Raw genomic sequence first — 288,358 nt, 5'->3', positions numbered from 1 at the left:
CCAATTATTGGACGTATTTGAAGCAAGAGGAAGGATCTATATCGTGATCTGGGTCCTGAGCTGCCATGCTAAAGAAGAACGCTGTATGAACATTCGAGAGTTGCTAAATTTCCTTCGATAAAATGTTTAGTTTGAGAAAAGTTATGAATATTTTCCTTGAAATTTTCAGGGACTTTAGAATTGCAAAAAAATTATCTGAAAAATTGGAAGGGAATTATTTATGTGTTTACCAGGTAATTCGTGTTTTTTCAAAGGTAATTTGGCAACACCTGAACGTTCATACGACGTTTTTCCTTAGTACGGCAGTGAGGCCCATGAAATGCACGCATGGCATGGTCCATGTCGCAACTTAGATGGTTCCCTGTCATTTGAATACGTCCAATTCTAGGAGATTCTCTCGAAAATCTGCTTTGAACTACAGTTAATTGCACAGAGAGAAATTTCAACACAAAAGTTTAGTTAACACGGGGAGTAAAACACGAAATAACCCTAGCCTTCGGTTAATAATTTCAGGAGAAAATGCCAGCTGTAGTTTTCTTGAAGAAATTCGATAAAAAACGAACGATGAATACCAGTGGCGTGGCGTGCTTTGCGAGATATCGATTGATCTGCCATTTAAACCTGTAGAAAAGGATTGATAAACAGGGTGTTCGCAGCGAACACCTTACTAATCGATTCTTTACCATAGCTTCAAATGGGGAAATATGGATAATCGATATTCACGCCTTGCCACTGATCCAGTGATTTTAATTTTATTTTTTATTTTTCGTCTTATTTTTTCAAGAATTTTTCTTGTATTTATCGTTAACTCCTATTTTTATAGATTTTTATTATTTATGTTATTTATAAGAGGTACTGTGGTTCTTTTGGCTTACATATCGACGGTGAAACTACCAAACCACGTATCTCGGTTTGCGACGTCGCAGACTTCCTGTCATACTTTATTTTTTTAATGAAAAACTACTTAACGTCTAGTCTTGAAAATCTCTGTGATTTTTCCTCTTTGTGCGGAGAAAATTCTGTGAAAATGTCAAGGAATGGTATTGATTTGGTCGACTTCAAAAAAATAAAATGCGAGCGTAGATTTTTAAACACCGCAAACGAGATACGTGGTTTGGTAGTTTCACCGTCGATATGTGGTGTGATCATTGTACCAACGTCACAATCGGGATAATGCATTTTTCCAGTCTTTCCATTGATTTCTGCGCCAACTGTACCAAAATCAACACAAATTTTGTGTTGGTTTGTGTTTCACCTCCTACATTAGCCACAAGTAACACAAGAACACACATATTTGTATCTGTGTGGATGAGAATGACAGTGAACAATTAAATGCCAAGTTGAACACGTAGATGCTTTTGATGATGAACGTACTCGATAATACAGCTTTCATCATCATGAAAAATATCTAAAAAAAAAAAAAAAAACAAAACAATGAAATACATGATTTTCCATATAAAGTTGAGTCGATCACGTTTGGGGGGACAGGGACAGTATAGTCCACAGAGAAAAACGACTCGGTGTTTTTCAATGTTCATAGTGGATACCGGGTCTTACCTCCTTTCTTAGTCCTGGTTACAATGTTGAGTACAGCGGAATCAAGTACAGAAAAATTTAATTTTGACTTTTAAACTCTCAAAAAAAAACAAAAAAAAAATCCTCTATAATCTCAAAAACTTAAAGGTTTTTTGGGGCAATAATGATCAAATCATGCAAAACCGTGCTTGTCGAAAGCAGTGCTATAGATTATCCGTTGCACTTGGATGCACTTCTGCTGAAATAACAAACAACGTAGAAAGCAATTAAATAAATTAGAAACTACCCCGGTAAAAATTGGCGATAAGAGCTGCGTTTCAAAATACCATAGGAATTCTTATAGCCGGCTAAAGAAGGTTACAGAAAATCATATTGCTGGCTGTAGAATGCGTAGAAAAACACACGGCCGGGCTATACGAAGCGATAAAAAATTATGCAGCCGGGATATAGTTCCTATAGCCGGGCTTTACACTTTATCGCCTGGCTGTTGCTTTTTCGCCTTCGATTTAAAAGGCTATAAGAAATTGTGTAGAAATTCGTGTGCTTTGGAAATCATTAAGTTTGATACGGAACCACCTTAATCTTTACAAAACACACGTTATATTTTCCTTTATTACATATTTTTTTCCATCAATTAAAATGAGAATAAACCATACAGGATGTGCAAACATTTCAAAATCATGAGTTGAATAACGCTGACTCCAGATTAAATATTAGAGCCTAACACAAAGCGGAGCGGCGACGCACTGGCGCCTGCAAACCTAACTGGGATACTTCACGCATTGCGCAACGCGTGAAGTATCCCAGCGACGGCGAAACTACCAAACCACGTATCTCGGTTTGGGACGTCGCAGACTTCCTGTCATACTTTATTTTTTAAATGAAAAACTACTTAACGTCTAGTCTTGAAAATTTCTGTGATTTTTTCTCTTCGTGCGGAGAAAATTCTGTGAAAATTTCAAGGAATGATATTGATTTGGTCTACTTCAAAAAAATAAAATGCGAGCGTAGATTTTTAAACACCGCAAATGAGATACGTGGTTTGGTAGTTTCACCGTCGCCTGTTAGATTTTTAGGCGCCAATGCGCTGCAGCGTGCCACGGCGCTTGAAGCAACTATTTCACACCAGAGGTATTGCACAGTATCATACGAAACTGAAGGCGCTCTAATATATTAGGAATGGCAGGCATTCATCAAAAGTACGGAGCTTTCCTCGCAAAATAAATCAAGATACTACGGCCCAAAAAGAGAGTAGTAGTCCAAAAACTCACTAAGTCCTTGCATCCGTAATTAGTAACGTTTAGCATACACTTTATCGCCTGGCTGTTGCTTAATCGCCATCGGCTATAAAAGGCTACAGGAAATTTTGCAGCCAGCTATAGAAGCTGTTGGAAATCTTACAGCCGGCTGTAGGTCTATGGTATTTTGGAACACAGATTCTACTGCCAATTTTTACCAGGGTATAGATACATGCATGTTGGGTGTTTCATTGCGCTTTTTCTTTAAATTCATTCGTTTACACATAGTTTACATTTTGCATTCAGCACTTATTTGTCTGATGCATTTGTCAAAATGATGGCACAAACTTTAATGTGATACTTTATTTGGATCGCATTTAGCAAAAAGGAACCAGCGCGATTACAGTGTTGTAAGAATGTTATATCTTTATAATTTTTTTACGAAATTCCCAGAATAACAAATGACTTTTACTTCCCAACAAAAAATTGTTAATTTTAAAGGAAAATAATAGTGAAAATCGTAATATTGTACATAATTTTGAGTATTTTTATGAGAAAAAAAGAAGTCACACGATTGTGAAAACACTAAAATCGCGCTGGTTCCTTTTTGCTAAAAGTAATCCATTTGCCCTTCGAAGAAAATTCCTGAAAATGTCACACACAAATCTTACGTATAATTCTGTCGAAAAATGAGGTAGCAGTTTCAGATCGAGAGTGAGTCGAAGGGGGGGGGGCATTTGCTGATGCCGAGAGGGGGTGCTGGGGGGGGGGGGGGCTCCTACCTTCCGCGGATAATTTGGAGCGGCAGACAGAAAGGAACCAAGCCACATCAGCTATTGCCAAATTTAACTGGGCAAGTCAATTTTTTACGAGAGAACGTTTTTGCGGATTCCTTTGTAAATTTTAAGGAATTTGCTTCGTAATGGCAAAAATTCACTGAAATTTGCACGAAAATCCGCCCAACCGTTTCCATGTAAAAAAGTAATTCGCCCATTGGCAATGGCTGATGTGGCTTGGTTCCTTCCTGTTAAACGCGGTCCATTTAAAAAAAGATCGAATTTTAAGTAGTTTTAGCATACAATTTGTGCATTTTTTGCAAGCTGAAAATTGACGAATTGAAATCTTTCAGCGTAATTTTATTTCATCCTGTGGACTAGGTATTTATTCCTGCGGTGTTGAGTAACCTTTGGTTTGGTAAACTTTGGATACATAGTCCTGCCTTAAAACAATTTTAGTAAATATTTAGGAACATTTTTTCTCTCCCCTTTTTCTTCCCTCTCTCTTCTCTCCCCTTCTCCCTTTTCCCCCCTTGTCCCTTTTTTTCTTCTCCCTATTTTCCTTCTTTCCTTGGTTGGCCCCTCTTGGGATCCGCCACTGTGAGGAGTGTAATTTTTGAAACATCGCAACTGCGACACATGTTTTTGCTATACATTGTTTGAACCTCGGACCGCTCTTCTGACATGCCATAGAATAACGACAGAAGCGAAAGCCACCCCCATTTTCATGTCAACGAAGCATAACGAAGGGAGCTGTTTCAATAAGTACTGTTTACATTTGCGGTGAGTCGACGTTTAAGAGAGGTCGAATAATAACGGATACATACGTTTTTAGGAATTGAAAGAGTTTTCTTTAAACTAATTTATCGTTAATCCGGAGATGTACTGTGAATTTGCTTAAAATTTAAGGTTTTTTTCCTGTTTTATATTAGTAGGTAACCTCGAAATTGGTTTCAATATGTACCGACTCTGAGAAGAAAAATGTTAACATTGGTTCCTACGGGGCTTTCGCTTTGGACATGCTGCGTTGTTTCATCGAACACTCAGGTGCAACGTATGACGTAGCTGCGGTCTGCGGCCCCTCGATTATAAGTTGCCATGGTAGCGCCCCAAGTTTATTTCAGTTCATCCAATCTATCGTCGTCAGGAACATGAAGGTAACATTTAATCATTACGTTTCTTTAATTTTTACTATGAATATAGTTTCAATCATCAGACTCACGATCGGTGGCTTTCTCTGATTAAACTTTTAGGAGAATCAGAATGGGCCACTAGATAAGGTCTGACGTAGAAGAAAACGTCACATATTTTCTCTTCGAAATCTGACACAGAAAACAATTGAACCGATTAGTCTCCAGATCACGCAAGCGCCAAAATTGCGAATGCGAGAAAAGCAGGAAATATACCTTTTTATTCGCTTTGCTGACAATCCAAAAAAATTATTTTCTTTTAGAGGGCTGTTTTGAAATCAGACGTGATTGATCATACCAGAGAAAGCGAAGAGAAAACAACCCCTCTACTACCTGAATACAAATAGAAATTTGCGCCTACGTGATTTGGAATATAATCGGTTCACCGAAAAAAGTGAAAGTGATTTAACATTTTGGATGTAAAAAAAAGTGTGCGAGAACTCACAAAATGCTAAATAACCCGCCACAGCAGCTAATTTTTCATCATGACATTGCTAAAGTAACTGCTCTACACTGGTAAAAAAAACCTCTTGGTTCAAGAGTGCAGTTTCTTGTCGCCGAATTTAAGAGTCTGGACTCTTTTTTCAATGCAAAATCCGCTTGAAAAAAGAGTTCAAGACTCTTAAATCCGGCGACAAGAAACTGCACTCTTAAGTCAATGCAACGCGGCATTAGTCCAAGAGGTTTTTTTTACCAGTGTAGCAATTAATTCAGCATTTTGTAAGTTCTCGCACACTTTTTCTGCACCCAGAATGTTGAATCAACTTCACTTTTTTTTCAGTACATTGCAACAAGGTCAGGCTAGAGAGGGATAAGTCTTAACCATGAGCAGTAATATCCTTTGAATGTGGTGGAACCCTCTTCAGAACAGTGAGGAGCACCGGTTTTTTAACGCCCATCTCTGAATCTTGAAAAAAATCCTAAAGACGAGCCAAATAAACGAATGACCTCCGCTGGTTTGCGTCAGGAGCAGCATACAACTATTCTAGCTTCTCGATTGTGCCTGAAGTATCCTAAAAATTGAAGGCGTTTCGGTGATCGGCGCGCTGACTTTTCATGAACGGTTATAATTTTGATTAAATTTTAACGAGAAAATGTGTGCTTTAGTGTATGATTTCTTATCCTACCTGTAATGGAATTTCAGTAACTGGTTTTTAAATGCCACCTTCAAATCTTGAAAAAAAAAATCCTGTAAGAGAGTCATCTTAACAAGGAACCTCCTCCGACTCGGGTCAGGGGCAGCATACAATTATTTAAACGCCATGGATGTGCCTGAAGTATCATAAAAATTGAAGGCGTTTCGGTGATCGGCGCGCTGACTTTTCATGAACGGTTATAATTTTGATTAAATTTTGACGAGAAAATGTGTGCTCTGGTGTAGGATTTCTTATCCCACCTGTAATGGAATTTCAGTGACTGGTTTTTAAATGCCACCTTCAAATCTTGAAAAAAAAAATCCTGTAAGAGAGTCATCTTAACAAGGAACCTCCTCTGACTCGGGTTAGGGGCAGCATACAATTATTTAAACGCCATGGATGTGCCTGAAGTATCCAAAAAATTGAAGGCGTTATGAAAATCGAAGTGCAGTTTTGGACTTTTCATGAGCTCCTTTTTATTCTTCATACCTTTTTATTCGCTTTGCTGACAATCCAAAAAAATTATTTTTGTAGAGGGCTATTTTGAAATCAGACGTGATTGATCATACCAGAGAAAACGAAGAGAAAACAACCCCTCTACCCCCTGAATAGAAATTTGCGCTTACGTGATTTGGAAAATAATCGGTTCACCGAAAAAAAGCGAAAGTGATTTAACATTTTGGATGTAAAAAAAGGGTGCGAGAACTCACAGAATGCTAAATTACCCGCCGCAGCAATTCATTCTTCATCTAGACATTGCCAAAGTAACTGCTTTAGCAATTAATTCGCCTTGCACACTTTTTCTACACTCAGAGTGTTGAATCAACTTCACTTTATTTTCCAGTGATTCAATTCACACACCAGAAAGTTTTGAAATCGACTCCTACGCGAGATATTAACAGGTAATTTAAACGTAGATTAAATGGAAGTTCGATTATACAAATGACATTATATGTAGTTTTTCCATTCAACCAATGGTAATAAAACACATTTATATCTGATTCTGGAGTTGATATTTAGACATACCGTTGTGTGATTCATTTTCCTTGTGGAATTTTGCAGGCAAAACACATGACTTTGCGCTTTAATTCATACCTTGTATAGAGGTCCATTCTAGCGTGCTAAGGAAGAACGCCGTATGAGCCATCAGGAGTTGCCAAAGTACCTTTGATAAAACACGAATTTCCTATCAAACTTTGCATATTTTCTTTCCAATTTTTCAGATAGTTTTGTTCGCAATTTTGCCTTAAGTTCCTGCAAACTTCAAATAAATATATCAATAACTCCCCTCAAAAATAAACGTTTTATCGAATGAAATTTGGCAACTCTCGAATGTTCCTACGGCGTTCTTTAACACGGCAGCATTGACATGAAATGGTTACAAGTTGCAAGGTTACGCTGACCGCCATAAGTGCCATATCGCCTTCAATTTTTGAGATAGGCCAAAATCACCTTCCGAGCAGCAATAACTTCGGCCAATTTGAGAATTCGTGCTTTGCGTTATTCCAGAATCTTGCCTCGTAGTAAATTATGTCGATCTCTTCACGACGATTCTGCGGGCTGGTTATTGTAATTGATGGACAAAGCTATAGGGAAAAGAGACAAAGAAGAAATGGAGCGTTCTTATTGGTAGAAGCAGGTCTAACTTACAGCAATTCACGAATGGCTCTACAGGAGTTAATCCGTTTTTACCCCTTAGTCTGTAGCGATCACTCGCTCCAACCAATATGATCGCTCCATTTTCTCTCTCTGCCGTGCTGAGGAAAAACGCCGTATGAACATTCGAAGGTTGCCAAATCTCCCTCGATAAAACATGTATTTTTGACGCCAATTTAAGCATACTTTTCTCTGAAATTTTCAGAGATTTTAGATTCAATTGCGTACAAAATCGTCTGAAACTTTTGAAGCAAAACATTCAAAAACTTTCCAGGAAATTCGGTTTTCATTGATGGGAATCTGGTAACGCCTGAAGGCCTGAAGGTTCATACGGCGTTGATCCTTAGCAAGGCAGCTTTAACCTCTTTTCCTATCCATTTGTCTATCAATTTCATTATCAGCCCACGGAACTGACGCGAAAAGATTATGGAAGCCCACCTTCAAATTTTGAAATAGGCCAGAAAATATCCTCCGAGCAGCTGTCATAGTTGTCTATTCGAGGATTCTTGCTTTGTACTGTTCTAAAATCTTCGTAGTGAATTCAGGAATTTTTCGGTGAAAGGGTGTATGAGGCTTGCAATGCAGCTATGGATGTGCAGTTTTTTTTTAGCGTTTGCGGAAGATGAAATTCAATCACGGCCACTTACTTCCTTACAATAGTGAGGAAAAACTCGGAGAAGAATCAAGGAAAAATTTACAGGAGAATTGTCGGATAAGTTAGTTACAACTGGATAACTACATTGCAAATTCCAGACTATTAGGTCAAATTACAAACAAAATCTCTAAAAACTACATGCAAATTACCAGACTTATTAGGTCAAATTACAAACAAAATCCTCTAAAAAATCGGAAGTGCACTATTCAAAGGTTTTCCTGGATATTCGTGATTTGTCGAAGACAATTTTGCAACGTCTAGTGGCTCATACGGCGTTCTTCCTCAGCACGGCAGCACACGTCTTTAGTTCCATTTAATAGAAATACGTCCATCTGGCAATGCCTGAATGCTCAAAATGTGTTTTTCTGTAGCACAGCAAAATAGCAGATCAGACGTCTTCTTTTTAGGTTAAAATTTTTAAAAACAGCAGACCGTGACAATGGTGATATCAAAAACATGTGAGAAAAAACGGGAAACGAGGCTAAAAATTACACATGAAAATCCGAGACGTTTCGGCCCAAAACTGAGCCATTTTCAGTCGGAAGAAAAAAAATGAAATATAACAATTTTAAATAAAAACCTGCAGACTAAAAGATAGCCGAGAAAATAATAAAAAACTTTTTTATACGTATTTTTATATATCTAATTATATTTTTACATTTCATTTTTATTCTGCCGACTGAAAATTGCTCAGTTTTGAGCCGAAACGTCTAGGGTTTGTTATGTGTGAATTTTAGCCGTGTTTCCCGTTCTTTCTATGTTTTTGACATCCTCTTATTACCGAGCACCGTCAAAAAATGAGAAAAACTACGTAATTTTTCCAGGGCTCAACCCCATACAACAGGAACTTGCACAAGAAACATACGTGGGCGAGCTTAGGTCGTTGCGTGACGTCACGGCCTGACCTGTGTCCTCACCAAAGTAGCATCAGAGACAAACTCGACTTCAACCTGGACGCAGTTTACTGCCACAGTCTCGAACTATTTCCTCTCTCTTCTGACATCGTGCGTCAGAAAGAGACGTTCCGTATCAAACCCTGGTAAGCCTCCAAATCTTCCTCTCATTTGCAAAAGGCGAATCATCGCGAGTAGATTTGGTTGACTTCTTCGACCGAATCCTGATGAAGTGATGAAGAATGGTTTTTTTTTCTTTTTTTCAAACCAATCCAATAGTCAGTTGAGCTCATCAACAATCGGTGTCTGAACCAAATCTGAAGTTTCTCAAGCTGTATGTGTATTCCGTAAGTAAGACTTTCACGGTCGACTTTTTTTTTTCAGAGAAAGTAAAGCTGCGCTTTACCAAAAAAACGAAAAATGGCTGGAGAAACGTACAAATATTGCTAAACAGTGTATCGACAAAAATGTTGGTGCGCCCTCAATTTTGTATGATTCTGTGCAGCACCTCTGTTGTGAAATAGTTGCTTGAGGCGCCGTGGCACGCTGCGGAGCGGTAGAATGCCGGCCAGCGAATTGGCGCCTTCAAACCTAAGGGCAAGCATTGCGCAATGTGTGAAGTATCCCTTTAGGTTTGTAGGCGCCAGTGCGCATTTTGCGCTGAGAGCTCGCCGCTCTGTGGAATGTCTAAACTTGCAAATCAGTTTAGGGGGACGATCGCCCCCCGCTTCCTGGCAGTCCACTCATGATAACAGGGCTTACATGAAAATGGAAATACGCCCTTGGGTCAGAGAGGCGACGTCCTCAGACTCTGAATGAAATTGAGATCCTTCATCTTTACCTCGATATGTCCATCCATAAGAAATTCAATGCGACGGACGAACCTATAACTTCTGCCCATTATTTCCTCTTATGGTTGTGGTTCATAAGAGGGCCCTTCGGCGTGATACCACACGAAAATAATGGCATTCACCTCAATAGACCTCCAGGTTCGAACCCTCGCGAATTCTGGAACTGAACGTCATTACCAAATATTTGTTATTTCAATTTATGGTAAGTGAGGAGAAAATCTATGGTTTTTTACTGGTTGAGAAACTAGTTTAAATGTTACTCTATGATATAAAATCATGAGAGTGACACAAATAAACAAATCGACGGTGCAAGTCGGCAATCACATAACTCGTTTGCGGTGTCTGAAAATCTCCGCCTTCATCTTATTTTTTTAAAGGAGAACAAATTGACCTCATTCCTAGAAGTTTATGCAGAATTTTCTTTACACAGAGAGGAGAAGTCAATGCAGTTTCAAAGAATTGCCGTTGAATAGTTTTCTGTTTAAAAAATAAAGAATGACAGGAAGTCTGCGACGTCGCAAACCAAGTTATGCGATTGCCAACTTACACCGTCGATATGTACAGTCATTAAGGAATTTTATTGTCAATTTTGTTTATTTTTGTCTGATTTTAATATTCAATGCTACCTCCTAAAATTGTGACTTAAATTTGCGTCTTTGATTGCAGGAGATGTCTCCAGGAGCTGAGAAAAAATAGTCCCGATACTTGCACCTCAAAGCTTGAACCTATGATTCAAGACGTTCGGAAGGAGAGAATCGACAAGATGCAAGTTTATATTCCGCCTGCCCACTCGGAAAAAACCAATGCTGGATATTCCAGAAATATTGACGGCACCTTCTTCAAATACTAACTTAGATTTCCTCAAGACCAGAGATGAAAAGTGAAATTTTACGTTGTGAAATTTCACAAAATCTAAAATTTGTTAATTTCTGTCGGGATTATTCATTAAACCTTCAGAAGTCCGGAAAGCGTTTAAAATGGTGGCTCCTGTTGATGCGGCAGTACTATGCCACCCTCACTTTGTCAAACTAAGGAAGAACGTCGTATGAACATTCGAGAGTTGCCAAATTTCCTTCGATAAAATTCCCATTTTTGAGGAAAGTTGTGAATATTTTTCCTTGAAATTTTTAGAAACTTTAGGTGAAATTGCAAATAACATTATTTGAAAACTTGGAAAGAAAATATTCATAGGTTCACCAGAAATTTCGCGTTTTATAGAAGGAAATTTTGCAACGCCGTATTTGTTTCCTTAGTACGGCAGAATATCTGAAGAATTCTAAATAAAAGCGCAAGACTGGAAATATGCAAAAACATAAACATTTATCTTATGAACATTTCTCATGATACCTTAACACTCACAATGCCTTTTACAACGTACAGTTTCAAGAAATTTTGCACCCTTAATTGTAAGCAATGCCTTAAATTAAAACTCAGTTTCTCTGTTTAATGCGTTTACATTCCCCACAGTCGCAAAGGAAGAATCCAATGTTTTACATTTTTTTCTCCCCTATTGAATGTGTATATGTCGCAGGTAATTGACAATCGCCGGAATTTTGCACGATTATTAAGGTTATTGAATTTTACTGATTAAATAAGGAAAAACATTGAATTCAGATAGATAATAGAGTACTAATTCGTTATCTTCAATTTAAATATTCATACTTCCTCCAGTGGCGTGGTGTGGATGATCGATTATCGATATTTCCCCATTTGAGGCAATGGTAAATAATCGATTATTAAGGTGTTCATAGCAAGCATCCTGTTTCTCGATTATTTTCCATAGGTTTAAATGACAGATCAATCGATAAATCGCGAAGCACACCACGCCACTGATCAGTTCCTATTCGTGTTTCTTGTGTGCTGCTCTTATTTTTTCATCTGCGAAACCTTGATTTTGTTTCCTCCTTTTCCTCTTTTCCTGTCATTAGAAAAACAAAAGGGAGGAAAACCTCAGTCTCAAGATCTCTATTTATAAGATGGGTCGTTAAGAGGTATATTTTTCTTTACCACTGACTTCTTCCTCCTAAAAAAAGCATGGTAGTAACAGGCACATTCAGGGAAGTTTGTAGTGGGATCCACGACCATAACTGAGCTTGGATCGGACAGGCAACTAAACTAACTCCCCGACAATGCGTAGAGTATCATAAAAAATGACAGCGTTATCAGCTGCAGTGGAGTGGCGTGCTTTGCGATGTATCGACTGATCTGCCATTTAAACCTATAGAAAAGGATCGAAATACAGGGTGTTCGTAACGAACACCTTAATAATTGATTATTTACCATAGTCTAAAAGGGGAAAATATCGATAATCGATCATGCACGCTACGCCACTGATCAGACGAATTCTGACGAATTCTAATTGCCTGCGACACATTCAACATAAACAGGTGGTTTAAAAAAAAAAAAAACAAAACAAGCAGAAAAATCCAACATGAATATGTTGGAAAAGCGTGCCGAATAACTAAAATGTTGGACACATACCTACTATTTTCACGTCTTTGTTATTTGCATCAATTTGTACTTTTTGCTAAAGAGCCTCCCAAAATTTGGCCCCTTTTTAGGTATTCGATTCGACCATCGGACCAAGGTTTAAATGGAAGCTTATAGTAACAGAAAACTCAGGAAAAAATTTCAAGATGAGTATAGGAACCGTTTTCGAGTTACGGGGGGGGCAAAGGGGTCGCAATCTGGCCTAATTTTTTGCTGTTTTCTTGTAGAATTGATGTATCGGCGGGGTTCTTATCGTTGTTTACGCATGTGTAGCACATGGATTCCTACGTGTTTTTACACGTAGAATCGATTTTTAACGTTGCCGAATCGATATATTGATCAGTTAAATCGATTTTGAACGATTTTTTAAGGAAAATCGATGCTATTTCAGGATCGAAATTGTTTATTTTCGATTCATGAATGAATAAATGCACCTGAAATGACTGAAGCACATTTAACCCTATGTATTTTGATACGGAGAATTGATTTTTAACATTGACGAGTCGATTTATCTACAGTTTGTATCGAATTTTTGCGACTTTTTACGGAAAATCGATGACTTAGCGGAATTAAAATCGGGTTTGCTCCATCCGAGATCGGAGTATAGGTACCCAACATGATTGGAGCACATCGACTCTTACGTATTTTTATACGTGGAATCGATATATAACCTCGATAAGTCGATATATCGATCAATTGTATTGAATTGATGCGATTTTTTGCGGAAAATCGATGGTTTATCGGGATTGAGATCGGTGTCTCTCCGTCCAAGATCGGAGAAATGTACCCTTCATGATTGGAGCACATCGATTCTAACGTAATTCTGCACGTAGAATCAATTTTAAACGTCGACGCGTCGATATATCGATCTGACATACACAACTCTTGCGATTTTTTACGGATATTCGATGGTTCTTTTGGATTGGCATTGGAAAAGTCTAACAGACATGACTGGAGCACATCGATTCGTTTGTGATTATTCTCGCAAAATCAATTTTTGAAGTCCACGAGTCGATTTATTGACTGGACGTATTGACTTCATGTGATTGGAACCAAATCCATTGACACCAGAGTGAATGAGTGAATGAATGACTTCACTTAAAATGATTTAAGGAGATACATACACGCATCTACCTTTTTATGGAACAGTATGAGAATTCCGGATCAGCATATTTGAAGGAAGATAAACTGTCCCTCGAGTTGGCCGAGTATGACCGCAATCGATAAATCGACTCGTCAACCTTAAAAATGATTCTACGTGTAAAAGTACGTGGACACGGCGTGCTCCGACCATGTTAGGTGCATATCTCCACCCTCGGACTGTAAGTAACCAATTTCATTCCTGATCAAAAAATCGATTTTCCATAAAAATCACAAGAAGTCAATACGTCCAGTCAATAAATCGACTCGTGGACTTCAAAAATTGATTTTGCGAGAATAATCACAAACGAATCGATGTGCTCCAGTCATGTCTGTTAGATTTTTCCAATGCCAATCCAAAAGAACCATCGAATATCCGTAAAAAATCGCAAGAGTTGTGTATGTCAGATCGATATATCGACGCGTCGACGTTTAAAATTGATTCTAAGTGCAGAATTACGTTAGAATCGATGTGCTCCAATCATGAAGGGTACATTTCTCCGATCTTGGACGGAGAGACACCGATCTCAATCCCGATAAACCATCGATTTTCCGCAAAAAATCGCATCAATTCAATACTATTGATCGATATATCGACTTATCGAAGTTGTATATCGATTCCACGTATAAAAATACGTAAGAGTCGATGTGCTCCAATCATGTTGGGTACCTACATACCTCCGATCTCGGATGGAGCAAACCGGATTTTAATTCCGCTAAGTCATCGATTTTCCGTAAAAAGTCGCAAAAATTCGATACAAACTGTAGATAAATCGACTCGTCAATGTTAAAAATCAATTCTCCGTATCAAAATACATAGGGTTAAATGTGCTTCAGTCATTTCAGGTGCATTTATTCATTCATGAATCGAAAATAAACAATTTCGATCCTGAAATAGCATCGATTTTCCTTAAAAAATCGTTCAAAATCGATTTAACTGATCAATATATCGATTCGGCAACGTTAAAAATCGATTCTACGTGTAAAAACACGTAGGAATCCATGTGCTACACATGCGTAAACAACGATAAGAACCCCGCCGATACATCAATCCTACAAGAAAACAGCAAAAAATTAGGCCAGATTGCGACCCCTTTGCCCCCCCGTAACTCGAAAACGGTTCCTATACTCATCTTGAAATTTTTTCCTGAGTTTTCTGTTACCATAAGCTTCCATTTAAACCTTGGTCCGATGGTCGAATTGAATACCTAAAAAGGGGCCAAAATCAGCCTCTTTTTTGGGAGGCTCTTTGGGAGAAAATATTGATTCATGAACGTTGAATGTAAATTGATTCTAAAGATTCCGTCCAATTATCTTGATTTTAAGCTGATAAGCGGCATTTCGCACGACCGTGATTTGGGCGAACTGCCGTGCATCGAAATCGCGTTGAGTTAATCTCTTTGGATTTCGAACTGTAACTTCTCTCCTATTCGGCCGATTTTTACAAATGAGGTCTCTTTTTATTTGTACTTTAACGGAAAGTAAGGAAAAACTCGCTAAATAGACGGAAAACAATTTTTGTGAAAATTTGGTGGATCCTGGCGTCACGGTGAATGGTTAATCGGGCGTGGAAGATAATAGGTTCGACGAGGCGACCCTCTCCTCGCCGTCTTTTATTGCCTTGCTCGAAACCTGACACCCAAAGCTATATCGGGAGATAACTGCAGTGGTTTGAGTGGATTTCTGCAGGGGCCACGGTTAGTACATGGTATAAAGAGTCACGAGGCTCGTCACAGATTGCACTTGCAGTGCAAGACGCTCATTGGCTAAACAGTTTTGGCGGGGGAGAAGGTTCTAGAGTTGAGTCCTCCGAGCGTAAGAAAGCTTCTATGAGGTTTTTGTCAAATGAAATAATACGGTTTTGACAGGAAAATGTTCTCAAGAGCTCCCAATTGGACGCATTTCTACCAAACAGACCTATGTGCGGGTGAGAAATATGGGGTGTGCTCGTGGAAGCTGCATTAGAAGCAATGTCAAAGTGGACGTGATTCCTTTTGAAGAATTGGAAAAGCGGGATATTGCATTCTATCAAAGAGACCTATGTGCCAACTGAATGCGGAACTCATGAGCCGCGGGCATGGCAAGAGAGCCTTGTGCACAGGGCTCACGAGTTAAAGCGCCCCGACGACGATCTCCCCGTCGCTCGAGTGCGCACTATCATTGCCGCTGACGTTACGGGCGCTTTATTATTCCCATTCACTCTTACGCAAAGAGAACTAACGAGCACACCCCATGTTTCTCACCTCCACATAGGTCTGCACGGAGAAAAAAGATTAGTGGCTGTGACTATTCGTGGTTGGTAAAACAGGATTTAGTTTCACGCAACAGAAAAATTAGAAACTATCACTCACTGAGTTAGCGGCCTATGCTAACACGAGTTGGTAAATGATGATCTAGTGCTCCTAACTGGGACCGTGATACCACTTGACATACCGACTAGTCACAGAAACCCAACTCCTTCGCTCTCAGATTTACCAACCCAGAATAGTTGCATTGTCCACCACGTCAGGTTTGCTTACCTTGAAATCTGGTAGACAAAGACAGCACTAAGTTGTATTTTACGACCAATCTGGAACTTTCAACATACACTTATTTGAAGGTAATGCGTACTATGAAATAGGTTGCATTTCTAAAAAGTGTGGTGGGAGAATCAAATTCGAGATATTAATTCTGACGTCTATATATTTGGCGTGTGGATTAGCTAATATTGGTAATATGTAATGACGAGAGCATGTTTTTGGAGCCGGCCACCTCTAGAATGGCCGCGAGATAGCAAACCTGCGTAACGCGCAAGGGCCGGTTTTTGAAGGCAGGAGGGGGGTGGGAGCCCAAGTATAGCTAACCTCAATCTCCATTTCTGCTGCGTCTTGCCCATAAGGATTACATGTGAAAATTTCAACCTATGTAAACTTTCATTTTTTTTGAGGTTTGCTTTCAAAGTTCCTATTTTTTGAGTTAAGAAAACCTTTGGAGGTGCGATTATTATGCAATCTCTTCATTGCTATCACTTTATTCAACAATATTCCGCAAAATGTGGGCAGCGTCTGACATGGGTTTAGATGGCAGCCTGCTGTGTGAGCCCAAGTAAACCTAACCTATATCAACTTCAAAACGTTCCGGGTCTCTAACACTGGTCGGCCATTCTAGAGGTGTAGTTCGTTGTTTTCCAGTGAAAACTAGTGAAAGTCAAGTGTTAGTTCAGAAATCGATCAGGCTCTATCCATTGGGTTCTTAAAGATTTAATTAAATAACAAAGAAAATAAAGTACCTGCGTAAATGAGCTAGATGAATTAAAAATAGCAAGCAGTAAAGTATTAAGTAAAAAAAGTAATTAATTAGGTAAAATAAAAGTAAATTTAAAGAAAGTACCTAATAAATAACAAAATTATATGAAATATAGGCCTTACAAAAAAATTGCAAGTAAATTGGTATGTATCTCATAATATATTGTACATTGTCGCGGAAAAATCTTAGTTGGTTGCAGAAATTCTAGTTTTTCGTTAAAATCGAAGTTATATGCCGATTTTTCGTCGCGGTAATTATCGCTCGGTTTAGCTTAATGGTTAGGATTCTCGGCTAGTGTTAGGTAGGTTGTAGGATCGAACCCCGACAGAGGTGAAAAAATTCTATCGCCAAATTACACTGGATTAGCCTCCGAGAGATTAATCTTTTTCATTTTTCACGGTTTCGGCGAGTTTCATCGTGCTTAATCATTTTATTCGGGGGAAAAGGGGGCTCTTTTCCAACACCTTCTGTTACATGCCCCGGTTTTTGTGTGCCGCCAGATTGGAGCTGGAACAATCTCGATTCATTCTGTAAACCAGGCATTCAATAAAGCCTACCAGGCGTATATTCTTACATAACAATACGAGTAATGAGTAAACCCTTAATCCTTGGCAAGATTTACCAACCCGCGTAGTCGGAGGAGGCAACCCGCCCGCCCGTGACACCGTTAGCCGTACTTACCAACCCGCTTTGTTCGGATCAAACAGGAGTTGAGCTATGACGGAAACGAAATAGGCGGGTTGGTAAACACAGCCCTTTTCCTGGTTGCGGCCACTAGTCTCTTTTCTCCGTGTGTTTGGTAGAAATACGTCCAATTAGCAGTTCATTCGGTTTTTTGGTAAGAGACCATCAGGGCTTGACAGTATAATGGTTCAAAGACAAGAAAACGGGTCCGAGGAAAAAAATATTTGGACGGCCCGTTGAATAGCATTGGTTGATCGGTGTGCTGTACTATGGTACATCCGAGTGATTTCAAAAAGCGAGCCCTACTGGCACGCTTAAAAATATCGATTCGTTATCGCCCAAACGAGAAAACCTGTTGCCGCGGTAATTTGGCTACGCCAGAGCTATGCCTCAGTAAGAAAAAAACGCCGTATGAGCACTCAAGAGTTGCCAAATTTCCTCCGATTAAATGTTTATTTTGGAGCAGAGTTATGAATATTTTTCCTTGAAACTTCAGATTATTTAGATCTGATTGCGAATAAAATTCTCGGAAAATCCGAGGGAAAAATATTCACAGATTTCCTTGAAAGGCCAACTTCTTTAGGCCCATACGGCGTTCTTCCTCAGAACGGTAGAGTGGAAGTTTGAAGTGTGCGTGTAGGGCGACGATAAAGCGGTAACCAATCGGCTGGAAAATGTCCATTTTGGTCTTGCATTCCGCCTCCGTTTCATGAGTCCTTTATCGACAAAACACACGCGAGCTTCGCGCCAGAGGCGTGGCGTGCTGTGCAATGTATCGATTGATATGCCATTCATACCTCTGAAAAAATATCGATTATCAGGGCGTTCGGAATGAACACCATAATAATCGATTCTTTAGCATAGCTTCAAATGGAATAATATCGATAATCGCCACTGCTTCGCGTCATAACGAGAAGCACGCGGAACTTCATTGTAAAAAAAATGATGGAAAACTGACTACCGAGTGATTCAGTAGGTTGAATTTACCTGGTATCAGCATAATTACGTTTCACATTGCCAAATTTCTTTTCATATTTTATTATATTTTATGGGTTTATTTACACGAAATCTGGGCAACATAAGGTTTCACGACTTTTAGTGAGTTTTTCCTAAATTTTAAAAGTGTTTTCGCATAATTCATAGGCGGATCTATAAGGGGGGGGGGGGGGGCAGTTCAGGGAGCTCCGGTTTCTTTCCTAAAATTTTCGAAATTTTAAAATTTAATATGCAGTTTAGGTCAATTTCTTCATGAATAATTACCGAATTTGGGTTTCTTCTTTCTTCTCTCCTCCGTTTCATCCTTCATTCTTCCTTCCCTTTATCCTCCTCCTTTTTTCGAGCAAACGGAAGGAGACCCCCCCTTCACCACTCATGGATCCGCCTATGGCATAATGGGTTCCTAGACAATGTATGGATTAAACAGTGGCGAGGCGTGAATAATCGATTATCGATACTTCTCTATTTGAAGCTATGGTAGAGAATCGATTATTAAGGTGTTCGTTGCGAACACCCTGTTTATCGATCCTTTTTCATTGGTTCAAATGGCAGATCAATCGATATATCGCAGAGCACGCCACGCCACTGGGATTAAAGTACTACGCAACGAAATCCCTTTTCCTTTCAATCTCCGTCCTCAGTCGAATTCGGCTCCAATAGTGATACTCAAATCTTTCGAGGTGATCTGAGTTTGGTGGTACCATCGGTTTGTGTCCAAGACAACTGAAAAACATAACGGAAACTTTAAAACAAATTGGAAAAAAATGAGAGAAAAACAACAGTTTAGCTGGATGGAAGGCTGAAAAAATAAATGGAATCGGTACATTTCCTGCTATTATAGTCACAGTATCAACGTGAATTTTAAAGCTTTGCAAAATGAACAAAGAAGGTATAATAACTCGTTGACCGCTGATAATTTGAAATCGAAAAGCCACGCTCAATTAGCATATTCTGCCGTGCTAAGGAAAAACGCCGTATGAACATTCGAGAGTTACCAAATTCATTTCGATAAAATGTTTGTTTTTCAGGAAAGCTATGAATATTTTTCCGTGAAATTTTCAAAATCTTTACATGAAATAGCGGACAAAATTATCTGAAAAATTGAAAGAAAAATCTTTACAAATTTTCCCGAGAATTCGTGATTTACCAAAGAAAAGTTAGCATCGCCTGAAGGTTCATACGGCATTTTTCCTTAGCATGCCAGTATTGGTCCACAGTGGCGTGGCGTGAATTGCGATGTATCGATTGTTATGCCATTTAAACCTATGGTAAAGAATCGATTATGAAGGTGTTCGCTGCGAACACCCTGTTCATCGATCATTTTCCATAGGTTTAAATGGCATAACAATCGATATATCGCAAAGCACGCCACGCCATTGGTCCAGCTCTTTAGCGGGACCGGAACAAACAGCAACGCGAATAACGTGTCAAAACGTATCCGACCTTCCCCGAAATTCAGTTTTTTCTTCATTTTGTATGATTATTTTGATCCTCATGGCTACGATTAATCGTACTTGAAAAGTCAAGATAAAGATTAATGTAGTAATGAGTGGCTAAAACGTATTGGCATGATGTCTATGAGTGACTATGTAATTGAATTTATAGTGTTTTTCTGGATCATACGAGCGCGTGCAATTGATTCTATTTGCAGTTCGTTGGATGAATGACATCTCTGCTGCCGTGCTAAGGAAAAACGCCGTATGAGCCTTCAGGCGATGCCAAGTTTCCTGCGATAAAAACCGAGTTTACTAGGAAAATTGTGAATATTACTTTTCAAAATTTTCAGGAAATTTTGCACGCAATTTAATCTAAAATATCTGAAAATTTCAAGAAAAAATATGCATGAATGTTGTCAAAAATACATGTTTTATCAAGGGAAATTTGGCAACTGTTAAATGTTTATACGGCGTTCTTCCTTAGCACGGAAGTCAAGGAGAAGCGATCCAATTTACAGAATACGTGCATTCAGGAATTTTATTTCATATTATCGATGAAGTTCATCCCGATGTTGGTCTTCGGAGCAGAATAAAAAATGGAAGCTTACTTATCTCGCCCGGGTGGACGTCAACCACAAGTGTGTTACACTTATAGAAACACTCTAAAGGAGGCTGTAAGGTCCAGGTTTTTGTGCCCTTGAGTTGTGCTTGCCACGAAGGATAGTTAACGTTATCAATCTATGGACAAAATATGGATTGAAAAATATTTTGCATTATTGATTGATAGTGAAAAAAAAAAAAAATTGGTAAACCTTTCAGCCAGTGTTGAACATTTACTGTCCATTCCACGCAGGGAAACAAATTCAAATGCATGTTTATCTCCTTTAGTGTTCTTGAAAGTAGATCAAATTTTCTTATTCTAATTTTGTGTAAGAGGCCTCTTTATCCCCGCCCAAGTAGCACAAATTGCCACAAGTTGCGACCGCAGCGTTGTTCATGTTGCCTACATACAAATCGAGGGTACTCTTTGGTTTATTTATTACAGTAAAATTGAAGGAAGTTAAAACTTTGGTTAGCACTCTTTTACCCATTCATCTAGTTTTTGAAAATGGCTCATTTAAAATCGGAATTCATTCACCAATTGTTGTGAAGTTATTGCAGTTCCACGGTGAAAAATTGCAATTTTAGTCAGGGTTGCACGGGTGAAATGAAAAATATGAAATATTGAACATTTTCGTGGAATATTTCATGAAATTTCACAAGTTGTGAAAAATAAGAAACATTTTTAGGGGTTGGGTATGCAACACGCACTAAGAAACACCAAACAGCAAAAACCGGCTACCCTCCATTCAATGTTGTATTTTATTTCGAAAAATATTTTGCAATATTTTTCATATTCTTCTGAAGTTTCGTGAAATATTTCACATGAAATTTCCAGATTTAATTTTTCACGAAAAATTGCTATCCTGAGTTTAGTGCATTCAATTGAAACTTTGCTTCACTATTTTTGTTTTACTGTGCTACGTGAACGCTTGACGAAATTTCAATCCAAACAGGCCCTCGATATCCCGAGAGAGGCAACCCGTTGAACGGCGAGTTACATATAAGTATATATCTAATTCATCCTGGCAAGGCGAGAGATAAGTACAGATATTTACATGCATTTTAGCGCCGTATCCAGGGCTGCCCATGAAAATCCAGTCCGTCTGTTTGTTCTCCGATGTTTGAGGTAGAAAATATGGAGGCTCGTAGTGCTCTCTCAAAATTCGCGACACCCGCTCGTCGCAGTTGCTCCTGAGAATACATAAATATATAATGTAAGATATAAATAGACTATAAAATATACTCTAAGTGTGAATAATACTGCCTTACTAAGGAAAAACGCCGTATAAACATTCGAGAGTTGCCAAACTTCCTTCGATTAAACGTTTATTTTTTAGGCAAGCTATTGATGTTTTCCCTTGAAATTTTCAGAAACTTTAGGTGAAATTGCAAACAAAATTATCCGAAAAACTGGAGGAAAAATATTTACAAATTTTCCCGAAATTTTGTGATTTACTAAAGGAAATTCGGCAGCGCTTGGAGGCTCATACAGCGTTTTTCCTTAGCACGGCAGAATATTGAAATAGAATATGCCATCATATTCTGCCGATAAAGTCGTTTCCTTCATCACAAAAAAAAAAAAAAAAAAAAAAAAAAAAAAAAAAAAAAAAAAAAAAAATGTAACTACAGTTCAATGTTATGCATAATTTTCTCATGCAAATTGCATTCTTCTCGGATCCATTAATCTATTAAAAAATGCATCAGTTTTTTAAAAATGGCTCATTTAAAATCGGAGTTCATCGACCAAATGATGTGAAGTTATCGCAGTTCCACGGTGAACAATTTCAATTGTATTGCACTGAATTGCAACTTTGCTTCACTATGGGAAAACTTGTGGATTTCTATCTGAAAATTTTACGGATTTTTCTTCCGATCTTGAACAAAAACGGCAGATTTGGACAAGAATTTCACCGATACACTCTTGTAAAAATTGAATTGTTTGATCCGTTCAATTTTGCAATCATGCATTATAAAATGCGAACTATTTATGAATAATTTTGAAACGCTGATTTGAGATCACTGCAGTGAGCGTCACGTATCCTCAACGCCTATATTTCGTCAAGGGGTGTGTAGAACAGTGGCGCGGCGTGCTTTGCGATATATCGATCGATACGCCACTCAAACCTATGAAAAAAGATCGATTATTAGGGTGTTCGCAGCGAACACCTTATTAATCGATTCTTTACCATAGCTTCAAATGGCGATATATCGATAATCGATCATTCACGCCACGCCACTGGTGTAGAAAATCTCCTCGGGTCTTCAAGAGAGGGAGGGGGCCGTTGTCACGCCATCACACAGTGGATCGAGTCAATCAGAGCGGCCAAACATGAAATTTTCAACTAAACCTGCAAATTTTGATGATTATTTTATCACATTTTAAATTTTAAGGGGTGCCTCTGAACGAAAATTTCACGAGGAGACCGATCAAACTACTTTAAGAACCTCAAAGTTTTGAATAAACGGAACCATAAGCCTTTGAACGTTGTGTCCGACCTCGAGTGTTGACTCGGTCCACCGTGCTCCAGTATCGCCTCGCCATTTTTTTTCGTCGCCCGAGTAATAAAATATGTTTATAAATAAAATTTAAGCGACATCAAAAATAGTCACTTGAACACACACGGAAAAACACAAAGAATGGATATCGACGGTGAAACTACCAAACCACGTATCTCGTTTGCGGTGTTTAAAAATCTACGCTCACATTTTATTTTATCGAAGTAGACCAAATCAATATCATTCCTTGAAATTTTTACAGAATTTTCTCCGCGCGAAGAGGAAAAATCACAGAAATTTTCAAGAGTGGACGTTAAGTAGTTTTTCATTTAAAAAATAAAGTATGACAGGAAGTCTGCGACGTCGCAAACCGAGATACGTGGTTTGGTAGTTTCACCGTCGATATGTTGCATGTGTGAGGAATTTGCGATTTGACTACTGGTTTTTATGTAAAAGTTCGCGAGAAACACGATGGTGCCACTGGTTTTCTCTGAAATTAACTCCCAAGCTCAAAAAAAGCTCTCAAATTGAGGCTGTAATGGAGGGGATATCCCGCCCTACCCTGAGAGTCCACCTCTACATCAAGACAAACTCTCCATGCACATATAGGGAGCAAATACATTGACAGGGCTGCCGCTTTATTCGGGGACTCTAAGACTGAAAACACGGCATCCCTGCTAATGTATTTGCTCCCTATGTTTACATGGAGAGTTTGTCTTGATGTAGAGGTGGACTCTCAGGATAGCGTGGGATATCCCCTCCATTTTGGCCTCAACTTGAGAGCTTTTTTTGAGCTCGGGAGTTGATTTCAGAGAAAACCAGTGGCACCATCGTGTTTCTTGCCAACTTTTACATTAGAATTACCAGTCAAATCGCAAATTCCTCACACATGCAACATCTTCATTCGTTCTCTCTTTTCTCCCCTCATTTTCCCTCCCTTTCATCGCTTTCCTCCGAGATTGATACTTACCACCCAACGTACCAGGGCTGTGTTCCCTCCGACATGTTGGCCCGAGCAGGGTCCATATTGAAGACGTCCCTGAGTTGCTGAAATTCCGTCTTGTATGGAAAGAACTGGCAGGCTGCCTGAGACTCCCAGTTATGGTCGCTCTCTCGATAGACTCGCCGGAAAAAATCGAAATCGAAAACTTGCACCGCTGACCAACCCCGTGATCCATCTACCACCACAACTGGACGCCCTGGCCCGACATATCTGGAATTTTAATTGAATCAGTGAGAACGAAAACACACCAACTCGGTAACTCGAAAATACGCAATGTCCATTAAAGACAGTTAACTTACATAAAAGTCATTGAAGTTAGCGCGTCTGCTCCAACTTGGACCTTTAAAGTGGCCATAAGAACTTGTCTTTCGGCAACAAAAATATTTTTCTTAAACTAACTTCTTCACCTACTGTTCAGTTTTGTGCGTGTCATAATTATTTTAATTTTTCCAAGGTTGGTGTGTTTTCGTTCTTACTGATTCAATTATGACTCAATTAATTTAATTTTTTTTTTTGGTGACAGTGGCGTGGCGTCCTTTGCGGTACATGGTTGATCTGTCATTTGGACCGCGTTTAACAGAAAAGAACCAAGCAACATCAGCTATTGCCAAAGAGCCTCCCAAAATTTCGCCCCTTTTTCGGTATTCGATTCGACCATCGAACCAAGGTTTAAGTGGAAGCTCATAATAACAGAAAACTCAGGAAAAAATGTCAAGATGAGTATACGGACCGTTTTTGAGTTACGGGGGGGGGGGGGGGCAAAGGGGTCAAACTCCGGCCTTATTTTTCGCTATTTTCTTGTTGAATTGATGTGTCTACGGGGTTGTTATCGTTATTTACACATGTTATACACACCGGTTCCTACGTATTTTTACACGCAAAATCGAGTTTTAAGGTTGACGAGTCGCTATATTGATCGGTTATATCGATTTTTTAAGATTCTTTACGGAAAATCGACGATTTTTTTAGATTGAAATTGTTCACTTTTTATTCATGGATAACTAAATGCACCTAATATGACTGTAGTACACCGACACCTACGTTTTTTTTTTCTTGTAGAATCGATTTCTAACGTTAAAGAGTATATACATGAATCGCTCATATCGAATTTTTGCGATTTTTTAGGAAAATCAATGATACATTGGTATTGAAATTGGTTATACTCCATCCGAGAACAACCGAATTTTGGGTTTGAACACATTTCCGGTCGGGTCGATTTCCAGTAGAATCAGGTTTTCGATTGGGGCACATTTCCGGTCGAGTAAAAATTAAGATTTTCGATTTCCGGTCAAGTGAAATTTCGGGTTCATAACGAATCCCGTTTATTGTGGTTTCCGGTCGGTCAGATTTCCGATCGAATCAAATTTTCAGTCGAGACAAATTTTCGACAGGGACACGTTACCGGTTGGAGACAGTTTCCAGATGGGTTAGTTTCCCGTCACGGCATATACGGATGGATTACGATTCCAGTGAATTGGAATTTTGAGATGGGTTGGATTTCAGATTGGATCGAATTTCCAGTTGGGTCAAGTTTTCGATTGGAGCACGTTTCCGGTCGAGCAGAGTTTACGGTTGTCGATTTCCGGTTAAGTAAAATTCGGCCGGAAGATTAGTCGATTGATTTGAGTTTCCGGTGGGTAAGATCACCGGTTGAGTAAAGTTTTGGTTAGCAGGGTTAGATCAGGTTTTCGGTTGAGTAGGATTTGTGGTAAATTTGAGTTTCCAGTTAATTTAAAGATTGAGTTAAGTGAACTAAGTGTCCCGTTTAATTGAACGATCCCAATTTATCAATTGACGATTTGCGTTGTCCAGGAAGTTCATCGATTTTTGGATCCAAGAATTCCGAGGGATGCACCAGAAACAAAAAAGAAACACAAATGCTGATTATAAGAGTGAAAAGTACATGTAAACTTAAAGATGAAAATAAATACCTCTGAACTATTTATCAGTGTATAAGTCGCAGGGAGTCAGCAATCGCCGGCATTTTGCAAGCTCCATACTTGTCAATTTGTCAAATTGTAATTACGATAATATCGATATAACAAAGATTTCTTTACGCCTTCAAATCCAGCGATACTCTCCGCTTTGCCAAGGAGTTAGTTTAGTTGCTTAACCGAACCTAACACAGATTATTGATGGCATTTCACGAACTCGCGAGTGTGCTAGCTGGCACCATGTATCCAAGAAGAAGGGGCTAATGCATGCTTGAATTTGAGGCATAATAATATCTACTCCCAATCTCGTTTTTTCACTTTAAAAAGATTTAATTTGTTGATTAACCACGAATAGATTACAATTTGCCGGCGATTGCTAATTGCCTCCAACATATATACCTGAGAATGTTTGTGAAGAAATAAATGAGAAAAAAAATTACTGACTGAACAATCACAATCACGGCCTGTGTAAATGTTAATTAAACAATACTAAAACACTTTATCAATGGTAAAAGTGTAGAGGTGCGAATCACAGGAAAAACGATTTTCCAGGAAGGTAAAAAAACTGTCTGCATTCCTCTTTCTTGTCGGTAGAAGGGTAAGAATTCTTGAGGATGGCAAGAATAAGATGTTTTCCCAGACTCCATCAGCAGTTTCAATAATTTCTCGAACTGTTAGAAAATACGACAGAAATGCCGAGTTTCTCGTTTTTGGCACGAAGAATTGACACTTCATCAGGAGATCCGCATTTTTGCAATTAGTGTTTTAAACTTTTTGGTGGATTTGAATCATTTAAAGACTGAAAAAAGGGTTTCGAACTTAAAATTCCTTAACAGATTAGATTTAGTTGGTCGTCGATGTTCCATCCATCCATGCTTTACACATTCCTAATGGAAGAGTGCCTCCTTAAGAGGAGAGTACCTTTTCTTCAATTTTGATTACTCACAGTTAATCAAGGTAAGCTCATTTCATCATTCACAACCGCTTTTGAGTAAGTTGCGATCTTAACAACAGCGACTCATTCAATTCCAATTCAGAATACGATAACCGAACCAAGGGACTTAAAATACACAATCTGATCCAGCCGCCTGCAATCTCTCCTTTGAAATAAGACGCAGAGACCAAAAACAATCTTATTATTTTTTCAAACTAATTTTCCTCGGCATTTTTCGAATATGCGGCTCGATTTAAAACCCAAAATGGACCACTAGACAAGGTAGGAATCTCAGCATTCTGATACATGTTTCGTAACGAAAATTTCACGTAGAACACGATGCGCACCATCAAAATTGCCAAAACTAACTCTTTACGAAGATATTTAATGATTCCTGATGCGTGAATTCAAACCACCCGCTCATGAAAACTCAATGCTCTACGTGACTCACATCGCGCGCTAGACGTTATCATGACAATCTATGCGATATAAAAATCTGGCAACCTCGATTTTGACGCTTTGGCTCAGCTATAGCTAGTTGTTTATAGTTTGAAAGATACACGGTGGGAAATGAACATTGCTCGATTGAGAAGCTTGCTGAAACCGTTGTAGGGCGCGATTTGACTCACGTGGAGCTTTGAGTATCTTTTGAGCGGGCAATTCCAATTCCTCGTAACCAATGTGAAAAGGAAACGTTAATATCTTCGTTCGGAGTTAGTTTCAGTTATTTTCGTTGCGCGAATCGTGTTCTACGTGAAATTCTGGTTAAGAAACATGTATCAGAATGCTGAAATTCGTACCTTGTTTAGTAGTCCTATACAAGGTCATTTACAATGGATACAGAAGAGCGCCTTCAAATCTATCCGTAAACTTAATGCAAAATTCTGATACCACTATTCGTGCTTCCTGGCAAGCATTTTGCATACCCGCCCATTTGAAGGCGAATCATCGACTTCAGGCAACGGGGTACAAATTACAGCAATGTCATTCGAAATTCAATCGAGGAGCCAAAGCCCGGGGCAAGCCCCCTGACCCCTAAGGAGCCGATCCCGGGGGCCAGCCCCCTGACCATTACAGAGCCCATCCCGGGGGCCAGCCCCCTGACCCCTACGGAGCCGATCCCGGGGGCCAGCCCCCTGACCCCTACGGAGCCGATCCCGGGGGCCAGCCCCCTGACCCCTACGGAGCCGATCCCGGGGGCCAGCCCCCTGACCCCTACGGAGCCGATCCCGGGGGCCAGCCCCCTGACCCCTACGGAGCCGATCCCGGGGGCCAGCCCCCTGACCCCTACGGAGCCGATCCCGGGGGCCAGCCCCCTGACCCCTACGGAGCCGATCCCGGGGGCCAGCCCCCTGACCCCTACGGAGCCGATCCCGGGGGCCAGCCCCCTGACCCCTACGGAGCCGATCCCGGGGGCCAGCCCCCTGACCCCTACGGAGCCGATCCCGGGGGCCAGCCCCCTGACCCCTAAGGAGCCGATCCCGGGGGCCAGCCCCCTGACCCCTACGGAGCCGATCCCGGGGGCCAGCCCCCTGACCCCTACGGAGCCGATCCCGGGGGCCAGCCCCCTGACCCCTACGGAGCCGATCCCGGGGGCCAGCCCCCTGACCCCTACGGAGCCGATCCCGGGGGCCAGCCCCCTGACCCCTACGGAGCCGATCCCGGGGGCCAGCCCCCTGACCCCTACGGAGCCGATCCCGGGGGCCAGCCCCCTGACCCCTACGGAGCCGATCCCGGGGGCCAGCCCCCTGACCCCTAAGGAGCCGATCCCGGGGGCCAGCCCCCTGACCCCTACGGAGCCGATCCCGGGGGCCAGCCCCCTGACCCCTACGGAGCCGATCCCGGGGGCCAGCCCCCTGACCCCTACGGAGCCGATCCCGGGGGCCAGCCCCCTGACCCCTACGGAGCCGATCCCGGGGGCCAGCCCCCTGACCCCTACGGAGCCGATCCCGGGGGCCAGCCCCCTGACCCCTACGGAGCCGATCCCGGGGGCCAGCCCCCTGACCCCTACGGAGCCGATCCCGGGGGCCAGCCCCCTGACCCCTACGGAGCCGATCCCGGGGGCCAGCCCCCTGACCCCTACGGAGCCGATCCCGGGGGCCAGCCCCCTGACCCTACGGAGCCGATCCCGGGGGCCAGCCCCCTGACCCCTACGGAGCCGATCCCGGGGGCCAGCCCCCTGACCCCTACGGAGCCGATCCCGGGGGCCAGCCCCCTGACCCCTACGGAGCCGATCCCGGGGGCCAGCCCCCTGACCCCTACGGAGCCGATCCCGGGGGCCAGCCCCCTGACCCCTACGGAGCCGATCCCGGGGGCCAGCCCCCTGACCCCTACGGAGCCGATCCCGGGGGCCAGCCCCCTGACCCCTACGGAGCCGATCCCGGGGGCCAGCCCCCTGACCCCTACGGAGCCGATCCCGGGGGCCAGCCCCCTGACCCCTACGGAGCCGATCCCGGGGGCCAGCCCCCTGACCCCTACGGAGCCGATCCCGGGGGCCAGCCCCCTGACCCTACGGAGCCGATCCCGGGGGCCAGCCCCCTGACCCCTACGGAGCCGATCCCGGGGGCCAGCCCCCTGACCCCTACGGAGCCGATCCCGGGGGCCAGCCCCCTGACCCCTACGGAGCCGATCCCGGGGGCCAGCCCCCTGACCCCTACGGAGCCGATCCCGGGGGCCAGCCCCCTGACCCCTACGGAGCCGATCCCGGGGGCCAGCCCCCTGACCCCTACGGAGCCGATCCCGGGGGCCAGCCCCCTGACCCCTACGGAGCCGATCCCGGGGGCCAGCCCCCTGACCCCTACGGAGCCGATCCCGGGGGCCAGCCCCCTGACCCCTACGGAGCCGATCCCGGGGGCCAGCCCCCTGACCCCTACGGAGCCGATCCCGGGGGCCAGCCCCCTGACCCCTACGGAGCCGATCCCGGGGGCCAGCCCCCTGACCCCTACGGAGCCGATCCCGGGGGCCAGCCCCCTGACCCCTACGGAGCCGATCCCGGGGGCCAGCCCCCTGACCCCTACGGAGCCGATCCCGGGGGCCAGCCCCCTGACCCCTAAGGAGCCGATCCCGGGGGCCAGCCCCCTGACCCCTACGGAGCCGATCCCGGGGGCCAGCCCCCTGACCCCTACGGAGCCGATCCCGGGGGCCAGCCCCCTGACCCCTACGGAGCCGATCCCGGGGGCCAGCCCCCTGACCCCTACGGAGCCGATCCCGGGGGCCAGCCCCCTGACCCCTACGGAGCCGATCCCGGGGGCCAGCCCCCTGACCCCTACGGAGCCGATCCCGGGGGCCAGCCCCCTGACCCCTACGGAGCCGATCCGGGGGCCAGCCCCCTGACCCTACGGTGCCGATCCCGGGGGCCAGCCCCCTGACCCCTACGGAGCCGATCCCGGGGGCCAGCCCCCTGACCCCTACGGAGCCGATCCCGGGGGCCAGCCCCCTGACCCCTACGGAGCCGATCCCGGGGGCCAGCCCCCTGACCCCTACGGAGCCGATCCCGGGGGCCAGCCCCCTGACCCCTACGGAGCCGATCCCGGGGGCCAGCCCCCTGACCCCTACGGAGCCGATCCCGGGGGCCAGCCCCCTGACCCCTACGGAGCCGATCCCGGGGGCCAGCCCCCTGACCCCTACGGAGCCGATCCCGGGGGCCAGCCCCCTGACCCCTACGGAGCCGATCCCGGGGGCCAGCCCCCTGACCCCTACGGAGCCGATCCCGGGGGCCAGCCCCCTGACCCCTACGGAGCCGATCCCGGGGGCCAGCCCCCTGACCCCTACGGAGCCGATCCCGGGGGCCAGCCCCCTGACCCCTACGGAGCCGATCCCGGGGGCCAGCCCCCTGACCCCTACGGAGCCGATCCGGGGGCCAGCCCCCTGACCCTACGGAGCCGATCCCGGGGGCCAGCCCCCTGACCCCTACGGTGCCGATCCCGGGGGCCAGCCCCCTGACCCCTACGGAGCCGATCCCGGGGGCCAGCCCCCTGACCCCTACGGAGCCGATCCCGGGGGCCAGCCCCCTGACCCTACGGAGCCGATCCCGGGGGCCAGCCCCTGACCCTACGGAGCCGATCCCGGGGGCCAGCCCCCTGACCCCTACGGAGCCGATCCCGGGGGCCAGCCCCCTGACCCCTACGGAGCCGATCCCGGGGGCCAGCCCCCTGACCCCTACGGAGCCGATCCCGGGGGCCAGCCCCCTGACCCCTACGGAGCCGATCCCGGGGGCCAGCCCCCTGACCCCTACGGAGCCGATCCCGGGGGCCAGCCCCCTGACCCTACGGAGCCGATCCCGGGGGCCAGCCCCCTGACCCCTACGGAGCCGATCCCGGGGGCCAGCCCCCTGACCCCTACGGAGCCGATCCCGGGGGCCAGCCCCCTGACCCCTACGGAGCCGATCCCGGGGGCCAGCCCCCTGACCCCTACGGAGCCGATCCCGGGGGCCAGCCCCCTGACCCCTACGGAGCCGATCCCGGGGGCCAGCCCCCTGACCCCTACGGAGCCGATCCCGGGGGCCAGCCCCCTGACCCCTACGGAGCCGATCCCGGGGGCCAGCCCCCTGACCCCTACGGAGCCGATCCCGGGGGCCAGCCCCCTGACCCCTACGGAGCCGATCCCGGGGGCCAGCCCCCTGACCCTACGGAGCCGATCCCGGGGGCCAGCCCCCTGACCCCTACGGAGCCGATCCCGGGGGCCAGCCCCCTGACCCCTACGGAGCCGATCCCGGGGGCCAGCCCCCTGACCCCTACGGAGCCGATCCCGGGGGCCAGCCCCCTGACCCCTACGGAGCCGATCCCGGGGGCCAGCCCCCTGACCCCTACGGAGCCGATCCCGGGGGCCAGCCCCCTGACCCCTAAGGAGCCGATCCCGGGGGCCAGCCCCCTGACCCCTACGGAGCCGATCCCGGGGGCCAGCCCCCTGAACCCTACGGAGCCGATCCCGGGGGCCAGCCCCCTGACCCCTACGGAGCCGATCCCGGGGGCCAGCCCCCTGACCCCTACGGAGCCGATCCCGGGGGCCAGCCCCCTGACCCCTACGGAGCCGATCCCGGGGGCCAGCCCCCTGACCCCTACGGAGCCGATCCCGGGGGCCAGCCCCCTGACCCCTACGGAGCCGATCCCGGGGGCCAGCCCCCTGACCCCTACGGAGCCGATCCCGGGGGCCAGCCCCCTGACCCCTACGGAGCCGATCCCGGGGGCCAGCCCCCTGACCCTACGGAGCCGATCCCGGGGGCCAGCCCCCTGACCCCTACGGAGCCGATCCCGGGGGCCAGCCCCCTGACCCTACGGAGCCGATCCCGGGGGCCAGCCCCCTGACCCTAAGGAGCCGATCCGGGGGCCAGCCCCTGACCCCTACGGAGCCGATCCCGGGGGCCAGCCCCCTGACCCCTACGGTGCCGATCCCGGGGGCCAGCCCCCTGACCCTAAGGAGCCGATCCCGGGGGCCAGCCCCCTGACCCCTACGGAGCCGATCCCGGGGGCCAGCCCCCTGACCCCTACGGAGCCGATCCCGGGGGCCAGCCCCCTGACCCCTACGGAGCCGATCCCGGGGGCCAGCCCCCTGACCCCTACGGAGCCGATCCCGGGGGCCAGCCCCCTGACCCCTACGGAGCCGATCCCGGGGGCCAGCCCCCTGACCCCTACGGTGCCGATCCCGGGGGCCAGCCCCCTGACCCCTACGGTGCCGATCCCGGGGGCCAGCCCCCTGACCCCTACGGTGCCGATCCCGGGGGCCAGCCCCCTGACCCCTACGGAGCCGATCCGGGGGCAGCCCCTGACCCTACGGAGCCGATCCCGGGGGCCAGCCCCTGACCCCTACGGTGCCGATCCCGGGGGCCAGCCCCCTGACCCCTACGGAGCCGATCCCGGGGGCCAGCCCCCTGACCCCTACGGTGCCGATCCCGGGGGCCAGCCCCCTGACCCCTACGGAGCCGATCCCGGGGGCCAGCCCCCTGACCCCTACGGAGCCGATCCCGGGGGCCAGCCCCCTGACCCCTACGGAGCCGATCCCGGGGGCCAGCCCCCTGACCCTACGGTGCCGATCCCGGGGGCCAGCCCCCTGACCCCTACGGTGCCGATGCCGGGGGCCAGCCCCCTGACCCCTAAGGAGCCGATCCCGGGGGCCAGCCCCCTGACCCTAAGGAGCCGATCCCGGGGGCCAGCCCCCTGAACCCTACGGAGCCGATCCGGGGGCCAGCCCCCTGACCCTACGGTGCCGATCCCGGGGGCCAGCCCCCTGACCCTACGGAGCCGATCCCGGGGGCCAGCCCCCTGACCCCTACGGAGCCGATCCCGGGGGCCAGCCCCCTGACCCCTACGGAGCCGATCCCGGGGGTCAGCCCCCTGACCCTACGGTGCCGATGCCGGGGGCCCGCCCCCTGACTCCTACGGTGCCGATCCCGGGGGCCAGCCCCCTGACCCCTACGGTGCCGATGCCGGGGTCCCGCCCCCTGACCCCTACGGTGCCGATGCCGGGGGCCAGCCCCCTGTCCCCTACGGTGCCGATCCCGGGGGCCAGCCCCCTGACCCCTACGGAGCCGATCCCGGGGGCCAGCCCCCTGACCCCTACGGTGCCGATCCCGGGGGCCAGCCCCCTGACCCCTACGGAGCCGATCCCGGGGGCCAGCCCCCTGACCCCTACGGTGCCGATCCCGGGGGCCAGCCCCCTGACCCCTACGGTGCCGATCCCGGGGGCCAGCCCCCTGACCCCTACGGTGCCGATCCCGGGGGCCAGCCCCCTGACCCCTACGGTGCCGATCTCGGGGGCCAGCCCCTTGAGCCCTACGGTGCCGATCCCGGGGGCAAGCCTCCTGACCCTTAAGGAGCCGATGCCGGGGGCCAGCCCGCTGACCCCTACGGAGCCCGTCCCTAGGGCCAGCGCCTTGACTCCTACGGTGCCGATCCCGGGGGCCAGCCCCCTGACCCCTAAGGAGCCGATCCCGGGGGCCAGCCCCCTGACCTCTAAGGAGCCGATCCCGGGGGCCAGCCCCCTGAACCCTACGGAGCCGATCCCGGGGGCCAGCCCCCTGAGCCCTACGGTGCCGATCCCGGGGGCCAGCCCCCTGACCCCTACGGAGCCGATCCCGGGGGCCAGCCCCCTGACCCCTACGGAGCCCATCCCGGGGGTCAGCCCCCTGACCCCTACGGAGCCGATCCCGGGGGCCAGCCCCCTGACCCCTACGGTGCCGATCCCGGGGGCCAGCCCCCTGACCCCTACGGTGCCGATCCCGGGGGCCAGCCCCCTGACCCCTACGGTGCCGATCCCGGGGGCCAGCCCCCTGACCCCTACGGTGCCGATCCCGGGGGCCAGCCCCCTGACCCCTACGGTGCCGATCCCGGGGGCCAGCCCCCTGACCCCTACGGAGCCGATCCCGGGGGCCAGCCCCCTGACCCCTACGGTGCCGATCCCGGGGGCCAGCCCCCTGACCCCTACGGTGCCGATCCCGGGGGCCAGCCCCCTGACCCCTACGGAGCCCATCCCGGGGGCCAGCCCCCTGACCCCTACGGAGCCGATCCCGGGGGCCAGCCCCCTGACCCCTACGGAGCCGATCCCGGGGGCCAGCCCCCTGACCCCTACGGTGCCGATCCCGGGGGCCAGCCCCCTGACCCCTACGGAGCCGATCCCGGGGGCCAGCCCCCTGACCCCTACGGAGCCGATCCCGGGGGCCAGCCCCCTGACCCCTACGGTGCCGATCCCGGGGGCCAGCCCCCTGACCCCTACGGTGCCGATGCCGGGGGCCAGCCCCCTGACCCCTACGGTGCCGATCCCGGGGGCCAGCCCCCTGACCCCTACGGTGCCGATCCCGGGGGCCAGCCCCCTGACCCCTACGGTGCCGATCCCGGGGGCCAGCCCCCTGACCCCTACGGTGCCGATCCCGGGGGCCAGCCCCCTGACCCCTACGGAGCCGATCCCGGGGGCCAGCCCCCTGACCCCTACGGTGCCGATCCCGGGGGCCAGCCCCCTGACCCCTACGGAGCCGATCCCGGGGGCCAGCCCCCTGACCCCTACGGAGCCGATCCCGGGGGCCAGCCCCCTGACCCCTACGGTGCCGATCCCGGGGGCCAGCCCCCTGACCCCTACGGTGCCGATCCCGGGGGCCAGCCCCCTGACCCCTACGGTGCCGATCCCGGGGGCCAGCCCCCTGACCCCTACGGTGCCGATGCCGGGGGCCAGCCCCCTGACCCCTACGGTGCCGATCCCGGGGGCCAGCCCCCTGACCCCTACGGTGCCGATCCCGGGGGCCAGCCCCCTGACCCCTACGGTGCCGATCCCGGGGGCCAGCCCCCTGACCCCTACGGATGCCGATCCGGGGGCCAGCCCCCTGACCCCTACGGAGCCGATCCCGGGGGCCAGCCCCCTGACCCCTACGGAGCCGATCCCGGGGGCCAGCCCCCTGACCCCTACGGTGCCGATCCCGGGGGCCAGCCCCCTGACCCCTACGGTGCCGATCCCGGGGGCCAGCCCCCTGACCCCTACGGAGCCGATCCCGGGGGCCAGCCCCCTGACCCCTACGGTGCCGATCCCGGGGGCCAGCCCCCTGACCCCTACGGTGCCGATGCCGGGGGCCAGCCCCCTGACGCCTACGGTGCCGATGCCGGGGGCCAGCCCTCTGTCCCCTAAGAAGATAAAGCGGGTTGCTGCGCACCGGGCACTTGGAAATCTTCAAGACACGGATTGGTGTTCAACCCGAAATTTCACTTGACCGGAAATTGAAAAAATTAATTTCTACATCACCGGAAATGTGCCTCAATTGAAAACCTGACTTAACTTGAAATTGTCCCGACCTTGAGTGTGTTCAAACCCAAAAATCCGTTGTTCTATGATGGAGCAGAACCAATTTCAATAGCATTGTATCATTGATATTCCTAAAATATCGCAAAAATTCTATATGAGCGATTGAATTATTGACTCGTAAACGTTAAAAGTTGATTATACAAGAGAAAATACGTAGGTGTCGGTGTACTACCGTCATATTATGTGCATTTAGTCATCCATGAAGAAAAAATGAACAATTTCAATCGCAAAAAATCGTCGATTTTTCCGTAAAGAATCTTAAAAAATCGATATAACCGATCAATATAGCGACTCGTCAACCTTAAAACTCGATTTTGCGTGTAAAAATACGTAGGAGCCGGTGTGTATAACATGTTTAAATAACGATAACTACCCCGTAGACACATCAATTCAACAAGAAAATAGCGAAAAATAAGGCTGGAGTTAGACCCAATCCCCCCCCCCCTCTTAACTCGAAAACGGTCCCTATACTCATCTTGAAATTTTTTCCTGAGTTTTCTGTTATTATAAGTTTCCACTTAAACCTTTGTTCGATGGTCGAATCGAATACCGAAAAAGGGGCGAAAGTCAGCCCTTATTTTGGGAGGCTCTTTAACCAGGCGATTTAATTTTTTACGAGAGAACCTTTGTGCGAATCTCTTTGAAAATTTTAAGGAATTTTCTTAGTGCTATGGAGAAAATTCACTGAAAATTGCACAACCGTTTTCATATAAAGAACTAAATTCTTCGATTAAATGATGGCAATAGCTGATGTGGTTTGGTTCCTTTCTGCTTAACGCAGTCCATTTAAATCTATGGCAAAGGATCGATAAAACAGGGTGTTCTCGACCAACACCCTGATGATCCTGGTTTGTTAATAATTACCTCAAAAAGCACGATTCCAACTTGCAGCGCTTTCATTTTTTGTGATACTCTCCGCATCATCAGGGAGTTAGTTTAGTTACCTGCTCGATCCAAGCTCAGTTATGGTCGTGGATCTCACTACAAGCTCTCCTGAGTGCGCCTGTTACTACCATGTTTTTACGGAGGAAGAAGTCAGTGGTGTGGCGAGCTTTGCGATACATCGATTGATCTGTCATTTAAACCTATGAAAAAGGATCGATAGGCAGGTTGTTCGCAACGAACTCCTGACAAATCGATTCTTTACCGCAGCTTCAAATGGGGAAAATCGATATATATCGAAACATGCCTCGCCACTGGTTTGTGACGTTGAGGAATTGCATGCATTTCATAAACCTATGATTAAAATATAAAAAATCTCACTGAAAAATGAGGTGCTCGATTCAAGCAGAATTACTCGATTTTATCGCAAAGTGGAAACGTATTTTGATTAAATAAAAATAATGCTTTTATGAAAAAAGGTGCTTTTATCAGATAGAAATTTGCTTGATAGAAGTGAGTTTACTCATAATTGGACGTATTTCTATCAAACGGAACTAAGCGGCAATTTGAGTTCCTTTTAAGGAATTTAGAATGCCGGATAGCACGTTCTGTCAAACGGACCTAAGCGCCATGGAAAAGCATTGCGAGTATAGGACGGAATAAGCCGGACGCCCGATTCCGCCGCCAATCCAAGCCCCCCTCTACCTTCCTCACCCTATGGCGCTTAGGTCCGTTTGATAGAAATACGTCTAATTCAAGAGAAACTCGTCTTGATAGTACAGGTCCAAGTCATTTATCGCCAGTGATAAAATCAATATGATATTGAAACATGTTTGTCATGCTCGATTTTATCGCAAAGTAGAAACATATTTTGATTACATAAAAATGATGTTTTTATAAAAAGGCACTTTTATCGGATAGAAATTTGCTTGATCTAAAAGAGTTTATTTATAATTCCATGAGGAAATCTTCTTGATAGTAGTACAGGTCTAAGTCATTTATTTCCAGTGATAAAATCAATATGGTATTTAAACATGTTTGTCATGTTCTGTTTTTCCATGCTGTTTTTCAGACTCGGGAAATCAACTGATACAAATCAATTGACGAAAAAATGGACGTATTTCTGCCAAACGGAACTATGTCAAAAACATAAGCCCGGACAACCATAAGAATATATGGACGAATTTCTGTCAAACGGAACTAAGCGCCATAGGGTGAGGAAGGTAGAGGGGGGCTTGGATTGGCGGCGGAATCGGGCGTCCGGCTTATTCCGTCCTATGCTCGCAATGCTTTTTCATGGCGCTTAGTTCCGTTTGATAGAACGCGCTATCCGGGATTCTAAATTCCTCAAAAGGAACTCAAATTGGCGCTTAGTTCCGTTTGACAGAAATACGTCCATATGCATAACAGGGCTCACGTCATAATGCACATAGTTCCGTTTGACAGAAATACGTCCAAATGTGGATACAGATTTCATGCTTTTGGTATACCTTTGCTCAAATTCTGACGGGGAAATGTCGCTGACTTTATCCACTTGTGAAACATTCAGGCAGATTGAGCAGTCCTCAACAGGTCGGAACAAGTAAGAAAGCGACTCCGGAACGTAACCGACGCACTAGAACATCCGAGATGAAAACTCGATGAGCAACCAAAAACCAAACTAACAAACTCGTCAAGATGAAAACGTGTGAAAAAACACAGCAAAAAGGACCGAACACCTGTATATGATAGGGTTAGCATTAACAAAAAACCCGAGACAAACCATAAGACTTAGAACTAGGAAGTAAAGAGGAAATTAGAGTCCGCATTGAATAGGGAAAGTGCTTGACCACCAGATTTTCCTGCGCTTTTTTCAGCAAATCCGACACCGGACGACCCCTTTTTTATTCCTCATACTGAATAACATGGGAAATCGAATCCATTCATTTTTTCTCAAACTCTGCCAATCTTTCCGCTAAAATATGTTCACGACTGACTTTTTGAATATTTGTCATTAATTTCTACTGATGTATAATACGTTTCACATTCTCCAATAACCACCAAAGATCTTGATTTTTGAAACCATCTTCCACTCGGGTCGATGTTTGGTCTCGATTTCCCATGTTACTTCTCATGAGGGGGAAAAAATTGGTACTCGAAAGTCTGACTGGCTGAGAAAAAAAAGACGGGAAGATTTGTTGGTCACAGGCTTTACCTATTCAATGCGAAATCTTATTTTCTATTTGCCAGAAAGTTAAAAAAAAACTGTGCACATACTGTACGTACTTACTACTGGGACACTTTTGGGGAAATAGTTATGATAAAAAAATCAGTATTCTGACCCACCGCACGCTTCTGCAGTCTGGCGCACAGTGGATCGAGTCAATCAGAGAAGTTGGACATGAAATTGTTGATTAAATGTACAAATTTCAATGTTTGCTTTGTCACAATTTATTTTTTAAGGGGTGTTTCTAGAAGAAAATTTCACGAGAAAAACAATGGAACCACTTTTAAAATCTCAAAGTTTTGTACGAACGGAGTTACAGCTTTTAAAGTTTCCAAATTTTGTCCGACCTCTCCCGTCGACTCGATCCACAGTGTAGTGGTTTCATCCTGGGACCTTCTGCACGTATTCTAGCAACGTGCTGTCAAATAACACTATTCGAGCGCGTGGGAGCTCGTGTTGCCTACCCTATCAATTGAAGGAAAATCTGATTCGATCGTCATACCTCTCTGCCACTCTCTTTCTTTTTCGTCTACAGCTATTTCATTCTGTTTAAAATACACGCTAAAAATGGAGCAACAAAGACACTAAGAAACACTAAAAAACATGGCCCAAACTGAGTGTAACAAGGTGGTAAAATAGAGCTGGTTCCAAACTTGCGACACACACACACCCTCACCACCTCACACAAAAGGGGGGAAAAATTGCGAGGAGAACAAGGTCAAAAGGTTTAAAAATTTCAATTAGAATAAAAAAGGTTGAGCTCTAATGAGTACCAATACAAGACTGAGAGGGAAGTGTGTTCAGCTCCTTCAGCTTGCATTGGGATATTAAGCTCAGAGATCACGCCACTGTCTCGTCGATCTTCTACTGGTGCTCATTAAGGCTTAAAGTTTTTGACTCTGATTGAAATTTTTGAAATTTTTGGCCTTGTTTTCCCAGCAAACTAGTGTGGACGCAGCACTATTTAACCACCTTGTTTCTAATTAGTATACATCAGTGGCGTGGCGTGACTTGCGATAAATCGATTGTTATGCCATTGAAACCTATGGTAAAGAATCCATTGTTAAGGTGTTCGCTGCGAACACCCTGTTTATCGATCCTTTTCCATAGGTTTAAATGGCATAACAATCGATGTATTGCAATTCACGCCACGCCACTGGAGCAAAACCTTTTCCACGTCCATGGCAGTCCGACGCAGTGAGAACCAAGCCTTGAGCAACTCCGTCTGCGGATCGGAGGACCAGAGGAACTGCGAAGCAAGAACCGCGGCCAAAATCACGGCCCAAAACCGGACCGAACCACCACCCACGCTCTTCTCTCGACCTAGTCCCAGCAACAATTTCACCGCCCTTGACTTCCCGAGGTCACCGGTCGAAACCCCCATCTTCGCCGCCCGTTCCATTATCTCCTCCAGCCGAACCATCGCCGATTCCGGACCCATTTCAGATCGCGATTTCCGCGTCTCCGCCCTCCTTCTATCTTTCTTCTTGCCGCCCGTCCAACGACTGGTATCGTCATCCGACGTCGTCTTACGCACTTCCGGTTCCGCAACTACCGATTTCGCAACTTCCGGTTTCACAACTTCCGGTTTCGCAACTTCCGGTTTCGCAACTTCCGGTTTTCCGGGAGGCTCTGCGACTTCCGCTTCCGATGAACTTTTTCGCTTCCGCATTTCGTGGCGAGAGGCGTGACAGCGAACAAGAAACTGAATGGTGCGAGCACTGATTCGGTCCTTAAGCGGAGGGGCGCAGGTGGGAGATAGCGGCCTATTCGAGTGGAAGGAATTACGAGGTGGCGACGCGGTATACGAGAGGGAGGGTGCCGAGTCGGGTCCCCGCAGGCGTCGATGTGAAGTTGGAAACGCGCTCTCTGAAAGAAGGGATTTTTTTTAAATTTGAGTGGTGTTTTCATGAGAAACGTGAAAGTCCGTGTTTGTGGTTACGTTCGGTCTCTTTCAATTATATTTTATTCTTGAAGGGCAGACTAGCCAAAAAAACTTGAATGATCGACCAAATTTTTTGTTAAATCGACTGAGACCGTAGACGAAATCTGAGACTTTTGGAGATGACGCAGAGTTGTTTAAATACTCGAACTCGTTCACGGCGCCTTGATACAACTATTCGTACTCTATGGATGTCCATGTTGCATACACACTCAATTGAAGGCGTTTTAACTTTTCTTGACTTCGCAGTGGCGCGGCGCGCGGCGCGATCAACTCGTTGTTGCAAATCCGGGATCATCTCAGATGAGGGAAGTTTCCTACTGAACTAATGTACTTTTGCTTCTCTTGATGTTACGCAGAGGTTGCGACTTGCGAGAGGCTGGCACATTAGCCTGTCACCAATGCCATGAAGGTTCGTTCCTGGTTTTCATCGAGGTTGCAAATTTTCAACTCAACTATTTAATCAATGTAATCCAAAGATTTGGTCGATGTAACCCAAAGAATAAGTAATAAAAAAACTAACTGCATTTTTAGGTTATACTTTGTGTTCTGAGTCCCATATTAACACCAAATTTTTATTATAGTTTCTTACTGAGAGGTTATTTTCCTGCCCTCCTGGTTTCAAGAAACTGCAGTTCCTCTAAGTGCAAATTTTTATCAGACAGTATACTATTTTTTGACCGAATGACGCATGGGCTTATGAAGAGGGGGCAAATTTAATAAAAATTATGAAAAAAGTGTAAAAAATAGTCAACACATCGAACACTGTGTTTGCGGAACACAAAATTTCATTGATTGACTCAAAACTATATGCGCCATCCGGTCACAATTCATGTCAATCTGACACAAATTTTGGGCCAACCTGACACAAAGCTCTGTGTCGGCCATCTCAGTTTTGTTTCAGATAAGCACAAATTATTGGAACTGCAGAACACAATTTGAATAAAAGGAATGAAATTAACAATTGATTCAATCCCACTGCATTGAGTTAACGCCTACTAAGTTGAATCAAGTCCACTCGTGAATCAACATTTCTTTATCGATGTTTTTTCTCCCCCTCCAATAAATTATACGCAGTTTTGTAAGAATTCTTCACCTTATCTAGATCTTGGATTTGCCTCTGCAAGCTTGATCATGATTATGAAATTGTCATTTCATTTTTATTTGCAGACAATATTTTAAATGGAAATTAAAATAAATACCTCTTCAAATATTCAGAGTTATGAGAGAACGATCTCTCAGACGACCCAAGTTAAAAGGAATCAAGATCAGATTGAATCTAGTCAAGGTGAGTAGATGTTTTTGATAGAGGGGACCGGTTTTGACGTTCGCAAGAAATTGCCCTTCGCATTCGTCGAAATGTAAGGCAAGTTCGCTAGTAAGAAACAACATTACATGATCCCTCATCAAAGTTTGTCAATTAATTTTCAGACAAACGCGACACCACGTGGATCTATCTGGAAATTTCGACCGATTTTCCTGGATGTTTCAAAGATTTTCCTCAACCTACTGCACGGAATTATTTTCGGGGAGGATTATATTGAAACGTTGGGGGTTTTCAGTTTATTAGGGGCCAATACTCAATTACTACATACTATCAACTACACGGCTTTAATTTCAGTCCAAGTGCTAAAGTTTGTCCGTGCTTCGGGGCTGCGTGTGGGTTTAAACTTTGGCCATAGTGTAGTGAGGCTCAGCCCACCGGCGGCATTTTTCCGCCACTCTTAAACGATATATCGATATTTCCCCATTTGAAGCTGTGGTAAATAATCGATTATCAATGTCGCGAACACCCTGTTTATCGATACTTTTCCATAGGTTTAAGGAGTTGCCGAGTTGTTAAAAATACTCGAATTCGTTCACGGCGCCTTGATACAACTATTCGTACACTATGGATGTCCATGCTGCATACGCTCTTAATTGAAGGCGTTTTTACTTTTCTTGACTTCGCAGTAGCGCGGCGCGATCAACTCGTTGCAAATCCCCAACATACTCTTTAACTTGCTTCATCGTTTTTTAGGAGATGGAATGTAACCACATCCAAGGCTGCAATATTGAGTGATGGTATCATTTTAATGTTTTAAAAGAATATGACCACTCATTTTCTGTCCAAAGTTTTCCTAATGGAAACTTGTACACATTTTTTTCTCAATAATAAACATTTCATCGAAGGAAATTTGTCAACTCTCGAATGTTCATACGACGTTCTTTCTTAGCACGACAGAGTAAATGAGCAATCAATGAAAAGTAAGATCCACGTGCGTCTTTTTTCTTGCTTTCTGTTCAAAAGAAAATCAGAGACAGATTTTAATTGCCGAATCTGATTGAGATGAATGTCCATTGAGAGAGGTCTAATATCGACCGCTGAAAGTGGTCAAACATTTAACTCGCAGATTGAACAGAAAATGTGGCGACAGGAGGTGGAGTGTTCTCCGTAAATGTCTCCACGAACTCAATTATGGCTCAAATTGCTCCGCATCTGTCCTCTAAATCGAGTCTCTTTCATTGAAATGGATTCGAGATTGATTTTGAAGGTACCAAGAGGAAATTGCATGAAAATGAGCGTGGGTCCATCGTAGACATGTAGACAAAGTAAGGACAGTCGCTGCGTATAGTGTTACTCTTTATGAGAGAGAGAAAAATGTAATTTACCTAGTGTTCATCTGGACCGCGTTAAACAGAAAGGAACCAAGCCACATCAGCTATTACTAAATTTAATCGGGCAATTTAATTTTTCACATGAAAACGGTTGTACGGATTTTTGTGCAAATTTTAGTGAATTTCCTCCATAACGCAAAGCAAATTCCTCAAAATTTTCAAAGGAATATGCATGGACGCTCTCTCGTAAACAATGTAATTTCCCTGTTAAATTTGGGAATAGCTGATGTGGCTTGATTCCTTTCTGTTTAATGCGGTCCATCTATCTATGTGTTTAGAAAAAGAAGCAATTTCTTCCACCAGTGAGAACTGGAGACCTATACGGCTGATTTTCACGAAATTTTTTTTCGAGTGTAGCGATTTGCCTGAGGATTTATCATTCGTTTTCTTCCGGCCGAAGAAGCACAAGCGCTATGCAACGTTTAAAACTTATTTTTAATTTTTTACAAAGAAACTGTTTAACGAAGCTGTCCAAAAATTTCTCTGAAGTTTTTTTGTGCTGACGATACAATTCAGTAAAATTTTGAAACACATTCAACGAACAATTTCTCTGTAAAAAAATAAAATCGCGGCGGAGATTTGACGGCGGAATTTACTCCGGAGTAGGTGAGCAATTCTACAAAAACTGTCCAATTCCAGTCATGATCGTTTTATTTGTAATATTTTTAAAATCTCCCAGTTACCCAGTCTCCCTCTCCCACTTCTTTCTGCAGAGTCTATAACTAATTCCTTAAAAAAAAACGTATGTACATAGAGAAACTACTAGTACATACCTTGTTTCTAGACTGAGCCAGAAATTGTAGTCAGGGCCGGATTTACCTACTTGCCGCCCATGGGCCAGTAGTATTTTGCCGCCCCCTTCTCATTTGTTTTGAAACATCAATGAAAACCATCAAATGAACGTGCCAGCAGGGGAAATGTGCAAAAGACGCATTTACTGGTGTTGAACACATTTTTTGGGAAAGCCCTGTCAACACTACTAGCAAAAGTTCACGGAACTTTGCGCAAAAGTTAAGTTTTGTAAACCTATCTCTGTGTAGCTAGACAAGGACTTCCATTCATAAGAAATGAACGAAAAAATTATGAAAGAACAAACATAAATGTGGATTAATGATTTTCACTTCCGCCGCCGCGCCTCGAAGACCGCACTGTGTTTTACGCAATGCGTGAAGTATTCACGCAGTCTTGTAGGCGCTATCCGTTTCACGCTGTCCGCAATGACCGCACTGTGTTTGATGCAATGCGTGAAGTATTCATGCAGTCTTGTAGGCGCTAATATGTGTTACATGCCGATCGCCGCGCCGAGGGCTTCTCCTTTTCATCTCAAGTCCTCGTCATCATTTCTCTCTACGTAAGTCGCGCCAGGCCATATTGCGTGTTTGGTTTCTCTCTTAACTCGACTAATTAAAGGTTCTGTCTCTTGTATCACTGAAAGACGACAGAAGTAGAAATTACTATACCCTCAGAAAATTAGAGATTTTGTCGCCTTTTCTCGCTTGAATTTTTTTTTTTTTCTAAATCCGAATTTTTTCTATACCTACATTTAAAAAAATTGCAAAATTTGCCGCCCCCTGCCGCCATGGGCCGCGGTCCATGTGGCCACCCCCTTAATCCGGCCCTGATTGTAGTTCCAAATTTTAAAATGTAGTGCAATGCCACTTGTGCTGATACTTTGGATGGAAGGTGACGATGTAGGTACTCTGGCATGATGGCATCAAGACTCCAAATATAAAATGTATGTTCTGTGCATGTACGTGCATCTCTGGGTGCTTAACTGACGAGGTGACAAAAACCCCGAAGGTGCGTATGGGTACTTCGTAAAAACGAAACAGGCATGTGTTGAAATTTAAACTTCACATTTGAATACCGCAACGTGTTGCCTTATCAAATAAAGTACCACTATGCCTTAGGCCTCATGATTGGTTTCTGACCATAATGAATTTTTTTTCTGAATTTTAGCATGAGAAGTAATAAATATTCATTACTATGCTTGGTTAACGACGTAAAAACTGTCCAAGTATTAAACATGGCCGCTTTACTGTAGGAAAACTATCGTCGCTCTGATCGAGGTAAACATGTCTCTTCAAAACGTTCCACATGGAACACGTTACGAAGCAATAATCACACAGAAAATTAGTCATTGCCGACGACGGAGCAGGAAATCGATGACCGAAGTACCATTAGCGGATCCAGCAATTTGGCAACACCGGATTTCCTCCATTTAAACCTATGGAAATGTATCGATTCTTGGAGGGGCCAAGTGCTCCCATCAAGAATCGATTATTTAGCATAGGTTTAAATGGAGGAATTCAGTCATTGCCAAATTGCTGTATTCGCCTATGCGAAGTACGAAACCGCGTATCTCCGTTTGCGTCTTAGCAAAATTTCTGTCATGCTTCATGGTTCCGTAAACAACTAGTTAACGTACTTAATTCATCGAAAACTTCCATAATTTTTCATCTCCATTAGGGTGGTTTCACGATAACTGGAATAATTTTGTCCCCGTAACAGACAACACATTTTTCGGTCATATTTTTGGTAGTAATGATAATCACTCGAATTTTTTGCAATGCGTGGTTCAAAGCGCAATGCGTGAAGTATCCCTACAGTCTCGTAGGCGCTAATATGCCGCGGTAAATGCGCAATGCATGAAGTATTCCCCAAGTCTTGTAGACGTTAATATGCATTTCGCGCAGACCGCTCTGTGCGATTAGTTTAATTCATGGAGTATTTCTGTGGGTGAATTTGGGTCACTTTAGAGCCAAATTCCAATAAAATGCAAACCTTTTTTTCTTTTCTTCTGCTGTGAACCTTATTGAAATTGTGACCTTATACTGGTGGTTTCACGATAACTGGAATAGTTTTGTTGCCGTAACAGACAACACATTTTTCGGTCATATTTTTAGTAGTAATGATAATCACTCGAATTTTTTTGCATTAATCTACAGAGGGTTACGTGTTATAACGCTTTTCAAAGATGTATCATTCTACTTTTCAATTTTAATATAAATGGCCGAAAATATGCTGTCTGTTACGCTGACTTTTTACCGCGCAACAGACAGCACATTTTCGGAATTTACATAATAATAATTGAGAAGTAGACAATAAATCATTAGAAAGCGTTATAATACGTAATCCTTTGAAGGTTAATGCGAAAAAATTTGAGTGATTATCATTTCTACTAAAAATATGACCCAGAAATGTGTTGTCTGTTACGGCGGAGAAACTATTCCTGTTGTCGTGAAACCACCCATTAGCAGAATATTCTGTAAAAAATTTAAGATATGAAGGCTTGTTTCTCCTCGAAAAAATAAAATAGGAGCAGATACTTTGTAATACTGCAGTGGAGAAACGCGGTTTCGCACTTTAGCGATCGATATGGTACCAGTGGCGTGGCGTGCTTGCGATGTATCGATTGATCTGCCATTTAAATCTATGGAAAAGGATCGATAAACAGGGTGTTCGCAGCGAACACCTTAATAATCGATTCTTTACCATAGCATCAAATGGAGATTTATCGATAATCGATCGTTCACGCCACGCCACTGTGTGGTACCTCAACTAGTGCAAGTAGTTATTACTCTGAGTACCGAACATTGCAAAAGGATGGTCTGGATAATCTATTATAAATGTAAGTGCTCCATGTAACAGTGATAATCTTCTAACGCAACCCTCAAATCAAAACTCAAGTAGGTACCATAGAAGGGACTATTTTCATACTAAGTAGTATTTACTTGAATCACATGCCTTTTTAATTTAAAACAAGTACCCCGTTTTATAAGTAATAAGTAGATCGCCATTGTGGGATAGATATACATGACACATGGAAAAAATGGTTTGCAACGGAGACACAAGACAAGAAGGCCAATAGAGAATTTGCGAGTGTCTGAAATTTGATGAATTTCGTGTTTAAGTGGAAACTACTGTGAACTGAACACGAGGATACCCTTGGTTCGTGAATTGAATAATTATTGGAGAAGATATGACAAAATGATCTAATCTGCTAAAATGCGTGTGTTTAAATGGGAAATGCCGCCAGACGACGTCACAAAGCGGTGCATTTTCTCACTTTTAAATCTATTTTTGTACCATTTCCCGTATTAGAAAAAAATTACAAAAAATACTGTAAAATCGGCTCTTTAAACACTTTCAGATGGAGCAATAAAAAATTTGCATGCAATTTCTCCATTGTTGTTATCTGATGTTTTTTGCGTCCCTCATTTGTCTGTTCAGGATCAAAACCTACCACAGTTTGCCTTAACCGGCAAGTGCGGAATGGGACAAATTTAGGTAAAGCCAATGGACCGGTAGACAAAGGTACGACTTTATAACCCTCCATGGTGTGAGTTAATTTGAGATCTTGCATTCTAGAGCACACAAACCTATGATGCAGCTTTTGTGGGAACACTTGGTCTCATTTTTTTTTTTAAATTTCAAAATTTTGGTAATTACGTTTTCCAAAAAAAAAAAACTGATAAAAATTTGCAACATCCTGCCAAAGCGGAATCGGAGCTCCGTTGAGTAATTACAATTTTGGAAAATAAGGACTACGAGTAAAACAAGATAAATTACTCTCAGAAATAATAACTATAAATAAAATTAATAATTTTTTATTAGAAAAGGTATACAAATACAGAAATTTAAATAGGATTTTAACCTTAATCCTTTAGCTATTTAACCACGTTAATTAATTTTACATTTTACATTCTAGGGCACACAAACCTTTCATGCAGCTTTTGTAAAGACATATCGTCACCTTCCAGGCAAAGTATCACAAGCGCCATGCGACGTTTAAAAATTTCCGCCGCCATTTTATTTTTTTACTGAGAAATTGTTGGTTGAATCTGTTTGGAAATTTCACTAGATTTTATCGGCAGCACAAAGAAAATGCAGAGAAATTTTCGGACAGCTGCGTTGAACAATTTCTCTGTAAAAAAATAAAATGGCGGCGGAAATTTTTAAACGTCGCATGGCGCTTGTGATACTTTGCCTGGAAGGTGACGATATAGTGCCAATTATTTTTCAGAATGTCAAAATTTTGGTAATCACTTTTTCAAAAAAAGAAAACACGAATATAAATTTGCAATATCATGTCAGGGTTCAGCATTATTTGAAAAAGATCGAAAAACTCATTCATACAAATAAAAAACTAACCTAGGTATATTAGGCTCAAGTTTGATTCCGTAACTTTTTCCAATACATAATGTATTTCTCTAATCATAAAATTCTTTTTTCCTCCTCCAAAAAAAAATCGCCGAAAATTCTAAAGGAGTACGCTGTTCATGTCTTTTTCGAAACAACGTCAACCAAGTCAATTTTTGACCCGAAAAGATTTGCAAGGTCCTATTTTGAAGGCAACGGGGAGCCTACGATGTGACATCCTGGGATTGGGTTCATTTTGCTTGTACATGTAGAAGAGACAAATCTAAGGTTGGCGTATTTATTTTAGTCGCCACCTCCCAACCGTTCTCGAGATATCGATTTTTTTAGTTACGATTTTTGCGCGGTGTGCCGGCGCACAGTGCGGCACCCTTATGGACGATGCGGACAAAAATCGGCAAAAGACACTTGACTTTAAATAATGAAGATAATAGCGCCGACATAGGAAAACCCTTTGGCACTATCAAAGTAAAACACTCGAGGAATAAGAAAATGTTATACCTCAGGTTTTTTTGCGTATTTTTCAAGAAAAGTTCATTCGAAGTTGGCAACCTCGAATTAGCCCTGTGTTAACAATGTAAAAGCAACGTGAAACACCCAAACTTTAACTTCAAATATCTCTGATAGTCGCAAAAAGTCGCAAGATCTTTTTCGTAGAATTGAAGTTGGATATCTGAGGATTAAGAAAATGTCAACCACCCAGAGCATTTTGCGTTTCCAGCGAGAAATCTCCATTTGAAGTTGACGTCTTTTTCCCGTGTATAGTGATTCCCGACTTATTTCCTGTCCACTTCCTACCCACATTTGAGGTAGTTTTGAGCGGAAAATTTGAAAATGAACCATCATAGTGAGTCAGAAATATCTTTAAGATGACAAATTCCGAAAAAAATTTTCAGATGTCGAGTTGTGAATTTTTGATTTTTGTCCACAGAGGGCCGCACTGTGCGGCGAGTCAACTGAGCGCCGGCAAGCTGGACAAAGCGCTTTCCCTAAGAGCGCCGGTCAAGATGTACCTATATCTACCGAATCTGCCGAGTCTACTCCTACATCTGCTCTATGTAACCGAGTGGTAGAGCGCTCGCCTGCCGATTCGGCGGTCCCCAATTCGGTTCTCACGACGACGTCTTGCGTTTTATACGAGTCGCAGGGCTTTTTTACAAGTTTTATTTATTTTTATCACGTATATACGTATTGATTATATCGTTGACTATATCTCGTTGATTCATGCTCCTTCACGATTTCAATGCATGTTTTTTTATGAGTGCTCATTTCTTTCCTTAAATTCCTGTGTTGTTTTTTTTTCATTCATTTTGAATTTGCTTGCGCACTGACCACAAGAGAATGGGCGATGCTAACTGTGCACTTGCAACAAATACAGAATCAATTTTCTTTTTAATTTGAATTTGATTGAGCACTGAATACAAGAGAAAGGGCGATACTCACTGTGCACTTGCAACATATCGACGGTGAAAGTCGGCAATCACATAACTCGTTTGCGGTGTCTGAAAATCTCCGCCTCTACGTCATTTTTTTAAAGGAGAACAAATTGATATTATTTCTTGAAGTTTTTGCAGAATTTTCTTTGCACTGAAAAGAAAAATCATGACAGTTTTAAAGAATTGCCGTTGAGTAGTTTTCTATTTAAAAAATAAAGTATGACAGGAAGTCTGCGACGTCGCAAACCGAGTTATGTGATTGCCGACTTTCACCGTCGATATGCCTCTTCAAATCGCGTTTAAATTTGAATTTGCTCGAGCACTGAGCACATGAGAAAGGACGATGTTCACTGTGCACTTGCAACACATGCCTCTTCAAATTGCTTTCCCATTTGAATTTGCTAGAGCACTGAGTACATAAAAAAGGACGGTGCCCACGGGGATAGGTCAAAATGTCCAAAAAAAATGTCCAAAATTCAAAATGTCCAAACCCTGAATGCCCAACAATCTGAAAAGGCCAAATGTCAGTATTGTCCAGCAGACAAATAAGTCCGAAAGTAGGCAAATGCCCAAATCGATGGTGAAAGTGCAAAAGTGCGTACCTCGATTTCTGACAGTTTTGAGTTAGCTGCATAAACGTGTAGTTGAAGATGTCGTCTATCAGGCAGCAAGAGATTATAATCGAAAAAAATTGGGAAGTCACCTAAAACCGTAGAACTTTTTTCGCGTATCTCGGGCTTAAGTGCAGGAATGCGTATCTCGCTCAGGCCTGTTCATTTTTCAGCGCGCCTTACGCACAACCAATCACAACGCGCGCTCCTCAGCAGCGTTTTTCGTCAACACCGCACATCAGCTGATCAGCTGTTCTGTGTTTGTTTTCAATGGTTTTCATTTATCTATCTAAAAGAAAAGTTGGTGTGGATAAATGTGGATAAACAGGCAGTCCAGAATGCATGATATCAGTGAATGCTGGTGATAGGCCGATAGACGAGGGAAGGGGGGATTAGGCACTGTTACTTGTCATTAATGTTGCATACGCTTATGCTTGAAGGCGGATTATCACTCGAGGGCCCTCCAGTATCATTTCTTCATAGGTATCTACCACCTACTAGCAGCGCGCGGCGTTCATGTCCATTTTTACTCTTTGGGCCAATGCAATCATGAACTGATTGAACTGACGGTACATCACAACGGTCAGTTTTATTAGAGTCAATCCGGTCAAACAATGCTTCATTTAGTGTATTGGATCGACTAAAGCTTCTAAATAGTTTTAATGTTGAATAAATTCTATTTTTGATCTTGATGATCAAGAGTAGCTTCAAAACGCTAATTGCAGAAATGCGTATCTCGTAATCTAATGTCAGTTTCCAATCATACAATGCTTGATCCGGCCATATGAGGTCAAACTAAAAATTCTGATGAAGAATTGTAAGCATGAAACCCTTTTTTCAGTTTTTAAATGATCAAAATCCGCCAACAATAGGTTTAAAACACTAATTGCAGAAATGCGTATCTCGTGATAAAGTGTCAATTCTTAGGGCCGAAAACGCGAATCTCGGCATTTCGGCCGTATTTTCTAACAGCGCGAGAAATTATTCAAAATATTGATAAAGTCTGAAAAAGCATCTTATTCTTGCTATCCTCAAGAATGATTACCCTTCCACTGACAATAAAAAAGAATGTAGACAGTTTTTTTTACTCTCCTGAAAAATCGTGTTTTCCGAGATACGCACTTTTGCACTTTCACCATCGAAATGTGAGATTAGGCATTGGCTGAGTTGTCATTGGATTTTTTGGTGCAGGTTTGCAAGCTGTTTGTAAATGCAGCCATAGAAACAAATACGTCGGATAATGGAGAGATGCAGGTTAGGAAAAAATGATGATGAAATTTTTCATGAGAGCAGGCAAATTCTTAATTTTAAAAATGCATTAGTGATTTATTTTCCAAATTTTCAGTGATATTGACGTACATAACAAACATGTCTAATATTACCCCGTCTGTCATGGAAACCCCCAAAAAAATGTATTCCTGTCCATAAAGACTTCCTATATCAACGCCCCACTGCTTATAAGGACACAACCGTATGTTAGCGTTGCGTAGAGCGTATGTGCACTTGCAACATATGCTTTTTCAAATAGCTCTTCAATTTGAATTTGCTTGAACAATGAGCACACAAGAAAGGACGATGCTCACTGTGCACTTGCAACACATGCTTCTTCAAATCGCGTTTAAATTTGAATTTGCTTGAGCACTGAGCACACGAGAAAGGACGATGTTCACTGTGCACTTGCAACACATGCTTCTTCAAATCGCGTTTAAATTTGAATTTGCTTGAGCACTGAGCACACGAGAAAGGACGATGCTCACTGTGCACTTGCAAAAAATGATTCTTCAAACAACTTTTCCCTTTGAATTTGCTTGAGCACTGAGCACATGAGAAAGGACGATGCTCACTGTGCACTTGCAACACATGCTTCTTCAAATCGCGTTTAAATTTGAATTTGCTTGAGCACTGAGCACACGAGAAAGGACGATGCTCACTGTGCACTTGCAAAAAATGATTCTTCAAATAACTTTTCTCTTTGAATTTGCTTGAGCACTGAGCACATGAGTAAGGACGATGCTCGTTGTGCACTTGCAACACATGCTTCTTCAAATTACTTTTCAATTTGAATTTGCTTGAGCAATGAGTACACGAAAAACGATACTCACCGTGCACGTGCAACACATGCTTCTTCAAAATACTTCTCAATTTGAATTTGCTTGAGCACTGAGCACATGAGTAAGGACGATGCTTGCTGTGCACTTGCAACACATGCTTCTTCAAATTACTTTTCAATTTGAATTTGTTTGAGCACTGAGCGCACGAGAAAGGACGGTGCTCACTGTGCACTTGCAACACATGCTTCTTCAAATTACTTTTCAATTTGAATTTGCTTGAGCACTGAGCACACGAGAAAGGACGATGCTCACTGTGCACTTGCAAAAAATGATTCTTCAAATAACTTTTCTCTTTGAATTTGCTTGAGCACTGAGCACATGAGAAAGGACGATGCTCACTGTGCACTTGCAAAAAATGAATCTTCAAACTACTTTTCAATTTGAATTTGCTTGAGCACTGAGCGCACGAGAAAGGACGATGCTCACTGTGCACTTGCAACACATGCTTCTTCAAACTAAATTTCAATTTGAATTTGCTTGAGCACTGAGCGCACGAGAAAGGACGATGCTCGCTGTGCACTTGCAACACATGCTTCTTCAAACTACCTTTCAATTTGAATTTGCTTGAGCAATGAGCACACGAGAAAGGACAATGCTCACTGTGCACTTGCAAAAAATGAATCTTCAAACTACTTTTCAATTTGAATTTGCTTGAGCACTGAGCGCACGAGAAAGGACGGTGCTCACTGTGCACTTGCAACACATGCTTCTTCAAACTACCTTTCAGTTTGAATTTGCTTGAGCACTGAGCACACGAGAAAGGACGATGCTCACTGTGCACTTGCAACATATGCTTCTTCAACTCGCCTTTAAATTTGAATTTGCTTGAGCAATCAGCACACGAGAAAGGACGATGCTCGCTGTGCACTTGCAACACATGCTTCTTAAAATTACTTTTCAATTTGAATTTGCTTGAGCAATGAGTACACGAAAAACGATACTCACCGTGCACGTGCAACACATGCTTCTTCAAATTACTTCTCAATTTGAATTTGCTTGAGCAATGAGCACACGAGAAAGCACGGTGCTCTCTGTGTACTTGCAAAAAATGCTTTTTCAAATGAAAGTGATAAAGCAGTCTTTCATTCTTGGTCGGAGCATAATTCCTTATGACCCTCCCATTGGACGATTTTCGGCGTTCCGTTAGCGACAATTTTGGATCGTTCATCGACATATCGCTTGCTCCGTGATTTTCTATGTTTTGATCGTGAATAGAAAGATGATCCAAATCTGAAGTCTCCTGTAACAGAACAACTAGGGACTATTACAAACATGTCACGCGGTTGCTACAGGAAATAACAGGAGGAAAACATTAGTATTATCTCTCTCAATCTTGAGTAGTCTTTTATTTAGAGATGGTCATTACCTTCTCCCCCTCGATCCCCCCCTCCCCCCGCAACGGTGTCAACCATCTGTTACTGCTGGATTCCATTCGGCTATGCTCGACCACTTACGGCTATTTCCGAGTGTTTATCGCAAATTCCGGCTGTTTTACGCTATTTCCGGCTGTTGCACGCTATTGACGGTTGCCCTTGGCTGTGTTTGGCTCATGATGTCGTTGAACACCCGCAATGACATCATGGCTAAATCAGTTGATGACGTCATCGGGACACCCATTGGAGACGTTATAGAGGCATCCAACATCATCTGGAGACCTGTTGATGAGTTCATTGGGATGCCATTCGTTGATGCGTCATGAGGACTTAACGTAATTTGGGAGTGAACTGTTTAACGCGTTTAAACTCTTAGTTATTTACCCTAGATTGTGAAGAATATATTGACATAATTTTTTGTTTCAGTGTTGCTTAGTTCTCTATAAAAAAATCAAACAACATGAAACCAAGCACTGTCTCATGTAGTTCATGTAATTAACAAACAATCTCTTTTACGTGAGTTATTTTCTCGTTAGGTTCCATTCTTTCCGACTTTTTAGAAGTCACGTATCTCTGCCCCTGCTATAATTACATGCGAGCACTAACATTCATCAAATACTACTTGGTTGAGGGCATTGTGGCCATTTTGTGCTGAAAAATCAACACTTTTCCCCTTTTAACCCTCAATTTAACTATTGAATGTCCAAACCGGGTCAAATTGGCCATTGGCCTAAGCCTAAAAACACAGGCCCTGCTGGTTGTATGGGGCCGGGCGAGCATAAGAGCTGTACGAGAGTATAAGAGCGATACGAGCTTAAGAGCTGAGTATCCGAATACATCGAAACCAAAGAATCAGACATCAAATTGAAAAAAAGAAAAAAGATCGAATGTCAGGGAATTCAATTTAACAACTACCCCTCGAAATCCCAAGCAGAGTCAGATTAATAAGACTACCCCTTCAGGGGGAGTCATGGGACCGGTACATACGAGCTTTAGATGTAGGTCTATAACTACAATCGAAAAAATGGCTCAGAAATCAAATTGAAAAAAAAGAAGAAAAAAATTGAGTGTCGCAACACAGCCGATGACAGCGGGGCGATTATTGAAACTGATGGACAAAGTGATAGACAAAGAAGACATAGGGAGTACGGAGCGATCTTATTGGTTGACATGCTTGGTCCTTATAGACTAAGGAAGAAAATGATGGACTAACTGTCGGGTCTTTAATGGGTTGCCGTTAGTTAGTCCATTACATACCTCCTATGTCCATTGCCACCACCCGCTTCCACCAATAGGATCCCTCCAAATCCCTTTTGTCGTCTTTGTCTATAGCTTTGTCTATCAGTTTCAATAATCGCCCCGCGGGAGAGACGGAATTGGGCCTCGTTTTTTAAGCTTTTCTCCCGAATCTGAGCGACCGTCATTGCTAGCATAAAGCGGAGCATTGCGAGTTCATGCCTCGCGCCACCGCGCCTCCGATTTCGCAAATGCAACACGCAAAGCCATCATGTACGAATAGTTGTGTCTCTGCACTACCGTCAACACGCGTCCTTTCCTTTTCTTTAGTTCCATGTTGTGTTGGTTATGTTTTTCTTATTGGCAGTGGCGCACAGGATCACTTGAGCAGCACAGACAGCAGCTAGGAGAGACGTAATCGGGCCTCGTTTTTTAAGGTTTTCTCCCAAATCTGAGCGACAACTCATTGGCAGCATAGCATCACGGAGCATCGCGAGTTCACACCTCGCGCCATCAGGCCTTCAATTTTGCTGATGCAACACAGACGATCGATCTAAGTGTAAGGAAGGTTAGAGGCCTGACTAGATAGGGAAGAATTGGACTACATTTTGCAAGTTGGACCTATAAATTCCGGCCCGGTTTAAAAACAACGTATGTGCCATTAGTTTCCCTATGCACATAAGTGTTTTTTCAGATGAGCCAGAATTTATAGGTCCAAATTGCAAAATGCAGTCCAATTGAAACAGAAGTTGAGCCGTTAGCAAAAAGTTGCGTACGTTGGCGCGAGAGTGCGCGGTGAGCGGGATTAGAGTCCCTTAATAGAGAGAGTTAAGACAACGCGGCTCATGGATGTAACAAACGGGAATAAAGATTACACAAATAGAACGTTTTTCGTAATCTTTGATCAACACATTTCCAAATTCTGAACTACGTTCATTCCCTCATTCCGTTTGTTCCTTACCGTGCCCCGAATTCCCCGGTCCGTTGTGATCTTTGCAATCGGTGAAAATGTAATCTTTACTCCCGTTTATGTGACATTGTGGAGGCCTAAAATACAGGAACCAATCAGAAATGGATTCGTATTGTTTTTGCTCTCAGTATAAAGGGACTCTATGCGGGATTCCCCATACTACTGCGCTGATTGGCCCGACGAGAGTTGTGGACGGAGGATGTATGAAAAATTGCCTACGTGGAGGTGGTCCGGCAGCAACATACTCGCCGTCAGTCACTGGAAAACAAACGAAAATAGTAGTTCCGTACGCTACCAGCGACCGCACATCGAGCGCTTCTGTTGGGCGCTTCTGGGTACCAGATGCGCCCTTTCCAGCCGTTCGACTCCCCCGATGTAACATGTACTATACTACATACCGTTTTGCCTTATGGGTAATGACGCCATTCTGGTACACCCGGGAAAATTTGATTTTTTTCTGCATCTGGTATTCGTAAAAGTTTTCGTGAAATGTTTTGCTTTTAAGCATAACAATCTCGCACGGACGTATTACCTGGTTAAACTATTTTGGGGCTTCGTTATGCTTAAATGCCTCATATTCGAGGTTGTAGTTTCAGGTTGATTCGAAAAAATCACGAACAGTCACGTGATCTCTTCATTTTAGTGACGTATTACTGTGCTGTTTTGTGATTGGTTCATTTTCTCGGCGCAGCATCGTCAAGCGTCAGCTGTTTGCGGCTCTGGGTTGAATGAAGGTTTAAGGTTATGTCAGAGAGAATAGAAAGTTAGAGGCCCGACTCGATGCTAGGTAATTGAAACAGATGCGCTCGCAGCGCGCTCGCTGGCAACGTACGCAATTACTATTTTCTATTGTTTTCCAGAGACTAGCGGCGGGTATGTTGCTGCCGGACCACCTTCACGTAGGCAATTTGTTATACATCGTCCGTCCGCAATACTCTCGCTTGGCCGTATGAAAACGTTCCTCGCATGCGCAGTGTTAAAGAAGCGCCCTCCAACGCTTTGGCGTTGGAACTGCTTGTTTTAATTTCTAAGCATTAAATTGGGCCCTCTAACCTCTAACCTTCCATACTCTCTGCGATGAACTTGCATGAGGCACGAGTAGTTATTTCGCTACGCTGTCATCAATGCTCACTGAGGGGCTGAGGTGTCTCCTCTTTGCAAAATTTGAGGAAAGTTGAAGTTAAGTTTGCTCAAAATATGCCACGATGTGTCCAAAACAATAATTATTGTGAAGAAGAAGAAGAAGAAGGGAATAGAAAATGTACACTGTATAGGGGCCTCTAAGGCGACTCTAGGGGCGCAAGTCTGAAAATTGGTATTTTTGCGAGTATTGTGTTGTGTTGGGGAATTTTTTTCACTAATACTTCTAAAAATCCCGAGCCAGGTCAAACTGACATGACCATCTCTTCTGCGGGCCGATTATTGAAATTTAAACCAGCCCGATAAGACATCGAATTGCGATATATTGCATGGTTAAGATAGGGCTATGTCTTGTCGTGTCGGGCTGACATAGTTTCAATAATCGCCCCGCTGGGGGAGGTACATAAATCATAGCGGATGAAGAGTGGAGGGGGGTACACGGACTTTATGCCCACTTTTTTACGTCCACAGACTTTTCGTCCACAATTTTTACGTCCACGGTTCTAAAGCCCAAACTATTGTTAAGTCCATTACTTAAACGTCCACTAAGTTAAGTCCACAAATGTGAAGTCCACTAAAATCAAATTCGAGCGTTATATTTTAGTCTGTGTGTAAAATTATATTGACAATATCGAAATGAGAAAATTAAGAGAGAAGGAGGTGTTGTTATCGTAACTCATATTTTAAATGAAATGTTAATTTTTTCTTTTGATTCATCTTTTCAAATTGTCTTTGGTAAATACTTGGTTTCATTTCTATCCTTGAAATTTCCGATGTAAAATATGCCGCAAATGTACATTCTTTTTTTTAATGAAATTGATTATTTCATTTCAAAAACATTTACATTTTTAAAACGTGGTAAATATTTGTAAAACCTTTTCCATGCAATGACATCGATATGAATCTCAATGAGCCGTAGTTGCGATGAAAGAAACTATACAAAAATTAATAAAAGAGGAAAAAAACTAAGAGGCACGCAATTTTTTATTTTTAACTTATTTGTACATCGACCTTCTTGAGTCAAATACGTCCAATTTTGAGCGTTTAGTTGCGTTTACACCACGCTGCAGCACAGTAAAAGCCCAAAACATAAAAGAATAAATTTGAGTGCTTTGGAAAATCATTCGATTTGACACGGAAGCATTATTATATTTACAAAAAGCACATTATATTTTCCAGTAGAACATATTTCTTTTTCATCAGTTTAAAAGGGAATAACCAATGCAGAGAGTGCAAACGTTTCAAAATCATGAGTTGAAAAACGCTGACTCCGCGAGTTTAAATATTAGAGCCTAACACAGAGCGGAGCGGCGTGTTAGCAGCGCAGAACGCGCACTGCCGCCTACAAACCTAACGGGATACTTCACGCATTGCGCAACGCGTGAAGTATCCCGTTAGGTTTGTAGGCGTCTATGCGCGTGCCACGCTGGTTGCCTGCCGCGCCGCAACGCTTTAAGCAACTATTTCGCGTCAGAGGCGTTGCACAGTATCCTACAAGATTGAAGGCGCACGAAATAACTAGTCAAAGAGGACTTTCAATTTTGACTGCATCTGTTGCTGAAAAATGTTTAATTTGGCATTGGAGCGTTTCCTAGGCTCCCGCTTTGGTTTTCATCTTATCATATCCGTACACTGTACACATGAACATATGTTTTTATCCGCTCTTGGAGTCTGTTCTCTTTCATGACTTGATTCATGAATGAAATGTTTTTAAGAATGAAGGTAGCAGTAGTATGCATTTATTTTTGAGGTGATTCCTGTCATTAAAATGAGAAGAAAAAAATGTGGACATAACATGTCCACAATTTGGACAATTTTGGACATATTCATGGTTGGACATTAAATCATGTGGACTTAATAAAGTCTGGACTTAACGTTTAGTGGACATATATAGCGGTGGACATTTATTTAATGGACGAAAGGTAGGTGGACATAAAGTTCTGGAAGCATAGAGGGTAGGGGGGGGGGGGGGTTTAAAAGCGCCAAAGTGTTAATAAGGAGATAGAATTTTTTTTTTAAAAAAAAGGTTCTATTTCCTACACAAACATAGGAATAAGGTAGACATTACTTTAAAAAGTATCAAAATCAAAGTATTTACGTATGAGTCAATGTTATCCTACTTATGCGTATAAATAAGTCTAAGGCCTTGCTAGGACATTCCATCGCGTTTTCAATTTCCTTACGTATTTTATTTAGTTCAGTTATTATCAGTGATGGCCGGATTGGTTAATTTTCGACTTAATCTTCGACTTATTCGTGTATCTTCTAGCCATTAGCCATTGCTTTTAATGACCAAGACTTGCAACTGAGAGTCCGCCCTCCTCCCTCCCAAAACGCATTCATTCGCGAAGCAAAGAAAAATTTGAGGCGATCGCAGCTCAATTTTTTGAAATCGGAACGGCCGGACAAACACATACACTGGGATCACATTTCGAGTAAATTGAGAAAACTTCAAGCTAAATTTTTACTCACATCCTCTTTCGTGGCTCTCTGAGATAAATCGAGTTGATTTCCATAAAACAATGAAAAAATTGAGCGCACAGCCTATAATTATATTTTTGGCTCCGGTGAACATTTTTTGAAAAATATCTGAGGTTTTTCCCGGATTGTTCTTTTGTCGTTGAGTGAGGGTGTATGAATGATGCGCCAGAAAATTTGATCAATCTTTAGTAAATGGGTGAGATCATGAGCATTAGGAGGACAATGAAAGGAGGCAAAACAAATTGGGAAAATGGGAAGGAAGAGGAGAAAGATAGGAAGAGATTGCACTGATTTGATCAAGATTTACAAACGGAATTATGAAGGGGGAAAAATTCACAGTAAAGAGCTCCAGAGCAACTCTTGGACCCGAAAATTCCAATAATATGCTTCCCTTGCTGTCATAAAAATGAAAAATTCACTGGGTCATCCTATGCTGAGGAGTGAGTGAGTAAGTGAGGCTCACTCACTTTTTTATTGTTTCACACCCGTTCACGAAAATAGGCTACGTTTAATTACTTAAGAACCCCACACACAAGCTTTAATTGCAATGTGGCACCTGATCTTACCTCTATTCTCAACTCAAACGGTGGAACTGAATAGCTCGGACTGGGAGAATTTTCTATCCCTTTCAAATGGCTGCGAACCAACTCTGGATCAAGTTTTTCGAGGACAACAATTGGATTTTTCAAACTGTTTGAGCTCTGTGTGCTGATTCCTTGATGACCATCTGCAACAGAGGTATCGGAAACATTAATTTATAAAATATCGACGGTGAAAGTAGCAAATCACGTATCTCGGTTTGCGACGCTGTAGACTTTCTGCCATACTTTATTTTTTAAATGAAAAACAACTCTAAGTTAATTCTTGAAAACATCCCTGTTTTTTCTTCTCTGTCCAAACAACTCTGTGAAAATTTTAAAAAATTATATGTATTTGTTCTCCTTCAAAAAATAAAATAGGAGCGGAGATTTTTAAACACCGCAAACAAGATAAGTGGTCTAGTGGTTTAACCCTCGATATGGTTCAAGCATTGATATTTTTTAAAAAAGAGATTGTTTCAATTATCTAAACTTGCGGTCCGTATACATGCTAAAAGTGCAATTTTATTACAATGGAGGATTCTCACGCAATTTTTTTATTGCTTCGTGTGAGAGTGCTTGCAGAGCTGATTCCACAGTATTTTCTTTAATTTTTTTCTGATATGGGAAATAGATCACAATAGATTTAAAAATGAAAAAATGTACCACCTAGTGACATCATCTGCCAGCATTTCCTACTTAAACACATGCATTTCACCAGATTAGATAATTTTGTCATATCTCTTCCAATTATTGTTCTATACAGGGTGGGTCAGAAGTTCCAGGACGGTCGGCTAACTTTTGAACGGTTCAAGATAGAAAAATGAAACTTTGGGAATGTTCCTATCTCAAAGGGGACCATCTTTTGGGGGAGTCAAAATTTTGGTCCCCCCTAAGGGAGGGGGCGGGGGGCCCCCAACTTTTTTTTTCAAATGGCAACCCCCATCTTGAGATACCTCATTCGAAAGACCATAAAAAACTAAGAATTTTGGCGCAAACCGCAGATCAATATGTTAATTTTTGATCGAGTTATGATACTGTCAATGGTCAAATTTGACCTATTTTCAAAAAATCACAACTCCGGTTCAAATCATCGTAAAGAAAAAAATAAAACGAGAAAATTTACTAAATTGTGTTTGCTTTTTTGTAAAAATTGCAGAAATCACTTCGAACTAATTTTAAGGGGGGGGCTCGGACCCCCAAATACGTCAATTCAAAGGCCATTCAATTTTCCAGTGAAATAAGCCAATTTCCCCTAGATTTGCCTCCACATTATCTCAGTAAGGTCAAAATCAGTTCAACATTACGTTGGGCAAGTCCCCAAAAACCAGGAAAAGTTAAAAAAACCCAATTTAAGGTAATTAAATTTGACCGTTTGAATTGTGTTTTTTTTTAACTTTTCCTGGTTTTTGGGGACTTGCCCAACGTAATGTTGAACTGATTTTGACCTTACTGAGATAATGTGGAGGCAAATCTAGGGGAAATTGGCTTATTTCACTGGAAAATTGAATGGCCTTTGAATTGACGTATTTGGGGGTCCGAGCCCCCCCTTAAAATTAGTTCGAAGTGATTTCTGCAATTTTTACAAAAAAGCAAACACAATTTAGTAAATTGTCTCGTTTTATTTTTTTCTTTACGATGATTTGAACCGGAGTTGTGATTTTTTGAAAATAGGTCAAATTTGACCTTTGACAGTATCATAACTCGATCAAAAATTAACATATTGATCTGCGGTTTGCGCCAAAATTCTTAGTTTTTTATGGTCTTTCGAATGAGGTATCTCAAGATGGGGGTTGCCATTTGAAAAAAAAAAGTTGGGGGCCCCCCGCCCCCTCCCTTAGGGGGGACCAAAATTTTGACTCCCCCATAAGATAGTCCCCTTTGAGATAGGAACATTCCCAAAGTTTCATTTTTCTATCTCGAGCCGTTCAAAAGTTAGCCGACCGTCCTGGAACTTCTGGCCCACCCTGTATATGAACCAAGGGTATTTCCGCGTTCAGTTCAGTCCACTCAGTAGTTTCCACTTAAACATGAAAATTCGTCACACTTTAGATACCTGCAAATCCTCCATTAAAGGTACAAACTTTTCGCGATAAAATAGTTTTTTGGTGTAACACATAAAGGAATTTCGTCACGGCGGGGAAATGTTTATTATAACCACTTAAACCTGGTTTGGTGACATTAAGAATTTCCTCATCGTAATAAGTGTTATCCTCAGTCCGTCACACGGTGGATTCAGTCAATAGGAGAAGTCGGACAAAATTTGAAAACTTTGAAAGCTTAAATCTTCGAAAATATGAAACAAAAAAGTTTGAGAGTGGTCTCATTGGTTATCTCGTAAAATTTCATATAAGGAACATCCCTTGAAATTGAATTTGTGACAAAATCAAAATCAAAATTTGAAATTTTAGCAAAAAATTGAATATCTTACCACCTCTATTAGCTTGTTCCACTGTGCGACAGTAGAAAATTGCCGAAGAGAACCATTTAGACTACATTTTGTATTAGGAAACTGATATTCCTGGTTCATTTTTTTGGGTAAAATAATTGAAATTAAGTTGTTAATTTAATTATTCTTTACTTTATTCAATGAGAATAGAATACAGCTTACTGTAACAGGCACATGATGGAAGATTCTAGAACAACAATGCATTCTGGGTAGAGTAGGGAGATGTATGACAAATGGCATACCCTGCTAAATTAAGGAGTAACATGCTTGGTTAGAAATATATCCTATAACACATTTTAGCGGTAGCGTATGAGGCACGAATAAGCTTATGTAGCTGAGCTAGAAAAAATACTTTCTAACTACCGAAAGGTAGTCCCTTTGGACCCATAGAGCTCTTGCAAGATCCAGGGTTAATTGTTTCGAAAGTAAAGAGCTTCTGAAAGAAATGTTTGCAGGAATTGCGTTTCCGAATTTTAAAAGCTTTTTTAAAGACTGCGTTTTGAATGAAAAACGAGGCTTAAATTTGATGTTATATAAAAAATGTCTTGATGGTCTGAGGCCTATTATATTAAATAAAGCGACGATGTAGGTTACAATCGCCTTCAATCTGATGTAACGTAACGTCTGTACGTTTCAAATTAGGAAAAAAAGAGAGGAAAAAATCACTTCAAACAAGAATAATATTGCGAGCACGTTCCGGATGCAACTGGTTTTTATTCTAAGATGCATCCTGTACTTACTGTCAAAGTATTCTTCAGTGCCGTCGAAAATAAGCTCATGGTGTAACTTGACTTCGGGTTTTGAATCAGGTAGCTCCTTTATCATAGCCGTGTTGGGAAATTCGATGTCAATTTCCCTTTTTGGAACCAAATGGAGGACAGCGATCTTACTAGAATGTTCTGAAAAACGTCCCAAAAATAGTACACGCAAAAAAACATAAAATAAAACATGAATCGTTATTTTGATATTATTAATAAGACGTTTTCGCATATTAGTTAGGTACTGAAGAGAGAGAGAGACTCAACTAGTAAAAGCTGTAAGTCGCGTACTAATACATATTTTGGGTATTTATATCCCTATTATGCTTTCCTGAAAAAATGGGGGGAAAATACATAAGGGCTCTGGATCGCTCTTTAAAAGAGAAAAAAAATTGAATATACCGGAAATATTGTTCCGTACACCATTACCACTATAATTAAGCTGTTATTCTCTTATAAGTTTCAATTTCGGTTAATATTTGGATGTGTTTTCAGAGGATGGTGAATATATTACACCTGAATGGTGAAATATATTATAATTATAGCAAACGCATGACACTATAATCAATGAATTTGATTCGATGTTGAGCGGTAAGGAACAGGTATAAAACTGCGCTATTAAAGAATTTAATACCTTAAAATATAAATTGATTCTATACAAGTGGTAACATAAGAGGTCAAATTGTTCGTTGTTTTGTCGTTACTTTGTTGAAGCGGGCATAAGAGAACGCGGAGCGCCCCCTTGGAGTTGGGCTGCGTAGCGGCCAGGGGGCATGGCCCCCTAGCATACAATGAGGTTTGAGATCTATTGTTCGCTTCTTTATTTTCAACCGTACCAACTACTTGAATTGGGAGAGAACTTTTTTTTTTCAACCTTTCATACTGCTCAGTCAAAATGATCTGGGTCGCGCAAACAAAACGTAAGATTTAAAACAACCGTTGCAGACACAGCATCAGATAAAATATGACAAAAAAGTGAGAATTTTTGAGGTACCTCTAAGTGGATTTTTATCGTCCTCTCCCTCTTCTACTTTTATGTTTTTTATCAGGGACAAAGTTACGTATTTGCGCTCAGCGGATAAAGGGCTCGTTAGGCTGTCCATGAACTTGGCATCAAGTCTCTCCAGAAGCACTGATGGCTTTTGCACTAATGGATCATCGATGTTGCACCAACTCCTGGCGAATAATTTGACATCTTCATTTTGCGTGATCGGCTGATGCTGATTAAGTTCGGATCCGTTGTGAATGAGGGCATCTTGACAGAGATCTAGAATATAATTCAAGTGACCATAGTTTTAATAAAATCTATTACTTGGTCAGATTATTGCTGCACTGGTAAAAAAACCTCTTGGTTCAAGAGTGCAGTTTCTTGTCGCCGGATTTAATAGTCTGGACTCTTGTTTCAATGCAAAATCCGCTTGAAACAAGAGTTCAAGACTCTTAAATCCGGTGACAAGAAACTGCACTCTTAAGTCAATGCAATGCGGCATTGGTCCAAGAGGTTTTTTTTACGAGTGTGAAGTAGCACAGGTTGCATTAAATTGCGAGTAGAGTACCTACATGGAAGGAGCACGGGCATGCCGGTAATTTTGAGGCTCGGTCATGGAGCTTTTAAGGCCCAAAAAACCTCAAAATTGGTACGATCAATTGCTTGTAAATCACATATTTGACCTAGTCTCGTGCTGAAAACTCATTTATGCGAAAGAACGTTTATTTATGAACATTTTTGGCCTATCTTGGTTTGATATTAAAATTTGAAGATTGGCAGAGGCATTTTTCTAGTGTTTTTCGTGTTAAAAGGTTGGCTGCCCTTCTGAGCTCTAAGAGCTCCATATTGACCAAAAATTAATACATCCTAACAAGGAGGGCGCAAAGTTGCGTAAAAAAGTGGGAAGAGGAGGTTGGAAAGAGGAATGAATTTCCGGGTGGATGTTGCGGACATAGGCGGATCGAAACACATCAAACGAGTGGGGCCGATAAGCATAACAATCGTGCACTTCTGGAAGAAAGCATGAAAATTTCAGGGATTCATCTCTACCCTATAGACATTCGATTCAGACATAGACCCCAAAAATCTGAGCCCCCTGGGGGGGCAGGGGGCCCCCAAATTTTGAATTTTGAATAACTACTGAACGGCTAATGTTAGCGTAATTTTTTTTAAGCAGGACGATAGGAAATTTTATCAGGAACAAAAATGGTTCTTATGAATTTTTCTGTGGGATCGATATTTAAGGCGTGAAACGGGAAAAACCATCGGGGGACGGGGAGCCGGCCGTTCTGAGGCAGATCCGCGCGCTGCGCTGTTTGCCCGGGACGCGCGCGGCGGCGCAGTACGGTGTTACCGACGAAACAGCCGCTTGTCTTGGTTTAATCTCAACGATGCGCAGTTTTAAAAGTATTGTGAATATATCGTACTACCTATAAAGCCTTAAAATAGGGCTTAACTTATGCAGGTAATATATGTATACAAGCGAGCGCACGGCAACAGAAAGAGAAGGGGTTAAGTGCTGGAGTTCCGAATTGTTTTGTTGTATGGGTTTGTCAAGTTTTATTACAGCATCCGAGATAACTGCATCAGACATCAGTTGAACGGAATAAAATCTGAGGCACAGTTGTCTCGGGAAGGGGGGGGGGGGGCTAAAAGTCACAAATCTTATTTGTGTACCACGATGACCTGAAAAATGATTTTAAAGTGTTTTTCTTTCTCTTTCTCTCGGTGCTGCGACATCAGGATGGTATCTAAATATGCTTACTTAAGACAGGGAGCCTAATTTTGTAAACAATGAGCATACATAAAAACATGCTTATTCTCCTCTCTTTCAGGAACATTTTGGTACATCATTGCTACGTATAGGCATTTTTTTAAGAGGACCAAAACCACCTTCAAAACTTGCTCCAAAAAAACGGCAAAAGAATCTTGAGAAAGCTTGATAGGGATAAATGACCCCCAAAAAACCTTTGTTGGACTGCTTCTTGTACAGTACAAAGAATATTATTAAGTAATAACTAGCCGCCGTATCCGCTAATCTGTCAAAACGGTCCATTTGAGTGATAGGAAGTCGCGCCTAAGTACTGGGAACCTATCCTGCTCTTATGTCAGCGCATCATAGGTACGATATTCCGCAATCTCGGTAATTTTGCAACTGATTACTGATTACTGATTTTGACTGATTTTTTGATATTTTGACGATAAATTAACCTTTTGATAATCTCTAAAGCTAATTCGATCAGTGTTATAATGTACGATAAAGTTTAAGGTGTACGTTTTGTGCATTGCATATTTTGCAAGTCCCGTTTCTTGAAAATTGTCTCCGACATACTTACCTAGAACTCTTCCATGAGCTCCATACAAATCAAAAATCGGTACGAGATTTGCGGGTTGAAAAAGAAGAAATGCAATGAATTTCTTCCTGAGGCCTGGTCCTTCTCAGAGGTTCTTTAAAGAATCAGAACCTGCATGATAAATAAATTTCCTCCTATATTAATATTTTTTTCAATACAAATGTTACCAACTCCACTCTAAATTCCATACAACAAAATGTAAGATAATATACATGGATTTTTTTTACTGCTCATTCCATTTTCTATGTGTCGTGGTAAGTACCAATAATATCTTCAAGGATGACTCGATAAAAAGAGGCGATAGTATTCAGATATCTTCTTTTTTATCATTTATTTAATGTATTGTTCTATTTTTTTTTGAAATATGCATATTTGTTGAATAACTGAAAAAATGGGGAGTTCATGAAAATGAAAACTTCTATTGACTGGCTGGAGGGAAAAAGAGGAGAAAAGAACATTGTCGGAATGTTCCGTATGAATCAGTACCTATGCAATTGCGAGAAACCAATGAACATGAACGAAAAACGATATTTCCTTCATTTTGAAGGAAATCTGGTAACCTTATAGTGGCGAAGGGACTGTGGAGCCCCCCTCCCCTCCCTCCTCACTCCTCAATTAATGTCTCTACCAAGTTTTGCAAAATTCATGGTTATGTAAGCAGCTCATTGTCTCATTCGCCGAAAGTAACATGAAAAATAAGCTAAAAATAAGTTACGAAGGATCCGCCATTTCCAATAGTCATGAAAAAGTGGGTCAAAATCGTATTAAAACTTGTTATTTCGCTCTAATATCTTAAAAAAATGTAATCCTGTACAAAACTTACGTGAGGAAAGGGTAATTTACTCTGTAATGAGGTCGGAAAAGCTCTGCATTCAGAGAAAACAAGACGCGTGATGCGCGATGACCGATCCCTCCTATTGACTCGGCGCTCTCACATTGGAGTATTTCGCTTTTGCTTGTTTTTATGTATTACTAATAAAAAGTAGAGCTTATATTACTGAGGAAAAGTATTTAGGCAGTACGGTAAATTCATTATTATTTTTAAAACTGCGCATCGTTGAGATTAAACCAAGACAAGCGGCTGTTTCGTCGGTAACACCGTACTGCGCCGCCGCGCGCGTCCCGGGCAAACAGCGCAGCGCGCGGATCTGCCTCAGAACGGCCGGCTCCCCGTCCCCCGATGGTTTTTCCCGTTTCACGCCTTAAATATCGATCCCACAGAAAAATTCATAAGAACCATTTTTGTTCCTGATAAAATTTCCTATCGTCCTGCTTAAAAAAAATTACGCTAACATTAGCCGTTCAGTAGTTATTCAAAATTCAAAATTTGGGGGCCCCCCTGCCCCCCCAGGGGGCTCAGATTTTTGGGGTCTATGTCTGAATCGAATGTCTATAGGGTAGAGATGAATCCCTGAAATTTTCATGCTTTCTTCCAGAAGTGCACGATTCTTATGATATTTTCCACTTATCGGCCCCAGGAGTCCGGGTGGTTTCCTCCAGAAATTTTTCAAAATATCAAAGCATCTGATATGCATCATGAGTAAATTTTGCCATGAATAATTATCAGATATAAGCGGCCTCCCCTCTTCTCTTCTTTCTTCCGTTCCTTCCTCCTGTCTTTCTTCCCGTTTTCTTCCTCCTTTTTTTCCGGCGAAGGAGGCGGGGCTTAGGTATGCCCCCTACGTCCCCCTTGGATCCGTCTAAGTTCGCGGAATTAGAATGAGAAAAAATCGCTTCCGTGGCAAAAAGGGACACGAAGTAAATTAGTGTAAAAAATCAAACCATACCTGCCCTGTGTTCATCTTCATCTTTCATAGGGTCTTCTGAAACAAACTCATTTTTAAGTTGAACGCCCGGTATCCCTCCTGGATACTTGTCCATTATTTCTCCTTCTGCGTGGAGGAATCCTAGAAGAGAACCGATTAGTTTCACGAACCGCCACAATTTTAGGTCTGTGGATCTGAAAAATCAAAAAATTGTATCAACTCACCGTAACACTCTGAAAAACTTGCTTGTCAAAGTTTACGTAGTTAGGATAATTCTGAATTAAAACTCCCAGGAATGTCTCGTTATTTGTGCAATTGAAGGGAAGTTTTCAATGGTATTCGTTGTACCCTCTCCGAAAATTCCATTTTTGCAATAATTCGTCATTTTTCACACAAATGAACGTAAGTCCATTATAAGGTTACAAAGTTGACTCAAATACCTACATTTTTTTTACAATTTACCTACACAATTTTTGTCCCAATTTTTCTGATTTTTGCATGAGATCAGATGAAAAATCTGGGAAATTTTCAGTTAGGAACGCTTAAGATTCTCCTAATATAAACGTAATTTGCGAAAGGAATTTGGCAACACTGAAATGTAGTTACGCTCTTACATGAGGACACCACGAATGTCCGCTTAAGTACCTGAGGTCAAGTTTTATTATTCTAAGATAATTACCTTGATAGTTTTTCATTGATTTAAGTCCATTAAATATTAATACTAGTATGTTGACAAGGTTCTGGACGTGATGAGAATTTTTGAAGTCCAATACCTCTGGAGTAAGTTCTAAACGAACTCGGATGCGGATACCTTTGCCGAAAATCGCTATTTTCTTGTAAGTCACTATCGTTTTGACTCCAATGCTGTCTAGAAACGTACATTTTTCGGCAAATAACTAGTCAGTTTTTCGGAATTAATATTCGAGTTGGAATTGGTTTTTCTGGCAAAGAATTGAAATTAAGGTGATTCGATGGACGCCATATTTTGTGTCAAAACGGCATGCGATATATCGCATCAATTGGTTCCATCCTTTCAGCTACTCGACATTTTTCTCCTATTTTGAAATCGCAATTCTGTTGCCAGGAGACTAAAGCACTCACTTACCAATTTTAACAAAGAAATTCAACCTAATAAAGTCGTGGTTTTTTCAGAGAGAAAATATCGCATTCGATACTGATATCGAAACTGCACTCGAATGCGATATTTTCTCTCTGAAAAATCCACGCCTTTAATAGGTTGAATTTCTTTGTTAAAATTGGTAAGTAAGTGCTTTAGACTCCTGACAACAGAATTGCGATTTCAAAATAGGAGAAAAATGACGAGTAGCTGAAAAAATGGAACCAATTGATGCGATATATCCCATGTCGTTCTGACACAAAATATGGCGTCCATCGAATCACCTTAAATGATTTTTGTCAAATGGATTGCATTTTGCAAAAAGGAACCAGAAGAATTGCGATGATGCTAAGATTGTGCAGTTTCATCCTTTGCAATAAAATTACTGAAACCACGACAAAATAGGACATTTAAATTGTAATTTTGTCTTAAATTTACAGTTTTTAGCTAGAAAAATAGAAACTGTTAGTGGATAATCAGGTTTTTCTCCCAAGACAAAAGAAGTTGCACATTTTTAGCAACATCGCAATGCTCCTGGTTCCTTTTTGCAAAATGCAATCCAAATATTGTGTCTTTTTGAAGGCACCAGTGCAAAAGACGCAAATAGGAATTTCTCTCCTGAAAATAGGAAGATGTAACGTCCTTGAGTATGATATATTCTTATCATGTTGACGGTATTGTAATTTTATATGAGGAGATGATTTCCCACCGTGCTTTTTCCTTTTACAGAAACCCATCTTTCATCAATGATGCGTTAAGAATTTTACAACATTTTGACGCATAATATAATACACACTGATCGTAAAGGAAACAAATGCACATTCCATTACGGCGCGGCGTTGCAAAGGCGAAAGGCTTATTCTAATACTGCATGAGGAGGAAAAATGAGGGGAATAAAATTTCCTAACTTTTTTTAGGATTTTCTTTTCATGAATGATAAGGAAATTCATAAAGTGTTTAAGATAGTTTTAAAGATGAAATTTAAGTTCAAGATAAACTGATGGTTCGTTTTCTCCATGGAAATGTGGATTACCGGAATCAGAATGCACAAATTATTAAAATCACCTAAAAAAATAATGTATTTCTATATCCCTATCTGCTAATATAATCATCTACAGAGTGTATCGCAAAGTTAAACCGCCAGATTGGAGGAGTGGATTCTGTGGGTCATGGGTCAAAATAAGACGTTTTTTCCTACATATTACGTGTTTTTCAAAATTGCTCCCATCACAGCTCCAGCTTCTCAATTCAGTAGGCAAATCGCCATGGGGGTTTTCATAATTTTGCGTCACATGTGAACCTAAATTCATGAAAATTGGGTATTCTCGACGATTTTGAAAGCTTAAATCACCGATTGTCTCCAAAAAATTGAAATGTAAAACTGAAGAAAGATTTCTGGGTTCCAAGAGTAGAGACCAAGTGTTTTTGACCTGCAAAATTCAAGGTATCCTCACAGCCCCCTTTAACTTATAATTTCAATCTTTATTAGGCAATTTTACGTTAAAAAATTAGAACTCGTTTTTAAAGAATTTCAGTCGATAACCAATCCCAAAATTCTGAAGAAAAAAACGAAGATTTTCCCAAAATTTGATGGAGAGGCATAAGCTCTGACTAAAGGCACTTTTGGAAAAAAAAAACAACTTTAAAGAGGAAACAAGTCTCATTCTAACCCACGGATCAAGTAATTGCAGTGCCGTGTTTCAACCCATGGATACCCTGTGTAATAAAGTATTTATACTGGGAGACTGTGGCTGATGCAGCCATTTAGTAGCGTATATGAAATCATACATCAAAATGGTACTGAAGTAGCGTATTCATCATGCAATGAAACTGAAGACCAATTACTGTACTCACTATGTCCTGCTCCTGGTAAAAAAACCATAGTGAAACGATGAAAATCGCAGAATGAATCGGAGATCGGAGTATAACCACCGCAACTTCACCATCAACAATGCCGAGCGGTCAGTCACGCTCGAGCACGCTTGGGAACAAGAGGATCAAATATTTGCAAAGTTTGCAAGCTGAGGTCCTCGCGTCATCAGCATAGATGTGCTGCCTTCCGCAACTATTGTGAGTACTACATTGATCACAGTTGCACGGTCCAGATTGGCTGGCCCTATATCCTACTGTTACCTAGTGGCTCAAACCACGTACTTCTGTTTGCGACGTTGCAAACTTTCTTTCATCCATTACTTTTTATCGGGAAACTAATCAGCTTATTTTCTTGAAAACTTATTTGATTTTATGTATATATCAAGCTGCCGTGATAGCAAAGAGAGCCGTAAGTGCAAAAATGAAGTTTTGAGAAAACGAGCTCAGAAGCTTCTGACAAGAACATTTTATTGAAAGAAGCCTCCGTTCTTTGTCAAATTGCCACTAATCGTCCGGAAGACTCCTAGAAATCGTATGGATGATTAAAAATCGACTGATTTTATTTCCATTACTTAAAAAGTGTATTTTTTATTTTCATGCTAGGTTATTGTTAGGCAAGACAGCCGTAAGTGCTATCTTCTGCATGCTTTCGTGGTTGCGTTTTGGACGCACAACAAACACATTTTCAGGTTAGAAATTGGCAGAAGAGGGCGGCACTTTACTAGAAAGCACTGTTTTCATTGGCTCTCGTGCACCTACGGCTGTGTTGGAAAAAACTATTTCATTTTTTTTGCACCTACGGCTTTCTCATACGTCTTGTTTTCATTAAATTAGGATGAATTTTACTGTTTTAGTTGTGTCAGAAATTTCATCTAAAAGAGTTTAGACGAATTTTGAAGAAAACTCGATTTCGAAAATTTTGCACTTACGGCTCTCTTCGCAATCACGGCAGTAGAGTGCTCTAATACATAATCGCAATCAGAATCGATCCTCCCGCAGATAATCAGGTAATAATGACACCTTCTGATCTCCACCTCCTCTGCCTGCCGCCAATTTCTTACATGACGTCCTCGTCCTTCTCAGTAAATTAAACTGCATACATTTTAAGCTACAGGGTTGGCTTGTTTCTATTTGAAACAGTAAAGCAGGATGAGCGAAAATTTTGAAACACCGCGGTGGAAATACGCGGTTTCGCACTTTGGCCATGGATATGATATACAGGATCTGAGATCAAATGAATTTTACCTCCGAGCATTATACAAAGTCCATATTATTTAAAATTCGAGCTTTTATTAGCTGTCATGATGGTAGTGATAAATAAGATATGATTTAACTAAAGCTCTGCGTAAAGTATTTAATTTTGTATCAATTTACAAAAAAACGCTTTAAAATTTGAGAAACTGTTTCCCTGAGAGCATTTAAGGTGATTCGTCAAGCTCAAGTGACGTGGTCGAACTGGCATGCGATATATCGCATCTTATAGGTCAAAAATCTCGGCAGATTTTGAATTTTCAGCAAAAAAAAGGACGATAGCCCCTGCGCATGAGCCTGAAGAATCATTCTAAACCCAAAAATCGGCAAAATTCAGAGAAATGAAAGCAGGATAGTGTTTGGAAAAAAACCTCGCATTCGATACCGAAATCGATAGCTGAATCGAATGCGAGGTTTTTTTCCAAACACTATCCTGCTTTCATTTCTCTGAATTTTGCTGATTTTTGGGTTTAGAATGATTCTTCAGGCTCATGCGCAGGGGCTATCGTCCTTTTTTTTGCTGAAAATTCAAAATCTGCCGAGATTTTTGACCTATAAGATGCGATATATCGCATGCCAGTTCGACCACGTCACTTGAGCTTGACGAATCACCTTAATCACAAAATATCGTGTATTTGAAAAACAGAATGAGAGAATATCTGTGGGCTATCTAATACAATTTCACTGACCACAATCTGCTCGACAAGCGATCAAAAGGAACTGTTCGTATAGTATCCAAAAAAATGTATGAAAATTATTCATTACGATTTTTTGTAGAATCACTGCGGCATACTTTCATGTCCAGTGTTAATTGTAATAATTGTATGGATTTTTTCAAAATCTGCTCAAATCTTTTGCACCGTATTAATTCTTTCTTACTTCCGTTTCACTGTTTTAAAGGACATATGCGCAATAAAAAGTATGATGTTTTCAACCATATTCTTGGTTGATTTTGCTGCCAGTCAAAGCTCTGGTTGATTTAAACACAATTATGGCTGACTTAACCATACCTCTGGCCAGGGTGGCAACATTTCATGAAAATTTTCGAGTCCGAAAAGCTCGGCGAGTCCCTCGCTTAGAGCTATCAGCTTAAAACGCTCTAGAGAACGAGTCAAAAAGTGGTCAGAAAAGCTCGTTTTTGACCAGATATTGACTGTTGCTCGGCTCAGGAAGTCTCGCCGAGAGTCGGAACTGTGCGGAATCGATTCTACGGCTCCAACTACGTAGGATCCGACTGTAATCTAGAAATTTTTTTCTCAGTCCAAAATCGAGAAAAATTGACATGGGTTCCATGGACTAAATTTTTCGGGACAAAATCGAAAGTTCGCCCATCGGGCCAAAACCAAGTAAGCTCGCTTGGAATTGACCCGCTGAGTGGGATTTTCTAGTCGGTTCCAGAGGGGGGACGGGAAAAGCTATTTTTGCATCAATCTCTTTTAGTCCATGAAACCCCAGTCGATTTTTCCCGATTCATTCCGATGAAAGAAAATAATCCGAGATTAGTATCAAATCCCATGTATGTACTTGGAGGCGTAGAATCGATTCCGCGTGGTCCCGAGGCTCGCCGGAGCTTCCTGAACCGAGAAACAGTAAAAAACGAGTGTTAATTTCTTGACGTTTCCGGCATGGTCGAATATCCGCGGTTATCCGCGATTGTCAAGTCTGATCGACTCGTGAAGCATTTTGGACCGGAAATTCGGACTCCTCGACTCATTTTATGGGGGACGAGCTTCATTTCAGCCCGATCTGAGAACTTTCGATTTTGACCCGAAAAGTAAAACCTGCATGGTTACCCGACAAACACAAAATTTCAACAACGAAGCTGCTGAGAGTAAGGTAAGTCTCCAAAGTATGGGAAATCTAAGTAGTCCTTGAACAATGAACTTTTTTACAGGTTTGTAGAATCTTTTGGGATTTTGCAGTGCTTCCACAGGGCCGGATTTATACCCACTTGCCGCCCGTGGGCCGCCTGTACCTTGCCGCCCCCTTTTCATTCGTTTTGAAATATCAATACAAACCATCAAGTGAACAAGCCGGAGTAGGAGGGGTGCATAAGACGTGTTTATTCGTGTTGGGCACATTTTTTTGCGAAAGCCCTGTCAACACTAGCCAAAGTTCACGGAACATAGCGCGAAAGTTAAGTTCCGTAAACCTACCTCTGTGTGGTCCAGGCCTTCCATTTATAAGAAATGAACGAAAAAATTATGAAAGAATAAATATGAATGTGGTTTAATAATTTTAATTTCCGCCACCGCGCTAACCGCACTGTTTTTGACGAAATGCATTAAGTATTCATGCAGTCTTGTAGGCACTATGAGTCTCACGCCAACCGCTGCTGACCGCACTGCGTTTGACGCAATGCGTGAAGTATTCGGGGAGTCTTGTAGGCGCTAAATGTGTTTCATGCTGACTGGCGCGGCGCGCGAAGGGCTTCTCCTTTTCAACTCAAATCCTCGTCATCATTGCTCTTTGCGTCGCGCCGCTCCAGGCCAAACTGCATGCGTGTTTGGTTTCTCTCTCAACTATACCAATGAAAGGCGCTGTCTCTTGTATCGCTGAAAGACGAAAAAATTCAATGCAAAAAATTCATTACTATATGTATACTTTAACTCTCAGGAAATGGGAGATTTTGTCGCCTTTTTTCGTTTTTAATTTTTTTTCTGAATCTGTTTTTTTTTTTATACCTAAATTTGAAAATTTGCAAAATTTGCCGCCCCCTAAAATTGCCGCCATGGGCCGCGGCCCATGTGACCACCCCCTAAATCCGGCCCTGGATTAGGGGCTGGGGAGGAACATTTTGACGATGAACTCCTAAGCCACGTACATCGTTTGCGGTATTCAAAAATCTCCGCTCCCATTTTACTTTTTGGCGGAGAGCAAAGCAATTTCATTCCTTGGATTTTCCACACAGTTTTCTTCACGCAGACGAAAAATCCCGGGGTTTTAAAAAATTGACGTTGAATGGTTTTCATGATGAAATAATGTATGACAGGAAGTCTGCATCGTTGCAAACTGAAATACGTGGCCCCGTAGTTTCACCGTCTATTTGGGTTCATTACTACGCAGATCGATTTTAATGTCAACCTGCGATAACTATGAGAGTTGAACAAATTTTCACTTTGTGTGCGTCGTTTTTCTATCTTTTTAATCCATGAAATCGAAAAAAAAAAAAACATTTACCATCCAATTTTCGTTGTTACAGAGAGGTTACTTGTTGGCAGCCCATGTTTTGCCGTTACGCATAAAATCGGCCACGTTTAATAGAGATACATCTAGTCGCTTTCAGTTTGTACCAGGTTTCAGGTTTGAAGTTTCATTTATTCATAAAACTTAGGTAATGTTAAATGTGAAGTTTAACGTGCTTTCAGGCTTAAAAATGTTTTCTCGACTTTGAATTTTAGCCAGGACACGATGCAAGACTAATTGTATTAAACTACTTCAAACTCTTCTCTTTTCAAAATGCGGCATGGTAACTGGTAAGTTCCTGCTGAACTTGGTCCAATTCGTTTCTCCTATGGCGTAAGGGTGTATCTCAAATTCCGCATGAGTCCCGGCACAGTGGTTTTGAAGCAAAAAAAAAAAAAATGCGACAAAAATGTACGCAAAAATGGTTTGCTCGGGGTGAGTCCATGGTACGTGCACACTTAAAATCGCGGAAAATCAAAATCTTGGCTAGTGCTATTTTCGAAATACGCGCTTTGAAATTTTCGTAGTAAATGCAACTTTTCTACTGATCTTGATCCACTTTTTATTTATTTGTACATTGAATCGGTGTTGATCGGTTCACGTTTTTATTTTTTGTTCGAATCAAGTCGATCGAATACATGCCCTCTCTTTACACGCACACTTCCTTTCATACTCTTTTTTTTAACCGAAAAATTCGCCTTCTGCTGCGTCTGCGGCAATTGTTGTTACGAGTATGCGGTGCGTGCTGGTTTCAGGTTGTTACATACTCGACTCTTTGAAGGCGTTTTGTGTGCAAGAGCAATTCACCAGTTCTCCAACAGGGTACGCCACTTGCGCACATAAAACGCCTTCAGAGAGTCGAGTATGTAATGACCTGAAACCAGCACGCACAACATATTCGTAACAACAATTGCTGCAGACGCAGCTGAAGGCGAATTGCTCTCGCACATAAATCGCCTTCAGAGATTCGTGTATGTAATGACCTGAAACTAGCACACACAACATATTTGTAACAACAATTGTCGCAGACGCAGCTGAAGACGAATTTTTCAGTTAAAAAAAAAAGGGTATGAAAGGAAGTGTGCGGGTAACGAGAGGGTATGTATGATCAACGTGAATCGAACGAAAAATGAAAACGTGAACCGATCAACACCGATTCAATGAACAAATAAATAAAAAATCGGATCAAAATCAGTGGAAAAGTTGCGTTTACTATGAAAATCTCAAATCGCGTATTTCGAAAAAAGGATCAATCAAAATTTTGATTTTTCGCAATTTTACGTGTGCACGTACCATAGACTCGCCCCCTGCAAACCATTTTTGGATACATTTTTGTCGCTTTTTTTTATCTTTTAGATAAAAAATCTCGGCAGATTTTGAATTTTCAGCAAAAAAAAAGGACGATAGCCCCTGCGCATGAGTCTAAAGAATCATTCTAAACCCAAAAATCGGCAAAATTAAGAGAAATGAAAGCAGAATAGTGTTTGGAAAAAAACCTCACATTCGATACAGAAATCGGTCAAGGGTCAATTCCAAGCGAGCTTACTTGGTTCCGACCCTATCGGCGAAATTTCCATTTTGACCCGAAAAATTTCGTCCATGTTATCCGTGTCGATTTTTCTCGATTTGGGACGGAGAAAAATATTCGAGATTTCAGTCGTATCCTACGTTGCTGGAAGCGTAGAATCGATTCAGCACGGTCTCGACTCTCGGCGAGGCTTCCTGAGCCGAGAAACAGTAAAAAACTGGTCAAAAACGAGCTTTTCTGACCACTTTTTGACTCTTTCTCTAGAGCGTTTTCAGCGGCTAGCTCGAAGCAAGGGACTTGCGGAACTATTTCGACTGGAAAATCGCACTCGGCGGGTCAATTCCAAGCGAGTTTCCTTGGTTTCGGCCCGATCAGCGAACTTTCGATTTTGACCCGAAAAATTTAGTCCATGTAACCCCTGTCGATTTTTCTCGATTCGGGACTGAGAAAAAAATTTCAAGATTTCAGTCGCATCCTACGCAGTTTGAGGCGTAGAATCGATTCCGCACAGTCTTGGCTCTCGGCGAGGCTCACTAAGCCGAGAAACAGTCAAAAACAGGTCAAAAAAGAGCTTTTCTGACCGCTTTTTGATTCTTTCTCTAGAGCAACTTTAAGCGGATAACTCGAAACGAGGGACTCGCGGAGCTTTTCCGACTCGAAAATCGAAGTCAGCCGGTCAATTTCAAGCGAGCTCAGATCCAAAGGAGTCAACGATAGGCTGATAGGGGATAATTGATAGGCTTGGAGGACAAGGCGCACATGGCGCACAAGTGCAGTTTCTGCTACTTCGAGAAATACGTGTTTGAAGTTTCGAAATTATACATGGATTCTTATGGCGGAATAAAAGTTCAAACTGACATTTTGATGCTTAAAAATTGGCATTTTGGAGCGAATTTTTCACAGAATATGCATCAAGACTAGTTTTACTTGAAATTAAAACTATCTCAATTTTTTTAAGAACTGCCTTTATGCGCCTTGTTATCTCTGAAATATTTATCATTGTATAAGTCGTAGGGAGTCAGCAATCGCCGGCAATTTGCAAGCTCCGTACTTGTCAATTCGTCAAATTGTAATTACGATAACATCGATTTAGTAAAGATTTTTTTACGCCTTCAAATCCAGCGATACTCTCCGCTTTGCCAAGGAGTTAGTTTAGTTGCTTAACCGAACCTAACACAGATTATTGATAGCATTTCACGAACTCGCGAGTGTGCTAGCTGGCACCATGTATCCAAGAAGAAGGGGCTAACGTATGTTTGAATTCAAAGCATAATAATCCCTACTTCCAATCTCGTTTTTTCACTTTAAAACGATTAAATTTGTTGATTAAACATGAATAGATTGCAATTTGCCGGCGATTGCTAATTGCCTGCAACATATGTACCTGAGAATTTTTGTGAAGAAATTAATGAGGAAAAAAATTACTGACTGAACAATCATAATCACTGCCTGTGTAAATGTTAATTAAACGATACTAAAGCACTTTATAGATGGTGAAAGTGCAGAAGTGCGAATCTCGGAAAACACGATTTTCCAGTAGAGTAAAAAAACTGTCTGCATTCCTCTTTATTGTCGGTAGAAGAGATTAACCTTCTACCCTTCCTATTAATAATTCTTGAGGATGGCAAGAATTAGATGTTTTTTCAAACTTCATCAGCAGTTTCAATAATTTCTCGAACTGTTAGAAAATACGTCAGAAATGCCGAGATTCGCGTTTTTAGCACTAAGAATCGACCCTTCATCAGTAGATTCGCATTTTTGCACTTAGTGTTTTAAACTTGTTGGTGGATTTGGATCATTTAAAGACGGAAAAAAGGGTTTCACACTTAAATTTCCTTATCAGATAAGATTTAGTTGGTCATCGATGATCCATCAATCCATGTTTTACGCTCCTAATGGACCTGTGGACAAAGTACTTTTTCTTCAATTATGATTATTCACAGTTAATAAAAAAAAACTCATTTTATCCGTGCGAAACTATTTAAATTCACGACCGCTTTTGAGTGAATTGCCATCTTGTAAACGGCGACTCTTTCAGTTTCACTTCAGAATACGATGACCGAACCAAGGGACTTCAAATACACAATCTGATCCAGCCGCCTGCGCTCTCTTCATTTAAAAAGGACGTAGATACCAAAAACAATCTTAATATTATTTCAAATTAATATTCCTCGACATTTTCCCAATATGCAACTCGATTTAAACACCCAAAATTATGAACTTTTTGGTCAACATCATCGTACAAGGCCACTCATAATGGATACAGAAGAGCGCCTTCAAATCAATCCGTAAACTTAATGTAAAATTCTGATACCACTATTCGTGCGTCACGGCAATCATTTTGCATACCCGGCCATTTGAAGGCGTCTCGTTGACTTCAGGCAAACTGGTTAAAATAGAGTGTTTCTGGCCACTTTTTGAGTTTTTCTCTGGATCGTCTTCCGCGGATAGCTCGAAGGGAGGGACTCGCAGAGCTTTTCAGACTGGAGAATAGCACTTAGCGGGTCAATTCCAAGCGAGCTTATTTGGTTTCTGCCCGATCAGCGAATTTTCGATTTTGATTTTAAAAATTTAGTCCATGTAACCCATGTCAATTTTTCTCGAGTTTGGACTGAGAAAAAACGTTTGAAATTTCAGTCGCATCTTACGTAGTTGGAGGCGTAAAATCGATTCCGCACGGTCCCGACTCAATCCAAAATAACATAGTTGAATTTTTAGTTTTTGGTAGGTCAAATTGGACAATTTTTGTAGAATTACCATGGTATCATGCGAAATTGAAGGACGTTCTTAGTTCTTTGCCTATATTAATGATCTGACGTTCATTAGTATCATGCTTGCATCGATTTAAAAATCGCGTATTTTCCGCGATATTGAGCTGAAAATTGTATGTGATTTGTTGTGATCCACGTCAACTGCCTGTAAATTTGCGTATGTATCGCAATATTCTGGTGAAATACGCATAATATTGAATGAATTTACAAATCGCCAAAAAAATCGCATACTTGCTGCGGTGATAATAGCGAAATTCTGAATTTTTTTCTGCGAAACCGTGGCAAAATTGAGCACTTTCCAGAACACCGGGATGAGAAACGCGCAATTCCTTTTGATTCATCGAATCTGCTGGAATAATTGCGCATTTTCAGCGATATTGAACTGAAACTCGCGTAATTACTCATTTACTCACACATGCGGAAATCATGCGAGCAACTTTTCGAACTCCGGAGTAGGTATGTGGTATCACGCGGAATTGAAGGAAAATCATATTTCCTTGTCTATCTCAATTTACTGACGTGTATAAGTAGTATGCTCTCATCCACATGCAATCCCGTATTTGTCGCGATAGTGAGGTGAAGATTGTGTGATCCTCAACAACCTCCGAAAAATTTGCGTGTGTGCCGCTATATTGAGCTGAATTTACGCGTAATTTTTAAATAATCGCAAAAACGCCGGAAAAATTGAATATTTTCCACGATATTGAGATGTCACTCGCGTGATTTTTCACTTTAGCACACGCAGAAATAGCGGGGGCAATTTCTGCATCCCATCTGCGTGAAAATAACCTTGTAAACCTCTTTTTTTGTCTCTGCATGGCATCGTCACGGCAACGCTATCTGTGGTTCAATGCATGAATGAGATGAATTGGCTGGCTACTTGGATACTCCGCTAGAGTGCGCTCCAGTTTCTGTGATGAAAAGATTACTCGCAAAGACGGATCGTCGATATTGTCCACATAGGAAAACAAGAAGGTGGTGGCAATATCCGATTTGTTCATGCTGTGACGTAGGTGAATACAATGTGACGTCAATATCCCTGCAAAATTTGAAACTCAGAGTGTGGAAAACGCACCGCGGCGACCGTTGTTTAGGTGTTACCTAACTTAAAAGATATTGTAAAACACTTATTTAAGTGGAGCTTCTAAACAAGTTATGCCTCTATACAAGTTTTAAGTATGAATTAACTCTATATCTGATCTTAGTGATCAGGAGGAGGTTCAAAATGCTAATTACTGAAATGCGTATCTCATGATGAAATGCGTCATTTTCCAATCATAAAATCCTTGATCTGGCCATGAGAGATCGAACTAAAGCTTATCTGATAAGGAATTGTAAGCGTGAAACTCTTTTTTCAGTCTTTATTTGAGCCAAATCCGCCAATAATAGGTTTAAAACACTCACTGCAAAAATGCGTATCTCGTGATGAAGTGTCAATAGCTGTAATTCGTACTTCGTTGCCTGACGTCAATGATTCGCCTTCAAATGGGCGGGTATGCAAAATGACTGCCGTGACGCACGAATAGTGGTATCAAAATTTTGCATTAAGTTTATGGATTGATTTGAAGGCGCTCTCCTGTATCCATTGTAAGTGACCTTTTACAATGAGGTTGACCAAAAAGTTCATAATTTTGGATTTTAAATCGAGCCGCATATTCGAAAAATGCCGAGGAATATTATTTAATTTGAAGAAATAATAAGATTGTTTTTGGTCTCTACGTCTTATTTCAAAGAAAAGAGCGGAGGCGGCTGGATCAGATTGTGTATTTTAAGTCCCTTGGTTCGGTAATCGTATTCTGAAGCGAAACCGGAAGAGTCGCCATTTACAAGATCGCAACTTGCTCAAAAGCGGTTGTGAATTTAAAAAGTTTCGCACGGATAAAATGAGCTTTCTTTGATTAACTGTGAATAATCAAAATTGAGGAAAAGGTATTTTATCCACTGGTCCGTTAGGAAAGCGTAAAGAATGGATGGATGAAGCATCGATGACCAACTAAATCTTATCTGATAAGGAATTTTAAGTGTGAAACCTTTTTTTCAGTCTTTAGATGAGCCAAATCCGCCAACAACAGGTTTAAAACAATCACTGCAAAAATGCGTATCTCGTGATGAAGTGTCAATTCTTAGTGCGGCATTTCTACCGTATTTTCCAACAGTTCGAAAAATTATTCAAAATGCTGATGAGATCTGAAAAATCATCTTATCTCGCTATCCTCAAGAGTTATTACCCTGCTACTAACAATAAAGAGGAATGTAGACAATTTATTTTTTTAAACTCTCCTGGAAAATCATGTTTTTCGAGGTACGCACTTCTGCACTTTCACCATCGATACTTGACTAAGAAACGTCGATTTTTTACAGGTATGGCACTGTATAATTTATCAGTCTAATATTAACTTCCTCCATAGATGAAACAATTTTATCACACGAGCCGCCCCAGATCATCTTCTCTTCCGCGTAAAATACTCTCTTAACAACAAGCATATTCCTTTCTTCCCTTCGGAACTCATCAACCTCAAATAAGGAACAGAAATTTCGGCTTTCGGACGAATTTCCTTCGCCGAGTTGTTAAAATACTCGAATTCGTTCACGGCGCCTTGATACAACTATTCGTACTCTATGGGTGTCCATGTTGCATACACACTTAATTGAAAGCGTTTTACCTTTTCTTGACTTCGCAGTTGCGCGGCGCGCGGCGCGATCAACTCGTTGTTGCAAATCCCCAACATACTCTTTCAACTTCCCGCAAAAATACGCTCTCGGCAACATGCCCTCCCCCCATCCGCCACAACTCATCAGTCTAAAACGCGAAAAAAAAATCCGTTCCCAAACGAAAGAATTGCACTGTCGAGCAGTTAAAATCCTCGAATTCGTTCACGGCGCCTTGATACAACTATTCCTACTCTATGGATGTCCATGTTGCATACACGCTTAATTGAAGGCGTTTTAACTTTTCTTGACTTCGCAGTGGTGCGGCGCGCGGCGCGATCAACTCGTTGTTGCAAATCCCCAACATACTCTTTCAACTTGCTTCATCGTTTTTTAGGAGATGGATTGTAACCACATCCAAGGTTGCCATATTGAGTGATAATATCAATTTAATGTTTTAAAAGAATATGATCACTCATTTTCAGTCCAATATTTTCCAAATTTTTGCGCGTCACACAGAAAATTAGGAATATTTTCAATCAAAATTCCGAATATTTTCAATCAAAATTCCGAATAAATTTTCTCTTAAATTTAAAACGGAAAAGAGAAAATTATAATGTTCATAGTGTACTGACGTTTGTTCGTCTAGGTTACGATGAGTTCTTCAAGTCTTTATGAAATAAAATCACGAATCATATTGCTGACTCGTTTCATTGGATTCATGACCATTAAAACTACGACCACGAGTCATCATTTCTTGTGCCAACACACACGCCAGACCAATGAGAAACGTTTTTCATGTACCTTCAATTGCAAGCCTCTTTCCTCCAGTCAAAAATATCCTTCTATCAGCTCTTTCAAGGTAGGGAACAAGTGATCCGCCAAAATCTGAAGGAAAATCTACTTTCAAGTCAATTTTTGGATCATGCAACCATAGGCCCGCCACATCCCATCTCGGGCCCTGGTACCAATTTTCTGGCCCGGGCCCCTAGCACAGGGGGGGGGGGTCCGGGGGGCCTCCCCCGGGAAATTTTTGAAATTTTAAATCTACTTGGACGCATTATGAAGCTCTTATGATGGAGATTTTCCATCAATTTCTGCAGAATAATTACGCCTTTTTGTTTACTTTCAGCACCAAAAACTTTCGAATTGTTGCATTCAAAACATCTATAAATTTTTTTTTGAGGGGGCAGATAATAATTTTCAATTCTATGGGGAGCCGGGCCCCCCTGGACTCCCCTTTCGTACGTCTATGGCAAAGGAGTTAAGCCATTGAAGTCGAGGATGCCCAGAAAGGAGCCTCTTAGCATCCGACAACGGAAGAAAATGAAACACAGTTACTAAAAATATCATTCTACATATACTCAAAATCTTGAAAATCTCTAAAAAAGTAAGAAAAATTTTATAGTGCCCTAGCGTGTTTTTGAAACTTTATTCACCTTATGCGGAATTTTTAGGGTAATTTTTTCACTTTTCCCTACGAGACAAGGGTTACACATGAATTCGTAGTGGTTTGTCACCTGCGTCACGGGCCCCTCCAGGGCCCGGGCCCCGGTACCAAGGACCCAGTATCCCCCCCCCCCCCTTGTGGCGGGCCTGCATGCAACAGCCGTGTAGGTCAGGTGGCCTTATTTCTCCTTGATCAAGGGTTAAAACCCAGAATTCCCGTCTACAGATCGTGAGTTTTACAGGAATAAACTTACAGAATCAAAGAAGAACGGGCTCCTTGACAAAGGCGTAAGACAGAGGGGAAATGGAGCGATCCCATTGGTTGAAACCGGTGGTTCTTATAGATTAAGGGGGAAAATGATGGACTAATTTGACCGCGTCCAGCAGATAAGAATCAACTCACATCCGTAATATTTTATTAGGCAATTTAATTTCTTACAAGTGAACGTTTCTGCGTGGATCCAATTGAAAATTTCAAGGAATTTGTCTCGTACTATGAAGAAAATTCACTGAAATTTTCACAAAAATCCGCACAACCGATTTCGTGCATAAACTTAAATTACCCAATTAAATTTGGCACTAACTGATGTGGCTTAGTTCCTTTCTGCTAAATGCAGTTCAATTGTAGGGTCTCTCCTGGATTGCCGTTGGTCAGTCTATTCCTTACCTTCCGTACCGCTCCTGCTGTACTCGTTTCCACCAGTAGGATTTCTTCCTTTTACCTTTGTCTTCTTTGTCTATCGATGACATTAATCAGCCCACTGAGAATTTAGCCTCAGCGGATTGTCTTTTTTCACATTCCGTATTTAATTTCAATTTTTTCAACAAGTTTTCCCTCAATGAAGCAACTTCAAAATAAATCTCAGCCCGGCTGAAATCTCAGAGCCGGTTAAAAAATAGGTCGGCATCTGACCTCCTGCGTCCCACGCGACGAGCGCCCCTGGGGGAGGGGAGGGAGGGCTGGAATGTTGGTGGAGGGAAAAAGGGTAGGAGGAGGGGGGATGACGGACGAAGCAACGCGGCTATTCATCTGCACAAACTGACTTGACAAGGCATGCCCCGGTCTCTGTACACCTCCGAGCGAGGCAAAGCTACCGAATGAAGAATGCCGGAAAGAAAGGGAACAATGATTCTTTTTCTCTGCAGCACTCTCGTTTCCCGTTGTCGGATTTTTGGGAAAAAAGCAAAAAGCTGCACATCGAAAAAAAAATTATTTTTAGTGTATTTTCCGAAGGAAATACACTATTTTTTTAATTTTATTGGTTAATTGATCTTCTGTACAGAAATTACAATTTTTCCTTTAAAATATACATAAACATTGGTTTATATATACGTACAAACATTTGTTATTTTGATATATGAAAAAAAAATAATATGCTAAGATAGCATTCTGGATGTCAATAGGGCGTCTGTCGATTCCTGCAGAGTACCTATAAATGGACGTAATGGAGAATTTGCATTTAAATGTTTCATTGCTTCATCTGAAAGTGCTCGAAGAGCTGATTTCACAGTATTTTTTATAATTTGTTTCTGATATGGGTAGTAATGTGAAAATAGATTTAAAAGAGAGAAAATGCAATCTGGCGGGATTTCTCATTCAAGTACATGTATTTTAGCAGATTAAATCATTTCGTCATATGGATTGCATTTTGCAAAAAGGATACACTAGCATTGCAATGATGCAAAGATTGTGCAACTTCATTTTATGCAAATAAATTGCGGAAATCGTGAAAAACTATGAAATTTAGATGGTAATTTTTGTCTTAAATTTACAGTTTTTAGCGAGTAAAATAGGAACTATTAATAGATAATCGGGTTTTTCCTCCAAGACAAAAGAAGTTGCACAATCTTAGCAACATTGCAATGCTAGTGGTTCCTTTTTGCAAAATGCGATCCATATCTTCTCCAATAATTGTTCAATTCACAAACCCAGGGTATCCGCGTGTTCAGTTCACTCAGTAGTTTCCACTTAGACACGAAATTCATCAAATTTCAGACACCTGCACATTCTCTATTCTATCAAACGGAACTATGTGCATTATGACGTGAGCCCTGTTATGCACATATTCTTATGGGACTTCGGGATCACGTCATAATGCACATAGTTCCGTTTGGTAGAATTACGTCAAAATGGAGAGTACAGACATGTCGGTAAGTTTGAGGATAGGTCATGTAGCTTTTAGGCCCCCAAAATGGCAGGCAACCTTCGGGTTCAAATTATCTAGAATAATTTCGCCACCTTCCGGCCAAAGTATCACATGCGCCATGCGAAATTTCAATATTTCCGCCGCCATTTTATTATTTCACGAGGAAATTGTTGGTTGAATCTGTCTGAAAATTTCACTGAATTTTATCGGCAGTACAAAGAAAATTCAGTGATTTTTTCGGACAGCTTAGTCGAACAATTCCTCTGTAATAAAAAGCCGGCGGAAATTTAGAAACGTTGCATGGAGCTTGCGATACTTTGGACGGCAGGTGACGGTTTATTATTACAATCGTTACGACTCGTCATTTGTGAAGCACCTCTTTGACTTAGTTTTGCATACATTTTCTCATGTTCGCGGGAAAACGTTCATTTATAAACAGAATATGCTTGGCCATTTTGATTTTATATTGGAATCTGAAGATAGGCAGTGGCATTTTTCTAGTGTTTTTCGTGTTAGAAGGTTAGCTGTCGGCTAATAATTGAAACTGATGGACTAGGCGATAGACGAAGCGAATACGGAGCGATCCTTTTGGATCAAACAAGTGGTTTTTATGGAGAACAAGGGGAAAATGAATGACACACTATAGGGTCTATCGTGGGTTGCCGTTAGTTAGTCTTTTACATGCACTGGAAAAAAAAAACACATTGGATCTAGAGTCCAGACTCTTAAAAACATCGACAAGGAAAAATACTCTTGGTTTAATCGGATTTTTGCTTAAATCAAGAACCAAGCCTCTTAATTTGAGCGGATTTCCTTTTGATATAAGTAAAAATCTGATTGAATCTAGAGTATTATTTCTTGTCAATGTTTTCAAGAGTCTAGACTCTAGATCCAATGTGTTTTTTTTTCCAGTGTGCCGCCTTTGCCCATTGCAACCTCTCGCCTCCGCCAGTAGGATTGCTCCATTTTCACGATGTCTTCTTTGCCGATAGCTTTGTCTATTAATTTCAAGAATCAGCTCGCTGGATTTCAATACTGCTTCTGGTGAACCGCAGCGATCAACCACCGGGATGAGAAGCGCGGGATCTTTGATTCAAAAAATCCGCTGAAAAAATTGGGTATTTTCCACGATATTGAGATGAAACTCGCGTGATTTCTCACTTATTCACACGCGGAAATCATGCGAGCAACTATTCGAACTCCGAAGTAGGCATGTGGTATCACTTGATATTGAAGGAAATTCTTATTTCCTTAAATATCTTAATGAACTGACGTTCATTTATATTATGCTCGCATCGATCATTGGAAAAAAAAACTCATTGGATCTAGAGTCCAGACTCTTGAAAACATTGACAAGAAAAAATACTCTTGATTCAATCGGATTTTTGCTTGAATCAAAATGAAATCCGCTTAAATTAAGAGGCTTGGTTTTTTATTTAAGCTAGATTCTGATTGAATCAAGAGTACTTTTTCTTGTCGATGTTTTCAAGAGTCTGGACTCTAGATCCAATGAGTTTTTTTTTCCAGTGATGTAAAACTCGCGTACTTTCCACGATATTGAGATTGACATTGTGCGATCTTTTGTGGTCTTCATTAAAGTGATTCGATGGACGCCATATTTTAAGTCGGAACGACATGCGATATATCGCATCGATTAGTTCCATTTTCTCAGCGACTCGTCATTTTCCTCGTATTTTGAGATCGCAATTCTGTTTAACAGGAGACTAAAGAGTTCACTTACCAATTTTGACTAACAAATTCAACGTATTTAAGGTGTGGTTCCTTTAGAGGAAAAATATCGCATTCGATACTGATATCGGAACTGCACCCGAATGCAATATTTTTCCTCTAAAAAACCACGCCTTTAATACGTTGAATTTGATGGTCAAAATTGGTAAGTGAATTCTTTAGTTTAATGTTAACAGGATTGCGATCTCAAAATACGAGGAAAATGACGAGTCACTGAAAAAATGGTGACAAGTGGAAATGTCCAATACAAAATGCCCGATCATCAAAAATGTCCACAATGAAATACCCAAACATTGTTTGTCAACACAAAATGTCCTTAAACTGCAATGCGCAATAAAAAAAATCAATATCTTGTTTGTCTTACCTATGAAATTTCCAAAAAAAAGTGTCCAAAAAAGTAAAAAAAAATCCAGATAATATGAAAAAATTGCGTGAACTGACCCAATAAGTGTGAAACCGGGCAGTTGGAAGTCCCAAATTCAAATTTTCTTGCAACGAAATGGACGCGTCTTCTCTTGGAACATATTCTTGAAGGGCATTTTTCACTTAGAACATTATTTTCACTTGGACTTTCATAGCCATGGATATTTTTTGGACATTTAGTAGACAATATTCTTATTGGACATTTTCTACGGGACATTTCCACTGCGCACCGAAAAAAATGGGACTAATCGATGCGATATATCGCATGTCATTCTGACTCAAAATATAGCATCCATCGAATCACCTTTGGAAGAATGAGAAATCTTTTTATTTCAATGAATATCCCTAATATCGTTCTATTGAAGTTTGCGCGACGGACCATCGAGATTGCGAAACCTTGAAAACGACGAGGGTTGGCAACGCGGATGGACGAGTATGTAATGCTTTTATGTTGGGTGCGGGGCCGGAAGGCGAGGGTGTAAGTGACGGTGGGGGGGGGGGAGGGGGAAGGCTAAGGATTTTGAGTGAGAATCACGTTGACGGCCGTTATTCCGGTGGATTACATTAAAATATTTTGTGCTGAGCGGAGTGAAAAATCACAAAGCTCACCGTGGCACAGTGGGTCGCTTCTAGCCTCGGCTTCACCACTCAACTTGTCGACCATTCATATACAGGGCTATTCAAAAGTCACGCACCACTCGCCATGAGGAGGGAGGCCATTTGAAATTTTTTAGTTGCCCCCCCCCCCCCCACCACCCCCGAGGGGATCAAAAACTGGAAAGTACCTAAAAAAGTTTCCCACTCGATATGAGGAAAAACGTCTTAAACCGCAAATGGATATCATAGTGGAGACAAGGTACAAATTTCAGCATTTGGATACATGTTTCTTAACCAAAATTTCACGTGAAACACGATGCGCACAACAAAAATTACCGATATCAACCGTGGTAAAAATTGGCGATAGGAGCTGCGTTTCAAAATACCATAGGAGTTCTTATAGCCGACTGAAGAGGGCGATAGAAAATTATATAACTGGCTGTAGAAAGTGGAAAAAATCATACGGCCGGGCTACACGAAGCGATAAAAAATTATACTGCCGGGCTATAGTTCCTATCGCCTGGCTGTTGCTTTTTCGCCATTGGCTATAAAAGGCTATAAGAAATTGTGTAGAAATTATTGTGCTTTTTAAATCCTTAAGTTTCTACGGGATCACCTTAATATTTATAAAACGCACATTATATTTTCCTTTACTACATATTTTTTTCATCAATTAAAATGATAATAATCCATATAGAGTGTGCAAACATTTCAAAGTCATGAGTTGAAAAGCGCTGACTCCGCGAGATTGAATATTAGAGCCGAACACAAAGCGGAGCGGCGATGCACTGGCGCCTACAAACCTAACAGGGATACTTCACGCATTGCGCAATGCGTGAAGCATCCCTGTTAGGTTTGTAGGCGCCAATGCGCGTTCAGCGCTGGCTGCCCGCCCGCCGCGCCGCGCCGCAGCGTACCGCGGCGCTTGAAGCAACTATTTCACACCAGAGGTATTGCACAGTATCATACAAAACTGAAGGCGCTCTAATATATTAGGAATGACAGGCATCCATCAAAAGTACAGAGCTTTCCTCGCAAATTAAATCAAGATACTGCGGCCCAAAAAGAGAGCGATAGTCCAAAAACTCACTAAGTCCTAGCATCCGTAATTAGTAACGTTCAGCATACACTTTATCGCCAGGCTGTTGCTTAGTCGCTATCGGCTATAAGAGGCTGTAAGAAATTATGTAGCCGGCTATAGAAGCTATAAGAAATCTTACAGCCGGCTGTAGGTCGATGGTATTTTTGAACACAGGTTCTACTGCCAATTTTTACCAGGGAGCCCCTTACGAAAATATTTAATGATTCTTGATGCGTGAATTCAAACTACCCGCTCATGAAAACTCAATGCTCTATGGGATTCACATCGCGCGCTGAACGTTATCATGACAGTCTCTGCGATACAAAAATCCGGCAACCTCAATCTGGACGCTTTGGCTCAGCTGTAGCAAATTTCTTATAGTTTGAACAACACATGGTGGGAAATGAACATTGCTCGATTGAGAAGCTTGCTGAAACCGTTTTAGTGCGAGATTTGATTCACGAAGGTAGAGCTTTGAGTTTCTTGTGAGCGGGCAGTTCAAATTCCTCGTAACCAATGTGAAATAAAAACGTTAATATCTTCATTTGGAGTTTGTTTCATTAGTTTTCGTTGCGCGAATCGTGCTCTACGTGAAATTCTGGTTAAGAAACACGTATCAGAATGCTTAAATTCGTACCTTGTCTTTGTCTAGTGGTCCATTAGCACTAATGTAATGGCCAGTGGTGCGTGACTTTTGAATAACCCTGTATCAAGGACCGTATTTTAAGCCCGTATCCTCGGAAAGAATGATTTGGTTCACTCGGTAATGGCTCACTAAACCATGCACGAATTTTCACTTGCGAATACATTTTTTGGAGATAGCGAACACCTTAATAATCGATTCTTTACCATAGGTTTAAATGGCAGAACAATCGATACATCGAAATTCACGCCACTCCACTGATATTAAAGGTCGTATCCATAGTCGTTCTTCACAGTGCCTATCCAAGACAGGTTTTCTGCGACCGGGAAAACTTACAAAAATGTTACTGAGATCTTTCTGCAAAAAAATGTTTGTTAATTTCCACTATAATTAGAAGAAAAATCAGTGAAATCTCTAATTAAAAACGCCTGGCAATTTCTCAGTAAACAATATAATTTGCGACTGACAATCTTGCAACGTTGAAACTCAACTACTTTCCTTCTTCCGGTAAACGATTTTTCATTTGTTCGTCCATAGTTTGATGAGCAGGAAAAATCCGCTTTAAGCAGTGGCGTAGCGTGCTTTGCGATGTATTGATTGATCTCCCATTTGAACCTATGAGAAAGGATCGATAAACAGGGTGAACCTGATTAATCGATTCTTCACGATAGCTTCAAATGGGGAAATTCGATAATATAATCGATCATCCACTCCTCGCCACTGGCTTTAAACTACCCTCAATTGCAATGTTAAGTACAAACGGTTCCCCAAAAATCGAGAGCAGTTGGTGGAATAACACGATATAAGTGCCTAAGGAAAAGCATCGTATGAACATTCGAAAGTTGTTAAATTTCCATGGATAACACTTATATTTTTGAGGAAAGTCATCATACGTGGGTCATCCAAAAAGTGAGGTTCCTTACCTTGTACCTATCTTCCGAACGAAAAGAGATAAATCAAATCAGTAGATAGACACATATTTGGCATACTCTAAGCTTTGAAAGAAGCTCAAGTTTTTGAAAATCGGTCGTGGGGTTCGCGAGAAAACTTAATTTTACTGAGACAACCTCCTGACGCCGCGTGCCCACCTCCGGGGTCAGGATGCGCGGAGAGGCGATTATTTCAAACTCGGGCAATCGCCTCTCAACATCACATCAAAAAGGAATTTTAAAGTTTTCATTGCGTAGGTCTTAAGTTACTTTTTGACGTATAGTATCCACATATTTTTTGAAATTTCTGGTACCTTTACAGCAAATTATTGATGCCGCCCGCCTAAAAGCTTTCGCCTTGGCTCCGAAACCAGTCATTGACAGCGATCTGCACATCCAAAGCAGTTGCTTTGCGTCGGGAGGTTTTCCCCCAATCCTCCATACTCTCTTAATTTATCCGTATGTGACTTTCATGTGGACTACATTTTGCAATTAGGAACTATAGATTCCGGCCTGGTTTAAAAACAACGTATGTGCCATTAGTTTCCCTATGCACATACATGTTTTTTCAGAAGAGCCATAATTTATAGCTCCAAATTGCAAAATGCAGTCCATCTGTTCTCGAGCGGAAGAACTTGCACGATGAAAAGCGATCGCCAACCGATTCAGAGGTATAGATTGCTGTCAATGACTGGTTTCGGACCTATGGCGAGAGCTTTCAGGCGGACGGCATCAAGAAGTTGCTGTAATGATACCAGAAATTTCAAAAACGATGTGGAGACTACGTCAAAAAGTAAGTTAAGACCTACGCAATGAAACATTTTAAATTCCTTTTTGATGTGATGTTGAGAGGCGACTGCCCGAGTCTGAAACAATCGCCTCTCCGCGCATCCAGAACCCGGAGGTGGGCACGCGGCGACAGGAGGTTGTCGCAGTAAAATTAAGTTCTCTCGCCAACCCCTTGACCGATTTTTAAAAAATTGAGCTTCTTTTAAAGCTTAGAGTATACCAAATGGATGTATTTCTGTCAAACGGAACTATGTGCATTAAGACATGATCCCTGAGACTCATAGGACTATATGCATAACACGGCTCACGTCATAATGCACATAGTTCCGTTTGACAGAAATACGTTCAAATATGTGCCTATTTACCGATTTGATTTATCTCTTTTCGTTCGGAAGATACAAGGTAGGGAACCTTACTCTTTGGATGACCATCTTATTTTACCATAAAATTTTCAGATATTTTAGATTAAATTGCGAATCAACCCGTCTGAAAAATTCAAAATTTTAATCCTTTCAATTTTTCCGGTAAAAATTCGGTTTGTACTGAAGGAAATATGGCAACGTCCGAAGGCTCATACGGCGTTCTTCCCGAGCATGGCAGATTACCTCCAGTGGCGTGGCGCGTGGCGTGCTTTGCGATATATCGATTTTTCTGCCATTTAGACCTATGGAAAAGGATCGATAAACAGGGTGTCCGCAACGAACTGCTCGATAATCGATTCTTTGCCATGGTTTCAAATGGGGAAATATCGATGATGGAGCATTCACGCCTCACCACTGATTACCACCCTCAATCACAACATAAGCCGCGAAAGCCTATTAGAGTTAGAGGGAGTTCTCGGGGGGTAGCAGCCCTTAATCCGGGATTCCTGGCTCCCCGAGCGGAGACCGGGGCACTCGTCTCCCTGCTCGGCGCTTATGATGGATTATTTCAATTCGACGATAAAATAATGGAAGCGAGCGCCCCCTCGCGGGAAAAAAAGGAAGCGGGGAGGTGGGGGCGGGCGGAGGGGAGGGGAAGCCCATTCATCCTCCGAACGGCTACGTCGAGCTGTGAGCTTTCATTCATGCCACTGCGCTACCCCCGTCGGCGCACAGTAGAACGAGCCATTCAAAGAATTCGGACATTGAATTTTTGACCATCATACTGCTGTGCTAAGGAAAATCGCCATATAAATGGACGTTTTTCTGCCAAATGGAACTATGTGCATGAAGACATGAGCCCTGAGACCCATAGGAATTTATGTATATCAGGGCTCATGTCATAATGCACATAGTTCCGTTTGGCAGAAATACGTCCAAATGTCGCAGGCAAATAGTGATATCAGGCATTTTGTCAAATGCCTAGGCAGATAGTCAAATTTTGACGGTCTGCAAAATTTTGTGAATTTATGGCGAAGAGCTCACGATTTTTCACTATTTTTGGATAAATAACTCATCAGACCTTAGAACTCTTTTTGTGTCTTCCTCTTGAATTGCTCCTCATATCATTAAATGTTGAAATTTCGAAAATTCTGTATTTTACGACCTGCTGAAAGTTTCAAAATCAGTGTCTCTTCAGGAGCTAAAAATTGTTTAAAATACTATTGTGGGTGCAAATTTTTACTGAGAAGTTTTTCTTGCAAGAGCAATGAATTATTTTGTCTGAAATTAGGAAAAGAATCAGAATTTCAATCTAAGTTGGAATATTCGACTATTCGCCTAGGCATTTGACAAAATGCCTAGTTATACTATTTGCCTGCGCCATAAACATTCGAGAGTTACCAAATTTCCTTGGTTAAAATGTTTATTCATGAGGACAGTTATGAATAGTTTTCCTTGAAATTTTCAGGAACTTCAGGTGAAATTGCAAATAAAATGATCTGAAAAATTAAAAGGAAAATATTCATAAGTTTACTAGGATTTGTGTCTTTTTAAAGGCAATATTTGGCAATGCTTGAAGGCTCGTACGGCGTTCTTCCTTAGCATGCCAGAATATGTCGTTTCCTGGACCAAAGGACCGTAACTCCATTCCAAGGTTGCAAAATCGACTCAAACAATTTAATTTTTCACAAGGATGTACCAGGCTAGACGAGAATCAAAACTGGTACTCGCATCGCCAAAAATAGACTGTGAGCAATTATCGTGCGTCAACTGTTAACGAAATCCGTAAACAGGTGTCCTGCGCCGCCTGCGTGTTAACGAAGTTGGTATTTTCATCAACCAATCAAAAACCCGGTAGCCTGTTTACAGGACTGTTGATGGGTTTCACTTCCTCAGCCGGAATCTTCAACAGGTCTTATAACGGGGTTCGGAGCACGTTAACGAAACCGTAAACTGTTGACGAAAATTAAATTACATCTAATGACGAAAGATTTGGCGGGAAAGGCTAGGCCACGCCCATTTAATCACAAACGGAGAACGAAAATGTATTTTGCTGCAAGCTGAATACGGATTTCGTCAACAGTTGACGAACGAAAATTCGATTTATCCGCTCAATCAGATTATTCAAAATTGCACGATTTCAAATTTTGCAACTGTTAGTCTATTTTTCCTTGAATTTTAGTCGGGTTTTAAATATTGATTGATTAGATCAGAATTTTGGTGCTCTGATCTTCAGATTTTCAAAGTTTTGGCAATGTTATATTGGTTGGTCTTCAAGAAATTCACTTCTAAAATCCACCAAAACCCTCCAATGCTCCGCCTATGAACATGTTTTCGCGCGCTTCAAATCGCATGACCAATCAGAAAATGGACTATCTGTCTCTATGCTCTTTTAAACTGCGATCCCAGAATGCAAATCGTGGATAGTCTATTTTTGATTGGTCGATCGCTTCTCCGTGTAAAGCGGGAATGCGAGTACCTGCTTTGATTCTAGGTTACCATGGAATATATACCTGTGTAATTGTTGTCAAATTTCTTTTTGATTTTTGCATGAGGTCAGAAAAAAATTCAGTAATATTTTCAGTTTGGAAAGCCCAATATTCTCCCGGTAAAAATGCAACTTGGAAATTTGGCGACACTGAAATGTAGTTACGTTATTTCGTGGGGTACACGACTAATCTACTGCGAAACAAGGTGCGAGGATTCTGATACATGTTTCCCGGCTAAAATGTCTCGTAGAACATGGAGGAATGCCGTAAGGAAGAACGCTTTAAAAGTATTCGGATATTTCTTTCTCTAGTTTTCAAAACGCCTTCAAATTACGATGATACTCCGCAACACACCGGAGCTCAAATAGTGGTATCACGGAAACACCGAAAGAAATTGAATGTTGCTTCATCATTTATAACATTCAGAAAGTGTGCGACCTATATGAATGCTGATTTTGCAATGAAAAAGGCTATGTTAACTACCTCCACGGTTGAATAAACAAATTCAACGTTGAGTTAGCATCTTTCAAATGGATTGCATTTTGCAAAAAGGAACCACTAGCATTGCAATGTTGCTAAGATTGTGCAACTTCTTTTGTCTTGGAGGAAAACCCCGATTATCCATTAATAGTTTCTATTTTACTCGCTAAAAACTGTGAATTTAATACAAAAATTACCATCTAAACTTCATAGTTTTTCACGATTTCCGCAATTTTATTGCAAAGGATGAAGTTGCACAATCTTAGCATCATTGCAATGCCAGTGGTTCCTTTTTGCAAAATGCAATCGAAATGTAAAATCAGCATTTGATACTTGTCGCACATTTTTCCAACAGTATAAATGCCGAATCAACATTCAATTTTTTCAGGATTGTCGCCAATGAACCGATCGTTTGCTCATTATTTTCCAGCCTTCGAAACTTCGACTTGGCACGAAACAACTATAATTTTCACGCAGCGCCTTCGGCCAGTTCTCATTTCGCGAGAAGTCATCGGCTCCAGAGAGCCGAAGCTCAGAAGCTTCGGACTCTTTTCTTTTTTATTCCACCGTCCGCATCCGCCCGGCTTTTGATTTGGTGAATCGGGCTGAGATTAAAGTTCGAAACTCGATCTGGACTTAACCCGGGGGCTCCGGAACCGCGCTCCGCAGCGCCCTCTCCCGACGAAAATTGCAATAAACGGAGCAATATCTGCGAGTCGAAGGAGGCGGTCGACGTTATTTTAATCGCACCCCTCCCCACCCCCCGTCCTCTTTCGCCCCCGGCTCCCCCCACCCTCCCTACCGACGCACAGCGCGATGAACTGATGGGAAAAGTCGGTGGAAATCGTCGTTTCCCCAGTGGCGTGGTGTGCTTTGGGATATATCGATTGATCTCCCATTTGAACCTATGGAAAAGGATCGATAGACAGAGTGTTCGCAACGAAGACCTTAATAATCGATACAAATTACGATTCTTAATAATCGTACAGAGAAGGTAAAAAATAAGGTATGGCTGGAAGTCTGCAACTTTGCAAAGCGAGATAGGTGGTCCGGTAGTTCCACCGTCGATTATTCAACGAGAAAAAAACTGTAATGTTCCGATGAAGACATTTTTTCGTCCTAAAAAAAAAAATATTTCAACCGAAAACTAAAAAAAAAAAAACTTACTGGCACGGATTTTTTCGAAAATGGTGTGGCTTGAAAATGAACATTGCTCGATCGAGAAGCTTGTTGAAACCGTTGTAGTGCGCGATTTGACTCACGTAGAGCTTTGAGTTTCTTGTGAGCGGGCAGTTCAAATTCCTCGTAACCAGTGTGAAATAAAAACGTCAATATCTTAATTTAGAGTTTGTTTCATTAGTTTTCGTTGCGCGAATCGTGCTCTCCGTGAAATTCTGGCTAAGCAATATGTATCAGAATGCTGAAATTCGTACCTTGTCTGGTGGTCCATTTTACCGCAAAAAATGAAAGTTGCACAATCCTGGCAATATTCAAATGCTCGTGGTTTCTTTTTGCAAAATGCAATCCAATTTATTCGCGCGAAAATCAGGAAATCTCCCCTAAAATATATGGAAAATCCAAAACTCAATTTTAGGAGGCACCCTGGTCTTCCGCAACCTATATAAGCACCGAAGATTCACCTTGGAGAGAAACGTCCGTGGTTCCGGCAAGAGGATTGGAAATGCGAGTAAGCCATAAATCTGAACCCTAGATCGATTCAAATTCTCGCTTTCGCCAACCCTTCGACCCCCCCCTCCCCCCTGCCATCCTCGGCGGCCGCGGCATCCATTAAAAATCAAGGGAGAGCAGTTAAGCACACGAACCGGGCCAAATCTTATGAATAACCAAATTCCATTGAGCTCCGACTGGGCGGAAAACGGGGGACAACGAGCACCCCCATCCGCCCCCACCTACCCGCCCCCACTCGCCCCCCTCCCCCAACAACGAAGCTACGAGCCGGATAATAAGTTCACCGAGTGAAATCAATTAAGGTAAAATGGAGTTTGCGGTCATTAAGGCAGCGTGAGTCGTTGGGAGGGAGGGGCGAGGGGGATGAGGGGAGGAGAGGGGGTCTCTTAAACTGCTGATCCGTCGGACCCGATGATTTTGGTCCCCGATTATTTATCGTCGGAGTTGGCGAGGCTGCCGCCAGATGGTGCTGGAACCTCTTGAAGGACCTAGAGTCCCTTTATACTGAGAGTCAAGACAATGTGAATCCATTTCTGATTGGTTCCCGTATTTTAAATTTTCACCGATTGCAAAGATTATAATGTAGAATGGACCGGGGAATAACGGGTTCGACAAGGAACATACGGAAGGAGAGAAAGAACAGAGAAAGGAGTTTGAGAATGAACCGATCCAAGATTACGAAAAACTGCCAATTTGTGTAATCTTTATTCCCGTTTGTGACTCCATGCGGGGTGTTGTCCTGACTCTCAGTGTAAAGGGACTCTACATCCGAGGAGATAACTCCTGGGATGACTGTCTAGCACCTGAGTTAGTTGCGGGCACTCTCCTCCAACTTGTTGAAGGGGAGGGCTTCTGGGACTAACCAGGAACCAACAACTGGGCACAATAGATCGAGAGGTCGCAGTGCATGGGGCAACCCACCAGAAAAAGGAAAAAAAAGGGACTCTAAAAGGACCTAGAGACGCGGTCAAAGATGCAGTATGGGATTTCACGGAATGAAGTTCATGAAATCAACACCTTCCGGCCAAAGTATCACGAGCGCCATGCGACGTTTGAAAATTTCGCAGCCATTTTATTTTTTTACAGAGAAATTGTTCAACGAAGCTTTCCAAAAATTTCACTGAATTTATTCGGCAGCTCAAAGAAAATTCAGTGGAATTTTTGGACAGCTTTGTTGAAAAATTTCTCTGTAAGAAAATAAAATGGCGGCGGAAATTTTTAAACGTCGCATGGAGCTTGTGATACTCTGGCCAGAAGGTGACAAAATTGGGTTTTGCTTAAAACAGAATTTTCATTTTCTATGGAATTTTAACGATTTTTTAAGGACTGCATGTGCAACGATTCACGTTAAAAAAATTAAGATATTTCCGTTTCTATGCTTTTTACGACGCACTGATTATAAGTCGATTGCAGAATTTCAAAAAATCCGCAAAATTTCAGTCGAGGAATCTCTACCGAAATTTCCCCTGACGCAAATAATTTTGACAAGCGGGGGCGCACACCACACGGTGCGGAATTTCCATAAGCGTTGTGGACAAAAATCTAAGGCACCGTAAAAATAGACGTGCGGAACCAAAAAATGCATGAGATATTAAATTGAGCCCCACTGGACCTCTGTTTCACGAATTTTGACTTTCCCAGCATCCGAAAGCAGGCACAACAGGTCTCAAGTGACTATGCGCCAAATACACGTAATCAGGAGTTATGACACTCCATACTGCGACTAAAAATGCTGAGTTCAACCTGATTTTAAACAATTTTTAAATGCAAATATCTCTGACAGTCGCAAGAAAAAATGTTTACCACCCTGAGGGATATCCCTAGTTATCGAGAAAAGTTCATCTAAAGTTGACAGTAAAAACACTGTGTATTTCTCAGGGGGCAGTTCCTTTTCGATCGAATTAACTCCCACTTCAAACCCATATTTAAACGGGTTTTAGGAGGAAATTCAAAGAAAAAGTATGCTCTCTTGTCAGAAAAATTGTCCTGATCACGAATATCATAACAATATTTAGAAAATTTAAAGTCAATAGAGAATTTGCTGGTGTTTGAAATTTGATGAATGTCTTATTTAAGTGGAAACTACTGAGTGAATTGAACGCGAGGATATCCTTGGTTCGTGAATTGAACAATGATTTGACAAAGTATGACAAAATGATCTAATCTGCTAAAATACATGCGTTTAAATAGGAAATACCGCCAAATGACGTCACTAGGCGGTGCAGTTTCTCACTTTTAAATATATTTTTATACTTTTTCGCTCCCATGACCAGCTTCTCTGTCTTGGACACACTAACGTCCATGCCCCATTTCCGATATTCTTCGACCAACTTCCGCGTCATGTAATCTGCATCTTCCTCATCTTGAGCTACAACGATCTGGTCATCGGCAAAGCATAGAGTATAAAGGGTCTGCCCATCAACGAGTGGAACGCCCATTCCCGCAACCTTATTTTTCCATTCCTTTAAAACGTGCTCTAGGTATACCTTAAATAGTGTTGGTGACAAACAGCAGCCTTGTTTTAGCCCTTTTGTGACGAAAAAACCTCCGGACAACTCTCCACGACATTTAATTCTTGCTATCGTCCCGTTATAAAATGATTTAATTGCCCCCACAAGTCCTTTGCTAAAACCCCTTTTTTCCAAGGCTTCCCAAAGCTTCACTAACGGCACGCTGTCATAAGCTTTCTGAAGATCCACAAACACCAAGTGCAGCTCCTGGCTGACCGCCCTTTTCTTCTCGATGACCTGGGTAATGGTGAACAGATGGTCGACGGTAGACCTACCGGCTCTAAAACCAGCCTGTTCTTCGGCTTCCTGGCCGCTCCAAAACTCTTCGACCTTTGCCTTGAGAATTTTACCATAGACCTTGCTCAAGGTTCCTGTGACCGATATACCTCTGTAATTATCGCAATCTTGTTTACTACCTTTCTTATGACTGGGAGTAATCCAAGATTCCTTCCAATCCTTTGGTATTTCGGAACCATGCAAACAGTCTTGCATGAGTTTCCTCAGATGTTCAAATAGTTTACCGGTGCCACATTTTATCAACTCCGCCGGTATACCCCCAGGTCCAGGAGCTCTGCGAGTTTTCAGCTCCCTCACAGCCTTCACTACATCTTGGAGCTGGATCTCCACGTTGGAATCTTCTTTAGTGCTTATGACTCCGCCTTGAAACTCGGGTCGCCTCTCCGTTAATAAATCTTTAAAATAGTCCTCCATCTTGTCAATTGGTATCGGAGATATGATGTCGCGCATTTTATTTCGTCGCAACCCTTTGATCACTTTCCAGCCTTCCGTACTTTTCCGGCCTCCAAGGTAGGTATTTATCTTCATACAGCTTTCTTCCCAAGCCTCATTCTTCTTCCGAGTGATGACCCGACGGACCCTTGCTTGAGCCTGTTTGTACATGATTTTATCATCCAACTTTTGAGAAGAGAGAAACTGATGATACCTATTCCTTTTCACATTTATTTCCTCCTCTACCTCCGCATCCCACCAGTACGGTTTTTGATTATCATTTTTTGGATCAGAAACCCCCAGGGCCTCCGCTGCCGCCGAGTGAACGCAATTCTTGATAAACTCATACCGCTCTTCCGTACTGCCATCGCACGCATCTCCTAACTTTTCATCCAGGCGCTTTGCGTACAGAGCCTTGACACTCGGGTGCTTTAGGCTATCGATGTTATACTGAACTTGATGTACGCGTTGTCGCTCCGGTTGTTGATTGTCGCCTTGATCGTTCTGCGACACACGAGCGGGAAAGGCTACATCCGCTCTGAGGAAATAGTGGTCACTACCGCAGGAGAGTCCTCTACATACTCTCACCTGCTGGATCTTAAGGTTTGTTACCTGTTTAACGAGCACGTAGTCAATGATGGATCTTAAGCCGCGAGTAGGTTGGACCCAAGTATATTTGTGAATATCCTTGTGTTGGTAGAACCCGTTCAACACTTTTAGTTCCCTCTGCTCGCAAACGTCGATAATGCGGCTTCCGTTGTCGTTCACCGTAACTTCACCGAACGGGCCGACGACTTTACTGTTCACCCGGGATCCCGTTCCCACATTGGAAAAAAAACACATTGGATCTAGAGTGCAGACTCTCGAAAACATTGACAAAAAAAGGACTCTTGATAAAATCAGATTTAAGCTTAAATCAAAAGGAAACCCGCTGAAATTAAGAGGCTTGGTTCTTGATTTAAGCTTAAATCTGATTGAATCAAGAGTATTTTTTCTTGTCGATGTTTTTAAGAGTCTGGACTCCAGATCCAATGTGTTTTTTCCCCAATGCATGACAGATAAAAATTATAAAAAATACTGTAAAATCAGCTCTTTAGGCTTTTTCAGATAAAGCAATAAAAAATTTGCAAACTCTCCATTGTCGATTTTCGTCAATGGGTCTCCGCATTGTGCGGCGGGTGCAGCGCGAACCATTAGCAAATGACTGATAAGTGATAACAAGGCTCTGCCGCTCTGTGGGGGAGCGCGCTTAATCCGCCGTACTTCATGACGTTCGACACTTTCTAACAATGTTTGCATTAAAAGATTAAAACTACCGACAGTGCTGCTCGCTCGCGGAAAACTCATTTCCGACCGGCGTACGAGGCGGGACTTTTCCCGCGAATTTTGGCAACTCAGCTCGGGACCACATACGCCCCCGATACAGGTGTGCGAACCGGCGGTCTTTAGTGCAACTAATCAGCGGTATGTAACGCGGATATTACAGATTGTCATTTTAGGACCCTTCAGTTGCAGATCTTTGGTATGCTACGTCTAGTGCGTCACGCGAGGTGACTATAAGATTGACGTCTGCGGCCTACGCTGCAGGCTGAATGTTGAAATGGAGATGTTGCATGTGTAAGGAATTTGCGCTTTGACTATTGATTCTTCTGTAAAAGTTCGCGAGAAACACGATGGTGCCACTGGTTTTCTCTGAAATCAACTCCCAGGCTCAAAAAAAGCTCTTAAGATGAGGCTGTAATGGAGGGGATATCCCACGCTATCCTGAGAGTCCACCTCTACATCAAGATAAACTCTCCATGCAGAGATAGGGAGCAAATACATTAGCAGGGTTGCCGTGTTTTTAGTGTTAGAGTCCCCAAATAAAGTGGGGCAGCACTGTCAATGTACTTTCTCCCTATCTTTGCATGGAGAGTTTGTCTTGATGTAGAGGTGGACTCTCAGAATAGCGTGGGATATCCCCTCCCATTTCAGCCTCAACTTGAGAGCTTTTTTTGAGCTTACGAGTTTATTTCAGAGAAAACCAGTGGCACCATCGTGTTTCTCGCAAACTTTTACATAAGAATGAACAGTCGAATCGCAAATTCCGTACACATGCAACATCTCTATTGATAGACAACGCAATAAGCAAAGAAGACATAGGGAGTATGGAGCGATTCTATTGGTTGAAATCGGAGGCTCCTATCGACTAAGAGAGAAAATGATGGACTTACTATAGGGCCGCTCGTGGGTTGCCGTTAGTAAGTCTATCATCCACCTCCTTTGTCCGTTGTAACCACCCGCTTCCACCCATAGGATACCTCCATATCCATTTTGTCTTCTCTGTCCATTGCTTTGTCTATCAATTTCAACAGGCAGCCCGCTGTAAAGGATGACTGGAAAGTCTTAAGGTTTGTTGTTTAATGTACCAATTTTTTGAGAGAGATTTTTCAGGGCTTTGTTATATAACTTTTATCAGAGTTACAGAGCGGCTAGGCATAAGAATATAATTGCAATTTATGTCCAAACTTTTGCCGATTTTGAAAGTAATCAGAAGAAATGTCGGTGAAAATTTCAGTCAGAAACGCTGAACAGTTTCCTGGTAAAATCACAATTTGCGAGTAGAAACTTTGCAACGTTGGAATGTGTAGTTAGGGTTTTTTGACTGGAAAGTGACGATTCATGCACAGGTCAATGAGGACAAAACCTCTCTCAAAATATTGGTAGGTTAAACAACAAAACTTGAGGCAATGAGGCTTTTGATCTGGGACCTCGAGGATTTCGACCCGTGCATGAAGCGTCGTTTCCAAGCGTCGAAAAACCGTATCTACAAATTTCAATGTTGCAAAGTTTCCATTCGCAAATTTTACTTTTACCATAGAACTGCTCCGTGATTCTAACTGAAATTTTCACTGACATTTCTTCTGATTTTATTCAAAGAACAGCAACATTACGGACAGAAATTGCAATAATATTCTGTAAGAAATTGATTTTTTTAGTCAATATGGCAACCTTGGAGTGAGGTTACGTTCCATCGGATGCAAAACGACGAAACGAGTTGAAAAGATATGTAAGGGATTTGCAACAGCAACGAGCTGATTGCGTCTCTGCGAAGTGCGAAGTCAAGAAAAGTTAAAACGCCTTCAAATACGTGTGTATGCAACATGGACATCCATAGAGTACGTATAGTTGTATCAAGGCGCCGTGAACGAATTCAAGTATTTTAACTGCTCGACAGTGCAATTCTTTCGTTTGGGAACGGATGATTTTTTTCTCGTTTTAGACTGATGAATTGTGGGGATGGAGGGGAGGGCATGTTGCCGAGAGCGTATCTTATGCGGGAATGAAAATCTGGGACTTATAAAACGGCAATTTTTCCTCCTTAATGAAAGTTAAGTAAGAATGATAAATTACATACTGCACAGTGATATTTCTGTAAACAATTTTTAAGTCAAACTAGTTTAAATTGTTTTAGTTAATTTAAAAAATTGGAAGAAGTTACTTTTTCTCTTCTGGAAAACGACGGGATGTTATTCTCCATGGGAAAAAGATTCTAAAATTTCAGTTTTTGATCCCAGAGCACGAATTATTGCTCTGCGAACATTTTATGATGAAAAAAAGCAGGAATATCAAATCGAACTGTATTTATGTTAAGGTAACGACACTGAAGTTTAAAGATCGCATATCTTAATAATAAACTGCGACGATTCAAAACCTTCAGCGTTCACAAATCCCAAATTTCAAGAATTTGAAAATTTTAGGGGAAAAGAAATAAGTTTTTTCGGCCTTAAGAAATACAAGACATTTTTAAATCTAATGTCACTAAATTTGAATCGAATGATTTGGAATTGATAATATTTTACAAAATGATCGTGACTTTTTATTTGTCTTCTAAAATGACTCAAATGACAAAGTTTTTTTTTTTTTTTTTTTTTAAACGCTTTCTCTTTATAGAGGAAAATCCCCAAAGGAAGAGATTTTAAACCATCCCAAAGTCATTATATTCTAGTGAAAAATGGTGAAATATTCGAGTCCTTTGCCTATCAGTTTCTTTGCCACTATCCTTTGCCTTTCTTTGCCTTTCTATCACTTTCACTATCTTATGCCTATCACTATGCCGTCCACGTTGTATCTTGCATGGCTTTCCGCATCAAATGTGAAGTTTTTAATCACCGATTGGAGAGTCACGGGCCCTCGCCGACGGCGTTTTCATAGCTTGCTCGCTGATCCCTTTCAACACGGAGTTTGCATTTGGCAAATCGGAATCAGCATTGGCACGATCACGTTGCTATTGCCTCAAGCCATTTTCACACACGCTTACCAAGTTATCAGAGTATATTGCGGAATTGAACCCGCCTACACATCGAACATTATGTTCCGCTCCGTAGTAGCGTTGAAGGCTGAAAGTTGAAATGAACACTTTTCAAAAGGAGACTATTATACATTTGAAAAAAATAAGGCTATCCTTTCTTTTAGTGAAATTTGCGAACTTTTGAATTTCAGAGGGAAAAGTGTTAAAAAACTCTTAAATAATTCTCTGGAGTTTGTTAAAACTTAAGAGAATTAAAATTATGATCGACTTTCAAAAATAGACGAAATGCTTGGACTTCGTTTTTTTTCACAACGGCTTTACACACCATATAATTACGGTCGACTGAAAAAACTGAAAGTAAAATATTGCGTCGAACAGATCAGCTCCTCGTTAAATTGAGATGTGGAACGAGCAGCGAGGAAGGGTGAAAGATTTCATCCTTTGGAATGGCACAATTGCAGGGCGCTATAATAATTATAAATTAAAAATAAAGTATGGCAGACTCCCTGCTATTCTTAATTTTTTAAAATAAAAATGACTAAAAGTCAATTATTTTAAACAAGTGTAATTTCTCTTTTTTGTGCGAAAATTTCAAAGAATGATGTTGATATTATGTTCTCTTTCAAAAACATAAAATGAGTGCGAAGATTTTAAAACACCGTAAATGAGACAGGTGGTTGGGGTGGTTTGAGACAGGTCAATATCGTTTAGTATAACTACAGTCAGTATAACTACATTCAGTATAACTACATTCAGTATAACTACGGTCACTCGAGACAATCGCCATTGCCCCCGAAACGAGACGAAGTGAAATCTGAGTAACCTTCCCTGCCTCGCTAGAGATGAATGCACTATGAACATTCTAGAGTTGCCAAATTTTCCCCAATCAAAAATATATTCTAAAGATTATTAATGCATATTTGACGTTGCAATTTTCAGATAATTTAGACCTGACGGTGATTAAAATCCTCTGAAAAATTGGAAGAAAAATATTCACCGGTTTCCGTAAAAATTCATATTTTATTCAATGAAATTAGGCAAAGTCTGAAGGCTCAAAGGACGTTCTAAGTATCGGACGCCCCCGGATTTTCCCGGGGGGACGGCGAGGGGGGCCCGGGAAACCGCGGGGAGATTGGCCGTTGCCCCGATTTATTAGCCGTTATCGGGGGTCGTAAAGCGGGAGCAGTAAACGTAAGCCGCAACGCAAAGCTATACCAACGCGTCAGCGCTCGACGCCTCTCTATGCCGCCTTTTAAACCAACGCCCGATTTACGCAGCGCTCTCCGTCCGCCGCAATTTCGTCCCGAGTGAATCGCTTCGGTAATAATGACGTCACTATGGACGTCATAATTATAAAACAGGGGTCGGAGCCGATATTTGCCATCGGACACGATTTACAACGTGCGAGTCGTTGAATTTCAGTTAGAGATTGTTAGAGTATTGAAAATCTCTTCAAACAGGGTTGCTACAGTTAGAGTCCATGCCGCAATCACACGCTGAATGTGGCAGCTGAATGTGGCTTGAATGTGGAAGTCATCGGCCCGATGCCTGAATTTTGCGCGTCATGCGCAAAATTCAGCAACCATTCTCAGCAACCATCAGCCCAATTTTGAATTCTTTTGAAATATTCGAGTAGATTTGATACACATCTGGATGAAAATAACTCGAAATTGCAAAATTTCAGCCGTTGGGCGATGACTGTTGACTTCCACATTCAGCTGCTAAATTCAGCGTGTGATTGCGGCATGAGAGTCAAGGCAACCCCCCTCATGGAGTCACAAACAGGAATAAAGATTACACAAATTGGCAGTTTTTCGTAATCTTTGATCGGCTCATTCTCAATTCCTTTCTCCGTTCCTTCTCGCGTTCCGTTTGCTCCTTGTCGAACCCGTTATTCCCCGGTCCATTCTACATTATAATCTTCGCAATCGGTGAAAATGTAATCTTTATTCCCGTTTGTGACACTGTGGATGCCTAAAATACGGGAACCAATCAGAAATGGATTCACATTGTCCTGACTCTCAGTATGAAGGGACTCTAGCTACAATCAGAGAATACCAAGAAAACCGGGAAATGTCAGGGAATTTTAAAAAGTCGGGGAATTTTGGAAGAATCAGGAGTGTTTCTGGATTCGATGCTCTCTTTCTTTTATTTATTATTTCATTCCATTTCTGGTTGCGCATTGTTGTATTTCCTTGCATGGATCTACCTACAAAGTTATACCACTAAATACGCACGATATTTATAAAATAAGCCACATCGATCACGTTTTGTGAACGGCGCTTTGAAAGCTCATTGAATTACAATATAAACCAGATGGATCCTCAATGAGGAAAGTAGCTGTTTAAAGAACGGCTACGAATGCATATGATTCTATAAAAAGCCTTTCTATTTAATGGACGAATTTGGCTTAATTACAGAGCCAAAAGACCCTTTGAGAAACTGGAGAAAAGCGTCAAATCGTCGAGATCGTCAACTCGGGCGGATTATCGATATTTCCCCATTTGAAGCTGTGGTAAAAAAACGATTATGAAGGTCTCGTTACGAACACCCTGTTAATCGATGATTTCCCGTAGGTTCAAATGGCAGATCAATCGATACATCACAAAGCACGCCACGCCACTGGTTCGTATTGCGTGAACGGCGAGTAAGCGGAAAATCGTGCTAAAAAAGCTACCCCTATGCTGCCGTGCTAAAGAAAACCGCTGTATGAACATTCGAGAGTTGCCAAATTTCCTTCGATAAAATGTTTATTTTTGAGGAAAGTTTCGAATATTTTTCCTTTAAATTTTCAGAATCTTTAGGGGAGGTTGCGAAAAAAATTATCTTCAAAATTGGAAGGAAAATATTCTCGAGTTTACCAGAAAATTCGTATTTTATCGAAGGAAATTTGGCAACGCCTGAAGGTTCTTACGGCGTTGTTCCTTAGCACAGCAGTATAAGCGGGTAGCGATTCGCCAACTCAGCTTGAGTGACTCCCCCTTCGACCCGTTTAACCTCGTTTAACCTCGCGCACCCGGACTGGGGCCATTCATTAAGGAACTCACCAACAATTATGCGTTAAAATGTCACTTTAGTTTATTAATTAGTTATGAAGATGAATGGGAAAGCAAAGGGTAGTCGAAGAGCAAACCCTTAATCCCTACCCACACCCTCTGCCACCCCCACACAGCTGATCATCCTTTTCCTCTCGAATCCCTCGCACTATACTGCCATGCTGAGGGAGAACGGCGTAAGAGCCTTCAGATGTTGCTGAATTTCCTTCCATAAAATCCGAAATTCCTGGGAAAATGGTGAATATTATTTTCCAAAATTTTCAGACAAGTTTGTACGCCAGTTAATCCTTTGTTGCATGAGCTAATTGTTGATTTTGGACAGGAAATCTACATTGTACAGTATTTTTTCGACAATAGAGTCAGTTGGAATCGATCTTTGTAGTTTCTTTTAAAGTTAGGAGATCAGACTTATAATGCTCCCAAAAAACATTTTTGCTTCGATTCAATTTAATACTCCAGCATAGAAATGAAGCTGAATACCATGTGTTGCTTTCATGCAACGCTATGCAATAAATGGTCAATCTAAAATATCTGAAAATTGCAAGTAAAAATATGCTTAAATTGCGTCAACAATACGTGTTTTATCGAGGGAAATTCGGCAACATCTGAAAGCTCATACGGCGTTCCTCCTTAGCACGGCAGTATAGTCAAGGAAAAAAGGCAGGTTTACAGTTCTTAATATTTTGAGTACCGTTTCCTCACCTACTACTCCTTCATCCCACCATTGTAAGATTAGCGTGTTTTCCTCCTATAAACGACCGATGATTTTTCTCTGTGTCGCTTGAGGTTGAAATGTGTTGATCCGAGTGGGTATATGTTGAATACCTCAGCTGCCTCCCTAAGGAAAAACGCCGTATGGACATTAGAGGGTTGCCAAATTTTCTCCGGTAAAATGTTGATTATCAGCGAACGGCATGAATCTTATCTCATGAAAGTTTCAGATAATTTAGATCCGCTTGCGAATAAAATTCTCTGAAAAATTCGATGAAGAATATTCACGGATTTCCCTGGAAATTCGTATTTTTTTCAAAGGAAATTTGGCAACGTATGAAGGATCATACGGTGTTCTTCCCTAGTCCGGCAGTAGGAGTGTTTTTTAGCGTTTTTCGCACGTGGGGAGCTTGAGCTAAGAATATGTCTACCCTCTTGGTGAAATCGTTCAAAAATGATCTCAGGATGCGGAAAAAGCCTCAGTTATTTGGACCAAATGAGTTCAGCAGGTGTATTTTGGCTCAGAAAGCTACAGCGCTCCCCTCGAGTGAACTTACCTCCTCATTTGATAAAACCTAACTTCAGTTCGGTGAACCAAAAGTTTAAATCAGCATGTTCCGTATACACCATAGTTTCCCGGTTCGTTGGATTTTACCCTTGGTTCATCGAACTGAACCCTCGCTCGGTTCGTGGACCGAACCTCCAATTCTGTCAACTGAGTGCTCCAGTGACGACATACTTCACATACACTGGAAATAAAACCACATTGGATCTAGAGTCCAGACTCTTGAAAACACTGACAAGAAAAAGAACTATTGATTCAATCAGATTTAAGCTTAAATCAAAAGGAAATCCGCTCAAATTAAGAGGCTTGGTTCTTGATTTAAGCTTAAATCTGATTGAATCAAGAGTCCTTTTCCTTGTCGATGTTTTTAAGAGTCTGGACTCTAGATCCAATGTGTTTTTTTTCCAGTGTACCCCGAGCTGCTGTTATCCCTATAATAGGCGAGATTTTGCGACTGGATTCGGTTAATTTTTTTGGATAAATGACCGTTGTATCGCCGTTAGAATTTGACAAATCAAAATCGAGTATTTAATTTCTGACCAAGTCCTGAAGGAAACGAGCGAAATCCTGGATTAGGTTAAAAAACGCGCCAATTTGAGTCCACTTCTATATGAAGCCTCATATCCATGCACAGATGGGGAGCAAATACCTTAACAGGGTTGCTTTTTTGTTTGGAGACTTAAAAACTGAAAACATAGCAACCCTGATTATGTGAAACGCTCCCTGTGCGTTTATGGAGAGTTTGGCTTGGTATAGAGGGGGATGCTCGGGATATCGTGGGATATCTCCGCTTTTACGGCCTCGATTTCGAGAGCTTTTTTTGAGCTTAGGAGTTGATTTCAGGGAAAACCAGTGGCACCATCGTGTTTCTCATGAAATTGTAGGTAGAAATCAGTGCTTAAGGTGATTCGATGGACGCCATATATTGTGCCAGGACGACATGCGATATATCGCATCAATTCGTTCCATAAATTCAGGTACTTGCCATTTTTTTCGAATTATGAGATCCCAATTCTGTTGCCAGAAGACTGAAGAATTCACTTAGCAATTTTGACAAAAAAATTCATCGTATTAAAGGCAGGGTTTTTCCAGAGGCAAAATATCGTATTCGAGTGCAGTTTCGATATCAGCATTGAATGCTATATTTTTTCCTTTAACAAAAAACCCTGCCTTTATTACGTTGCGTTTCTTTGTCAAAATTGGTGCATGAATTCTTTAGTCTCGCGACGAGAGAAGTGCAATCTCAAAATTCGAAAAAAATGAAAAGTCGCTGAAATTATGGAGCAAATTGATGCGATATCGCTAGTCGCTCTGACAAAAAAAAATGGCAACCGTCGAATCACCTTAAATCGCAGATTCCTGACAAATGCAAGAGCTTTATTCCTTCATTCGCAAACCCCCCTACATGTAAGAGCACCCCAGTCAAGCAGCTGGGGACGCAAAGTGGATCGACTCAATAAGAGAGAACGCACATACAATTTTGGACTAAAACTGAAATGATTGTTGTTTATTTCGTCACATTTTAAATTTTTAAGGGTTCTCTTACGAAGAAATTTCACGAGGAAACCAATGAAACCCCTATTAGAACCTCAAAATTGTGTATAAACTGAGTTATAAGCTTTTAAGGTTTCCAAAGTTTGTCCGACCTCTCCTATTAACTCGATCCACTGTGCGTCGCGTCGCGTCGTGCAGTTAAAAATACTCGAATTTGTTCACGGCGCATTGATACAACTATTCGCACTCTATGGATGTCCGTGTTGCATACACACACAGTTGAAGGCGTTTTAACTTTTCTTGACGTCGCAGTGATGCAATAAGCGCGTTGTTTTGCAAATTCCTAACATATTCTTTCAACTTGGTTCGTCGTTTCTCAAACAATAGAAAGCAACTTCATTCCAAGGTTGCAATGTAGGCTAAAGCAATTTCTGTCTGAAATATTTCTGATCCTTGATATGTAATCAGAAGAAAATGCGGTGAAATCGAAAAACAAGCGGGAAAGTTCTAATACTGTTGTATTAGAAAAGTGCTCAGGTGTTAGTCAATGTATTTAGTGAAGAAAGGAAGTATAAACTCCGTCGACTTGGCTGGGTAATGAAAATAAAACATCAGCTGATAGCAAACAAAGGTTACCAAGGAAACCGTAAACGCGTTTTTTCGTTTCCCGAAAATGATAGTCACCGTTGAGCTCATCAGGCGCGTTTTTTTTAGGCTTCATTTGAGTTCAACGATCAATTTCGATAAGAATTACTCTACCGCTAAGAAATTGTCTTATAGACAAACGATCGAAACTACCTGCGCATTACGTTAAAAGCGTAAAATACGGTTTTCACAGCTTTATTTATTTTAAAACTGGACCCCCCCCCCCCAAAAGCCTACACATCGATGAGCTGGTGCGCCATTTAAACGCATTAGCACTAGTTTACTAGTACTCAGAGGCAAGTCGAAATCAGAAAGCGCTGCCTAACGGCTGAGCGCTTAATTGTGTATGAACGTACTTATAAGCTTTTAAAGTTTCCAAATTTTCTCCGACTTCTCCTATGAAATCGATCCTCTGTGGGACGCTTCGAAACGGAACCAAATACACCCGGAGGTGATTTGGCGGAGATCGCGAGGTCCAGATCTTGGAGATCACCCCCATTAGACGTGAGCAACAGTGCCCGTGAAGAAACACAATCCCCGCGCCGTGCGACACCACACCGGAGCCATGTGTATACCTGACGGTCGATAGGTTTTACATTCGTAAGATAGGAGTGTGCGACTCTTTAAAGCCGTCCAATTTCCCGGGCGCAACGGAGGAGAGGGGGGAGGGGCGGTTTTGGCGCGGGACAATCGCGACGCGGGGGAGGCGGGGGGAGCCGCGGAAAAACCGCAGATACCCGCGGGGTTCGCGCTGGTAGTTACGCGGTTTAGCTCCGGGAGGATAGAGCCCTGGGGAGGCTGCGCGGCTGGGATCGATGCTGGGTGGGAGTCGATCTCCGAGCGTGGGCGTCCCCCGCCCCCCCTCCCCGCGAGGGGGGCGGGGGGCAGGGCACCTGTTGTAAAGGCCGGATCCAGCCGACACGGCAGTTACTGTGCGTCTTCCACCTGTTTTGCACGAAGGTAAGTCCACGCTCTCGCTCCTTGCTTACTTCGCCTTCATTCGCCCCGATAGGCAACCGACTTTACGTGTGCGCCTTCGCTCGCCCCGATAGGCAACCGACTTTACGTGTGCGCCTTTGGACTCGCCGATAGCGCTCTTTTCGCCGCTGTAGCGATAACGCCGTAATGGAGACTTTGCACGCAAATTTTTTATTGCATTCTTTGAGAGTGTTTAAGGAGCTGATTTTGCAGTATTTTTTCATAATTCTTTTCTGATAAAAATAGTATGGTATGGATTTAAAATTAAAAAAATGCACCGCCTAGTGACGTCACGTGGCGGCATTTTCCATTTAAACACAAGCGTTTTAGTTTATTAAATCCTTTTTTCATGTCTCCTCAAATAATTGTTCAATTTGAGAGCCAAGGCTACCCTCGTGTTCAGTTCACTCTATAGTTTCCACTTAAACCACGAAATTCATTGAAGTCCAGGCACCTGCAAATTCTCCACTGTGGGTTATGCTTATCGTTTTTCTCTCGTTTTCATCGTCGGTGCGTTCTAAAAAAAAATAACCAGCAAACATTAATCCTCTTTAATATTTTGTTGATTTTTTCATCCTTGTCAGGATTCAAGATAATTTTGGAATTTTTAGGCAAAAAATTCCAAAATTATTTTTTACCTGCTTGTTGTTCCTGACCTCCTAGTTTTTTAGGTTTTATTTTCTGTATCATTGGACGATGACCATCTTGGGAGTTGTCTTCTCCATCTTCAAAGACTTTGTAACATTGAGTGATCAAAGCATGGAGAACAACTCTCGAAATGGCCATCGTAAAGAAGAAGGATATAAAACCAAGAGATCAGGAACAACAAGCAGGTAAAAATTCTAAAATGAATTCTCATTATTTTTTAAATGTAAATATATGGGAAATGAATAATCAAGGCCAAAATATCCAGATAGTTAGAGGACATAAACTTGGGATAAAAAGACACAATATATGGGTAAGCAAGGTTGAAAAATTCGGATGACTTTTTGGGATATAAACACACGACCCAGACCTGGACACGATAGTAGACCTGGACTTGGGGGTCTTAACAACCACATTTTGCTCCGAGATATTATAAAGCTATAGAAGTTCTAGAGTTCTGGAATTTTTTATTAATAGTTACCCGTTTTTCAGTGAGACGTACCATCGCTCATTTTATTATTTTTTCCCCCGTGAGCAGTTTTCCAAAAACTTTGTGTTCCCCATTTTTAATGTCTTTTTTTTATCCTCATCATGTTTTGGGCTGTTACTTTCCTTTCACTGTGGCAAGTGATTGTGTCGCACCAATGAGAAGTCGTACTGGAAAAATAAACCACGGACATAGGTAGATTTTTTCACGAAGTTACTTGTTTGTGTAAATAGTGGAACGGAGTTTTACTTTCTTGCTGTGGCGGTAGTGTACCGAGCAAACTAAAGATCATCAATTGAATTTTTCTGTAAAGATTTGTTAAATATTAGCTTTTTACCGTTGTGATTCGCAGATAAATTTTTTCATAAAGGAGATGATAAGTCAATTTGGCCACGAAATTTTAAAAATGTTTAAATTTTAATGGTCATTTCATTTTGATATTTTAATGTTATGTGAACCTAACATTTTGCAGCAGAAGAAACATCCCAACAAATTTTAACGTTGTTTACTGCTGTGCCGTTAAAGAGTGCGAATAAACGTAAATAGTATTTAAGAGATAATTATCGCCTTAACGAATATTTCAAAATAAAAGTATCTCTACTAAAGTCTCGTGCTAACTTTGAGCGACCACTAAAATTTTATATTACGAAACGGGTGTTATTTTTAGAAATGCGTGTGTTACTGTTTCCAGAAATGCCTGAATTGAACATCCACCCATTTATGTTTAAAATTGTATTTCATTGGTCGCTAAGTCTCACCTTTGACAATTTCTTTCGAAAAAGTCGTTAAGTACTTGTGGGTGATTCAGACACTGCTGTAATACCTGAAGTATGTAGAAAAAGTAGTAAAATTTTAATTACATTTAATTTTATGCTCTTTGGTTTTAACTTTCTCACTGGCAATATGAGGGCATAACAAGACTCTGCCTAACACAAGTATTCCAGCGAAGCTTCTTATGAACCTCCGCAGGATTCTGAGAATATTGACTAGCGCTAGGTGAATTATTTGGCCAACAATACACTTGAAAAACTGGTAAAATGTCTTGAACATGTCACTTTGCGTCGATTTTTTGGAATTGATTTTTTCAATCTGCCACGCACGTCATTATAGAGTGATTCGACGGTTTGCCATTTTTTGTGTCAGAGCGACGCGCGATATATCGCATCAATTCGTTCCATAATTTCAGCTACTTGTCATTTTTTTTGAAGTTTGAGATCGTACTTCTGTTGTCATGAGACGACTAAAGAATTCATGTACCAAATTTGACATGGAAATTCAACGGAACAAAGGCAGGGATTTCTTAGAGGAAAAATATCGCATTCGATACTGATATCGAAACTGCACTTAAATGTGATATTTTTCCTCTGAAAAAACCCTGCCTTCATGCGCTGATTTTCTACGTCAAATTTAGTACATGAATTCTTTAGTCTCATGACAACAGAAGTGCGATCTCAAAATTCGAATAAAATGAAAAGTAGCTGAAATTATGGAACGAATTGACGCGATATATCGCACGTCGCTCTGACTCAGAAAATGGCAACCGTCGAATCACCTTAATGAGCCACTAGTCACGGTGCGTATTCAATTATTAGAATTTAGTGGCGGAGCGTGTTTTGCGATACATCGATTTTTCTGTCATTTAAACCTATGGAAAAAGAAAGTCAGGGTGTTCGCAACGAACACCTCAGTAATTGATTCTTCACCATATCTTCAAATGGGGATAAATCGATAAGCGATCATTCACGGCACGACACTTTCATGTTTCCTCTGAAAAATTTAACGTAGAGCACGATTTGCGCAGTAAAAATCAGTGAAATCAGCTCCTGGCCAAGGTTTTCACATTTTCATTCAGCGCTGGTTACGAAATATTTAATTTCCCGCTCACATGAAAAACCGGACGTGCATTTTAAATAGATTATGGTTTTTTCATGAGCAAGAAGATTGATTTTATGCATGGAAAAAACTTTAATATCTATGTTAGGCGTTACTTCCAGTAATTTTTGTCGAGGAAATCGTGTAATGCGACATTTTGATGAGGAAAAATACATTACAATGCTTAAATTTGCTCTTCGTCTGAGGGATCATCATTATTCGCTTGTCGAAACATCGCGGTGGAAATTAAGACGACTTGATTAACAACCTCCTACTGAGGTGTGCTTTTTCAGAAATGAAGCTCAAATCTGTCGATGTTCAATATAGAGACGCCTTTCAATTTTAACATGAGCCAAGGAAAGCAAAGGATGGGTCATTTGCTCCAGTCACAGAATCATGTTTTGATGGTTTGATTTTATAGATTGGCAAAAAAATAACGAGACTTGTTCAAACGCCAAATTTCTAGGTCCAATCTTAACGGAGATAACGCTCATCTAAGAACACGGCATTTGACGTCATCCATCACGGTTGAACATACCATGATTTCTTCCGCCTTGGTTTCATCAGTGGGTGTTTCATACATTTGCACTGGTTGCTCAACGTGGAGGACGGATAAAACTAAGGTGGAAGCAGCCATGGTATGCACTACGGTCGTGGATGACGACATACGCCGTCTTTCGATAATAAGCAATGTCTCCGTTGATACTTAACGTAGATGTTTGACGTTAGAACAGATCTTATTATTTTTTGTCAATCTATAAGCTTAAACCAACAGAACGCGATTCTAAGGTCAGTGCAACTGACCAATTTTACTAAGTGTCCAGGAATAAAGATAGAAAAAACAACTTAATCGGCCCGAAACACTAACAAAGAAACAACTTAAAACGGGACTATTAAGGCCGCAAATAATAAAAAGAAACACATACAAGTTGGATTTTGCAATCGCTAGCGATAGCAATATTCGTCATGGGAACGTTAGCTTCTGGGATATGAAAATGTTAAGGTACAGTTCGTTTGTAGTATCTTCTGAATTGAAGGGGCTATGTAATTTTGTGTTGACATCTCTTTTTTAACATTTTTAATTATTTTCTTTGCACACAAGAAAGCTGTTATGTACCAATTATTTATTTTCGTTGGATTATTTATGGTTTTCGGAAGTTAACGCATTTAAGTTTCAGGTTCGCTTTTTCGGCGTAAAGTATACATAAGGTGTCCCAAAAGCACCGGGACTTGTTCTGTAACTTCGAAAGTAAGATAGATACAGACATGATCTTGATCTCATTTTAAAGATCAACTCAATACCTATCGATTAAAACCAAGATCAGCTCAATCGGATAAAAATTGACCGAGTTATGGCAATTTGAAATCAGCGAGGAAAGTTTACGCCTACAGTTTTTAAGGAAGATTCTTCATCGCCGTAAATCGAAAAGTCGGCCGATAAAGTGATGCTTATTGTGTTTTTTTATTTTCGAGGTGTCATTTATCAACATTTTGTACCATCAAACACAACAGTTGACAGTGCGTATTATTGCAAAGTGCTAAAGGAGTTGAGAATGCACATTTCCCGGAAACGGTTGGACTTGAAAGCTTCGTGGATACTCCATCAAGACAATGCGCGGCCTCACACATCGAGCTTAACACGTGAATTCATGAGTAAAAATGGAGTTGAAACAATCCCTCATCCCCCTTATAGCCCTGACTTGGCTCCATGTGATTTTTGGATGTTTCCTACGCTTAAAAAGGAGCTTCGCGGACGAAGATTCGTATCGAAGACCGAAATCCAGAATGCAATTCAAAACTTCTTCAACTCCATCCCAGAGGAAGAATTCAGGAAAACAATGTTGGATAAGTGGCAAGAACGCATGAAAAAGTGCATCCGGTTTTATGGACGGTACTTTGAAAAGCAAAAGGAAGTTATGGAAGATTCGGAGGAAAGTGGATACGAATATTAACTTTTTGAATCCTGGTAAGCGAAAAATCTTCCTAAAAACCGTAGGGGTAAACTTTCCTCACTAATTTCAAATTGTCATGACTCGGTCAATTTTTATTCGATTGAGCTGATCTTGGTTTTAATCGATAGGTATTGAGTTGATCTTTAAAATGAAACAAAAATCATGTCTGTATCTATCTTACTTTTGAAGTTACAGAACCAGTCCCGGTACTTTTGGGACACCCTACGTATGATATTTTTACTCTACACATATGCCCGAATACGCATCATAAGGGACCTATGTGCTTCCTAAGTTGCCAAGTATTAATTATTGTTTGATGATTGGTCTAAAGCATTCAATACAACCAGTAAAAATCAACTGTCCCCTGCGAGATTCGAACCCCCGCTCGCACAAAAAGTGACAACCTCCCATAGTCAACATGGTATCTCTGCTGACTGAGCCATCCCGCCGTTCGGGAGCAATGTGAGAAAAGAGAACAGTTAAGTGATCTCGGACGCTGAGCGGGGCTTCACAAAAGACGACCTTGAGATTTCAACGGTTCGGCCACTGGCGTGGTAAAAGACAACGGATTAAGCGCATTACTCTGTGAGACATTGTTTACCTATGCTGTCATATGTCACAAGGTTCATCTCAGCATGCATTTGCGATCGCGGCAGTAAGCTGAGGCAATATTTCTGTATTCATGGATTAAATCCATCAATCGAATTCTGATTTTGTCTCATATATCCGTAACGGGTCCTCCAGAGCAATTTTCCACCTTGTACGATTGTTATTATTTCTTTATATCTATGTTTAAAATTTGAGGTGGGATAATGGCGGCTTCTCAAGAGCAACGAGGTAGGCGATCTTTTGCACCAACGAACAGAAAACTGATGGCGAAAAATAACCAATCGGAACCTCCCAAAAAAAAGAATTTGCCTAAAAACGGAACTTCGTGGTTCTGCGCAGATTTACCAGTCAGACACGACATCTCAAGGTGGAAAAAAACTCGCTGAAAGCGAATTTTAGAAATCAACACAACTTGACGTAGAGACATGATTGGCTAAAAAATACAACGGTTTTTGATACATCGGAAAATCAACCAAAAATGGAAGACTGGGCGAAACGCTCAAGGTCGCAGAGGCATAGGGAATCCCATAGCGATAGCAACGGAACGATTGTAATATCATGGGGAACTCCGTTCCCATGACAAAAATAAAATAAAAAGCTGGGGACGTTTTTCCAAACGTTGTTTGTTTTTCCAGGAAGAAATGCGTAATTTTTTGAGGATCGATTTCTGAGGTCAAAATACGACTTATTAGCTCTGCAAAAGTTTCTCCGAAAAAGTTTTTTTACCAGTAAAAGAGCTCGCGAAAGTTCTGAATTTTCACCGAAAATAACTTCTTTTCGTCGCGTCCAATGTCAGTGAAAATTCAATCTGGAAGGGAATGTAGGCGTACTTCATTTTTCAAGGATCCACCTTTCATAAAAAAGCAGTGACGAAGATCTTTACCTGAAAAATCATTACTTTAATTGCTATAATTGAGGGGATCTTGCCTACCGCCTTTAGAAGAAGAAGCCTTTGAAAAAGTGGACCTCTGAAACCACGAAAAATGGAAAAGGTGCTTACAATTTCTTCCAACATGCATGTTTAATTAACATTTAACGATCTGGAAAAGTGTGATGAATAAACTTTGGGAAAAATCCACAACTTTTACAGGCGGTTTCTCTCAAGCCAATGGCGTAAAAATGTGCGTAGTTGGACTGCGTTAAGCAGAAAGGAAAGAAGCCACATCAGTTATGACCAAATTCAATGGAGATGTTGCATGTGTGAGGAATTTGCGATTTGACCGTTGGGTCTTATGTTAAAGTTCGTGAGAAACACAGTGGTGACACTGGTTTTCTCTGAAATCATCTCCCAAGCTCAAAAAAAGCTCTCAAGTTGAGGCCAAAATGGAGGGGATATCCCACCCTACCCTGAGAGTCCACATCTACATCAAGACAAACTCTCCATACAAATATAGGGAGCAAATACATTGACAGGGCTGCCACTTTAAATGGGGACTCCAAACCTGAAAACACGACAGCCCTGCTGATGTATTTACTCCCTATCTTTGCATGGAGAATTTGTATTGATGTAGAGGTGGACTCTCAGGATAGCGTGGGATATTCTCTCCATTTTGGCCTCAACTTGAGAGCTTTTTTTGAGCTTGGGAGTTGATTTCAGAGAAAACTAGTGGGACCATCGTGTTTCTCACGAACTTTTACATAAGAATCAACGGTCAAATCGCAAATTCCTCACACATGCAACATCTCCATTGCGCAACGTAATTTTTTACATGAAAACGGTTGTGCGAAAAGTGCGAATTTCAGTGAATTTTCTGCATAGTGCGAAGCAGATATTCCTTAAAATGTTCCAAGGAATTCGCACAAATGTTCCCTTGTAAGAAATTAAATTGTTCAGTTAAATTTGGCAAAAGCATATTGACGGTGAAACTACCAGACCACGTATCTTGGTTTGTGCCGTTGCAGACTTCCTGTCTCACTTTATTCTTTAAATGGAAAATTACCCAATTCCAATTCCTGAAAACTTCCGTGGGTTTTTTTCACTGTGCGAAGAAAACTCTGTGAAAACTTCAAGCGATGATATTGATTTTTTCTCGTTCAAAAAAATATAGTGGGAGCGGAGAATTTTAAACACCGCAAACGAGATACGTGGTCTGGTATAGTTTCACCGTCGATTTGTGACTTTGTTCCTTCCTGCTAAACGCGGTCCAATGAGAGGTGAGTCATTTGCCCAAAATATCCTTTAATTTGAAATAAATTCTTTCTTTGAATGACATTTTGTACTAAAAGTGCCGCGTGAGGAAAAATGGAAATGAATAGTAAATGGACATCTTTAGGACTTTTTAGTCCGCTGCCAGTTTCCTTTCGATAAGTTTCAAAATTATTATAAGGGTTCCCATCGTTTGAACCTTTTTGCACGCGGAAATCGAATGTTTTCGCGCGTTCTCCGTCCACATACCCTTCAATATCTTTACTTTACTATATAGAAAAATCCTCACCTCTAATCATAGATTGTGCTAAAATGTTACATAGCAGATGTCAAGTAAATGCTGCTCCGCCGCCTATACAACCGATTTGAGTGAAACTTACCATGCGGGGGTATTTCAAACCTGAGTTTAAGGTCAGATTTCGAGAATTTAAGAAGGTGCTTGTGACCTGAAATACTATTTCAGCACCTAGCTAACCGATTTGGGAGAAACTTAGCGTGCGAGGGAAATTATATATGTATAACGGGATACCGGATCTTTTACTCAGATTTTTCAAAATTCGAAAATTAAAGATGGCACCAAAGCATCTGACTTTGAAACACGTTTTTCCAGCACGTCTTGTTGGCTCCACCGGCTTGCTTTGCTTTTAAGAGGCACGGACCCGAATTTAATTCTTTCACTAAAATCCCGATTCAAAAGCTTGGGAATTTAATCTTGCACGATCGAAGGACTGGAAAGTTTCATATTTTTTGCCAGTCTGCTCTTTTTGGGAATGGAGAATTTGCACACAAAAATTTTATTGCTTCATCTGAGAGTGCTTGAGAGTTGCATGAAGCGCCGCGGCGGGCAAGGGCGACCAGCGCGACACCGACACGCGTATTGGCGCCTACAAACCTAACAGGGATACTTCACGCATTGCGCAATGCGTGAAGTATCCCTGTTAGGTTTGTAGGCGCCAATACGCGTGTCGCGCTGGTAGCACGCCGCGTACCGTTCCTCTCTGTTTAGCTCTAATATTTAAACTCGCGGAGTCACCGTTTTTCAACTCGTAATTTTGGAATGTTTGTACACTCTGCCTGGATTATTCTCATTAAATTGATGAAAAAAATAGGTAATAAAGGAAAATATAATGCGTGTTCGTAAATATTACCTAAGGTGGTTCCATATCAAATTTAATGATTTCCAAAACACTTTAATTTTATCTTCCATCTGTCTCTGGTTCCGTTTGACAGAATGGAGAATTTAAATGGAGAATTTGCACTTGAAAATTTTATTGCTTCATCTGAGATTGCTTGATGAGCTGAGTTCGCAGTATTTTTCATATTTTTTTCTGACATGGGAAATTGGAGAAAAATAGATTTAAAAGTGAGAAAATGCACGGCCTAGTGACATCATCTGGCGGCATTTTTCATTTGAACACATGTATTTTAGCAGATTAAGTTATACTGTCATATTTCCTCCGATAATTGTCCAATCTAGAAACCAAGTATATCCTCGAACTCAGTTTTCCTAGCAGTATCATTTTAAAGATGAAATTTACAAAATTTCCGACACCTGCAAATTCTCCGATGAATGTCATTCGCCAAAAGTGGTTTTCATCCACCCGGAAACTTGTGGCAAATCTCAATTTGACCACATTCTGCCATAAAGCGAAATATGATTTTTGCTAAGTTTAGGAACAACGTACAATACCATTGGTTTTCCTATGCACATGAGTGTTTTTACGGATGAGCCAGAGAGCTCCTAATTTCGAGATGAAGTTAAATTTTTCAGAAGATAGAGCAATTAAGGACAGGATCATCCAGGGCAGGAGAGCCATTGCGATGCTGAACGGGGTGCTCTGGGATCAAAGCATCTCAAAGGCAAACAAGCACCGGATATATGATGCCATCGTTAAAAGTATCTTGCTCTATGGTAGTGAAGTGTGGCCTTTGACGAAAAGAACGCAAGAAATGTTGAGGGCAACTGAAATGGATTTTTGGCGGCGATCTGCCGGCATTTCGAGACGGGACCGTGTCCGTAATGAGAGAATTCGCCAGGTGATGAAGGTTGAGAAAGATATCGTGCACGACGTCATGTCCAGGCAGTTATGCTGGTATGGACATGTGCAAAGAATGTCGGAGGAGAGGTTGCCCAAACAAGTTTTGGATTGGGTACCACCTGGGAAGAGGCGACGGGGACGTCCCGTAAAGGGTTGGCGGCAGGGCGTTGACGAAGAGATGTTGCGGTGTCAGTTGCCCGATAACCTCTGGGAAGACAGGCATATGTGGCGTTTGGGTGTCGTAGAACGCCAGAGTGCGTTATAAAGCGACTCTATATATATATAAGTTAAATTTTTCTTTCTTTCTTTCTCTTTGCTCCATTTTTTGTTTGTTTCTTGAAGTCATCCTCCGCAGAATCGTGCATTCTTAGAAACGAGCGATTCAAATAATGATAAAAATGCGGTTTTGTCGTTACTAAGGTGCAGCTTATACATATTTTTCTCATGCAATGGAACCGATTGAAAATGAGTCGTTGTAAAGTGTTGGACTTGCCCTAAATGGACTGCATTTTGCAATTCGGAACTATAAATTCTGGCTCTTCTGGAAAAACAAGTATATGCATAGGGACTCTAATGGCACATACGTTGTTTTTACACCGGGCTAGAATTTATAGTTCCAAATTGCAAAATGCAGTCCAAATAAGCCGCACTCCTGGCCCTAGGCCCTCACCTTTAAAGATCGACATTAATGTTCCGCGCAAAAAATGAAAGAAATACCGATGGCTAAAGTTCGAAACCACGTATCTTAACTGCAGTGTCCCAGAATGTCCGCTCCTACTTGATTTTTCCAAAGAGAAACAGGGGAACGTAGTAGCTTGAAATTCACCCAGAGCATATATCTCCTAATCAAGAGGAAAAACCAAGAAAATGTTCGAGAAATTACGTTGAATAGCTCTCAAGAGAAAAAATAAGGTATGTTCGGGAGTATCTGCAACTTTGCAAATGAAGATACGTGATTTCGGCTTTTGGTCATCGATATTCGAAGACAGGTTTAAATTTTGAAACTGCCTTTTTAATGTATTTGCATACAAATACAATAAATTACAGAATCATACAGATCTACGAGATGCTCAATTTAATAAGATAATAATTGAATAACACATACGAATAAAAATTGAATATCAATAGGATAAAACTTGATTATCAAACTTGACTACGGAGTGTGTTCTAAAAGTTAGCGGACTGGTGCCGCCCTAGCCTTAAAAATGGTCCGATCAAGCTCAACTGGAGCTTATTCGAAAGTTAGTACTCTCACGACTACAGTGGCTGCTAGGTCTATTACTCATCACTCGTCGCAGATTCTCGAGCGAATGCTATTTAAAACTATGCACTGAAAAAAAAAATCTCGGTGCATTTATTAAGAAATGGGTAAAATTACCAAGAATTCAGGGTTCTTTTTGATCCCAGTTTTTTCTTGGTAAAATTACCATTTATGGAATTGGTAATTTTACCGAGAAATCTCGGTAAAATTATTGAACATTCCCGGTAATTTTACTGGACCTTGGTAAAAATGCCAATATTTTTTATCAACTGTGGTAGAATTACCGAGATAAAATGGCAAAGTTACCGGGAATTGATTACCCATAAAAGTGGTATTCTTACCAGAAAAAATAGTAAAAATACCGGTTTTCAGATAAGCTTACCAGTCTGTCTTGGTAAAATTACCAATAATTGGTAGAAAAAAGTGAGATGGTAAAAGTACCAACGGACCTTGGTAAAAACGCCGAGAATTTTTTTTCAGTGCAGATAAAGTGATAGAAAAAAAAGCAAACGGAATAAATGGAGCAATATTCTTGGTGGAAGCGGGTGGTCGTATAGGAAACAAAGGAGGTAAGTAATAGACTAACTGGACCGCGTTAAGCAGAAAAGAACCAAGCCACATCAGCTATTGCCAAATTTGATCGGCTAATTCAATTTTTTAAACGAAAACAGTTGTGCGGATTTTCGTGAAAATTTCAGTGAATTTTCTCCATAGAACGAAGCAAATTCCTTAACATTTTCAAAGGGATCTGCACGAACGTTGTCTCGTAAAAAATTGAATTGCCCAGTTAAAATTGACAATAGCTGAGCTGATGTGGCTTGGTTCCTTCCTGTTAAACTCAGCTCCATTTTGTCAACGATTTTGTGTCCGAGCACCTGTCTTTTCTGGTAGTTTACGTCCACGCGTCTTTTCGGCAGGGGAGTTGTGGCCCACTTACCAATTTATTGTGACCCAAAGTTAATTGGTTCACATGTAAATATAAACGACAATTGTTCGCGACGTTTTTGGATGAAAATGTATGAAAGCTGTGTAACAGCTTTTGGACTACCCCCCTTTTTTGTGACGTAGTATCTTCATTTTGAGGGAAGCTCCGTCCTCTTAAAGGATGCCTGTCATTCTTAATCCGTAGGAGCGCCTTCAATTTCGTATGATACTGTACAACACTCATTTGTCGAAATAGTTGCTTGAAGCGCCGCGCCGCGGCAATGCGTGAAGTATCCCTGTTAGGTTTGTAGACGCCAATGCGCGTGTCGCACTGGCAGCATACCGAGTGCTGCTCCGCTATGTTTGGCTTTAATATTGAAACTCGCGGAGTCAGTTGCGAGACCAGTTGTGCGGATTTCCGTGCAAATGTCAGTGAATTTTCTCCATAGTGCGAAGCAAATTCCTTAACATTTTCAAAGGGATCCACACAAACGTTTTCTCGTAAAAAATTAAATTGCCCAGTTAAAATTGGCAATAGCTGAGCTGATGTGGCTTGGTTCCTTTCTGTTAAACGCAGTCCAACTGACGGTATAACTCACAAGAAACCTTACACTAAGTCCATCATTTCCTCCTTTAAAAAACCACTCGTTTAAAGCGTAAGGATATCTTCATCCAAAAGGATTGCTGCACAACGAGCACCTTAATAATCGAGTCTTTACCACAGCTTCAAATGGGGAAATATCGATACAATCGCACTGGAATGAACTTCCCTCTGGGCGCCTGCTGAAGTTGGTAACATGTCCAGTCGCCCACCTCAATGTCATTTTCGGGAGTGTAATCTAGAATCTTGACATCGAGTTGTTCATTCTTTAGATCGTCTGCTTTTCCTCCCGCGAAAAATGAAAAGTTCTCCGGAATTATTATCCGTTTTCCTAGAATATCAAGGTATTATCCCTTTCATTGAATTGTCCTATCCACTTCTTTCCGTCGCTAATTTCTTTAACTTACGGCTCGTTTTCCCGGAAAACGGCGCAGCAGTCTTTTGCTCGGCGAATATTAAACGTGATGCGCCTTTTTTTATCTCGTCATTATTATCAGTTCGGATGATAATAAGCTATTGATCGCGAATCGAACGGAAGGAGAAATTTCCAACCTGAAAATAGATTGACGCTTTGTGTACCGGCCCATTTTGAATATCGGATACAGGACTGAAAGTACAATTTTAAAATCTCTCTTTTTTATACTTTCAATTGGACTTCATTTTGCAATTGGACGTATTTCTGTCAAACGGAACTATGTGCATTATGACGTGAGCCCTGTTATGCATATACTCTTATGGGTCTCAGGGCTCATGTCTTAATACACATAATTCCGTTTGATAGAAATAATAATTAGGAACTACAGTTTCTGGCTCATTCGTCAAAACACTTGAATAGGAAAACTAATGGTGCATTGGAACGTTGTAACCTGAAATGAACCAGAATAGGAGTTCCTCGTTGCAAAATGGAGTCCAATCGTTCATTTTGTTTTCATGCATTAAAGAATGCTAGTTGGACGTATTTCTGTCAAACAGAACTATGTGCAGGGGGAAAGGCGAGGTGTGCTCGTTAGTGCCAGGGCCATAAGAATGAATGGGAAGTGTAAAGCGCCAGAACAGCGCCTTATAATACTGTTTATACGGAGCATTGAGGTTTTAAAAATGGCTTCACTGTTTTCCTCCTGAAATTTCCCACTAGAAACACCCTTTATTATTTAAAATGTGGCGAATTATACATCAAAATTTGCAGACTTTGTCAAAAATTTCATGTGCGGCATTTTGATTGACTCAATCCACTGGGCGGCTGCGCCACGCTGCCGTGCAAACATTCGAGAGTTGCCAAATTGCCCTTGATAAAACATTTTTTGGACAATATTTATGCATATTTTTCCTTGAAATTTTCAGATATTTCAGATTAAATTGCGTTAAAAACTGTCTAAAAATGTTGGGAAATGACATTTGCAATTTTCCAAGTAAATTCAGTTTTTATCGGAGGAAACTTGGCGACGTCCGAAGGCTCATATGACGTTTTTCCTTAGCACGGCAGTATAGGGAACGAGCGAGTCATCGTGCTCAAAGCTCGGCGACCATGAGTAGCGCGGGACGCGTAATCTTCAGTGGCGTGGCGTGAATTGCGATTTATCGATAGTTATGCCATTTAAATCTATGGTAAAGAATCGACTATTTAGGTGTTCGCTGCGAACACCCTGTTTATCGATCCTTTTCCATAGGTTCAAATGGCAGATCAATCGATATATCGCAGAACTCGCCACGCCACTGTTGTTCTTCCGCAAAGGCATCGAAGTCCGAGGTCCGGGGTCTTAAATTAAAACCGAGCGTAAAACAGACAGCAAAAAGCTCCGGCCCTCCCTCCCCCCCCCCCAAGCCACCCCCTCCCGATCTAGGGTAAACTACAGCTTCGCTTAATGCGGTAAGTCCGCAGCGGGTGATGTTCTTGGACTACTTCCACCGCAGCCTCTGGATTCCGTCGCTTTGACGTAAGAACATATCTGGATTTCCACGTGAGCCCTGTTTTGCGATGTATCGATTGGTCGGCCATTTAAACCTACGGAAAAGTATCGATAAAACAGGGTGTTAGCAGCGAATACCTCAATAATCGATTCTTTACCATAGCTTCAAATGGAGATGTATCGATAGATCGAATTCTGGGGCTCGTGCGGAACGGTAGGATAGATCGATTGATGTGTCATTGAAACCTATGGAAAAGTATCGATAAACAGGGTGTGCGCAGCGAACACCTCAATAATCGATTCTTTACCATAGCTTCAAATGGAGATGTATCGATAGATCGAATTCTGGGGCTCGTGCGGAACCGTGCGATGTATCGATTGATCTGTCATTTAAACCTATGGAAAAGTATCGATAAAACAGGGTGTTCGTAGCGAACACCTTAATAATCGATTCTTTACCGCAGCTTCAAATGGAGATGTATCGATAATCGATCATTCACACTTCGCCACTGCTGTTCTCCGTGTAACTCTATGATTTCCACGGCTCATGATGAAATTGAGACACGCGGTTACGTCAGAGGGGCGACGATTTGTGCCATGTACGCAGCCTGACTTGGTTTATTACACACCGCGTTCATTCCCTCCGTTCCCCGCCTCTTCATTTTTCACCGCTCCCGGGAAAAAGGACTTCAAGATCTGTACTCACAGAGCCGCATGCTGCCGTGCTAAGGAAGAACGCCGTATGAACATTCGAGAGTTGCCAAATTTCCTTCGATGAAATGTTTATTTTTGAGGCAATTTGTGAATGTTTTTCCTTGAAATTTGCAGGAACTTCAGGTGGAATTCCGAACAATATGATATGAAAAATTTGAAGAAAAATATTCACAATTTTCCCTGTAATTTTGGTTTTTATCGAGGGAATCTTGGAAACGTCTGAAGGCTCATTCCCTTAGCACGGCAGCATAGTGGATCGAGTCAATAGGAGAGGTCGGACAAAATTTGAAAACTTTAACAGCTCATAACTCCGTTAAGTCAAAACTTTAAGATTTAAAAATGGTGTCATTGGATTCCTCGTGAAATTTTCTTGTAGTGGCACTCCTCAAAATTTTAAATGTGACGAATGGGCCTGTTGCAAACTTTTGCTAGAGCAGAATAAAGAGTTGTTTCCTATAGATAATGCCTCAAAAATCACGATGAGCGCATCGGCAAAGTCTGAAATGCACTCATAAATTCACAATCTGCGTAAGAAATTTGCGTTATTTTGAGCTTCCCGCTTCAAAAACGATACTACTGCACAGGTGAACATTTTGTTAGAGGAGTCGCTCCATCGTCGGCAATATTCATCATGGCCGACGCTTGCGCAGTTCCTCGCGTAATTCGAGGAGAGTTCAAGGTCAATTAAGGCGGGCGAGGAAAATATGAACGTAAACACGCCGATTGTTATCTGGTTTAATCCTGTTCAGGTGTTATCTCGTCCCATCACACGTGTTCTGGCGGACTGGCGTCGGCCATGATGAGTATTGCCACCAATGGAACGACTCCTGCAACAAAATGTTCACCTGTACCGTGGTATCGTTTTCGAAGCGGGAACCTTAAAAAACCGCAAATTTCTTACGCAGATTGTGAAGTTATGAAAGCATTTCAGACTTTGCCGATGCGCTCATTGTGATTTTTGAGGCATTATCTGTAAGAAACAACTCTTAGTTTTGCTCTAGCAAAAGTTTGCAACAGGCCCATTAAACATCAAAATTTGCGGTCTTGGTCAAAAATTTCATGTCCGACCTCTCTGATAGACTCGACCCACTGTGAGCCGTATTCTACCGTGCAAAGGATAAACGCCGCATGAGCCACCAGGCGTTGCCGAATTTCCTTCGACAAATCTAGGATTTTCAGGGAAATTCGTGAATATTTCTTTTCCGATTTTTCGGAGGATTTAGTTCGTATCTTGATCCTAAAAAGTCTGAAACTACCGAGGAAAAATATTTTTAAGTTTCCTCAAAAACATATATATTTTCTGAGAGAAAATTTGACAACATTCGAACGCTCCAACGGCGTCTTTACTTAGCGGGCTAGTTTATAGATAAAGCTATAGACACAGAAAGCATAGGGAGTATATTGATCAATCCTAAGGGTTGAAATGTGTGGTTCTTCTTGACTATAGGGTTAAATGATGAATTGACTGTCTCTTGTTAGTTGCCGTTTGTTAGTCTATAACCCACCTCGTTTGTCCATTGCAACCACCCGCTTCCACCAATAGGATCCCTCCATATCCTTGTCGTCTCCTGTGTCTATAGATTTGTCTATTAATTTCAATAATTAGCCCGCAGCACGGCAGTGTTCTTAGTCATTCCTTAAACGCTTGGGTTTTGAACGCTTTGGAAGTATAATTACATCAAATTTACCAATTTTTCTTGAGCATTCCTCTCCAAATGCTCCTCATAATTTTTATCTGTCAAAATTCTAAACATACTTTATTTTATAACACGCAGAAAATTTCGAGATAAATTGGATTTGACGGATTTGACTCGAGTGGACACTGGTTTTTTTGTTCGCGGGAAGTGTGAATTAACGTAGACAAGAATCGTTATTTTCTAGCTCATAGCTGAAATTATCGGACAAATTTCGTCCGTCAATAATATTTGTTTCATAATCAGCATTGATAGACAAAGCTATCGACAAAGAAGACATAAGGAGTATAGAGCGATCCTATTGGTTAAAATGGGTGATTCTTATAGACTTAAGGGGTAAATGATGGACTAATATAAGTGTCGGGTTTCGCGTGGGTTGCTGTTAATTAGTCTATTACCTTTGTTCATTGCAACCATCCGCCTCCTCCAATAGGATACCTCCATAACTCTTTTGTCTTCTTTGCCTAAAGCTTTGTTTATGAATTTCAATAATCGGCCCGCTGAAGGGAATCGCCACTGCGAACGAGGTAAAGATAACCATCAGGTGGAGGGATGATAAAGAGAGAGGGGAAATTCTTCGGGGGTGGGTCTGGTAAACTGAGAAAATTATTTAGACGAGGCGCTGAAGGGTTCTTGAATGGCCTCAAGGGAGCGTGGATAGGTGGGAATTATTTTTTAAAAAAAGGCTAAGGGAGACGGGGAAAGATTAAAGAGTTTTGCTGAGCCAAAGATGCGCAGGTGGTGTGGGCGGTTTCCGATGTTGTCGATTCGAGGAAAATCACTCATTTTTTCCCCCAAGGGATCTTTGAGCTAATGGTGCGGATCTTCAGCTTTTGCGCAATAAATTCTGGGCACAATCAATATATCTCAGATGTTAACCTTTAGGTGAATTATTTTGGGCAAATCTTTTCAGTCTGTAGATAAACCGTTGAAGAATGTTCGTGCTGAAAATCATCCTCCACAATCTTATTAAAACAAAGTCAAAAGTACTGTTTCCAATTAACCGTCGATATCGATAAATTGAAATCGGTTGCGGAATGGAAACAGTAGGTACTGTTGACTTTATTTTATGATTTTGGAGGATAATTTTCGGCACGAACACTCTTTAATGATTTATCTACGGACTGAAATTTAGATTTTCCCAAAATAATTCACCTAAAGGTTAAAATTTGAGATATATCGATCATACTGAATAATGGATACCGGATCGTGAAGTTGAAGATATCCAACTTGAGGCCGTAATGGAGGGGTACCTACCCTAACCTAGGGTAACTGGCCGTATTTCTATCAGACGGAATTATGTGCATTATTAAGTGAGCCCTATTATGCATGTATTCTTATGGAGCTCAGGGCTCATGTCTTAATGCACATAGTTCCGTTTGAAAGAAATACGTCCAACTGTAAACGAGAGTATGGACAGGTGTATATGAATCCGAAAATCAATCAGGCCATCACCGATGCCTGCACGAATAAAATTAGAGCCCAAAAAGGCAGCAAACCTATTAACTCAAACTATCCACAATGATTTATTTTTACAATTGTTCGGACCCGTCGTTTGTGAAGCACTTATTTGACTTAGATATGGCATAAATTTACTCATTTTCCCGGAAGAACGCTCATTTATGAACATTGTTGGTCACATTGGTTTGATATTGGAATCTGAGGATTGGAAGTGACACTTTTCGTGTTATGGCGGAATCACACGTTGAATTTGGCAGCTGAATATGGAAGTCATCAGGCATCGCTCAACAGCTGCAATTTCTCAAATTCGAATTATTTCCATCCAGATGTGTATCAAATCTATTCAAATAGTTCAGATAAATCTGACATTATCCGATGGTCGCTGAGAATTGTTGCTGAATTTTGCGCAAAATTCAGGCATCGGGCCGATGACTTCCACATTCAAGCCACATTTAGCCCCACATTCAACTAGTGATTGCGGCATTGGGTGCCTTTTCGGGCCCTCTTGAAACGATCTGCCTATACTCTCACTGTACAGATACTCAACCCCAACCATATGAGAGGATTCCTATCCGGTCAATCTCTCCATGCATAGTTAGGGAGTAAGCACAGAGAAGAAAAGTACGGAAGATTTTAAGAATGTGCCAATGCTAGACAAGGGGGGAATTCAGGCATTTCTTATACATCATTACTGACAAAAATTTCACTTGCTACACGACTCGCGCAACGAAAATTACTGAACAACTCTTAAGTAAAAGATTACTGTTTTTAGTTTACATTGGTCGCGGAAATGTTGAATTACCCACTCACAAGAAATACAATAGTCTACTTAAATCAAAGAATTCAGACATAAAATGTTTTATCATAATAGACTGCTTGACAAGTTACGAGCATCCTGACACATATTTTCTGGCTAAAAACATTTAGGGAGAATCTAAGGAAGAACGCCGTAAAAGCGTTCGGATATATCTTTCCTCCGTTTTTCAAAACGCCTTCAAATGACGATGATACTCCGCAACACACCGGAGCTCGAATAGTGGTATCACGGAAACTTGCTTGTATGATATGGATTGTGCAAATAAACAAGTAGGAAAGATTCATTCAAGTAGAACACAAAACTTGAAACCAAAATCACTGAAAACAACTCTTTAGTAAGATATTTGTGTGTTTAGTTTACATTCGTGGTTACATTGGTGATCCCTTGTTTCTCCCAAAATTTTAAGGAACATTACTAGGTATAAGCTAGAATCTCCGCAGCATGCTAGAACATTTTTTATACTTCTATTTTACCACACAGTTGGCAGCCCTGGCCGTTGTATTGCACAGCGAAAGTAGAATAACAGTTGCTGGATTATCCTGCGATAGAGTGGTGGAAACCTCGCAGTCCCCGGGAAAAAATCGCCGACGGAATTTCCTTTGGAGTGGAAAATTGAAAATGGTTAAGCTATTGATTTAGACGTAACGTCTAATGATCTCCGGGCTAATGCAGTACCTTATCTATTCGAATAAAGTTTAAGGACCCAAAATCCTGTTTTCATAGCTAAGTTTTATGGAGCAGCGAAACCCGAGTGAGATGAAGCTCTAGTGCACTGGTGTTAGAAAAGCGGCAAGGCGGTCTGCTGGAATTGAAAATAAATATTGTAATTTTTTTAATCAGTCGCAGGGTTCGTAATGCCTTAAAATATCCTTGAATAAACTTTGATTTTATTGTTCTCTTATAATTATCAAGTCCTCGAATATCTTATTTGGCAGATGTCGCTCTGATGTGCATAAAAGTCCTTAATATTGTCAAAAAATGTACGGCCTTGTAGTTTACGACAGTTTAAAAGATAGAATTCCTTCTTTTATTTTCTGTGAAGCGTTCCCAAATGTCTATCAGCGACTTGGAAATGACATTTCGCCTCTTCACTTTTAACAGCTATCAGAGAAGAAAGGTATAGTTAGGCGGAGGAATTTTTTATTTTAAAGGTATTCTTTTCTTCCTTTGAGTTTTTTGTACATCTTTGAGAGGCCTTTAAAAATAATTCGGAAGTGCTTAAAAAATCCTCAAAAGTCCTTTATTTTGCTGATTAAAAATCCTGGAAACGTCCTCGAGATCTCTTCAATGGTACCCTAAAAACTGTCATGAATCCTCATTAAGCTTTCAAGAGGAGGAGACGGAAGGAATCGACGGATGATTATGCTTTTTCTTCACTTCAAAATCGCTGTGAATTAAAGCTAATGTACTTGATACATGACTCAATGAAATGAGTTATCAATCAGCGGTGAAGGGTGAAAGATAGATTATCGATATTTCCCCATTTGAAGATAAGGTAAGGAATCGATCATTAAGGTATCCCATGCGGACGCCCTGTTTATCGATCATTTTCCATAGTTTTAAATGGCAGATCAAACGATATATCGGTAAAGAAGGCCACGCCACTATTATCAACACATCTTGTTGAAGCTTATTGCTATTTGCTGCTCACTGATGGGCAAGGATCTGAGGACATAGACACGGATCATTACACTGAAAAAAAAAAATCTCGGTGTATTTACTAAGAAAAGGGTAAAATTACCAAGAATTCAGGGTTCTATTTGATCCCAGTTTTTTCTTGGTAAAATTGCTATTTATGGAATTGGTAATTTTACCGAGAAATCTCGGTAAAATTATTGAACAATCTCGGTAATTTTACCGGACCTTGATAAAAACGCCAATATTTTTTTATCGACTATGGTAGAATTACCGAGATAAAATGGCAAAGTTACCGGGAATTGATTTCCAATAAAAGTGGTATTCTTACCTGAAAAAAAAAACAGTACAAATACCGGTTTTTAGGTAAGCATACCAGTCTGTCTTGGTAAAATTACCAATAATTGGTAAAAAACGTGAGATGGTAAAGGTACCAACGGACCTTGGTAAAAACGCCGAGAATTTTTTTTCAGTGAAGCTAAAATGAGTAGGCTGCTCATAAATGAATGCTCGCGTTACTTTTTGACATTGCTTTGCTAAAAGTCGACGCGGAAAGTAGTAGGTTGTGTTAAGTAGTAAAATTAGCAGTTTCTAATATGAGGATGATTAAAAATATTTGTCAATGCAATATCAATGGACATTGATGAGCTTCGCGTATTGCTCGAAATTTCTCCATTATTTAATTGTCACTCGAGCGACTGCAATCTTCTCTGATCCCACAATATTGAAGTTGCATACAATGACTTGAGCCGCTTTGATCATTTTTTCAAATATTTGTTTCTCTTTAAAAACTTGCAAAAAGAACGGAGAAAATTCGTGGAAGTATCGGAAACAGGGGGCGGATTAACTCGTGGGTGTAGTTTTCTGGTTTAAAAAAGATATTTTGATCGTATATGTAACATATATAAGTTTGACTTTGATGTGTCCGCGGGTGGAAGGAAATTCATAGAGAATCAAATTCAGCGGGCCAAATCCGTTTCTGATTGTCAGTCGTTGCCAAGTTTCTGTTTAAATTTTATATCCTAAGCGGAACCCAAAACCTCCCATATTGTAACTCGTTTACTCTTGTACTCGTGTAGAATTTTGATTACTTTTGCTATTAAACGACCAGTAAGATGAGCTCCTTGCAGCAAAAAAGTCGGCATTTCGCAATGCGAAGAAAAATAGCAACTTATTTCAATTTTATTGCAATACATTTCAACAAGAGATGCTCCCTCAATCATTAAGCTAGATAGACAACAAACAAAACACATCGATCATATCGATCAAAATTGCCTAAAAAAATTGGAAAACAAAAATTCATAAGTTTACCAAGAAATTCTTATTTTATCAAAGGAAATTTGGCAACGCCTGATGGTTCGTACGGCGTTTTCTCTTATCAAGGCAGTATTATAGTTCCTAGTTGCAAAATGAAGTTCAACTTCTTGCAAGCTATCCTGCTGGGGAAGACATCTCGAGCCGAAAATGTCAGCATTTTCATAATCATAGCCAAATAAAACCTGTATTTTTTCAAGATTCTCCATTGAGAAGTTTCCACGATCGGAGAGTCCGCGCGAAGTTGGAAGGAAGGATTCTTCCCCTCCCCCCCTCCTCGGCTGGAAAAGTCGAGAAATAAAGACGACGGGCTTATCAAAGCCACCCCTTTGCGTCTTTGATCGCTTTTTAAGCGGCTAGTTTTGAAGAGGAAATAAGAAAGCGGATTAATTTGTAGCCCCGCCACCGAGGGGAGTTTAATGAAGACGTAAATAATATCCACGCGCGCGGAGTCTTTTCAATGGACTCGCGAAGACGACTCTCCTCTCTTTTCCAGACCGAGGTCCATTCATTCGAAGCTATGTTGCCAAGTTTACTGCGCAATTGAAACGAATCAGCCGTCTTGTCTTGAGAGGAAATTCTAGAGTCGTACGCAGGGGGAAAAATGGAGTGCTAATTTAATAATTAAATGGACTATATTTTGCAATTTGGAGCTATAAATTATGGCTCATCTGAAAAAAACACTTATGTGCAAAGGGAATATAATGGCATATACGTTATTTTTAAACCAGGCCGGAATTTATAGTTCCTAATTGCAAAATGTAGTCCAATTATTGGAGAAAATATGACGAAATAACCTAATATGCTGAAATACATGTGTTTAAATGGAAAATGCCGCCATATGACGTGATAGGGCGGCAGATTTTCTCACTTTTAAATCTATTTTTCTACAATTCCCTATGTCAGAAAATTTTTTTGAAAAATACCGCGAACTCAGCTCATAGCGCACTCTCATATGAAGCAATAAAATTTTCAATTGCAAATTCTCCATTGGACGTATTTCTGTCAAATGGAACCAGAGATAGATGGAGGATAAAATTAAAGTGCTTTGGAAATCATTAAATTTGACATGGAACCACTTTAAGTAATATTTACGAGACACGCATTATATTTTCCTTTAATACCTATTTTTTTCATCAATTTAATGAGGACAATCCAAGCAGAGTGTGCAAACATTCCATAATCATGAGTTGAAAAACGTTAACTCCGCGAGTTGAAATATTAGAGCTGAACAGAGAGGAGCGGCACGCGTATTGGCGCCTACAAACCTAACAGGGATACTGCACGCATTGCGCAATGCGTGAAGTATCCCTGTTAGGTTTGCAGGCGCCAATACGCGTGTCGCGCTGCGCTGGTCGCCCTTGTATTCCAATTTACAATTTAACAATTAGGACTACCCAAATTGTTAAATTGTAAATTGGAATACATTTTGGAATTTGGAACTATTTTTTTCAACATATGTTTCACATGCACTTTTCACAATAGAGGAAAGCTAATTTAACCACGAGGGTGGTTAAATTAGAAAATTTGTATTGTAACATCTACATTGAAACATGTTGGACACTTTTTTGAGAACAAAATTGTTAAATCAGCAATTTAATTTTTTCGTGCAGTGTGAAAAATAATTTTGGCTCTAAAAGACTTTGAAATGTTCAATATTGAACCTTTTTCTAAGCGGAGGTAATAATTTACAAACAAGTAGCCTAAATAATTCAACTAAAAAAGGAAAATGAACACAAGAAAACGGGTAACTAGGGGTGGTTTTAAGTTAAAACTTTTAACCACCTCCTCGACCAGGAAACAAAAATTATAAGAATAAAAATCCCTAAACCACCAGTTGTGATAACAAAAAGTGAGTTCGTTATTACGAATGACGGTTATCCGCGTTTCTCCCCCCCCCCCCCCCGACTTATTCTAAGCTAACATAACTTTGCGCCCGAGATGATTAACTGTGGAAACTGGTGACTTCACTCTCGCGTTGACATATTCCTTTTGAACTCCGTGTCGATATTTCGCTAGCAACGGCGTAAAGTGCTTTGCAATAAGTCGATATTCGCCCATTTGAGGATATGGTAAAGAATCGATTATTGAGGTGTTGGTTGCGAACACCCCCCTGTTTATCGATCCTTGTCCGTAGGTTTAAATGGTAGATCAATCAATGTATCACAGAGCTTGCCACGTCACTGTTCCTGAGCTGTGAAAACTCAAACGCTGGCTCATTCCCCCATAGGAATGCTTATTGTTCACTCGTGAGGAGGGACATTTCGCCGCCGTAAATCGTGCTCAGTGTGACTTAATTCGAAATCTGAGTGACTCAAGGAAATATGCTGCACTCTGAATCTGAGTGATTTTTTTTTAGAGAGTATGCATTGAAGCTCGCCTTAAAAAGCTCTCTAACTCGAGAGACCGCTTTTAGTTTACTTAGTGATTAAGGGAGGCTTGACGAAACCCTGGACATTAAAAGGAACATTCTCCATTAAAAGGAAATCTTTTGCCAACTTCAAGTTACTTTCAGTAGAATATAACTTTCGAAGTAAATCCTTGCAATGGATTCAATGATTTCCCACTCCAAAACGTCAAAATACGGAGAAATTTTTTCATGAATTTGCCAGACTTTGAAGTTTCAAAGTAGGTGCGAGCCTACCTTAAAATTTACAAAACTCGCAATATATTTTTTCCGTATTTTGCCCTATTTGCAGTGGCAAATTATTGTAATACCTCGCATGGATCCGTTTCCAAAGATTTACCACTGAATTTTACTCTCAAGTTTGCAAAATCGTTTTTTTCCGTGATTTTATGTGCTTAAACCCTCCCTTTCTCCCAATGTAAACCAAATGGGGTCTCTGCAAAGGGAAGGAGCTGTTCATTTTCAGCCGCGAGCCCCCCTCTCTATTAGCCCCCCCCTCCCCTCTCTATCAGCCCCCTCCCTCCCCCCCCCCCCCCCGATTCGCGGGTAATTGGTATGACTCAGATTTCAGGGGTGACAAATGGCGCGGGTGAAAGTGACGCATTATCGGTGCTGTTGCTCAACACTGACGCCGAACTTCCACCAAAAATGCGTTTTTGCCCGAGAAAGCGCACACAATGTCGAGTCGACTTGGCAGCAACGAGTTTCGCGTGGGAGCCAGGAAACAGCGTGGACCCTGGGGACTTGTTGTTGCCAGGAATATGGGTAAAAAGTTACATTTCCAAACGTCGAAACGTTGTTCTCCTCACAAAAGAACTTAACTCCAGTTCAATATTACCAAAGATTCCCTCGTAAATTGTATATTCATGATGAGGATTTTGGGCATTTCCAACTGAAAAAAGTATGATAACATCTCTTATAAGTCCATTTGATTTTTTACACGGTGATACAATTCAGTAAAAATAAACCGCATTACAAAAGTATTCACCAGAACTCTGCTGATACTTACCATAATATGGTAAATGCTACCATAGAGTCTAGTATTCTTTACTTTACTCATATCACTGTGTCAGAGTATAGTAAAATCTACCATATTTTTTTCTCACAATAATAATTTCTACATCTCACAAAATAATTTCTGATTATAATTGAAAATTTCCCTGCTTTTGCCTTAGATTTGAAGCTATAATAAAAACATGTTGAATAAAAATTGTGGCGATAAACTTTTGCAAAATAAATTATTAGGTTCAGTCAATTTGGCAACATTGGAAGAGAGTTACGTTTCTTCGTCAGCGAGACGACGAAATGTATGATTAAATGGGATAATACGATACATAAATGGACTGCATTTTGCAATTTGGAACTATAAATTCTGGCCCGGTTTAAAAAGAACATATGTGCCATCAGTTTCCCTATGCACATAAGTGTTTTTTCCAGAAGAGCCAGAATTTATAGTTCCAAATTGCAAAATGCAGTCCAAATCATCGTAATACCGGTTGCGCTCAACTGAAAAGGAAAAACGTCTTATTAGTGCCTGGACATAGTAATAGTTTTACTATCGTTCAAACTATCAGGCGATTTTAATCGAGTGATCATGAAATCGCTGTCTTTATGATAAAATGAAACGTCTGCAAAAGGGCGTAGAATTCCACGTGGAAAAAGCTACCAAACTTAGAAATAATTAAAACTTTCAACAGCTTCATCGAAAATAAAATTTTCATTGGGAAAAATTCAGCAACTGCGATGAGATTTTGATGAGTGTATATTTTTCTATCTGAATACCTCTTATACTGTTTCTATTTTTACTTGGGGTTGTAAAAACTCGCTTGCTGCTGCCGTTTCGTGACCTTGGTATCATTATGATGAGGTATGCCCGCTCTTATTTGAAAACTTTCATCAGTAAAATCCTTTTATCTATTCCTCTTTGAATCTTACGGGCTCCGGAGAAAATTTACAATTTTTATATTGAAGCCCCGCTAACAGCTAAAAGCTCCTCCTTTGCCTGCGTATTTGACTTTTCCATTTGTTTGATTAATTTTTCAGATCAATTTCGTATCAGAGCCGTAATTTACCCCAGTTGAAATAATACAATGTCTAAAATTTTAAGGCAAACGTTCAGCAATTTCGGTGATTTCATCCAAAGGAGATTAAACGAAGCTAGATTTCGAAATTTTGAAGCTTACTGCTCTCCTCGCTATCACGGCAGAGTAGAATTCCCAATACATGCCTAACAAAGGGTTCCCACAGACTTATCAATACAATACGGGCAATGCTCATGTTTGGAAACACGGATTTGTCTCGGGAGCAAGTTCTTCGAAGATGATGTCACCCGAATAAAGTCAATTAACAGCGCAAACACGCGAGTCCAATTGATTTCCACCGCACAAAAGCCTATTGTCAGAGCCTCGGGGGCGGGAGATATACCAGCGGCGCGGCGAACTTTGCGATATATCGATTTAAATACCATTTAAACCTATGGAAAAGAATCGATGAACAGGGTAAACCTTAATAATCGATTCTTCACTGTAGCTTCAAATTGAGAAGTATCGATAATCGATCATTGACGCCTCGTCAATGGGAGATACCACCGTTGAACGGGACACCGGTTCAAGCAACTTGAAGCGCTGCCAAAATCGAACCCCCTACCCCCCCCCCCGCCCCCCGCCCACCTCACACGATGGGGCTGGCGGAAGTGGACAAAGTCACGGGCGGAAATTGGAACGGAATGGCGACCTGCCTTTACGCTCTTGTTAAAGGGCGATTCGCCCCGGGAAGCGACGTGTTTCTTCCCGCCCCGCGGGTTTTCGCTTTAGTGCTGCTGTAAAAAGAAAAATTCCAGCGTTGCCTGATTGCCTTGTGTAAAATACGAATTTTCTCCGAAACTGAAACACTCCGAAGAACTCCGGCATCTAATCCTGCGCTTGGATTCCATCCATTTTTACCTTTGTTCATTGGACCGCCTTAAACAGAAAAGAACTAAGCCACATCAGCTATTGCCAAATTTGATTGGGCAATGGAGATGTTGCACGTGTGAGGAATTTGCGATTTGACTATTGATTCAAATTTAAAAGTTCGCGAGAAACACGATGGTGCCACTGATTTTCTCTAAAATCAACTCCCAGGCTCAAAAAAAGCTATCAAGTTGAGGTCAAACTGGAGGGGATATCCCACGCTATCCTGAGAGTCCACTTCTACATCTAAACGAACTCTCCATGCAAAGATAGGGAGCAAATACATTAGCAGTGATGCCGTGTTTTCACTTTTAGAGTCCCCAAATAAAGTGGCAGCCCTGTCAATGTATTTGCTCCCTATCTTTGCATAGAGAGTTTGTCTTGATGTAGAGGTGGACTCTCAGGATAGCGTAGGATATCCCCTCCATTACAGCCTCAACTTTGAGAGCGTCTCTTGAGTTTGCGGGAGTTGATTTTAGAGAAAATCAGTGGGACCATCGTGGTTCTCGCGAACTTTTACATAAGAATCAATAGTCAAATCGCAAATTCCTCACACATGCAACATCTCCATTTGATTTTTAACATTTAAACGGTTGTGCGGATTTTCGTGCAAATTTCAGTGGATTTTCTCCATATTACGAAGCAAATGCCTTAAAATTTTCAAAAGAATCCGACAAACGTTCTCTCGAAAAAATTTAAATTGCCCCGTTAACTGTGGCAATAGCTGATGCGGCTTGGTTCCTTTCTGTTAAACGCGGTCCAAGTAATCGATTCGTGTCAGGGCACTTGGCCTCTTGAATATTCGATACATTTCCATAGATTTAAATGGAGAAAAGCAGTGTTGCCAGTTTGCTGGATCCGCCAATGGTTCCATCCCCAGTCAAATCAAGAACTTAGAATGTCTTCCTTCAAACACCCACCGACTAGGAGATAAATGTAAATTCTGTCTCATCACGGAGAAGTTCTTCACGTGGACCGTGTTTAGCAGAGAGGAACCCAGCCACGTCAGCTACTGCCAAAGTTTAAGAGCGTTAGGAATTTTAGAACGTAAGCAAGAACGCTTTGATAGTATTCGGATATTTCTTTCTCCAGTTTTCAAAACGCCTTCAAATGATGATGATACTCCGCAATACACCAGAGCTCGAATAGTGGTATCACGGAAACTTGCTTGTATGTTATTAAGCGTACAAATGGGCAAGTAGACAAGATGCACATTTGGACCGCGTTTAACAGAAAGAAACCAACCAGCATCCAAAAAATCGGCAATGTAATTTTCTACGAGAGAACATTTGTGCAGATTCCTGTGAAAATGTCAAGGAATTCACCTCGTACTATGCAGAAATTTCACTGAAATTTGCACAAAAATCTACACAACCGGTTTCATGTGAAAAATTATATGCTCAATTGAATTCGGCAAAAGCTGATGGCATTAACCGATGTTAAAGCGAGCGTTGTTCCTTTTCCACCCTTCATTGTTCGAAGGGTAAGCAGTTTACTATAGCTGGGCCAAAGCGTCGAGACTTTGGTTGTGATTTTTGTATGCGATTTGACATAAGTAGACCGTTGAGTTTTCATGAGTGGAAGGTTTGAATTCACGTATCGAGAAACATTTAATATCTTCTTTCGGAGTTAATTTCAGTAATTTTCGTCTTTCGAATCGTGCCATACGCGAACTTTAGGTTAAGAAACATGTATTAGTAACTTTGTGCCTTGTCTGGTGGTCCATTATAAACTATTAAAAAAAATAAAAAACAGCACTTTGAAAGTTTTCCTCACACTTGATATCACAGAGACGAACAACCCCTGCATATAAAGTTTTGTGATTCAAGTTCCGTGAATGCGACCTGACCTCTTCCCGTCTCCCACTCCCCGTTTGATCGGGAGTAATGTAATGCGACAGCTCATGACTTGACAAAGATGAAAACAGACTCGTTTCGCATCCGCCCATTCAAGTATTTAACCCCGCATGATGCATGGCGCAACAAACTTTCCCCTACCCTTCATCCCGTGCACTATTTTCCCGGATACCTCTCTCCTCCCACAAACGGTCTTTCCTCCATTCTGGCCCCACATAATTTCACCCACTCTCTCTTCCCGAAAAAAAAAGCACATTGACGACCATTTATCTCTATCTCGGTGAGTAAGCCTGGATTTAGTGGCACTCCATCACGGAAAACTCGCGTCCAGATAAAGGAAAATTCCTGCTCAACTTGTGAGAGTTTTTCGGGCTTCAAGTTCAAACGAACGTAGTTCTGCCAGTCTGAACTATGTGCTTTAAGACATGCACTGGGAAAAAAACACATTGGATCTAGAGTCCAGACTCTTAAAAACATCGACAAGAAAAAGTACTCTTGCTTCAATCAGAATCTAGCTTAAATCAAGAACAAGCCTCTTAATTTAAGCGGGTCTCGTTTTGATTCAAGCAAAAATCCGATTAAATCAAGAGTATTTTTTCTTGTCAATGTTTTCAAGAGTCTGGACTCTAGATCCAATGTGTTTTTTTTTCTCAGTGTGAGCCCTGAGACCCATAATTATGTATGTCCATGGTATGAGTCGGCGATCACAGATCTCGTTTCCAGTGTCTAAAAATCTCCGCTTCTATGTTATTTTCTGAAAGGAGAACAAATTGACATAATTCCTTGAAGTTTTTCCATAATTTTCTTCACACCAAGAAGGAAAATCACGGCAGTTTTAAAGGATTGTCGTTGAACAGTTTTCCGTTTAAAAAATAAAGTATGCCAGGGAGTCTGTGACGTCGCAAACCGAGTTAAAACTATAGTTCATGACCATCATGTTTCGGATAGTGATAAAACAAACCGTTTTAAAGGGCTTCTCACTGAGAGTGCGCTTAAACATTAAAACAATTTAACAATTTTACGGCTTTGCCTTCCGAAAATATATTTTTTATCAGGAGATATTTGGTAATATTCAGATGCTCGTGACAAAATCGAGGCGATTTACGTTAGCAAAGCAGCACAATGAGTGATTATTGCAGAAGCAATTATTTGAGTTTTGCGGTGTTCTAACAACTTGTAGGCAATTTTGACTGATGAGTGGTCACACGAAAAAAATTAAATTGCTAAAAAAAAGTGCCTGCGCAATATTTCAACGTAGATTTCACAACACAAAAATGCTACTTTAACCACTATTGTAAGCTAATTTAACCACGAGGGTGGTTCAATTAGCATTTTTGTGTTGTGAGATCTACGTTGAAATATTGCAGTCACTTTTTTTTAGCAATTTAATTCTTTAATCAGTATTTTAATTTTTTCCGTGCATGCAATTGTTGCCATAAAGATGGGGAACGCTTGCAATGCGTATATCGCGCCTTCCTGAACCTTCAAATGGTCCGGAATTTCTCTTAAAAAATAAGAGCCTTCTGAAAAAGGTGGACATTTTTTTCTTTGAACGCTTACGGCCCTTGACGAACGATTACATTCCTTCTTTTCCACCAGTCTCTGCTGTAGTTGCTGCTCCTTCCTCTTAAAGGATGCCTGTCATTTTTGATACGTTGGAGCGCCTTCAATTTCGTATGATACTGTGCAACAGCCCTGTGTCGAAATAGTTGCTTGAAGCGCCGCGGCGGGCAAGGGCGACCAGCGCGACACGCGTATTAGCGCCTACAAACCTAACAGGGATACTTCACGCATTGCACAATGCGTGCAGTATCCCTGTTAGGTTTGTAGGCGCCAATACGCGTGCCGCTCCTCTCTGTTCAGCTCTAATATTTAAACTCTCGGAGTCAGCGTTTTTCAACTTATGATTTTGGAATGTTTGCACATCTGCTTGGATTATTGTCATTAAATTGATGGGGGAAAAAGTAGGTATTAAAGGAAAATAAAATGCGTGCCTCGTAAATATTAAGGTGGTTCCGTGTCAAATTTAATGATTTCCAAAGCACTTTCATTATATCTTCCATATGTCTCTGGTTCCGTTTGACAGAAATACGTCCAATGGAGAATTTGCACTTGAAAATTTTATTGCTTCATATGAGAGTGCGCTATGAGCTGCGTTCGCAGTATTTTTCATAATTTTTTTCTGACGTAGGGAATTGTAGAAAAATAGATTTAAAAGTGAGAAAATTTGCCGCCCTTTCACGTCATATGGCGGCATTTTCCATTTAAACACATGTATTTCAGCAAATTTGGTTATTTCGTCATATTTTCTCCAATAATTGGACTACATTTTGCAATTTGGAACTATAAATTCTAGTCCAGTTTAAAAACAACGTATGTGCCATTAGTTTTCCTATACACATAAGTGTTTTTCCAGAAGAGCCAGAATTCATAGTTCCAAATTGCAAAATGCAGTCCAACTGTCCACTTTAAAAACCAAGGATATCCACGTGCTCAGTTTTCCCGGCAGTACCATTTTAAAGATGAAATTCACAAGATATAAGTCACTTGCAATTCCTCTATGAATGGTTAATACGTTGTTTCTAAGCCCAAGCAGAAATTATAGTTCCTAATTGCAAAATGTAGTCTATTTATGGCTCGGGAAGCTCGTCTGGAAAGGAGTTACTCTCCTCGCCGGGTGAGGGAGGAAATGCCAGGGTTCGACCCGACCCTGTTTTCTTTGCGACTCCGAACCGGAGTCAACAATAGACGCGGTTGCGTTGTGTGTCGTGTGTCATGTGCATTGATTCGGTGTCGTCGCCGCTAAACGCGATGCAAATACGGTTCTCCTGTGCGGGTGCGCTTGGGGGGGGGGGGGGGGACCAATTTCAAAATAAAGCCCCGAGAATCCCCTGATGCTGTGCAGGGATCGAGGGCGTGAGATCTCATACGTATCCGTGTTTCCTCGCATCCCTTCAACCGGGACAAGGAAAAATGCACTATCGACTTCCAGATGGACTACATTTTGCAATTTGGAACTATAAATTCTAGCCCGGTTTAAAAACAACGTATGTGCGATTATTTTCCCTATGCACATAATTGTTTTTCCAGAAGAGCCAGAATTTATAGCCCCAGACACAGCGATATTGGAGGAAAAAAAAAAAGAAAAAATGCGACAAAAATGTATATACCCAAAAACTGATCGAGTATATGGTACGTGTGAACTTAAAATCGTGGAAAATTAAAATCTTGACTGATCCTAATTTCGAGATACCGCAATTTGAAATTTTCATAGTGAATGCAAGTTTTCTACTGATTTTGATCAGCATTTTTATTTATTTGTCCTTGAAATCTACGTTGATCAGTTCAAATTTGTATCCTTTGTTCGATTCATTTCGATTGAATACACACCCTTTCGTTACATGCAGACTTCCTAGTATACTCTTTTTTTAACTGAACATTCCGCCTTCTGCTGCGACTGCAGCAATTGTTGTTATGTACATGTTGTGCGTGCTTATTATAACTCATTACATACTCAACTCTCTGAAGGCGTTTTTTGTGCACAAGTAGCGCGATCTGTCGTAGAACGAACGAAGTAGGGATTAATCGATTCGTTCAATCTCACTTCCGTTGTTCTCCAACAGGGTGCTCTACTTTCGCACATTAAACGCCTTCGAAGAGTCAAGTATGTAAATGAGCTGAGATCAGCACGCACGACATATTCGTAACAACAATTGCTGCGGGCGCAGCTGAAGGCGAATTGAGAACAACCGTATACAACACGTTGTAAACCATTTATCTCTTTAATTAATATTGTTACCAATAGAGAGTTGTGTTATATGGTTATTTTATGGGGGATTCTGGAAACAAATTTCAACAGAAGCTAAAACATGATTGATGCTCCGCAGTCCGTGACGTCATAACGTGTCACGTAACGAGTTCCAAATTGCAAAATGCAGTCCAGATGTCGTCGAATCCCTCCTAATCAGAGAGCGCACTTCATTCATAAGGGCCGACCACTAATGGGCCTGTTTCAATCTTTTGCTAGGGCAAAAGTAAGAGTTGTTACTCATGGAAAATGTCTCAATAATCACGATGAGCGCATCGGCAAAGTCTGAAATGCACTCTTTACTTCACAATGGACCACTAGACACGGTACGAATTTAAGCAATCTGATACTAGTTTCTTAACCAGAATTCCACGTAGAATACGATTCGCGCAACGAAAATTACTGAAACCAACTCCTTACGAAGATATTAACGTTTTATTTACACATTGGTCACGAGGAATTTGAACTGTCTGCTCACAAGAAATTCAAAGCTCTACGTGGGTCAAATCGCGCACTACAACGGTTTCAGCAAGCTTCTCAATCGAGCAATGTACATTTCCCACCATGTGTTTTTTGAACTATAAGTAATTCGCTATAGCTGAGCCAAAGTGTCAAGATTGAGGTTGCCAGATTTTTTTATCGCAGAGACGTTCATGATAACGTTCAGCGCGCGATGTGAATCACGTAGAGCATTGAGTTTTCATGAGCGGGTGGTTTCAATTCACGCACCAAGAATCATTAAATATCTTCGAAAGGAGCTGATTTCGGTAATTTTCGTTGTGCGCATCGTGTTTAACGTGAAATTTTGATGAAGGAACATGTATCAGAATGCTAAAATCCGTACCTGTCTACGTATTTGTACCTGTCTAGTGGTCCATTTGCATGAGAAATTTGCATTTTTTCGAGCTTAAAAAACGATACCACGGCAAAGGTGAATATTTCGTTAGAGGAGTCATGCCATTCAACCCCTGCTCACAAGGATACTACGCAATATTCAACTTAGCCGACACCAATCCGCCAAAACACTCGTGACGGGACCGCTGGGGGGGGGGGGGGGGGGGGGACCGACCCCATAATTGCTGAAATAGGCCGGTTGCAAAATTCAGCTGGAAGCGAAATGAACAGTTTAATCGAGTTCGTCAGAAAGGAATCGACCCACTCTAAGTAGAAACTGAGAGAGAGGTTTGAAGTGTTATTCCTGCATATGGCTCAATGCAGAAAATAAACGCTGCCCCTCTTCTCACAAACTAATTTCTTTTTTTCGACTTTCAACTTTTGGTAGGAGAAAATATATGGTTAGTTGAACCCATAAGGTCCAGTTACACGATCAAATTGAGCCATCAAACTGAAGCTCTGATTGGTGGAAAAAGAGCTGAAGTGAGTATGCGACCAATGAGAGGCCCAATTCGATAGCTCAATTTGATCGTGTAACTGGACCTATAAACATGTTCAACTCGATTTTCTAAAAAATGTGGGTTTGTTCCTTACTGATAAACTCTGTTCAGTTTAATCTCATAGAAAATGGCTAAAAAATCAAGATGAGCGCGTGGGGAAAATCTGAAATACACACACCTTGAAACGGGCCCTTTACCGCGCCTGGGAATCACGTGACACCATGACGTCACACTGTGTAATCAAACCTAAAATCCCAGTTGCATGCAACCAGCCCATTCTCTCAGAGTAGAAAGACGAAAAATATCAGTGGCGTGACGTGAATTGCGATGTATCGATTGTTATGCCTTTTAAACCAATGGTAAAGAATCGATTATTAAGGTGTTCGCAGCAAAAACTCTGTTTATCGATCCTTTTCCATAGGTTTAAAGGCATAACAATCGATGTATCGCAATTCACGCCACGCCACTGAAAAATATACAAGAGATGTAATAAAATATGTGTCTCTCGAATCGCAAAACCGTGTATTCTTTTCCTTAACCCCGCAATCGGCGAGGCAACGGGAGAGACACCCCCGAAACCGAGCCGTCAATGATCGATTATCGATATTTCTCCATTTCAAGCTGTGCTAAAGAATCGATCATTCAGGTGACCCTGTTTTTCGATCCTTTTCCATAGGTTTGAATGGCAGATCAATCAATATATCGCAAAGCGCGCCAAGCCACTAAGGCGTAATTGCTCGATTATCGATATTTCTCCATTTCCAGCTGTGCTAAAGAATCGATCATTAAGGTGACCCTGTTTATCGATCCTTTTCCATAGGTTCGAATGACAAATCAATCGATACATCGCAAAACACGTCACGCCACTGACACATCCCTTATGACGGGACACATTAATCTACACGACGAGTTCTTTCACCCTCGCATACGCATTCCTGCTCCTTTCCCCGTTGAGAACCTCCCCGTCGTAATCCGGAGGCGTGACAACCCTCGAAGTTGAGCCCCTCCGATCGTATAACTCCGGCTATCTCACGGATCACGCTAAAACGGAAATACGTTCTTCTTTCTCCTCGCGATGACACGATGCGAGTGAGATTCGAGTGGGGATTCGCGCTTTCCTATAAATAGAGACCCCGTTACCGACCTGGTCTCTCGGGAAGTGGGTGCGGGTTATGGGTTACGGATCCTGGATTCCGGATCTCGGATTTCGGATTCCGGATTCCGCCATATAGATATTCGAGGGTTGCCAAATGGCCCTTGATAAAACATGTATTTTTCACAACATTTATGTATATTTTTCCTTAAAATCAGATATTTAAGATTAAATCGTGTATACAATGGAGATGTTGCATGTGTGAGGAATTTGCGATTTGACTGTTGATTCTTACGTAAAAGTTCGCGAGATACACAATGGTGCCACTGGTTTTCTCTGAAATCAACTCCCAAGCTCAAAAAAAGCTCTCAAGTTGAGGCCAAAATAGAGGGGATATCCCACGCTACCCGGAGAGTCCACGTCTACATTAAGACGAACTCTCCATGCAAAGATAGGGAGCAAATAAATTAGCAGGGTTGCCGTGTTTTCAGTTTTGGAGTCCCCAAATAAAGTGGAAGCCTTGTCAATGTATTTGCTCCTTATCTTTCCATGGAGAGTTTGTCTTGATGTAGACGTGGACTCTCAGGGTAGGGTAGGATATCTCCTCCATTTTGGCCTCACTTTGAGAGCTTTTTTTGAGCTTGGGAGTTGATTTCAGAGAAAACTGGTGGCACCATCGTGTTTCTCGCGAACTTTCACATAAGAATCAATTGTCAAATCGCAAATTCCTTACACATGCAACACCTCCATTGTCTGAAACTTTTGGAAAATATAACATTCGCAATTTTCCAGGTTTTTATCGGAGGAAACTTTGCAACGTCTGAAGACATACTGGCACGGCGTTATACGGCATTTTTCCTTAGCACGGCAGAGTGAGCCGCGCCCCCCTGTGGACAAAAATGACAAATTCTCAACTCGACATCTGAATATTTTTTTTTGGAGTTTGACATCTTAAAGATATTTTTGAGTCACAATGATGTTTGTTTTAGAATTTTTCGCTTAGAACTCCTTCAAATTTGGGTGGAAAGTGGGCGGGAAACGGGTCGGGAATCACTGGTCCATAAGAAATGCACGGGAAAAAGACGTCAACTTCAAACGAAGATTCCTCGCTTGAAACGCAAAATGCTCTGGGTGGTGGACAATTGGACATGTCCTCAATCCTCATATATCCAACTTCAATTCTACCAAAAAAATCTTGCGACTTTTTACGACCATCAGAGATATTTGAAGTTGAAGTTCGGGTGTTTCACGTTGCTTTACATCGTTAACATAGGGCTAATTCGAGGTTGCAAACTTCAAGTGAACGTTTCTCGAAAAACACGAAAAAAAATCCAGAGATACAACATTTTCTTATTCCTCGGGTGTTTTACTTTGATAGGGCCAAGGGGTTTTCCTATGTCTGTGCCACTATCTTCATTATTTGGACTGCATTTTCTAATTTGGACTTATAAATTCTGGCTCATCTGAAAAAACACTTATGTGCATAGGGAAATTAATGACACATACGTTGTTTTTAAACCGGGCCGGAATTTATAGTTCCTAATTGCAAAATGTCGTTCATTTAAAGTTCAGTCTCTTTTTCCGATTTTTGTCCGCATCGTCCGTAAGAATGCCGCACTGTGCGACGCCGCGACGATGAGATGAATCGAACCCGATGCGCTCGACGATGAGGTTATTCCAAGAACAATGAACTTAGCGCTGCCACCTCGCGTAGGAAATCGGTTTGTTATGCAGGATCACTAAACCATATACGAATTTTGACTCGCAAATACATTTCTCCCGAGTTAAATGACGCGTAGAATACGATAGCCGAATCAAAAACGCGTGAAATTAACTCAGAAACCTAGGAATACGCAGTTCGAAAAGCGCAACACGTTCAAAATATAGGGTTATAGGATATTTGGACTGTGTTGAACAGAAAGGAACCAAGCCACATCAGCTATTGCCAAATTTAATTGGGCAATTTAAGTTTTTACATGAAAACGGTTGTGCGGATTTTCATGCAAATTTCAGCGAAAATTCTCCACGGTACGAAGTAAATTCCTTAAATTTTTAAAGAAATCCGAATAAATGTTCTCTCGTAAAAAATTAAATTGCCCAGTTAAACTTGACAATAACTGATGTGGCTTGGTTCCTTTCTGTTAAACTCGGTCCATTTTGTCGACGATTTTGTGTCCGAGCACCTGTTTTTTCTGGTAGTTTACGTCCACACGTTTTCTCGGCAGGGGAGTTGTGGTCCACTTACCAATTGTGACCCAAAGTTAATTGGTTCACATGTAAATATAAACGACAATTGTTCGCGACGTTTTTGGATGAAAATGTATGAAAGCTGTGTAACAGCTTTTGGACTACCGCCCTTTTTTGTGACGTAGTATCTTGATTTAGAGGGAAGCTCCGTCAGGATGCCTGTCATTCTTGATTCGTAAAAGCGCCTTTAAGTTTGTATGATACTGTGCAACACCTCTGTGTCGAAATAGTTGCTTGCAGCGCCGCGCCGCGGCGGACAAGGGCGACCGCATTGCGCAATGCGTGAAGTATCCCTGTTAGGTTTGTAGGCGCCAATGCGCGTGTTGCGCTGGCAGCACGCCGCGCCGCGTGCCGCTCCGCTCTGTTTGGCTTTAATATTTAAACTCGCGCAGTCAGCGTTTTTCAACTCATGATTTTGAAATGTTTGCACACTCTGCTTGGATTATTCTCATTTAAATTGATGAAAAAAATAGGTATTACAGGAAAATAAAATGTGATTCGTAAATATTAAGGCGGTTTCATGTCAAATTCAATGATTTCCAAATCACTTTAATTTTATCTTCTATATTTTGTGCTTTTACAGTACTGCAGCGTGGTGTCCGTGCAACCAAACGCTAAAAATTGGACGTATTTGACTGTAAATGATCTAAATGAGTGATTTACAAATGGGTTAAAACCAAAGATTGCGTGCTTCCTAGTTTTTTTTTCCTCTTTATACATTTTTGTATAGTTTCTTGCAACACAACTACGGCTCATTGAGATTAATAAAAAAATAATAATAAATTAAAAAAATAATAATTAAAAGAAAATTATATGTGAGGTATATCCTAAATCGAAAATTTTAAAGATTGAAATAGAAACCAAATACTCACCAAAGACACTTTGAAAAGATAAATCAAAAAAAGAAAGTAACATTTCATTTATAAAATAAGTTACCATAAAAATACCTCCTTCTCTCTAAATTTGTTCATTTCAATATTATCAATATAATTTTTACAATATCAATATAATTACGGACTAAACCGACGCGACTATAACACGTGAGCCAAGTCAAACTAAGACTCAGCCATTAACTAATACGAGTATTTTTAACACCTTCAACGCAATGGAGCGCTTACTTCCACGTATCGGAGCGCTTACTTCCTTTGGTAACCGACATTTATTTTAAAAACAACGTATGTATTTCTATGCGAGGAGGAATTTTTATTGATAAATCAAGGAATTAATTTTCCTCGTTGCGAAATGTAATCCAATGTTTTCTTGACATTCTTCATTCGTTTCATGCTCCGATTTTACTAATTGATCTTTGTCTCCGTTCTGTTCCAGGTAAGAAAACAATTTTATTTCAAAGTTGTGGTGAGTCAAATTAGAAACTAAATACATTCTTCAATGGTCAAAGTAAATGACGTGAGATTGACCATAGCTCAGTACGGCTTCCCAGTTCCCGGTCTGTACCGCAGTGGCGTGGCGTGCTTTGCGATATATCGATGGTTATGCCGTTTAAAACTATGAAAAAGGATCGATAGACAGGGTGAGCGCAGCGAACAACTTAATAATCGATTCTTTACCATATGTTTAAATGGTGGAACCATCGATACATCGCAATTCACACCACGCCATTCTGTTCCTTTTTTTCTGTATTTAAAAAATTACGATGGTGCATCCGGAAAGTCTGAGATACACTCCCATCTTCGCAATTTGCACAAGAAATATGCGTTTCGTTAAGATTCCCGCTTAAAAAACGATACTTCGGCGCCGGTGAACATTTCGCATAAGGAGTCGTTCCATCGAAGCGTTGCCCATGAGCAGTGGCGTGGTGTGAATTGCAATGTATCGATTGTTCTGCCATTTAAACCTATGGTAAAGAATCGATTAGAGTGTTCGCTTCGAACACCCTAATAATCGATTCTCGTCGGAGCACCTGACCCCTCCACAAGAATCGATACATTTCCATAGGTTTAAATGGAGGGAGTCCGGTGTTGCCAAATTGCTGGATCCGCCAATGAGCCCAGTAGCCTAGGATGGGCCAGAAATTGTAGTTCCTGATTATAAAATGCAGTCCAACAATGAATTCGGCCTTACGATTCATTATTATGAATCGTAAGGCCTTGTCTCCACGGGCCGTTTCACGAGATTTGTCCCAGGGAAAAATTCCACTTACGAAGTTGGGAAAAATATTGAGTTAATCAATATTTTTCCCAGTACCAAGTATGGTCCTTTTACCCTTCGGACCCACTGAGAGAAGAAGAAGAAGTGTGAACGAATTGTGTGATATTTTGTTGATTACTCCATTGTTCATGTTTGTTTCGTTAAAATAATGTGTCTGATTGTCAATTGAGTGCAATTATTATTTTAATCCTGGTGAAATACTCGACTTTAACTAAGTTATCTTCCCGCGCAAACTAGTCGCAGGACCGTATGAGCCTCGTCCCGTGGAGACGGTAATTGGGAAATATCCCAGAAGTTTCACTCCTGCGATTCGAACTTGGGAAAAATCCTATGAAAACGTCTCGTGGAGACAAGGCCTAGGAAGCATAAGTTCCTTCTGCCGTAACGCATTTTGCGGATCCCTTTCATTCAACAAGTTTCATCCGTCGAGAACCGCCAAAATATCATCGAAATACCGGAAACTCACGCGAATGAACGGAGGAGCATCCCGCGCGCGTAACATCAACGCTCCCCGGCGCTTTGCGATTTATCGATTGATCAACCATGTAAACCTATGGAAAAGTATCGATAAACAGGGTGTTCTTCATAAGCAATTCTTATCGATATGTCGATTGATCTGCCATTTTAACCGATGGTAAAGAATCGATCATTAAAAGCGACCTATTTATCGATACTTTTCCATAGGTTTAAATGGCGGATCAATCGATTTATCGCAACTTCCACATGAGCCCCGGAAAGCGTACAAAATGCGAGCAAAAAGCCACAATCTCCGGCCAGAACACGCTCATCAATCATGACGCACACTCAAGCAGCGCTCAGACGGAATAATAGCACCGCACGGGGTTGCCAAATCCTCAAAATTCCAAATCCTCGTTCGCATTGTTTAGAAAACATTTCATTTTTGTGTTAAATTATCGGCAGCGCTTTATTGTTGCCCCGCATACATGATACAGGGCGAGCGCAACATAAGTTACACCGCGCAAATCGACGAATAAAAACCCGGAACGAGGGGCCGGGGGTGCCATGTCCCCCCGACGGAATAGGCCGGTTATCATTGTTTTTGGTTTTTGTGACAGTATGGAATGATGGCCGAGATTTTCCCCAGACTTGGCAGCATTGAGGGATGATAGAAATGTTCGCATGGCGGCGAATCCTGTGCAAATAAATGGGGAGTGTTCCTCGAGAGGGGACTAAGTGACATCATCCGTTGCCAATTATGTCGGAATATTCATTTATTTTTGTAAATTAGAGTACAGTTGGATCGCATTTAGCACAAGGGAACCGGCGCGATTAGAGTGTTTAGCAAAATTGTGCAACTTCTTCTTTTCATTAAAAAATACTCAAAATATGTGAAGTATTAAATTTACACAATTAGTTTCCTTTAAAATTAAGAATTTTTTGGTGGGAGGCAGAAATTATTTGCTATTCCGGATGATTTTCTGGATGATTGTGAAGAGGCAACATTTTTATAACACTGTAATTGCACTGGTTCCTTTTTGCTGAATGCGATTATATGGTCTGGGGAGTATTCCATACCTCCCAGACTTCCCCATCATAAACAAAATCCTGACTACGTGCCTGGGAGAGATCGAATTTTTAAAAGATGAGCATGCGAAAGTAAAAATTAGAGACCCGCGCGGTTGGCTGATGTTGGAACAAACACCTTCCGGCTCATCGTCCGAGCAAAAGAGATTTAATTACTTTAATTTGAGATTTTCTCATTCGAGTAGCGTTACTCGAGAGTATGTAATCCGCTCTCGGATTCGAGAACCGCTAGAAAAATCCAAGCTCGTTGGAATGAGGTCTCTGATTCCAGCGAAATTACATCATTAGTTTTAATTCGCCTTTATTCAGTCTCACTCGCTCATTAAATGCACGTATTTCTGTCAAACGGAACTATGTGCATTAAGACATGAGCCCTGAGACCCTTAAGAATACATGTATAACAGGGCTCACGTCATAATGCACATAGTTCCGTTTGGCAGAAACACGTCCAAATGAGACTAGCTGCGAACTGATAGGTTTGATTATGCGCTCGTTTGCAGTAATAGTCTCTGAAGGGCTCTCGCTGAAATTTTCACCTTTCGCTTTATGTTATTAGTTAATTAAACGCGACTAAGTAGCCGTGTACGAAGCTACTGAGACCCCTCTCTGGATCGATTTCCCGATGTAAACTGTGCAATTAAGTCGATGCATCTAGCGATGTATCGATTAATCTGCCGTAAATACATGAAAAGGATCGATATGTCGCAGGCAAATAGTAAAATCAGGCATTTTGTCAAATGCCTAGGCATTTACTAAAATTTTGACGGTCTACAAAATTTTGTGAATTTATGGCGGAGAGCTCACGAGTTTTCAATATTTTAGGAAAAATAACTCATCGAACCTACGAACTCTTTTTGTCTATTCCTCTTCGATTGTTTCTCATATTTTTAAATGTTGAAATTCTAAAAATTCTGTCTTTTATGAAATACTGCAAATTTCCAGATATAAGTATCTGCTTAGGAGCTAAAAATCATTTAAAATACTATTGTGCGATGCAAATTTTTACTGAGAATTTTTTCTTACGGGAGCAATTACATATTTTGTCTAAAATCAGGAAAAGAATCAGAATTTCAATGTCAGTTAGAATATTTGACTATTCACCTAGGCATTTGACAAAATGCCTGATTCTACTATTTGCCTGCGACAGATATACAGGATGTTTGCAACGAACACCTTAATAATCGACTCTTTAATATTGCTTTAAATGTAGAAATATCGAGCATCAATCATTCACGCCTCGCCACTGTATTCGTCCGTGTGGAACGTGTAGATAAGTAGAAGTAGATGATAGTATTGTTAAAAGCGATTAAATTAGACGAAACCGGCTCAAATGCGCACACGTGTATTTGGATGATAGAAACACAACAAAACAACCGTTTTTTACATGGATGCTTTAGCCCGTGTCATACGGATAGAGTAAACCTCTCAAATTGGCGTCACGTTGGGTCCTGTGACCCTACGTGGCGCAGGACGCTACTTTAAGACCTCCACTTTAATCGTATAATACGGGCTTGCACCAGTGCAGCTCGTTTCAGAAATTTAAAACCGACTCTATTACTGAAGCAATTCAAAGTATGGTTGGATTTTTGTAATGCTTTTGATAATATTATGAACCATTTTATTCCTTAAAAAAACTCTAAACATTTTTTTAAATATTGCTCCAAATAGTGAAATTATTAAGAAGTTTAGGGGTGATTTATTCAAATATTCAGATGCCAACATTGCTCAAATATAGTCTAAAACCCTGTCAAAAGTTTGTAAAAATATTTTAATATATTTTTGTGATAATGTGATAATATTATATGGAAATGTTGAAAATAATTCTAAAAACATTTTTGCCATCGTGCAGACCTCAACACCAACCCGGCAATATTAAAAATATTAAAAAATGCTTGCAGATTTATAAGGCTAACGTTGAGTTAGCATGCACCAATGGCAAAAAATTGAGACACCGTTTCTATCAGAACTATGTTAACATTGTTTCACCCATCATAATTGGACTTTATTTTGCAATTCGGAACTACAGTATCTGGCCCAGTTTAGAAACAACGTATGTATACTAATAATTGTACCATTAGTTTCCATATGCATATGTGTGTTTTTACAGATGAGCCAGAAATTATAATGTCCGAAATGCAAAATGTAGTCCAATTTTAGTTTTTGTCACTCCTCTGCTCTGACAGAAAGGCGCATTTGTTTCTACGTGAAACCTGGAAAGTATTAAGTTTTAGGAACAATATTTGCATCAAATCATAGGAAGCTGTGAACACGGAAATCTCATGCGCACGGTTCTTTTTAGCATTTGTACGTTTATTCGAGACAATTTTTTCTGCTTCAAACACATCTTTTTTGTAAAGTTATTGATTTGTATTAATGATTGTCGCAAACAATACCCTGGTAAAAATTGGGAGTAGAATCCGTGTTCCAAAATACCATTGACCTACAGCCGGCTGTAAGATTTCCAATAGCTTCTATACCGGCTACACAATTTCTTATAGCCTTTTAGCCGATGGCGATTAAGCAACTCATAGCCAGGCGATAAAGTGTATGCTCATCGTTACTAATTACGGATGCTAGGACTTAGTGAGTTTTTGGACCACTGCTCTCTTTTTGGGCCGTGGTATCTTGATTAATTTTGCGAGGAAAGCTCCGTACTTTTGATGGATGCCTGCCATTCTTAATATATTAGAGCGCCTTCAGTTTCGTATGATACTGTGCAATACCTCTAGTGTGAAATAGTTGCTTCAAGCGCCGTGGCACGCTGCGGCGCGGCAGGCGGGCAGCCAGCGCGAAACGCGCATGGGCGCCTACAAACCTAACAGGGATACTTCACGCGTTGCGCAATGCGTGAAGTATCCCTGTTAGGTTTGTAGGCGCCAGTGCGTCGCCGCTCCGCTTTGTGTTAGGCTCTAATATTTAATCTGGCGGAGTCAGCGTTATTCAACTCATGATTTTGAAATGTTTGAACATCCTGTATGGATTATTCTCTTTTTAATTGATGAAAAAAAATATCTATTAAAGGAAAATATAATGTGTGTTTTGTAAATATTAAGGTGGTTCCGTATCAAACTTAATGATTTCCAAAGCACACGAATTTCTACACAATCCCTTATAGCCTTTTATAATCGATGGCGAAAAAGCAACAGCCAGGCGATACAGTGCAAAGCCCGGCGATAGGAACTATAGCCCGGCTGTATGATTTTCTCCGGATTCTACAGCCAGCTATATGACTTTCTGTAGCCTTCTTTAGCCGGCTATAAGAATTCCTACGGTATTTTGAAACGCAGCTCTCATCGCCAATTTTTACCAGGGTACTCACGAGTTATTCCTGTTGAAACTTTTACATATATATTGGACGTATGCATGCTAAAAGGAACTATGTTGCACGTAATCCCTATTCCATACTTCCTTTTAGCATAAATATACGTCCTGTTCTCTCGCATTTCCACTCTTATTCCGAAATAAGTTCGAGCCGAGACCCATCCGATTTTTAATTTTCCCCTGAAATCACGAAACCCGATTCCGCGAAGCAATAACGTTTTGCAACGAAAGCAACGGAATTGAACTGCGGTACCAGTGTAGTAGGAACAGTCTGCAATGATATTGCTTTACATTGCGAGGGCGTAAATATTAATTAGCACGCAAATAGAGATGCTGAAACAATTTTTATGAGTATCCGAACTCTGCCGGGTGAGGGTGGGGAGCTATTATTATACGGAGTGGGTTTGTGTGAAGAAGAGACAGAACAAAAGGAAATAAAGGGTGGGTGAGTGTATGTGGGGAGAGCTGTGCAAGAGATAAGAGTCCAAAAGTCATTATTGCATTTATAAATCGTCGGAAGCAGTGAGCCGAATAATAGTTGAGCCACCGTTGCCATGCCAGCGGACGGATTTAAACACTGAAAAAAAATCTCGGTGTTTTTACTAAGAAAAGGGTGAAATTACTAAGAATTCAGGGTTCTATTTGATCCCAGTTTTTTCTTGGTAAAATTATCATTTATGGAATTGGTAATTTTACTGGACCCTGGTAAAAACGCCGATATTTTTTATCGACTGTGGTAGAATTACCGAGATAAAATGGCAAAGTTACCGGAAATTGATTACCAATAAAAGTGGTATTCTTACCTGAAAAAAACAGTAAAAATACCGGTTTTTAGGTAAGCTTACAAGTCTGTCTTGGTAAAATTAACAATAATTTGTAAAAAAAGTGAGATGGCAAAGGTACCAACGGACCTTGGTAAAAACGCCGAGAATTTTTTTTCAGTGAAGCCAAGTTAAAAACGACCTTTAGGATCCTACACTGGAAAAAAAAAACACATTGGATCTAGAGTCCAGACTCTTGAAAACATCGACAAGAAAAAGTACTCTTGATTCAATAAGAATCTAGCTTAAATCAAGAACCTAGCCTCTTAATTTAAGCGGATTTCGTTTTGATTCAAGCAAAAATCCGATTGAATCAAGAGAATTTTTTCTTGTCAATGTTTTCAAGAGTCTGCACTTTAGATCCAATGTGTTTTTTTTTCCTGTGCGACTGTGTGTGCGGCCGAATAAAGGCCACATTTTCCCTCGAATATTTTTTTTTAAAAAAATCATTTTTAAATTTAAACATTCATCGTAAAGTTAAACATCGAAGCGGCAATCGTGGTTGCGATTTTCCAATCACCAATTTTCGCCTCCGCTCCGTTCGCTCTTTGATAGTTCACGATTTCAAACCGATACGATCACGATTATTTATTTCCGTGCATTTTTCCACAAAATATTTTCTTTCAGAGATTCTCCTATTCCACAGATTCATAATCGGATATTAACCGGCATCGTGATTGTGTCCAGCGTTGCGGAAACCGCTGATTTTATCTTCTTGATGGTCACATCTCGGGGCTTTTGTTTTTTTTTCTCCATCAGCGTCGTCCACGAATGGTCCTTCTTTAGATGATAAAACGGAACTACGTTTTAACGCTGTAACATTTTCACCCGCAGATTTTTTTAAATAAATACAAAAGTGTCCAGCGTTTCTTCTCGATTTCACCGCATTTTCTTCTGATTACATTTCAAGGATCAGAAATATTTTAGACAGAAATTGCTTTAAGTAATTTTAAAGCCTACATTGCAACCTTGGAATGAAGTTGCTTTCTATTGTTTGAGAAACAATGAACCAAGTTGGAAGAATATGTTAGGAATTTGCAAAACAACGCGCTTATTGCAGCGCTTCGACGTCAAGAAAAGTTAAAACGCCTTCAACTGTGTGAGTATGCAACACGGACATCCATAGAGTACGAATAGTTGTATGATTGCGCCGTGAACAAAACACCGACGCTACGCACAGTGGATCGAGTCAATAGGAGAGGTCTGACAAAATTTGGAAACTTTAAACGCTTATAACTCCGTTTATATAAAACTTTGAGGTTCTGAAAGTGGTTTCATTGGTTTTCTCGTAAAATTTTCTTCTTAAAATGCCCTTTGAAATTTAAATTGTGACGAAATAAACATCAGAATTTGCAGTTTTAATCAAAAAGTTCATTTCCGATTTCTCGAAGTGACTCGATCCCCTGTGCGATGGAGCAATTCCTCCTTTTTGAAAGGCGAATTTTTTTTTCCTTGCTTCAGAGTGATGAATTTTGGGTAGATAGAGGGAAAATGCATATTAATGAGAGCGTATCTTACGCGGAAAAAAGGACGATGTCCTTTCGATTTCATTTATCTATGGCTTGTTCTTTCGTCGCGGAGAAGGTTAATATATCTTTCGTCGTGATTTCCAAAGTTTTCATCTCCAGACTAACCGTTTGAGTGGCGTGGCGTGCTTTGCGATATATCGATTGATCTGCCTTTTAAACTTATGGAAAAGGATCGATAAACAGGGTGTTCGCAACGAACATCTTAATAATCGATTCTTCGCCACAGCTTCAAATGGGAAGATGTCGATAATCGATCATTCACCCCTCGCCACCGTACCGTTTATCTGACGAGAGCTGCACTGGAATTGCACTTGTAAACTTTCTCTAGGTACCATTTTTGCAGGGATGAGCAGATGTTAAGAGGATAGTCGTCGAGGTTGATGAAAGTTTTGAGGGCTCCTGAACTTTTGACGTCAAAACAATGAGTCCATGGGTCTTTGAAACGGGATTAAATACCGCCGTGAATCTTGAAGTAAGTTGAAAGACGAGCAAACCGTAAGTGTATACCTGTTTTCTCGATGAATGCTGAGAGTCTTAGGTTCCTAGCCGCTTTTCAGTGAACCAACAGGTGTAACTTTCACCAGTGTCTTACGGTTTTACTCTTTAAATTTTGCCCAAAGAAAAATTCATACGTTGAATACTGCCGTGCTAAGGAAGAACGTCGTATGAGCCTTCAGACGTTGCAAAGTTTCCTCTGATAAAAACCAAAATAGGGAAAATTGTGGATATTATTTTCCAAAATGTTCAGAAATTTTTTTACGCAATTCAATCTTAAACATATGAAAATTTCAAGGAAAAACATGCATGAGTGTTGTCAACAATACATGTTTTATCGAGGGAAATTTGGCAACTCTCGAATGTTCATACGGCGTTCTTCCGTAGCATGGTAGAATAGAATGTCAAAAAACACCTTATATTTGGCCGGTAGCCAGGAGGATAAGCAAAAGACCTTCTTACTCTTATTCGCAGATAATTGTATGTATAAAAATAAAAGCAACCTTGGTCCTTGGTACCCTTGGTCCATGGTAACCTTGGTCCTTGGTACCCTTGGTCCATGGTAACCTTGGTATTTGGTAACCCTGGTCCTTGGTCCTTGGTCCTTGGTCCTTGGTTTCTTACTCTAATTCAGATAATTCCATTTATAAAAATAAAATCAACCTTGATCCTTGGTAACCTTGGTCCTTGGTAACCTGATCCTTGGTAACCTTGGTAACTGAAACGACTGCTAGTGAAAAGGAATGTACTAGGATTGCGTTCCGACACAATACAATACGTAGTCGTAGACGCAACGGAACCTACGCATCTTGATTCTTGACCTTATCACTCACTCTTTCACTCCCCGTTTCAAGGAACCTCTCCACTCTCCCAGCAGACATTTCACTTACCGAAAAATGCTCGAATCCCAGACTCAAACGAGAAGAAATCTTTCGCCCACGCAACATCTGGCGGGCGCGCATTGTTGCCATGTGGCGCTGAGAATTCAGCACACTTCCTCATTTAACCAAACGTAAAATATCCGCGGTTTCTCACTCAATCTAGCAACCTCGCGGGCGCAGCTCAACAAGCAGCCCAGTCTTTCGAGCGTTTTACGCTACAAGTAACTTAATTAAGCCGATGAAAAGCCCTCTGCGGGAAGGGAGGGGGTGGAGCGAGGGCATGCACGGGTGGAGGGGAGGGGTCATTAAATTTCACACCATGCGAAATGGGGGGTGGAGGGATGGGGCTGAATTCGCTGTCAAAAGATCGCAGCACCCGCTTGGGCTTATTCCGTGGATTACTTCTCTTAGAAATCGGGACGGAGGCGAATTTTGAACAACCGCGTTTTATTCTAGCTGACTTGGCGGTTTTTAAGGTCTAGCTTTTGATTAATAGAACGCCTCAGTGACTTTCGTTGTTTTCAAATCACAGAAAATTAAATATGTCCTTCATGATGAAGTCGCGTCGCTTTGAATTACAAAAATACCCATTTGAAATATTTAAAAAAATCGTTCACTCGAATTTTTTTTTCGGTTTTGAAAAAAAAATATGTGGGAAAAATGCTACGCTGTTGGTGAATTTGCACGGAGAAATGATATTGCTGATTGAACAGTTTTATAGTAAAAAAAAGTGTCCGACATGTTCCAGTGTAGATTTTACAATAAAAAAATGCTAATTTAACCACCTTCGAGGTTCAATTAGCTTTCCAATTTTGTAAAATGTACATTTGAGACAAATTGGACTTATTTTATAACAATCTGATCGGTTCATCAGGAATCCATTTTTTCGGTGCGATGAAACCAACAGCGTGGCATGTTTCCCACTTATTTTTGTTTTTTCAAAAAAAAATATTTATGAGTAAACGATTTTTCTAATATTTCAAATGAGTTTTTTCGTGATTCAAAGCGATGTGACTTCATCATCGAGGACAAATTAAATTGTCTTTGATTTGAAAATAAAAGAAGATAAATCGTAAGTAAAAAAAACAAGTTGGATTTTGCAATCGCTAGCGATGGCAATATTCGTCATGGGAACGTTAGCTTCTGGGATATGAAAATGTCTAAGAGTACAGTTCGTTTGTAGTCTTTCTGAAATTGAAGGGGCTATGTATTTTGTGTTGACAATCTCTTTTTTAACTTTTGAATTATTTTCTTTGCATACAAGAAAGGCTGTTCGTTGTACCAAATATTTATTTTCGTTTTGGAATCGTATTTATGGTTTTCGGAAGTTAACCATTTTAAGTTTCAGGTTCGCTTTTATCGCCGTGTTTAAAGTATACATAAAGTGTCCCACAAGGCACCGGGACTTGTTCCTGTAACTTCGAAAGTCAGATAGATACAGACGTTGATCTTGATTCTTCATTTCTAAAGTATCAATCAATACCCATCGATTTAAAAACCAAAATCAGGCTCAATCCGGAAAAAAAATTGACCCGTGTTATGGCAATTTGAAATCAGCGAGGAAAGTTTTACGCCTACGGTTTTTTAAGGAAGATTCTTCATCGCCCGGTACATCGGAAAAGTCGGCCGATAAAGTGATGCTTATTGTGTTTTTTATTTTCGAGGGTGTATTTATCAACATTTTGTTACCATCAAACACTACAGTTGACAGTGCGTATTATTGCAAAGTACTAAAGGAGTTGAGAAAGCACATTTCCCGGGAAACGGTCGTGACTTTTGGAACGCTTCGTGGAACTCATCAAGACAATTGCGCTGGCCTCACACCCCTCCGAGGCTTAACAGTGAATTTATAAGTAAAAATGGAGTTGAAAACAATCCTCATCCCCTTATAGCCTGACCTTGGCTCATGTGATTTTTGGCTGTTTCCTAGCTTAAAAGGGCGTCGCGGACGAAGATTTCGTATATCGAGATCCGAAATCCAGAATGCAATTTACAACTTCTTCAACTCCAACCAGAGGAAGAATTCAGGAAAACAATGTTTTGTATAAGTGGCAGGCGCATGAAAAAGTGCATCCGGTTTGATGGACGAGTATTTGAAAAGCAAAAAGGAAGTTATGGAAGGATTCGGAGGATAGTGGATACGAATATTAACTTTTTGAATGCTGGTAAGCGAATAAAATCTTCCTAAATAATCCGTAGGGGTAAACTTTCCCACTAATTTCAAATTGTCATAACTCGGTCCATTTTTTGATTGAGTGATCTTGGTTTTAGAATCGATAGTATTGAAAGTTGATCATTAAAATGAGGCCCCAAAATCACGTCTGTATTCTATCTTATATTTTGAAGTTACAGAAAACCAGGTCCCGGTACTTTTGGGCCATAGTATGCTATTTTTACTCTACACATATGCCCGATACGCATCGTAAGGGACCTATGTGTTCTAAGTTGCCAAGTATTAAATTTATTTGTTAGATGAATGGTCTAACATTTCAATACAACCGTAAACATTAGCTGTCACCTACGACGATTCGAACCCCCGCTCGCAACAAAAAGGCTACGAACGAAGAACTGATTGGCGTCTCAATCAACCGAGCTATCTTGACGATCATTTTTGCATGGCAGAATAGCTAACAGTTAAGTGATCTCGACGCTGAGCGGGCTTTCACAAAAGACGACTTGACATCCGGCCACTGCTGTAAGAGACAGTGATTAAGAGCCTTTCTCTGTGACGAACATGGTTTGCCTATGCTTCATGTGTCACAAGGTTCATCTCAGGTTGCATTTTCTATCGCGCAGGTAAACTGAGGCAATATTCTGTATTCATGGATTAAACTCCATCAATCGAGTTCTGATTTTGGCTCATATATCCCGTAAGGGTCCTTAGAACAATTTTCCGCTTGTACGATGGTATTATTTACTTATATCTAGTTTAAAAATTTGAGGTGGGGACTTAATGGGCGGCTTCTCAAAAGAGGTTGGTAGCGATCCTTTTGCACTCGCTGGTAACGAACAGAAAAAACTGATTGCGAAAAATAGCCCATGAAAACCTCCCAAAAAAAAAGAATTTGCCTAAAAAGGAAACTTCGTGGTTCTGCGCAGATTTACCAGCAGACACGACATCTCAAAGGTGGAAAAAAACTCGCTGAAAAGCGAATTAAGAAATCAACACAAACATTGACGTAGAAGAGGACAAGATTGGCTAAAATATACAACGGTTTTTGATACATCGGACAATCAACCAAAAATCGGAGACTGGGCGAAACCGCAAGGTCGCAGAGGTATAGGGAATCCCATAGCGAAAGCAACGGAACGATTGTAATATCATGGGGAAACTCCGTTCCCATGACAATAATTATTCAGATTAAAGAGCATTTTAATTGGAGAGAAAAGTTTTCAGATCATTTTTTCAGTGAGTATGGGTTGTACACTACCGCTCAAAAGCATTTTACATAATGCATAATACATTATGCATGTACATTATGCATAATACATCCATATTCTCCTTATAATGCTGGCCCATCATCGACACAAGCTTAGGCGAAAACTCAAGAATTTTTCACTAATGTTGATCTAATATTTTGTAACTATTTTTATCTTCACGGGGCCAGTTTGACTTCTACTGGAGTGAAATAATGAACGACTGGACATGGTGAGAATGGACCACTAGACAAGGTACTAAGTTAGGCATTCCGATACATGTTTCTTCACCAAAATTTCTCTTAGAATACGATTTGTGCAACGAAAATTACTGAAATAAAATTCCAACCAAGAAATTAAATGTTTCTTGACACGTGAATTTAAATCTCCTGCTCATGAAAACGCAATGGTCGACGTGAATCAAATCGCACACTTTACGTTACCGTTGTAGTCTCTACTGTACAAAAAATGGCAATGTCATCCATACAGTGAGAAGCCTACCAAACTCGTTGGAAGGCGCGATTTGACTCACGTAGAGTACTGTGTTTCTTGTGACCGGACAATGCAAATTTCCTGTGACCAATGTAAAATTAAAACGTCAATATCTTAGCTAGAAGTTGATTTCAGTAATTTTTGATGCAAGAATCGTGTTCTACGTGATATCCTGGTTACGAAACATGTATACGTCTAGTGGTCCATTGAAGGATTACACACACTGGGAAAAAAAACACATTGGATCTAGAGTCGAGACTCTTGAAAACATTGACAAGAAAAAATACTCTTGATTCAATCGGATTTTTGCTTGAATCAAAACTAAATCCGCTTAGTTCCGTTAAGTTAAATCCGAAAAGAGGCTTGGTTCTTGATTTAAGCTAGATTCTGATTGAATCAAGAGTACTTTTTCTTGTCGATGTCATTAAGAGTCTGGACTCTAGATCCAATGTGTTTTTTTTTTTTTTTTTCCAGTGCATGTTCCCTCATCTAGTCTCCCCGCAGAACACTTTAAACATATCAGAATCTTGAAAACCTCTTACAACTATAAAAACAGAATTATCAGCGTTTGCGGTTCACATGGAATTAGACAATTGGACTGCATTTTGCAATTTGGAATTATAAATTCTGGCTCTTCTGGAAAACCAATTAAGTGCATTGGAAAACTAATGGCACATACGTTGTTTTTAAACCGGGCTATAATTTATAGTTCCGAATTGCAAAATGTAGTCCAAATGTTCATACGGCGTTCTTCCTTAGCACGGCAGTATTGGAACTCTATTTGGATTGCATTTTGCAAAAAGGAACCACTAGCATTGCAATGTTGCTAAGATTGTGCAACTTCTTTTGCCTTGGAGGAAAAATCCGATTAGCCATGAATAGTTTCTATTTTACTCGCTAAAAACTGTGAATTTAAGACAAAATTACCATCTAAATTTCATAGTTTTTCATGATTTCCGCAATTTTATTGCAAAGGATGAAGTTGCACAATCTTAGCATCATTGCAATGCTCGTGGTTCCTTTTTGCAAAATGCAATCCATTTGGACTGCATTTTTCAATTTGGAACTATGAATTCTGGCTCTTTTGGAAAAAAACTTATGTGCATAGGAAAACTAATGGCACATACGTTGTTTTTAAACCGGGCTATAATTTATAGTTCCAAATTGCAAAATGTAGTCCAATTGAAGCTCCCCGCTCGGGCGAAAAACTAAAACCAACGTGGGTGGAGTCGGGTCGAACGCACACCGCATCAGTCATCACTTACCGAGTCACCTCCCACGAGAAACTTTCGACTCCGCAGCAACTTTTTCCGGACTCGTTTACATCATCAGCATAGACAGTCTGCGATCCGTTAACTCGGATAGTAATGCATATACGAAAAGGTTAGTCGAGCAGTGAAGATTATTCGAAAAGAGATAAGCGGAAAGCTGCCATCCGCAACTCCGCGTGAACCCCGGTCGACACGCCCTCTAATACAAGTCGGGTCTCACGCCGATGACGAGATTATCGACGCTTCCATTTCCCCGGTTAAAGTATACAGGGGTGGAGGAGCAAGGTGCCGTGATCTCCGGCAACCCGCAAAGCAGAGTGGTATTTGACTGGGATCGCGGGGGCGTATGAATAATGCAGCTCGCATCTGCGGGGGCGGGGCCGGCCCGGCTCATTTTTTGTCGGAGTTCGAAGACAAATTCGGGCTCTGTTATTGCAAGGGCTGGAAATTTGCATCCCTTTACGGGGGCTCCCGGTTTTAAGACGCTTAGCTGCCGCCGAGGAGCCCCTTCATAAAATACGAACTCCTGAAAATTGGATTTTTTTTACTCCCTTCCTACCTCGCAATGCAGCTATACTGCCGTGCTAAGGAAAAACGCCGTATGAGCCTTCAGGCGTTGCCAAATATCCTTTTACAAATCACGAATTTTTGGGAATATATGAGGCCTTATATGTAACAATGGCGGATGTGAAAAATTACCTTTTCGAAACACGCTTAAAAACTGTTTTCTTCACACAAAAATGTAATATGTTTGGCTCTGGCATAATGGACGGATCTCGAAGATCACATCTCAAGTATTTTCTCAAAATTTTCTCGATGCCAAAACGGTTTTTTTAATGTGTTTCGAAAAGGTAATTTTTCACATCCACCATTGTTACAGATAAGTCCTCATATATAGATACTTTTCTTCCGAATTTTTAGAGAATTTCGACCGTAATTTGATCTAAATAGTTCGGACACTCCAGACGAAAATATTCATTATTTTTTTCTACAGCAACTATATTCTGAGAAGAAATTTGGTAACACTCGAATGTTTAAACGGCGTTTTTCCTTAGTGCGGAAGTATATGCTCCGCTGAAAAATAAGTGACTTTCCGATGACGATCCGCCTCCCTGAAATCGTCGCCCCTTTTTTAAACTTAAGGGCGTCTAGGGCGTATCTCAATTTTCACGTGAGCCCTGTGATACACAAAGATCCATGTGTTCGGGGGCTCAGGCGGCAATCGTGATACACCCTTACGTCAAAGGTGTGACGAAATATGAAAAATCACGCATAAACCTCAGTTTCCCTTAAGGGCGTTTCTCATTTTCCACATAGGCCTGTTCAGGCGTGAGAGACGAGGCGTGAATGATCGATTATCGATATCTCCCCATTTGAAGCTGTGGTAAAGAATCGATTATTCAGGTGTTCGTTGCGAATACCCTGACTATCCATCCATCTTCATAGGTTTAAATGATAGATCAATCTATATATCGCACTATGTTTCGCACGAGCCCCAGAATTCGATCTATCGATATCTCCTCATTAGAAGCTGTGGGTGGTAAAGAATCGATTATTCAGGTTACCCTTGCGAACACCCTGTCTATCGATCCTTTTGCATAGGTTTAAATGACAAATCAATCGGCATATTGCCAAGTACGCCACACCACCGACTCTTTCTTCCGTAAAAAATATGGTAGTAACAGGCTTACTTATAGGAAAGCTTCTAGAGAGATCCACGACCCTAACTGAGCTTGGATCGGGCAGGCACCTAAACTAACTCCCTGATGATGCGTAGAGTATCACAAAAAGTGAAGGCGCTGCAAGTTGGAATCGTGCTTTTAGAGGTCGCATTATTACCAAACCTAGCCCTGTTTTACTTATAAACCCATGCTTGCTGAAATCGATATACGCCCTTGCGCCAGCGGGGCGATTATTGAAACTGATGGACAAAGCAATAGACAAAGAAGACATAGAGAGTATGGAGCGATCTTATTGGTTGACATGGTTAATTCTTATAGACTAAGGAAGAAAATGATGAACTGACTGTCGGGTCTTTAGTGGGTTGCCGTTAGTTAGTCCATTACCTACATCCTATGTCCATTGCCACCACCTGCTTCCACCAATAGGATCCCTCCAAATCCCTTTTTCGTCTTTGTCTATCAGTTTCAATAATCGGCCCGCAGAGGAGCGAAGACTTGAAGAGCCCCTGAGATTATGACACGATATCAATATAATAGGAGAGTTCGTTCTGCTGTCTCTGATGTTATTGAATCGGAAGGAGAAGGATGTTAGCTTATCGTTGGCCCGCGCTACTGTGCTAAGGAAGAACGCCGTATGAACATTCGAGAGTTGCCAAATTCCCTTCGATAAAATGTTTATCTTTGAGGGAATTTATGAATACTAGGGGCTTATGGGGCTGCTTCGCAGCCCCTTATTTTTCCTGTACACTTTTCACTTTCACATGTTTTTTTTTTTTATTTATTTATTTATTTTCATTTAATTTTCTGTTTTGTCTTTGAATCGGGTCTAATTATTTCTTTGAGAGAATAAATATAACAAATGTTTTCAAAAATTGTAATTTTATTTAGTAAACTTTAAACTAAAATTTTGTTTTAATCTTCATACAAAATTATTTTTTAGGTTTTACATTTGTTTTCAAACTAATTTTAAAGAAGATCTTTTTTTATTTTTTAAATACTTTGCTTTTTTTTCGATTAAATTGTTGATTCTTCTTTTGCCATTTCTGTCCTGCTTTTCTTCCTATATTTCCTACAACTTTGCTCTTCTTCTTTCGTCCTTTTGTCTTTTTTTTTTTTTGCTTCTTCTTTTTCTTCTTCAGTAGCTGTTCCTTCTGGTTCTTCTTCTTTTTCTGCTCCTGTTTTAACTTCATCTAATTTTTCCGCTTTTTCTTCCTCGTTTCTTCCATGTTCAGTCTGCTTTCTGGTTTCCGTATTTGCTGGTATGTTATCCTTTTCTTGTTTCGTTATCTTACTATTCCACATATAAGTCAGTTGTTTATTACCCATGTATGTTCCTAGCTTAACTTGTTTGATAAAAATGGTTTTTCCCAAGTCTTCGTGTGCATGCGTTAAGGGGTGGGCAGGAGGGAGGGACGGACTGAGAAACTGAAAAAAGTACGTTACGTAACGGTAAATATTAAATAAACTTACCTATATATGGATCCTTGAACTTTAAAACAATAAGGTCCACCACCCGGAATATCAATTCGATTTGCAGAGAAAGAGGCAAAAGCAACAGCACTATTATAAGTTCTGATATGCTTTATGAAATTTGGAGAATATAAAAATAATGATTTCAAATCGGTATTTGTCCGAATACTCGGTAAAGAAATTAAGCCATTTTGGCAGCAGTTATTAAAATGACCATTGGGCATTTCACCCTGAAAATGGCGAGCATCACAATGATGACAAATTATATTCATTGAACCGACTGAAAATTTGGTAACAAAATTTTCATCAAAGTTCTGATCATCAATTTTATACTTCCGAAATGAAGAAATGAAACTTTGATTTTCTATACTAATAACAGAGTTAAGTTCTTGCTTCACTAAACGAACATGCGAAGAATTCTGGAAAACGCGACCACGTTTTGGAGGACGACCGCCTCGGTCATTCAAAATTTCACTCATAACAACTGTTTTTAAAATTAAAATTAGTAAAAATTATTATTATTTTAACAAAATCATAACTGAAAAGTTCAATTTTTAAATTAAAAAAAATAAATCAGAAGAAAAAAGATGAAATGAAAATGGAAATTAATAATAAACATATTTATACACATTGAAAAGAAACAGCGTGAAAAGTTCTGATCGGAAATGAAAAAAAAAACTTGGAGGTTATTGACTTAATGAGGAAAAATTGGCAATAGGAAAAAGATGGAACCAATCATGAAAAACCGTAAAAAAAAAAAAAAAAACGCGGGAAAAGAAAAATGTAAGTTGATGGCAGTTGAGTGTTGGAATTAACCTCACTTAATGATGATTGTTGAACGAAAACAGCTGATAAAAAGACAGCAAACAGTAAAGTAAGATGCGTAGCAACAAAACTTTTCCGAAAAACAAAAAACAAAAAACCCCCACTTCCCCTCATCCAATTTATGAGTTTTTAGGGATTTAAAAATCGGGGACGAACCCCAGAAAATAATTTATAGTTTTCCCGAAGCATTGAGAACAACACCTTTCAAATGAACCAACGCCCCTCGCAATTAGTACAGTGGTTGATTCACAATTTCATATCTCCTTGAAATTTTCAGGAGCTTTAGATCAAAAAATGAACGAAATTATCCGAGAAATTGGCAGAAAAATATTCAAAAAGTTTCCTGAAAATCAGTGATTTGCCGGAGGGAATTTGGCAACGCCTTAAGGCTCATACGGCCTTCTTCCTTAGCATGGCAGTCTGGTCCTGCCGTACTAAGGGAAACGTCGTATAAATACTCGAGAATTGCCAAATTTCTTTCGATAAAATGTTTATTTTTGAGAGAAGTTATGAATATATTTCCTTGAAATTTTCAGGAGTTTTAGAGCAAAATACGAAAAAAAATTTCCGAGAAATTGGCAGAGATATGTTCAAAAATTTTCCTGAAAATCAGTGATTTGTGGAAGGAAATTTGGCAACGCCTAAATGCTCATACGGCGTTTCTCCTTAGCGTGGCAGTGCGAGAGTGATACCGGGAAGGCGATCCCCGGCGGATTGTTTGCCGAAGCACCGGGTCGCAGAGCTCAATCGCAATGAATCGACAAAGAGCACCCCCTTTCGGGGGGGGGGGGGGGGGGGTTAGTGATGGAAAGGAGCGTGGGAGAATGTCAAAGCGAGGAAGGCTTCAAACGGTGAGGTCCGGGGTCTAGGTCGGAGCCATTCCGCTGAATTCATAATGCTCTTCACTCTCGGATTTCTTATCTCCACCACACCGAACCACAGTCACGCAGTTCCCCAGGTTAATGGTCCGTATCGTCCGCTCCCGTCGCATTTAGGGCCGAGTCGACCTGCGAACTGATTATTCAACTTGATTGACAAAGCGATAGACAAAGCTATAGACAAAGCTATAGACAAAGAAATACACAATGCTATAGACAAAGCGATAGAAAAAGCTATACCCTGGTAAAAATTGGCAGTAGAATCTGTGTTCCAAAATACCATAGACCTACAGCCGGCTGTAAGATTTCCAATAGCATCTATAGCCGGCTACACAATTTCTTATAGCCTTTTATGGCCGATGGCGCTTAAGTAACAGCCAGGCGATAAAGTGTATGCTAAACGTTACTAATAACGGATGCTAGGACTTAGTGAGTTTTTGGACTACCGCTCTCTTTTTGGGTCGTAGTATCTTGATTTATTTTGCGAGGAAAGCTCCGTGCTTTTGATGGATGCCTGCCATTCCTAATATATTAGAGCGCCTTCAGTTTCGTATGATACCGTGCATTACCTCTAGTGTGAAATAGTTACTTTAAGCGCCGTGACGTGGCACGCTGCGGTGCGGCAGGCGGGCAGCCAGCGCGAAACGCGCATTGGCGCCTACAAACCTAACAGGGATACTTCACGCGTTGCGCAATGCGTGAAGTATCCCTGTTGGGTTTGTAGGCGCCAGTGCATCACCGCTCCGCTTTGTGTTAGGCTCTAATATTTAATCTGGCGGTGTCAGCGTTATTCAACTCATGATTTTGAAATGTTTGCACATCCTGTATGGATTATTCTCATTTTAATTGATGAAAAAAATATGTATTAAAGGAAAGTATAATGTGTGTTGTAAATGTTAAGGTGGTTCCGTATCAAACTTAATGATTTCCAAAGCACACGAATTTCTAATAGCCTTTTATAATCGATGGCGAAAAAGCAACAGTCAGGCGATAAAGTGTGAGGCCCGGCGATAGGAACTATAACCCGGCTGCATAATTTTTTATCGCTTCGTATAGCCCGGCTGTATGATTTTCTCCGCATTGTACAGCCAGCTATATGATTTTCTGTAGCCTTCTTTTGCCGGCTATAAAAATTCCTATGGTATTTTGAAACGCAGCTCTTATCGCCAATTTTTACCAGGGTAGACAAAGAAGACATAGGGAGTATGGAGCGATAATATAGGTTGAAATGGGTGGTTCCTATGGATAAAGGGAGAAAATGATAGACTAACTGTCGGGTCTCTCGTGGGTTGCCGATAGTTAGTCTATCACCTACCTCCTTTGTCCATTGTGACTACCCGCTTCCACCAATAGGATCCCTCCATATCCCTTTTTTCGTCTTTGTCTATAGGTTTGTCCATAAATTTAAACAATCAGCCCGCAGGTGAGATTGTATAGATATCGCTTGGTTCAACATGTAAACATAGCCTTAAAAGTCAATTGAGTAATCTGAGGGAACGGGTCTTTTGTGATAATTGTTTGATACTTACGAGTACGAAATGGCTATGAGGAGCAAAATAGGTTGGAATTTTCTCATTTTTAGCTTTTCCAACCCAAGTCCTAAAATTTTTGTTCGTGGTGATGCTCTATTGTTTTGAAACAAACGATACATGGAACCACTACCGAATAGGATCCATTGACAAAGAAGATATAGCAATATGGAGCATATGGAGCGATACTATAGGTTGAAATGGGTGGTTCCTATAGATAAAGGGAGAAAATGATAGACTGTCGGGTCTCACGTGGGTTGCCGTTAATTAGTCTATTACCTACCTCCTTTTTCCATGAAAACCACGTACCCGCTTCCACAAACAGGATCTTTACATATCTCTTTTTTACCCTTTTTCTGTAGCTTTGTCTATCGATCTCAATAATCAGCCCGCTGGATGGTAAATATTCGACGAATTGAGAAAACGGAAGGATGACGCGCAGTGGAGCGAGTCAATGGGAGAGGTCGGACAAATTTTCGAGACTTTAAAAGCTCATAACTACTCCGTTTTTGAAGAAAAATTGAGGTTTTAAAATGGTCTCATTGGTTTTCTCGCATAATTTTCTTTTGGAATCACCCCTCACTATTTAAAATTTAACCGAATATGCATCTTTTGTAGTTTAAGTCAAAAAATGCATGTCCGACCTCTCGGATTGATTTTGTCCACTGTGTGCCGCGCCAAACGAATCAAGCTCCCGATCACATTTGCACCAGCATCCAATATAACTTTCTTCCGGAGCTGAAATCCAGATTCTAAAATCGAGACCGAGATGGCGTAAAGGAGAAGGAAGCGAGTTCGGCATAAAATTGCATTAACGACCATTTGTTCACGTTTACCTCCGCGGCACATCATCATTCGGAGTGCATCAATTTGTTTTTAGCGCTGTTGCCCGACTTTAGACTCCACAGTATCATAATTTATTCTACAAAAGACCCGTTTGGTCTCAACCTACTGAACGTTTTCTCCGACACAGAGCGTACAAAGTTATTGAGACAATATTCCTCTATCTACGAGCCTCTTAACGTAGCCATAACACAATCTCGGGATCAATTACATAACGCTGCTGTCATGAGAAAGAACACCATAGAAGTATTCTGCCGTGCTAAGGAAAAACGCCGTATGAACATTCGAGAGTTGCCAAATTTCCTCCGCTAAAATGTTTATTTTTAAGGAAAGCTATGAATATTTTTCTTGAAATTTTCAGGAACTTTAGGTGAAATTGCGAATAAAATGATTTGAAAAATTGGAGGAAAAATATTTACGAATTTACCCGAAAATTCGTGATTTCCCAAATGGAAATTTGGCCACACCTGAAGGTCCATACGGCGTTTTTCCTTACGGCAGTATTCGAACGTCTCTCTCTCCCGTATTTTCAAAACGCCTTCAAATAAGGATGATACTCCGCAACACACCGGAGCTTGAATAGTGGTATCACGGAATTTAACTTGTGTGGTGTGCGTCTTTCCCACTTTCAAGAAGTAAATTCTTTTGCAAATTGTGAAGTTGGGAGTGAATTTCAGAAAGCATGTGTTTCGCACGAATTACAACTATCCTTTTCGCTCGTGCAAAAGTTTGCACCAGACCCGTTAACACCGAATATTCTGTTTATAGGGAAATCAGTAAAATTCCAACGAATATAATATTTCACGAAAATAAAACACAAATTCAAACTTTTTAGGAAAGCGATACCGAAGCTACAAAAATCGCTTTTGAGAATTAAACCGAAAAATCTTTCCAGACTACGAAAAATTAAGAGGCAAAAGTTTTTAGTTCAGTTTTTTGCCGAAAGTAACTTTATTATCCAGAAATTCCGTGCTCTCAAGATACACTTTACATACATGTATTTTTTCTTCGATACTACGCCTTTTAATTCGCATATTTATATGACAATGCCGTCAATTTATTTTAACATTTTAGGGAATTTTCTTCTCTAATTATTACCAGAATACTTATAAATGCTCTGAAATAGATAGTTCAATCTTGATTTTTTTTAAACTAAAGGTCCCTTTTCTCATGGATGGTTACGAGCAAAGCTAGTAGGTTACCTTTGAAAAGATTGAATGCATTTTTTAAAAAGGAACAATTATTTTGGAATCATTTTACAAACAACCTATTTACCGACAGTTTCCCTAAGCAGATTAATATCTGTTCCGATGAACCAAAAATAATTGAACCTTATCGCAAAATGTCGTCAAAATAAGATGCGACTTGAAACCTGCTTTAAATCGATGACTTAAGTCATAAAACGCGTATCTTAACTGCGGCATTTGATCTTTTCCGATACTTTTCTATTTCCTTGAAAGGAAACTAACAAAATAACTCCTTGAAATTTTCTAAGATCATTTTAGAAAGAGTGAGGAAAATTTAGAGAAAAGTTCACGACAAACTTTTGATTTTTTTCTGCTTAAAAATATATAATGTGCCAAAAATAAGTCATACATGAGTGGCAATTCACGTAGTCGCAAATCAAAGATACGCATTTCCCCACGTTACCAATCGAAATGAAGATAGACTTGCTTTCAACTACTGCGACGGAAATGTGACCGCAGGGAAGACGCAAATCAGAAGAGAAGTTGAATTCAGAGTTTATGGTTAAACAATGTCTTCACAGAGCCTCTTGAAACCAAATTAAGAGGATCTGAACTCTCAAAGCACTCATCAAAAGGTCAGACAAAGTCGTAGAGTCGTTTGCTGATTTCCTGCAACTCTAAATCATCAAACATCTCTAATGGAGAAAAGGTATTTCTGCGATGCACTTCGTTTTGAAGTATCACGATCAGAATTATAAGCCTTTAACGTTTCTCCTTATCTTAATTTCACGAGGTTAATTTGAGGGATCCCCGAATTATGTCCTCCGTCGTGACGCACTTCAAATTCCTCATTTTCAAATTAATATGAACGGCCCGGCGTTGAGGTTACTTAACACGAGCTTTTTCAGCATACCGGTATTTTGCTGACGTCATTATGAGAATTCTTCATTAAGCTAGAGACAGGTTGAAATATGGGAGGAAAAGGAACGTCGGACAAGTAAACACGGGATGTAAGTACTCCAAACTTACCGTGTTGCCAGATCGATTACTTAAAATAAACCAACTTTGAAGTAAGCAAGTCTATTGGGTTCAGAAATGCACTGGAAAAAAAATACATTGGATCTAGAGTCTAGACTCTTAAAAAACATCGACAAGAAAAAATACTCTTAATTCAATCAGATTTAAGCTTAAATCAAGAACCAAGCCTCTTAATTTGAGTGGATTTTCTTTTGATTTAAGCTAAAATCTGATTGAATCAAGAGTCCTTTTTCTTGTCAATGTTTTCAAGAGTCTGGACTTCTAGATCCAATGTGTTTTTTTTTTTCCCAGTGTACGATTAAGATTAAATTTCAGTCGTTTTCAGTAGAGTTTTTATAAGCGATTGAAAGTTGACGCATTTTATTTTTATTTCAATGGGAGCCGCTGAGCAAACGGCCCACGAGGTTGTTACCGCACTTTTAATGCCGGTAAGTTTTGAAGGAGATATGACAGTATGATCATACCCTCTGGATTCCACGTATACCACTCATTTTAATAAGTTGGTAAGTGGTTGAACTTCATTTACGAACGAAAAATGTCGTAATGGAATGAAGTCGTATGTTTTGAATCCTTAAGATGACGTCATCACAAATGTAGGGTTTGAACGACTGCAGTTTTTTTTTTTTAAAAAAATGTATATGTTAACGAGTTCAACTGAGACTAGTCTTAAAATATGTTATGTGAAAAATTCATGGTTAAACCCGATTTGCAAGCAGCAAAAAGTGAGTTTGAACTTTCTCTTCGCCACATGGCTCCATGTGATCCTATAAGTTTAAACATGAATTTCTTTAAATAGCAAAAACTGCACTTATGGGCCCTGCCTTCCAAGTCCATAGAATGGCTTGTCTATCTCTGGTGCGCAACAGATCCATTCCCACCTCACGGAAAAAATGAAATTGCTAACTTCACAATTTCGTAGTTAAAATAAGTGTCCGACATATTTCAATGTAGATTTTACAATAAAAAAAATGTTGATTTAACTACCCCGGTAGCTAAATCAGCTTTTCACTATTGTAAAATATACATTTGGACGTATTTATGCTGAAAGGAACTACGTCGCACGCAAAACCTATGCACATAGTTCCTTTAGCATAAATACGTCCATTTGAAACATGTCGGACATATTTTTTAACAAGAGAATGTTACACAAGAGTTTAAACCACTACACAAGTCGTTAAATTGATAAAGATTTCAAAAATGTTAAACAATTTACAAGAAGTCTTGAAAACTTGTAAAAAAACAAACTTAAAAGCGCTCACTTGCAAAATTGCTTGAATTCACGTTTCAAAATTACAATTTTATGCAATTCAGTGCTTTCAAGTTGGTTTTTCTTAAAAGTTTTTTAAGATTTCTTGTAATTTTTTTGAAATTTTTTAAGTTTAAACCAATATTTTTTAACAATTTAATTGTTCGATCAGCAATCAATTTCTTTCCGTGCTCTCGGAGCCAATCGGCAACGCTGGGCGGGAAAATGTCGCGGTTGGGAGCCCTGACAGAGCAAATTAGAATAATTCCGAGGCAACTTGTAAAAGTGGTTAAAACGTCATTACTGGCTCCTCACTGCGCGGGTGTGGCGCGGAAATTAATGGAACCCCGTTGTTTTACAAGAAACGCGACTTGCGAGGCACCACCCGACCCCCTCCCTCCCCTCGAGCACGACGACCTCCACCCCTAAGTCCTCGCAGGGGATGTTTTCGGAGCGACGGACCCGTCTCGACTTGAGCGTGTCATTTCACCGAGAAACGTCTACTCGCGGACGTGGCGTGCTTTGCGATGTATCGATTCATCTCTCATTTAAACCTATGGAAAAGGATCGATAAACAGGGTGTTCGCAACAACCCATTTAATAATCGATTCTTTACCATAGCTTCAAATGGGGGAAATATCGATAAATAATCGATCGTTCACGCCTCGCCACTGAAATACTCGTAAATGGGCAATGGGTCAGTTTCAATGGTCATAGAATCGTGTTTTGATGCTGGATTCTTGGACATCAGCTAAAAGTAATAAGATCCGTCCAAACAGCAACTTTCTACGTTCAATATTGACCGAGATATGGCGCTTTGAAAAATTCGGTTTATGACGTCAACCACCGCGGTGGTGACACCCTTGGTTCCTTCCACCTTGCTTTCATCAGTCAGGGAGACACACTTTTGCTCTGGTTACTCAACGTGTTACTCAGATGAAAGCAAGGTGGAAGAAACCAAGGGTGTCACTACCGCGGTGGATGACGTCATAACCCGAATTTTTAAAGCGCGATATCTCGGTTAATATTGGAAGTAGAAAGTTGCTGTTTGGACGGATCTTATTATTTTTAGCTGATCTACAGGAATCAAGCATCAAAATACGATTCTATCACCAGTGCAACCTGAGACAACTTTTAGGGCTCGGAAGGGCAACCAACCTGTGAAATCATATTGGCAGGAATGATTTGAACCGCGTTAAGCAGAAAAGAACCAAGCAACATCAGCTATTGCCAGATTTAATTGGGCAATTTAATGTTTTAAATGAAAACGGTCGTGCGGATTTTCGTGAAAATTTTAGTGAATTTTCTGTACAGTAAAAAGCAAATTCTCTAAAATTCTTAAAGGAATCCGCACAAACGTTAATTAATTTGTCCAGTTAAAGGTAATAGCTGTTGTGGCTTGGTTCCTGTCTGGTAAACGCTAAAAAAAACGGTAAAAAAAAAATAAAATAAAAAAATAAGAAGAAGAAATATCCAACATGAATATGTTCGAAAAGCGTGCCGAACAACTGAAATTTCGGAGACATACTATTTTCATGTCTTTGCTAATTGTATCAATCGGTAATTCTTGCTAAATTTAGGAGGACATACTAATTCATAAACATACCATGTCTCTGAGTGCATCTGACCCATTCTGGAGGCAGGTTGAAATCATGAAGCGCTCCCTGTCGGCTAAGAGCTGAAAACATGGCTCCTTTCCGATAAATACAACCAATTTTTCGCATGCAGATTAGAGGAGTTTCAAAATGAATGAGGCGGAAATAATATTTGAAAGGCGGCGGGTCCCTGAGACGAGAGCGTTAAGAAACCGAAGGCGGATCGATTAAGGACAAAGCCCGTGGAGGAAGCGGGTCTCGAGCGTTCTAATTAGCCATTTGGAAAGTTTGTTAAGCCTCAATAAATCTCACTCAATGGAATCTACTCCTTCTGTACGGAGGCGAAGAAAATTCCCAGTTTTCTTCGAGGTTTCAATTCGGATTCTCTCAGCTGCCAGCGGAGGAGGCGGAGGAGGCGGGGGGCCCAATTTTCTTTTGCGTCTCGGGTGTTGAATTCCCGCTTCAAGACAAAAGTTAATATCGTAGATGCGGAGAATTAAGCTGCCGTCCAGAGGAAGAACACTAATTTTTTGCTTAAATTAAACTTTTTTGAAAACTTTTTTGAAAACCGCACTGGAAAAAAACACATTGGATCTAGACTCTAGAGTCCAGACTCTTAAAAACATCGACAAGAAAAAGTACTCTTGATTCAATCAGAACTTAGCTTAAATCAAGAACCAAGCCTCTTAATTTAAGCGGATTTTGTTTTGATTCAAGAAAAAATCCGATTGAATCAAGAGTATTTTTACGTGTCAATGTTTTCAAGAGTCTGGACTCCAGATCCGATGTGGTTTTTTTTCCGGAGTCTGGACTCCGTTTTTTTTCCATGCTTTTAAGAGTCTGGACCCTAGAGTCTAGATCCAATGTGTTTTTTTTTTTTTTTTTTTTTTTCCAGTGCGATTATATAGTTAGATGACTTACTAACTATACAATCTACTTACTAACTACTCGTATGTAATCGGTTTTCAAAAAAGTTTAATTCAAACAAAAAATTAGTGTTCATAGTGCCGATAAAGTTTCAAAAATTGTGCAGTATGCTAGAACATACTAAGGAAGAACGTTGTATGAGCCTTCAGACGTATCCAAGTTCTCTTCGATGAAAAACCGAATTTATTGGAAAAATTGGGAATGTTTTTCCCCAAAATTTTCAGACAATTTTTGGCGCATCTAAAATATTGGAGGACAAGGCGCAGTGCAGTTTTTGAAAAAAACTGATTTTAATGATTTTGAGATTTTAATGATTTCAATTAAAACTGAACGTATTTCTGCCAAACGGAACTATGTGCATTGTGACGTGAATTCTGTTATGCATATATTCTCATGGGTCTCTAGGTTCATGTCTCATTGCACATAGCTCCGTTTGGTAGAAGTACGCCCAACTAGTCCAAATGTATATCCTGTGAAAAAATGTCCTCCTAAATTTCGACTTTTCAGCATTAAAAAGTCACCCTAAATTATCTTTCCGCCATAAAATTAAGGATCCATGTAGTTTCGAAGTTCAAAAAACATATTTCTCGAAAGAGCAGAAACTGCAAGTATGCGCTTTATTCTCCAAGCCCCTCATTTCAGACAACTATCGAAAACTAATGGTCAAATCTGCGGGTTGATTATTGAAATTGACCAAAAAACACGAGGAAACGAGTAACGAAATGTCACAAAGAAAAAAGATTGGTAGAATTTACCATTCCGTCACGCTGTATTTCACACAGCGTTATATTTCAGAATCAATTCTGCCAGAAGAAAGGTAAACGCTACAATATACTACGTTACTATAACCATCCTTCTGGCAGAATCAGCTTTGAATTCAAGCTGTTTAAAATACAGCGTGATGGAATGGAAAATTCTACCGATCTTTTTTCTCGGTAATGCACGCTTATTATTTACGTCCATCCAATTTCTTTTGAGTTTTACGTAACTCGTCCCTCATGCAACAATGGTTCAATGCCCCTGTTTCCCTGGGTCCGCAATTTAAGATAGCTCTCGTCGGTCAGCTCTTGCGGGCCTATCGCCGACAAATTGGGGCTCCTGACAGCGGGAGTAAGGGCAGCTAATTGAATTTAATGCCTGCTGTGCGTAATAGAATCCACTTCCATCCGCTTAATTGACTCAGGGCTCCGGAGTGAGGCCTCTTGCAGGAAAGCGTGACCAGATTTTGCGTTCGAATCCCCCGATATCGCTCCAATGATCAGCCACGGGGACAGGATCTTAGTCTCATGACGCAAAATTCCATCAAGTTAAACAATGAACTGAAACTCAAAAGAAATTGGATGGACGTATACAATAAGCGTGCATTACCGAGAAAAAAGATCGGTAGAATTTTCCATTCCATCACGCTGTATTTTACACAACGTGAATTCAAAGTTGATTCTGCCAGAGGAATGGTTACAGTAACGTAGTATATAGTAACGTTTACTAGAATGTGTTGTCTGCAATGTGTTCATCCTTTGTTTCCCTAAAACCTTGGCACTCTGCTGCTAAACTTGATATAATTTACGTTCTCCGTGTATGACATAAGCTAGTTTCCGTGATACAACTATTCGAGCTCCGGTGCGTTGCGGAGTATCATCCTTATTTGAAGGCGTTTTGAAAAACTTAAAAAAGAGACGTCGGAATATCAATGGCGTTATCCCTCATCACGATAACGTTGCTTAATTGATTCCGTGTTTGTGTTACGGCTACGTTGCGTTGCGTAAATGTGAGTACTTTCTATCGGAGAACAAGTTTTTCTATTGCACAATTTTTTTAATGGACCACTAGAGAGGGTCTGAACCAGAAATGAATATTACATCAAACTCTTACATTGAAAAGGAATCATACGACGAGAATTTTGGTAATCGACTCCTCAACGGGTGATTAGCATATATGTCTAACCCTAGTCCTCCCAACCGTTTTTTTCTACGAAAACTCCCAAACCGGGCCTGCTAGGCCCATATTCGAATTACATTAATCTTGGCTAGTTTTAAGACTATTTTTGTACATAGGAGAGGCATTGCGGTACAGATCCAATGGACTGTTGACAAAAATTAACAAAAAGGGTTCTCAGGTCCTAAATTAGCCTCACCAAAGCAGGTTATGCACACATCTCTACTTTTTTTCCATTTACGAGCGCATATTCTGCTTGAATTTTAATGACGATAATTTTAGAATTAATGGACCGTAAAATGGGTGTAAGTTTCTAAAAATGGATGGTGTGGAAGTAGATGCAGTAAAATATATCAAAAGACGGATAAAAAAAACTTTATTTTCACAAAATTGGGTTGGGAAGACTGGGGTTAATGCAGATCAAATGGAAGTTAAATTATACAAATAACGTTATTTCTATTTTTGCTACTGTTATTTGGACGTATTTCTATCAAACGGAGCTATGTGCATTAAGACATGAGCCCTGAGACTCATAAGAATACATGCATACCAGGGCTCACGTCATAATGCACATAGTTCCGTTTGACAGAAATACTTACATTTGTGAACACTTATATCTTATTAAGTTGATTTTCAGACTTCCCGTTGCGTGATTCGTTTTTGTCGTGAAATTTTGAAGAAAAAACATCTTCCGGAGTGTTTTAATGCGCACCATGCCTAGAACTAAATTGCTTGTATCAAAAGAAACTATAGATCCTGGTGCCACAGGAATTTGCCCGGAGTTTTTGACCACCGGAACCCTCAAAAAATCAAATTAAAAATGACCCAAAATTTGGGTTTTCAAAACGGTCGCTTTTACGCGGAAACGGATCCGGTACTTCCGTGACGTCATAGGACATGACAAACCTGGTCTCTCCATCGTTCACAATGTATTTCTCCGTAAGGTATTGGCAGACGTTTGATGAAGAGACCAATTTTTTCATGTACTGTAACGTCACAGTGTACTGGATCCATTCCGGCGTAGAGGTGACAGTTTTGAATGGATCGGTTCCCAAAACAGCTTTTTTTGAGTTTGGAAGAAGATTTCATGATTTTTTAATAGCGTCATCGTTCTTTTCGTGAAACTAGCCGTTGGAATCAGTTATCAATTCGCAAATTCGCAATGAGTTTCCAACGAAAATGTATCTGGATGGACTCTATCGTATCATTATTTATCCCGCAACAGACCCGTTTGTTCTTATCCTACCTAATTTTTTCTCCAGCAGAAAGCACTCACATTTAAGCAACGCAATGTAGCCGTAACACAAACACGGAATCACTTAAGTAACGCTATCGTGATGAGAAATAACGCCATTGAAATATTCCAACGTCTTTTTTCTTAAGTTTTTCAAAACGCCTTCAAATAAGGATGATACTCCGCAACGCACCGACGCTCGAATAGTTGTATCACGAAAACTAGTTCATGTCATACGGAGAACGTAAATTAGATCATGTTTAGCAGCAGATAGCTAAGGTTTTAGGGAAACAAAGGATGAACACATTGTAGAATTCCTCCTTTTCTGATTAGAATTTTTTGTTTCAAATTTTTAATTTTAATAAACTGCAGAACTTTTATTTGTTTACTTCTAAGAAAGTCAAATTTTCTGCAGAACTTTTTATCTGGTTTAATTTTTAATACCCTCCCAAGTAAAAATAAAACCACATCGTGATGTTTAAATGATCATCCAAGGCACGGAAAGATCTTCAATGACCTTCAATTTACCCCCCAAACACCAGTATTTCATTCATTTGTGTTCCGAAGTGATGTTAAAAATAAATATAACTTAACAGGCTAAATAACTCTGTAGTCATTTATCAAATTTCAAGAAAAAATTAAGTAAAGAATCTTGGGGGAAAATATCGCAGTGCCTCGTAGATACATTTAAAATAACTCAAACTCTAATATGACCGGAATAAGGTCGGACGGGTATTCATACCGACCAGAACGTCAACCATAAACGAACTTATCCAAAATTAGGACGTCCAATATAGTGACCCGATACGGCATATAACATAATTTCATAGACTCTCGCTGAGAGAAGATCGAATCTCAAAAGAAGCGGCAAACTGCTTACTTCCCTGATGAAGGAAAACGCCGTATGAACCTACAGATGTTGCCTAATTTCCTTCGATAAAACAATAATTTAAAGGGAGACTTATGGATATTTTCCAGTAGTGTGGCGTAAATAATCGATTATCGATATTTTCCCATTTGAAAAATCAGAGGGACCATCGTGTTTCTCGCGAACTTTTACATAAGAATCAATAGTCAAATCGCAAATTCCTCACACACGCAAAATCTCCATTGAGATACGCCCTCCCCGCGGCGGGCGAACAGCGCAACACGCGCACTGGCGCGGCGCCTACAAACCTAACAGGGATACTACACGCATTGCGCAATGCGCGAAGTATCCCTGTTAGGTTTGTAGGCGCCAGTGCGCGACTGCGCGTCTCGCGCTGGCAGTACGCCGCATTGCGGGTGACTCTCTATCGTGAATTATCGATTATCGATACCTCGCCATTTGAAGCTATAATAAAGAATAGATTATTAAGGTGCTTGTTCTGAGCACCCTGTCTATCGATCATTTTCCATTGGTTTAAATAGCAGATCAATCGATGTATCGCAAAGCACGCCACATCACTGATATGTTTCTCCTGATTTCTGAAGAAATTTATTCTCAATTTAACCTACTATATCTAAAAAAAATTTCCCTCAAAAATGAATATTTTCCAAGAAGAGATTAGGCAACATTTAAGTGTTCATATGGCGTTCCTCCTTAGCACGGCAGAATAGATCTAGGTTTTCCTCCGAAGGGACTGGAACCAACTCACCCGTCTTGATATTAATCAACCAGGTTACCAGAGTGGAACATTGGCGTGACGTGCTCTCCGATGTATCGATCGATATGCCGTTCAACCCTATGAAAAAAAATCGATTATGAGGGCGTTCGCAACGAAAACCTTAATAATCAATCTTTTATCATAGCTTCAAATGGAATAATATCGATAGTCGATTATCGCGCCTCGCCACCGGAGTGGAAACTTTGCACCCGGTAAACTGTTTACAGCATCGGGCTCTGGCTTTTCTTGGCTCTCCATAAATTACATACAGCTACGCTGCCGTGATACGGAAAAACGCCGTATGAACCTTCAGGCGTTGCCAAATTTCCTTTCATAAAACGCGAATTTCCTGGTAAACTTATAAATATTTCTCTTCAAATTTTTCAGAGAATATTCTCTGTATTTGGATCTCGAGTCCCTGAAAATTTCAAGGAAAAATATTCATAATTGTCCTCATAAGTAGACATTTTATCAAAGGAAATTTGGCAACTCTCGAATGTTCATACGGCGCTCTTCCCTAGCAAGGCAGTGCGCTTTAAAGGGTGGGTGGGAGTCTTCGAGGGATGGATGGAGGGTTGTTACCGGGCTGAGAAGGTATTCCGTAAATCGTTATGTAACGGATTTATTATGGTAATTTTACGTAATTTTTAACAAATAAACTCATCCCGGTTGCAGAACTTCCTAAAAATTCAACAATACTCCAGGCTGTATTTGAGGCATTTTTCTGCACAACGGCGCATAGGAGAAAACCCAGTTTTGAGGAAAACACATTTGAGAGTTCAGAACACTGTATCTTTGGTACATTTGACTATTTTTTGAAAATTTAAAAACCTGGTTACATGTATCGTCTTTGATCATTACCGGCCAAAATTTTAACTATGTAAGTATGTAGTGCGTAAACTTAATGGGTAGTGACTTTCATATAATGATGACCTGTCACCTTTTTTACCGAAGCACTCTATCTTCCGCAGAAGATATTTGATGATCGCTTTTATATTTCACTGCCAACTGTGCACGAAAATATTTTTTTTTTTTTTTTTGGATGAGTAACATCAAGGAGACTTGAAAGATGCGTTCTCTACAAAAAAGTGTATACCTTCTATACTCTATGCCCTTTTACCAAAAAATGATTTGTGTCCCGACACCGCACAACTTTAAATTTCGATGGTGTGAGTCGGCAATCACACAACTCGGTTTGCGACGTCGCAGACTTCTCGTCATACTTTTATTTTTTAAACGGAAATCTACTCAACGGCAATTCTTTAAAACTGCCGTGATTTTTCTCCTCTGTGCGAGGAAAATTCTGCATAAACTTCAAGGATTGATGTCAATTTTATCTCCATTGAAAAAATCACATAGGGGAGGAGATTCTCAGACACCGCAAACTAGTTGTGTGATTGCCGACTTATACCATCGATTTTCAGATAGGTAACATCATTCGGATTCAGAAAACCAGAAATCTTATTTTGGCTCTCGTGAGAAGTAGCGAAAATAGAGGTGCGCCCTACGTCAGACGAGCGACGAAATGTTCGACTGTGGACGTTTGAAACGTAATCGACTGAACGGGAAAAGAGTTTTCCGAAAGAGGGAAAACGGACGAAGTTTCCCCGTGCGAAACTCGTGGAGATTTCTCCGAGCTAAGATTCGAAGAAGGACGTCGGAAGGTAAGAGGGTGCGGGGAGGGGGGCGCCCACGCTCATGCATAGTGGCTGCAATTAGCCGGGTCATTATGCCAAGGCGTCCGGAAAAAAAGCAATCCAAGATGACCTAATTAATTCCGCCCTCCCTCCCCGCAGCCCCCGCTGTTTACAACTCCAGTTCTACCTTGCTAAAGAAAGAACGCCGTATGAGCATTCGAGAGTTGCCGAATTCCCCCCGATAAAACACGATAAAGCACTTAGATATATTAAATTAATAGATGAAAGGAAGATTTTTAAAAATAATACCAATAGAGAAAGGGAGGTAGAATAGTATATATATTAATCATTAGCAATAGAAACGGAGAGGTAGAATAATATGTACATAAAAGGATACAGTTAGTAATATTTAAGTGATGTACATACAAAACAGCACTTAAACATATTAAATTAATAGATGAAAAGAAGATATTTAACAATAATTAGCAATAGAGAAGGAGAGGTAGAATAATATATGAGGTCTTATATGTAACAATGGCGGATGTGAAAAAATACCTTTTCGAAAAACGCTTAAAAAACTGTTTTGTTCACACAAAAATTTAATATCTTTGGCTCTGGCATAATGTACAGATCTCGAAGATCATGTCTGAAGTATTTTCTCAAAATTTTCTCGTTGCCAAAACAGTTTTTTTAATGTGTTTCGAAAAGGTAATTTTTCACATCCGCCATCATTACATACTCGTATAAGTCCTCATATACACATAAGAATACACTCATGCATGTTTTTCCTTGAAACTTTCAGATATTTTAGATTAAATTGCGTACAAAATTGTCTGAACCTTTTGGAAAGTAATATCCACAATTTTCCCAGTTAATTCGGTTTTTATCGGAGGAAACTCGGCAACGTCTGAAGGTTCATACTGCGTTCTTCCTTAGTAGAGCAGAGTTTTCCTCAGTAGTCATCCCGAGTGGCAGATGCCCACTTTTATTCAGCCGTTTTCGTGTCGGACGTTTAATCATCCAGTTCAAAGGAAACTCTATGGGTTGAGCCATTCATTTCTTTCGCATGACAGAGCCATGGTTGCGTCCTTTTAATCGCCTCAAAGACAAAGAGGTGTTTTCCTTGCTCCTACCTATTCATGCTAATTAAATAAACCCGAGTTATTCAATGATTTACATTATGCGGCCGATTAATTACTATTTTGATGAGCTCGTTTGATAGTGGGACTCGGGCTTTGTAAATACTCGAACTTGTTCACGGCGCGTTGATACAACTATACGTACTCTATGGATGTCCGTGTTGCATCACACTTAATTGAAGGCGTTTTAACTTCCTTGACTTCATGATCTCTTTTATCAAAAACTCAAACTCTAAAGCTCTAAAACTCAAAGCTCTAGGTACGTGAGTCAAATCGTGCACTACAACGGTTTCATCAAGCTTCTCAATCGAGCAATGTTCTATTTCCCACCATGTGTTGCTCAAACTATAAGCAACTTGCTATAGCTGAGCCAAAGCGCCAAGATTGAGGTTGCCAGATTTTTATATCGCAGAGACGGTCATGATAACGTTTAGCGCGCGATGTGAGTCACGTAGAGCATTAAGTTTTCATGAGCGGGTGGTTTGAATTCACGCATCAAGAATCATTTAATATCTTCGTAAGGAGTTGATTTCGGTAATTTTCGTTGTGCGCATCATATTTTACGTGAAATTTTGGTTAAGAAAAATGTATCAGATTGCTGAAATCCGTGCCTTGTCTATAGTGGTACGTTCAATTTTTTACATTAGAACATTTCTGCGGATTCTTTTGAAAAATGCGCGAATTCGATTCGCAATGTACACAAAATTCACAAAAATTCTCAAAAAATCCGCAACAGCCGATTTCATGTAGAAAATGGAAGTTCCCAATTAAATTTGGCACTAGCTGATGTAGTTTGGATCATTTCTGCTTAACGCGGTCCAGATATAAAAATAAGAAAATGTAACATGCACAAAATCATTAAGGAAGAAAAGAATAATGCTACTGTACAATACAACAGAAACCATTTTTATAAAGCGTAACTCACGAAAAATAATACAATCAAGGTTATTGAGGGAGTCTATAATAAGGATACTTTACCATGAAAAAGAAAACAATTTTATAAAAGTACTTAACGAATCACAGAAAAAACTAGTAATCACATGCGTAAGTGAGAAAATTATAAATGAAAGAATGAAAAAAAAAACCAAACTACACCTACAGACTAAACATCAAAGTTCGATGAATTCGCATGGAACGTTATCACGAATGAATGTGTGGGAGCGTTAAAATACTCCCGCACTCTTCAACGACGATACTTACGAAATTCATATCGCAGTTTAATAGGACCCGAGTTGTCACTCACCTATGGGAGAGAAAATTTAATTTATTTTTCGCGCAGAGCTCCACCCGAAAATACCGAGAAGTTGAATTTCACACACATTCACTCAGAAGGGACTAAAGTATTCCCCTTCCTACTCAATAAGAAAGTTTCATTTATTTTTTCGTGCGATCCTGCATGAAAAAAAGAGAAGCACTTTTTGATGCGGCGTTCACTCTTTTTATGTTGTCGAATATGTTAATCTTTAGTACACCCATTCCAACATATTTAAGGGAGAAAGTGATAGTCGCTAGTGCTCATACATAAACAATCTAATTTAGGACCGAAAATGAGCAATTATTCGAGAAAACTGCAAAACTTCACTACTTTGCGCTGGTAAATCAGACAAAAACATTTAAAAAACACCTCAAATAAGGACAAATTCTCACATGGTAGATGATTAAGAGTCAATTTAACCATACATGACATTATTCTGAGCTGTTTCAATTTTCGACCAAAGTTAGGGCCAAAATACCTTTATGGGACACATCCTTTAATGGATAAACTATTTGAATCGCTTCCTTATCCGGCACCCGAGGGCCGGAGATGTCAGCATGTTTTTTTTTAAATTTTTACCTTTCTTAAATAGTACGTAAAAATATCCCCAAACATAATCGTAAAATATAACATTTAATTATTTGTCAGGAATCGCCTTTCTCTAATTTAAAATCCTTCCCTAAGTCGTTTTGAAAAGCGGTCGCTACCATCGAAATATTTCGAATTTTTATCCGTCTGGGAAGGAGAAGAAACCGGCGTGCCTTACCGATCTCACCGTTAAAAATGCAAATGAAGCCCGACAAAGCCTTAAATTTTTAATGAAGTTTCACTGACGGCGGACGGTAGGGAGGGGGGTGGCAGACGAAGAGCTATTAACCCGGTTGAGTCGACGCTGAAGGGTGGGGCTGGGGGAGGGGGAGGGGGGCGACGAGAGCCAGATTAATCGCGGCTCAAAGTGGGGGATTTGTCAAATCCGCGGAATGGCTCGAATCAATTACTCAAAAACGAAAGCGCAGCGGCGATGATCGATTATCGATATTTCCCCATTTAAAGCTACGCTAAAGAATCGATTATTAAGGTGCTCGTTGCCAACACCCTCTTTATCGATCCTTTTCCATAGGTTTAAATGGCGGTTAATCGATACATCGCGCCACTGCGAACAGGATTGACACGCTTTTCGGGCGGTCGTGTCCGAATCCATTCATTTGGACGTATTTCTGCCAAACGGGACTATGTGCATTGTGACGTGAGCCCTGTTGTGCATGTATTCTTGGGGGTATCAGGGCTCATGTTTTAATGCACATAGTTCCATTTGATAGAAATACGTCCATTTCATCGCGAGTTCTCGCGAATCCACTTTTATTAATCGAGAGGAAGCGTGCATCACGCTTCTCTCGCACTTCGCCGAGCGTATTTTTTCGCTCGGAAAATATTTCTCGCCGAGAGGGAATCATTTCGTGGCTTTCATATTTTTCAAATGCGAGGAACAAATGGACTACATTCGGCAACTTGGAACTATAAATTCTGGCTCATCTGGAAAGAACACTTATGTGCAGAGTGAAACGAATGGCGCTTACGTTGTCTTTCAGCCGGGTCAGAATTTATAATTCCTTATTGCAAAATGAAGTTCAAATGGACTAAATTTGGCAATTTGGAAATATAAATTCTAGCCCGGTTCAAAAGCAACGTATATGCCTTTAGTTTCCCTATGCATATAAGTGTTTTTTCAGATGAGCCATAATTTATAGTTCCAAATTACAAAATGCAGTCCAAATAAAGTTCCAATACTGCCGTGCTAAGGAAGAACGCCATATGAACATTTGAGAGTTGCTGAATTTCCTCGGAAAAAAAAACATTTATTTTTTGACAAAATTTGTGTATATTTTTCCTTAAAATTTTCAGATATTTGAGATTAAATTGCGAACAAAATAGTCTGAAGAATTGGAAGAAAAATATTTACAATTCCCCCAATAAATTCGTATTTTATCAGAGGAAATTTGCGTCGTATCGTTTTGCAGTTAAGCCCGTATCGTGTCCCACTATCAAATTGAACTCATCAAATGCAATTTGGCGGAGATGCGCACTGGCTTTCGCGCAAGTCCGCTATCAAAAGTTGGCGGGCCGTCAAATGTTGATGAGCACTCGAAAACGATCCGCCATCCTGCATTTGATGAGTTCATTTGATAGTGGGACTCGAGCTTTAGAAATACTCGAATTCGTTCACGGCGCCGTGATACAACTATTCGTACTCTATGGATGTCCGTGTTGCATACACACTTAATTGAAGGCGTTTTTCTTTTTTTAACTTCACAGTGACGTGACGAGCACCTAATCGTTGCGTATCCTTGACATTTTCTCTCAGCTTGGTTCGTGTTCGTCATTTCTCAGACAATGGAACGTAACTTCACTCCAGGGTTGCCATGTTTACAATTAATGACTAAAAAATTTAATTTAAGAATATGATCGCAATTCCTGTCTAAAATATTACTGATCTTTGAATGTAGTCAAAAGAAAAGCCAGTAAAATTTTCAAGTAGAAGCACCCGTCTTTTGTCTAACTAAAAATGAATCTGCGATTTAAATATTGCAGCGTTAAAGCGTACTTACGTTCTTTCGTCTAAAACAGGACGAGTCGTTGACGACTTTGAGTTCTTTGTGGACATATTTTCCCAGAAAAAAGCGACTTTCATATACGTTATCTGATTTTTTCACGGCAGATACTTTAATGCATAAATTACTTATCCTGTAAGAGTAAGCAATTTGTATGTTAAGGCCTCCTCTTTTTAAATTATCCAGGGTTGCCGGCGGTCTGGAAATATCGGGAATATCGGAATATCGGGAATATCGAAATGTCGGGAACATCGAAACATCGGGAATATCGGAATATCGGAAAAATCGGAATATAGAGAAGATCGGAATATAGGGAATATCTGGAAAGTCAGGTAATTTACATAGGTGCGTTTGGCAGACGTGAGTGTAATTAAAAGGGGGAAAATCAAAGTGGAAGTTTTATTCAAATGTCAGGGAAAGTCAGGGAATCCGACAATTTTGGAGTCAGGGAGAAGCAAAAATAGTAAGGGGAAAGGCAGGGATAGTCAAGGATTTTGAAGATGAGGGAATAATGTCAACCCTGGTATCCTTTCTGGTAGGAACGCCGTATAAGCATTCGAATGTTGCCAAATTTCCTCTCAGGAAATATTTATTTTTGATGAACTTTATGAATATTTTTCCTTGAAATTTTCAGGCACTTTAGATCAAATTATGAGCGAAAACCTCAGAAAAATATTTAAAAATTTTCCCCAAAAATTCGTGATTCATGTGGGAAGATTTGGCAACGCCTGACGGCTCGTAGGGCGTTTTTCCCTAGCACGGCAGAGCGCATATTTCGACTTAAGTCATGGACATTTGAAACCCCATCGCTGAATTTTGCTTGCTCAAAAGGATTACGTTTCATTTAGCCACAGCTCATTTAGCCACGTGGCAAAATGCAACAAAAACTGTTGCATCTTGCCACAGATTTTAGGTGCTACGTGGCTAAACGAAACAAGAAAAATTAGTGTGGCAAACGTGGCAAAGTGCAACAAATTATGTTGCAGTTAGCCACATGGCCAAAGGATAAAACCAGGTATCTGCATTGTAGCGTTACCGGACCTAATCGAAACGAACTTGCTCTAACCTAACCTAACCTAACCTAACCTATCCTAACCTAACCTGACCTTACCTAATGACCTAATCTAAGGAAGGAGAGCTGGATGCATGTAGTCAATATTCCTTCGGATAGTTTCCTATTAGTAGATTTTCGTGTATTTCAGCGTAAATTAGAATCAGTATTGCATTGGTCACTAGTGGAGGATGGTAACATTATTTTTTTTTTAAAAAAAACTGTTTTCAATACATACGAATGGTTATTTATACTTTTTAATATATTCCAGATCTTCAATAAAATCACTTACACTGCAGTAAAATAAGAATGGGAGGATAAATAACACGGCGCCACGAGCCGTGGCTAAATGAAATGTAATCAAAAAAATTGTTATTTATCGGTATCTGTTCATTTAGCCACGGCTCGTGGCGCCACGCAACAAAAATTGTTGCGTTTAGCCACAAGTTATAGGTGCTGTGTGGCTAAATGAAACATTCAAAATGAGTGTGGCTAAATGCAACAAATTTTGTTGCGTGGCGCCACGCAACAAAAAATGTTGCATTTAGCCACAGAAGTTATGTGTGATCTGAGTTATCTGTGGCTCATTGCACCGCAGCCAACAGGGCTACGGTGCAATGAGCCACAGATCTTGGCGCCACGTTCGGATCTCGGCTAAAATTCGGGCACAGCGCCACAGAGTGTGGCGCCACACTCCTGCAAAATCCTCAAATTTCCCTTATGTTTAAAACCGCTTAAGTGCTGGTGCAACCTGCCACAAAGTTCTGCTTACAGTTGACTTTCCGCTCATCTTTGACTTTCGTAAAAAACTGTCCAACCAACTTTGATAAACTTTCGAGCGTGGCACTACGCACCAGCGCATGAAAAAATCTGGGCCGAGCGCCACAACTCACGATTGCCTATCGCCTGAATTACGGGCGCGCTTCGGGTAGCGAGGCCCGCGTCGCTCAGTAGCGCATGAAAAAATCCGGGCCCAGCGCCACAGGGCCTAATCCACCTGAGGTTAGGTTACGTTAGGTTAGGTTAGGTTAGGTTAGGTTAGGTTATGTTAGGTTAAGTTAGGTTAGGTTAAGTTAGGTTAGGTTAGGTTAGGCTAGGTTGGGTTAGGTCAGGTCCGATGCGACGCGACGTGGGCCTCGCTAACAATATGTTGAATTGTGGCTGTCTAAATTTACCTAATCTAATATGCTTCGCCTAGAAGATTACCCTTAGTATTCATGAGTCAACTCAAATCTATCTCACTTATGCGGCTAACTGCAACAATTTTTGTTGCATTTAGCCACACAAATTTTTCTTGTTTCATTTAGCCACACAGCACCCTGAGTTTGTGGCAATTTGCAACAATTTTTGTTGCAGTTCGCCACGTGGCTAAATGAGCCGTGGCTAAATAAACAGATACCGCTCAAAAGGTCAAGGGCGATTGCCCCCCCCCCCCCCACCCGTACCCTCGGTGCGGTGTATGACCATCTGCAAATATCATATTCTAGAATATTTCTCGACGCTCGTGAAAATGCCTTGGTGGATTTGAATGTCAAGCGTGTTCTCGGGATTAATATTCGTACGAAAAGCGCTTTCTTATTTACTTCGCAAAAGGTCGGCCAAAAGGTCGCGGTGTCGCTGGCAGATGGGCCATTGAAACCCACGCAACCTATCTGGGCCTGAAACGCCTGAATAAATCGGACCAATTGGAGAATTTGCAGGTGTATGGAATTTGATAAATTCCATTATTATATGGAACCTACTTAGCGAACTGAACACGACAATAGCCTTGGCTCATAAATCGAACGATTACTGGAGGAAATATGACAAAATGGTTTAATCCGTTAAAATACATGTGTTTCAATGGAAAATGCCGCCAAATGACGTTCAAAAACGCTCAATACGTTAAACATTTTATGGAGTTTTTAAACTACCTCAATTGAGAGGTAATCGAATGTTAGAATTTCAAGGAGCGCATGTGTCATTTGGTCATTGGCTGATAGCCAAATCAGACAATTTGGCAACATTCACGGCAATAGTGGCGTGGCGTGCTCTGCGATATATCGATTGATCTGTCATTAAAACCTATACAAAAGGATCGATGACCACCGTGTTCGCAGCGACCACCTTAATAATCGATTCGTTACAATAGCTTCAAATGGCGAGGTATCGATAATCGATAATTCACGATAGAGAGTCACTCGCAATGCGGCGTGCTGCCAGCGCCTACAAACCTAACAGGGATACTTCACGCATTGCGCAATGCGTGAAGTATCCCTGTTAGGTTTGTAGGCGCCGCGCCAGTTCGCGAGTTGCGCTGATCGCCCAACACGGGGAAGGTGTATCTCAATAGAGATGTTGCATGTGTGAGGTATTTGCGATTTGTCTATTGATTCTTATGTAAAAGTTCGCGAGAAACACGATGGTTCCACTGATTTTCTCTGAAATCAACTCCCGCAAGCTCAAAAAACTCTCTCAAAGTTGAGGCTGTAATGGAGGGGATATATCACGCTATCCTGAGAGTAAACCTCTACATCAAGACAAACTCTCAATGCAAAGATAGGGAGCAAATACATTGACAGGGCTGCCACTTTATTTGGGAACTCTAAAACTGAAAACACGGCATCACTGCTATAACGTATTTGCTCCCTATCTTTGCATAGAGAGTTTGTCTTGATGTAGAGGTGTACTCTCAGGATAGCGTGGGATATCCCCTCCATTTTGGCCTCAACCTGAGAGCTTTTTTTGAGCTTGGGAGTTGATTTCAGAGAAAACCAGTGGCACCATCGTGTTTCTCGCCAACTTTTATTTAAGAATCAACAGTCAAATTGCAACTTCCTCACACATGCAACATCTCCATTAGTCAAATCAGGCATTTTATCAAATACCTGGGCCGGTAGTCAAATTTTGACAGTTCACGGAGTTTAGCCTTGTTTTCTGTTTTTTCTCCCGGCGCAACCAGACACCCGCATGACGCATCACCCTGAGTGCGTCGAATACGACGTAGACCACGGAGGCGGGAAAAGCGTTGGCGTGGGTGCGGGTGGGGGGGGGGGCGGCACCGGGCGCCTCTTCAGGTGAACGAGGACGTGCTCAAGAGGGGGACGGGCCGGAACCCCAAGAGCGGAGGACCGATGCCCATTCATTGCAACGGAGTTGTTCTTGTTCCCCCTCTCTCCCCCTCGTGTGCGACGACCCCCCCCCCCCCCCCCTGGCATCCCTCACACGAACCTCCAAAACGTGATCGGACTAATTGAGTGGCCAGGTGTCGACACTCGACAGCGAAAGAAAGCCGGAAATCACGGCCGAGCTGCGCTTTCCACTCCACAAGTGCTTCCGCGCTCTCTCGTCCACGTTGCTCTTTTTTGCCAAGGGCGTCAGCATTCCGATGTTGCCGAATTTCTCCCGTTGGGATTTTTATCTTGTCCAGGCAGGGTCTCTAACTGTCTGCCATCAGTGATGTCAATGATCGGCCTGCTGGTCGGCTAGACATATTTAATTTTATCGGTAATCGATCTGGATTTTATTCTGTTCAGTATGCAGAGATTCGGTTGATGAGCTTTAAAATCTCCACCACTGTTACTTACATACGTATTTTTAAAGGAAAACAAATGGACCGAGTTCATCAGAAAGTAACCAACCCACTTCAGTTTAAATCTGAGGAAAAGAGGTTTCAAGCTGTATTAATGCTTAAAGCTCATTGTAGAAAATAAACCATAACCACTTTTTTTCACAAACTAACTTTTTTTTATAGCCTTGCAGATTTTGGCATGCAGGAGAAAATAAACGACTAGTGGAGCTCAAAACATTCTTGACTCAATTTTTTCGAAAATGTGGGTTGGTTCCTTTCTGCTAAACTCGGTCCAAATGGTCATTGCTTTAAATGGTCACCGAGTGATAAACAATCAATGAAAAAATTATTGACTTTGATTCCCTTTTCAAGAAAATGTGATGAAAAAATGTTGAACGCCGCAAATGGAAACACGTATTTTTGACGCCCATCATCGAAATGCTTTATTGCTGCGGTCGGAGACTGAATGAGGTTCGTCGAAGGTGCAAGCGTGACTGGTTTTCCTGTTTGGTTCACTGAATCAACGATTGATCACTCGTTCCAGTGGAGTGGCGTGCTTCGCAATGTATCGATTGATTTGCCATTTAAACCTATGGAAATGAATCGATAAATGGGGTGTTCGCAGTGAACATCTTAATAATCGATTCTTTATCATGGCTTAAAATGGGAAAAATCGATAATCGATCATTCACGCCTCGCCACTGATTCGCTAGTGTCTCGAGGGTGAACTCCACTATCGTAAAAAACGAACAATAGATGTCAATTTTCTCAAGCGAGAAGTTCTTTTTTGGTTCCTGGACCAGGAGCAAAACTAAAAACTTCCTTGGTTCTCTTCTCGTCAGAGGTGGAGATCCATAATAGTCCCTATTTTTTCACGATGCCCTCACAGGCGGATCAGTGGCGTGGCTTCCTTTGCGATGTATCGATCGATATGCCGTTCAAACCTATGAAAATAGATCCATTATGAGGGCGTTTGCTACAAACACCTTAATAATTGATTTTTTACCATAGCTTCAAATGGGTTAATATCGATAGTCGATTATCACGCCTTGCCACTGAGGCGGATTACTGACACATTCGACTACGGATATTTTCCTTCATTATTAAGTGCTCAAATAATTGATTTTACAATCACGAGAAGTTGTCAACAGAGATGCTATCATCATGACCTGTTTGTAAAAAAAATGCCTTGCTGCTGTGATAATGTCAAAATATCAACATCAACAAAAACACTGGAGCCTGTTTCAAATAACATTTTGCCTGCGACATATGTATGCAATTTCGCATCATTTCTCGACGTGTTAAGGTTCCTGGAGTCAAAATAACCATACTTGAAAAACTGTGCGTCCGTCCGTCGGGCGTCCCCCAAATTCGTGTACAGCCATTTCTGAATCTATCTGTTCAATTTTATTCAAAAGCGTGGAAGACCATATTTATGATCTCTTCATGCACGGCAAACAATTTTTGGGTCCGCTAAAATTTGGGGGGGGGGGCTAGGGGCCAAACATGATTCTTAGAAAAATAACCTGGAAAGCTCACTTTTTTTCTGAGCACTTTCTGAAGGAGGGTATTCAAGTGTGAGGGACGGTAGATCTTTCTCCTCGTCCTAGTTTGAATTGAGAAGTCCTCGAAAAACAGCCCCGCCCTCTCTGAGAACGAATGCTGCCGTGCTAAGGGAAAACGCCGTATGAACCCTCAGGCGTTGCCAAATTTCCTTTGATAGAACACAAATTTCTTGGTAAACTTATGAATATTTTCTTTCCAATTTTTCAGATAATTTTGTTCGCAATTTAACCTAAAGTCCTTGATAATTTCCATGAAAAATGTTCATATCGATCCTCAAAAATGAACATTTTATCGAAGGAAATTTGGCAACTCTCGAATGTTCATACGGCGTTTTTCCTCAGCACGGCAGAATGTGGAGGAGGAGTGGAGACGGCGAGGTAAGTTGAAGGACCTCTTTAAAATTCGGGACTCAACGGCCGCGTGGGCAGAAACGCCGGCGAATTTTGAGTTTCCCAACAAAGCCCTGAACTCTTTCACGGCATTAGCGAGAGTTAAAATTCAAACGGCGGCGGCAGTTTTCAAAATTGCAGGACGTGACATTTTTAGCAAATCTAGGTCTCTCCTGGGTAAAGTATTTACTGTACGTACAATTCGCAATTATTTTTTTTTAATTAAAATATGAAAACATCTTTGACTGTGAACTTCGAAACCGACGTGTTGGGGTTCCGTTTAGTAATTTTAAGAATTTAAACTAGTTTCGAAACTTCACCTGGCATTGATACTATTTATAGTTATAATAACAGCTCTGACTTCTTTGCCCTTTATTATTAGTTTAATGAATAACATTAATAATTTAAGCTTCTGAACTATCCAATTTATAGATGTAAATAAATGAGAATATATAAGGTTAACAGTTATTTTTATAATAAAGATACCTACAATATTTTTGCATTTATGACCACCAAAAGTTCATTCAGAATCGCCGAAGTTGGCAGAGTTGGCTGGGATATTTAGTCAATGACGTTTTTTTGCGTATTAAAAAACAAGCGAAAAGGAACTTCACCCACACTTGAGAGTTGATAAAATTGTATCATGCTGTTCAAACTGGAAACGATTCATGTTGGAAGGAAGAACTTCAATTACATGCAAGTTGCAGTGGCGTGGCGTGAATTGCGATGTATCGATTGTTATGCCATTTCAACCTATGGTAAAGAATCGATTATTATAAGGTGTTCGATGCAAATGCCCTGATTATCGATCCTTTTTCATAGGTTTAAATGATAGATCAATCGATATATCGCAAAGCACGCCTCGCCACTGGGAAGTTGATTGCTCGTGGAAGTGTCGCTTTCCAGCTTTCATCGAGTCGTCATCTTCCACGTCTTTGAGAAAAATCCTATTTCTCCACAAACTGGAAACGAGATTTTCTACAAAATGTGATTTATTCGTTTACATTCCATCGGATCTTCCTCTTGCTGTTATTATCTCTTCGAAGTAAAAAGTAACTACCCAAGTTTTCTTATGTGCCTTTTCTCTTCTTTTTTACAGATTTGAGCTTATTTTCTTTTCACGCACTGTCCTTTACTTTCGTCGTTTTCTATTTCATCGCTCCTTCTTAACATTTTATTGTAAGTACCTAAACAACATAAATTATTTATTCCATGGTTTCTTTACATATATTATTAGGTACTTCATGTTTATGGCGTTATTCATCCTCACTTCGTTGAAGCGCACTGAAAAAAATGGTATGCTGTTTTATCACCTAGGATGTCAAAATGTGTCTGGTGATCCTAAGATGCTGCCTTCATTGCCCACGCAGTTGAATTTGCATTCACAGGATGTAAAGTTAACTGCAAGGGCAGTAAAGGCAGCATCTTTGGATCACCAGACACATTTTTGACATCCTAGGTGCTAAAACAGCATATTATTTTTTTCAGTGCGGTGTCAATGTGGATTTTTCTAATTTTGGACAAATTGCCGGAAATACATTTTAAGGCAGACAGCATTCAGAGAGTGTCCAAAAATTCAAATTTTAAAAGAAAATAAATAAACGTTCATTTAAGGTACAAACCACAACAAGAGAATGACGGCAAGCCCAAATAATGTTCCCAAAGTGTTTTTGGAGGGTTATGAACAATTGAACCGATTATTTCCCAAATCATGTATGCACCAATTTCTATTTTGGTAATAGAGGAGTTGTTTTTTCTTTGTATTCTCTGGTATAATCAATCACGCCTGATTTTAAAACAGCCCTCTAAAAGAACATACAGTTTTTTGAAGTTGACGATTTTCAACAAATCGAATAAAACGGGGTTTCTTGTTTTTCTCGCGTTCTCAAATTTTGAGGCTTACGTGATTTTTTTTTCTTTCTTTTTTTTTTTTTTTTTGGACCGTGAGAAAAAATGGGAAATCTTTGCGAAGATATGACAGTTGGACTACATTTTGCAATTTGGAACTATAAATTCCAGCCCGGTTTAAAAACAACGTGTGTTCTATTAGTTTCTCTATGCGCATGAGTGTTTTTCCAGAAGAGCCAGAATTTATAGTTCCAAATTGCAAAATGCAGTCCAATTCAATTTTGACTCTTAATTTGCATATTGAATTCATGAGATCATGTCCGACCTCTCAGATTGTCTCGCTCCGCCGTGCTGCCGTGCTAAGGAAGAACGCCGTATGAAAATTCGAGAGTTGCCAAATTTCCTCCGATAAAATGCTTATTTTTGCGGAAAATTATGAATATTCTTCCTTGAAATTTTCAGAAGTTTTAGATCAAATTACAAACTGAATTATCTGAAAAATTGGGAAATAAATATTCAAAAAAAATTCCGCCAATTAGTGATTTGCCAGGGGAAATTTGGCAACGCCTAAAGGCCTATACGGCATTTTTCCTTTGCACGGAACCGTGCGTTGCACCTGAAAAGGTCGGGAAAAAGTTTGTTCATCATGCGACTTCTCGGTGTAGTTTCCTCGAACATTCTTCTAGGGTCATCGTCCAATGCAGTGGCGTGGCGGGAATGATCGATTATCGATATTTCCCCAATTGAAGCCATGGTAAAGAATCGACTGTCAAGGTGTTCACTGTGAACACCCCATTTATCGATTCATTTCCGTAGGTTTAAATGGTACATCAATCGATATATCGTAAAGGTCCCAATGGTCCAATGCGTACGCTCCTCGAGAGCAGGGAAAGTTCAACTACACGAGAATACGTATGAATGAGACCGTCTGTTCCTCGAAATCACTTCAGACATGTTATGAGAGTTTTCGTCTCTGCGCTACTGAACGTGAAATGGAGTTATTTCCAGGCGTTTTTGGCTCCGCGGTCGTGTTATATCCTTACTAAACGTGACAATGTTCCAACGTTTGCTTTTTGATGAAACTACACGCAGGAAAAAGAATCATTCCTCCTACAATACTCATAATCTATTCCAGGTACTCCCTACACTCTCTTTTTTATGAGTTATAGTTGTAATTCCATTTAATACATGGATTGCATTTTGCAAAAAGGAACCACTAGCATTGCAATGATGCTTAGATTGTGCAACTTCATCTTTTGCAATAAAATTGCGGAAATCGTGAAAAACCATGAAATTTAGATGGTAGTTTTTGTCTTAAATTTACAGTTTTAGCGAGTGAAATAGAACTATTAAGGGTTAATCGGGTTTTTCCTCCAAGACAAAAGAAGTTGCACAATCTTAGCAACATTGCAATGCTAGTGGTTCCTTTTTGCAAAATGCAATCCAATTTACGTGATGTAATTTTCACGAAAAGTGTAGAAAAGAGGAGAGAGCATGGAAAAATCAAGACACTTGATGTTCAAAATCCCTGTAAAGCGGAGGGATGTTGAAGCCCAATAAAATTTGTCACCCTGTTCATACAGGAGCCAGGGAAATGCTTGGAGGACTGTCTAAGGGCGACGGAGAATTCACCAGTGACGAATCGTCAGGAGTCGAGGTGGCGATTTCCCGGGGGTCGGACGGGGTGATGGGAGGTGGGGGGGGGGCGGGAGGTGACGATGCACCCCGCCGAAGATTGATGGCCTCACTCCGCTTGACAGACAACTTGGCCGCAGGGGCGACGGCAAACTGCCACCCGGGTGGCAGTTTTCAAGAAATTTGTATGAAAACTGCCACCCGTATAAATTTGAAAACTGCCACCGGTAGTGAAAACTGCCACCCGTGTAAATTTGACAACTGCCACCCACATGAATTTCGGCGCACAGAGGGTCGAAGCGGACATTTAGAGATTTTCGGAGATCCCAGGTAAAGAAAAAAAGTAAGTGGGTGGATGCTGTCATCAAGCGATTTGATGAAAAAATCCCTAACAAAGAAGGCGAAGTGATGTCCCTTTATGACTTCATGAAAAGAATTTCCACTAAATTCGCCAAAAATCCCACCAGCCTCACCAAAAAGAAAGAAGGTAAAAGTCAGAAGAAAGTTCAAAAGGTAAAAAAGAAAAAAAAGAATAACAAAAGTAATGCCAAATGATGAAAAAAGCTCCTAGTAGTGATGTACTCTTTGACTGTAATTTTACTAAAATTTTACTACTTTTAACTATTTTTTACTATAAACATACTGTAAATTACTGTAAAAATACTTTTTACAATTTTTCACTACTTTCAACTAAGAGTAATGCCAAATGATGAAAAAAGCTCCTAGTAGTGATGTACTCTTTGACTGTAATTTTACTAAAATTTTACTACTTTTAACTATTTTTTACTATAAAAATACTGTGAATTACTGTAAAAATACTTTTTACAATTTTTCACTACTTTCAACTAAGAGCCCATTGACCTCTTTTCACCATATTAAAAAATTTTAAAAAAATTGTATTAAAAAATAACTTTTAAACACGCCTATTAAAAATCATCACAGACACTGCTCAATTTCTTATCATGTGTTGATTTTCAGTAGACAGTCCTCAGCCTGTCCAAGTGTGAAGGAAAGTTTGGTAAACTGTGCGACCCCGCTCAATCGCGCTCCTTGGTCAAATTTCAACGGGTGGCAGTTGTCACTACCGGTGGTAGTTGTCAAATTTACACGGGGGGCAGTTGTCAAGTCGGGTGGCAGTTTTCAAATTTATACGGGGGGCAGTTGTCCATGTTTCCAGGAAGTGGGTGGCAGTTTACAGCCTCCCGGCCGCAGTGGCGTGGCGTGAATGATCGATTATCGATATTTCGCCATTTGGAGCTACGGTAAAGAATCGATTATCAAGGTGTTCATTGCGAACACCCAGTTTATCGATCCTTTTCCATAGATTTAAATGGCAGATCAATCGATATATCGGAAAGTACACCACGCCACTGGCCGCCGTATCCGTATCGGCGACCGAAATCGCGCGCGCACAATGTGTCGGCTATTGTTGCCAGATAGTGCTGAAAAACACTATATTTCTCCGCGTTCTTACCCATGTAAAATGCCCTTTTTTGTCGAACAATCTGGCATCATTTCTATATCCCCTACTACGACATCGCTTCGGAATCGGAACACATCCCCGAATTCCCGAACCGCATCGTGGCGCGGGAGGGATAAGGGGAGGGGGAGGGGAAGGGGATCGATGTTTGGACGCGACCGATAGTGTGAGTGTCCGTTGCACTGTCAAGGGCGAGGTTACGTCGACGCGGCAGAAGTTGCAAAATCTCGGGGGTTTTGTCGCAGTGGCGTGGCGTGCTTTGCGATGTATCGATTGATCGGCCATTTAAACCTATGGGAATGTATCGATACACAGGGTGTTCGCAGCGAACACCTTAATAATCGATTTTGCATGGAGTTTGCATGGAGAGTTTGTCTTGATGTCACATCAAGACAAACTCTCCATGCAAACTAGGGCGCAAATACATTAGCAGGGATGCCGTGTTTTCAGTCTTAGAGTCCCCGAATAAAGTGGCAGCCCTGTCAAAGTATTTGCTCCCTATCTTTGCATAGAGAGTTTGTCTTGATGTAGAGGTAGACTCTCAGGATAGCGTGGGATATCCCCTCCATCACAGCCTCAACTTTGAGAGCGTTTTCTGAGCTTGCGGGAGCTGATTTCAGAGAAGATCAGTGGGACCATCGTGTTTCTCGCGAACTTTTACATAAGAATCGATAGTCAAATTGCAAATTCCTTACACATGCAACATCCTTATTGAGATACGCCTTCCCCGTGGTGGGCGATCAGCGCAACACGCGAACTGGCGCGGCGCCTACAAACCTAACAGGGATACCTCACGCATTGCGCAATGCGTGAAGTATCCCTGTTAGGTTTGTAGGCGCCAGTGCGCGACTGCAGGTCTCGCGCTGGCAGCACGCCGCATTGCGGGTGACTCTCGATCGTGAATTATCGATTATCGATACCTCGCCATTTGAAGCTATGGTGAAGAATCGATTATTAAGGTGGTCGCTGCAAACACGGTGTTCGCATCGATCCTTTTGCATACTTTTTAATGGCAGATCAATCGATATATCGCAAAGCACGCCACTGTTGCCGAGAATGTTGACAAATTGTCTGATTTGGCTATCAGCCAATGGAACATGGCTTGAAATTCTAACATTGGATTTTCTCTCAATTGAGGTAGTTTACAAACTCCATAAAATATTTAACGTATTGAGCGTTTCAGTTTTGAATTTTCCTTTAGAAAAACCACATTCTTGAGCTTAGCGAAAGGATCCAAGTCAAATTTCAAAAGTAGGCAAAGCGGAACGCTGTGTGCTAATTATCGAAATTGATAGACAAGGCGATAGACAAAGAAGGTAATGAAAAAGAAGTGAAGCACTTAACTTTGCAACCCACGAGAGACCCTATAAAAATACTCCATTATTTTCTGCGTTGGCTTATTAAATACCACCCGTTTGAACCAAGAGGTGATCTTCTTTGGCTACCGCTCTGTCTTTCAATTTCGATAATGCTGTATTCAATATTCAATTTCAAAATTCAATGCCTGGTGTAGTGGTCCATTTCGTCCGAGATTTAGATCCTAGGCGATTACAATGAAAAAAAAAAAAAATATTGATAGAATTTACCTTTCCTTCACGCTGTATTTCACACAGCATGAAGGAATGGTAAATTCTACCAATCTTCGAGTCAATTCTGCCAGAGGAATGGTGACATATACCAGTATATAGTAACGTTTACCTTTCTTCTGGCAGAATGGACCACTAGACAAGGTACGAATTTAAGCAATCTGATACATGTTTCTTAACCAGAATTTTACGTAAAACACGATTCACACAACGAAAATTACTGAAACCAACTCCAAACGAAGATATGAACGTTTTTATTACACATTGGTTACGAGGAATTTGAACTGCCCGCTCACAAGAAACTCAAAGCTCTACGTGAGTCAAATCGCACACTACAACGGTTTCAGCAAGCTTCTCAATCGAGCAATGTTCATTTCCCACCATGTGTTGTTCAAACTATTAGCAATTTGCTATAGCTGAGCCAAAGTGTCAAGATTGATCGAGGTTGCCAGATTTTTATATCGCAGAGACTGCCTTGATAACGTTTAGCGCTCAATGTGAATCACGTAGAGCATTGAGTTTTCATGAGCGGGTGGTTTGAATTCACGCATTAAGAATCATTAAATATCTTCGTAAGGTATTGATTTCGGTAATTTTCGTTGTAAGAATCGTTTTTTACGTAAAATTTTGGTTTAGAAACATGTATCAGAATGCTGAAATTCGTACCTTGTCTAGTGGTCCATTGACTCTGAAATGACGCTGTGTGAAATACAGCGTATGAAGGAATGGTTCTACCAATTTTCGATTTAATTTGCCAGAAAAATGGTTACCTGTACCAGTATATAGTAACGTTTACCTTTCTTCTGACAGAATTCGTCACTCCTTTCACGAAAGAACGTAACTACATTCCAATGTTGCCACATTTCCCCACGCAAATTGCAGCTTTATCAGAAGAATTTTAGGAATTCCTCACTGAAATGTTCACTGATTTTTCTTGGGATCTCATGCCAAAATCAGAAAAATTTTGAACGAAAATTCAACAGGTATATTCTTACAAAAAATTGAATTATTTGACTCAATTTATAACCTCGGAATAGAGTTACGTTTCTTCGATCGGGGAACGACGACATGACTCTGAATTGACGCTGTGTGAAATACAGCGTGAGGGAATGGTGAATTCTACCGATCTTTTTTCCGCGTACTTTTCTGAAAGCTTTATACTTATTCCTTGGGAAAATGGCAACTCTGTTTTGTGATAAATGCTTGATGCTGTCCGATCTTGTTTCCATCTGGCGTCGTGAGAGGGGAGGTGGTGGGCTGCAGCGAGGAGGTCGGTGGGGTTGAAGATTGGGAGGTGGAATTGACGGATCTGCCCGGCGTCTGTCACGCGTCTAACGCAGATTCCTCCCGCGTCCCTCCTTTGCTTGCTTTGATTGAGCCACGACCTTGAACTTTCGCATCGTGTCCATTCTGCCGTACTAAGGAAAAACGCCGTATGAACCATCAGGCGTTCCCAAATTTCCTCCACTAACATGTTTATTTTTGGAGAAATTTACGAATATTTTTCCTCAAATTTTTCGGATAATTTCGTTCTCGATTTCAAACATAGTCTCTGAAAATTTCAAAGTAAAATATTCATTAATTTCTCCAAAAATAAACATTTTACTGAAGGAAATTTGGCAACTCTCGAAGGTTCATACGGCGTTTTTCCTTAACACGGCAGCATTTTCCTGTGTGTGCGTCTCTCCTTGCGTACAACGTAACTTCAACATTGTTTCGGTTGCTCGCTTTGCAAAAAAAAATAAAAAGTTGATGAATACTGCCGTGTTAAGAAAAAACGCCATATGAACCTTTAGGAATTGCACAAATTCCTTGAATAAAAATCAAATTTAAGGGGGAAAAGTGTGAGTGTATTTTTTCAAAATTTTCAGAAAATTTTGCTCGCGATTTAATGTAAACTATACGAAAATTTCAAGAACAAATATGAAAAATGTTGATCAATACTGCCGTGTTAAGGAAAACCGCAATATGAACCTTTAGGAGTTGCGAAAATTCCTTGAATAAAAAGCGCATTTAAAGGGGGAAATGTGTGATTATATTTTTTCAAAATTTTCAGAAAATTTTGTTCACAATTTAATCTAAATTATCCGAGAATTTCGTCGAAAAATATGCATGACTTTCCCCAAAAATAAGCTTGATGTCCGAGGAAATGGCAACTTCTGAATGTTCATTCGGCGCCCTTCCTTGGCACGGTAGCATAAGAACTTGGCAAAAGGAGAGTTCCTTCGTGGCAAAAATTTCGGTCCCAAGAAAGAATCATCATATATTCATAAAAATGTATCGTTTTTTACCATTTTTGGAAAGAAATTTTGGAAAAGAAAGTTTGGCTGATTGAAAAAAAAAAATATTTTTATTTGAAGATAAAATTTTTAATAAGTAAGCGCGAGACCTGCAGTCGCGCACTGGCGCCTTCAAACCCAACAGGGATACTTCACGCATTGTGCAATGCGTGAAGTATCCCTGTTCGGTTTGTAGGCGCCGCGCCAGTTCGCGTGTTGCGCTAATCGCCCACCACGGGGAGGGCGTATCTCAATGTAGATGTTACATGTGTGAGGAATTTGCGATTAGATTATTGATTCTTATGTAAAAGTTCGCGAGATACACGATGGTCCCACTGATTTTCTCTGAAATCAACTGCCACAAGCTCAAAAAACGCTCTCAAAGTTGAGGCTGTAATGGGGGATATCCCACGAAATCCTGAGAATCTACCTCTACATCAAGACAAACTCTCTATGCAAAGATAGGGAGCAAATACATTGACGGAGCTGCCACTTTATTTGGGGACTCTAAGATTGAAAACACGGCATCCCTGCTAATGTATTTGCTCCCTAGTTTGCATGGAGAGTTTTTCTTGATGTGACATCAAGACAAACTCTCCATGCAAACTAGGGAGCAACCAGCAACTCGAATTTTTAGTCTAATTTTCGAAATTGTCAAATCCAAGATTGTGGATGAGGCCAAAATTGCTGTTTTAGCTTCGGATATTGATAAATCCATTTTTGTTAAACTTGGTCTCGTTGTCTCAAGTAGCATATGAGTTGTGCTTAAACTCTCTCATACGGTCAGATTAACGTTCACTTTATTTGCGGCTGACCGTAAATCAACCAAACGCAAGCTGTGATGACAGAAGTTGCCCTGAACTACGAAAAATATCGATAAGTTTGAATCGATTCTTCGAGAAAATTATATTCGAGAAAATTATCCATTTTGTAGAAGGAAATTTATAATTGATTATAACAGGGAGAAGAATCGTGGTGCGTACTATGCATTTATTTCGAGATATTTACACGCTTAGAATGGTAACATGCTTACATGCTGAAGGCCTTTTCGGCCTCTCACGGTCATCTTCGAATAACTCGCAATAAACGCATGGCATCATGCTTCTCCTCACTGTTATAATCATTTAACTAAGGTATACTACTCTACCAAAAATTTTTGAATAGAAGGAAATTTGGTAACGTTGGAATGTTCGCACGCCATTCTTCATTAGCCCGGTAATATCGACCGCTACACTGCCGTGCTAAGGAAGAACGCCGTATGAGCATTCGAGAGTCGCCAAATTTCCTTGGATAAAAAGTTTATTTTTGAGGAAAATTATTATCGATATTTTTCCTCGAAATTTACAGGCACTTTAGATCAAATTACAAACAAAATTATCTGAGACATTGGCAAAGAAATATTCAAAAAATTTCCTGAAAATTAGTGATTTGCCAGAGGATATTTGGCAACGCCTGGAAGCTCATACAGCGTTTTTCCTTAGCACGGCAGCGACAAGAGGCTCATTTTTTCTTCTCATAAGTATGCCACTTTGCAGAACTTTGTTCATGGGACGTCGTTTCCATCCACCTGTTTACTTCCTCTCCCGTCCGACGCAAGGGCAAATCTCAATTTCCACGCGATTCCTGTTCAACATGTAAATCCATGCTCCCTAGGGCTCATGCGAAAATCTAGTCACCCCCTTCCGTCAGAGGAGTAACGACTTGCCGTGGCCGTTTGAAATTCGAAACTCGACCGCAGGCCCGTAGAGGAGGTCCTGGAGGAAAGTTCAGCAAAGTCAAAGAGCAGTTGGCCTTGCTAAGGAAGAACGCCGCGCCGTATGAACATTCAAGAGTAGCCAAATTCTCCTTGATAAAACATGTATTTTTGACAACATTTATGCATATTATTCTACGAAATTTTCAGATATTTTAGATGAAATTGCGTAAAAAATTGTCTGAAAATTTTGAAAAATCATATTCGCAATTTTCTCGGCGAACTCGGTTTTTATCGGAGGAAACTTGGCAACGTCTGAAGGCTCATACGGCGTTCTTCTTTAGCACGGCTGCAGAGTGGGCCTTGTTCTATAGGTAGCTCGGAGAGCCGAGTCGCTTGTTGAAATTCGATCTAACTTTCTGCCTAATTATGACCGCACTGGAATGTTACGAGGAACAGTCCGAAAAGCAGGTGTGGTTTAGGACTTCTCGGAATTTTCGGCAGGTTGCTATGCCGATTTTAAGACTTTCTAGGTCAGGAAACTGGGTCTCGAAATTGCGGTTAGGAGTATTCGTACACTAAATCTCGCCAGGAAGCTATCGGTATCGCTCGGTTTAAAATACCGACACATTCCGATATGGGTGCCTCTGTAAGAAATAGCTGACATTGTCGGAATTGTGCGAGCCTCGAGTCAATGGCAATGTTGCCAAGACTTGCCAAAGTCCGTCCGCTGAATGACGTCACCCACTCTGCCATGCTAGGGAAGAACACCGTATGAGACTTCAGACGTTGCCAAGTTTCCTTCGATAAATACCGAATTTACTGGGAAAATTATGAATAATTTTCCCGAAAAATTTTCAGACTATTTTGTACGCAATTTAATATAGAATATCTGAGAATATAAAGAAAAAATGTGCATACATATCGTCGAAAATACATGTCTTATCAATGAAAATTTGGCAACTCGCGAATGTTCATACGGCGTTTTTCCTGAGCACGGCAGTGTCAAAGTGATGCGCATGGCAACGGCTCGTTTATGCCAGCTCCGGAAGCATCGATAGCCATCACGGCGTGGCGTGAATTGCGATTGATCGATTGTTATGTCATTTAAACCTACAGAAAAGGATCGATAAACAGGGTGTTCGCAGCGAACACCTAAATAATCGATTCTTTACCATAGATTTAAATGGCATAACAATCGATCTATCGCAATTCACGCCACGCCACTGCCATCGGAAAGGGTGTTCCAATCGTCACTACTTTTTAACGTAGATCTTTCGATAGTTTCCCTAACAACGACAGAACACCCTTCGGTATGGTTCGCAGACCCTTGGGATGATTCGCGGATAGTTGTTGGGAATTTCGCGGGATGAAAAGAAAAAAGCTGAGAGAAAATCAAAATTATTCGATATAACTGCGAGTTCGTATCACAATCAACACCGTTTGTCTATTGCATATAGCCGGCCAGGTTGGCCAAGTGGTCAGCGCGACTGACTCTACAGCAACAGGTCCCGAGTTCGAATCCCGGTGACGGCGAGTGGATCTGCAGAAACAGATTCTACTCGGTCTCAATCAGTGGCGTGGCGTGAACTACGATACATCGATTGTTATGCCCTTTAAACCTATGGAAAAGGATCGATAAACCGAGTGTTAGCAGCGAACACCTTAATAATCGATTCTTTACCATAGGTTTAAATGGCATAACAATCGATACATCGCAATTCACGCCACGCCACTGTTCAAGACGTAACCACGTAAGCATGTAGAGAACGAAACACTATATGTTAAAAAATAGTGAGAAAAATGCTAGAACTTAAAAAGAAATCTATGTAGAGGTTTTTCCTTAGTCTTGTTTGAAAGAGTTCGTCTTACCATTAAAGGATGAAAACATTTCAACATAGGATCCCTTGATTTTCTTTTTCAAGTGAAATACGCCCTGAACAACACGAATTTTTCTTCCATCTCCTCTGATTCATCAGTCTAAAATAAGAAAAGTAACTTCAGCTTTCAAAAGGAGGACTTGCTCCGTCGAGCAGTTAAAATACTCGACTTTGCTCACGGCGTCGTCATACAACTATTCGTACTCTATGGATGTCCATGTTGCATACATGCAAAATTGAAGGCGTTTCAACTTTTCTTAATTTCGCAGCGACGCGATCGGTGCGTCGCTCTTGCAAATCCCTAACACATTCTTTCAGCTTGGTAGGTCATTCTCAGATGATGGAACGTAACTTGATTACTACGGTTCATTTATCATGTATCATTACATATCAATGGGAAAATATCGATATATATCGAAGCACGCCACGCCATTGGTCTCAACTTTAGAAAAGTTGAAAAGCTTGGAGCACATTGTGGACTAACCAAGTGCAGCGGCTGTTTGTCTTGCGACTGAACCCAATGTTAACCCAAACTTGAGAGGGCTCCAAGCTCTCTTAAAAAAAAAAAAAAAAAAAAAAAAAAAACGTGATAGCTCTAATACGTTTGTTTTAGAGAAGCGCTCAGCTGTGTTCTTTTTAGGCGTGTTTTTAAGTTTCCCGAAGAAGATGAACATCATTGAGCCGAAAGAACTCACTCACCAAAATTTCATCAACCATCAATTTTGAGAAAACTTCACGGCCGTTAAAAAAATAAATTATATGTAGAACAAAGATTAACGTCCTCCCTGCTTGGACACCAGAAGCATTAAATAAAGGTATCACAGATTGATCTATTTTAAATACGTCAGGTTCCTTGTTACTGTTCCTGAGTTTCACTACACTGTCGCTGCACTTTATTACTGCGCGACTCTTTAGGCGACTAAATTTGAATTGGAAAAAGGGCCAAAATGGTTTACTTGTGTTTATTGAGTTTTCGAGGTGTTGTTTTATTCCTCTGTTCTTTTTTTTATTTTCTCTTTTGCCTTCATGAATGTAGCCACGGCGTAAAATTACGCACTGAAGTTTTTGAGTAATGCTATTGACCCTCGAAATTAGATAAAAACTTTTCAGTTCGGAAGTCTGGGCGTAGCTGAGTTATTTTGACGTGTGAATGAACTAATCCTCTTATTCCATTCATAGTCTTCACGACTCCACCCAAGGTGAATTTTCCATTCAAGAATTGTTTCTATCTTATTTGAAAAGGTGTGAGCGAGACCCAGAAAGGCTTAAATGGACCGTTTTCTGCCAAACGGAACTATGTGCATTATGACGTGAGCCCTGTTATTCATGTATTCTTATAGGTCTCAGGGCTCATTTCTTAATAATAATAGATTCGTTTGGCAGAAATACGTCCAATTTCACTGTATCATTGCGACGTTTCACTTAGCAACTTGTACCTCCATTTATTTACAGGTGTATTTGTACATCGAAAATATCAGAGAAATTAGTTAGGTCAAATCGCGAGAAATATTTTAAAGAAAAGAAAAACTTAAAAAAAGTTTACAGCTCCTGAGTAACACTGAAAAAATAGGTAGGGATGTAATCCCAACTAGGACTTTTCCAATTCATTGTGGTAGTAACCCATTAAATTAGGTTACTAACCCAAATGTCGCGGTAAAACCAAACTTAATTGGAAATGTCCATATCGTATACAACAAATGGGATTAATACCACGATATTATGGCATAACCTCTAACACTTTGTTACCAATCGATTATTGGATAAAATTTTGTCTCGCTACGCTGCATTTTTTTACGAGTGAAAAAAAATGGGATGCAGAAAAAAATGAAAGACGAAAGTGAAGATAAATAAATTCTCCAAAAAATGTTTAATTATAAGATTCAAAGAACGAAGGAAAATAATGAGACGAAGGGAATATCCAAGCATTGGTTACATAAAATATTTATTAAAAGTAACTATTATTCGAACATTTTTTAAAGTAAAATAAAGTAAAATATAAAAACAAAAAAGAAAATGAAATCCTCTTTAAGAAAAGTGAATAAAAAAATACGGCGTTAAGTGTTACAACTGTTACACCACGTAGTTCTAGACTCTTTCCGCCCCCGTACCGCAGCCGCAAACCCTCTTCTATCTAGACGTATTTATGCTAAAAGAAACTATATTGGACGCGAACCCTATGCACTCAGTCCCTTTTAGCATAAAAACGTCCATCTGAAAGTCTCTTTCCCCGCGTATACGGTTGCAGACGTAGAATCTTGCCAACCGTTTCCAAACAGCTGTCCTCTCCTCTCGAAAGAAAATCAGACCCTTCCGCTAAATACAGCCCAATTAGAGAGGCAATTAAACCCCGAGCTTGAACTAAACGTGGATGATCGATTGTCAATAATTCCCCATTTGAAGCCATGGTAAATAATCGATTATTAAGGTAGTCCCCTGTTTACCGATACTTTCCCATGGTTTAAATGGGAGATCAATCGATGTATCGCAAAGCACGCCACGCTCTGTCGAGCTTGAATGAGACGTATTCTGCCATGCTAAGGAAAAACGCCGCATGAGCATTTAGGCGTTGCCAAATTTCCTCGGGCAAATCAATAATTTTCAGGAAAATTGTTGAATTTTTTTCTGCAAATTTCTCAGATAATTTTGTTTGTATTTTGATCTAAAGCTCTTGAAAATTTCAAGGAAATATATTCATAACTTTCCTCAAAAATACACATTCTATCGAAGGAAATTTGGCAACTCTCGAATGTTCATACGGCGTTCTTCCTTAGCACGGCAGTGTAATAGGACGTATTCATGCTAAAATGAGCTATGTACCACACAAACCACACGCACGTAGTTCTTTTCAGCAATAAACACGTCCAATTTCCGAGGCCCGTTTTCCGAGGCCTCCCACACTCCGTGCAGCGTACCGCCATGCTGAGGAAAGACGCAGCATGAACCTTCAGGCGTTGCCAAATTTCTTTTATTAAATCACGAATTTTCGGGAGAATTTGTAGGCATTTTTCTTTCAATTTTTCAGACAATTTGATCCGCAAATCATCTAAAGTTCTTGAAAATTTCAAGGAAAAAAATCCACGGCTTTCCTGAAAAACAAACATTTTATCGAAAAAATTTGGCAACTCTCGAATGTTCATACGGCGTTTTTCCTCAGCAAGGCAGTGTATGACGATGACAAAGGGACAATTACTCCGATTAGCGGCTCTATTAGACGTATTCAAACCAGAAAGAACTATCTCCATCGTGAGTTGGGCTCGAAGTCTCGTAAGGATATACGCAACACAGGGCTCACGTTACGGTGGACATAGTTTGTTTCGTATTAAACACGGGCAATTAATCAGGGCATTCGGATGACGAGCAAACAGGCGGAGGATTGGCCGGTCCGAGGCTCTGCCGGGAAATTGCCGCGACTCTATCATCACCAACCCCAAACCCCAACCCCCCGCCCCCTCCCCCCGCCCCTCCCCCCGCGCCCCCCGCCGACGTGTCGAATGTTGGTGGACGCGGGAGATTAACCAGTCTAACTAAGCGTCGGCCTCTTCACAGAGCTTTCGTTCATCTCACGCCTCTTCGAAAGCTCTCATCTCACCTCTAGTCCTGCCGTGCTAAGGAAGAACGCCGTATGAATACTCGAGAGTTGTCAAATTTCCTTCGATAAAATGTTCATTTTTGAGTAAAGTTTCACTGGGGAAAAAAACACATTGGTTCTAAAGTCCAGACTCTTAAAAACATCGACAAGAAAAAATACTCTTGATTCCATCAGATTTCAGCTTAAATCAAGAACCAAGCCTCTTAATTTCAGCGGATTTCCTTTTGATTCAAGCTTAAATCTGATTGAATCAAGAGTCCTTTTTCTTGTCAATGTTTTCAAGAGTCTGGGCTCTAGATCCAATATGTTTTTTTTCCAGTGTATGAATATATTTCCTTGAAATTTTCAGGAGCTTTAGCTCAAAATATGAACAAAATTATCTGAGAAATTGGCAGAGAAATATTCAAAAATTTTCTTGAAAATTAGCGATTTGCCAGAGGAAATTTGGCAACGCTTAAAGGCTCATACGGCGTTCTTCCTTAGCATGGCAGTCCAGTCCTACCGTGCTAAGGGAAATGCCGTAAGAGTACTTGAGAGTTGCCAAATTTCTTTCGATAAAATGTTTGTTTTTCAGGAAAACTGTGAATATTTTTCCTGGAAATTTTCAAGAACTTCGGATAAAATTGCGGACAAAATTGTATGAAAAATTGAGTGAAAAATGTTTAAAAATTTCCCGAAAGTTCGTGATTTAATAAAGGAAATTTGGCAACGCCTGAAGGTGCATACGGCGTTTTTCCTTAGTATGGGAGTCTAGCTGTACCGCGTTTAACAAAAAGGAACCAAGCCACATCAGCTTTTGCTAAATTTAATTGTGCAATTTAATTTTTTTCATTAAAATGGTTGTGCGGATTCTGGTGCAATTTCAGGAAATTTTCTCCATAGCACGAGGCAAATTCCACGAGGATTTTCACGAGGGGGAAGGGGAAGAGGTCAAAAATACCGGGAAGGTGCGTTACTTAATTTACACGGAGAGAAAAAATTCGTGCGTGGGACCCAAAGTTGAGGTCATATGGATCTCTGGTTATAGGACATTTGGCCAACGATTTTTTGTCCGCGCACCAGTTTTTTCGAGTAATTTACGTCCACGCGTTTTTTCGGCACGGGAGTTTTGGTCCACGTGCCAGTAGAGACCCAAAGTTAATTAGCCCACATGTAAACACAAACGACAATTGCTCACGACGTTTTTGGATGAAAATATAATATTTGCCTCAGCTAAAGGCTCTTAGATTTTTCCTGTGCACGATCAGTATCTTGATTTATTTTGCGAGGAAAGATCTGTACTTTTAAAGGATGCCTTGTCATTCTTAATACGTTCAATTTCGTATAATACTGTGCAACACCTCTGTTGTGAAATAGTTGCTTCAGGCGCTGCCGCTGGGCGGGCGGCCAGCGCGGAACGCGCATTGGCGCCTACAAACCTAAGTGGATACTTCAAGCATTGTGCAATGCGTGAAGTATCCACTTAGGTTTGTAGGCGCCAGTGAGCCTCTCGCGCTGGCAGCACGCCGCTCCGCTCTGTTCGGATTTAATACTTATACTCGCATAGTCAGCGTTTTTTAACTAATGATTTTGAAATGTTAGCACACTCTGCATTGATTATTCCCATTTAAGTCGATGGGAAAAAAATATGTATCAATTTATCAAAGGAGAATAATAATATAATGTGTGTTATTTAAATATTGGTGGTTCCGTGTCAAAATTAATGATTTCCAAAGCACTTTAATTTTTTCTTTTACATTTTGTGCTTTAATCGTGCTGCAGCGAGGTGTGCGCGCAACAAAACGCTCAAAATTTGACGTATTTGACTCTAAAAGATCGATGTACAAATGGGTTAAAACTAAAGATTGCGTGCTTCTTGTTTTTTTTCCCCTCTTTTATTCATTTTTGCAGTTTCTGTCGGCACAACTGCGGTTCATTGAGATTAATGTCGCCTGGAAAAGGTTTTAAAAATATTTGTCACGTTTTAAAAATATAAATGTTTTCAAAATGAAGAAATAATTTCGTAAAGAAAAAATAATAAATAAATAAAGAAAAAGTACCTATACATATATAAGGTAGTAATAGGTAGGTTGATATTCTGTTTCCTAAAATCACAGATGGAATAAGAAGAATCATCTTTCCGATCTTTTGGTTACTTGTCTCTTTTCATATTTTTATAGTTAAGTGTATCTTGTTTATGTTGATGATAATTATTATTTTTAATGAATAGCTTGCTGTTACTATCATCAAGATTATAAAAGTTAAAGCGAGAACTTTGTTTAATGGGGTAATTACCCACCCCCTTTCTTTACCCACACCCAACTCTCCTCAAATGAGGTTCTCGCTAGTATGGAAAAATCCATACAAAAAAAATATTAGTGACCGATACCTAGTAAAAAACTGCATTTCATATATAAGGTATATTGTTCATTCAATATTTTAAGGATAAAAATAAAACCAAATATTCACCAATGACAATTTAAAAAGATGATTCAAAAGGAGAAAGTAATAACATTTCATTTACAGAATGAGCAACCATAACAACACCTCCTTCTCTCTCAATTTCTCATTTCCATATTGTCAATACAATTTTACATATCGACTAAAATATAACGCTTGGACCAAGACACTGTTGCTTATTATACGTGTGGGCGTAAACTGCTGGACAAAAAAGGTGCGCGGACAAAAAATCGTTGACAAAATGTCCTGAAACCGGATCTCTGAAGTTTTCGGATCACGTATTTAAAAACTTGAGGTCCAGCTGCCGAAGTTTAGGTCAGACATCGAGGCACTTCGGTATGTACCCGAATACGAATAATAAAAATAAATCGAAGTACTTCAGATTTCTGACCCGAACTTCGGCAGCTCGACCTCAAGTTTTTAGATACGTGATCCGAAAACTTCAGAGATCCATATGACATCAACTTCGGGTCCCACGCACGAAGTTTTTTTCTCCGTGTAGGGACGGCCCCTTTCCTGGGAAGACCAGGCCACCCGATATCGTCGTTTCTTTAACGTATGGACGCGCGATAAATCGATTGATCTTCCATTTAAACCTATGAAAATAGATCGATAAACAGGGTGTTCGCAACGGACACCGTAGCAATCGATCTTTTACGATGGCTTCAATTGGGGATATATCGATTATCGATCATTCATGTCTCGCCATCGTTCGGCATGCCCATTCGAATGCGAAATCAATGTTCACGCCATAGTTAACATCGGAATTTTCATTTCGAACTGCCGTATCTCCATATTCAAATATCACGGTTCGGTCGGCACGGAAAAAGGAAGGGTTATATTCCCGATCCAGCGTCCTTGCTTTCGCGGAAAATACAAATGGGAAGTTCGATGCGCAGGGTGTTTCAATAGGAAGCAGCCACCTTGAATATCTTTTGAACGAACTGAAACATCGAAAAACGTCGAAACATGATGGACCCAATGGTGCATTTTTGCGGAAAAGATGGCCCTTTTCAAATGTCTACTCTCTACTGTCAGTAAAAACCGGAAAATATCAGGAAATTAAATTTTATCAGGAAAAATCAGGAAGGTTGTGGATAGTTACTCTTGAAACAATCTGTACATTTCCTATGGCCGTCATTCCGTGTTCACGGATGAGTTAAAACAAAGGATCCCGAAATTTGGCAACACCGGATTTCCTCCATTCCCTGGTAAAAATTGGCAGTAGAATCTGTGTTCCAAAATACCATAGACCTAAAGCCGGCTGTAAGATTTTCAATAACTTCTATAGCCGGCTGCCCAATTTCTTATAGCCTTTTATAGCCGATGGCGATTAAGCAACAGCCAGGCGATAAAGTGTATGCTAAATGTTACTATTTACGGATGCTAAGACTTAGTGAGTTTTTGGACTACCGCTCTATTTTTGGGCCGTAGTATCTTGATTTATTTTGAGCGGAAAGCTCCGTACTTTTGAAGGATGCCTGCCATTCCTGAAATGGTGGAGCGCCTTCAATTTCGTATGATACTGTGCAATACCTCTGGTGTGAAATAGTTGCTTCACGCGCCGTGGCACGCTGCGGCGCGGCAGGCGGGCAGCCAGCGCGAAAAGCGCATTAGCGCCTACAAACCTAACAGGAATACTTCTCGCATTGCGCAATGCGTGAAGTATCCCTGTTAGGTTTGTAGGCGCTAGTGCGCGCTTATCACTGGCAGCACGCCGCTCCGCTCTGTGTTACGCTCAAATGTATAATCTCGCGGAGTCAGAGTTTTTCAACTCATGATTTTGAGATGTTTGCACATCCTGTATGGATTATTCTCATTTTAACTGATGAAAAAAAAATACGTATTAAAGGAAAATATAACGTGTGTTTTGTAAATATTATGGTGGTTCCGTATCAAACTTAATGATTTCCAAAGCACACGAATTTCTACACAATTTTTTATACCCTTTTATAGCCGATGGCGATAAAGTGTAAAGCCCGGCGATAGGAACTATAGCCCGGCTGTGTACTTATTTATCGCTTCGTACAGCCCAGCTATATGATTTGCTCCGCTTTCTACAGCCAGTTATAGATTTTCTATTGCCTTCTTTAGCCGGCTTTAAGAATTCCTATGGTATTTTGAAACGCAGCTCCTATCGCCAATTTTTACCAGGGTTTAAAGCTATGCTAAGTAATCTATTCTGCCGCACTAAGGAAAAACGCCGTATGAACATTCGAGAGTTGCCAAATTTTCTCCTCAAAAATAAACGCTATGAATATTTTTCCTTTAAATTTTTAGGAACTTTAGTTGAAATTGCGACACAAATTATCTGAAAAATTGGAAAAAAAATATTCATAAATTTTCCCGAAAATTAGTGATTGACCTAAGGAAATTTGGCAACGCCTGAAGGTTTTTACGGCGTTTTTCGTTAGCACGGCAGTATTCTTGTTGGAGCACCTAGCCCCTCCAAGAATTGATACATTTCCATAGGTTTAAATGGAGAAAAAAGCCGGAAATGGAATGGAATGGAAATTAGCCGGATCCGCCAATGAGTTAAAGAGCGGGATTGGCCACTCATTTAACACGATGAACATGCATTTCTAAATACTTTCAAGTTCCGAGATCAATCGTTGGATATTTCAGAGAAAGAACACCCCGTGTAGCAAAAACCTGACAACTCAACAAACGGAACCGGGATTATGAACCCTGTTTGGACAAGGAACGATTTTCGTGGAGCAATATCATAATCGTGACAAGTCCATTTCTTCCTCATTCCGACTTGAGCAAATAAACCTTCAGATATTGACTCTTGACCCTCGCTTTGGTCCCACGTCTCTCCCCCCCTCCTGCGTTTCCGTCGCCATAGAATCAAAGAGACTATCCAAATATTAGCAGACCGCATTGCCAACTCGAGTGCGGAATCCACTGATATTACGTAGAGTACAATACTGCCGTGCTAAGGAAAAACGCCGTATGAACCTCCAGACGATGGCAAACTTCCATTTATAAAACACGAACTTCCTGGTAAACTTATGAATATTTTCCCTCCAATTTTTCAAATAATTTAGTTCACAGTTTTACCTAAAGATTCTGAAAATTTAAAGGAAAAATATTCATAACTCTCCGCAAAAATGAGCATTTTATCGGAGGAAATTTGGCGACTCTCGAATGTTCGTACGGCGTTTTTCCTTAACACGGTAGAATAGAGTCGCTGTAAGGGGATCTACTAATTCGGGAATAGCACTGACATTTAAGGGCGGTCCGGAAGTATTGAAAAAGTGCGGAAATTCCGTAAGAAGTTCCGAAATTTTTTCCCTCATACCACGCGTGTTTTTAAGAGAGAAATTCCGGCTTTCAAACGAAGGAATTGGTCAGTTGCACTGGTCACAGAATCGTGTTTTGATGCTTGATTCTTGTAGATTGGCTAGAAACAATAAGATCCGTCCAAATCGCAACTTTCCACGTTCACTGTTAACCGAGATATCGCCCTTTGGAAAGTCGGGTTTTTGACGTTATCCGCCGCGGTAGTGACACCCTTGATTTATTCCACATTGCTTCCATCAGTCAGTGATGCACTGGTTATTCAACGTAAAACTTGGATGAAAGCAAGGTAGAAGAAACCAAGGGTGTCACCTGTCACTGCCGCGGTGGATGACGTCAAAAACCCGATATTTTTCAAAGGGCGATATCTCGATCAATATTGAACGTAGAAAGTTGCGGTTTGGACAGATCTTATCCTTTCTAGGTAATCTACAAGAATCAAGCATCAAAACACGATTCTGTGACCAGCGCAACTGACCCATTGCTCGGACGAGCTGTTAAAAATAGTCGAATTCGTTTGTAGCGCCTTGATACAACTATACATACCCTGTGGATGTCCGTGTTGCATAGGTTGCAAATTGAAGGCGCTATGGCGTTTGTTGCCTCCGCGGCAACGCGATCCGCGCATTGCTGCAAGTCTCTGACATATTATTCCCTCAGCTTCGCACGTCGCTAGTCAGACACTGGATCGTAACTCCCTTACAAGGTTGCAATATTGACCCGAAAAATGAAATTTCTAACTGGAATATGACTAAGATTCCTGATTAAATAACCTGGAAAAGTTCGGACACAATTCGTGTGGCAAAGTTTTTGTAAAATATTATCGTGTCATATTATACTGATCGCTCAGCGCATAGTTGACCTGTAAATTATAAGGTTTCTCATTTAATCAATACAAAACAATAAGCTTTTAGCAATATGAGAGACAATATATACTAGGGCCCACGAACGATGATCCCTGAGCCGCGGGTATTTCTTGCAAACACTGGCAACAGCGACACCCCGGCCCGGACCGAGTCTCGAGTTCGCGGACAATGCCGAGCCGAGCCACAATCGAAATTTCCAATTTCACCCTCCCGCTAGAAAAAACCAAAATTTGTTGAAAGTTGTGTAACATTTTTTTAGCAAGTGTTTCCTTACTCTCCTTTAAAACATGAGTAAAAAAAGGCCTCGTTTCTAAAAATCGGTCAAGTAGCAGCAAAGTTACAGTTCGAGATACGATGTTTTAAATACAAATTGGACTTCGCTTCAAAAAGAAAAAGGAAGGAAAAAATAAAAATTGTATATTGCAATTATATATGATTCAGCTCAGAATTTTACGAGTAATCCAACCATGTAATGAACGAAGAGATTGGGGCAAAATTACAAGACTTTGATCTTTTACGAAAGGGCTTCCTTGAAGAGTTTTGACCTGAAGATAGGGGTAGAATAGCAGCAGTTCGCATACAATAACTTTTCGCGTTCACAATACCCGGTCTCGTCGATGTGCAAGCTTGACCTCGCAGCGTTGTCATTTACATGGTCCATACGTTTATTCGCCCGACTTTTCAGGGATCATCGTTCGTGGGCCCTACTGTAGTAAAGGAGTTGCATAACTCGACCCATCAAAAGCGTTAAGAGTGGCGTCAAAAGTAGGTACTTGGTTGGCCATGATTATGGCGTGCTAATCGATTCTTTACCATAGATTTAAATGGCCGATCAATCAATATATCGCAATTTCCACATGATCCCCGAAACACATCATAGAGTAATACGAAGGGCAGGGCCCATGTAGACATTGAGGTAATAATATGGCGTTGGCATAATTATGGTGGCGTGCTTTGCGATGTATCGATTGATCAGCCATTTAAACCTATGGTACAGAATCGATTATAATCAATCATCAAGAACACCCTGTTAATCGATACCTTTCCATAGGTTTAAATGGCCGATCGATCGATATATCGCAAAGCATTGCGACTTCGCAATGCGCCCACGCAAGATCGGGTTTCCAGGGACAGAGTTTGCGACCTCTCGACCGGTTAATGGTACTTAAAAGCGGCGAAGCGTGGATGATCGACAAAAGAAAACGCACTTCTCACGCAGATTGTGAAGTTAGAAGTGTATTTCAGACTTTCCCAATGCGCTCGTCGTGATTTTGGAGCCATTTTTTACTGGAAAAACTTCACTTTTTGAGAGGAATAGTCGCATTTTGCGTGTTATTAATGTATAAAAGTGATCAAAGTGTTGAGGATAGACTTGTGTGGTCCGAAATGTAAATCCACTGGGCGATAAAATAGAGAATTCACCAAGCGAGTACTGCCCTGCAACGCAAAAACGCTGTAAACGCCATTCTAATTTTTTTGGAAACAACGTATCATAGCAGGAGCAATGTTTTTTCAGAATTTTTTCGCAAATACTGTCAATAACTTCACCTGAAAATTTGAGGTGCACGGGTAAAATAGTTTTTATTTTACAAAGCGTCAAGTTCGAAAAAACGCGGAAAAATCTTGATGGACTTACGCCAACATTCGAGAGATGCCAAATTTCCTCTCAGAAAATAGTTATTTTTGAAGAAATTTATGAATATTTCTCCTCGGAATTTTCAGGAACTTCAGGTAGAATTGAGAACAAAATTATCGGAAAAATTGGAGGAAAAATCATCATAAATGTTCCCGAAAATTGGTGATTTATCGACGGATATTTGGCAACGCCTGAAGGTTCATATGACGTTCTTCCTTAGCACGGCAGTACGGCGCTTTCACCGCCAGGATCCTTTTCCGAGTATCTCGCGTCGGGATCAACAGCACCGACGCAACCCACGTTCGTCCTCTCTCGTTCGTCGTCGCTCACTTTAACATTATTTATATATAACTAACTATATATACAAAACTAACTATATATACAAAACTAACTATATATACATATATATCGGAGAAGTTACGGTGGGCGAGGCGCGAGACAGTCTAAGGGTCGCAGTCTCGGCGCGAACAAAACAACGGAAATTCCATTATCGAGCAGGAATTTTCGAAGGCAACCCATCGCATCGGGGCGAGCTTGTTGTAGAGGGGTGGGCGTGGGGGACGAGGGTGCGAGGTGAGGGGGAGGGGGTCCTGTTGCTCCCCGTCTTTTTTGTTGAATGGCGATTATTGTCCCGCGCTCCACCGTCCGCCTCCGCCAAAAACGTCTCGCCCGGCAGCTCTACAGCTCCGCTTTTATTTTCATTTTTTTCATTTTTTTCACGCGTGGATGAATGAAGCCAAAAAATGCATAGAGACCCCCATTCCTAATCTCGTCACCTTCCGCCCGAAGTTTCACAGGCGCCATGCGACGTTCCGAAATTTCCGCCGCCGTTATATTTTTTTTACGGAGGAATCGGTGGTTGAATCTGTTTGAAAATTTCACTATTCTATCGGCAGCGCAAAGGAAATTCAGTGAAATTTTAGGACAGCTTCGTCGAGCAATTTCTCTGTAAAAAAATATAACGGCGGCGGAAATTTTGAAACGTCGCATGGCGCTTGTGATACTTCGGCCGGAAGGTGACGATTCAAACTAACGCTAGGATAAACTGGACTATATTTTGCAATTTGGAATTATAAATTCTAGCCCGGTTTAAAAACAACGTATGTTCCATTAGTTTCCCTATGCACATAAGTGTTTTTTCAGAAGAGCCAGAATTTATAGCTCCAAATTGCAAAATGCAGTCCAAATGATTGCGGTAGACGCACGAGTCGTATACTGCCGTGCTGAGGAAAAACGCCGTATGAACCATCAGGCGTAGCCAAATTTCTATTGATAAAACACGAATTTTCGAGAAAAGTTATTGTGATTATTTTTATTACAACTTTTCAGATTATTTAGTTTGTAATTTCACCTAAAGTTTCTGAAAATTTCAAGGAAAAATATTCATAAATCTCCTTAAAAATACACAATTTATCGGAGGAAATCTGGCAACTCTCGAATTTTCTTACGGCGTTCTTCCATAGCACGGTAGTATAGACAGGAAGTTAAAGATGTAGGCAACGTGCGTTACATTTCAGGAAACTGAAGCTCTCAACAAAAGAAACGGAAAAAGCTCATCGAAGCACAATTTTCCCTCTAAGAGATACGCTGTTTGGTGCGACACTATTCACGACCATCCAGGAAGGCAACTGCAGACGCGTTTCGGGTCTGCTTGGAGTCCAAGCAGTCCAAAGGATGCCTGTCATTCTTGATACGTTGGAGCGCCTTCAATTTCGTATGATACTGTGGCCCCCATGTTTCGAAAAAGTTGCTTGAAGCGCCGCGGCGGGCAAGGGCGACCAGCGCGACACGCGTATTGGCGCCTACAAACCTAACAGGGATACTTCACGCATTGCACAATGCGTGAAGTATCCCTGTTAGGTTTGTAGGCGCCAATACGCGTGCCGCTCCACTCTGTTTAGCTCTCATATTTAGACTCGCGGAGTCAGCGTTTTTCAACTCATGATTTTGAAATGTTTGCACACTCTGCTTGGATTATTCTCATTAAAGTGATGAAAAAAAGTTGGTATTAAAGGAAAATATAATGTGTGTCTCGTAAATATTACCTAAGCACTTGGACCCATCAACAGAGCAGCGCAGTTTTCATCAGCGTTATCAAGCAGCGTATCTGTTTGAGGGAAAATTGGCCTACATTTTGAATTTCGGAACTGCAATTTCTGCCTGGAGTGTAAAACCACTAATATGCATAAGGAAACTAATGGTACATGCGTCGTTTATGAACTAAGCCAGATATTGTGGTTCCAAATTGCATGATGCAGTCCAATTGTGCTTGGATGAGCTTTTTCCCTCTGTATTGAGATTTTCAGTTTTCTGGAATGTAACGCACACTGGCGACATATCCAACTTACTGTCTAATACGCTAGGAAATAAGAGCATGGGCGCAACTAGAGGGAAGCTGCCCCCCCCCCCCCCCTACCCCACAAATCACAAAGCGATGACCAAGGTGCAAAACAGTGCGATCTCAAAATTCGAAAAAAATGACAAGTAGCTGAAATCATGGAACGAATTGATGCGATATATCGCACGTCGCTCTGACACAAAAAATGGCAACCGTCGAATCACATTAACCCCTTTCATCGCTCCAGAAGTGCGGGAGGGGGGAAGGGGGAGGGCGGAGGGGGAGGGCGGAGGGGGGGAGGTCCAGATCATAAAACTCGGATTCCTTGGGGGCAATGCCTTATTCATTCCCGCAGTTTCTGACATCTTACAACTTGAAACAGCCGAGAAAAAAGTCTGATACGTGTCGATTTTTAGTATGCGCACCATCAGAGGACTCCCCGCTCATTTGAAAAGTGGCGCGTCAATTTGAATATTTTCCCGCGCGCGCCACTGGAATTGGCGGGAACCAATAGGAGTGGAGTTTCGATCTGTTTACGTTTGCGTTCATTTTGATAACAAGTAGTTTGTAAACAAACGTGGTTCTTCATCTTTTATCTTCTCGCGAGTGTTGTGAACAAGTTCTGTGACTATTTAAAGTTGCTTGAGGCGTTGTTTAAGAGCGAAGTAGTTCTCATTAGCCTACCTGAATCACATCCCTCCGAAGAATGTTAATTCGGCGTTTCCTCGTTCAATCTTGATGGTGAGCTCTCCAAGTATCTATACCTAATTGAAAGCTTCCACTATGAATAAATCTTTAGCAGTTTCACTAGCGCTCTATAGTGTTTGAAATTATTGAGGGTCTCAAATTCCAGGAAGCTTTAAACGTTCCATGTCGGTTCGTTTATCAATGTATTGCTTATCTATCAGGAGGGATTCACTTGTCATGTTGTGGTCTACCTCACTCCAAATGTCCTTTAATATCAGTGTCTCACCAGTTTATATACACTCCAAGGCACCTTAAAGATGGTTCTCACAACTGAGAGATAAAATATTTCTTGCCTAGAGATAAGATTTTGAGAGATCCTGTCAAATTCAGAGTCTAATCTACTGACAATGCGTAGCGTCTATTAGGCGCTGGTCAAAGTTTGATTTTCCCATGACGATCATGCCTTGTAAATGGTTGATTTCATGCCTCACGTGTTGCATACATATCCCTCAAGGATTGATAATAGGATGAATACATTTTCCTTTAAGCTTTAGAGCCTAGGCACTCATTGTTAAAGAAGGAAAATAGTAGAGTTGCTCTGACTACAGACATGGGAAAAGGACTAACTGGATTAAGGTTGTCGAGAACATTCACATTAAGTGTCAAGACTGATAAGTCTTGAACCCTCTCTCTGTCTAATTTATCCTCCCCCTCCCTCTGCTCACTGTGCTGCAGCATAACGTTAATTTTTACTGGTGAAATCCACTAGATTATATTGATGGTGAAACTGCAGAAATGTGTATGGCTTGCGGCATTTCAGACTTCCTGTCAAACCCTTTATTATCTGCATGGATAATCATTGAAAGTCTTCTTTTGAAAATCTCAGTGATTTTTCTTCTCTTCATGAAGAATGTTCTGTGAGTACTTCAAGCCATCAGTTGGTTTGGTCTCCGTACCTAGTTGACATTTTAAGACACAGCAACCAAGAAACACATTTTTGCAGTTTCATCGTCAACATGTACAAATTAAATATCAGCGGAAGAATATATTAATTCATAAGAAATTGCCTTCTGAGATTAAATCTTACGAGCTCTAAAATTGAAGTTTTCAACTAACAGAATATTTATGAGAGGGAAGAAAATTTGTCCAGGTAAATCGACTTATTAAGACTATATCTATTTTGATGGACTCCTTAGGATTATCAGGTCTACATTTCGAGATGAGGAACCACTCTCTCTAACTCATTTGAGAAACCACACATGTGATTTTAGATTTTTCACTACAATTTTCTACAAAAATACGAAGTAAGAAAATCTTACTCGACCATTGTCGAATGAAAGTGACCCTATCATACTCCATTGCATTCTAAATTCGGCATTTTTTGCGGATTATGGCCTGTAACTCACCAAAAATTGATCTGACGGCAAAATTAGTTATTTTCAGAAATAAAGCTCGTTAAATCTCCTATAAAAAAGTTCCTATACATTTTTTGCCTTAGGGCAAAATTAAGCGCGCTGGCGGGCGCCAAACTTTGAAAAATGAGCAAAAATTGCGAATTTAATGGCGCAAAGTTGAAATTCGGATTCAGCGTCAAAAATTACATAGGAATCGATGAAAACATTGCTGCCCGGGATTTTTGCAGGCTATAGCCCCTTTCATGGCTCATTTGCCTGGACTACTTATCAACATTTTGAAAAGGTATGATGATAATAAATCGTCACCTTCCAGGCAAAGTATCACAAGCGCCATGCGACGTTTAAAAATTTCCGCCGCCATTTTATTTCTTTACTGAGAAATTGTTGGTTGAATCTGTTCGGAAATTTCACTACATTTTATCGGCAGCACAAAGAAAATTCAGTGAAATTTTCGGACAGCTTCGTTGAACAATTTCTCTGTAAAAAAATAAAATGGCGGCGGAAATTTTTAAACGTTGCATGGCGCTTGTGATACTTTGCCCGGAAGGTGACGAAATATCTTTTTAAATAGTTGGAATAAAATCGGTCGGTTTTCAATCATCCAAACGAGTTCTAATTGACCGTCCCTAAATCACGCAACACACTTTTTCGGCATTTTTGACCTATGTCCCTTTGTCCCTATGTCATTTAACACGTAAAAAAATGACGTGACGCCCTCCCCCCCCCTCTTAGGGCGTTACGTAAGTTAGGGACGGCCCCTAAGAGTCTTTTGAATGATTGTTGGCATTTTTACAAAGGTCGGAGGCTTCTATCAAGGCGATTCGACGGTTGCCATTTTTCTCCTACGATTCCGAGAAGTATGCAAAATCCTAACGTCATAGCGAAGAGAGCCTCAAGTGCAAAAATGAAGTTTTAAGAAAATGGGCTTATCAGGAGCAGGAAATTTCATTAAGGTGATTCGACGGTTGCCATTTTTTGTGTCAGAGCGAGGTGCAATGTATCCCATAATGGACCACTAGACAAGGCACGGATTCAAGCATTCTTATACATGTTTCTTAATTAGAATTTCACGTAGAACACGATTCGCGCAACGAATATTATTGTAACCAACTCCTAACGAAGATATTAACCTTTTTATTTCACATTGGTTACGCGGATTTTGAACTGCCCGCCCACAAGAAACTCAAAGTTCTACTTGAATCAAATTGCGCACTACAACGGTTTCAGCAAGCCTCTCAATCGAGCAATGTTCATTTCCCTCCATGTGTTGTTCAAACTATAAGAAATTTGCTGTAGCTGAGCAAAAGCGTCAAGATTGAGGTTGCCAGATTTTTAAATCGCGAGAGACTGTCATGATGACGTTTAGCGCGCGATGTGAATCACGCAGAGCATTGAGTTTCCATGAGCGGGTGGTTTGAATTCACACATCAAGAATCATTAAATATCTTCGTAAGGTGTTGATTTCGGTAATTTTCGTTGTGCGTATCGTGCTCTACGTGAAATTTTGGTTAAGAAACATGTATAAGAATGCTGAAATTCGTACCTTGTCTAGTGGTCCATTTCAGTTAATAGTTTTTTCGAAGTTTGAGATCGCACTTCTGTTGTCATGAGACTAAAGAATTCAGGTACCAAATTTGACGAAGAAATTTAATGTAATAAAGGCAGGGTTTTTTAGAGGAGAAGTATCTCATTCGATGCTGATATCGAAACTGCACTCAAATGCGATATTCTCCTCTGCAAAAACCACGCATTTAATACGTTGAATTTCTCTGTCAAATTTGGTACATGGATTTTTGTCTCATGACAGCAGAAGTGCGATCTCGAAATTCGAAAAAACTACAAGTAGCTGAAATCGTGGAACGAATCGATGCGATATATCGCACGTCGCTCTGACACAAAAAACGGCAACCGTCGAATCACCTTAGACCTTGTCTCCACGGGCCGTTTCACGGGATTTGTCCCTGGGAAAAATCCCACTTACGAAGTTGGGAAAAATATTGAGTTAATCAAACTTTTTCCCAGTACCAAGTATGGTCCTTGTACCCCTAAGACTCACTGAGAGAGGAAGAAGAAGTGAAAACGAATTGTGCTATATTTTATTGATTACTCCATTGTTAATGTTTGTTTAGTTAAAATAATGTGTCTAATTGTCAATTGAGTGCGATAATTATTTTAATCCCGGTTAAATACTCGACTTTAACTAATTTATCTTCCCGCGCAAACTAGTCGTAGGACTGTATGAGCCCCGTCCCGTGGAGACATTAACTGGGAGAAATCCCAGAAGTTTCATTCCTGCGATTCGAACTCGGGACGAATCCCATGAAAACGTCCCGTGGAGACGAGGCCTTAATAAAATTTCCCGCTAAGACCCTGATAAGCCCATTTTCTTAAAACTTCATTTTTGCACTTGAGGCTCCCCTCGCTATGACGTTAGGATTTTGCATACTTCTCGGAATCGTAGGAGAAGGTATACTTTCTTCAGGCGAGCGGCAACGGAGCAGCTATTAACCGCCTTCGCGTGAGAATAAAAATACGCCGAGGAAGGGATGGTGGGAAACGTTCGATGCTCAGTGAAGAAGAAACAGGCCGCGGAGTGTTTCAGAGGCTGTCGAAGCGTTTAGGTCACGCTTCACGCACGCACGCACTTCACACTACGACGTAGAACATTCCGAGAACGACACAAATAAATGCGTATACCCGGCACGCACCGTCACATACTCGGAAAACTGCTGTGCTAAGGAAATACGCCGTATGAACATTCGTCCGTACCAGATTGTCCTTCCTCTATGCTGCCGTGCTTAGGAAAAACGCCGTATGAACATTCGAGATTTGTCAAATTTCCTCCGATCAATTGTTCATTTTTGAGGAAAGTTATGAATATATTTACTTGAAATTTTCAGACACTTCAGATCAAATTACGAATAAAATTCTCTGAGACATTCAAAGAAAAGTACTCACAGATTTTTCTGGAAATTCGTATTTTATCAAAGAATATTTGGTAACTTCTGATGGCTCATACGGCGTTCTTCCTTAACACAGCAATATTAGAGTCCCTTCATACTGAGAGTCAAGACAACACCCCCTCATGGAGTCACAAACGGGAATAAAGATTACAGAAATTGAACGTTTTTTGTAATCTTTGATCGGCCCATTCTCAAATTCCTTTCTCCGTTCCCTCTCTCATTCCGTTTGTTCCTTGCCAAACCCGTCATTCCCTGATCCATTCCACATTATAATCTTTGCGATCGGTGAAAATGTAATCTTCATTCCCGTTTGTGACACTGTGAAGGCCTGAAATACGGGAACCAATCAGAAATGGATTCATGTTGTCATGACTCTCAGTATAAAGGGACTCTAGGCAATATGAAAGGACGTAACTACGTTTCGATGTTGCCAAATTTCCCCGCGCAAATTGTAATTTTACTGGGAGAAGTATGAGCAAGTCTCACTGAAAATCTCAATGATTTTCCTTTTGATCATATGCAAAAACAAGAAAAATTTAGGACGGAAATTCCGCGAATAAATTCGTGTAAAAAATTAAAAATCGAGTCGATTTTGTAATCTTTTAATGGAGCTACGTTCCATACATATGCCATAAATACATCCGATTTTGCGTGGTTTAGTTCGCAGCATATTTCAGCTGACAAAGGAAGTAAAGATCGTTTTAAGGCGGCAAATTCCTCCCACAAGAAAAATATATTAGCGTTTTAAATAACTGCTCCTCTTGAAACCACTTTTTTGGAAACCCAAGCCTGAAACCACCATTAATGTTTAACATCTTGGAAGGTTTGATCTTCCGGAAAATTCGTAAAACAATCCTTTGCGCTCGCGATTTGTCAATTGATCCGCCATTTAAACCCATGGAAAAGGATCGATAATCAGGGTGTGCAGAACGAACATCTTAATAATCGATTTTTACCAGAGCCTCAAGTAGGGAAATATCGGTAATCGATCACTCATGCTTCCCTACTGTTTTTAAATAGAGTCCCTTTTCTCGTGGGAGGTTTTTAATATCAACGCTGGTATCCAATTTTGAATGAGTATGCAATTAAATTTCTTTGAGGCCTCGGAAATTTTATCATTTTCCGCGAATTTTTATTTTTTCTTGTGTAGTTTTCTTTTGACAATATAAATTTTCACTCCATCCTCCCACAACTTTTCCGTCCAAATGTAAATTATCTCTCTTTGAGGATAAAAACATTTGATCATATGAGCGCTGGATTTTCCTTTGCGCGTAAACTACGCTCTCAATGGCATGCATTTTTCCTCGTCAGTCTTTTATGAGAAGAGGAAATTTCAGCTTTCGGAAGATGGAATCGTTCCGTCGAGCAGATAAAACACTCAAATTTGCTCATGGCGCCTTGATACAATTATTCGCACTCTACGGATGTCCATGTTGCATACACGCAAAATCGAAGGCGTTTTACATTTTCTGAACTTCGCAGCGACTCAAATAGGGCGTTGTTAGTGCAAGTTCCTGACATGTTTCTTCATCCCCTTTCGCCGTTTTTTAGGCAATGGAACGTAACTCTACTTCACGGTTGCAACATTGGCATACAAATTTAATATTTCACAGGGTTATGATAAGATTTGCTTCGATAATTTTTCGGATGATTTTTGACAAAAATTGAATAGTCTCATTCTTGCAAAATATTAAATTTTTTGCGTCTATGTTGCAACCTTGGGATATGCTTACGTTTCATAGTATTAGAAACGATTAACGAGGCTGAGGAGACTTGCAGCAACATGTAGATCACGTCACTACGGAGGAAAATTCAGCGTTTTTAACTGAAATTTTCATTAACAATTCTTCCGATTACATTTGAAGATCAGCATCTAGGCAGAAATTACAATTATATTCTTATGATAAATACACCTTGGTAATCAAGTTACGTTCTATCATCTGAGAATGACCAACCAAGCTGCAAGAATATGTTAGGGATTTGCAAGAGCAATGCACTGATCGCATCGCTGCGAAATTAAGAAAAGTTGAAACGCCTTCAATTTTGCGTGTATGCAACATGGACATCCATAGAGTACGAATAGTTGTATGACGACACCGTGAGTAAAGTCGAGTGTTTTAACTGCTCGACAGAGCAAGTCCTCCTTTTGAAAGCTAAAGTTACTTTTCCTAATTTTAGACTGATGAATCAGAGAAGATGGAAGAAAAATTCGTGCTGTTCAGAGCGTATTTCACTTGAAAAAGAATATCAAGGGATCATATGTTGAAATGTTTTCATCCTTCAATGATAAGACGAACTCTTCCAAACAAGACTAAGGAAAAATCTCTACCTAGATTAGATTTCTTTTTAAGTTCTAGCATTTTTCTCACTATTTTTTAACATTTCGTGTTTCGTTCTCTACATGCTTACGTGGTTACGTCTTGACTTTTGAACACACAAAAAAACACATTTTAACGTTGAAGAATCGTATAAACAAGGAGGACAAGAATGATATAGAGGGATCCAATTGATGGAAGCGAGTGAATGCAATGAACAAAATAGGTAGGTAATAGACTAACTAACAGCAACATACGAGAGACCCTTTACTTAGTCCATCATTCTCTCACTCAGTCTATAAGAACGACCCATTTCAACCAATAGGATAGCACCATACTCATTATGTCCTCTTTGTCTATCGCTTTGTGTATCAATTTAAATAATCAGCCCAATGACACCGTATACAGGCTCATACAGCTTTTTATCTTACCACGGCAGTATATTCATTGTTACTACGCTTTCTCTTATAATTGAGCAGGAACATCTGGATTACATTTTGCAATTTGAACCTATAAATTCTAGCCCGGTTTAAAAACAAAGTATCTGCCATTAGTTTCCCTATGCACATAAGTGTTTCTCTAGGAGAGCCAGCCCGCCCGGCAAGTGGTTGCCTGAAGTAGATGCGGAAATGTTGTCACAATGTAACTGCCAAAAATAATGTTGCGGCAACGTTGCAGCAACGTTGTGGCAATGTTATTTTTGGCCGTTGCCGGACGGGAGAAGTTATAGTTCCAAATTGCAAAATATAGATCATTGGTCCGGTTCTAAGAAAAAGGAGGTGAACTTCTGTCGGCTGGCAACTTTGAAGCCCAGTTTTTGTTGGGGTAGTCGTGCAAAGCCGGGGAAATGGAAATCACGCTCAAGTTGTCTCTCCTCCGAGGTGTATGTGTGCGTATGTAGGTGGGCGGTCACGGCAGAGGCCAATATGGGTTAAAAGTGATTCGCTCACTTTTTCAAAGGGCAATCGCCTAGAGCTACTTCTCTTCTTCCCTCCAGGCAGGTCCGAACGACATCCCAGAAAGCACTCTCGCTCTGCTGTGCTAAGGAAAAACGCCGTATGAACCTTCAGGCGTTGCCAAATTGTCTCTGATAAAACAAGAATCCCCTGGTGAATTTGTGAATATTTTTCAGGGATTTTTTCAGAGAATCTTGCTCGTATTTTGATCCAAAGTGCCTGAAAATCTCGAGGAAAATTTTTCAGAATTTTCCTCAAAATAAACATTTTATCAAAGGAAATTTGGCAACTCTCGAATGTTCATACGGCGTTTTTCCTTATCACGGCAGCGCTGCCCGAGAGGAGTTTACTCTGCGAGTGGGAGCGCCCGCTTTTCATTGCGTCGTGGCTTCAGCGAATTTCGTATCGCAGAACACTGACCGCCCAAAAATGAAAATAAAATATGACACGATGAAAAATAAAAAAAAAAACAAAACAAAACAAATTTAAGAATATAAAAATACTAAAATAAAGAAATCAAATTTTGTTACATTGTCAATAATACGAAGCTAGCGACCGCGAGTTCAGGGATAGTGGCGAAACGTGAATAATTGATCATCGATGTTTCCCCATTTGGAGCCATGGCAAAGAATCGATTATTGAGGTGTTCGTTGCTTCATCGATCCTTTTCCATAGGCTTAAATGGCAGATCATTCTGTACATCGCAAGGCACGCCACGTCACTGTTCGGGACTCAATTGATAAGTGAGATTTAAGCACGTCGACGGTAAAATTCCCAAACCGTAAGGTGTTTACGTAAAACTGTTGAGACGAAACGTGGAACGCATTGACTACATACACCTTCCATATGGACGTATTTCTGCCGTACGGAACTATGTGCATTATGACGTGAGCCTTCTTATGCATATCGACGCCGTAAGTCGGCAATCACATATCGACGGTGAAACTACCAAACCACGTATCTCGTTTTCGGTGTTTAAAAATCTACGCTCGCATTTTATTTTTTTAAAGTAGACCAAATCAATATCATTCCTTGAAATTTTCACAGAATTTTCTCCGCACGAAGAGGAAAAATCACAGAAATTTTCAAGACTGGACGTTAAGTAGTTTTTCATTTAAAAAATAAAGTATGACAGGAAGTCTGCGACGTCGCAAACCGAGATACGTGGTTTGGTAGTTTCACCGTCGATATCTCGTTTGCTATATCTGAAAATCCCCGCCTCTATGTTATTTCTTTAAAGGAGGACAGATTCACATCATTCCTTGAAGTTTTTGCAGAATTTTCTTTGCACAGAGAAGAAAAATCCCGGCAGCTTTAAAGAATTGCCGTTGAGTAGTTTTCCGTTCAAAAAATAAAGTATGACAGGAAGTCTGCGACGTCGCAAACCGAGTTAAGTGATTGCCGACTTACACCGTCGATATATTCTAATGGGTCTTAGGGTTCGTATCCTAATGCACATCGTTCCATTTGGCAGAAATACGTCCACATAGAAGTCCATCCAAACATCTTCCTCACTGAATATTACCTAATATAGTTTATAAACCAAATTTTTCTTTCGACTTTTATTAATTCATCAAACTTATTACCAACCCTTTTCCCCCAATTTTAAGCTGCAATGAACCTAGTTTATCAGAAAGAAACCAACTCACATTTGCGAAATAATTGAGTTGAGAATGTTTTTGAATTTTACTAGCCGTATAGGATTCCCTGCCAAAAACTGAAAGTCTGAAAACAAGAATTTTTTGTGACAAGAGGTGCTAAAGTTTAATTTTTACATTAAACCTTATGCAAGAATATACTTCAAACCTCTGTTTCTCAGTTTCAACTTGATGAGGATTGGTTCATTTCCGATGAAATCGGTCCAAACGACCAAACGCACGTAAAACAGCAAGGAAAATAATACTATGCACACATCTCGATCGAAGCACCCACTGAACACTCTTCAATATGCGATTAGAGAAATTTGGATTTCAGTTTTTCTCTAAAACAGATCATTAAATTTGGCAGTTTTGTAAGTAGTGCCAACCAGCGTATACCAAAATCCCTCTCTCGGGTTTCTTTTCGAAATTTTCATGAAACACGAGTTTAATAGAATGCGGTCGGATCGTTAATCGCATCCCTCGAGGGCAAACTTTTCAAGGAAGCACTTTGAACCGAGCAATTTCAAAAGTTTCCGAATTAAGTTCTCGACGGTAAACGCTCTCAGCAAACACGAGGAAACCAGGTAATTTCGGGCCCAGTTTATGAGTAAGTCCCGCTGTTTTAATTTTACATTCAATTTCACTTTACAAGGCACTGTCATAGATCAGGAGTTTTCGTTAGTGTTTAATTAGGAGGTAAAGAAGTTTCAAAGAGAAGAGCTGTGAGAGGCTTATTCTACCGTGTTAAGGGAAAACACCGTATGTACCTTCAGAAGTTGCCGAATTCCTTCTGCTACAACACAAGTTGCCTGGTTAACTTATGAATATTTTTCTCCCAATTTTTTGGATCATTTTGTTCGCAATTTCACCTAAAGTTCCTGGAAATTTCTCGGAAATCCATTCATAACTTTCCTTAAAAAATAAACATTCTATCAAGGACAAATGTGGTAACCCTCGAATGTTCATACGACGTTGTGCCTTAGCAGGGCAGTATTGAAGAAAAGTACTCCCGGACGCAGCCTTGAAGGGTACTCGACGATCCCACGCCTTTGAGAGGCCACTTTGTGGGGACAAAAGGTTGGGGTCCTTAGAATTCAAATATTTGAAAACGGCGGGCTCATCAAAATATTACGACCTGCCAGCGGACTTGTCTTGTCATGCGTCACGATCAGCGGCGAAGTGGGAATGGTCGATTATCGATTTTCCCCCATTTAAACCTATGGTAAAGAATCGATTATTAAGGTGTTTGTTGCGAACGCCCTGTATATCGATCCTTTTCCATAGGTTTAAATGGCAGGTCAATCGATATACAGCAAACGTGCTGATGCCTCTACCGGTGGCGATCTGAGAGGCCTTGGGCTCTATTCGAGGGCACTCTATCTCACTCAGCCCCTTTTTATGGCTCTCTTTCTAGCATCCGATCAGAGGCATCGATGAGTATTTTATCGGATGTATTAATTGGACTGTATTGTGCAATGTGGACCTAAAAATTCCGGCTCATCTGAAGAAACACTTATGTGCGTAGGGAAACTAATGGCACATACGTTGTTTTTAAACCCGGCCGGAATTTATAGGTCCAAATTGCAAAATGCAGTCCAATTGATACATGGGCGAAACTGCACTGTGTTGCTAGTGTTAGGCAAGACAGCCGCGAGTGCTATCCTCTGAATGCTTTCGTGGTTGCGTTTTGGGCACACAACGAACACATTTTCAGGTTTCAAGGCGGCACTTACTTAATTGTAAGCACTGATTACACTGGCTCCCAGGATGAGCAATTTCCCTTACTGCTGTCTTGCCTGAAACTATACGTCATTTCTTGCGCACTTACGGCTCTCTCATATCGACGGCGTAAGTCGGCAATCACATAACTCGGTTTGCGGCGTCGCGGACTCCTGTCATACTTTATTTTGTGAACGGAAAACTACTCAACAGCAGTTCTTAAAAGCTGCCGTGTTTCCTCTTCTCCGTGCAAAGAAAATTCTGCACGAACCTCAAGGTATGATGTGAATTTGTCCTCCTGTAAACAAATAACTTAGAGGCGGAGATTTTCAGACACCGCAAACGAGTTATGCGATTGACGACTTACACCGTCCATATGTCTCGTTTTCATATAATGAACTACTAGACAAGGTCCGAATTCAAGCATTCCAATACATGCGCCTTGACTAAAATTTCACGTAGAACAAGATTCGCGCTATGAAAATTACTGGAACTAAATCTTAACGAAGATATTAACGTTTTCATTTCGCATTGATTACGGGGAATTTGAACTGTCCGCTCACAAGAAACTCAAAGCTCTACGTGAGTCAAATCGAGCACTACAACGGTTTCAGCAAGCTCCTCAATCGAATGATGTTCATTTCCCACCATGTGTTGTTCAAACTATAAGCAATTTGCTGTATCTGAGCCAAAGCGTCAAGATTGACGTTGTCAGATTTTTATATCGGAGAGACTGTCATGATAACGTCTAGCGCGCGATGTGAATCACGTAGACTTTTGGGTTTTCATGAGCGGGTGGTTTGAATCCACGCATAAAGAATTATTAAATATCTTCGTAAGGAGCTGATTTCGGTAATTTTCGTTGTACGTATCGCGTTTTACGAGAAATCTTGGTCAATAATCATGTATCAGAATGCTGAAATTCGTACCTTGTCTAGTGGTCCATTAAGATGAATTTTTCTGTTTTAGCTATTTCAGTCATTTCATCTCAAAGAGATTGGACGAATTTTGAGGGAAACTCGATTTAGAACATTTGACACTTACTGCTCTCTTCGCTATGGCGGCAGTATCGGCTGAGCGCTTAATGGACCACTAGACAAGGTACGAATTTAAGCGATCTGATACATGTTTCTTAACCAGAATTTCACGTAAAAAACGATTCACACAACGAAAATTACGGAAACCAACTCCTAACGAAGATATTAACGTTTTTATTTCACATTGATTACGGGGAATTTGAACTGTCCGCTCACAAGAAACTCAAAGCTTTGCGCGAGTCAAATCGCGCACTACAACGGTTTCAACAAGCTTCTCAATCGAGTGATGTTCATTTCCCACCATGTGTTATTCAAACTATTAGCAATTTGCTGTATCTGAGCCAAAGCGTCAAGATTGAGGTTGCCAGATTTTTATATCGCAGAGACTGTCATGATAACGTTTAGCGCGGGATATGAATCACGAAGCGTATTGGGTTTTCATGAGCGGATGGTTTGAATTCACGCATAAAGAATTATTAAATATCTTCGTAAGGAGTTGATTTCGGTAATTTACGTTGTACGCATCGTGTTTTACGTGGAATTTTGATCAAGAACCATGCATTAGAATGCTGAAATTGGTACCTTGTCTAGTGGTCCATTACGATGAATTTTTCTATTTTAGCTATTTCAGTGATTTCATCTCAAAGAGATTGGACGAATTTTGAGGGAAACTCGATTTAGAACATTTGACACTTACTGCTCTCTTCGCTATGGCGGCAGTATCGGTTGAGCGCTTAACCCTTTGTTGCATGAGCTACTCGTTGATTTAGGAGGGAAGATTCACATTTTACAGTATTTTTTCGACGTTAAGAGTCGGTTAGAATCGATTTTTATGGGTTTTTTAAAGTAAAAAGATCAGACTTAAATGTTCCTCAAAACTCATTTCTTGCTTCGATTCAATTTAATACTCCAGCACAGAAATAAAGCTGAAAACCATTTGTTGCTTTCATGCAACGCTATGCAATAAAAGGTTAATTAGGACAGGTCGTTGCAAACTTCACGGCGGTGACACAAAGAGAATAATAATATCGTTTGAGAGGGAGAATTTTGCCTTCACACCTACACGCTCGGCCCAAACGGGAAAGGTTGGAACATTTTCAGGGATGAAAGGGCAAGCTAGGTTAGCGCCTTGGAGCTGGAGTCGATGGAAATACGGCCTTTATTGATTTGGACGTATTTCTGCCAAACAGAACTATGTGCATTGTGAGGTGAGCCCTGTTATGCGTGTATTCTTATGGGTCTCAGAGCTCATGTCTTAATGCACATAGTTCCGTTTGGCAGAAATACGTCCATTTGTGAGACACAATGCCAAATATCCTCTGACCGCACGTGCACTCAACCGCATGAGCCTCCTTCAAATGGGCGTTTCCTTGCTAAAAGGAACCATGTGCATAGGGTTTGCTTTAGACTTAGGTCCTTTTGGCATAAATACGTTCAAATCTCACGCTCCAAAATCTCAACTAGATTACTCGAGATGTCCTCGCTCCTCTGGTGTAACCGCGTATCTCTACTCCCACAAGGGCCCTGGAAAACATGGAGTTATACGGAGAACAGAGCTCATTTGGAAATCCAGTTACGCGCTTACGTCGGAGAAACGACGATATGAGCTCCGAGGAGGAAATATATTCTCCCTTTTATCGCTAAAATCCAGGGACCCGCAAAGAGGAACGAGTGATCTTCGCATCTTTTACACTGCTGTGGGAAGGAAGAACGCCGTATTAACATTCCAGAGTTGCTAAATTTACTTCGATAAGCGTTTATTTTTAGTTCTTAATTATCTACCGTATCTGTGATGCATTCGTATGTCGTGCATGCCAAAAAAGCTCTCAAGAAACGCAATTTCAAAAAATAGCAAACACGTCGCGCAATTACATTATTTTGCGATAATTCTCGATAGTAATAAAAATTTGCCAGAAATTTGACCATCGGCCGGTTATAGGGCATTTTGTCAACGATTTTTTGTCCGCGCACCTGTTTTCTCCAGTAATTTACGTCCACGCGTTTTTTCGGCACGGGAGTTTTGGTCCACGTGCCTGTTGAGACCCAAAGTTAGTTGGCCCACATGTGAATACAAACGACAATTGCTCACGATGTTCTTGGATGAAAATGTAAAATTTCTTGGAAGAATGAGGGTTTGCTTGTTTTTTTGTCTTGTCTGTTTGGTCCAACAGAGAATAATACATAGCTGAGAGTTTTGGTAAAAATGGGGGAGCGTCAACTCCATGAGACAAAATTCACTAAAACTCTCTACACCTCTTTGGTGTAACAGGACTTAATTATCTTTCAAGATTTTCCCACCTTGTTATACCTGAACCGGATGAACCTCTGTATTTGCCTCAGCTAAAGGCTCTTAGATTTTTCCAGTGTACGATAAGTATCTTGATTTATTTTGCGAGGAAAGATCTGTACTTTTAAAGGATGCCTGTCATTCTTAATACGTTCAATTTCGTATGATACTGCGCAACACCTCTGTTGTGAAATAGTTGCTTCAGGCGCCGCCGCAAGGCGGGCGGGCGGCTGGCGCCTACAAACCTAAAAGGATACTTCAAGCATCGTGCAATGCGTGAAGTATCCACTTAGGTTTGTAGGCGCCGGTGAGCCTCTCGCGCTGGCAGCACGTCGCTTCGCTCTGTTCGGCTTTAATATTTATACTCGCATAGTCAGCGTTTTTTAACTAATGATTTTGAAATGTTAGCACACTCTGCGTTGATTATTCTCATTTAAATTGATGGGAAAAAAATATGTATCAATTTATCAAAGGAGAATAATAATATAATGTGTGTTTTTTAAATATTGGTGGTTCCTTGTCAAATTTAATGATTTCCAAAGCACTATAATTTTTTTTTTTACATTTTGTGCTTTTATTGTGCTGCAGCGAGGTGTACGCGCAACGAAACGCTCAAAATTTGACGTATTTGACTCTAAAAGATCGATGTACAAATGGGTTAAAACTAAAGATTGCGTGCTTCTTGGTTTTTTTCCTCTTTTATTCATTTTTGCAGTTTCTGTTGGCACAACTGCGGCTCATTGAGATTAATGTCGCTTGGAAAAGGTTTTACAAATATTTGTCACGTTTTAAAAATATAAATGTTTTCAAAATTAAGTAATAATTTCGTAAAGAAAAAATAAAAAATAAATAAAAAAAAGTACCCATACATATATAAGGTATATTGTACATTCAATATTTTAAGGATAGAAATAAAACCAAATATTCACCGATGACAATTTAAAAAGATGATTCAAAAGGAGAAAGTAATAACATTTAATTTAGAAAATGAGCAACCATAACAATATTTCCTTCTCTCTCAATTTCTCATTTCCATATTGTCAATATAATTTTACATACCGACTAAAATATAACGCTTGGACCAAGTCACCGTTGCTTATTTTACGTGTGGGCATAAACTACTGGACAAAGAAGGTGCGCGGACAAAAAATCGTTGACAAAATGTCCTGAAACCCATCGGCCGCAACCGTTGATTTAAAAGATGATAATTCATTAAGAATGAGAGAAGTGTCAAATTGCAGCCCGCCTTCAAATTTTCGGATAGGCAACAAACCTACTCCAGAGCACGAATAGTTATCTCCTCGAAGTAGAAGGAGATTTCTCTTCGGCTTCGCACCAGGAAGCACACGGTACATTTCGTCACCGTTCCTGATTTTTAGGTGCGAGGTGTTTACTGATTCACTTCGGCGAGAGAGTCCGGAAAAAGGCCAATATTTCCAAAAATAGTCCGAAACAAACAAATATCCGATGCTTTTTCTTTAAAAAAAAAAAAAAAAAAAAGGAAACCTCACTCGTCATAATCATATGACCCAGCCTGAATGAGTCGAACGTTATTTTTTGCGTTCTTTTGAGGGATTTTAATTTACATTTGCTGTTTTAAATTGCTTTGCGATTAGAAAAAAACGTTCATTTTTTTCTCTAGAAATGGAGAAACAAATTTAATTTAAATCAAGCTAGACTCCTTATTGTAAAGTGAAAACATTGCCATAACATTGCTAAGAGTCCACGCCAAATAAATAATCGCGATTTGACTTTTAAACTTCGATAGAAGCTCCATTATCTTAATTCTTCCATTTACTTTACAAGTAAAAGTGACGTCAGCGGGCTGATTTTTGAAATTGATAGACACAGCGATAGACGAAGAAGACATAGGGACTATGTAGCGATCCAATTGGTTTAAATGGGTGGTTCTCATGGAAAGAGGGAGAAAATAATGGACTAACCCTAGGGTCTCTAATGTGTGGTCGTTAGCTTGTCTATTACCTTCTTCCTTCGTCCATTGCAACCACCCGCTTCCATATCAATGAAATCCCTCCATATCGATTTCGTCTTCTTTGTCTATGGCTTTGTCTATCAATTCCAAATGTCGTTCCGTGGGCAATCTTCTATCGTAGTCTAGAAGTCCATTTATAGTGAGATAACGCGGCTCATAGATGTCACGAACGGTAATAAAGATTATACATGAATGGGCCTGTTGCATGCAAGAGATACAGCCGTGCGAATAGATTTTTCAGAGGTTAAATGACACGAAAATTACGATGGTCACATTAAAAAAGTCTGAAATACACTCCTTACTGCGCAATTTGCGTTGTTAGGAACGCGCTTTTTCAAATTTCCCGCGTCTGGGGGCAGTTTTCTAACGGAAACAATTAACGGCAACTCGCGGTATTTCCGGTCAACTAAAACTGACAACATAACCTAAAAATCGGAGCTCGTGATATCGTGAAATGAAATGTAGAAGGATTGCGTTGGATATTTAAAAGTTGATCGATTTTGTTAGCGCATAAAGCGTATATGGACCACTATAAGAGATCACGTTGGGTTTGTAAACAAACTGAAGGAAAAAATAACAACAACAACAACGACTCGGCATCTTCCGGAAATCACCGAGCCCGCCGTTTGCTCGTTTCCGGTGATTAGAAAACTGCCCCCAGGCGCGGGAAATTTGAAAAAGCGCTCTCCTAACAACGCAAAGTGCGCAGTAAGGAGTGTATTTCAGACTTTTTTAATGTGACCATCGTAATTTTTGTGTCATTTAACCTTTAAAAAGTCTATTCGCGCGGCTGTATCTCTTGCATGCAACAGGCCCATTGTACGTTTTCCGTAATCTTTGATCAATCCATTCCCGAATGCCTGTCTCCGTCCCCCCTCTCATTCCATCTGCCCCTAATTCCTCGGTCTATTCCAGTCTATAATATTTGCAATTGGTGAAAATGTAATATTTATTCCCATTGTGGAGGCCCATTGTGTTGCCCCATTCCACTGTGGAGGCCTAAAATACGGGAACCGTTAGAATTCGTATTGTCTTTGCTCTCAATATAAAGAGACTCTAGAAGTGCGTAAACTTTTCGGCGTGGAATCTAGCAAGTTTAGTGCGGGGAGAAATAATTCAACGTTCAGTCCACGACCTGAGTTTATTTTGTTTTAACGTGCGAGCTGGCAACCTCGCAGGGACAGGAAATGAAATTTGCACGCGATTTACGAACGCTTCGGTCTCAACTTTCAATTGTGAATAAGTTCCTCTCTTACGGGCGTTCCCCACCCCTCTGCCCGCATGAGAATACTGCCGCGCTAAGGAAGAACGCCGTATGAACATTTGAGAGTTGCCAAATTGACCTCGATAAAACGTGTATTTTTGACACCATGCATGCATATGTTTCCTCCACACTTTCAGATATTTTAGATTAAATTGTGTACAAAATTGTCTGAAAATTTTTGGAAATAATATTCTTAATTTCCACTGTAAATTTAGTGTTATCGGAGGAAATTTGGCAACGTCTCAAGGTTCATACGGCGTTCTTTCTTAGCACGGCGGAATAGGACCCGGTCTGGAGTCGCTTTGCAAATCGCATTCAAGCTTTTCTTCAAACACTAATTCCATTCGCTTAGCCAACCGAGCGCATTACGTACCCGCTGATTTGAATTACTCTCTCCCCCGCTTTTTCTACCTCTGCTATCTCCGGTACCTGGGTTTCCTTCGTCAATTTCCCTTTTGGCGCCGTCTGCGTTTATTTTTATTTATTATTCATTTTTTCCAATTTCCAAAGCACTTAGCTGATAGGACCCGCTTATTAATTTCAACTTGCCTTTATCATACTGAATGTTAATAATTCAAAGACAACGGTGTGGTTTGGCTTGGGTTACCAGACATCAATCTTTCAGACTGTTAACGGTATACTTCTTTTCTTTTCAATAACGTCATATGGAAAGAGGGGGGCTGCATTTCAAGAGGCCTTAAAATGCCTTAAAAGGCCTTAAAGGCATGAAACGAGGAAAATTGATCGACTTGCTAAAAACTCGATTCTCTTTTAAGCGATTCAATGCGTAAGCATGGTCGCTTTTTCCGATCAATTCATTACTTTAAAGATGGTTCACCCTTGATCGAAGCAAAAATATTGCGACCTTTCACATACTTTATATGGTCCATTTCTGTTGAAATACTTCTGGACGAAAGAACAGTTCAAATGAGCAATTTTCCAAATCCGAGCTAAATTCAAGCGAGGCTCATTTATATTTTAGGTAATTATTAATGAAGAAACAGTTTTTCTACGCGTTCAAAGTTTCATACGTCGATCAATGGATTACTCGATTGTGAGTTTATGAAAAATCTAAACAGAACTCAGCTGATTTAAGACGTATTAATTTTTGCTCTCACGGCATTGCCATATTTCCACTTGCCACCTGTCGATTTTTAATATATAAACTAGGCATTCGAGGAAACATTGAATCGCGGGTAAGCTTTCACGTGGGGTGCTGAAAATTTCGAATAATCACCTAATATGAAAATTCAGATTTTTAGGGGCCACGTTGGCGCAGAGCCTTCATTTTTTAGGCGCCATGACCGATTTTTTTGGGCGCATTTGGCGCGTTGGCGCCTGTGAGTTTCGAACACTGCTCGTGAAATCTACCATATTTCTTTTTCAGCGCACTGCTTCTCCTCTCGTGAAAGTTGACTGTTTAGACAGGTCAGGTTTCGAACAACTCCCGACGGAAGTGCCCCTGGCGCCCGAAAACTCAAACTATAAACTCCGCTGCGGCGCGGCGCACGGATACGTAGGAATGAGTAAGTTCCGGGTTTCATGAATGAACGCTCCAACGTTGACGGGAATTCCGATGAATGAGCCAACACGCCGCGCCCGGGGGCGGAGACAGGGGGGAGGGGGGGGGGGGGTTGAAGGGAGATACAAAGCCCCCGAAAGTCAACAACTGGTAACAACTGGGGGCCAGCTGCGCGGGGCCGGGCGGGCGGGGGGGAGGGGGAGCTCAAAGCCCGGACGAATCTAGGTTGCACTTTCGCCCCGGGCTCCGGGTCACCGCGTCGCGATTCGATATATCGATTATTCTCCATTACTAAGATAGGGAAACTCGATCCGAGGACCCGAGCGCAGCTCGGGGAACAGATGGACGTATTTTTGACAAATGGAACTATGTGCATTATGACGTGAGCCATGTTATGTGTGTATTCTGAAGGGTCTCAGGGCTCATGTCTTAATGCGCATGGTTCCGTTTGATAGGAATACGTCCAGATGACGCTCCGACTCCCCCGCGCTCGAGGGGGCGGGGTTTGGGGTGGGTTTGGGGGTGAGGGTCGATCCCGGGAAGAAAGTTTCCCGCGATTTTGTCCCGGTGCGGAGTGCGCTGAGCAGGTGCATCTGGGGAGATATTTGCATCGAGATGCATTCGCGGGGTTTTCCGTCATGCGTCGCGGGGTTTTCCGTCATGCGTCGCGGGGTTTTCCGTCATGCGTCGCGGGGATTCCGACGTCGACGGAGACAATATATTTTCGGGAGCCTCCGCGAGACTAATCCGATGAATGTAATCGGCTTAGGCCAGTGGCGTGGCGTGAATTGCGATATATCGATTGTTATGCCATTTAAACCTATGGTAAAGAATCGATTATTAAGGTGTTCGCTGCGAACACCCTATCGATCGATCTTTTTCCATGGGTTTAAATGGCAGGTCGATCGATGTATCGCAATTCACGCCACGCCACTGGCTTAGGCCCGAGTCAGTTCCCGGATCAACGTTGCGTTTCTCGCTCCGGCGGTTTCTCTCCTCCGTCGGGCGTCGCGCACGGTGGTTCGTGTCGACGGGAGGATTCCAACTTGAGATTTTACTCTAAAACTGCAAATGATTTATTGCTTCATCTGGAAGTGCTTAAACAAATTTCGTATAATAGTGTGAAACACCCATGTTTTGAAATATTTGCTTAAAGCGGCGGGCAAGGGCGACCAGCGTGACACGCGCATTGGCGCCTACAAACCTAACAGGGATACTTCACGCATTGCGCAATGCGTGAAGTATCCCTGTTAGGTTTGTAGGCGCCGATACGCGTGTCGCGCTGACAGCACGCCGCGTGCCGCTCCTCTCTGTTTAGCTCTAATGTTCTCGGGGAGTCAGCGTTTTTCAACTCATGATTTTGGAATTTTTGCACACTCGGCTTGGATTATTCTCATTAAATTGATGAAAAAAAATAGGTATTAAAGGAAAATATAACGCGTGTCTCGTAAATATTACATGAGATGGTTCCATGTCAAATTTAATGATTTCCAAAGCACTTTAATTTGATCTTCCATCTCTTTCTGGTTCCGTTTGATAGAAATACGTCCAATGGAGAATTTGCACTTGAAAATTGTATTGCTTCATATGAGAGTGCGCTATGAGCTGAGTTCGCAGTATTTTTTTATAATTTTGTTCTGCAATGGGAAATAGTATAAAAATAGATTTAAAAGTGAGAAAATGCACCGCCTAGTGACGTCATCTGGCGGCATTTCCCATTTAAACACACGTATTTTAGCAAATTACATAATTTTATCATATCTTCTCCAATAATTCTTCAATTCATGAACCAAGGGTATACTCGCGTTCAGTTCGCCCGGTAGTGTCCACTTAAACACGAAATTCATCAAATTTCAGACACCTGCAAATTCTCTATTTTACCGTTTATTTCGTCGAATGCTAAATTTTAGGAGGTTATCTTAGGGAGGAAGGATTTCGACTTTTTTACGAATTCTTTCAATGGGTAGTGACAAAAAGATGAGAAATGGGCTGAATTCAAAGAAAGACGAATTTCGAAGAGAAAATTAAAAGGCCCGATTACGTCTCGACTCTGTTGTTCCTCAATGTTTTCTTCTTTTTTACCATTGTCTGGGCTGCTTCGTAATAATTTGTACCTAAAATCGAACAAGGGAGTCTATACAGCAACTTTGAATAACGTAGTTGAGTTGAGTCCGGTCAAAACTGTCCGTTTATTCCGTCGCAGACGCAACCTGAAAATCATTTTGCCCGGAATTACCTAGCCAGTCGTCTTTGCACCGGGACGCAGCGATCGCTCTCCCACTTTGAAATCCCTTAACGAGCTCCCGAGAGAAAGCTGCCCGGGTTTTATCCGCGCGGCGTGCAAGCGATTTCGGAATGGCGCACAGTGGAACAGAAGAGGTCCCACATGAAATGCTCGACCAAAATTTCAAATTTTCACGTTTACTTCGTCACAAATTCAATTTTAAGGGGTGTTATTAAAAGGAAATCTCACAAAAAAAAAACAAATCGAACTACTCTTAAAATTGTGTACTTCATACTTTCGAAAGTATAAGCTTTCACACACTGAAAAAAAATTCTCGGCGTTTTTACGAAGGTCAGTTGGTACCTTTACCATCTCACTTTTTTTACCAATTATTGGTAATTTTACCAAGACAGACTGGTAAGCTTTCCTAAAAACCGGTATTTTTACTTTTTTTCCAGGTAAGAATACCACTTTAATCGGTAATCAATTCCCGGTAACTTTGCCATTTTATCCCGGTAATTCTACCACAGTCGATAAAAAATATTGGCGTTTTTACCAAGGTCCAGTAAAATTACCAAGAAATTTCAATAATTTTACCGAGATTTCTCAGTAAAATTACCAATTCCATAAATGGTAATTTTACCAAGAAAAAACTGGGATCAAACAGAACCCTGAATTCTTGGTAATTTTACCCTTTTCCTAGTAAATACACCGAGATTTTTTTTAGTGCAGTTTCCAGATTTTATCCGCCTTCTATTAAGTCGGTCCAGTGTCCGGCGAGGCTTATCAAAGAGGCGGGGGGTGTCGGGGGCTCGGAAATTAGTTGGTGAAGTGGGCCGAGAAATTTGACATATTTTCCGCCCTCTCGCCGGGTTTCTCAACCCCCCACCCCCCCTCTCCCGATCTTCGGCGCGGCGAGTCATTCCAAGCTGTTCCTACGGCTACAGGGATACCGTAGCGTGGTCTAGGGATCTGTCGGCCGAGGTAGCAGGAATTTCGAACTTAAGTGGAGGCGCGCGGGAAACAATGCCGGTAATTCAGCGGAAAAAGCCGTCCTCGTCGCCGCACAAGGGGGGCAACGCTTCAAGTTTCTAGCACATTAACGATCTCGGATTGAAAGTGGACCACTTCTGGACATAGTAAAATTGAGGGGGATTTAACTAAGAATTTGGTTGATCAACCAAGTCCTTTTGGATAGATTTATTTTTATAATAATAAGTCACTATAATGGGAACATTAAAAAGGGGGACTAACATGTAAACTACTTAGGATCTTCAGATACTCTTAATTTGTACACAAAGGCCTTCGGCCACAATTTTGTTAAATTTTGGTTCCACTTTGTAAAATATTAATAAAATAATTCAATTCAAAAAAAGAAAATAAAGCCCTTTTGGTCTAACTGATCGAAAACAAGTAACTTATGAAGTAAAGCCGCAAATCCCTATACCCAAAAGAGATTGTTGTAAAATGACTACATGTTAAATTATGTAGCGTTATTAGCGTATTACCAACGAAAATTATGAATATTTTATTGAGAGAATTAAGTATAAAAGAAAGGACTTGCTAGAGTTAAAAGTGTAAGTGAGAGTAAAGTAGATGTAAAGTGTTGCATAAGTGTATCAGCTGATAGCTGCTAACCTAATTTTCAGTGTGGGACAGTTACTTTTACTTCTAGCAAGCCTTTCTGTTGTACTTAATTCTCTCAATAAAATATTCGTAATTTTCGTTGGTAATACGCTAATAACGATTTATAATTTAACACTACATATTCACCCCTTCTGGACGTGGTCTCTGATTGCAAAACCGTAATTGTAACATATCTGTGACCGTAAACACTGGGATTTTTTACTATGACTGTACAGTAAAGGATTTGAGTTTGCTTTAAAAGTGCTATGAGATTAAAGTGTCGGGAAAGGGAACGGAATTGTTCCCAAGAACTTAGCTTCTCGCGGATCGGCTCATTTTAATATGCGCACTCGGTTTCAGGACATTTCGTCGATTATTTTTTGTCTGCACACCTGTCTTGTCCAGTAGTTTACCTCCAAGCGTAAAATAAGCAACAGGGGCTTGGCCAAAGCGTTATATTTTAGTCCGTATGTAAAATTATGTTGACAATATCGAAATGAGAAAATTGAGAGAGAAGGAGGTATTGTTGTTATAACTCATTTTTTAAATGAAATGTTACTATCTCTTCCTTTGATTCATCTTTTCAAATTGTCATTGATGAATATTTGGTTTTATTTCTATCCTTAACATTTCCGATGTAAAATATACCTTATATATACCACTTTTTTAATAAAAAAATCATTTACAGTTTTAAACGTGGTAATCATTTGTTAAACCTTTTCCAAGCAATGACATCGATGTTAATCTCGATGAGCCGTAGTTGTGTTGAAAGAAACTATACCAAAATGAATGGAAGAGGGGAAAAAACCAAAAAGCACGCAATCATTTGTTTCTATCCATTTGTACAACGATCTTTTAGGGTCAAGTGCATCCAATTTTGAGCGTTTGGTTGCGCGTACACCACGCTGCAGCACAGTAAAAACCAAAAATATGAAGCAAAAAAATTCAGTGTTTAAAAAATAATTAAAATTGACACGGATCCACTTTAATATTTACAGAGCAAACATTAAATTTACCTTTAATACATATTTCTTTTTCATCAATTTAAATGAGAATAATCCATGCGGAGTATGCAAACATTTCAAAATCATGAGTTGAAAAACACTGACTCCGCGAGTTTAAATATTAGAGCCTAACACAGAGCGGAAGGTGTGCTGCCAGCGCGACAGGCGCATCGGCGCCTACAAACCTAAATGGATACTTCACGCAATACGCAATGCGTGAGGTATCCCTGTTAGGTTTGTAGGCGCCAATGCGCGTGTCACGCTGGTCGCCGCCGTTGCCCGCCGCAGCACGGCGTTTCAAGCAACTATTTCACAACAGAGGTGTTGCACAGTCTCATACGAAATTGAAGGCGCTCCGACATTTTAAGAATGACAGACATCCTTTAAGAGTATGGAGCTTCCCTCTCGCAAGATAAATCTAGATACTAAGGCATAAAAAGAGAGTGGTAGTCTAAAAACTCACCAAGTCCTAGCATCCGTACTTATTCACGTTTAGCATAATTTTTGAATTTTTTTAGAGAAAAAAGTGACTCGATTTAGGCAGAAACATCTGAGTATGCCGTCAAGAAAATTGTATTTTGAATCCAGAATAAACTAGCTGAATGAAAGCGGGCTCCTTGATGTGACTTCTCTTCTTAAATAAGCAGATTTTCTTCCTTAAACAAGTATTATTCCATTTATTGGTTATAAGGAAATCTACTCGGCGGTAAATTTCAGCATTTTTCTGCTTGAATCAAGTCACTTCTTCCTCTGATGAAGTTCAAGAATCTTGCTAAACGTTATTGAACATAGACACTTGGACTTGGTGAGTTTTTCGACTACCGCGCTCTCTTTTTGTCGTCGTTACTCGATTTAATTTGCGAGGGAACTTTGTGCTTTTGAAAATATTTCACAGCCTCGTGAAATATATCACTGAAATTTCCAATCTTTCATTTCCCTCTCACGTTTCATGCCACCCTGGACCCTTTAATTAATCCATAATGGAGATGTTGCATGTGTGAGGAATTTGCGCATCGACTGTTGATTCTTACGTAAAAGTTCGCTAGAAACACGATGGTGCCACTGGTTTTCTCTGAAATCAACTCCCAAGCTGAAAATATCTCTCAAGTTGAGGCCAAAATGGAGGGGAAATCCCACGCTATCCTGAGAGTCCACCTCTACATCAAGACGAACTCTCCATATGCAAAGATAGGGAGCAAATACATTCACAGGGTTGCCGTGATTTCAATTTTAGAGTTTTAGAGTATGAGGTGACAGCCCTGTCAATGTATTTGCTTCCCATCTTTGCATGGAGAGTTTGTCCTGGTGTAGAGGTTGATTCTCAGGATAGCGTGGGATATTCCCTCCATTACAGCCTCAATTGAGAGCGTTTTTTGAACTCGGGAGTTGATTTCAGCGAAAACCAGTGACACCATCGTGTTTCTCGCGAACTTTTACATATGAATCAATGGTCAAATCGCAAATTCCTCACACATGCATCATCTCCATAGCTGGCTGTTTCATCCAATAGGATAGCTCCGTTTCTCTTGTCTCCCTCGTCTATCGCTATTTTTATACGAGCCACTTTTTCTTCGGATCTTGACTCGTGTGCGGGGTGAAATGGTTTCGCGCTGACGCTCGGCCCCCGTTTTCCGCTCCTACTTGTTGCCACTCCATGATTAATGCCCGCCACTTCAGCGCCCTTCGCCCCCCTCCCCCGCGTTAGCTTTAAAAATTATCTCCGAGTGCCCTCTCCCCCCTCCCCCGGTGCGGCCAACAAAAACGAAAAAAGCTTTTCATTCGCCCACGTCCGGGTCCGGGCGCCGCCGCACAATGTACCCAGTCAACGAGGGAGCTCGAACAAAATTCGGATACTTCAAACGCTTATGACTCCGTTTATACTAAACTTCGATGTTCTGAGAGTGGTTTCGTTGGTTTCCTCGTAAAGTTTGCTTCCGAAAGCACCCCTTGTATTTTAAAATGTGACGAGATAAACATCAAAATTTGCAGTTTTAGTAAAAAAAATCATGTTCAACCTCTCTGATTGACTCGATCCACTGTGCGCCGTTTCATTTCGCCGGATTCAGGCGTGCATTCCGCCCTTCCGACTCAGTTCACTCCCGCACCCTGTCCAAATTTTCCCGCCCTTCTCCATGCCCCGAGCACATTACGTTTCTTTGCGATTTGCTAATTTCGCGGCCGTTTGATTTGTCACGAACTGCACACTTTAAGGTGATTCGACGGACGCCATATTTTGAGTCAGAACGACTTGCGATATATCGCATCGATTGGTTCCAATGGTCATCTGGCGGCATTTTCCATTTAAACACGTGTGTCTAAGCAGATTAGGTTATTTGGTCATATTTCCTCCGATAATTGCTCAATTTAGAAAGCAATCCTCGAGCTCAGTTTTCCTAGCAGTATCATTTTAACGATGAAATTCACAACATTTCAGACACTTGCAAATTCTCTATTGTTCGTGATATTTGTGTATATTTCTGTCGTTTCACTTGCCTTGCACACTTATTTTCTATACAAATTGAACTTTTTCGAAAACCGATTGATGGCGAAGATGGGCGGCCTGCCCGAAATGGCCATTGTGCGTATAAAGAATAATAAAAAAGTAAGTCATCTAACTATAATCGGTTTTCGAAAAAGTTTAATTTGTAGACATAATAAGTGTTCATAGTGCCGATAAAGTGTTGAAAATTGTGCAGTATGCTACAACATAGTGGTCACTTGCCTTCGATCCGACCGAGAAAATTTAACTCAAAGGACGGGTATTGTAGCCGCGTAGGAAAAGCCATGTCAGGAGCACCGATTATCAAAGGAATAAGTCAATTACCAAAACCACCAATAACTAAAGGTACGGTTATAAAAAAAATCATAATAATAAATTGTGGCATGAAAAGTTACAACAACATTATATGTAACTCGTTGATTTTTCTGTTGCAGGAACAATGCACACATGGAGCCTGGACGTGGTGCCGCTGCTGGTGCACCTGCTGTGCGCGACGGTGTGGGCGTACCCGCGGGGCGGTCCCGGCGGAGGGGGCGGGGCGGCGAAGGGCTACCCGGTGGGCGGGCTGCCCCTCCCGCTCTCGGCGGAGGACTCGGTGGCCCCGCAGGAGCCGAGCTGCGACGAGCTGCGCACCATGTGGCGGCTCTCCAAGCGGCAGGCCCGCGCCGCCGAGATCACCAACACCATCCCCGGCTTCAAGGACCCGTTCGCCTACAACGAGTGGGAGGCGCCTGCCGCGGGGGCGGGGCCCGCGGCTCCGCACGACCCCGCCTCCGGGCCGCAGCTCCGCCTCGCCGTCGGGCGCCCCGTCTACTACGGCAAGATGCTCTACGCCCCAGGGCCACAGGCCATGTCCTTCCGCAACGCCGAGAAGTCCAAGGCCTTCAGCGAGTACTTCGGCACGCCGCAGTATTTCCCGCAGCCTAATATCAAGGCCACTAAAAATCTCTTTCGACTGGGTGAGTCTTTCTTCTTAGTGTGATGGAGATGTTGCATGTGTGAGGAATTTGCGATTTGACTCTTGATTCCTATGTAAAAGTTCGCGAGAAACACGATGATCCCACTGGTTTTCTCTGAAATTATCTTCCAAGCTCAAAAAAAGCTCTCAAAGTGAGGCCAAAATGGAGGGGATATCCCACCCTACCCTGAGAGTCCACCTCTACATCAAAACAAACTCTCCATACATAGATAGGGAGCAAATACATTAGCAGGGTTGCCACTTTATTTGGGGACTCCAGAACTGAAAACACGGCATCACTGCTAATGTATTTGCTCCCTATCTTTGCATGGAGAGTTTGTCTTGATGTAGACGTGGACTCTCAGGATAGCGTGGGATATCCCCTCTATTTTGGCCTCAACTTAAGAGCTTTTTTTGAGCTTGGGAGTTGATATCAGTGAAAACCAGTATTAGACCTGAGAAGAGACCAAAGGCGACTAAATTATTATGTATTCCGTGAAATATAGACCTTTAACTAGCAAAAAAATCGTGCAGTTGAGGAAATTCAACTAGAGCATGGGCTCGTATTTCTTGAATTTCAAAGACTAAGCGATAGACAAAGAAGACAAACGGAAAATAATGAGATCTTAATCGTCAAATCGGGTGATTTTTATTGACGAAGGGGGAAAATGATGGACTAACTAAAGGATCTCTTCTTAGGGGTAGTTCATTACTTACCTTTATCGTGCATCGCATTTCTCTTCCACCAATAGGATCGCTCCGTCCTTTTGTCGTCTTTGTCTATCGCTTTGTCTATCAATGTCAATAATTAGCTCGCAGTACAGTCTGAATGTCATCAGGTTCGTTTTTGTAAAGGAGAATGTTTTACAAGTATCCAAATCTGGAATGTTTCTTTCCTCTGTTTTTCAAAACGCCTTCAAATAACGATGATACTCCGCAACACACCGGATATCAGATAGTGGTATCACAGAAACTTGCGTGTATGATACGGAGAGCGCATATTGGATTGAGATCCTATTGGTGGAAGCGGGTGGTTGCAATGCACAAAAGCGGTAATACACTAACTAACTAAATAACTAAGTATATGCCTATCGGTCCCTTGTTTAACAGACCAAAGATGGTGAAAAATTCATACAATTAAAAATCTTTAATGCATTTTCGGATTCAATCGATCATCAGCTAATACAATGAGTATTACTTCAGAGGAAACTTTCCTCTCCGGAGACGAAAGTTTTCCCTTCGAAGGCTAACGTGGATTGAGGAACGTGGCTCCTCGCAGAATCGTGGTTTGGAGGTTCCCTCTTTAAAATTACTTATAGTGCTTAGGAACGATACATTTCTGTCTTAAGCACAAATTACTTGCCCAGGAGAGAAACGATTTCTCTCCTCTGCATTGAGCTGTCGTTTTCAAGAGAAATTTTTTCTCTCTCGAGCAACTAGTTTGTGCTTAGAAGAGGAGTGTATCATTCCTCAGCACTATAAGTAATTTCAAAGAGGGAACCTGCTCCAAACCACGATTCTGCTTAGGAGGAGAAAACATTTTTCTGATTCTCACTCAGTAGATGTTTGGGGCGGATACGTTTTCTCTTCTAATCATGGACCTGTTCCTTCTTGGTACATACTCTGGTTCCTACCAGGGAACCGAGGTTTCGAATCACAGTACCAGTGTTTCTACTCCAGATATGAAAGTAGCTGTAACTTAACACAATATTGCTGTGTTACACAGAAGAGTAATTGTTTGACAAGAGAGGAATGTTTCCACCTGATTTTAGAATCCCGGATAGCGCGTTCTGTCAAACGGAACTAAGCATCATGGAAAATAATTGCGAGTATAGGACGGAACGAACATCGCGTTCCGCGACACTCGCCAACCCAAGCCCCCCTCTCCGTTCCTCCCCCGATGGCGCTTAGTTCCGTTTGATGAAAATACGTCCAATTGTATACATTTTTCACCATATTTGGTCTATTAAACAAGTTACCCGGTAGACAAATACTTAGTTAGTGTATTACTTCTTTTGTGCGTTGCAACCACCCACTTCCACCAATAGGATCCCAATCCAACATGCGCTCTCCGTATCACACACGCAAGTTTCCGTGATACCACTATTTGATCTCCGATCTGTTGCGGAGTATCATCGTTATTTGAAGGCGTTTTGAAAAACCGAGGAAAGAAACATTCCAGATTCGGATGCTTGTACAACATTCTCCCTAACAAAAACTAACCTAGTGACATGCAGACTGAACTGCGAGCTAATTATTGACATTGATAGACAAAGTGATAGACAAACACGACAAAGGGACAGAGCGATTCCATTGATGGAAGCGAAATGCGATGCACGAAAAAGGTAAGAAATAGAAAACCCCCACCAAGAGACTCTTAAGTTAATTCATCATTGTTTCCCTTCGTCTGTAAGAACCACCCCAATACTATATAGATGCTAATACATTCTAATGCCAATTTGGCTGGCTTTCACAGAACATCGAAAAAGATTGAAAAAATAATCGAGCTACAAGCCAAGAAAATAAATTAAACAAGTAATATTTCAAACTACATAGAGATGAGAAATACTAAAAAAACTTACAGGAAACAAAACAAAACAAACGTTCCGACCGCCAACACTGCGATTTTCTTCAGTGCAACAGGTGGAAATATTTTACAAAAACAAATTTTTAAAAAAAATACATAAAAAAAACTACAAAACTCTTAGCAAACTAATTAAAGCGAAAATACAAAACTATTGCATCTAAATTTTGAAATAAAATCAAAATAAGGCAAAATTCAAGAGGAATGAAGAGTGATAGCAGTGATAAGTTTTTAGCAGTTTTTTAGTATTTCTCATCTCTATGTGGTTTGAAATATTATTTGTTTGATTTATTTTTTGGCTTGTAGCTCGATTATTTTTTCAATCTTTTTACAATGGATGCTAGTATGGTGCCTAAACTTGATTTTTTTATCCATGGCTTTGCCTATGAAATTCTATAATGAGCCCAGAGACGATGGTTTGGTAATTGTGTGTATGGTTGTGTTCCAGGTGTGGGGGGCTCGAAGGGGGGTCCGGGGCTGATGGCGCAGTCGACGGGGAGCTTCGCGCAGCTGAAGGACCTGATCAAGAAGGAGCGGGCACGGGAGCTCTACGACCAGCGACTGCGCGAGGAAGGCAAGTCCCGGGCGCAGACGCTCAAGCAGATGGTAGCCAGCAAGTTCGGCCTCGTCGACGACCCCTACTACCGGAGCCGGGACAGCGACCCCCACCCGCCCACCTACGGCCAGGTCGTCAAGTCCGTCTCCCAACCAAGTTCCTTCGTCAACAGTAGATCCGTGAGTCCCACCACTTATTCTTAGTAAAGTATAGTTTCTTCAACACTGAAAAAAAAAACACCGAAAAATAAAGATGCTGTGCGGTAACATCCCGGATGTTACGTTTGTTGAAAAAATGTGCGACAGCTCTTGGATGTTGCTATTAACTCTCTGGCAGTTAACGTAGCATAATAGGATGTTACTTTAACAGCCAGAATGGTAATCACAACATCCAAGAGTTGTCGCACATTTTTTTAACATCCAGTATGTTACTACAGCATCTCTATTTTTTCTGTGAAACACCGGCGTATAGTACCGTGCTAAAGAAGAACACCGCATGAGCCTTCAGGCGTTGTCAAGTTTCCTTCAATAAAACGTCAATTTTAGATGGAAGTTACGCAAATTTTTCCTCGATATTATCAGATATTTTAGATCAGAGTGCAAACAATATTGTCTAAAAAATGAGAAGAAAAATATCCACAACTTTCCTAGTAAACTAGTATTTTAGCAAAGGAAATTTGGCAACATCTGAAAGTTTATGCGGCGTTTTTCCTCAGCATGGCGGTATGCAGGCTAGTGCTTACCAGGGTGTCTACTAGAGTGAAAATCTGAAAAACCTGGAAAATATCAGGAAATTCGATGTTATCAGGAAAAATCAAGAATTTGTCGGGAAATCTATCATGGATCAGAAAATTTTGAGTTCTTCAAGCATTTTTAAATATTTAATTCAATTCGTCTCCCAACTTTGGGGGTTAGTATTTTGGTCAGGGCGAACCGAGTTTTGACTTAGTGGAAACCATTTCGGTTGAAATTTTCCATAATTGCTGATTTTGGTGGAATAATTTTTAAATTCTGACAGAAGTCTGGTTTTCAAAGTCAGAACCCTCCACGCCTTGAGGAAACGGAGGAGGGAGCTTTGAGATGATGAAATTTGGATTTTTTGGGGTCGAGCCTCTACTCATCTTCGGGGTTCTAGACTTCACCCGACCTAAAATAATCGGGAAAAAACGTGGTGCGGTAGGTCTGAGCCACCCTGTATATAATAAAATTTGAAGTCAAAGTCATAAAATCGGGGTTATAACCGCACTAGAAAAAAGGCTCTTGGATTCGAGTTTAGACCCTTAAAAAAATCGTGAAAAAAAATACTCGTGCTTTAATTGGATTTTTGCTTGAATGGGCCTGTTGCATGCAAGAGATACAGCCGCGCGAATAGACTTTTTAGAGGTTAAATGACACGAAAATTACGATGGTCACATCAAAAAAGTCTGAAATACACTCCTTACCGCGCAATTTGCGTTGTTAGGAACGCGGTTTTTCAAATTTCCCGCGTCTGGGGGCAGTTTTCTAATCACCGGAAACGAGCAAACGGCGGGTTCGGTGATTTCCTGAAGATGTCGAGTCGTTGTTGTTGTTGTTATTTTTTCCTTCGGTTTGTTTACAAACCCAACGTGATCTCTTATAGTGGTCCATATACGCTTTATGCAATAACCAAATCGATCAACTTTTAAATGTCCAACGCAATCCTTCTACATTTCATTTCACGATATCACGAGCTCCGATTTCTAGGTTATGTTGTCAGTTTTAGTTGACCGGAAATAGCCGCGAGTTGCCGTTAATTGTTTCCGTTAGAAAACTGCCCCCAGACGCGGGAAATTTGAAAAAGCGCGTTCCTGACAACGCAAATTGCGCAGTAAGGAGTGTATTTCAGACTTTTTTAATGTGAGCATCGTAATTTTCGTGTCATTTAACCACTAAAAAGTCTATTCGCACGGCTGTATCTCTTGCATGCAACAGGCCCATTAAAAAGAAATCAGCCCAAATGAAGAGGCTTGGCTGTCAAATCAAGCAAAAATCCGCACAAATCTTGAGAATTTTTCCTCGTCAAACTTTTCAAGACTCTGGACCAAACAGACTTTTTTCCCAATGCGTCATAAACCACTTATGAACCGTAGGGAATATTTCGCCTGAAAAAGTATGCAATCATTCCAACTTTTTTCTCAAAAATAAAAAAAAATGCACCCGAAAGGTTCACGCATTCCCTGTACTACACGGAAAAAATTGATTGCTGATTTACCAGTTACATTGTTAAAAAAATATGTCCGACTTGTTTCAAATGTACTTTTGGACCCGAGTTCATCAGGAAGGAACAGACCCACATTTCGTATAAACTTAGGAAAGGAGGTTTGAAGTTTTATTTCTGCATAAGGCTCAATAAAAAATAAACTTCAACCCCTCTTTTCACAGACTAATTTCTTTTTTTTGACTTCCAAATTTTGACAGGTGAAAATAAACAATTAGTGAAACTCAAAAACATTCTTAACTCAGTGTTTCCGAAAATGTGGGTAGGTTCCTTTCCAATAAACTCTGTCCATTTTACAATAGTGAAAAGCTCATTTAACCACGGGGGTGGTTAAATGGATTGCATTTTGCAAAAAGGAACCAGGAACATTGCAATGTCGCTAAGATTGTGCAACTTCATCCACAGCAATATAACTATTGAAAGCCTGAAAAAGTATGAAATTTACTTGGTAGTTTCTGTCCTAAATTTACAGTTTTTAGCAAGAGAAGCAAAACCCGTTTATAGATAATCAGGTTTTTCTTCCGAGACAAAAGAAGCTGCATAATATTAGCAACATTGCAGTGCTCCTAGTTCCTTTTTGCAAAATGCAATCCAAATCATCATTTTTTATTATAAAATCTACTTTGAAACATGTCAGACACACAGAAAAAAAATTCTCGGCATTTTCACCAAGGTCCGTTGGTACCTTTACCATCTCACTCTTTTACCAATTATCCGTAATTTTACTAAGACAGACTGGTAAGTTTACCTAAAAACCGGTATTTTTACTGTTTTTTTTTTTTTCAGGTAAGAATACCACTTTCATCGGTAATCAATTCCCGGTAACTTTGCCATTTTATCTCGGTAATTCTACCACGCAGTCGATTAAACCCATTGGCGTTTTTACCAAGGTCCAGTAAAATTACCGAGAAAGTTCAATAATTTTACCGAGATTTCTCGGTAAAATTACCAATTCCATAGATGGTAATTTTACCAAGAAAAAACTGGGATCAAATAGAACCCTGAATTCTTGGTAATTTTACACTTTTCTCAGTAAATACACCGAGATTTTTTTTTCAGTGCACTATTTCAACCACAAAATTGTTAAATCAGCAATCTCATTGTTTTCCGTGTATCCCGAGTCAACAACTCTACCTCATCCTGGCGTCTGGATAGGATTCAATTTAGCATCCTCGTCTAATTTTAAAGCACTCTCCCGAACGAAGAACTCAATAACGGAGCGTCCCACTTCCATCGGTGACAATTGCAATTATATCAAGCATCCTCGATAAAACGGATTAGATCCTACCTCCGTTTCGACCCACCGCTCCCTTAGCTCGCCAATTTATCCCCGCCGCGCCGCAGACATGCCCCACTTGCGTTCCTCGCTGCTCAGACGGGGACGTCCCAATGACCCAGTAACGAATGCATTTTTCTTGGTAGAATTATCGCAAGCCCACGCCACGCCACACCCCGCGCGCAACGCCTCCAACCCCTCGGCTTCGAGTGCAATCGATGTAAGGCGCCGCCGGGAAATAGACGAGTTGCGGAAACGGTGATTTGTTCGTCGTGACCTGCGTCCCAACAGGATCTCTATCCTACTGTGCTAAGGAAAAACGTCGTATGAACATTCGAGAGTTGCCAAATTTCCTTTGATAAAATGTTCATTTTGAGGAAAATTATGAATATTTTTCCTTGACATTTTCAGGAACTTTGGGTCAATATACGAACAAAATTCTCTGAAAAATTGGAAGAAAAATATTTACAAATTTACCAGGGAATCTGTGTTTTATCAAAGACAATTTGGCAACGCCTAAAGGTTCATACGGCGTTTTTCCTTAGCACGGCAGTATCCTACCGTGATATGCTGCCGTGCAGTACTCCCATTCCATGTCCGTCAAAAGTTCCGGGATCCGGAACTTTTTTGTTCAAATTTCTCCCACTCCATGACCGTCAAATGTTCCAGGATTCCTTTTATATGTTTTAAACTTTGTGAATTTTTCATTTTACCAGGTTGATAAATGAGTATTACCTGATTTATTTATTTTTTCTTCCTGGTTGTTTTTTGGTTCTCTTCCTTCAGGCTATGTACATTTCGGAATATACCTATTCCATCTTCAGGCCACTTCACCACTTTACTAGCACTGTAGTACGCGTTCGATATACGATAAACTTAGAATGTTAAAACACTTAGAAGTTAAAAAACCGGAAAATAAAAATTAAAAATTACGCATAGACTAAAAAGACTGCACGAGCCGCGACCGATCACTGATTACTTGATCTTTCCTCCTCGGCTCTTGTCCACGGGGCTAAGGAACGTGGCATTATCCAAGCCCATGATACCTTAGCCCAAAGCCCATATTCCTTAGCCCCGTGGACAAGAGCCGAGGAGGAAAGATCAAGTAATCAGTGATCGGTCGCGGCTCGTGCAGTCTTTTTAGTCTATGCGTAATTTTTAATTTTTATTTTCCGGTTTTTTAACTTCTAAGTGTTTTAACATTCTAAGTTTATCGTATATCGAACGCGCACTATAGTGCTAGTAAAGTGGTGAAATGGCCTGAAGATGGAATAGGTATATTCCGAAATGTACATAGCCTGAAGGAAGAGAAGCACAAAACAACCAGGAAGAAAAAATAAATAAATCAGGTAATACCCTTTTATATGTTTTCAAAAGTTCCAAGAGAGTACCGGAAAATCCAAAAGATCCGGAACAATTCGGGAATTTCATAATTCCGGAAAAATTTCAGGAAAATCTTAGAAGTTCCGAAATTCGGGACTAGTTCGAAATGGGAGCACTGCTGCCGTGCTAAGGGAAAACGCCATGTATGAGCCTTGTCAAGTTCCCTTCGATAAAATCCGAAATTACTGTGAAATTAGTGAATATTTCTTGGCACTGGCGGCTGCAAACCTAACAGGGATACTTCACGCATTGCGCAATGCGTGAGGTATCCCTGTTAGGTTTGTAGGCGCCAATGCGCGCGTCACGCTGGTCGCCGTTGCCCGCCGCGGCACGGCGTTTCAAGCAACTATTTCACCACAGAGGTGTTGCACGGTATCATACGAAATTGAAGGCGCTCCAACATTTTAAGAATGACAGACATCCTTTATGAGTATGGAGCTTTCCTCTCGCAAGATAAATCAAGATACTACGGCTAAAAAGAGAGCGGTAGCCTAAAAACTCACCAAGTCCTAGCATCTGTATTTAACAACGTTTAGCATAATTTTTAAACTTTTCTAGAGAAAAAAGTGGCTCAATTTTGGCAGAAAAACCCTTGAGTATGCCGTCAAGAAGATTTTATTTTGAATCAAGAATAAACTAGCTGAATGAAAGCGGGCTCCTTGATGTGACTTCTCTTTTTATATAAGCATATTTTCTTCCTAAAAAAGCATTATTCCATTTATTGGTTATAAGGAAATCTACTCGGCGGTAAATTCGAGCATTTTTCTGCTTGAATCAAGTCACCTCTTCCTCTGATGAAGTTCAAGAATCATGCTAAACGTCATTGAACACAGATACTGAGACTTGGTGAGTTTTTCGACTACCGCTCACAAAGGGGAACCAAGCCACATCCGCAATTGCCTTTAATTTGGCAATTTAATTTTTGAAAACGGCCGTGCGGAGTTTTAAATTCATTTTGGTGAATTTTATGCTTCGCACAGAGCAAATTCTATGAAATTTTCAAAGGAATCCGCAAAAACGTTCTCTTATAAGAAATTAGTTTTCCCCCTCAAATTCTGCAACGGCTGATGTGGCTTGGTTCCTCTCTGCAAAGCGCGGTCCAACTCATCTTCAAACTCTCCCACTTCATTGTTTTGTAAGAATACAAAGCAACCCTCTTTATTCCCTCAAGTGCGTGAAAATCTTGTCCTCTCAAAGTCGACACCGAGGTGCACAGTTCTCTTCTTCTCATAACTGAGTTATTATGTTGCAAAACACTCTCGAAATTTTAAGAGGTTTACAACTTTGCGGACGAGAGATTCGCCGATTTCTATCAGTCTCTATGTGATGGGCTGCTCATTGTTTGTTAGATTGTTTCCCAGAGCGCTTTAAGTCACAGATTGTCATCCCTACTTCCCGCCAGGAAAAGAAAGGATTTTTTTCTACTCCGTGCGGTTGAAGAGTTTTGTTTTCGTTCGTTTCAAAAAGGGTCAAAACTTTCCGAGAGGGTACTCGAACAAAGAGTCAAAACTCGCTGTAAATTAGCGAACTTGCTACGAAGAAGCTCACGAAGGTTGTGAAGGAGAAATTTAGTTGTATATAGTAGAATTTAGCAGGTAGTCTTATTGGACTATTTCTGCCGAACGGCACTACAGACGAGTGGGAAAGATGAAGTGTGCCGGACAAACCTTTCAATTTGCCTCAGCTAAAGGCTCTTAAATTGTTCCTGTGTATGATAACTCCGTGACAGCGTCGGCGTGCCGCGGCACTACGAGATACTATTTCGAAACAGAGATGTTGCACAGTATCATACAGGATCGAAGGCACCCCACCGTAACATGATTGATGGTAACTTTTATAAGCACGAAGTTCCCTTGCAAATTAAATCGAGTAACAACGACAAAAAGAGAGCGGTAGTCGAAAAACTCACCAAGTCCCAGTATCTATGTTCAATAACGTTTAGCATGATTCTTGAACTTCATCAGAGGAAGAGGTGACTTGATTCAAGCAGAAAAATGCTCGAATTTACCGCCGAGAAGATTTCCTTATGAATCAATAAAGAGAATAATGCTGATTTGAAGAAGAAAATGTGCTTATATAAAAAGGGGAGTCACATCAAGGAGCCCGCTTTCATGCGGCTAGTTTATTCTTGATTCAAAATAAAATCTTCTTGACGGCATGCTCAAAGATGTTTCTGCCTAAATCGAGTCACTTTTTTCTCTAATGGCATTCAAAAATTATGCTAAACGTTGTTAAATACAGATGCTAGGACTTGGTAAGTTTTTAGGCTACCGCTCTCTTTGTATGCCGTAGTATCTTGATTTATCTTGCGAGGAAAGCTCTGTACTCTTGAAGGATGTCTGTCATTCTTAAAATGTTGGAGCGCCTTCAATTTCGTATGATACCGTGCAACACCTCTGTGGTGAAATAGTTGCTTGAAACGCCGTGCCGCGGCGGGCAACGGCGACCAGCGTGACACGCGAATTGGCGCCTACAAACCTAACAGGGATACCTCACGCATTGCGCAATGCGTGAGGTATCCCTGTTAGGTTTGTAGGCGCCGATGCGCGTGTCGCGCTGGCAGCACGCGCCGTAGCGCGTGCCGCTCCGCTCTGTTTGGCTCTAATATTTAAACTCGCGGAGTCAACATTTTTAAATCTCCAACCTTTTTTTAAATGAAGCAATATTTGCATTTAAAAAAGTGGTGTATATAAGGTGTATTTTACATCGAAAATTTTAAGAATAGAAATACAACCAAATATCCACCAATGACAATTTGAGAAGATGAATCAAAAGAAGAAAGTAACATTTCGTTGAAAAAATGAGTTACAATAACAACACCTCCTTTCCTCTCAATTTTCTCATTTCGATATTGTCAACATAATTTTACATACGGACTAAAATATAACGCTTGGACCAAGCCCCTGTTGCTTATTTTACGCTTGGAGGTAAACTACTGGACAAGACAGGTGTGCAGACAAAAAATCGTTGACGGAATGTCTTGATACCTAAATTTCACAAAACTTGAAATTTGTTAATTTTTATCGGAATCATTCCTTAAACCTGCGGAAGTCCGGAAAGCATTTCAGCTGGTCTTCCTGTTGATGCGCTAGTATTATGCTACCCTACGGAGGTGCTAAACAAGGAGGGGGCACAAAGGGGAGTTTAGAGAGAAAACCCCCAACCTAACTTCTAAACTTTACGAAAATATTTCCAACGCGTGAATGTTTTAAGCTTTAAGTTAAAAATATCAAAATCGAGATTCACTGTTTCTAGGCGTTTCTTGGCCTCCTGAATGCATCCCCAAGAGTTTTAAAAAATTTCATGGAATTTTGTGGAATTTTACGCACATTAATTTAACGAAATTTTCCCTGTTAGTATATATCGAAGGTGAAACTACCAGACCACGTATCTCGGTTTGCGACTTTGTAGACTTCCTGCCATATTTTATTTGTTAAATGGAAAACTATTCATCGTCAATCCTTGAAAACCTGGGTGTATTTTCTTGGATATGCGGAGAAAACTCTGTGAAAATTTCAAGAAAATATATTTATTTGTTCAACTTGAGAAAAATAAAATGGGAGTGGAGATTTTTAAACATAGAAAACGAGATAGGTGATCTGGTAATTTTGGTGTATTTTTCTCTCATTTGAATGGTGAATAATCCTGGAATTTAAATTGCAGGCACCTAGCTACATGAGTGGGTGGTGAGGAAGCGGCCGACTGTCGACTCTTTTTACTTCATTTCTTGAAAGCAAACGCGCACGCAGCCTAGGTATGACTGAATAGTTTACTTCCTTTGTTATGATAAATGATCAAACAAGGCTTTGTTAATAGTGTCGAATATATTTTCGTTTCAGTCCCCCCTCCCTGGTTCTTTTCGTATTTTTATTTTTGTTGTTGTTGTTATTATGATCTCTCCTCCTTTTTTATCAGTCAAAGTTTATTTTTTTTAACGCTTCATTTTGAATCGGTGAGTTTACCTTTAATCTAAGATCTCTATGTCTTCAAATCTCAATCTGTTTGTAATGACTTATTTTTTTATCGCTCTCTATCATTGTAAGTACTAAGTTGCCGAGCTAAGGAAGAACGCCGGATGAACCTTCGAGAGTTGCCAAATTTCTCTTGATAAAACATGTATTTTTAGCAACATTCAGGCGTATTTTTTCTTGATATTTTCAGATATTTTAGATTAAATTGCGTACAAAATTGTCTGACAATTTTGGAAAATAATATTTGCAATTTTCCTAGTTAATTAGGTTTTTATCGGAGGAAACTTGGCAACGTCTGAAGGCTCATACGGCGTTCTTCCTCAGTACGGTAGTAAAGTACCCCTTATCGGATAAGATTTCTTAACAGTACTAGCTTTTATGTCCTCTCTATGAGCACTTGTGGCGTCATTCGGGAGTTTTCCACCACTTGAAATATTAAATCATCATATTTACAAGTCTCGATATAATTGAGTCCAATTTGGAATTGTTTTTGCAAGCAAAATAATCGAGGAATTTTTTTTTTTTTTTTTTTTTTTTTTTTTTTTTTTTTTTTTTTTTTTTTTGCTGCTCCAATGTAGTATTATTTTTGCAGTAGTTATTTCCGCCGATCTGCAATTTTGGGTCTCGCTCATTTAGGTTTATTAAATCGGCCTTAATTGAAGCATCCACCCAGAATCGAGCACTTACAATAGATTCTAATGGTAATACCAATTTAAGCTAATAGCCTCCGTGTTTTAAAATACAAAGCGATTTGCTGCAGAAAAAGAATTTTCCGATTTTTAATTTTGAGAATTTTGTTTCTGTTTTGCGAAAAAATAGCATCATTGATCCATGTATCTTAAATCATGTTTGTCAAGCGATTTTGCTTGCACTGCAGTCTAAAAAAAATTAATACAGACCTTCATTTTATAACAAAATGGAAGTAAACCGCCTTTTTCTTGGTTCATTTTTTCCAAGAATAAGTTTAAGTTATCTTTAATTCGATTCTACGCTTGGTTTCGTAGCTTTTGAGGAGTGAGACATCTTCATAACCTTTTAAAGTTTTGCGCAAGAATAGTGCGAGGCAAAAAACTTCCTTATGACGTCATCAAGGAGCGGGCATGCTAGTGTATTCGTCCTGTTCCTCTATTTTTCGTGTAAAAAGACAGAATTTAAGAGGGGGAAAACTGTATGTTTTTCGTGCTTCAATTTGATCAATATTCTTTCATGTACCTAGGAATAAGCGGAAAAATTACCACGATAGGGACTAATTTTATGATGACTGAACTTCTGTATCTTGATGGCTGCGGATCATAATGTTCCTCCTATTTTTTTTCCGAATCAGCATTCCGGAAGAAACTCTAAAATCCTCCGCTTCGAAGATAATTGATTTCTGGAATTCCTGTCGAAGTTCCAATCGGAGCACCTCGCAACCGGTGGCGTTCGTGATTTGCGATTTATCGATTTATCTGCCATTGAAAACTATGAAAAAGGATCGATTTACAGGGTGTTCGAGCCGAACACCTGAATAATCGATTCTTTTCTATAGATTCAAATGCGGAATTATCGAAAATCGATGGGAGTCCACTCGCAACGTGTTGCGTCATCAATGAGGCGGGAGCCGCGAACGGGGAAATCCTCTCCAGGAATCAAGAAAGTTCCCGCTCCTTGGACCATTCATCACGTGCCCGCTCAATGGTGGGAATTCTGCGGAGAACTTTCCGCGCCAAAGTTCGAGTCGTGGAAACTTTCGAGATTAAGGACTTAATTAAAAAGGCGAAAACTGAAATAGCAGGTGCCTCGGCCGGGGACGAGGGCTCCTGGCGACAATGAGCAGGACGCGGATTAAAAGAAGACGTTCCGCCCCCCCCCCACCCCCCACCCCTGCCAAGTTTAGACGATTCCGACACTTTCAGCTCAATCAGCCTCGCCGTTTCAGCACTATAGTACGTCAGGGAGTCAGGCGAAAAGGCCAAACACGTGGAGAAAATCAAACAACGGATGCCCCGATGACGTCATCAATGGGTGCCACTACGACGTCATCAATGGGTGCCACTATGACGTCATCAATGGGTGCACTGCGTCATCATGAGTGATCCGATGCGCTCAATGGTGATCCGATGACGTCAGAGTCATTCCCGGGTGTCGCCATCGGGTGACGTCATCGGCTTCTTACCTGCAATCAGTCCCTCGGTTTCAGGATCATTATACGTCAGGGAACCATGCGAAAAGGCCAAACACGAGGAGAAAATCAAACAACGGATGCCCCGATGACGTCTATCAATGGGTTGTCGCGATGATATCATTAAAAACGTCAGAGTCATCGCCGGGTGTCGCGATGACGTCATCGGGTTCTTACCTGCAATTGGCCTCACGCTCCAAGTAATTCCTACTTTCCTTCTTCCTCCTATTCTGCCCCGCTAAGGTTAATCGCCGTATGAACATTCGAAAGTTGCCGAATTTTCTCCGATATAATGTTTAATTTGTTAGGAAAGTTATTAATATTCTTCCTTGAAATTTGCAGATACCGTAGAGTTAATTGCTAATAAAATTCTGTGAAAAATTGGCTGAAAAATATCCGCTAGTTTTTTAGATAATTCGCATTTTATCAAAGGAAACTCGGCAACGCCTGAAGGCTCATACAGCGTTTTTCCTCAGCATGGCAGTATTATTCTCTATCGTTTTTGTATTCAGAGCGACGGAGTCGGAACAGTAGGCCGAATATTATAATGAAAGACAAGCTGTAGAACAAAGCAGACTAAAGAAAGATGGAGGGATCCTATTTTAGAAGAGCGTAGTTGCAATGGACAAAGAGGTAGGTACTAGACTAAGTAACGGCAACCCACGAGAGACCCGGTAAGTTAGTCCCATCATTTCCTCCATAGCTATACTGCCGTGGTTGAAGAACGCTGTATGAGTTCTCCAGACATTGCCAAAATTTCCGTCGATTAAAAGCCGAATTCACTGGAAGTATTGTAATCATTTTCCCCAAAATGTTCAGAACTATTTCGATAAGCGATTTAATCTAGAATATCTGAAACTACAAGGAAAAATATTACTTAAATTGCCGTCAAAAATATACTTTTATCCAGGAAAATTTGGCAACTCCTCGAATGTTTATACGGCGTTCTTCTCTAGCCCGGCAGTTTTCCCTGATAAAAAATGGCGATAAAGAGCTGCGTTTCAAAATACTATATAAATTCTATGCGGCAAAAGAAGGCTTACAGAAAATCATATAGCTGGCCTATAGAATGCTGAGAAAAAACGTACGACCGGTCTAATACACCATAAAAAAGTGTGGCAGCCGGGCTTCACACTTTATCGCCTAGGCTGTGCTTTTTCGCCATCGATTATAAATGCTATAAGAAAATGTGTAGAAATTCGGGTGTGCTTTTGGAAATCATTGAAGTCTGATACGAAACCACCTTATCAATTTACACATACATTATACTTTCCTTTAATACATATTTTTTTCATAAATTAAAATGAGAATAATCCATTCAGGATGTGCAAACATTTCAAAATCATGAGTTGAATAACGCTGACTCCGCCAGATAAAATATTAGAGCCTAACACAAAGCGGAGCGGCGACGCACTGGCGCCTACAAACCTAACAGGGATACTTCACGCATTGCGCAACGCGTGAAGTATCCCTGTTAGGTTTGTAGGCGCCAATGCGCCGCAGCGTGCCACGGCGCTTGAAGCAACTATTTCACACCAGAGGTATTGCACAGTATCATACGAAACTGAAGGCGCTCTAATATATTAGGAATGACAGGCATCCATCAAAAGTACGGAGCTTTCCTCGCAAAATAAATCAAGATACTACGGCCCAAAAAGAGAGCGGTAGTCTAAAAACTCACCAAGTCCTAGCATCCGTAATTAGTAACGTTTAGCATACACTTTATCGCCTGGCTGTTGCTTAATCGCCATCGGCTATAAAAGGCTATAAGAAATTGTGTAGCCGGCTATGGAAGCTATTGGAAATCTTACAGCCGGCTGTAGGTCTATGGTATTTTGGAACACAGATTCTACTGCCAATTTTTACCAGGGTGGGAACCACCCATTTCAACCAATAGGATAGCTCCATATTCCCTATGTCTTCTTTGTCTATTGCTTTGTCTATCAATTCCAATAATCGGCCCGCTGTCAGGGTGAACTCTATCTATTAACGACCCCCGAAGAAAACCCACCGCGCAACGATGTCCGAGGGACACTATTTACTTCTACCGACAGAGCAAGGTCAACAAAGGTGCGGCGTTGCCAGAATGTATTTCCGCGGATCCGCTTGTATCGGCCGGAGCTTAGCGCGGAGCGTAGATGTGGCAACAGGGCCTCGGCAATCCGATCGGAGCCCCAAGTATCAATTACAGGACAGTGGACGAGGAGGGGGTGTTTTCACCCCTCGCCCGGCTCCTGGCTTTCCAGGTTGTCTCATAAAACTTGGATATTTCACATGGGTTTAGATGGGGGAAGGCTGGTTTTTCAGCACGATCTGGCAACAATGCCCGGCTCCCACTGAGATTCCCGCCGAGTGGAAATTGAGACCCGAGCGTGTGGGCGGACCTTCCCCAAGTTCTGCCCCGCTGGGATAGAAGCGCGTATCTCCCGATGAGACCCAGTGTGGGTTACGTTGTTTTTGATCCGCGCCGTGGAGTTGCGGTTGCTTTCGCGATCCGCTCACTGGATTCGATGGCGCCGGTGCCGACTCCGACTGGAAAATCAAGTGGTGTGACTTACTTTGCGATATATCGATTGATCTGCCATTTAAACCTATGGAAAAGGATCGATGAACAGGTATTCGCAACGATCGCCTCAATAATCGATTCTTTACCATAGCTTCAGATGCGGAAATGTCGATAGTCGATCGTCCACGCTTTGCCACTGAGAGACCTGCAGCAATGCGCGGATCGCAACAAACGACAGAGCGCCTTCAATTTTCAGCCTATGCAACATGGCCATCCATAGAGTACGAATAGTTGTATCCATTGAGGCGCTACGAACAAATTCGAATGTTTTTAACGGATCGACAGTCGATTCCTTCGTTGAAAACCGAAATTTTTTCCTGTGCTTTATACTGATAAGTTGCGGGGGAGAGGGAGTGGGGGGTCGGTTATGATAGTCGGAAACGCGTGTTCGTGATATTCTACGTCGTAGTTTTCCTATCGGCTGTCGCCTTTTTTTTTCGCAAAGAGCGACGACTGAGAATTATCACTTGAGAAATTTGGAAATTCCTTCACCCCGGCCTGATTCCAAATATTCTGTGAAAACTTGAAACATTAATTTGAAATGCAGGTAGAAACCCAATAATGATTCAAAGAATTTTCGCGCAGCGCTAAAACCCAAGTATTTAAATTACCCATCAAAGACGTGAGGTTCTTGTAGCAATCTTGATGTTGTGATAAACGGTTGAACATGTGTTAATTATTGAAGCACCACAAGACCCATCTTCTACAGAATTATACGCAGGAGTCGATAGACGCTCAGAAACTTACAAAATTAACCCGAAAGTGAGAAGTTAGCGTCTAATTAAAGTTCAGAAACTTGTAGCCAGCACATCTCCAAAATCCCAAAAATTCGTTATGAGAATTAAGGAGGTATATGAAGTCACTCATAAATCAAGACGTGTTGAAATTTGGAATTTCAGACTCCTATCCTTCCTAGTCGCGCGAGTCAGTAGGCGTAGCGTAGCGTGCTATGCGATATATCGATTGACCTGTCATTTAAACCTACGAAAAAGGATCGATAGACAGGGTGGTCGCGCCGTCGACCTTAATAATCGATTTTTCGCCATAGATTCAAATGGGGAATTTTCGATAGTCGATCACCAGTCACCACTGGCGAGAGTCCAAACCCTACCAAGGAAAATCTATCGGACTTTCCTTGTTCAAGGTTCCATTTCCAGTGATTTATTCGTATTTTTTGCCGATAATTTAAGTTACTAAAACGAGCCAAAATATTTGGAAACATCCTCCCCCCCCCCCCCCCAAATCGTTGCTCACCCATTTCGCAGAACCGTGACCTCTCCCATACCGTGATTTTTGAACAGTCCGCTCAATAAAAGGTATAAGAGTACACGAGGGACACATGTTTGACCATTTGTTTTCCTTCGTTTTCTCGGGTAGGCAACAAACTTACTGCAAAGCACATATATTCACTATGCATAGGATAGGCATTGTCTGAATCGAGTGCAGCAGAAAGACGCTAACTTTTTTCTTACTTTAGAAAAGAAAAATCTTAATAAAGGTAGAAGAGCGCATAAGGGACACATATTTGACCATTTTCCCGGGTAGGCAACAAACCTACTGCCAATCACAAATATTCACATATGCTGTGGGTAGGCACTAGCCGGAACGAATGTAGCAGAAATATGCTAACTTTTTTTTCTTACTTCAGGAATGAGAAATCTTCCACAGATTAACTTATTAATTAAGTGCTTCTATCGACATGTCCGAGTATTTGGTTATTTTCTGCTAACATCGGTCCATTCAAAATTTTATTTTTCGGGAATCAAATTATTTGCAGAAACGCGTGAGAGCGTCACCATGTAGGTTGAAATGCAAAAGCACGTAATATCTTACCAAGAAGTTGAATCTCTTACCAAAAAACAGTAGTTTTGGTGCTGATTTTTACAAATTTCAATTTTGAAGAGAAGTCTAGCGAAAAAGTAAAAAATGTTGTCATCCCCAACCATCATCTCATCTTTCCTTATGAGTAAAGATAAAGAATCCCAACGATACGTTTGCTCTTTTAATATTTAAAGAACAGCAAGTAATTACCACATAAAATCATTACCTAAACTTCTTTATCATCGTTAGGTCATCTTACCGCATAAGATTTCGTTACATCTCAGCACCTCTCTCATATCAAATATATTCATTCTCTATTTTGTTTAATGCAACATATCATAATTCAACTAGATGCATATCAAGAAATTTTATAAGCACGAAAGAATATCAGTGTCAATTTTGACTGAGTATGTTTCATCCTTTTTCAAAATCAATAGTATTACAAGTTATTAGCATATCAATGAATTCATAAGATGGATCCATACATATTGTACTAAGTTTAATTTTGGCGAGAAAAATAAATTATGGTCGCAAGTTTTGGGACATCGAATATCTTAGTAGCATTTTTTGTATTTGATATTGAATGGTATTGATCCTTTATCAGATCTAAGCACGTAAATTGCGTCTAAAAAGCTATCTTAGACTGGTTTAGAGTTATAAGATCCACGTATAATATGTTGTACAAGATATAGTAAAATGTCTTTAAAAATCAACTATAAAAGGAACAAACGGAACGGATACATCAGCATGCCTACTCGAAGGTTTGTATAAACAGCGACCTCAAAGATTCGTTTTGAATATCCTTTTTTTTAATCTATTAATGCCACTTACTACATAGCTTTGTCTATCTTTAAGTATAAATTAAGATCAACTTTAAGTTAAGTTAGCTTATAACCTGCTAAGCTTGCGATCTTTTTGCAACTTACATTTCCTCATGTGGCTATCCTTTTTGTGCTTTTGAGAAATCGTGACACATCGCTCTTCCATTCTATCGGTTTTACATTCGTCTTATTCAGTTGAACGAAAATCTGAATGGAGCATTTTCTGGAAACATTCAAAAAGTCCTTACGAATGTAAAAGTACAGTATATTTTTAAAGATACAGTCAGCATCAAAGATGAAGTCATAATTCGTCGATGATTAAGGAACTTACCTGGATACTATTAAATATACATTAAATATATGTACATGTTCAATAACATCTCAGAAAACTTTGAATTTATTAAAATGTTCAACTTTACAAGCTTGAAAGTATCCAATATTTTATAGAATCGATTCAGCATCGAAAAATAAAATATGATGTGCGATTTCTGAATGAATTCATCCAAATTACATTTGAGCCATGATACATTAACTTATGATTTTATACACTTACAAATTTGGTTGAATTCATAAAAATATCTTCTTGAATTAAAGAAAATCTCATCATCGGAATTATGACAGTAAATTAAATGAAAAACGGACCCTTTTCAAAGCTCAAAAATGTGACACATCCAGTAACTCCTTGCCTCTTTTTCTATTGTCTATTTTATAAAAACTTCGTTACCTAAAATTGCGTGTCTTCCTGGTATATATTTTAATGTTTATTCTTGACTTTAAAGCTTCGATAAAACATTTGAAGGCCCGAGTCTAGAGATGATACTTGCAAAAGTCTGAAAGTAATACAAATTTCATTAACTGCTTGAGTATAAATGTAAAGTTAAAGCATCAGAAACCTAAAACCTTTAGAGCCTGAACTAATTTATTTTCTCAGTATAAATAGAATGCGTAAGTCCGAAATTACTGTTATATTTAATCTCATGTTTTTCAAGATGTAAAAGTATTACAAGTTACTTTTTCATTCCACGTAACTTGATATAATATCAATTCAGCATTGTTGCATCCTGTTGCCACGTGCAAACAAAACTTGACGATCTAACATATAAGGGACAATTGTTTTGCATGTTATCCTTGTACATCGGGCATCATTTGAAAGCTCTGTAACTTTTAGCGACTTAAGTCAGAAATGGGGCTTCTTGTACCTTTTCAATCTTTTCTATGCTTGTTTTATCTAAATTTACAGTTAATCACTTTATTATAGACTATTCTAGCATTAGTGACAGCTGTCAAATCCAGGATAAGAACGGGGAATCTGATTGTGAGCCTTCTCATCTGGAAAGGCTAGTAGCGCTTGTTTAAAAATAGACGGAATTCGCATTCAGTCACATAGCGCCGCTAGCCTTACAACCAGTGGTTTCGCACCATCTAAATAAACGTGGAGGAGAACGCACCTTTGTGTAGATTTCGATCTGATTTGATGGCAAGAAGTGTAGATACTTTATATATTATTCTCATTCGCTAATGGAAAATCACCAGGCTCAACACTGCTGCAAAAACAGATCCATTTCTACGACATTTATTACTATGAATAGAGTTCATAATCAATGAAATTCTCAAGAATGTGTCAGTAGATAAGGTGAGGAATTAAGCGCTAAAATACATTTTCCTGGTCGAATCCAACCTCAAAATGTAACATATCGGTGAGAAAAAATTAAATTTATGCCATGAAATTAAAAATAATGTTTTGTTAACTAGGCAGTATGAAGAATACCTTGATGCGAGACTAAAATCTTGAGACTAACAAAAATTTGTTCTAGTTCTTTAAATCAAACAAATAGAACAAAACTGACCAGTTTAAGAAGTTGAACTCTCAATAATTTGGTTCAATCATTTATCAAGGAGGAAACAACCCGTGGCGTGCATTGCGATATATCGATTGATCTGCCATTTAAACCTATGAAAAAGGATCAATAAACAAGTGCTCGCAACGAACACCATAATAATCGATTTTTTACCATAGCTTCAAGTGGAATGATGTTGATAGTCGATTATCACGCCTTGCCACTGGGAACATAATTTTGTAGCTTGTAGGCGAATATAGCAGCATTAGTTTTGAGCCTTGTGAGTATTAGGCTACCTACAAATCAATGGCATGACGTGCTTTGCGATTTATCGATTGATCTGCCATTTAAACCTATAGAAAAGGATCGATCAACATGGTGTTTCAACGAACACCTTCGTAATCGATTCTTTACCATAGCTTCAAATGAGGAAATACCGATAATCGATCATTCACGCCCCGCCACTGCTACAGAGAGGAAGACTGGTTCTCATGTTGACATGACAATAATGAAAACCAGTTTTGCATGAATCTCCCACTGTTCATAATATGAATATTTCATTTGCGTTCCCTTTTTGTTTTTATGACTAACATTGTACGCACAAATATTCTCTTGTGTAAAATTTTCAGGTTTGAAGCTTTCCTCAATCCTTCAATCTATACCTAAAATCGGTCACTTACTCGTCACAGATAGTTTTTTCGTGGTTGACTCTCAAAAGCCAGGAAATAAACAGTAGGATTTGTCTAAATACCGATTTTTCACATTCAATACAGTGAAAGTAGCGATCGCAAATCATACTTACTCGGTGGATGATGCCATCCACTGTGTTTCTCAAGTTCTCGCTAATTTGAGAATGGAAATATCCTGTCAATAGATATAGGTCTTATTGTTGCTGACAACTATATGGACCTCAACCATCGAAATATGAATCTGTGATGCACAACACCTAGGTTCTCATTTTCTAATTGAAATTACCGAATATTAGTTGATGGTTCTTCCAGATTCACTCAAGTTCATTTATCACGTTTTCATTGTAGGAAGTCCTTTCCTCGGCGCGGGCACTATTTTTGCCATTTCAGCCGAATTTGAATTGAGTCGTTTTGTGAATTAGGTTTCGCCAGCAGGACTATTTTTTTGTGAAACAGCTAGATGACGCACTTGTTATTCATGCACTTTTTTTAAGAGAGAAAACATTTCATATTAAAGCTCAACTCTGTGATTTAGCCCGAAATTTTGACAATATCAAGAAAAAAAGCTTCCACATTTTTAACGTATTTATTGGGTTCTCGGAAACAAAACTCAGTCTGTCGTATCACAAGGTATTTTTGGACGTTTATTTTAATCAAAATTGTATGCTTCGTGTGACTGTGCGCTCTTATTTAGAAGTTGTGAAAATTGAAAATAAAACATTTAAATATTGTAGATAATATTTCCATATAGTACGCTTGAGTTCCAGGAGGATCAGAAATTATCACTTTGACTGGAAAATTTTTTGTGTAAATGGATGATCCGATGACGTCAGAGTCGTTCCCGGGTGTCGCAATCGGGTGACGTCATCGGCTTCTTACCTGCAATCAGTCCCTCGGTTTCAGGATCATTTTACGTCAGGGAACCATGCGAAAAGGCCAAACACGAGGAGAAAATCGAACAACGGATGCCCCGATGACGTCATGAATGGGTGCCACGATGACGTTATCAATGGGTGTCGCGATGACATCATTAATAACGTCAGAGTCATCGCCGGGTGTCGCGATGACGTCATCGAGTTCTTACCTCCAATTGGCCTCACGCTCCAAGTAATTCCTACTTTCCTTCTTCCTCCTATTCTGCCCCGCTAAGGTTAACGCCGTATGAACATTCGAGAGTTGCCGAATTTTCTCCGATATAATGTTTAAATTGTTAAGAAAGTTATTAATATTCTTCCTTGAAATTTGCAGATACCGTAGAGTTAATTGCGAATAAAATTCTGTGAAAAATTGACTGAAAAATATCCGCTAGTTTTTTAGATAATTCGCATTTTATCAAAGGAAACTCGGCAACGCCTGAAGGCTCATTCAGCGTTTTTCCTCAGCATGGCAGTATTATTCTCAATCGTCGTTTTTGTATTAAGAGGCGACGGAGTCGGAACAGTGGGCCGATTATTATAATTGATAGACAAAGCTATAGACAAAGAAGACTAAAGAAATATGGAGGGATCCTATTTTTAGAAGAGCGTGGTTGCAATGGACAAAGGAGGAAGGTAATAGACTAAGTAACGGCAACCCACGAGAGACCCGGTAGTTAGTCCATCATTTTCTCCCTTAGTCTATACTGCCGTGGTATGGAAGAACGCTGTATGAGTCTCCAGACATTGCCAAATTTCCGTCGATAAAAGCCGAATTCACTGGAAGTATTGTAAATATTTTTCCCCAAAATGTTCAGACTATTTCGTAAGCAATTTAATCTAGAATATCTGAAACTATCAAGGAAAAATATACTTAAATTGCGTCAAAAATATACGTTTTATCAAGGAAAATTTGGCAACTCTCGAATGTTTATACGGCGTTCTTCCCTAGCACGGCAGTATACCCTGGTAAAAATTGGCGATAAGAGCTGCGTTTCAAAATACTATAGAAATTCTTATAGCCGGCTAAAGAAGGCTACAGAAATCATATAGCTGGCTGTAGAATGCGGAGAAAATCGTACGACCGGGCTATACGAAGCGATAAAAAAGTGTGCAGCCGGGCTTCACACTTTATCGCCTGGCTGTTGCTTTTTCGCCATCGATTATAAAAGGCTACAAGAAATTGTGTAGAAATTCGTGTGCTTTGGAAATCATTGAGTCTGATACGAAACCACCTTAACATTTACAACATACATTATACTTTCCTTTAATACATATTTTTTTCATAAATTAAAATGAGAATAATCCATTCAGGATGTGCAAACATTTCAAAATCATGAGTTGAATAACGCTGACTCCGCCAGATAAAATATTAGAGCCTAACACAAAGCGGAGCGGCGCGGCGTGGCACTGGCGCCTACAAACCTAACAGGGATACTTCACGCATTGCGCAACGCGTGAAGTATCCCTGTTAGGTTTGTAGGCGCCAATGCAACTATTTTACACCAGAGGTATTGCACAGTATCATACGAAACTGAAGGCGCTCTAATATATTAGGAATGACAGGCATCCATCAAAAGTACGGAGCTTTCCTCGCAAAATAAATCAAGATACTACGGCCCAAAAAGAGAGCGGTAGTCTAAAAACTCACCAAGTCCTAGCATCCGTAATTAGTAACGTTTAGCATACACTTTATCGCCTGGCTGTTGCTTAATCGCCATCGGCTATAAAAGGCTATAAGAAATTGTGTAGCCGGCTATGGAAGCTATTGGAAATCTTACAGCCGGCTGTAGGTCTATGGTATTTTGGAACACAGATTCTACTGCCAATTTTTACCAGGGTGGGAACCACCCATTTCAACCAATAGGATAGCTCCATATTCCCTATGTCTTCTTTGTCTATTGCTTTGTCTAACAATTCCAATAATCGGCAAGCTGTGAGGGTAAACTCTATCTATTAACGACCCCCGAAGAAAACCCACCGCGCAACGATGTCCGAGGGACACTATTTACTTCTACCGACAGAGCAAGGTCAACAAAGGTGCGGCGTTGCCAGAATGTATTTCCGCGGATCCGCTTGTATCGGCCGGAGCTTAGCGCGGAGCGTAGATGCGGCAACAGGGCCTCGGCAATCCGATCGGAGCCCCAAGTATCAATTACAGGACAGTGGACGAGGAGGGGGTGTTTTCACCCCTCGCCCGGCTCCAGGCTTACCAGGTTGTCTAATAAAACTTGGATATTTCGCATAGGGGTAGATGGGGGAAGGCTGGTTTTTCAGCACGATCTGGCAACAATGCCCGGCTCCCACTGAGATTTCCCGCCGAGTGGAGATTGAGGAGACCCGAGCGTGTGGGCGGACCTTCCCCAAGTTCTGCCCCGCTGGGATAGAAGCGCGTATCTCCCGACGAGACACAGTGTGGGTAACGTTGTTTTTGATTCGCGCCGTGGAGTTGCGGTTGCTTTCGCGATCCGCTCACTGGATTCGATGGCGCCGGTGCCGACTCCGACTGGAAAATCAAGTGGCGTGACTTACTTTGCGATATATCGTTTGATCTGCCATTTAAACCTATGGAAAAGGATCGATGAACAGGTACTCGCAACGATCGCCTCAATAATCGATTCTTTACCATAGCTTCAATGCGGAAATGTCGATAGTCGATCGTCCACGCTTTGCCACTGAGAGACCTGCAGCAATGTGCGGATCGCAACAAACGCCAGAGCGCCTTCAATTTTCAGCCTATGCAACATGGCCATCCATAGAGTACGAATAGTTGTATCCATTGAGGCGCTACGAACAAATTCGAATGTTTTTAACGGATCGACAGTCGATTCCTTCGTTGAAAACCGAAATTTTTTCCTGTGCTTTATACTGATAAGTTGCGGGGGAGAGGGAGGGGGGGTCGGTTATGATAGTCGGAAACGCGTTTCGTGATATTCTACGTCGTAGTTTTCCTATCGGCTGTCGCCTTTTTTTTCGCAAAGAGCGACGACTGAGAATTATCACTTGAGGAATTTGGAAATTCCTTCACCCCGGCCTGATTCCAAATATTCTGTGAAAACTTGAAACATTAATTTGAAATGCAGGTAGAAACCCAATAATGATTCAAAAAATTTTCGCGCAGCGCTAAAACCCAAGTATTTAAATTACCCATCAAAGACGTGAGGTTCTTGTAGCAAACTTGATGTTGTGATAAACGGTTGAACATGTGTTAATTATTGAAGCACCACAAGACCCATCTTCTACAGAATTATACGCAGGAGTCGATAGACGCTCAGAAACTTACAAAATTAACCCGAAAGTGAGAAGTTAGCATCTAATTAAAGTTCAGAAACTTGTAGCCAGCACATCTCCAAAATCCCAAAAATTCGTTATGAGAATTAAGGAGGTATATGAAGTCATTCATAAATCAAGGCGTGTTGAAATTTGGAATTTCAGACTCCTATCCTTCCTAGTCGCGCGAGTCAGAGGCGTAGCGTAGCGTACTATGCGATGTATCGATTGACCTGTCATTTAAACCTATGAAAAAGGATCGATAGACAGGGTGGTCGCGCCGTCGACCTTAATCATCGATTATTCGCCATAGATTCAAATGGGGAATTTTCGATAGTCGATCACCAGTCACCACTGGCGAGAGTCCAAACCCTACCAAGGAAAATCTATCGGACTTTCCTTGTTCAAGGTTCCATTTCCAGTGATTTATTCGTATTTTTTGCCGATAATTTAAGTTACTAAAACGAGCCAAAATATTTGGAAACATCCTCCCCCCCCCCCCCCCAAATCGTTGCTCACCCATTTCGCAGAACCGTGACCTCTCCCATACCGTGATTTTTGAACAGTCCGCTCAATAAAAGGTATAAGAGTACACGAGGGACACATGTTTGACCATTTGTTTCCCTTCGTTTTCTCGGGTAGGCAACAAACTTACTGCAAAGCACATATATTCACCTATGCATAGGATAGGCATTGTCTGAATCGAGTGCAGCAGAAAGACGCTAACTTTTTCCTTACTTTAGAAAAGAAAAATCTTAATAAAGGTAGAAGAGTGCATGAGGGACACATATTCGACCATTTCCCCCCTTCATTTTCCCGGGTAGGCAACAAACCTACTGCCAATCACAAATATTCATATATGCTGTGGGTAGGCACTAGCCGGAACGAATGTAGCAGAAATATGCTAACTTTTTTTTCTTACTTCAGGAATGAGAAATCTTCCACAGATTAACTTATTAATTAAGTGCTTCTATCGACATGTCCGAGTATTTGGTTATTTTCTGCTAACATCGGTCCATTCAAAATTTTATTTTTCGGGAATCAAATTATTTGCAGAAACGCGTGAGAGCGTCACCATGTAGGTTGAAATGCAAAAGCACGTAATATCTTACCAAAGAAGTTGAATCTCTTACCAAAAAACAGTAGTTTTGGTGCTGATTTTTACAAATTTCAATTTTGAAGAGAAGTCTAGCGAAAAAGTAAAAAATGTTGTCATCCCCAACCATCATCTCATCTTTCCTTATGAGTAAAGATAAAGAATCCCAACGATACGTTTGCTCTTTTAATATTTAAAGAACAGCAAGTAATTACCACATAAAATCATTACCTAAACTTCTTTATCATCGTTAGGTCATCTTACCGCATAAGATTTCGTTACATCTCAGCACCTCTCTCATATCAAATATATTCATTCTCTATTTTGTTTAATGCAACATATCATAATTCAACTAGATGCATATCAAGAAATTTTATAAGCACGAAAGAATATCAGTGTCAATTTTGACTGAGTATGTTTCATCCTTTTTCAAAATCAATAGTATTACAAGTTATTAGCATATCAATGAATTCATAAGATGGATCCATACATATTGTACTAAGTTTAATTTTGGCGAGAAAAATAAATTATGGTCGCAAGTTTTGGGACATCGAATATCTTAGTAGCATTTTTTGTATTTGATATTGAATGGTATTGATCCTTTATCAGATCTAAGCACATAAATTGCGTCTAAAAAGCTATCTTAGACTGGTTTAGAGTTATAAGATCCACGTATAATATGTTGTACAAGATATAGTAAAATGTCTTTAAAAATCAACTATAAAAGGAACAAACGGAACGGATACATCAGCATGCCTACTCGAAGGTTTGTATAAACAGCGACCTCAAAGATTCGTTTTGAATATCCTTTTTTTTAATCTATTAATGCCACTTACTACATAGCTTTGTCTATCTTTAAGTATAAATTAAGATCAACTTTAAGTTAAGTTAGCTTATAACCTGCTAAGCTTGCGATCTTTTTGCAACTTACATTTCCTCATGTGGCTATCCTTTTTGTGCTTTTGAGAAATCGTGACACATTGCTCTTCCATTCTATCGGTTTTACATTCGTATTATTCAGTTGAACGAAAATCTGAATGGAGCATTTTCTGGAAACATTCAAAAAGTCCTTACGAATGTAAAAGTACAGTATATTTTTAAAGATACAGTCAGCATCAAAAATGAAGTCATAATTCGTCGATGATTAAGGAACTTACCTGGATACTATTAAATATACATTAAATATATGTACATGTTCAATAACATCTCAGAAAACTTTGAATTTATTAAAATGTTCAACTTTACAAGCTTGAAAGTATCCAATATTTTATAGAATCGATTCAGCATCGAAAAATAAAATATGATGTGCGATTTCTGAATGAATTCATCCAAATTACATTTGAGCCATGATACATTAACTTATGATTTTATACACTTACAAATTTGGCTGAATTCATAAAAATATCTTCTTGAATTAAAGAAAATCTCATCATCGGAATTATGACAGTAAATTAAATGAAAAACGGACCCTTTTCAAAGCTCAAAAATGTGACACATCCAGTAACTCCTTGCCTCTTTTTCTATTGTCTATTTTATAAAAACTTCGTTACCTAAAATTGCGTGTCTTCCTGGTATATATTTTAATGTTTATTCTTGACTTTAAAGCTTTGATAAAACATTTGAAGGCCCGAGTCTAGAGATGATACTTGCAAAAGTCTGAAAGTAATACAAATTTCATTAACTGCTTGAGTATAAATGTAAAGTTAAAGCATCAGAAACCTAAAACCTTTAGAGCCTGAACTAATTTATTTTTCTCAGTATAAATAGAATGCGTAAGTCCAAAACTACTGTTATATTTAATCTCACGTGTTTCAAGATGTAAAAGTATTACAAGTTACTTTTTCATTCCACGTAACTTAATATAATATCAATTCAGTATTTTTGCATCCTGTTGCCACGTGCAAACAAAACTTGACGATCTAACATATAACGGAAAATTGTTTTGCATGTTATCCTTGTACATCGGGCATCATTTGAAAGCTCTGTAACTTTTAGCGACTTAAGTCAGAAATGGGGCTTCTTGTACCTTTTCAATCTTTTCTATGCTTGTTTTATCTAAATTTACAGTTAATCACTTCATTATAGACTATTCTAGCATTAGTGACAGCTGTCAAATCCAGGATAAGAACGGGGAATCTGATTGTGAGCCTTCTCATCTGGAAAGGCTAGTAGCGCTTGTTTAAAAATAGACGGAATTCGCATTCAGTCACATAGCGCCGCTAGCCTTACAACCAGTGGTTTCGCACCATCTAAATAAACGTGGTGGAGAACGTACCGTTGTGTAGATTTCGATCTGATTTGATGGCAAGAAGTGTAGATACTTTATATATTATTCTCATTCGCTAATGGAAAATCACTAGGCTCAACACTGCTGCAAAAGCAGATCCATTTCTACGACATTTATTACTATGAATAGAGTTCATAATCAATGAAATTCTCAAGAATGTGTCAGTAGATAAGGTGAGGAATTAAGCGCTAAAATACATTTTCCTGGTCGAATCCAACCTCTAAATGTAACATATCGGTGAGAAAAAATTAAATTTATGCCATGAAATTAAAAATAATGTTTTGTTAACTAGGCAGTATGAAGAATACCTTGATGCGAGACTAAAATCTTGAGACTAACAAAAATGTGTTCTTGTTCTTTAAATCAAACAAATAGAACAAAACTGACCAGTTTAAAAAGTTGAACTCTCAATAATTTGGTTCAATCATTTATCAAAGAGGAAACAACCCGTGGCGTGCATTGCGATATATCGATTGATCTGCCATTTAAACCTATGAAAAAGGATCAATAAACAGTGTTCGCAACGAACACCATAATAATCGATTTTTTACCATAGCTTCAAGTGGAATGATGTTGATAGTCGATTATCACGCCTTGCCACTGGGAACATAATTTTGTAGCTTGTAGGCGAATATAGCAGCATTAGTTTTGAGCCTTGTGAGTATTAGGCTACCTACAAATATGGCATGACGTGCTTTGCGATTTATCGATTGATCTGCCATTTAAACCTATAGAAAAGGATCGATAAACAGGGTGTTTCAACGAACACCTTCGTAATCGATTCTTTACCATAGCTTCAAATGGGGAAATACCGATAATCGAGCATTCACGCCCCGCCACTGCTACAGAGAGGAAGACTGGTTCTCATGTTGACATGACAATAATGAAAACCAGTTTTGCATGAATCTCCCACTGTTCATAATATGAATATTTCATTTGCGTTCCCTTTTTGTTTTTATGACTAACATCGTACGCACAAATATTCTCTTGTGTAAAATTTTCAGGTTTGAAGCTTTCCTCAATCCTTCAATCTATACCTAAAATCGGTCACTTACTCTTCACAGATAGTTTTTTCGTGGTTGACTCTCAAAAGCCAGGAAATAAATAGTAGGATTTGTCTAAATGCCGATTTTTCACATTCAATACAGTGAAAGTAGCGATCGCAAATCATACTTACTCGGTGGATGATGCCATCCACTGTGTTTCTCAAGTTCTCGCTAATTTGAGAATGGAAATATACTGTCAATAGATATAGGTCTTATTGTTGCTGACAACTATATGGACCTCAACCATCAAAATATGAATCTGTGATGCACAACACCTAGGTTCTCATTTTCTAATTGAAATTACCGAATATTAGTTGATGGTTCTTCCAGATTCACTCAAGTTCATTTATCACGTTTTCATTGTAGGAAGTCCTTTCCTCGGCGCGGGCACTATTTTTGCCATTTCAGCCGAATTTGAATTGAGTCGTTTTGTGAATTAGGTTTCGCCAGCAGGACTATTTTTTTGTGAAACAGCTAGATGACGCACTTGTTATTCATGCACTTTTTTTAAGAGAGAAAACATTTCATATTAAAGCTCAACTCTGTGATTTAGCCCGAAATTTTGACAATATCAAGAAAAAAAGCTTCCACATTTTTAACGTATTTATTGGGTTCTCGGAAACAAAACTCAGTCTGTCGTATCACAAGGTATTTTTGGACGTTTATTTTAATCAAAATTGTATGCTTCGTGTGACTGTGCGCTCTTATTTAGAAGTTGTGAAAATTGAAAATAAAACATTTAAATATTGTAGATAATATTTCCATATAGTACGCTTGAGTTCCAGGAGGATCAGAAATTATCACTTTGACTGGAAAATTTTTTGTGTATGCATATGACTTCCTGTACGTAGTTATAATTCAAAATTATGGGTGTTTTTCTTTTCTTTTTTTGAAATTCCTAAGATGCCATCGATTTGCCCTTTAATCAACATGAATCTCATTTTTCAATAATTTTAAACGTAAAGAAAGATCCCAAAATCAATTTCTGCAGGTCAAAATTTTTGTAAATGGCAAAATTCCGCATAATAGAGCAGTGACAAATAACTTAAATAGACTGGCAAGGAAAGAAACTTTTGATTTATTAACAGGGTTAATTTCCCCATAATTTCATTTAAATAGCATACGCTTAAGGAAAGCCTGTTTTCAAGAATATACGTAAATGTACTTGAAGATTGTTTTTACAAGTTATAGGCTGTAAATTTTGAATGGAATCGATTCTTTTATTTCCGAAAATAATGAGATTCTGACGAATTTTTTTAAAATTGTAAGGTATTGGATTTTTTTATGTTACAAATCAGATAATTTTCATAGACTGCCTAAACTGTCTAAATGTGCCACAGAAATTTTCTACCCATCAATTTTTCGGTCAGTTAAAAGAAAATGCAAAACAACTGGACCTCTAATTCGTGAGATACTACATCGACCCCAACGAAGCACAGTGGATCGAGTAAATGGGAGAGGTCGGACATGAAATTCTTGATTAAAACTTGCAAATTTGGATGTTTATTTCGTCAAATTTTAGATTTGAGGGATGGTTCTAGAAGAAAATCTCACATGGAAGTCAATAAAACCACCTTTAAAACCTCAAAGTTGTGTATGTCGCAGGCAAATAGTAAAATCAGGCATTTTATCAAATGCCTAGGCAGTTAGTTAAATTTTGAAGGTCTACAAAAGTGTGTGAATTTATGGCGGAGATCTCACGAGTTTTTCAATATTTAAGGGAAAAATAACTCATCAAACCTACGAACTCTTTTTGTCTATGCCTCTATGCCTATCCGATAGCTTCTCATATTTTTAAACGTTGAAATTCTAAAGTTTCTGTTTTTTACGACATGTTGCAAATTTCCAGATAAGTGTCCGCTCAGGAGCTAAAAATCATTTCAAATACTATTGTGTGACGCAAATTTTTACTGATAATTTTTTCTTACGGGAGCAATCACATATTTTGTCTAAAATTAGGAAAATAATCAAAATTTCAATCTAAGTTAATTTATTTGATCATTTGCCTAGGCATTTGACAAAATGCCTGATTTTACTATTTGCCTGCGACATGTATGAACGGAGTTATAAGGGATTAAAGTTTCCAAATTTTGTCCGACCTCTCCTATCGACTCGATCCACTGTGCGACGGTTCACCTTGCCAAACCGTCGAGGGTCACTTTCGGAAGGTCCATCCTGTTTATCTAGAATCAGTATGATGTTTATGTAATCCATTGATCAAACTTACCTGTATTTAGTTAGCCAAGAATTCATTTATTTTTGTGCTTTGTGTCTTTACTACAGAAGTACCTACTTGTACGATAATCTGTGCTTCCATGAAAATGAGGGTTGAACTCTTTGGAGGGACAATTTACAGCATCGGAAGGAGATTAAGATAGAACCATAGACCCATTGGGTGACAAAATTTCAAAAGTATATATTGATTTTATTTTTTTACTGAAATATTACCTGCGGTGAAAGAGATGATCTGAAAGCACAATCTTTAATTTCGTAGCGATGGAACTTATGATTATATAAATACAAAAATATTGAGGCAAATAACAGAACTGTTTTGAAGAGTTTTCATATTTTACTCTATAATATAAAATCATAAGAGTAACGCACATACGCGATGCGCCTTAGAGGTTGCACCCAGTGGCGTGGCGTGCTTTGCAATATATCGATTGTTATGCCATTTGAACCTATGGAAAAGGATCGATAAACAGGGTGTTCGCAGCGAACACCTTAATAGTCGATTCTTTACCGTAGGTTTAAATGGCATAACAATCGATATATCGCAATTCACGCCACGCCACTGGTTGCACCGAAAAGCTCCCGGGGAGCGTAGCCCCCTAGATCTACCAAAAATCTACAGATTTTTTTTTGTACCATCTCGAAAGGATTTTCAACACTAATCTGACAAATCATTTAACTTGAGTGGAAATGAAAATGACACCGTTCACGTATTTCTGTTGAATTCATCCGAGTCTGGTAATCTATTTTTTTTTTTTTCATGCCAAGTATGATTATATATCAATTTTTACAAAATTTAGAATGTTGAGGTTTAAATTTTTATCAAAATTAAAACTGTACGTTTGAATTGGACAGAAGATGGACCTCTGCTTTTCATCTTTATGTGATTGTACTTTAATCCCATGGATATCATTTGTACCCCTTAACTACATATCCATAACATATCCACATCATTGATGCAGGTAGACTAACCTATCGTAGAAACCTACCTAGTAAATGTTTCAATTCCACATATCATTTCTCTCCGACGGATGCTGTAGGTTGTACCTGAAAGTCCGAAGAATATTTATTATAATATAACGAAACGATCAAAAATAAAGAGTTAACGATGCAAAGTCGCATTTTTTTGATCTGGGTGTACTGAGCCGTTGCCTGCTCTTGTCGGATGAATGATAAATAAAATTGTTAAATCAATGAAAACAGAAATGGATCTGTGCAAGGAGAATTGGTTTAACTGACAATAAAATGTAATATAATAATGTAGTTGCGTCATTCTGTAAATTCATGTTTTAGTAGATGCTCAACCCCTTCGTCAGACAATAAAAATGAATAAAAATTTTCAGTACGACTCGTGAGCTCTTCATTTATTGTCATCACACAAAGACCTTTCCAAGCATATTCTACTAAGGTGATTCGATGGACGCCATATTTTGTGTCAGAAAGGCATGCAATATATCACATCCATTGATTCCATTATTTCAGCTACTCGTCATTTGTCTCAAATTTTGAGATCGCAATTCTGTTGTCAGGACACTAAAGCACTCACTTACCAATTTTAACAAAGAAATTCAACGTAATAAAGGCGTGGTTTTTTTAGAGAGAAAATATCGCATTCGAGTGCAGTTTCGATATCAGTATCGAATGCGATGCTTTCTCTCTAAAAAAAACCATGCCTTTCGTACGTTGAATTTCTTTGTTAAAATTGGTAAATGAGTGCTATGGTCTCCTGACAACAGAATTGCGATCTCAAAATTGGAGAAAAATGACGAATAGCTGAAAAAATGGATCCAATTGATGCGATATATCGCATGCCGCTCTGACACAAAATATGGCGTCCATCGAATCACCTTAAATTCCATTTGGATCGCATTTAGCAAACAGGAATCAGCGGTATTACAATGTTTTCAAAATTGTACAACTTCTTATTTTTTTCTAAAAATACTTAATCTACTTACGTACAGTATTTTTTACACAAGTATTTTCCTTTAAAATCAACAATTTTTTGGTAGGAAGCAGAAATTATTTGCTATTTTGGGAGATTTTTTAGATAATTATGAAGAAGCAACATTTTTACAATACTGTGATTACGCTGATTCCTTTCTGCTAAGTGCGATCCATTTGATGACACTGTTAATCGCATCTAAGTGAGCATTGATGAAACCGACCTGAGTTATGTTATTCCAAGTAATTCATGTGTTCTCCGTTATCTTAATTGGACCGCGTGTTGAGCATAAGGGAACCAAAACCAAGCCACATCAGCTATTGCCATATCATTTTGGGCAATTCAATTTTTATCATGAAAATGGTTGTGCGGATTTTTTTGCAAATTTCAGTGAATTTTCCACAGAGTTCGAGGTAAATTCCTTTAAATATTCGAGAGAAATCGCATGAACATTCTCTCGTAGCCTTCAAGTCATCAGCCGTCCGATTTTGCTGAATCCGTGTCCCGCCAGTCTTTTTGTGCATGACTTTTCATGCTTGAATCAATGAGTAAATTGTCTTAACTTTAAAAAAAAAAACTTTTCTCAGTCGGCTATTTTCAATGACGTCAAACATGCAAGGAGCTAAGTCAAAATGTAATATTCCGTTCTTCGTGACAGACGAGAGAAAAACAGGATCTGACAGGTTGAGCAACTTTATGATGCTAAAAAAAACTCGATTTCCGATGAAACAGATCCTACGCTAGGGCAGTTCTTCCGTCAAAGAATTGACAGTTATCAGGAACTGACATTTTAACTGCCTATGAGCAAGAAGTTCCTTTCTTAGTTGATTCGACGGTTGCCGTGTTTTGTGTCAGAGCGACGTGCGATATATCGCATTAATTCGTTCTATAATTTCAGCTATTTGTCATTTTTTTCGAATTTTGAGATCACCCTTATGTTGTCATGAGACTAAAGAATTCATGTTCCAAAATTGACAAATAAATTCA

General features: G+C 40.7%; 3 protein-coding genes across 6 annotated transcripts; 2 read left to right on the top strand and 1 right to left on the bottom strand.

The window, feature by feature from the left end:
- The first annotated feature begins 4,569 nt into the window (after positions 1-4,569).
- Positions 4,570-10,801, top strand: LOC109035128 (protein CFAP276). The gene is made up of 3 exons (XM_019048628.2): positions 4,570-4,707; positions 9,012-9,226; positions 10,598-10,801. The coding sequence occupies exons 1-3, from the start codon at positions 4,570-4,572 to the stop codon at positions 10,779-10,781; spliced, it is 537 nt and encodes a 178-aa protein (XP_018904173.2). The 3' UTR covers positions 10,782-10,801.
- A 7,916-nt stretch (positions 10,802-18,717) lies between these two features.
- LOC109035127 (uncharacterized) lies at positions 18,718-71,960 on the bottom strand. 4 transcript variants are annotated; one of them, XM_019048625.2, is made up of 10 exons: positions 71,784-71,934; positions 68,834-69,006; positions 64,699-64,971; positions 63,687-63,845; positions 60,486-60,646; positions 38,086-38,210; positions 24,044-24,274; positions 21,621-21,756; positions 20,571-20,700; positions 18,718-19,249 (listed from the first exon to the last, which is right to left on the bottom strand). In XM_019048625.2, exons 2-10 carry the CDS (start codon positions 68,925-68,927, stop codon positions 19,164-19,166), a joined length of 1,395 nt encoding a protein of 464 aa, XP_018904170.2. In that variant the 5' UTR covers positions 68,928-69,006; positions 71,784-71,934; the 3' UTR covers positions 18,718-19,163. The 4 variants fall into 4 exon arrangements, with proteins under 4 accessions (XP_018904170.2, XP_018904172.2, XP_018904169.2 ...); XM_019048624.2 differs by having other exon boundaries at positions 18,724-19,249; positions 24,032-24,274; positions 71,784-71,930; XM_019048627.2 differs by lacking the exons at positions 60,486-60,646; positions 63,687-63,845; positions 64,699-64,971; positions 68,834-69,006; positions 71,784-71,934 and adding an exon at positions 39,970-40,513 and having other exon boundaries at positions 18,719-19,249; positions 24,032-24,274.
- Positions 71,961-112,929: 40,969 nt separating this feature from the next.
- Positions 112,930-266,738, top strand: LOC109035130 (uncharacterized). The gene is made up of 5 exons (XM_019048631.2): positions 112,930-112,974; positions 199,098-199,177; positions 252,157-252,681; positions 255,713-255,999; positions 264,381-266,738. Exons 3-5 carry the CDS (start codon positions 252,162-252,164, stop codon positions 264,405-264,407), a joined length of 834 nt encoding a protein of 277 aa, XP_018904176.2. The 5' UTR covers positions 112,930-112,974; positions 199,098-199,177; positions 252,157-252,161; the 3' UTR covers positions 264,408-266,738.
- The last annotated feature ends 21,620 nt before the right edge of the window (positions 266,739-288,358 follow it).

Source organism: Bemisia tabaci, chromosome 10 (assembly GCF_918797505.1).
Source record: "Bemisia tabaci chromosome 10, PGI_BMITA_v3".
Lineage (NCBI taxonomy): Eukaryota > Metazoa > Arthropoda > Insecta > Hemiptera > Aleyrodidae > Bemisia > Bemisia tabaci.
The sequence above is the reverse complement of the archived record's forward strand: the minus strand, read 5'-3'. Positions and strand labels throughout refer to the sequence as shown.

Coding starts and splice junctions, on each gene's coding strand:
- LOC109035128 (XM_019048628.2), top strand. CDS start 4,570: ATGCTGCGTTGTTTCATCGAACACTCAGGTGCAACGTATGACGTAGCT. Junction 4,708..9,011: donor TCGTCGTCAGGAACATGAAG/GTAACATTTAAT, acceptor TAATTTTTCCAG/GGCTCAACCCCATACAACAG. Junction 9,227..10,597: donor ACGTTCCGTATCAAACCCTG/GTAAGCCTCCAA, acceptor CTTTGATTGCAG/GAGATGTCTCCAGGAGCTGA.
- LOC109035127 (XM_019048623.2), bottom strand. CDS start 68,927: ATGGACAAGTATCCAGGAGGGATACCGGGCGTTCAACTTAAAAATGAG. Junction 60,647..63,686: donor CACTGAAGAATACTTTGACA/GTAAGTACAGGA, acceptor CCTCTGTTGCAG/ATGGTCATCAAGGAATCAGC. Junction 53,960..60,485: donor CGTTTGAGTTGAGAATAGAG/GTAAGATCAGGT, acceptor GTTCTGTTACAG/GAGACTTCAGATTTGGATCA.
- LOC109035130 (XM_019048631.2), top strand. CDS start 252,162: ATGCACACATGGAGCCTGGACGTGGTGCCGCTGCTGGTGCACCTGCTG. Junction 252,682..255,712: donor TAAAAATCTCTTTCGACTGG/GTGAGTCTTTCT, acceptor GTTGTGTTCCAG/GTGTGGGGGGCTCGAAGGGG. Junction 256,000..264,380: donor CCTTCGTCAACAGTAGATCC/GTGAGTCCCACC, acceptor TTTAAATTGCAG/GCACCTAGCTACATGAGTGG.